General features: G+C 38.0%; 14 protein-coding genes and 2 long non-coding RNA genes across 39 annotated transcripts; 6 read left to right on the top strand and 10 right to left on the bottom strand.

Annotated features, from left to right (window-relative positions):
• The first annotated feature begins 2,956 nt into the window (after positions 1-2,956).
• Positions 2,957-19,046, top strand: LOC144088253 (envoplakin-like). Its single transcript, XM_077618575.1, is given in 23 exon segments — positions 2,957-3,455; positions 6,733-6,832; positions 6,910-7,064; positions 8,129-8,252; positions 8,337-8,465; positions 8,883-8,924; positions 9,004-9,165; positions 9,486-9,593; positions 9,675-9,770; positions 9,828-9,938; positions 10,747-10,893; positions 11,449-11,603; positions 11,712-11,809; positions 11,872-12,044; positions 13,116-13,288; positions 13,380-13,518; positions 13,607-13,800; positions 14,080-14,230; positions 14,302-14,385; positions 14,455-14,589; positions 14,675-14,767; positions 14,919-18,339; positions 19,036-19,046. Coding segments are annotated over 23 exon segments (6,042 nt in total). The 5' UTR covers positions 2,957-3,414.
• A 599-nt stretch (positions 19,047-19,645) lies between these two features.
• On the bottom strand, positions 19,646-49,122 carry LOC144088049 (serotonin N-acetyltransferase-like). The gene is made up of 4 exons (XM_077618245.1): positions 49,014-49,122; positions 47,368-47,563; positions 22,327-22,481; positions 19,646-21,770 (listed from the first exon to the last, which is right to left on the bottom strand). The coding sequence occupies exons 2-4, from the start codon at positions 47,513-47,515 to the stop codon at positions 21,402-21,404; spliced, it is 672 nt and encodes a 223-aa protein (XP_077474371.1). The 5' UTR covers positions 47,516-47,563; positions 49,014-49,122; the 3' UTR covers positions 19,646-21,401.
• Positions 23,260-55,476, top strand: LOC144088050 (uncharacterized). The gene is made up of 5 exons (XR_013304796.1): positions 23,260-23,507; positions 49,796-50,118; positions 50,251-50,350; positions 54,670-54,901; positions 55,012-55,476. It is a non-coding gene; the product is annotated as an uncharacterized LOC144088050 (long non-coding RNA).
• LOC144088047 (myosin-10) lies at positions 49,292-99,920 on the bottom strand. 6 transcript variants are annotated; one of them, XM_077618239.1, is made up of 43 exons: positions 99,704-99,920; positions 97,486-97,863; positions 91,730-91,886; positions 77,833-77,860; positions 76,775-76,877; positions 76,421-76,450; positions 73,844-73,936; positions 73,147-73,210; positions 72,668-72,766; positions 71,866-72,009; positions 71,639-71,734; positions 70,228-70,346; positions 69,990-70,142; positions 69,733-69,906; positions 69,481-69,654; positions 67,343-67,457; positions 67,019-67,081; positions 65,109-65,302; positions 64,046-64,167; positions 63,863-63,932; positions 63,628-63,788; positions 62,305-62,413; positions 62,068-62,199; positions 61,788-61,994; positions 60,355-60,492; positions 60,134-60,257; positions 59,872-60,043; positions 58,755-58,967; positions 58,544-58,688; positions 58,011-58,217; positions 57,397-57,501; positions 57,149-57,301; positions 56,842-57,090; positions 56,560-56,772; positions 56,276-56,488; positions 56,034-56,195; positions 55,835-55,963; positions 55,670-55,758; positions 54,949-55,072; positions 54,653-54,861; positions 50,231-50,339; positions 49,965-50,137; positions 49,292-49,889 (listed from the first exon to the last, which is right to left on the bottom strand). In XM_077618239.1, exons 2-43 carry the CDS (start codon positions 97,828-97,830, stop codon positions 49,736-49,738), a joined length of 6,033 nt encoding a protein of 2,010 aa, XP_077474365.1. In that variant the 5' UTR covers positions 97,831-97,863; positions 99,704-99,920; the 3' UTR covers positions 49,292-49,735. The 6 variants fall into 6 exon arrangements, with proteins under 6 accessions (XP_077474365.1, XP_077474366.1, XP_077474367.1 ...); XM_077618240.1 differs by lacking the exon at positions 99,704-99,920 and adding an exon at positions 99,568-99,661; XM_077618241.1 differs by lacking the exon at positions 99,704-99,920 and adding an exon at positions 98,965-99,087.
• Positions 99,921-101,087: 1,167 nt separating this feature from the next.
• On the bottom strand, positions 101,088-106,140 carry ddx47 (DEAD (Asp-Glu-Ala-Asp) box polypeptide 47). Its single transcript, XM_077619959.1, has 12 exons — positions 105,967-106,140; positions 105,684-105,777; positions 104,619-104,807; positions 104,468-104,539; positions 103,765-103,883; positions 103,628-103,699; positions 103,425-103,541; positions 103,196-103,342; positions 102,955-103,092; positions 102,786-102,856; positions 102,535-102,664; positions 101,088-101,417 (listed from the first exon to the last, which is right to left on the bottom strand). The coding sequence occupies exons 1-12, from the start codon at positions 106,096-106,098 to the stop codon at positions 101,250-101,252; spliced, it is 1,449 nt and encodes a 482-aa protein (XP_077476085.1). The 5' UTR covers positions 106,099-106,140; the 3' UTR covers positions 101,088-101,249.
• A 485-nt stretch (positions 106,141-106,625) lies between these two features.
• wbp11 (WW domain binding protein 11) lies at positions 106,626-112,521 on the bottom strand. 2 transcript variants are annotated; one of them, XM_077619839.1, is made up of 12 exons: positions 112,353-112,521; positions 111,837-111,923; positions 111,706-111,737; positions 111,524-111,617; positions 111,227-111,423; positions 110,885-111,018; positions 110,440-110,585; positions 109,705-109,893; positions 108,951-109,076; positions 108,603-108,860; positions 108,252-108,434; positions 106,626-107,455 (listed from the first exon to the last, which is right to left on the bottom strand). In XM_077619839.1, the coding sequence occupies exons 2-12, from the start codon at positions 111,898-111,900 to the stop codon at positions 106,854-106,856; spliced, it is 2,025 nt and encodes a 674-aa protein (XP_077475965.1). In that variant the 5' UTR covers positions 111,901-111,923; positions 112,353-112,521; the 3' UTR covers positions 106,626-106,853. The 2 variants fall into 2 exon arrangements, with proteins under 2 accessions (XP_077475965.1, XP_077475966.1); XM_077619840.1 differs by having other exon boundaries at positions 110,440-110,582.
• Positions 112,522-113,474: 953 nt separating this feature from the next.
• On the bottom strand, positions 113,475-116,416 carry bglap (bone gamma-carboxyglutamate (gla) protein). The gene is made up of 4 exons (XM_077619591.1): positions 115,424-116,416; positions 114,968-115,204; positions 113,975-114,059; positions 113,475-113,850 (listed from the first exon to the last, which is right to left on the bottom strand). Exons 1-4 carry the CDS (start codon positions 115,479-115,481, stop codon positions 113,748-113,750), a joined length of 483 nt encoding a protein of 160 aa, XP_077475717.1. The 5' UTR covers positions 115,482-116,416; the 3' UTR covers positions 113,475-113,747.
• Positions 116,417-116,610: 194 nt separating this feature from the next.
• mgp (matrix Gla protein) lies at positions 116,611-154,566 on the bottom strand. Of its 7 annotated transcripts, XM_077619594.1 has the most exons (9): positions 154,460-154,566; positions 150,451-150,526; positions 140,243-140,355; positions 129,950-130,091; positions 119,338-119,422; positions 118,402-118,506; positions 118,246-118,275; positions 118,025-118,127; positions 116,611-117,280 (listed from the first exon to the last, which is right to left on the bottom strand). In XM_077619594.1, exons 6-9 carry the CDS (start codon positions 118,490-118,492, stop codon positions 117,121-117,123), a joined length of 384 nt encoding a protein of 127 aa, XP_077475720.1. In that variant the 5' UTR covers positions 118,493-118,506; positions 119,338-119,422; positions 129,950-130,091; positions 140,243-140,355; positions 150,451-150,526; positions 154,460-154,566; the 3' UTR covers positions 116,611-117,120. The 7 variants fall into 7 exon arrangements, with proteins under 7 accessions (XP_077475720.1, XP_077475724.1, XP_077475718.1 ...); XM_077619592.1 differs by lacking the exon at positions 119,338-119,422 and having other exon boundaries at positions 116,616-117,280; positions 154,460-154,563; XM_077619596.1 differs by lacking the exons at positions 119,338-119,422; positions 140,243-140,355 and having other exon boundaries at positions 116,616-117,280; positions 154,460-154,563.
• pde6hb (phosphodiesterase 6H, cGMP-specific, cone, gamma, paralog b) lies at positions 141,678-143,653 on the top strand. The gene is made up of 3 exons (XM_077619872.1): positions 141,678-141,799; positions 142,679-142,827; positions 142,951-143,653. Exons 2-3 carry the CDS (start codon positions 142,685-142,687, stop codon positions 143,066-143,068), a joined length of 261 nt encoding a protein of 86 aa, XP_077475998.1. The 5' UTR covers positions 141,678-141,799; positions 142,679-142,684; the 3' UTR covers positions 143,069-143,653.
• Positions 145,543-150,837, top strand: LOC144088879 (retinoic acid-induced protein 3). 2 transcript variants are annotated; one of them, XM_077619589.1, is made up of 4 exons: positions 145,543-145,811; positions 147,784-148,962; positions 149,594-149,649; positions 149,796-150,837. In XM_077619589.1, exons 2-4 carry the CDS (start codon positions 147,843-147,845, stop codon positions 149,883-149,885), a joined length of 1,266 nt encoding a protein of 421 aa, XP_077475715.1. In that variant the 5' UTR covers positions 145,543-145,811; positions 147,784-147,842; the 3' UTR covers positions 149,886-150,837. The 2 variants fall into 2 exon arrangements, with proteins under 2 accessions (XP_077475715.1, XP_077475716.1); XM_077619590.1 differs by lacking the exon at positions 145,543-145,811 and having other exon boundaries at positions 147,687-148,962.
• Positions 154,567-154,663: 97 nt separating the features above from the next.
• Positions 154,664-191,746, bottom strand: LOC144088109 (RNA binding protein fox-1 homolog 2-like). 8 transcript variants are annotated; one of them, XM_077618356.1, is made up of 14 exons: positions 191,502-191,739; positions 190,732-190,948; positions 180,354-180,404; positions 173,029-173,229; positions 172,650-172,826; positions 171,300-171,353; positions 171,076-171,168; positions 163,623-163,710; positions 163,387-163,443; positions 162,933-163,086; positions 161,877-161,919; positions 159,377-159,483; positions 158,238-158,313; positions 154,664-157,249 (listed from the first exon to the last, which is right to left on the bottom strand). In XM_077618356.1, exons 2-14 carry the CDS (start codon positions 190,939-190,941, stop codon positions 157,205-157,207), a joined length of 1,356 nt encoding a protein of 451 aa, XP_077474482.1. In that variant the 5' UTR covers positions 190,942-190,948; positions 191,502-191,739; the 3' UTR covers positions 154,664-157,204. The 8 variants fall into 8 exon arrangements, 7 of the variants coding, with proteins under 7 accessions (XP_077474482.1, XP_077474479.1, XP_077474480.1 ...); XM_077618353.1 differs by lacking the exon at positions 161,877-161,919 and adding an exon at positions 161,466-161,508 and having other exon boundaries at positions 190,732-191,742; XM_077618354.1 differs by having other exon boundaries at positions 163,387-163,440; positions 190,732-191,742.
• A 1,299-nt stretch (positions 191,747-193,045) lies between these two features.
• On the bottom strand, positions 193,046-202,972 carry LOC144088789 (uncharacterized). Its single transcript, XR_013304941.1, has 3 exons — positions 195,550-202,972; positions 193,379-193,543; positions 193,046-193,273 (listed from the first exon to the last, which is right to left on the bottom strand). It is a non-coding gene; the product is annotated as an uncharacterized LOC144088789 (long non-coding RNA).
• cd9r (CD9 molecule related) lies at positions 195,009-200,439 on the top strand. Of its 2 annotated transcripts, XM_077619449.1 has the most exons (10): positions 195,009-195,097; positions 195,295-195,387; positions 196,461-196,566; positions 196,643-196,740; positions 197,714-197,788; positions 197,866-197,967; positions 198,089-198,184; positions 198,268-198,351; positions 198,842-199,032; positions 200,013-200,439. In XM_077619449.1, coding segments are annotated over exons 2-10 (819 nt in total). In that variant the 5' UTR covers positions 195,009-195,097; positions 195,295-195,321; the 3' UTR covers positions 200,014-200,439. The 2 variants fall into 2 exon arrangements, with proteins under 2 accessions (XP_077475575.1, XP_077475576.1); XM_077619450.1 differs by lacking the exon at positions 198,842-199,032.
• Positions 202,973-206,463: 3,491 nt separating the features above from the next.
• Positions 206,464-220,530, bottom strand: gsg1 (germ cell associated 1). 2 transcript variants are annotated; one of them, XM_077619487.1, is made up of 7 exons: positions 220,269-220,530; positions 219,011-219,310; positions 217,588-217,635; positions 217,349-217,513; positions 217,145-217,256; positions 215,774-216,030; positions 206,464-207,598 (listed from the first exon to the last, which is right to left on the bottom strand). In XM_077619487.1, the coding sequence occupies exons 2-7, from the start codon at positions 219,306-219,308 to the stop codon at positions 207,534-207,536; spliced, it is 945 nt and encodes a 314-aa protein (XP_077475613.1). In that variant the 5' UTR covers positions 219,309-219,310; positions 220,269-220,530; the 3' UTR covers positions 206,464-207,533. The 2 variants fall into 2 exon arrangements, with proteins under 2 accessions (XP_077475613.1, XP_077475612.1); XM_077619486.1 differs by lacking the exon at positions 206,464-207,598 and having other exon boundaries at positions 215,326-216,030.
• On the top strand, positions 209,365-214,928 carry emp1b (epithelial membrane protein 1b). The gene is made up of 5 exons (XM_077619488.1): positions 209,365-209,510; positions 211,640-211,727; positions 212,951-213,059; positions 213,720-213,860; positions 213,954-214,928. Exons 2-5 carry the CDS (start codon positions 211,650-211,652, stop codon positions 214,112-214,114), a joined length of 489 nt encoding a protein of 162 aa, XP_077475614.1. The 5' UTR covers positions 209,365-209,510; positions 211,640-211,649; the 3' UTR covers positions 214,115-214,928.
• Positions 220,531-221,930: 1,400 nt separating the features above from the next.
• Positions 221,931-236,943, bottom strand: tcf20 (transcription factor 20). Of its 2 annotated transcripts, none has more exons than XM_077618806.1 (6): positions 236,858-236,943; positions 226,523-234,335; positions 226,108-226,201; positions 225,902-225,951; positions 225,480-225,560; positions 221,931-223,338 (listed from the first exon to the last, which is right to left on the bottom strand). In XM_077618806.1, exons 2-5 carry the CDS (start codon positions 233,381-233,383, stop codon positions 225,501-225,503), a joined length of 7,065 nt encoding a protein of 2,354 aa, XP_077474932.1. In that variant the 5' UTR covers positions 233,384-234,335; positions 236,858-236,943; the 3' UTR covers positions 221,931-223,338; positions 225,480-225,500. The 2 variants fall into 2 exon arrangements, with proteins under 2 accessions (XP_077474932.1, XP_077474931.1); XM_077618805.1 differs by having other exon boundaries at positions 236,618-236,931.
• Between the last annotated feature and the right edge of the window lie 4,953 nt (positions 236,944-241,896).

Raw genomic sequence — 241,896 nt, 5'->3', positions numbered from 1 at the left:
ACGTATATTTATCATTAAATGTTATTATGGCTAGATCATTTATGGGTAGAAAATTGCACCTGCTGATGGCAGGTGTGTGTAATGGTGTGTTGCCATAGCGATCACTTTTGTTGTTACTCTCAGTATGCTCAGGGAAATTGTCTGTATACCCAGACATGAAAAATTAGAGGGACCATTGGCCACACTTGTACAACAAATATGAATTTGTAGCTATATATAACCCAAACTCCCAAGTCAATTGGTTAATTTTTGTTTTTAACAATAGTTGTGAAATGTTAAGCAGTGTGCACAAGGCACTTGAGAAAAGATCCATTGATGCATGCCCACCTATGTTTTGAGGGAAAATGTTCAATTGAAAGAAAACATTTTACCTTTAAAAGCCTTTTAATAAACTCTTAAAAACATGGTCTTGCTAATAATTTTCACAAAAAAATACAATGCAATTCAGTGCAATAGCAGAGAGAGAGGTTTGTTTGCATATTGACCATAAGATGTTGCCATCGCGCTTTCAAACATCAGCAAATGGGATTAAAATAGTGTGTGTATTCATTTTGTACTATATTCTATAGCATTATTTTAGCTGGGAATGCAGAAAAAGTCTATAGGTCCAGATTTTACTGAACTCAAGAACTTTACCACACGGGAGAGCAATCCGTAGGACATACATAATGATATACGTATTTGATACTTTTGCGAGCTATTGACAAATCGGTCCTCAAATGGCTTGAGGTCAGCCAAGTTTGACAGTGGGTGTGCACTTCCTTTTATTCTGTTCCTCCCTCTATGAGGAAGGTATGAAGGTGTTGGTTTTAGAGAGCTTGTTGCATGGGTGTGCTTGAGCCACACCTACAGTAAGCATGAGCCAGAGCGGCGTGCTCGACCCCTTTCCAACGAGGTATGAAGTATGCCACGGCGGCATTGATACATTTTCCGTTCATTTTCTTTACCGCTTGTCAGCACAAGGGACGTGGGGGGTGCTGGAGCCTATCCAAGCTGACCAGCCAATCGCAAGGCACGAGGAAAACAATCCTTCACGCTCAGACTCATACCTAGGTGCAATTTAGAGTTGTCAACTAGCCTGCCATGCATGTTTTTGGAATGTGGAAGGAAACCGGAGTACCCGGACAAAACCCACGCAAGCCAACTACACACAGGAGGACCGAGCTGGGATCGAACGATCGAGCCCAAAACTGTGAAGGCGACACGCAAACCACCTGGCCCACATAGTAATAATAATCTATATTGTTGATACAAGGGGGAGCACCCTACTAATGGTACACAGTTGGAAGATAAAATACAGTGTATATTCCACATAGCCTGAAATCATTAATAAATAAAAAAATTATTGTTCAATTAAATAAAAACAAAAATATACACTGATTACGGGCCCAAATAAGACTTTTTTTTTTAAAATCTCATAGTATTTAACTCATTGCCTGTTATTGACACCGATAGACGTCCAATTCATTTAAACTGGGACAACTGGCTATGAATGTGCAAGTTTCAATAACTACTAGGATTGTTTATTCACCCCTCTGAACAATGATGCAGTGAAATTCCACAGCAGAATTTGTGGGTAAAAACCACAAATATGGAATAAATACCTAAAGGTCTATAAAAGTGGATGAATTATTTCCTCTCTAATGCTCGTCACTAGGAATAAAACACTAAACTTACTCAATAGTATGGAAATAGTATGGAACTTATGACACTGCATGTCATAATTGCTGATAGTAATCTGTGTATTCAGCTGCCAAGTTACTCGTTGGACGGCATTCCACGGCATTTGTGTGCGTGCCTGGAACTTGCAAGCCAACTTCTTTTGAAATCTTTCATCATCTTGACGTGAACTCTTCAGGAGCGTATTTATAGTCATTTGAGGGCGCCTCTGTCTAAAGATATTTCACATTTTATGATGTCGGTAGGGAAATATTATCAATATATATCATAATATGCGACATATTTCCAGAGCTGAATAAAGTCGTTAAAATTCTGTGCCAATATCATCAATATATATCATAATATGCAACATATTTCCAGAGCTAAATAAAGTCGTTAAAATTCTGTCATAATCGTGACATGATGATTGTCATGAATATAAATGAATGCGTATGACACATCATTAAGTGTCATTTCGTAAATGATGTCACTTTTTTAATAGAAAGTTAAAATCCTATCAAATCTCTCATTTAAAACTATTTTTTTCTGGTCATTTCATTAAGTTATTATTTTATTTGTCCATAAAAAACATACAAAATAATGATTTACCATAAAACAAATATTATTATGCAGTATTGAGAAATGGCGTTCGGATTTAGGCCATACTTTTTGTACCAAACTTTATATTGTGGCCAACATGACTCAAAATGTGTTCATGTGGACACCAGGTGTTTCATTCATTCATTTTCTGAACCGCTTTCTCCTCACAAGGGTCGCATGGGGTGCTGGAGCCTATCCTAGCGGACATCGGGCAAGAGGCGGGGAACAATACCCTGAATTGGTGGCCAATCACAAGGAGACGGACAACAATTCAAGCTCACACTTATACCTAGGGGCAATTTAGAGTGTCCAACCAGGCTACCAGGCATGTCTTTGGACCCGGAGAAAACCCACGCACAACATGCAAAAACTCCACACAGGTTCAAACCCAGGACCCCAGAACGGTGAGGCCGATGCTCTAACCAACCACTCATCCGCCGGGGCGCGCAGACACCACCAGGTCTTCATGAGGCTAATTTGTTTTCATTCATTCAATCATTTTCTGTACCGCTTATGCTCACAAAGATTACGGGGGTGCTGGAGCTTATCCCAGCGTACTACAACCTGAATCGGTGGCCTACCAATTACAGGCCACAATGAGAAGGACAATCGTTTTCGCTCACACTCATACCTTGGGTCAATTTAGAGCGATCAAGAAGCCTACTTCACATGTTTTTGGGATGTGGGAGGAAACCAAAGTACCCGTAGAAAACCCACACAAGCCCAGGGAGAAGGCTAATTTCTTTTAAATGAAAAAAGTCACTCACCCTAAAAAGGGTTAACAGTTTTTCTGTGTTTTTTAGGGGTTACCCTGTCACCCAAGGAAGTTTCCCATATTCGTGCCATGCTCCACAACTTTTAAATAGTTGAGAGTAAGTAACCTACAAGAAGTATGGTTAAAAAAAAGAATCCCCAAAGTGGGAATTACTGTATGTGACAGGTACAGGAGCTTGGAACAGGTCTGCCCGGTCTGCCCCTTGCTGCTGACAACGTTTATTGGTGAAAAACCTGCCGGCCTGGGCGGAGCCAAGAGACGCACCTTAACTGAGGGAAGACGCCGTCAGAGACCCGGACGGAGCGAGAGGAAAAAAGCAGGAGCACGGCGAAAAACACTGGCTCTCCAGTTACAAAAGTGGGCCTGAACAGCTTGCCGTCATGTCCAAGAATCAGGAAAGCGGCCCCGTGAAGTTCAGCAGGTGAGTTGCGGTGTGGGAATGTACCTGTGAGTGTGTCAGCTTTCTCACAGGTCTAACCTGTCATGTATTCTGCTGCGTGCATTTGCTGTTCCGTGGTAATACAACGTCCAGCGTTGGAATGAATCGTCAGTTGTTGGGCCTCATGAATGAATGATCTCACATGTTTGTTATAAGTGTGTGTCATCAATCATGTCAACAAACCAGTTTGGATAAAATAATGGTGCGTAACATCATTGTTTTTTGTATAACAGGGGTTGGTACATTTTGATATCGTGTTTTTAAACAGATGGATTAGTTGAGAGTAAAACAACAACAACAGAAAGGATTACTACATTTGCTTGTAAAAGATGTGAAATACATCACTAGATTATTTATTAACAATTACGCAGGTTTTCAAGACATTGGTTGTCATTGATGGGACCAGATGTCCAATCTTTTTGAAGTGGGAGGGGTGGCAGCAAAAGAAGAAATATTCAATCGGTGCCACTCTCGCAATTCAAATGGTTGAAATAATAAACTATAATAGCACACCATAAAATGTAGATCAAATAAACATTCTTTCATGAAAAATATGATCTAAAAACTATAGTTTTCAACAATGAGTTAATCACTAGTTGTTCAGTTAAATAAATATATATATATTTTTTTAAGTTGTTGTTTACTATTAATTTTTAACCCAAAAGAAAAACAAATACCTAATGAACAAATTCTGCATATGTTCTGTATAAGTTGCACCGGACAAATGCAAAGAGGATAAATAAACATTTCTAAGTCGCACTGCAGTAAAAGTCATGTTCAGTAGAAACCAAAAAGAAATATTATGTAATATATTATATAACAATATATATTATAATATATTAAGTCTTTTTTTAGTCAACTAGAGAACAACAGACTAAATAGCCATCTGTCAATATCACAGTTTTATTACAGTTTTTCGGGTAATTATACCTTAAAGACGCCACACGTAAAAAAAAAAAAAACATATTTTAAGGCCAGGTACAGGTGAATTAACAAAAATATGACAGACAAGTGTATAGCATCCACATTTGGTTCGCAGTTCTGAGGACGCAAGTTCAAACCCATGTTTTTGGAATTTACTTACTGGTTTTTTTCCTGTTAGGTTGCACATACCTAGCGCATGCATGTTACAATCATTAAAAGCTTTAAAATAGTTTTGGCCCCAAATCTTATGGTAGAGATGTCAGGTGAATTTTGTCCAAAGTGAGGATAAACCAAATCATGTATGCAGCTACTCTGCCCATCCCTGGTAAACTGTAAAATCAAGAACTGAGTAAATAACGAATGTTTACTTCAACATGAATCATGAAGCTGCATTAAAATCCTATTTTAGACCAAGTGCTTGGGTTTGGAGGCTTTGTAGTACGTGCTAAGTATGATAGAACGTGCACAACATGCGGTTTTCTTGTGCCGGAACACATTGTTTATGTCCACTTTCTCAACATGTCCTGTCACTCAGCTCTGAGGTGCTTGAGTAAAACAGGTGTGGCATGCAACTCGTAAAATTGTGACAAAAGGGGACAGGGGAGTGTCGGGGTCTCCAATGTTGGATGATTAACCGTCCATTCATTTTGCTAGGGCTGTAGTTGTCATGTTAAAAAGACCAATGAAAAGTTGCACACATGTTGGACTTTTGCATCTCAGATAAGAGTTGAGGAGCAATAAAAAGGGAACACACCAGCTATTATGACTCAGTAATAGTGATCCTTCATTGTTGACATTCTTCTTGAAGTTTAAAAATAATTATCAATCGCTTGAAAGTGGATTAAGGAGGTTTATTTCTCAAATGCTTAATTTGTTCTGTAATCAAATTGTTTACTCAATATATTTGTAACATTTTGTTTTTCAATTTGGAATTTTTAAGAATGAAAGTCATGTTTTTTTTCCTCCATCCATTCATAATAATTTGCATACTATTCGAAATAGCATGTGCAGTCTTTGAGAATGACAAATCTACATTTATAGTAACAAAAACAGAAATAAACCAGTCCACTATGCATGGTGAAAGATTGATTAGCATGTCCAACTCACAGTCCTGATATCGAGGGTTCAATCCCCGGTGGGTTATGACCTTCCTATGTGGAGTTTGCATGTTCTCCCCTTGCCCATATGGGTTTTCTCCGGGTACTCCGATTTAATCCCACATCCCAAAAACATGTAGGCTGGTTGAACAATCTAAATTCTTCCAAGGTATGAGTGTGAGGACGTATGGTTATTCATCTCAGTGCGCCTTGTGATTGGTTGGTGACCAATTCACGGTGTCACCTGCCTTGTACCCGAAGTCAGCTAGGCTCCAGCACCCCCGCAACCCTCCACAATAATATATGTATACTACTATGCTACCTAATTACTCAGTTGACTCATGCCTCAGACCGACTCTTGGTCTTAACAGATTACTGCACATGAATGTTGCCATTCATGTACATTTCTGAACTGACAGCATTCTGGCAGCCGATGTGAGCGAAGGCTCACTCCCCTCCACCCCCCATTCGGATGCGGGTGTGTCACGACACATAGTTGCTTTTTATGTCGCAGAGGTGAAGAAGGAAGGATAAAGCAAATATGCCAAGAGTACCAACAGGTCACCACCTTGGCGTCGACATGCTGATAAGGAATTGTGGTGTCTTGCGATCATTGGCCAGATCTCATTGGAGATGGATTTCATGAAGTGATGCAAGAGCATCGACGCTGTTTTAACTCATTTAGGTGTCCGATCACTTTCATCCGTCTGCTGTGAATTTAAATGAGTTTATTACTACTAAACTACTATCGTCATCAACGACTGCATACATTCCTAAAAAAAAAATTGGAATTTTAATCAAACTGCTCTTTCTTTCTTGAGGGCCTCAAAATATGAAACCGAACGGACGGGTTGAACCTGATGCTGTCATATACGGCTATAATTTATACCTTCAAGCACAAATATATTTCGCACTAATTGCCAACAAGTCAATTTAAAGAGCATTCCTTCAAATACACGGAAGCGCATCACAACTATGCTCTCTTTTTTGGCGTTTTCATTCATTGTTTGCTATTGACGAAAGGAGGCCAACATTCATTCATGCCAGCCTCACACTTCAAAAGGATTGGACGTCCACTAGTGACAAACTCACTTCACAGCAGGATGATTCAAAGTCTATCATAGTCAATGGCACAGAACAAAATGCTTTTCTTTTTTTGTTAAGTCGTATTATACTTTTTAATCATTACTATCATTTTTAAAACAAAATGCTTTCTCCATATGTTGTCTTCTCCGCAGGAGCCAGGCCAACGACCTGACCCTGCTGATTGCTCGCATGCAGAAGAATGCGGATGTAGTGGAGAAGGACATCCTAAGCGCAGAAAATCTGCTGGCTGTGGTAAGAAAGACTCAGTTTGCCCTCCACATCCAAGAATAAAAAGAAACCTCAAGGCATTAAAGTCAGTTGGTGTGCAGGACGCCCAGCGCGAGGGCAGGAACCAAAAACTGATCCACCAGAAAGAGAATTCAGACAAGCTGGCGGAAGCCGAGGGCTTGCTGAAGGACCTCTTCATGGACGTGGACAAGGCCAAGCGTCTGAAGCACCCACAGGCCAACGAAATAGATCGAGAGTGAGTTAAGCCTAGAGTTCTTTGGAACTGGTGAACACGCATGCTTGGTGGACACACCTCGTGCACGCTCACGTCGAGATAAATCATCACTTCCACATTCCGTACACCACAACGCCCATTTCCATTCTCCTTCTCTCCAAGTCCAAAGGGCAAATGATTTAATCGTTATTTAATGATGCATTATTGCCCAGAATACAAAAAGGTTGTGCCTAATTCAGTTTAGATAGAAAGTTACTTGTGCTTCATTACTCAATTGGTTAGATTAAGAATGAAAATTAATGTGTCCTAAATCTTCTATAAGGGACCTAAATTTGGAAATTTGAGAGTTGCGTCAAGACTGGACTCGAGGCAGGACCTACTTTGCAGATAAAAAATGTTTCTTTACTTTGGAAACATTTATTCGTTTATATGCAGAAGGTCAAAGGGATGCAGGGGGAACCAATAGGTAATCAGGCCCGATCAGAGTCTGCCATTCCCCCTACTTCAAATGGATCGGACATATACTAGGGATAAAATCATTTAAATTCAAAGCAGATGGATAAAAAGAGCCATACGACTGGAATTCTATCACTGTCAATGGCTTTGGGAGAGTTAAGCGCCACATACACTTTCTCTAAATCAGTTCTTAAACATTTGACATCAAGTTGTACTTCAAAAAGTACATGGCTCTCCATGTGACAACCTCATGGTCACCAATAAAATACAATATTACCAGTTTTAGCCACGGTCTGAATACTAACGATTGGATTTAGGGGAAATAAATTAGTAATGTACTCAAAAATTGATCAAAATGGTATTAACCTTAAAAGCTGTTCCTTTATGATTCTTCTAAAACATTCAATGTGATTCCTTTGTAGTTTCAGTTGAATACAACAAAACTTTACTAAAAAAATCGCTTCTTATCGAATTTCACACCAACGAGACCAATTAAACTTTCAGTTCTGTGGCCGTTTTTTAAATTTCATATTGAATATTAAATTGAATTGAATGCCTTTGTTGTCAAGTATAATGAGTCATTCTTTGAATCTCGATTGAAAATGACTAAAACAGATTGTGATTCTCAGTGTAAGGAATCTTCACGACCGCTGGGTGAAGGACTGCGCGACCTATAGAGAGCTGTACGACCAGGTGCAAGACTTGGTTCCCGTGTCGAGGATCGATTGGGGTCCCGCGTTGGAGGAAAAACAGGTCTGTCGACAAACTCCAAATCCAAAACCAACCCATGACTTTGTGGACAAAATTTACAATTCCCAATGCAATGCGATCTTCCAGAGGCGTTTAGACACTGACGGATACGGTCAGAGTCTTTCTGATGTTGAGAAACAAATAGCGGCTCACAACATTCTGCATAAAGAAATCGAGGCCTACATTGACCAGTTGAAGCCCAGCACATCTTCACAGGTGAGCATATGACCATATTCAAATATTTCTCAGTGAAGAATCTGAGGAATCGCTTACTCCTGTTGACCTGTTTTCGAGTTTGCAACATTAGACTGACCTGCCAGTGTAAACAGACTAGCGTATGTATTTTTGCCCAAATAAAAAGCTAGTATTTAATTGTCTACTAATACTTGTGACTAGTGGTTTTTACTTTTAAAATCGCATAATTGTGATGTAATATCGTTAGTGGCAAATTAGGCTCTCCCAGTCAAAATGTATTGGGCATCTAGCACTGAATCAGAAGCATTCGCAGCTAAATGAAATAGACGTCTATCTTTGTCACTGTGTTAAAGCACATGAAAAAATTGAGGCCCTTTTTTTCATTACAAAAGGTTATATCTAAAGATTTTATTGAAAAATTGACTTCTTTTCCAACAGGGCCAATATGCAATGCTTAAAGACAAATACGATCAACTGTTGGTGAGTGGTGTCATTCATTTGCAATCTTTGTGTCGGAGGTCTTTTTTCCCGGGTTATGTTTTATCCCGCATCTTTGCAGGAGAGCTCCATAAAGAGGCGCAACCACCTGGCCTCTCTCTACGAATACATGCAAAGCTGCAGGAAAGAGCTCGACTACCTGTCCCAGCAGCAGGACAGGATTTTGCAAAGAGACTGGAGCGACCGCATGACTGACCCCCGAAGCGTCCGCATGGAGTATGAGGTCAGCCCAGACACCCTGATATGAAATTGAGACGTGAAAATGGGAAGGGGGGAATGCAGTTGGGCTTCTCTTCATATTTAGTGCTGACGATACAAACTCAGAAGCTCAAAAACAACGAGATAAACCTGTTAATCACCATTCCACAGTGTTGTCTGATGATATATACCAAGTTATTTAAATTTGAGTGAGCCCCTGTTCAATTTGTCTTTTTAGCTTTTCAGTTTGCCAAACACGTCAAACCAGTGACTTAATAAACTCCTGTCTATGAGCACGGCACAACGAGTTTGGTCTTTTCATATTTCTTTATTGTTTGAGTGCAGAAATTCAAAAGCAATGGTCTGCTCTCCCATGAGAGTGAAGTCAACCAGCTCCTGGAAGAAGGAGACCGTTTGGCAGATAAAAGACATCCTGGCAACTCAGCAATAATGGTCTGTTACATTAAAGAAACTCCTCCACATGGTGCAATAATCTAGATTTTTTTTTACACAAACAACTGTGAATGTGGACAGGCACATAAAGACACAGTGCAGCGTGGATGGCAGTCCTTCCTCAACCTGTGTCTTGCGCAGGAAGTCCACCTGGACAACGTTGAAGAGTACAGGAAGGTAAGGAATGTGGGTGTTGCATGTTTGTGACTTCTTATCAATGAAATCTTTTTACAGTTCCAGCTGGACGCAGAGACCTTGGCCGAGTCCCTGGACAGACTCACTCACAATTTGGACCCCAATTTATTTACTGGCAAGAGCAAATCAGAGGCATTATTGGAACTTCAGGTACTGTAGGCTTCTATTGCTACTAATGCATTTAATAAGTGGCCATAAGAAAACGAGTTTGGTTTCATGGTTTGGCCTTGAACTCATTCATTCCCATTGACAGTGATAAATGTGAAATCCATTTCACTTGGAATGGCTGGCTTTGAGGGACCCTGTTTTCTGCTCTGAATTGCGAAAGTTTATCACTAGTTATTTCTCCCAACAATTAGTTTATCACGAGTAGATTACCAATCCATTCAATGATCAATAATCAAAGTTAGACAGTGTGTTAAGCATCGGCTGACCGAGTCATGAAATCAATTACTTTACGATATATATATATATATATATATATATATATATATATATATATATATATATATATATATATATATATATATATATATATATATATATATTTTTTTTTTTAATTGTGGTATCAGTACAGTATGGACATTGCTCAATACCAAACAGCCGGAATTGCTATCGGGAGCCAAAAAATGGTTTCGGCGAGACACTAATGATAATGCAGCGTTGTTAGTGGTAATTATTCAAATTCAAGATTGTCAGTGTACTGTCTTAAAGGTTATTGGAAAGCAGGCTGGAACACTAATATAAAGTTCCTTCATGAAAAGTCCAATGAGTTGGCAGAGATCTGTTTTTCAGTAAACAGGTTTACCCTGGATTTCCCCTTTTAGTCAAGCCCAAAGCAGACAGCTTTATTTTTGTGCAGGCGCCAGATTTACAATGAGTGTCACCAAACAAGCTTGAGTTATGCGAGGATTTTTCAAGTGTTGTCTGTAAGTGATGTGTAAATTCTTCCTTGAAGGGAGATGAGCCGGCGGTGAAAAGGAACGAGCAGCGCCTGGCGGCCCTCAGAGAGCTCAGCCGGAACGTAGCGCCTCTCAAGCTACGTCGGAGCAATCCCACCAAACCCACTAAAGTCGTAGCTCTGTGCGACTGGGATGATGAAAATGTGAGAAAACGTTTACCGTGACGACAAAATAAGGAAACGCTGATCACTTTTCAAACTTTACACACCAATCCCATTGGAGGCAAAAACGTCCCGTTAAATCCTCTACATTAGGGGTGTCAAATGTGCGGCTTGTGGGCTAGAAGTGGCTCACTAGGGGGACCAATCCGGTCCGCTGGGTTGTTCTGCCTGACGGGCATGTTTGAGAGATGTGCATGCACTACTGCACATTGCTCAATATCCTATATGCAATCACATTCATTCATTTACCCTCTGCCATCAAACCAACGCCGTCAATGGCAGCCAATGAGTTAATAAAATGCTTCAAATGTGATGTAAAGTTAACTCGTTGCCTGCCATTGACAATGATAGATGTCCAATCCAATTAAACTGGTTGTGGATGCTCATCTTTCACTGCCATTGATGGCGCTAGACGTCAATGGTTGTAAGTAAGTTAACTTTTTGCGCCACAAATAAACTGGTCCGATCCACATACGATCTAGTTGGCATTAATGTGGGAACTAAACGGAGTGTGACATCCCTGCTCTTCTTCTTTAGGGAGCTGTAAGACGTGGAGATGAGCTCACGCTAAAGTCAATCTATGATAAGGAAAAGTGGGACTTGGAAGATAGCAGCAAGAGAAGTAAAAGGCTGCCAGGAGCATGTTTCATGGTGCCACCGGCTGACCCCGAGGCTCTGGAGAAAGTAAACAGGTACCCGTTGACAAACATCAACATTCAGGTTTTTTCATTCTGCTTTTGATTGCCATGAGATGATCATTCATAGATGGATTAACAGGGAAAATATCTTTTTACGTGCAGTTTTGAGAAAAATCTGTTAAACCTGAAGGATCAGAGATCAGCCATAATGAAATCACTGAAGAGCCCCGCCGTGGAGGTGGATCGCCCTCGGCGTGCAGGTGAGAAAAAAAATCCATAATCTCGTATTAGTATTAACGGTTTGCTTGTTATGACTTCCTAGCTTCTGTACGAAGTGTGCAAGAGGACCCAAAAGCCTCACTGCTGGGCAGACAAATAGATGAGCTTCACAACAATCTGGATCTTTGCAAAACGGACATCCAGAAAAGACTGAGAGCTCCTCTAGATAACCGCAACCCAGCACAAGACCTGGAAAACAGACTGCAGGATCTTAAGGTTCTTGTTCACCATTTTCTATTCTCAACCTTATGGTTTATGCAAACATTTTCGAGATGTTTCTGTCTAAGACAAGGACACACTGCTAAGCTAAACCCAGTTAAGGTGGGTAATCACCAAACTGTGTGAGTCAAATAAAATCAGAAGATGATTTGGAAATCAGTTTCAACCAATTTTTCAACTGAATACTCTATAAAGTCACTGTATTTTGTCTTCAAACTGCAGTTATGCTCCTCCTAGTGACAACAGCACAACACACTCATTTATTATTTATTTTATTAATATAGATTTTTATTATTATGCTGCCCCGTTGGTTAACTTGTCGCTTTCAAAGTCGTGGGGTTGGGGGTTCGATCCCAGCCAGGTCCTCTCTGTGTGGCGTTTGCATGTTTATCACTATCTCCATTATCACACTTTCTTTTTTTTTATTGTTATCCGAGTTATGTTTCAGGTCAACAAAAATGGTTGCATAGATGCAAACATTTGACTTGTATTATTTTGGGGCATTGATACAAATTTAGACCCTTTTTTGTGCAATGCAAAATTTTTGCTGAGCAAAAAGGAGGTGTATAGTTAACAATTTCCCCCCAAAAGCCCAAAGGTAACAATATGTAGCAAAAAATACTTGTTATTTCATGTTTAGACAACTGGAGACATCTGAGACCAACAATAGGGGCAATGGGGCAATCTGCCAATTATGTCAAGCTAATGTTGACAGCGATTCATAAAAATGTACACAACTATTCAAAGGACTGTAAAATTAGAGTTGTCTTTGAAAGGAATTTTTAGTTTAAGAGTTGAGATGAATTTGAAGACTGGCATTTTACAATGCAAATGTTATGATCTAAAAAGTCTGTTGTAATGTGAAAGAGAGGGTGCATGTGTGTACTACCTAATGTAGCTACACTGGAGTACGATGGCACTCCAGGTAGATAAAAATGAATGGCTCGGTTGAGGATCGCTTGTGCTAGAATATATCCCAGCTAACTATGGATGGGGTAGACCATGAAGTGTTTGCCACCCAATCTCAGGACACTAATATTAACACGCTGTAATATTATTACATTTTAGAACTTGTCACTGACGGCAAGGAAGCTTGAGTCAGAGAAAGCTGCCATCCAAAGGGATATGGACACCATTTTGGCCAAGCAACCAGTTGGAGCCAATGGCGTAATCCTCAAACTCAGTGCTGCCAACACCAAAATGAATGACATCTACAACCTTATTGAACTTTATGAGAAAAAGTATGAGGAGCAACATGAAGCTATTGAACTTCATTTTCTCCTTTTCATATCTTTTTGGTCATAGTTTGTTCCTCTGACGTTTTTCACTCAGAGCTTCGGCCTCAATGTTCTTGGAGAGGCAGATGCAGAAGGTAGACGGCCTGGTCTCTGGCTTCGAACAGAAGCTTGCAAAAGACGGTGTCATTCCCAACCAAGCAAATGCCCTGATGAGTCGCAACCGTCATCTGCAGGTGTGGAAAACTTCAAAATTCATCACTTTTCATTTTTGGCTAACACTTTATTTACAATTGGGTGCTGTATATTCACGTCACTAAACAGGGCATGCGTCAAGAAGTTTCCTTAAAGAAGGATGAGTTGAACACATTAGGCAAAGACTTGGACCTGACTGAGCAAGCATGCAGCACACTGCAACAGAATTTCAATGTATATTGCCCTGACATTCGCCGCCAGGAGAGTGAAGTAAAACACCTGAAAAACCGCTTCACCAATGTCAGCAATCAGTTACAGGACAGGTGAGCGCTACATATATGAACATAAGTTGATATTACAAAAACATATGTGAGGTATTGACATTTCGAGGTTAAGAATGGGTCTAATTTACTCAAAATGCAAATTGAATTACCGGTGCAAGCAAATGTGGAAGCTTTCTAACTGGACAAGCAGAAAATTCAACCTACAATGAATTGTTAGGTTCCACGCCAAAGTGCTGATATCATTTATATAGTATCCATGTTGTTTGGTAACTTAAACTACTGTCAATGATTTGAGTATTTTCTACTCATATACTGTAGGTCTACCCTCATCCAGGAAGCCAGTAATAAAAACCAAGACTTCCAGAATGCTGCTCAGTCACTGGATTTCTTTTTGGTCAATTTACCAAATTACAGAATCCAACCGACTGACAACACGGCTGAGATGACTGCCAAATACAACGCTCAGAAGGTGAGTTCAATTTTCCTCTTTCCAAATGATTATGAACTTACCTGCTTTTATACTTGTCCTCTCGTTATTAGAAAGTGATGGAGGACATAACCAGAAAGTCAGATGATGTGTACAGGATCAAAGGTCTTTCTCAGGAACTCCAAGGAACTTTAACTGTAAGTTGGTCTTCTTGGTGTTTGCAATTTGCACAATATGCGGGATACTTTTCAAAAATGTTATTTCAGGATTACGAGTTCAAAGCAAAGACATACCGCAGCATTTTGAATGAAGACGATGATGAAGATGATGACGACGCCAACGAAGAACCCCTTCTTAAAAATCGGCAAACCGCAACGATGGCTCAGGCGGTACAGAAGAAGGTATAACATAGCAAGCAGTAATCCCATCACAAATGAGACTTTGCCACGTTTCGTCTTCTCTAAACCTGGGATGTTTTTACAACAGGAAAAAGATTTACTGAACCTTTACGCTGAGGTGTCTGGGGAGAACGAACAGCTTCTCAACCAGATGGCCACCGCTAAGAACATCATTCTCAGGGTAAATCTCGAGACATTTGATTGACTCACGTTATTCATTTGCACGTTTTGGATAACTGATGACTTACCTGTTTTCTATCAGGCATTTCGCGATCTGACCTGCATTTAAGACTGCAATGTAATGACCTTTCTTTTATTTTGTGCGCGGCCAGAATGAAGAAAAAGCCAGCAGTGTTGTTGTCAATCACCAAATGCAACAACAAAGCCAGATGAAGGATTTTGAAGAGGCTGAGACAATGAAAAAACAACTGAACGAGGAAAAGTCCCGCCGCTTACATTCTGAAAATGACTTGGAAACATACAGACAGAGATACCTGGCCTTGAAGAGCAGGAGAGGAGTAGAGAGGTTTGAGGAGAAGGAGGTGGTGCAGTATTACCGTGACCCCAAATTGGAAGCAGATTTCAAGTCTCTGATAAACAGGATCCAAGATGAAGGACAAAAGAAATCAAGAACCCGTTCAGAAATAGATATTTTGCATGAGAAAATACTTATTGTAGAAAAGCAGCTCACTGGTGTCGAACCTAAACTGTTAACCAAAGTAGTTACAGAATATGAAAGAGACCCACAGTTGGAAAAAGAAATGGCAAGGATCCGCAGTGAGATACAGAAGCTACGATTGGAGCTACAAACGAAGGAGTCAGAAACCATCCTTGTGAAAAAAGAGTTTACTCTCCTGTCTCAACAGAAACAAAAAATAATAGAGAAAGTTGTAAAGAAGGAAGTGGTGAGGCTCAATAAGGATCCCGAAATGTTGAAATCTGTTTTCACATTCAAGAATGAAATTGCTGCGGAAGAAGCACACTGTCTATCACTCACTGAAAGCATTTTCAGCATTCGTAGTCAGATAAACATGCTGGAGAGGATTATTCCCACCATCGAACCAAAAATTGTTAGTAAAGTAGTGAAGAAAGTACAACAAGATCCGGAACTGGTGAGTGAGGCCAACAAACTACGCATGGCCCTGGAGGAAGAGAAAGACGAGAACGTAATTTTGTTGAAACACCTGACCACGCTACAGCTAAAGTACGGTGAAGTGGAGAACATGCGCCCTAAATTTGAGGTCAAAGAGGTGATCAATGAGATTTTCAGAGTGGATCCAGAGACCGAAAGGGAGCTGCAACGCCTGAATAAAGATCTGCTGGAATGTGGACGAAGACGCACCGTTTTAGAGAAAGAAACTGAGCTTTTGATGACCACGCTGACCACGATGCGTACTCAAAAGCCCAAAGTTGAGTACAAAGAAGTGACCCAAGAGGTTATCAAAGAAGAGAAAAGTCCAGAGGTCATTCGGGAGTTACAGCGGCTGGGCAACCAAGTTTCACGTCTTAGGGTCAACTATGACACCACTTTGGAACTGCTGTTGCATCTACGTAAAGAAAGAGATGAACTGAAAGCGGAAAAATCCAAAGTGGAGACCAAACTTGTCAATAAAGAGGTTATCAAATATGAGACCGACCCCCTGCTGGAAAAGGAGGTTAACAGACTGCGGAGGACTGTTAGAGAAGAGACTCAACAACGTCGCAATGTGGAGGAATGTCTCTTTGACCTTCAGAATCAATACATTATTCTTGAACGGCAGAAGCCGGAGGAGAAGACGGTGGTACAGGAAGTGCTGCGTCTTCAGAAGGACCCCAAACAGATTTTGGAACACGAGAGATTAAACATGGCTCTAGATGAAGAAGTCAAAGGCCGGCGAAAGCTTGAAATTGAGGTGAGACAGCTCAGAGCCCTGATTCAAGAAAAGGAGACCACTGTGGCTCAGATGGACGAACGCCAGAAGAAGATCCTCATTGAATCAGAGTTGCGACAAATCAAAGCTCAAATTCATGAATTTGAGACTTCTCCGAAAGCTGTTGCGGAAAAGATTATCATTGAAGAAATCCTGAAAGTGGAGAGGGATCCAAAGCTAGAGAAACTCATGGACGATATTCGCGTTGAAATGGAAAGAGAAGCAAACTTACTGAGTCGCCTACAGAGAGAAATCAGCAGCCTGAGAATGAAGCTGGAAATATTGGAAAAAGAAAAGAAAACAGAAAAGATTGTTTACAGAGAAGTTGTGCACGTGGAGAAAGACCCGGCAGTTGAGGCCGAGAGGGAGCATTTGAGAGATCTTGTTGCGCAGGAGAGGAATTTGAGACGTGACAAAGAAGACAACCTTCAGAGTGTTAGAGTTAAAATTACCCACTTGGAAACGTCCGTATCTGTTATCTCTCGAGAGGAGACGACTCTAGTCTTCACCAAAAATAACCTCCAGGTTGAGAAAGAGGACCTTCTGAAACAGCTTCGACTGCTGGAGATTGAAAGGCAGAACATCAGCATCCACTTCCAGCAACAGTCCAGGCTGATGAGCGAGAGAACTCAGATAGCTAAGCACAGGAGTCTTAAGGCATCCTCTGAAATCCAACACCTGGAGAAAGAGATCCTTTACGAAAAAGACAAACACCACCAAAAGGAGGTTCTCATCATGGAGTTGAGGGAAAACGTCAGGAAGGAGGATCAGGCCGAAAGTCATACCAGAGAGACAAACCTCACCACAAGAGTCACCATCTTAGATCCCGACACTGGTCAAAACCTGTCCCCCTTCGAAGCCTATCAGAAAGGGCTATTAGACCGAAACCAGTACATAAATCTGTCCGAATTGGAGTGCGATTGGGAAGAAATCACATCCACCGGTCCAGATGGGGATTCAACAATCCTGCAAGATCAGAAGAGTGGCAGGCAGTACGCTGTCAAAGACGCCCTGAGAGATGGCCGCCTTACCCAGTACGATGTAATGTTGTACAAAAATCGCAAAATGCCCATTTCTGAATTTGCTCTTCTCGTGGCGGGGGAAACTAGAAAACCGTTTGTACCCCCATTACCGAGTCCCAAATCCCCTTTCAAATCCATCCCAAGTTCTCCCTTTAACTCCACGCCACCTCCAATCTTGTCCCCCTCGACCCATCTCAACAGTTACAGTGACGGCGTTAACAACCTCTTTGCTTTAGCCGACGAGCAATTCCCCATCTCTGGTATTTATGACACCACAACAGAGAACCGCATGTCAGTGAGAAGCGCCTTGACCCGTAAGCTCATCGATGCCGACACAGCTCTGAAGCTGCTGGAAGCACAGGCGGCCTCCGGCGGGATTGTCGATCTCGCCAAGAAGGACAAACTGTCGGTCCACAAAGCAGCAGAACACGGCCTCATTGACAACGGTCACATGTATAAGCTTCTGAACGCCCAGAAAGCCTTCACCGGGATTGAAGACCCTTTAACCAAAGAGCGTCTCTCTGTGGGAACAGCGGCGCAAAAAGGGTACATACCCCACGAAAACGCCAGGTGGTATATTGAGGCGCAATATCTGACCGGAGGGTTGGTCGATCCTACCAAAGCAGGTCGACTCAGTCTCCAAGAAGCCAAAGCAAGCAATATAATCGATGACAAAATGGCCGAAGAGCTGCAGAATGAGGCCACATACCCCAAAATTCTGCTCGACCCCATCAGCAAGGAGAAAATTTCATATAAGGAGGCGATGGATAGGTGTAAGATTGACAAAAGCACAGGACTATTGCTCCTCCCTGCAGCCTAGAGTGATGAAACCGTCCGTTTCTACGTCATATTCCAACTTTCGCTTTTTTTCTGCTGACAACAGAATCTAAGTTGTGAGTTTAAGAGGAGTAAAATGTTTGAGAAAGCTACTGGTGCTACAGGGTTCATGGTATTACTAACACAAAGATGACCTTAACACACTGATATTGTTAACACGATTCTGGAGCTGGTTTAAATATGATTGTGGGGTTGACTGTAAAAAATACACACACTTTATAATGCTTTTTACAGAACTGTGTTTTTTAACATTATTAAAATATATGCATGTCCAGGGAGTCCTCGGGCACTCATTTGTAACCCAAGGACTTCCTGTATATTGCATGAATGTGAATCATACTGTATATGACCTATACTTAATAATAAATGCAATATTCATTATTTATGCTTTTTCTGTCAATTTCAGCACACTTTGATGGAACTGAGACAGACACATCATTTAAACTAAGGGTGAGAGACTATTGCACTTCCCAGTATGATTTCCGACACAAGCTCATCATAACAATTATCTCACAATATATCCATCATAAAACCAATCTATGAAATTTAATGATACAACTAACAATCTATTTTTAAATATAAAATAAAACAATGTTTTGCCATCACAGAGAGAATATTTCAGTGCAATCAATGTATATGAAAGTAAAAATATAAACACATTATATTTTTCTCTTATTTAGGTCACCGGTAGTATGTGACATCATGCTAAATTGTATACACTAGTTTACTAAATGTATTGTGTGGTAGTTGAACGCATTTGCGAATTTGGTTCTAGTGTCTGTGTGTAAACAACGTATTAAAAAGTACATCTCACAGCAAAAAGGCTCTACTTAATGAACTAATACCCAATGCTCGATAACAGAAGTCAGTCAGACGCTTTGAGGAATGGATTAAGGATACAGATTAGATATGACTCATGCAAAGTGTTAAGGTTTACAAGGTCAAACTCTAAAGCAGGCGTGTGGGTGCATTATTTTTTTTAAACACAGGGCAGTTAAAAGTACTTCCAGGGTTTGCCTAGTATCACGTTTTTGGGGTTGGTGGATGGGTGTGTTTTCTTTGTGTGTCCTATCTGCTAGTATGTATGCATTTTGCCTGTTATGTCCCTCCTGGCTTCCCTTCCCTTGTGTGACCCAGGTTTATGTAATTTGACACGTGTATGTATATATATATATATATATATATATATATATATATATATATATATATATATATATATATATATATATATATATATATATATATATATATATATATATATATATATATATATATATATATGTGTGTATACATACGCAATAGGGACAATGAGCATATGTGAAAAAAATAATCTGTCCCCGATTACTGTAAATAGTGCTAAAGTAGTGCTGGGAAATCAGCGTGGCAGATTATTCTGGATTATTCCTGTCTGGGGGCAGGTTTTGAGATAGATGATCATGCATTATGAATCCAAAATTTAAAAAAAAATCTGTCCATAATGCGTACTGCTGTCTGTAAACAAACAGTAAACATGGACTTTTCCCATAATATCACTTTTAAATGGTTATAGGTTTAACGAGAATTAGGCAATTAGAATTGTATATAATGCTTGTCATGCTTTACTTAAAGACCAATTTGTGCATTTTTGTGTCTATTGATCACATACAATGCACGTGCAATGTAGGAGTTGAAACCACATTTTTTAACTTTGCCTGAAATAAAAGGCATGTACATTATGACCTTTTATGACCAAAAAAAGTAAATGCATGCACTTAATGAAGTACTGGTACTTCATAATGCTATTTGTTATGCACACAATCTGACAGAAAATACAGTATGTACTTGTATATGTTTGGTTCATTTAATCGTATAACTAATCAGTGCATCCCCTAATTCCTTTTGTGTTGACTCATGCTAAGGAGCTGAAATTGATCAGCCAAAGCCTGTTTACTGACGCACGAGCCAGCTTATCATGGGTTGTACTAATAAAACACTCCAAGGGTGCTACTTCACTCATATTTGGATGTGTTTTGACATACTACACTCTACTAGATCTTAAAGCGTCTTTTTACAAATTCTTTTTTTTACGAACACAATAGTATTTGCTGATTGCAACCCAAAAATAAATAAATAATATAACCTTTATGATCACATTTATGTGTGACATTTACAAGGTTTACAATACTAGTTTTACAGTACTACTGTGTACATATAAATAATAGTTTACGATAGGACTGGGCGATGCAATGATTTTATTGCAGATGATTGGAAATTTGAGTTGATTTTTTCAATTTTGTAGCTTTTTCCCCCCCAAAAAGTAAACCTAGAAATATAATTATTAAATAGATTTAGTCCATGAGAAAGTTTGTTTGTTTGTCTTGGTGAAGTTATTATTCTACACTTTATTTATGTTTTGTTCAACATTGAACTTTTTAGTTTTATCCTTTTTATGTTGCAGATGATTACTTTTGGTAAATTGAAACAACTTAACCCCCATTACATTTGAGTCATATAGTCCACAGTATTAACATTTAATATAGTATACTACATATATTCACATTTGGTATAGTACTAATACTATACAAAACTATAGTTTTGTTTAGTATTAGTGTGGCTTATATGACCCAAAAAGTGATGTCCACCTATTAATATATGACCTGAAATACCTTTTTTTAATGAATACATCCAATTATAAATGAATAAAGTAATCACATTAAAATGAATAAAAACTAATATACCCTGGTTATGATCCCAATAACATTTTTTGTTTGTTTATTTATTTTTTAAATTTTAGACTCCTGTTGACAACAATAGCCATCCCGTTAATTTTAACTAGTAAAATTAGCTACGAATCGTCATGTTTCAATACCATTGACGGCACTAGACGTCTAATCTATTTTAACTGGGACTTTCCCATGCAAATAGGATTGGACGTCTTATGCCGTCAATAACGACCTTTAAAAAGATAAACTTTTTTTTTTAACTGTTTTTGATCTTATTATCTCCTGAAAAATGAAAAAAAAAGAGATTCTTTGCTCATATCGCCCAGTCCTACAAAACAATGACATCATATGTCCATTTGTTGGTCGGTGTGAGCAACTGGCAGAGTCAACGGAGTGTTGGGGAAGCGGATAGCCTCGCTGTTCCGCCTCATGTAGGCGTGGCCGCTGATGGGGTACCTCATCTCGGTGAAGGTCAAGTTGCCCACCGTGATGGCGCAGCGGCCCAGCGGCTTGAAGCCCATCTTGCGGTAAAAGGGGACCAGGAAGTCCTCGCACATGAGAGCAGCCCGCCGCACGTGGGGCAGGCAGCGCAGGTACTGCAGGTAGCGCCACATCAGGATGGGACCTTTGCCCTGCTGCCTGAAAGTGCGATGGACAGCCAGCACGTGGATGTGAGCGGTGGACCCCCGCGGCTTGTGGAGGGTTAGGGCCTCCTTTGGAATACAAACAAAAATTCATATGCTTGGAAAAGTCTAAACACCGCTGTTTGTATACTTTTTTTTAAAATACAACACAGTACATAAAGTACCAACTCACATATTATTACTCTTAACTTCAAGGTAAAATACTGGAAGATGCATTCATTCATTTTCTGAAGTGTTTATCCTCACAAGAGTCGTGAGGGGTGCTGGAGCATATCCCAGCTAAATATGGCACACCCTGAATTGATGGCCAGCCAATCACAGGGCACAAGGAGACAACCATTCACGCTCAAACTCATACCTAGGGATAAGTTTAGATTGTTCAAGCAGCCTAGCATGCATGTTTTTGGGATGTGGGAGGCAACTGGAGTACCCGAAGAAAACCCACGCAAGGCCAGGTAGAACATGGAAACTCCACACAGTGAGGACCAACCTGGGATCGAACCCTCGACCCCAGAACTGTGAGGCCGACCCGCTAAACACTCGGACGTCAGGTCGCCCATAATAATATGATGAAAAATATTTTACAAAGTGAAGTGTTTGGAATAATTTGTTATTGCTGGCTTACCGTGGTGAGGCGGTCTCGATCCCACAGCGATGCGATGATGAAGGCCACAAGCCGACCCTCCTCGAACCAGCCCATGGAGAATTCTGGACATATCGTGAGAAAGTGACGCACCTCGTCCAGATGCAGTGGACATTCGCCCGACACTGAGATGAATGCTGCAGAGAAAACATATTTTACAGAAGTGTGTTGAATAGTATATAAAGATAGGGTTAACTTGTTGGCTGCCATTGACTGCGATGGACGTCCATTCCACTATGACTGGGAGGGGGCGAAAGTCAAAATGGATTCATTGGAGGTCTGTCTTTATCACTGGCAGACAATAGTTAACAACAAATGTAATTGTGTTCAAGAATTTACAATACTAGGTTACTTTAAACCTTAATCATAATATCCATAACTTTAATGTGGAAGATAGAACTGAGGAAAACATTAAGAGACAGAACATAATTTCATATTTTACATAAACAAATGCTTGAAATGAAAATAAGTGTGTTTTATGTATGGTGAGGCTTTTATTTGGTAAAAAAAAAAGACCATGTATAGTTAGGCTATTTTTTTCTTAAACAAATAAGCAATGTATAGTTAAGGTTTTTTTTAAATAAAAAAAAGACCATGGATAGTAAGGCTATTTTTCATATTTATAAAAAACTATCAAAAAAAGTAAACAATGTATAGTTAAGGTTTTTTTAAAAAAATTAGAAAAAGACCTTGGATAGTCAGGCTATTTTTCATATTTAAATAAATAAATAAACAATGTATAGTAAGGATTTTAGTAAATTAAAAAGAGACAATGGATAGTAAGGCTTTTTCATATTTAAAAAATAAAAGTAGACGATTTATATAGTAATATTACATATGCTTTGGGTCAGGTTTTGTTTTTGTTTTTTCCCTTTGTGGGCTGTTCTTGTGATTGTCCATTGACATCACCTGTCATTTCTCCACCCCTTTCTCTCATGTGACCCAGGTGTTTCTGATAGTCTGCATGTCGGATCATACTGGTGCTCTTATCTTCACGTCTTTTGCTTTTATTCTTTGGTTTTTAAGTCATTCTATTAATTAATAAGTAGTTTTGAGAACCTCCCAAGTTATTGAAGTCACTCTTTTGGAACCATCGCTTCCCTTTTCCACCTACTTCCCTGCATTTGGGTACTACCACGCTCCCTACCCTGCAAACATAACAAGTAAGACTTTTATTTGTTACAAAAGTGAGCGTGTTTAGGTATAAAGCAAGGCACTTTTTGTGAATAAAAATGAATCATGTGCAGTAGGGATTTTATTTGTTAAAAGAATTATCATGTTAGTAAAGCTATTTTTGTTTAAAAAGTAGATCAGGCATGTTAAGAGTTTTAAAAAAGGACTATGGGTAGTAAGTAGTAAGGCTATCTTTCTTAAAAAAAAATAAAAAGCATGCAAAGTAAGGCTTAATGGTTTAAAACATGTTGAGTATGTTTGTAAGGTTTTTATTTGTTGGAAAAAGACCAGGCTTTTAGTTGTTTAGAAAATAACAATTTCTAGTAAGATTGTTTTTTTTAATTAGACTCTGTATATTAAGAGTTTTAGGGCTGTTTTTCTTCCAAAAGATCATGCAAAGTGAGGTTATTATTGGTTTAAAAAGGTGAGTACATACTATATGCATTGTAATGCTTTTACTTGTTGAGAAAAAAATGACCATGATGTAATGTAACATAATGTAATGTTTACTTGTTGAAAAATATGACCATGGCTTTTATTTGTTCCAAAAAATTCCATGTTTAGTAGGGCTGTTTTGTTTAAAAAAAAGATTAGGTATACTAAGTTGTAGTTGCTTAAAAAAAGACCATACAGAAAAGGTTATTAATCGTTAAAATGGTTAAAAGAAAAAAAAAAGTCGAGTACGTATAGTAAGTGTTTTACTTGTTAAAAAAATAACCACGTATCGACCGGTATATATTTGTTTAAATAATGGCTATGTATACTAAGAAATAGACCATATATAAAAAGGCGTTTACTTGTTTAAAAAAATTGTATCATGGATGGTAAGGCTTATTTTCTTAAAAAAACAATTATATAATGTAAGGGCATTAAAAAAGACCATGTATAATAAGGCTTATTTGTTAAAATAATGACTATGTATACAATGTTATGTATACTTTTTTCTCAAGAAATGACCATGTATAGTAAGGCTTTTTCCTCATAAAAATGGCCATATATAGTAAGGATGTTATCATAAAAAATGACCATGTATAGTAAGGCTTTTTCCACATAAAAATGCCCATATATAGTAAGGATGTTATCATAAAAAAATGACCATGTATAGTAAGGCTTTTTCCACATAAAAATGGCCATATATAGTAAGGATGTTTCATAAAAGATGACAATGCATACTAAGGCTTAAAAAAAAAACTACATAGTATAGTAAGGCTTTTAAAGGCTTTTTTCATGAAAAATGACGTAATATAGTAATGCCTTTTTTTCTTAAAAAAACGACATAGTATAGTAAGGCTTATTTTCTTAAAAGACGACATAGTATAGTAAGGCTTTTTTTTCTTTAAAAAAAAACTTAGTATAGTAAGGCTTTTTTTTCTTAAAAAACAACATAGTGTAGTAAAGCTTTTTTTTCTTAAAAAAAAACAGTATAGTACGGCTTTTTTATGAAAAAAACGACATAGTAAAGTAAGGCTTTTTTCTTAAAAAAACGACATAGTATAGTAAGGCTTTTTTCTTAAAAAAACGACATAGTATAGCAAGGCTTTTTTTTTGTAAAAAACGACAGTATAGTAAGACTTCTTCTTTAAAAACGACCATGTAAAGCAAGGCTTTTTTAAATAAAAAATGACCATGTATATTAAGGGTTTTTAAATAAAAAATGACCATGTATAGTAAGGCTTTTTAAATAAAAAATGACCAAATAAAAAATGACCATGTATAGTAAGGCTTTTTTTCTCAAAAAAACGACATAGTATAGCAAGGCTTTTTGTTGTTGTAAAAAACGACATAGTACAGTAAGACTTCTTAAAAATGACCATGTAAAGCAAGGCTTTTTAAAATAAAAAATGACCATGTATATTAAGGGTATTTAAAAAAAAAGACCATATATATTAAGGGTATTTAAATAAAAAATGACCATGTATAGTAAGGCTTTTTTTTTTAAATAAAAGAACATAGTATAGTGAGGCTTTTTTCTTAAAAAATGAAATAGTATAGTAATGCTTTTTTTCATAAAAAACGACATAGTATAGTAAAGCTTTTTTTTCTTAAAAAACACAGTACAGTAAGGCTTTTTAAATAAAACATGACCATGTATAGTAAGGCTTTTATTCATTAAAAATGACCATGTATAGTAAGTTTTTTTAAAATAAAAAATGACCATATATAGTTAGGCTTTTTTTCTATAAAAATGACCATGTATAAAAGGCTTTTATTCATACAAAATTACCATGTATAGTAAGCCTTTTTAAATAAAAGATGACCATGTATAGTAAGGCTTTTTAAAATAAAAAATGACCATGTATAGTGAGGCTTTTTTAATAAAAAATAACCATGTATAGTAAGGCTTTTTTTCTTAAAAAACGACATAGTATAGTAAGGCTTTTTTACTTAAAAAAACTACATAGTATAGTAAGGCTTCTTTTCTTTAAAAAAGACGTAGTATAGTAAGGCTTTTTTTCTTAAAAAACGACATAGTATAGTAAGGCATTCTTTCTTTAAAAAGCCATACTATAGTAAGGCTTTTTTTCTTAAAAAACGACATAGTATAGTAAGGCTTTTTCCTTAAAAAACGACATAGTATAGTAAGGTTGTTTTCTTAAAAAATGAAATAGTATAGTAATGCTTTTTTCATAAAAAATGACATAGTATAGTAAAGCTTTTTTTCTTAAAAAACACAGTAAAAGATGACCATTTATAGTAAGGCTTTTATTCATAAAAAAATGACCATGTATAGTATGGCTTTTTGATAAAAAATGACCATATATAGTAAGGCTTTTTGATCAAAAATGACCATATATAGTAAGGCTTTTTTTCTATAAAAAATGACCATGTATACTAAGGCTTTTTAAAAAAGATGACCATATATAGTAAGGCTTTTTAATAAAAAAATGACCATGTATAGTAAGGCTTTTTTTCTTAAAAAACAACATAGTACAGTAAGGTTTTTTTTTCTTATAAAACGACATAGTATAGTAAGTTTTTTTTCTTATAAAACGACAAAGTATAGTAAGGCTTTTTTTCTTTAAAAAACGACATAGTATAGTAAGGCTTTTTTCTTAAAAAAGACAGTATTGTAAGGCTTTTTTTCTTAAAAAAAGACAGCATTGTAATGCTTTTTTTTCTTAAAAACGACCATGTATAGTAAGGCTTTTTAAATTAAAAAATGACCATGTATAGTAAGGCTTTTTAAATAAAAGATGACCAGGTATAGTAAGGCTTTTAAAAAAAAGACCATGTATAGTAAGGCTTTTTTAATAAAAAATGACCATGTATAGTAAGGTTTTTTTTATTTAAAACATGACCATGTATAGTAAGGCTTTTTTGGTAAAAAACGACATGGTATAGTAAGGCTTTTTTTCTTAAAAAAACGACATAGTATAGTAAGGCTTTTTTGTAAAAAAACGACATAATATAGCAAGGCTTTTTTTCTTAAAAACAACATAGTATAGTAAGGCTTTTTTCTTAAAAAACGACAGTATAGTAAGGCTTTTTTTTCTTTAAAAAATGACATAGTATAGTAAGGCTTTTTTTGTAAAAAACTACATAATAAAGCAAGGCTTTTTTTCTTAAAAAACGACACAGTATAGTAAGGATTTTTTAATAAAAAATGACCATGTATAGTAAGGCTTTTTTAATAGAAAATGACCATGTATAGTAAGACTTTGTAATAAAAAATGACCATGTATAGTAAGGCTTTTTAAAAAAAGATGACCATGTTTAGTAAGGCTTTTATTCATTAAAAATGACCATGTATAGTAAGGCTTTTTTAATAAAAAATTACCATGTATAGTAAGACTTTTACTATACATGGTCATTTTTTATTAAAAAAGTCTTTTTAAATAAAAGATGACCATGTATAGTAAGGCTTTTATTCATAAAAAATGACCATGTAGAGTAAGTTTTTTTGTTTAAAACATGACCATGTACAGTAAGTTTTTTTGTTTAAAACATGACCATGTATAGTAAGGCTTTTTTTGTAAAAAACGACATGGTATAGTAAGGCTTTTTGTTAAAAAAAATGACATAGTATAGTAAGGCTTTTTTCCTTAAAAACACTACATAGTATAGTAAGGCTTTTTTTCCGTAAAAACGACATAGTATAGTAAGGCCTTTTTCTAAAAAAAAGACATAGTATAGTAAGCCTTTTTCTTAAAAAACGACATAGTATAGTAAGGCTTTTTCTTAAAAAACGACATAGTATAGTAAGGCTTTTTTTCTTAAAAAAAACAACATAGTATAGTAAGGCTTTTTTTCTTAAAAAACGACATAGTATAGTAAGGCTTTTTTTCCGTAAAAACGACATAGTATAGTAAGGCTTTTTGTTAAAGAAAATGACATAGTATAGTAAGGCTTTTTTCCTTAAAAACACTACATAGTATAGTAAGGCTTTTTTTCCGTAAAAACGACATAGTATAGTAAGGCCTTTTTCTAAAAAAAAGACATAGTATAGTAAGCCTTTTTCTTAAAAAACGACATAGTATAGTAAGGCTTTTTCTTAAAAAACGACATAGTATAGTAAGGCTTTTTTTCTTAAAAAAAACATAGTATAGTAAGGCTTTTTGCTAAAAAAATGACATAGTATAGTAAGGCTTTTTTTCTTAAAAACACTACATAGTATAGTAAGGCTTTTTTTCCGTAAAAACGACATAGTATAGTAAGGCCTTTTTCTAAAAAAAAGACATAGTATAGTAAGGCTTTTTTCCTTAAAAACACTACATAGTATAGTAAGGCTTTTTCTTAAAAAACAACATAGTATAGTAAGGCTTTTTTTCTTAAAAAAAACAACATAGTATAGTAAGGCTTTTTTTCTTAAAAAACGACATAGTATAGTAAGGCTTTTTGTTAAAAAAAATGACAGTATAGTAAGGCTTTTTTCCTTAAAAACACTACATAGTATAGTAAGGCTTTTTTTCCGTAAAAACGACATAGTATAGTAAGGCTTTTTGTTAAAAAAAAAATGACATAGTATAGTAAGGCTTTTTTCCTTAAAAACACTACATAGTATAGTAAGGCTTTTTTTCCGTAAAAACGACATAGTATAGTAAGGCCTTTTTCCTAAAAAAAAAAGACATAGTATAGTAAGGCTTTTTCTTAAAAAACGACATAGTATAGTAAGGCTTTTTTTCTTAAAAAACGACATAGTATAGTAAGGCTTTTTTCTTAAAAAACGACCATGTATAGTAAGGCTTTTTAAATTAAAGATAACCATGTATAGTAAGGCTTTTTTAATTTAAAAAATGACCATGTATAGTAAGGCTTTTTAAATAAAAGATGACCAGGTATAGTAAGGCTTTTTTAAAAAAATGACCATGTATAGTAAGGCTTTTTTAATAGAAAATGACCATGTATAGTAAGACTTTGTAATAAAAAATGACCATGTATAGTAAGGCTTTTTAAAAAAAGATTACCATGTTTAGTAAGGCTTTTATTCATAAAAAATGACCATGTAGAGTAAGTTTTTTTGTTTAAAACATGACCATGTATAATAAGTTTTTTTGTTTAAAACATGACCATGTATAGTAAGGCTTTTTTTGTAAAAAACGACATGGTATAGTAAGGCTTTTTACTTAAAAAAATGACATAGTATAGTAAGGCTTTTTTTCTTAAAAAAACGATATAGTATAGTAAGGCTTTTTTTCTTCAAAAACGACAGTATAGTGAGGCTTTTTTCTTAAAAAACAACATAGTATAGTAAGGCTTTTTTTCTTAAAAAACGACATAGTATAGTAAGGCATTTTGTTAAAAAAATGACATAGTATAGTAAGGCTTTTTTCCTTAAAAACACTACATAGTATAGTAAGGCTTTTTTTCCGTAAAAACGACATAGTATAGTAAGGCTTTTTGTTAAAAAAAATGACATAGTATAGTAAGGCTTTTTTCCTTAAAAACACTACATAGTATAGTAAGGCTTTTTTTCCGTAAAAACGACATAGTATAGTAAGGCTTTTTGTTAAAAAAAATGACATAGTATAGTAAGGCTTTTTTCCTTAAAAACACTACATAGTATAGTAAGGCTTTTTTTCCGTAAAAACGACATAGTATAGTAAGGCATTTTTCTAAAAAAAAAGACATAGTATAGTAAGGCTTTTTCTTAAAAAACGACATAGTATAGTAAGGCTTTTTTTCTTAAAAAACGACATAGTATAGTAAGGCTTTTTTCTTAAAAAACGACCATGTATAGTAAGGCTTTTTAAATTAAAGATAACCATGTATAGTAAGGCTTTTTTAATTTAAAAAATGACCATGTATAGTAAGGCTTTTTAAATAAAAGATGACCAGGTATAGTAAGGCTTTTTTTAAAAAATGACCATGTATAGTAAGGCTTTTTTAATAGAAAATGACCATGTATAGTAAGACTTTGTAATAAAAAATGACCATGTATAGTAAGGCTTTTTAAAAAAAGATTACCATGTTTAGTAAGGCTTTTATTCATAAAAAATCACCATGTAGAGTAAGTTTTTTTGTTTAAAACATGACCATGTATAATAAGTTTTTTTGTTTAAAACATGACCATGTATAGTAAGGCTTTTTTTTGTAAAAAACGACATGGTATAGTAAGGCTTTTTACTTAAAAAAATGACATAGTATAGTAAGGCTTTTTTTCTTAAAAAAACGATAGTATAGTAAGGCTTTTTTTCTTCAAAAACGACAGTATAGTGAGGCTTTTTTCTTAAAAAACAACATAGTATAGTAAGGCTTTTTTTCTTAAAAAACGACATAGTATAGTAAGGCATTTTGTTAAAAAAATGACATAGTATAGTAAGGCTTTTTTCCTTAAAAACACTACATAGTATAGTAAGGCTTTTTTTCCGTAAAAACGACATAGTATAGTAAGGCTTTTTGTTAAAAAAAATGACATAGTATAGTAAGGCTTTTTTCCTTAAAAACACTACATAGTAAGTCTTTTTTCCTTAAAAACGACATAGTATAGTAAGGCTTTTTGTTAAAAAAAAAACATAGTATAGTAAGGCTTTTTTTCTTAAAAAACGACATAGTATAGTAAGGCGTTTTTCTTAAAAAACGACCATGTATAGTAAGGCTTTTTAAATTAAAGATAACCATGTATAGTAAGGCTTTTTTAATTTAAAAAATGACCATGTATAGTAAGGCTTTTTAAATAAAAGATGACCAGGTATAGTAAGGCTTTTTTTTTAAAATGACCATGTATAGTAAGGCTTTTTTAATAGAAAATGACCATGTATAGTAAGGCTTTTTTAATAAAAAATTACCATGTATAGTAAGACTTTTTTAATAAAAAATGACCATGTATAGTAAGGCTTTTTAAATAAAAGATGACCATGTATAGTAAGTTTTTTTGTTTAAAACATGACCATGTATAGTAAGTTTTTTTGTTTAAAACATGACCATGTATAGTAAGTTTTTTTGTTTAAAACATGACCATGTATAGTAAGGCTTTTTTTTGTAAAAAACGACATGGTATAGTAAGGCTTTTTACTTAAAAAAATGACATAGTATAGTAAGGCTTTTTTTCTTAAAAAACGACAGTATAGTAAGGCTTTTTTCTTAAAAAAACAACATTGTATAGTAAGGCTTTTTTTCTTAAAAAACGACATAGTATAGTAAGGCTTTTTGTTAAAAAAATGACATAGTATAGTAAGGCTTTTTTTCTTAAAAAAACAACATAGTATAGTAAGGCTTTTTTTAAAAAATGACCATGTATAGTAAGGCTTTTTAAATAAAAGATGACCATGTATAGTAAGGCTTTTATTCATAAAAATGACCATGTAGAGTAAGTTTTTTTGTTTAAAACATGACCATGTATAGTAAGGCTTTTTTTGTAAAAAAAACGACATGGTATAGTAAGGCTTTTTACTTAAAAAAATGACATAGTATAGTAAGGCTTTTTTCCTTAAAAACACTACATAGTATAGTAAGGCTTTTTTTCCGTAAAAACGACATAGTATAGTAAGGCTTTTTGTTAAAGAAAATGACATAGTATAGTAAGGCTTTTTTCCTTAAAAACACTACATAGTATAGTAAGGCTTTTTTTCCGTAAAAACGACATAGTATAGTAAGGCCTTTTTCTTAAAAAACGACATAGTATAGTAAGGCTTTTTCTTAAAAAACGACATAGTATAGTAAGGCTTTTTTTCTTAAAAAAACATAGTATAGTAAGGCTTTTTGCTAAAAAAATGACATAGTATAGTAAGGCTTTTTTTCTTAAAAACACTACATAGTATAGTAAGGCTTTTTTTTCCGTAAAAACGACATAGTATAGTAAGGCCTTTTTCTAAAAAAAAGACATAGTATAGTAAGGCTTTTTTCCTTAAAAACACTACATAGTATAGTAAGGCTTTTTCTTAAAAAACGACATAGTATAGTAAGGCTTTTTTTCTTAAAAAAAACAACATAGTATAGTAAGGCTTTTTTTCTTAAAAAACGACATAGTATAGTAAGGCTTTTTGTTAAAAAAAATGACAGTATAGTAAGGCTTTTTTCCTTAAAAACACTACATAGTATAGTAAGGCTTTTTTTCCGTAAAAACGACATAGTATAGTAAGGCTTTTTGTTAAAAAAAAAATGACATAGTATAGTAAGGCTTTTTTCCTTAAAAACACTACATAGTATAGTAAGGCTTTTTTTCCGTAAAAACGACATAGTATAGTAAGGCCTTTTTCCTAAAAAAAAAAGACATAGTATAGTAAGGCTTTTTCTTAAAAAACGACATAGTATAGTAAGGCTTTTTTTCTTAAAAAACGACATAGTATAGTAAGGCTTTTTTCTTAAAAAACGACCATGTATAGTAAGGCTTTTTAAATTAAAGATAACCATGTATAGTAAGGCTTTTTTAATTTAAAAAATGACCATGTATAGTAAGGCTTTTTAAATAAAAGATGACCAGGTATAGTAAGGCTTTTTTTAAAAAATGACCATGTATAGTAAGGCTTTTTTAATAGAAAATGACCATGTATAGTAAGACTTTGTAATAAAAAATGACCATGTATAGTAAGGCTTTTTAAAAAAAGATTACCATGTTTAGTAAGGCTTTTATTCATAAAAAATGACCATGTAGAGTAAGTTTTTTTGTTTAAAACATGACCATGTATAATAAGTTTTTTTGTTTAAAACATGACCATGTATAGTAAGGCTTTTTTTTGTAAAAAACGACATGGTATAGTAAGGCTTTTTACTTAAAAAAATGACATAGTATAGTAAGGCTTTTTTTCTTAAAAAAACGATATAGTATAGTAAGGCTTTTTTTCTTCAAAAACGACAGTATAGTGAGGCTTTTTTCTTAAAAAACAACATAGTATAGTAAGGCTTTTTTTCTTAAAAAACGACATAGTATAGTAAGGCATTTTGTTAAAAAAATGACATAGTATAGTAAGGCTTTTTTCCTTAAAAACACTACATAGTATAGTAAGGCTTTTTTTCCGTAAAAACGACATAGTATAGTAAGGCTTTTTGTTAAAAAAAATGACATAGTATAGTAAGGCTTTTTTCCTTAAAAACACTACATAGTATAGTAAGGCTTTTTTCCTTAAAAACGACATAGTATAGTAAGGCTTTTTGTTAAAAAAAAAACATAGTATAGTAAGGCTTTTTTTCTTAAAAAACGACATAGTATAGTAAGGCGTTTTTCTTAAAAAACGACCATGTATAGTAAGGCTTTTTAAATTAAAGATAACCATGTATAGTAAGGCTTTTTTAATTTAAAAAATGACCATGTATAGTAAGGCTTTTTAAATAAAAGATGACCAGGTATAGTAAGGCTTTTTTTTTAAAATGACCATGTATAGTAAGGCTTTTTTAATAGAAAATGACCATGTATAGTAAGGCTTTTTTAATAAAAAATTACCATGTATAGTAAGACTTTTTTAATAAAAAATGACCATGTATAGTAAGGCTTTTTAAATAAAAGATGACCATGTATAGTAAGTTTTTTTGTTTAAAACATGACCATGTATAGTAAGTTTTTTTGTTTAAAACATGACCATGTATAGTAAGTTTTTTTGTTTAAAACATGACCATGTATAGTAAGGATTTTTTTTGTAAAAAACGACAGTATAGTAAGGCTTTTTTCTTAAAAAAACAACATTGTATAGTAAGGCTTTTTTTCTTAAAAAACGACATAGTATAGTAAGGCTTTTTGTTAAAAAAATGACATAGTATAGTAAGGCTTTTTTTCTTAAAAAAACAACATAGTATAGTAAGGCTTTTTTAAAAAAATGACCATGTATAGTAAGGCTTTTTAAATAAAAGATGACCATGTATAGTAAGGCTTTTATTCATAAAAATGACCATGTAGAGTAAGTTTTTTTGTTTAAAACATGACCATGTATAGTAAGGCTTTTTTAGTAAAAAAACGACATGGTATAGTAAGGCTTTTTACTTAAAAAAATGACATAGTATAGTAAGGCTTTTTTCCTTAAAAACACTACATAGTATAGTAAGGCTTTTTTTCCGTAAAAACGACATAGTATAGTAAGGCTTTTTGTTAAAGAAAATGACATAGTATAGTAAGGCTTTTTTCCTTAAAAACACTACATAGTATAGTAAGGCTTTTTTTCCGTAAAAACGACATAGTATAGTAAGGCCTTTTTCTAAAAAAAAGACATAGTATAGTAAGCCTTTTTCTTAAAAAACGACATAGTATAGTAAGGCTTTTTCTTAAAAAACGACATAGTATAGTAAGGCTTTTTTTCTTAAAAAAAACATAGTATAGTAAGGCTTTTTGCTAAAAAAATGACATAGTATAGTAAGGCTTTTTTTCTTAAAAACACTACCTAGTATAGTAAGGCTTTTTTTCCGTAAAAACGACATAGTATAGTAAGGCTTTTTGTTAAAAAAAAGACATAGTATAGTAAGGCTTTTTTCCTTAAAAACACTACATAGTATAGTAAGGCTTTTTTTCTTAAAAAACAACATAGTATAGTAAGGCTTTTTTTCTTAAAAAACGACATAGTATAGTAAGGCTTTTTGTTAAAAAAATGACATAGTATAGTAAGGCTTTTTTCCTTAAAAACACTACATAGTATAGTAAGGCTTTTTTTCCGTAAAAACGACATAGTATAGTAAGGCTTTTTGTTAAAAAAAACAACATAGTATAGTAAGACTTTTTTTCTTAAAAAATGACATAGTATAGTAAGGCTTTTTTCTTAAAAAACGACCATGTATAGTAAGGCTTTTTAAATTAAAGATAACCATGTATAGTAAGGCTTTTTTAATTTAAAAAATGACCATGTATAGTAAGGCTTTTTAAATAAAAGATGACCAGGTATAGTAAGGCTTTTATTCATAAAAAATGACCATGTAAAGTAAGTTTTTTTGTTTAAAACATGACCATGTATAGTAATTTTTTTTGTTTAAAACATGACCATGTATAGTAAGGCTTTTTTTGTAAAAAACGACATGGTATAGTAAGGCTTTTTACTTTAAAAAATCACATAGTATAGTAAGGCTTTTTTCCTTAAAAACACTACATAGTATAGTAAGGCTTTTTTTTCCGTAAAAACGACATAGTATAGTAAGGCTTTTTGTTAAAAAAAATGACATAGTATAGTAAGGCTTTTTTCCTTAAAAACACTACATAGTATAGTAAGGCTTTTTTTCCGTAAAAACGACATAGTATAGTAAGGCCTTTTTGTTAAAAAAATGACATACTATAGTAAGGCTTTTTTCCTTAAAAACACTACATAGTATAGTAAGGCTTTTTTTCCGTAAAAACGACATAGTATAGTAAGGCCTTTTTCTAAAAAAAAAAGACATAGTATAGTAAGCCTTTTTCTTAAAAAACGACATAGTATAGTAAGGCTTTTTCTTAAAAAACGACATAGTATAGTAAGGCTTTTTTTCTTAAAAAAACAACATAGTATAGTAAGGCTTTTTTTCTTAAAAAACGACCATGTATAGTAAGGCTTTTAAAATTAAAGATAACCATGTATAGTAAGGCTTTTTGTTTAAAACATGACCATGTATAGTAAGGCTTTTTTTTGTAAAAAACGACATGGTATAGTAACCCTTTTTCTTAAAAAACGACATAGTATAGTAAGGCTTTTTCTTAAAAAACGACATAGTATATTAAGGCTTTTTTTCTTAAAAAAACAACATAGTATAGTAAGGCTTTTTTTCTTAAAAACAACATAGTATAGTAAGGCTTTTTTTCTTAAAAAACGACATAGTATAGTAAGGCTTTTTGTTAAAAAAATGACATAGTATAGTAAGGCTTTTTTCCTTAAAAACACTACATAGTATAGTAAGGCTTTTTTTCCGTAAAAACGACATAGTATAGTAAGGCTTTTTGTTAAAAAAAAACATAGTATAGTAAGGCTTTTTTTCTTAAAAAACGACATAGTATAGTAAGGCGTTTTTCTTAAAAAACGACCATGTATAGTAAGGCTTTTTAAATTAAAGATAACCATGTATAGTAAGGCTTTTTTAATTTAAAAAATGACCATGTATAGTAAGGCTTTTTAAATAAAAGATGACCAGGTATAGTAAGGCTTTTTTTAAAAATGACCATGTATAGTAAGGCTTTTTAAATAAAAGATGACCATGTATAGTAAGGCTTTTATTCATAAAAAATGACCATGTAGAGTAAGTTTTTTTGTTTAAAACATGACCATGTATAGTAAGGCTTTTTTTGTAAAAAACGACATAGTATAGTAAGGCTTTTTTCCTTAAAAACACTACATAGTATAGTAAGGCTTTTTTTCCGTAAAAACGACATAGTATAGTAAGGCCTTTTTCAAAAAAAAAAGACATAGTATAATAAGCCTTTTTCTTAAAAAACGACATAGTATAGTAAGGCTTTTTCTTAAAAAACGACATAGTATAGTAAGGCTTTTTTTCTTAAAAAAACAACATAGTATAGTAAGGCTTTTTTTCTTAAAAAAAACATAGTATAGTAAGGCTTTTTCTTAAAAAACGACATAGTATAGTAAGGCTTTTTCTCTTAAAAAAACAACATAGTATAGTAAGGCTTTTTTCCTTAAAAACACTACATAGTATAGTAAGGCTTTTTTTCCGTAAAAACGACATAGTATAGTAAGGCTTTTTGTTAAAAAAAACAACATAGTATAGTAAGGCTTTTTCTTAAAAAACGACCATGTATAGTAAGGCTTTTTAAATTAAAGATAACCATGTATAGTAAGGCTTTTTTAATTTAAAAAATGACCATGTATAGTAAGGCTTTTTAAATAAAAGATGACCAGGTATAGTAAGGCTTTTATTCATAAAAAATGACCATGTAAAGTGAGTTTTTTTGTTTAAAACATGACCATGTATAGTAATTTTTTTTGTTTAAAACATTACCATGTATAGTAAGGCTTTTTTTGTAAAAAACGACATGGTATAGCAAGGCTTTTTACTTAAAAAAATGACATAGTATAGTAAGGCTTTTTTCCTTAAAAACACTACATAGTATAGTAAGGCTTTTTTTCCGTAAAAACGACATAGTATAGTAAGGCTTTTTGTTAAAAAAAATGACATAGTATAGTAAGGCTTTTTTCCTTAAAAACACTACATAGTATAGTAAGGCTTTTTTTCCGTAAAAACGACATAGTATAGTAAGGCCTTTTTGTTAAAAAAAATGACATAGTATAGTAAGGCTTTTTTCCTTAAAAACACTACATAGTATAGTAAGGCTTTTTTTCCGTAAAAACGACATAGTATAGTAAGGCCTTTTTCTAAAAAAAAGACATAGTATAGTAAGCCTTTTTCTTAAAAAACGACATAGTATAGTAAGGCTTTTTCTTAAAAAACGACATAGTATAGTAAGGCTTTTTTTCTTAAAAAAACAACATAGTATAGTAAGGGTTTTTTTCTTAAAAAACGACCATGTATAGTAAGGCTTTTTAAATTAAAGATAACCATGTATAGTAAGGCTTTTTGTTTAAAACATGACCATGTATAGTAAGGCTTTTTTTTGTAAAAAACGACATGGTATAGTAAGCCTTTTTCTTAAAAAACGACATAGTATAGTAAGGCTTTTTCTTAAAAAACGACATAGTATAGTAAGGCTTTTTTTCTTAAAAAAACAACATAGTATAGTAAGGCTTTTTTTCTTAAAAAACAACATGGTATAGTAAGGCTTTTTTTCTTAAAAAACGACATAGTATAGTACGGCTTTTTGTTAAAAAAATGACATAGTATAGTAAGGCTTTTTTCCTTAAAAACACTACATAGTATAGTAAGGCTTTTTTTCCGTAAAAACGACATAGTATAGTAAGGCGTTTTTCTTAAAAAACGACTATGTATAGCAAGGCTTTTTAAATTAAAGATAACCATGTATAGTAAGGCTTTTTTAATTTAAAAAATGACCATGTATAGTAAGGCTTTTTAAATAAAAGATGACCAGGTATAGTAAGGCTTTTTTTTAAAAATGACCATGTATAGTAAGGCTTTTTAAATAAAAGATGACCATGTATAGTAAGGCTTTTATTCATAAAAAATGACCATGTAGAGTAAGTTTTTTTGTTTAAAACATGACCATGTATAGTAAGTTTTTTTGTTTAAAACATGACCATGTATAGTAAGGCTTTTTTTGTAAAAAACGACATGCTATAGTAAGGCTTTTTACTTAAAAAAATGACATAGTATAGTAAGGCTTTTTTCCTTAAAAACACTACATAGTATAGTAAGGCTTTTTTTCCGTAAAAACGACATAGTATAGTAAGGCCTTTTTCTAAAAAAAAAGACATGGTATAGTAAGCCTTTTTCTTAAAAAACGACATAGTATAGTAAGGCTTTTTCTTAAAAAACGACATAGTATAGTAAGGCTTTTTTTCTTAAAAAAACAACATAGTATAGTAAGGCTTTTTTTCTTAAAAAACGTCATAGTATAGTAAGCCTTTTTCTTAAAAAACGACATAGTATAGTAAGGCTTTTTCTTAAAAAACGACAGTATAGTAAGGATTTTTTCTTAAAAAACAACATAGTATAGTAAGGCTTTTTTTCTTAAAAAATGACATAGTATAGTAAGGCTTTTTTCCTTAAAAACACTACATAGTATAGTAAGGCTTTTTTTCTGTAAAAACGACATGGTATAGTAAGGCCTTTTTCTAAAAAAAGACATAGTATAGTAAGCCTTTTTCTTAAAAAACGACATAGTATAGTAAGGCTTTTTCTTAAAAAACGACATAGTATAGTAAGGCTTTTTTTCTTAAAAAAACAACATAGTATAGTAAGGCTTTTTTTCTTAAAAAACGACCATGTATAGTAAGGCTTTTTAAATTAAAGATAACCATGTATAGTAAGGCTTTTTGTTTAAAACATGACCATGTATAGTAAGGCTTTTTTTTTGTAAAAAAACGACATGGTATAGTAACCCTTATTTTTAAAAAACGACATAGTATAGTAAGGCTTTTTCTTAAAAAACGACATAGTAGAGTAAGGCTTTTTTTCTTAAAAAAACAACATAGTATAGTAAGGCTTTTTTTCTTAAAAACAACATAGTATAGTAAGGCTTTTTTTCTTAAAAAACGACATAGTATAGTAAGGCTTTTTGTTAAAAAAATGACATAGTATAGTAAGGCTTTTTTCCTTAAAAACACTACATAGTATAGTAAGGCTTTTTTAATTTAAAAAATGACCATGTATAGTAAGGCTTTTTAAATAAAAGATGACCAGGTATAGTAAGGCTTTTTTTAAAAAATGACCATGTATAGTAAGGCTTTTTAAATAAAAGATGACCATGTATAGTAAGGCTTTTATTCATAAAAAATGACCATGTAGAGTAAGTTTTTTTGTTTAAAACATGACCATGTATAGTAAGTTTTTTTGTTTAAAACATGACCATGTATAGTAAGGCTTTTTTTGTAAAAAACGACATGGTATAGTAAGGCTTTTTACTTAAAAAAATGACATAGTATAGTAAGGCTTTTTTCCTTAAAAACACTACATAGTATAGTAAGGCTTTTTTTCCGTAAAAACGACATAGTATAGTAAGGCTTTTTGTTAAAGAAAATGACATAGTATAGTAAGGCTTTTTTCCTTAAAAACACTACATAGTATAGTAAGGCTTTTTTTCCGTAAAAACGACATAGTATAGTAAGGCCTTTTTCTAAAAAAAAAACAGTATAGTAAGCCTTTTTCTTAAAAAACGACATAGTATAGTAAGGCTTTTTCTTAAAAAACGACATAGTATAGTAAGGCTTTTTTTCTTTAAAAAAACATAGTATAGTAAGGCTTTTTTTCTTAAAAAACAACATAGTATAGTAAGGCTTTTTTTCTTAAACGTCATAGTATAGTAAGGCTTTTTGCTAAAAAAATGACATAGCATAGTAAGGCTTTTTTCCTTAAAAACACTACCTAGTATAGTAAGGCTTTTTTTCCGTAAAAACGACATAGTATAGTAAGGCTTTTTGTTAAAAAAATGACATAGTATAGTAAGGCTTTTTGTTAAAAAAAATGACATAGTATAGTAAGGCTTTTTTCCTTAAAAACACTACATAGTATAGTAAGGCTTTTTTCCTTAAAAACACTACATAGTATAGTAAGGCTTTTTTTCCGTAAAAACGACATAGTATAGTAAGGGCTTTTTCTAAAAAGAAGACATAGTATAGTAAGCCTTTTTCTTAAAATCGACATAGTATAGAAAGGCTTTTTCTCTTAAAAAAACAACATAGTATAGTAAGGCTTTTTTCCTTAAAAACACTACATAGTATAGTAAGGCTTTTTTCCCGTAAAAACGACATAGTATAGTAAGGCTTTTTGTTAAAAAAAACAACATAGTATAGTAAGGCTTTTTTCTTAAAAAACGACCATGTATAGTAAGGCTTTTAAAATTAAAGATAACCATGTATAGTAAGGCTTTTTTAATTTAAAAAATGACCATGTATAGTAAGGCTTTTTAAATAAAAGATGACCAGGTATAGTAAGGCTTTTATTCATAAAAAATGACCATGTAAAGTAAGTTTTTTTGTTTAAAACATGACCATGTATAGTAATTTTTTTTGTTTAAAACATGATCATGTATAGTAAGGCTTTTTTTGTAAAAAACGACATGGTATAGCAAGGCTTGTTACTTAAAAAAATGACATAGTATAGTAAGGCTTTTTTCCTTAAAAACACTACATAGTATAGTAAGGCTTTTTTTCCGTAAAAACGACATAGTATAGTAAGGCTTTTTGTTAAAAAAATGACATAGTATAGTAAGGCTTTTTTCCTTAAAAACACTTCATAGTATAGTAAGGCTTTTTTTCCGTAAAAACGACATAGTATAGTAAGGCCTTTTTGTTAAAAAAATGACATAGTATAGTAAGGCTTTTTTCCTTAAAAACACTACATAGTATAGTAAGGCTTTTTTTCCGTAAAAACGACATAGTATAGTAAGGCCTTTTTCTAAAAAAAAGACATAGTATAGTAAGCCTTTTTCTTAAAAAACGACATAGTATAGTAAGGCTTTTTCTTAAAAAACGACATAGTATAGTAAGGCTTTTTTTCTTAAAAAAACAACATAGTATAGTAAGGCTTTTTTTCTTAAAAAACGACCATGTATAGTAAGGCTTTTTAAATTAAAGATAACCATGTATAGTAAGGCTTTTTGTTTAAAACATGACCATGTATAATAAGGCTTTTTTTTGTAAAAAACGACATGGTATAGTAAGCCTTTTTCTTAAAAAACGACATAGTATAGTAAGGCTTTTTTTCTTAAAAAAACAACATAGTATAGTAAGGCTTTTTTTCTTAAAAAACAACATAGTATAGTAAGGCTTTTTTTCTTAAAAAACGACATAGTATAGTAAGGCTTTTTGTTAAAAAAATGACATAGTATAGTAAGGCTTTTTTCCTTAAAAACACTACATAGTATAGTAAGGCTTTTTTTCCGTAAAAACGACATAGTATAGTAAGGCGTTTTTCTTAAAAAACAACTATGTATAGTAAGGCTTTTTAAATTAAAGATAACCATGTATAGTAAGGCTTTTTTAATTTAAAAAATGACCATGTATAGTAAGGCTTTTTAAATAAAAGATGACCAGGTATAGTAAGGCTTTTTTTAAAAAATGACCATGTAGAGTAAGTTTTTTTGTTTAAAACATGACCATGTATAGTAAGTTTTTTTGTTTAAAACATGACCATGTATAGTAAGGCTTTTTTTGTAAAAAACGACATGGTATAGTAAGGCTTTTTACTTAAAAAATGACATAGTATAGTAAGGCTTTTTTCCTTAAAAACACTACATAGTATAGTAAGGCTTTTTTTCCGTAAAAACGACATAGTATAGTAAGGCTTTTTGTTAAAGAAAATGACATAGTATAGTAAGGCTTTTTTCCTTAAAAACACTACATAGTATAGTAAGGCTTTTTTTCCGTAAAAACGACATAGTATAGTAAGGCCTTTTTCTAAAAAAAGACATAGTATAGTAAGCCTTTTTCTTAAAAAACGACATAGTATAGTAAGTCTTTTTCTTAAAAAACGACATAGTATAGTAAGGCTTTTTTTCTTTAAAAAAAACATAGTATAGTAAGGCTTTTTTTCTTAAAAAACAACATAGTATAGTAAGGCTTTTTTTCTTAAAAAACGTCATAGTATAGTATGGCTTTTTGTTAAAAAAATGACATAGTATAGTAAGGCTTTTTTCCTTAAAAACACTACATAGTATAGTAAGGCTTTTTTTCCGTAAAAACGACATAGTATAGTAAGGCTTTTTGTTAAAAAAATGACATAGTATAGTAAGGCTTTTTTCCTTAAAAAGACTACATAGTATAGTAAGGCTTTTTTTCCGTAAAAACGACATAGTATAGTAAGGCTTTTTCTTAAAAAACGACCTAGTATAGTAAGGCTTTTTTTCTTAAAAAAAACAACATAGTATAGTAAGGCTTTTTTTCTTAAAAAACGACATAGTATAGTAAGGCTTTTTTTTAAAAAAACGACCATGTATAGTAAGGCTTTTTAAATTCAAGATAACCATGTATAGTAAGGCTTTTTTAATTTAAAAAATGACCATGTATAGTAAGGCTTTTTAAATAAAAGATGACCAGGTATAGTAAGGCTTTTTTTAAAAAATGACCATGTATAGTAAGGCTTTTTTAATAGAAAATGACCATGTATAGTAAGGCTTTTTAAATAAAAGATGACCAGGTATAGTAAGGCTTTTTTAAAAAAATGACCATGTATAGTAAGGCTTTTTTAATAGAAAATGACCATGTATAGTAAGGCTTTTTAAAAAAAGATGACCATGTTTAGTAAGGCTTTTATTCATAAAAAATGACCATGTATAGTAAGGCTTTTTTAATAAAAAATTACCATGTATAGTAAGACTTTTTTAATAAAAAAATACCATGTATGGTAAGGCTTTTTAAATAAAAGATGACCATGTATAGTAAGGCTTTTATTCATAAAAAATGACCATGTAGAGCAAGTTTTTTTGTTTAAAACATGACCATGTATAGTAAGTTTTTTTGTTTAATACATGACCATGTATAGTAAGGCTTTTTTTGTAAAAAACGACATGGTATAGTAAGGCTTTTTACTTAAAAAAATGACATAGTATAGTAAGGCTTTTTTTCCGTAAAAACGACATAGTATAGTAAGGCTTTTTGTTAAAAAAAAATGACATAGTATAGTAAGGCTTTTTTCCTTAAAAACACTACATAGTATAGTAAGGCTTTTTTTCCGTAAAAACGACATAGTATAGTAAGGCCTTTTTCTAAAAAAAGACATAGTATAGTAAGCCTTTTTCTTAAAAAACGACATAGTATAGTAAGTCTTTTTCTTAAAAAACGACATAGTATAGTAAGGCTTTTTTTCTTTAAAAAAAACATAGTATAGTAAGGCTTTTTTTCTTAAAAAACAACATAGTATAGTAAGGCTTTTTTTCTTAAAAAACGTCATAGTATAGTATGGCTTTTTGTTAAAAAAATGACATAGTATAGTAAGGCTTTTTTCCTTAAAAACACTACATAGTATAGTAAGGCTTTTTTTCCGTAAAAACGACATAGTATAGTAAGGCTTTTTGTTAAAAAAATGACATAGTATAGTAAGGCTTTTTTCCTTAAAAACACTACATAGTATAGTAAGGCTTTTTTTCCGTAAAGACGACATAGTATAGTAAGGCTTTTTCTTAAAAAACGACCTAGTATAGTAAGGCTTTTTTTCTTAAAAAAAACAACATAGTATAGTAAGGCTTTTTTTCTTAAAAAACGACATAGTATAGCAAGGCTTGTTACTTAAAAAAATGACATAGTATAGTAAGGCTTTTTTCCTTAAAAACACTACATAGTATAGTAAGGCTTTTTTTCCGTAAAAACGACATAGTATAGTAAGGCTTTTTGTTAAAAAAATGACATAGTATAGTAAGGCTTTTTTCCTTAAAAACACTACATAGTATAGTAAGGCTTTTTTTCCGTAAAAACGACATAGTATAGTAAGGCCTTTTTGTTAAAAAAATGACATAGTATAGTAAGGCTTTTTTCCTTAAAAACACTACATAGTATAGTAAGGCTTTTTTTCCGTAAAAACGACATAGTATAGTAAGGCCTTTTTCTAAAAAAAAGACATAGTATAGTAAGCCTTTTTCTTAAAAAACGACATAGTATAGTAAGGCTTTTTCTTAAAAAACGACATAGTATAGTAAGGCTTTTTTTCTTAAAAAAACAACATAGTATTGTAAGGCTTTTTTTCTTAAAAAACGACCATGTATAGTAAGGCTTTTTAAATTAAAGATAACCATGTATAGTAAGGCTTTTTGTTTAAAACATGACCATGTATAATAAGGCTTTTTTTTGTAAAAAACGACATGGTATAGTAAGCCTTTTTCTTAAAAAACGACATAGTATAGTAAGGCTTTTTTTCTTAAAAAAACAACATAGTATAGTAAGGCTTTTTTTCTTAAAAAACAACATAGTATAGTAAGGCTTTTTTTCTTAAAAAACGACATAGTATAGTAAGGCTTTTTGTTAAAAAAATGACATAGTATAGTAAGGCTTTTTTCCTTAAAAACACTACATAGTATAGTAAGGCTTTTTTTCCGTAAAAACGACATAGTATAGTAAGGCGTTTTTCTTAAAAAACAACTATGTATAGTAAGGCTTTTTAAATTAAAGATAACCATGTATAGTAAGGCTTTTTTAATTTAAAAAATGACCATGTATAGTAAGGCTTTTTAAATAAAAGATGACCAGGTATAGTAAGGCTTTTTTTAAAAAATGACCATGTAGAGTAAGTTTTTTTGTTTAAAACATGACCATGTATAGTAAGTTTTTTTGTTTAAAACATGACCATGTATAGTAAGGCTTTTTTTGTAAAAAACGACATGGTATAGTAAGGCTTTTTACTTAAAAAATGACATAGTATAGTAAGGCTTTTTTCCTTAAAAACACTACATAGTATAGTAAGGCTTTTTTTCCGTAAAAACGACATAGTATAGTAAGGCTTTTTGTTAAAGAAAATGACATAGTATAGTAAGGCTTTTTTCCTTAAAAACACTACATAGTATAGTAAGGCTTTTTTTCCGTAAAAACGACATAGTATAGTAAGGCCTTTTTCTAAAAAAAGACATAGTATAGTAAGCCTTTTTCTTAAAAAACGACATAGTATAGTAAGTCTTTTTCTTAAAAAACGACATAGTATAGTAAGGCTTTTTTTCTTTAAAAAAAACATAGTATAGTAAGGCTTTTTTTCTTAAAAAACAACATAGTATAGTAAGGCTTTTTTTCTTAAAAAACGTCATAGTATAGTATGGCTTTTTGTTAAAAAAATGACATAGTATAGTAAGGCTTTTTTCCTTAAAAACACTACATAGTATAGTAAGGCTTTTTTTCCGTAAAAACGACATAGTATAGTAAGGCTTTTTGTTAAAAAAATGACATAGTATAGTAAGGCTTTTTTCCTTAAAAACACTACATAGTATAGTAAGGCTTTTTTTCCGTAAAAACGACATAGTATAGTAAGGCTTTTTCTTAAAAAACGACCTAGTATAGTAAGGCTTTTTTTCTTAAAAAAAACAACATAGTATAGTAAGGCTTTTTTTCTTAAAAAACGACATAGTATAGTAAGGCTTTTTTTTAAAAAAACGACCATGTATAGTAAGGCTTTTTAAATTCAAGATAACCATGTATAGTAAGGCTTTTTTAATTTAAAAAATGACCATGTATAGTAAGGCTTTTTAAATAAAAGATGACCAGGTATAGTAAGGCTTTTTTTTAAAAATGACCATGTATAGTAAGGCTTTTTTAATAGAAAATGACCATGTATAGTAAGGCTTTTTAAATAAAAGATGACCAGGTATAGTAAGGCTTTTTTTAAAAAATGACCATGTATAGTAAGGCTTTTTTAATAGAAAATGACCATGTATAGTAAGGCTTTTTAAAAAAAGATGACCATGTTTAGTAAGGCTTTTATTCATAAAAAATGACCATGTATAGTAAGGCTTTTTTAATAAAAAATTACCATGTATAGTCAGACTTTTTTAATAAAAAAATACCATGTATGGTAAGGCTTTTTAAATAAAAGATGACCATGTATAGTAAGGCTTTTATTCATAAAAAATGACCATGTAGAGCAAGTTTTTTTGTTTAAAACATGACCATGTATAGTAAGTTTTTTTGTTTAATACATGACCATGTATAGTAAGGCTTTTTTTGTAAAAAACGACATGGTATAGTAAGGCTTTTTACTTAAAAAAATGACATAGTATAGTAAGGCTTTTTTTCCGTAAAAACGACATAGTATAGTAAGGCTTTTTGTTAAAAAAAAATGACATAGTATAGTAAGGCTTTTTTCCTTAAAAACACTACATAGTATAGTAAGGCTTTTTTTCCGTAAAAACGACATAGTATAGTAAGGCCTTTTTCTAAAAAAAGACATAGTATAGTAAGCCTTTTTCTTAAAAAACGACATAGTATAGTAAGGCTTTTTCTTAAAAAACGACATAGTATAGTAAGGCTTTTTTTCTTAAAAAAACAACATAGTATAGTAAGGCTTTTTTCTTAAAAAACGACCATGTATAGTAAGGCTTTTTAAATTAAAGATGACCATGTATAGTAAGGCTTTTTTAATAAAAAAATAACCATGTATAGTAAGGCTTTTTAAATAAAAGATGACCAGGTAAGGCTTTTGTTCTTAAAAAAATGACGTAGTATAGTAAGGCTTTTTTTCTTAAAAAACGACACAGTATAGAAAGGTTTTTTTCCTTAAAAAACGACATTGTATAGTAAAGCTTTTTTTCTTTAAAAAACAGTATAGTAAGGCTTTTTAAATAAAAGATGACCATGTATAGTAAGGCTTTTTAAATAAAAAATGAACATATATAGTAAGGCTTTTTTGTATTAAAAATGACCATGTATAATAAGGCTTTTATTCATAAAAAATGACCATGTATAGTAAGCCTTTTTAAATAAAAGATGACATAGTATAGTAAGGCTTTTTTTCCGTAAAAAACGACATAGTATAATAAGGCTTTTTTTTCTTAAAAAACGACATAGTATAGTAAGGCTTTTTTTTCGTAAAAAACGACATAGTATAATAAGGCCTTTTTAAAAAAAACGACCATGTATAGTAAGGCTTTTTTAATATAAAATGACCATGTATAGTAAGGCTTTTTAAATAAAAGATGACCATGTATAGTAAGGCTTTTTTATTTAAAACATGACCATGTTTAGTAAGGCTTTTTCATTAAAAAATAACCAGGTATAGTAAGGCTTTTTTTTATTAAAAGGCTATTTTTGTGAAAAAATAACCATGTATAGTAAGGCTATTTTTGTGGGATAAATGATCCTGGGTATTCAGACTATATTTGTGAAACAAAGACCGTGCATAGCAAGGCAATTCTTCTTAAAATATAATAAAAATTAAGACAATTTTTTTAAGACTTATTTGTTCAGCGACTATACGGAGGCTAAACCCCCCCATGTCTTCAGAAGCTACGGACATCCCTGGTTATCACCTTACCTTCTCGTTCGATTTCAAACACACTGATGGCATCTTGCGCGTTGAGAGGTCGAACTTCACTGGCGGGAAGCGTGTGTCTCCTCTGAACGCCGGGCGAAACCGAAGACTGCATTGGTACGACGGAGGGCTGAGTGACCACCAAGGACATCACAAACTTGAACACCCGTTGGCCTCCCAACAAACTCCCCTTCTTTCCCTGAGTGGACGAAGCAGTCACATTTGGACCTTTTTTTAAAGGACGGCCGTGAGTCAGCGTCTCATTTGCATTTGAATATTGGACGCCAGGTGGAAGGCCTCAACTGCTTGTGACCTTTTGCTGAACCCCATCATTTTTGGACCCGCATGGAGGCCATTTGGGCTTTGTTTCTGCCAGTATGCAATCATCAGTCTCCTCCTCCTCCTCCGGTTTATTCATTATCGTGAGCCACTGAAAGCTGATGTTTATGTTTTGGAACCCAAATCATGAGAGCGGCCATATGAAGTGAATTTGTTTTACTGCCATTGACGTTGATAGACATCGAATCATTTGGTTGCTTCTGTAGTGACTTTAAATGAGTAATTAAGTAGAAGTTCAATCCATTTGAAGTTGAACAAACTTCAAATAGTTTGGGTATCCATTGCTTTAAATTGAAGCCAATCAGTTAAAAAACTATTATTGATTGATTTTATTTTGGAATGTGCTTTTAGAATTGTAAGACATTTTACATCCAATTTTAGCAGCTGTAATTATTCCATACGCATGGAATTATTTTTCGTTTGTCTCATGCAAATGTAAGAAGAGTTGTTTAAATAAACATATTTCCAATAATTATTCATAGAATTTGTGTGGTTATTTATTGTATACAGTCATACCTCTACTTACGAAATTAATTTGTTCCAAAACTTGAAAATTTCTTTTTCAAAAAAATTCAAGTAGAATTGTACTTCTTGAATTCGTATCTCGAGTCACTCATTTACATTTAAAAAAAATTGTAACCTTAATTTTTTTTAAGTAGAGGTATGACTGTATAATCAAGCAAACAATCTCAATCTTGAAGGTTAATTTTTCAAGAATTATGAGGCCCAAATGTCCAATCTGGAATGAATGTTGGTATATTTGCATAACCAAAGTATGCAAGTACAAATTGCATATACCTTATTTGTGTATTTCTTTTTGCTTTTGGAAGTATTGCCAGCTTGGTATGTATGCAAGTACAAAATGTATTCTTACTTTTAGAATATATATATATGTGTATGTATATATATATATGTGTATGTATATATATATATATGTGTATGTGTATATATATATATGTATATATATATATTTGTGTATATATATATATATATATGTGTGTATATATATATATATATGTGTATATATATATGTATATATATATATATATATATGTATGTATATGTATATATATAAATGTATGTGTGTATATATATATATATATATATGTATATATATATATGTATGTGTGTATATATATATATGTATATGTCACAGAATCTATTTTTTTCTACAGTATAAAGTGTAAATACCATTGTCTGCTCTGAATATTTCATTTAATGACTATAGCTTGTCTCTTCGATGTCAATAAAGAGAACAATTAAATAGTTTGAAAAAAAATTGTGGAGGTAATCATGGATGGTACACTTACTTTTGAGAATTATTTGAATCTCCAGATGAAGTAGTTTCTCCTACTCTGTCTGCTCCGCACTTAACCACACACTTTGTTTCAACTGTATGCACTCTGTCGTCATTAAGTGATTAATACTATGAGTCACATGTTAGAGGATTACAGCAATTGTTTCCACAACTCGACACGATTAACAGACACGTTATCTCCAGTCAGCCAAATCCTGGGAAATGAACAATCTAATGGTTTTAATGTGCAACTTTGACGGTTTAAATCTTGTTTCATGCTTTTCATCCAAAAATCACACGACAGCGTTATTTTTCTCTAAAATATCACATCAATGTTTTATTAAAATACCTTTTCACAAAATGATGTATATATGAACAATGCAAATGGCATGAATGTATTTGTAGGGAGTGAAACAAGGCACAGAAGATAATTGCAATAAAGTGAAAAGAGACTATTCACCAACTACTTTCATACACAAGCAAAGCATCCAGGTAAAAATATTACGCATGTAAAATACGTATGTCATATTGCATTGTACATTGCAAATGTACGCTTTGGGATTTAGGGATGCGAAGGATGTAGCGTCTACTTGAAGAAGCGATAAACAACCAGTAAGGCAAGAGTGAATGTGGGGATTCCTGTCGCTGCTATGCTAATCTTGGCAAGTGAGATAAAAAGGTGTTCATACTCAAATCTAAAAGGTCCTTTAAAGAAAATTCAAGACTTATTGCCATTTATTCCGGCTGGGGAGTTGGTGTCTCATTGGCGTTGTTGTCTGTCACCTTGTTTTCCAGCTCGTCATCAGACAGGAGGTCCAAGGACGAGCCCTCTCCCGCCAACTGACGTCTGCCCGAGCGACTGGAGGAAAAACTGATGGGACCTCCGCGCCTGCGCCACGAAAAACATCATGTTTAGCAATGTATTACATCCAAAGAATGGTTGCTGCTGATGAAGCTGGCGTACCGAAGGCGGTTTTTGAGCGTGTGGACCTCCCGGCTGAGACCCTCGCTGGCCTCCGTGGCGTCATCCAGCTCCCTCTGCAGCTTTCTCCGTGACGCATTGGCCCTGGTGGCTTCTTCTTCTGCCTCTTCCAGCTGACGCTTCAGTTGCTTCATACGTGAGTTTGCCTTTTCCAACTTGACAAACGCGTTAAACCGCAAAAAAAAAAGGAATTGATCTTTGTGATTCACATCCAAAACCTATTCAAAAAGAAATGATGAGAAACATACTTGTTCTTTAAACTGGTCAGCATGGCGTCGTTCATCCTCCACCTGCATGCAGATCTCTTTGAGCTTCTTCTCCGTCCTTCTAACCAACTTGTTAGCAGCTCCTCGCTCCCTACAGAGAAGGTAAATAGAACCCTAGAAAACACACTCCCAGGTACCCCCCACACACGCACCCACACACATACGCACCAACACATACACATACACACGCACCCACACACAGACACCTCACACACACTCCGCGCACCCACACACGTGTGCGTGTGTGGGTGGGGCCACACACGCACACGTGTGTGGGTGCGCGGAGAGTGTGTGAGGTGTCTGTGTGTGGGTGCGTGTGTATGTGTATGTGTTGGTGCGTATGTGTGTGGGTGCGTGTGTGGGGTGTGTGTGAGGTGTCTGTGTGTGTATGGGTGTGTGTGTGGGGGTATGTGTGTGTCTGGGTGTGTGGGTGTGTGGATGGGTGCGTGTGGATGGGTGCGTGTGTGTGGGTGCGTGCGTGCGTGTGTGTGTGGGTGCGTGTGTGTGTGGGTGCGTGTGTGTGTGGGTGCGTGTGTGGGTGCGTGTGTGTGTGGGTGCGTGTGTGGGTGCGTGTGGGGCGTGTGTGCATGTGTGGGTGTGTGTATGGGTGCGTGGCTGGATGCGTGTGGGTGCGTGAGTGGGTGCGTGAGTGGGTGCGTGAGTGGGTGCGTGAGTGGGTGCGTGAGTGGGTGCGTGAGTGGGTGCGTGAGTGGGTGCGTGTGTGTGTGGGGGAGAGTGTGTGTACGTGTGCGGGTGCGTGTGTGGGTGTGTGCGGGTGCGTGTGTGGGTGCGTGCAGGTGCGTGTACGTGTGTGTGTGTGTGGGTGCGTGTGTGGGTGCGTGTGTGTGGGTGGGTGCGTGTGGGTGGGTGCGTGTGGGTGGGTGCGTGTGTGTGCGTGTGTGTGCGTGAGTGTGGGTGCGTGTGTGGGTGCGTGTGTGTGTGAGTGCGTGTGTGTGTGGGTGCGTGTGTGTGGGTGCGTGCGTGTGTGTGTGGGTGCGTGTGTGGGTGCGTGCGTGTGTGTGTGGGTGCATGAGTGCTTGGGTGTGGGTGCGTGTGTGCGGGTGCGTGTGTGCGGGTGCGTGTGTGCGGGTGCGTGTGTGCGGGTGCGTGTGTGCGGGTGCGTGTGTGCGTGGGTGCGTGTGTGCGGGTGCGTGCGTGCGGGTGCGTGCGCGGGTGTGCGGGTGCGGGTGCGTGTGTGCGGGTGCGTGCGTGCGGGTGCGTGCGGGTGCGTGCGGGTGCGTGAGTGCTTGGGTGTGGGTGCGTGTGTGTGGGTGCGTGTGGGTGCGTGTGTGGGTGTGGGTGTGTGTGTGTGTGCGGGTGCGTGTGTGTGTGGGTGCGTGTGTGTGCGTGGGTGCGTGCGAGTGGGTGTGTGTGGGTGCGTGCGTGTGGGTGGGTGCGTGTGGGTGGGTGCGTGTGTGTGGGTGCGTGTGGGGCGTGTGTGGAGTGTGTGTGCATGTGTGCGTGGCTGGATGCGTGTGTGGATGGGTGCGTGTGGGTGCGTGAGTGTGGGTGCATGAGTGCTTGGGTGTGGGTGCGTGTGGGTGCGTGTGCGTGTGGGTGCGTGTGCGTGTGGCTGCGTGTGTGTGGGTGCGTGTGTGTGCGTGAGTGCTTGGGTGCGTGCGTGTGGGTGCGTGCGTGCGTGTGCGTGCGTGTGGGTGCGTGTGTGGGGTGTGTGTGAGGTGTCTGTGTGTGTATGGGTGTGTGTGTGGGGGTATGTGTGTGTCTGGGTGTGTGGGTGTGTGGATGGGTGCGTGTGGGTACGTGCGTGTGGGTACGTGCGTGTGGGTACGTGCGTGTGGATGGGTGCGTGTGTGTGGGTGCGTGTGTGTGGGTGCGTGTGTGTGTGTGTGTGTGGGTGTGTGTGGGTGCGTGGGTGCGTGTGCGTGGGTGCGTGTGTGGGTGCGTGTGTGGGTGCGTGTGGGTGGGTGCGTGTGGGGCGTGTGTGGAGTGTGTGCATGTGTGGGTGTGTGTATGGGTGCGTGGCTGGATGCGTGTGGGTGCGTGAGTGGGTGCGTGTGTGTGTGGGGGAGAGTGTGTGTACGTGTGCGGGTGCGTGTGTGGGTGCGTGCAGGTGCGTGTACGTGTGTGTGTGGGTGCGTGTGTGGGTGCGTGTGTGTGGGTGGGTGCGTGTGTGTGGGTGGGTGCGTGTGGGTGGGTGGGTGCGTGTGTGGGTGGGTGCGTGTGTGCGTGTGTGCGGGTGCGTGCGTGCGGGTGCGTGCGGGTGCGTGCGTGCGTGCGGGTGCGTGCGTGCGGGTGTGTGCGTGTGGGTGCGTGAGTGCTTGGGTGTGGGTGCGTGAGTGCTTGGGTGTGGGTGCGTGTGGGTGCGTGTGTGGGTGTGGGTGTGTGTGTGCAGGTGCGTGTGTGTGTGGGTGCGTGTGTGTGCGTGGGTGCGTGCGAGTGGGTGTGTGTGTGGGTGCGTGCGAGTGGGTGCGTGTGGGTGGGTGCGTGTGTGTGGGTGCGTGTGGGGCGTGTGTGGAGTGTGTGTGCATGTGTGCGTGGCTGGATGCGTGTGTGGATGGGTGCGTGTGGGTGTGTGCGTGTGGGTGTGTGAGTGTGGGTGCATGAGTGCTTGGGTGTGGGTGCGTGTGTGGGTGCGTGCGAGTGGGTGCGTGTGCGTGGGTGCGTGTGCGTGCGTGTGCGTGTGTGTGTGAGTGCTTGGGTGCGTGTGTGTGGGTGCGTGTGTGTGGGTGCGTGTGTGTGTGTGCGTGAGTGCTTGGGTGCGTGCGTGTGCGTGCGTGTGCGTGCGTGCGTGCGTGTGGGTGCGTGTGTGCGGGTGCGTGTGTGCGGGTGCGTGTGTGTGTGGGTGCATGCGTGGGTGTGTGCATGTGGGTGCGTGTGTGGGTGCGTGCGAGTGGGTGCGTGCACGCACCCACACACACGCACCCACACCCAAGCACCCATGCACCCACACTCACGCACCCACACACACACACGTACACACACTCGCACCCACTCACGCACCCACACACACTAACGCACCCACACACACAAACGTACACACACTCGCACTCACTCGCACGCACCCACACACGCACCCACACACACACGCATCCACACGCACCCACACACACACTCACCCACACGCACGCACACGCACGCACGCGCCCACACGCACGCACCCACACGCACGCACCCACACACGCACCCACACGCACACGTACACACACTCGCACCCACTCACGCACCCACACGCACCCACACGCACCCACACGCACCCACACACACCCACACACACGCACCCACCCACTCGCACGCACCCACACACGCACGCACGCATCCGCACACGCACCCACCCACACGCACGCACTCACGCACCCACACCCAAGCACTCATGCACCCACACTCACACACCCACACGCACGCACGCACGCACCCACACACATCCAAGCACCCACACACACCCAAGCACCCACGCACCCACACACACGCACCCACACACACACGCACACACACACGCACCCACACACACCCAAGCACCCACACACACCCAAGCACCCACGCACCCACACACACGCACCCACACACCCAAGCACTCATGCACCCACACTCACACACACGCACCCAAGCACCCACACACACACACACACACACACACACGCACCCACACACAGGCACCCACACACATCCAAGCACCCACACACGCACCCACACACACGCACCCACACACGCACGCACCCACACACACCCACACACACGCACGCACCCACACGCACCCACACACACGCACCCACACACACGCACCCACACACACGCACCCATACACAAGCACCCACACACACGCACCCACACACACGCACCCACCCACACACACGCACACACGCACCCACGCACCCACACGCAGTCACACACACCCAAGCACCCACACACCCAAGCACTCACGCACCCACACGCACGCACGCACCCACACACACACGCACCCACACACACGCACACACACCCACACACACGTACCCACGCACCCACACGCACGCACCCACACACACACGCACCCACACACACACACGCACACGCACCTACACGCACCCATACACACATATGCACCCACACACGCGCACCCACACACGCGCACCCACACACACGCACCCACGCACACGCACGCACACACACGCACGCACCCACACACACCCAAGCACCCACACACACCCAAGCACCCACACACACCCAAGCACCCACACACACCCAAGCACCCACACACACCCAAGCACCCACACACACCCAAGCACCCACACACACCCAAGCACCCACACACACCCAAGCACTCACGCACCCGCATCCACACACACGCACTCACATACACGCACGCACCCACACGCACGCACCCACACCGCCGCACACGCACTCACACGCATTCGCACACATCCCCCCGCACAACCCCCCACACACATCCATTTATACATATCTTACTTTGCCTCCTGTTCCAGCTGTTCCTCCAGTTGCGCTATCTTGGCCTCCAGCGCCGTTATGGATGCCTTGAAACGATTCTTCACAGAACCTTCCAACTCGCCCAGCTTGGCTCGTAGATCCTTATTTTGACGTTCCAACTGCTGCCGGGCGTTTTCACTCTTCTGCGCCGCGCTCCGTTCTGCACCCAGCTCCGTGGTCAGCGTGTCCACCTATGGAGATGAACAAGATGAAGAGAACATGGGTGGAAACGTAAGTGGTTTTCGGAACCCTCGCCAAATTAGAAGGTCCCGCCGCACCTGCATGGTGCTCTTTCTGAAGCGGTCGTTAAGTAGCTCCATGTTGCCTTGCTCTTCTTCTAGCTCTTCCTCAAGCTGAGCGATACGAGCTTCCAGCCTTCTCTTCTCGTCCAGCAGAGCGGTCCTTAAAAGGCAGAAAAAGGGAATGTTTCAAGAGAGCTTCTTCGCAATAATCGACGAGAAGGCTGTGTGTAAATTGTTGTTTTTTGTGCTCAACCTACTGCCATTGCCAGCAATGTACATTAAAACATAAAAATTCAAAGCTAGTGCACCCAGTTTAAATGTATTAGTTGTCTATTGTTGTTAATGTCATGCAATGATAAAGATGAATTAATTATTATGCTGTCTTCCATTAACTTTAATGTCAATAAGCCTGCAGCTTCCATTTATACTCGAATGGTCGTATCACTGTGGGTTAGTGTTTGTCAACCACTGTACCGCGGCACACTCCTGTACGGTGGAAAATCATGCACTTTAACCTAATCGATGACAAATGTTTTTTGAAAATAAATGCAAATGCTCTGTTGAAAAGAATGTGTCATGTCTAATCGTCGGTAATCCTGTAATACTCTGTGGTGATACTGCCATCTATAGGTAATGCTTCCATAGAATTCCCACTAGTACACAAAACACACCCCCTTCTTGACAATTGATACGGTGCATAAAGAAATGTTCTAATTACTTCAATCCATAAAACGTTGAAAACAATGAGGGAACTTACTTCCCAGATGTGCTGTTGGAGATTTCATCTTGCAACTCGTCTCTTTCTGTCTCGGCGTGACGTCGTCCTCTCTCGGATGCTGCCAGGTCCTACAGGCGAAAGAATCGGTCATCCATGTGTGTATGAGAGAGGAAATTGTCGGATTAAAAACAGTTCCGTAGTTACCTCGTGTAGTTGGACAATTTCAGCCTCCAGACTCTTGAGTTTCTTCTCATTTTCCTTGGATAAGGCAAAAATATCATCTCTGGAAGCCCTGGCGTCTTCCAGTTCCCTCTGATAGTCTTTCATTTGGGCCTGAAGAGGAAATGCTGGCGTTTAGATCTTAAGCGGGGAAGAAACACGTTGTTCAGATCCAAATGCGTACCTGCAGCTTGCGCAGTTGTTTGATGGCTTCATCTCGACCTTTGCTGGCACCTTCAATCTGACCCTGGACGTCCTTCAAATCCATTTCCAGCTTCTTCTTAGCGGCGATGGCCAAGGCTTTCTGCTTCCTCTCGTCCTCCAGCTCGGCCTCCATCTCTCGGACCTGAGGCGAGGAACACGGGCTCTTAAACGCCGGTGCGTGATTAGCAAACGTCAAAGCTGACCGAGAGCTGGATGCGACACCTGCTTGACGAGGGCTCGCTTCTTTTCCTCGTTCTGGTCGTCGCGGCCCTGAAGATCCCTCTCGTATTGAGCCTTCATGGCCTGCATGTTGACCTCCAGCCGGAGCTTGGCATCCTCGGTGCCCTGCAGCTCATCCTCCAGCTCTTCCAGTTGAGTCTTCATCTCCTCCAACTGCTGCTCCAGAGTGCGCTTGGATTTCTCCAGCTCGTGAACCTTGGGCCCGGCCGGACGAGAGTCAGGCATGGGAAGATGCTTTCCACCTTGTGGTCCAAAATCCCACTCACATTCTTGCCCACGTCATCCTTGGAGTTCATGAGGTCTTCCATTTCGCCACGGAGCTGCTTGTTGACCCTCTCCAGCTCCTCTTTGGCCTCCAGAGCTTCATCCAGCGCTCTAGTCATGGACAGGGCTTTGGTTTCCTTCTCCCTGGCCTCCGCTTCCGCCCGGTCCCGCTCATCGGCGTAGCGGGCAGAAATGCTCTTCTCCTCGGCCAACAACTAGAGACAAGAAAAACGGAATTGGCAAATAAGAAACAGCCCTATTTGGGTCTTATCCTATTGCATCACCTGATCAAACTTCTTCTGTTTCTTCTCAAGGTTGGACACACTCTGCCTCTGGTGATCCAGGTCAACAGTGAGGTCGTCCAGCTCCTGCTGCAGACGAGTCTTTGTCTTCTCCATTTTTTCAAAAGCGATGGTCTTTTCCTCCAGACGCTGGCCTGAAATCTCCAGGTCCTTTTGCAGTTTCTTCTTTGCCTCCTCCAGGCCGTCAATTGTCCCCACATCGTCGTCCACCTTCTTCTTGCTCTCCAATAGCTACCAACAGAGAGACTTTTAGCGAGTGGGAATTAACCCAAAAGACAATCATACCAACCTGAGCCTGTAAGGTCAGCAACTGCTTGTCCACATTTTTACGGGCCACCTCGTCCTCCTCTTGTTGCTCCTGGAGAGCGTTCTTTTCCTCCTCCAACTGCCGCATGCGGCTGCTGAGGTTCAGTTTCTGACGCGTTTCTTCCTGGAGAAGCTCCTACAGGAAAACACGTTCCATTTTGAAGGGAGTTGAATACTGTAAGTTAATCATTTCTCATTTTGGAATTGATATATGGAATGAGTGTAAAGTACCTGTGAGTCTTGGAGTTGGCTTTCTAATCCAGAAACTTCTTTTGTCATCTTGATGCCTTTTCTTTCTGCATCTTCAAGCATGGCCGATACATTGTCCAGCTCAGTCTGCATGCACAAAGGATTTATGTAAGGCAATTGTAGGAGTACTATGCCATTTTGTGAATAATACGTTTTTTTTTTCATTGCAGACAATTAAAGAAAAAAAATCACATTTGTTGACAAAAAAGAAACCTGGCAACCACTTTTACATTCAATGAGAAAGTGTAAAAGCGTGTTTCTTTTTGTGAAGTTATCAGTTTGCATTTGGGGAAAAAATATTTATTAATATTATTTTATTATCTTTACAATGTAATAGCACTGACAATGATAGCAGGCCAATTAATTTAAACTGGGAGTTCTAGGTCTGAATGCTCTTTTGTTAGTGCCATTGACGTCCAAACCATTTTTGTCAGAGAAGGGCGTATATTTGTTAGCCATCTAGTTAAAAAGGTGTCTAATAATAGGTTCACCTTTTTCTAAATCAAACTTTTAATGACAAAATTTAGAGATTATACTTTTTAGGCCAGCCCAAAGAAGTAAATGTGTTAACCGACCCATTTGTTTTACCCCTGTACCTGCAGTTTGTGCACACGTTCAGCCATCTCGCCCTTGGTCCGCTCGCCCTCCGTGTTTCTGGCCGTCACCTCCTGTAGCTGAGCCTCCAGTTTCTTCCTCTTGTGTTCGGACTCTGTCTTTGCCTGTTGAAGGCTTTTGACCTCATTGGCCATTTCCTTGTTGGCACTCTCCTGGCTCTGCTTGGTCTTTTCCAGGTTAGCTTTGAACTACATATTCATTCCAAAACAAAATGAGTTTTTAACAAAATATGGGATGTAATAGGGTCATTCCAGAATTGGAGCATGTTTTATAAAATACTTTAACATGCCGTTTCTGATTTTGTGCAAATCTAAAAAAAAAGACTAAAAATATTTTTGGAAATACCCAAATTGCGTAGAATGTAAATGCTCCTTTACCCATTGTGCTATTCAATGAGTCAGTCAAACATTTGATACTTTATTTATTACCAGAAAAGCAAAATTTGTTTTTACTCATGAAATTTGAATTAAAAATCTCCAATTTGGAAATGACCCATTCAAAGAAGGTGCCTCACCCTCTTTGCTTGTTCGAGCTGCTCTGAGACCTCTTCTAAAGTAGTGGCATGCCTCTGTCGCATATCCTGTATTTGAGCCTCGTGATTTTTAGTCTCCTCATCGATTGCCTTCTTCAGTTCTGCAACTTCTTGCTCTCGCTTAGTCCTAAAAAAAAAGTTACCGTAACGTCTTGAAGCCTGGTCACACATTACGATCCCCCGGAATTGCTACCTGAGCTCCTGTTGGGCAGCGGTGGTATCCAGGGTGTCTTCCAGTTCTGTCTTTAGAGCCTCCAGTTCTTCACTCAAATCTCTCTTCAGCTTCTCAGCCTTGTTCCTGGACTGTTTCTCCAACTCCATGTCCTCCTGCAACTCAGCCAGCTGGGCTTGAAGCTCTCGCACTTGTTTCAGGGCATTATTCTTCTGGTTGACCTCATCTTCGCCTCTAAAAAATATTAAACCACAACCTATTAGACACAACATTGCTTACAAAACATACATATAAGCATGTGCAAGTGTACCAAACCTTGTGATATTTAGCCCTGCAAAAGCACTGAGATCATCAATACGCAGATAGGCTGCCAATTATAATAACTATTACAATATAAAACCAGTCATTGTAGAGTGGCATATTTTTTCAGTTAAAAATAACGTCTACCTATCCACTGGATGGCAGCAGAGATAAAGTTATTGTTGCACATTTGATTTTTGATTGAGTGACAATTCCCACCCAAACCCAATTAGTAAATCATATTTAGAGAATGACTTAGTCATTATAAGAACTTTAAAAACTGCGTGGATGGCTTTGCATCCTATGTGTCACAATTTTGTGTCAGCATTTCCCAACTGCTCCTTACTATTATAGTAACATACTCACCATGGCACCTTCATATAAGATATATTTATATAAATGACTGCCAATCACAGATTCCAAAACATGGGAAATAGGGGAATAAATACTTTGTTGGTTCAGTCCCAAGTTATCTGTGTACTTGTCAATATGTGAATAAAATGAGATTTACATGTTACCGCAATGTTAATAAATAAGGTCGATCTAATGCTTATGTCAGTCTCATCCCAAGATCTCAGTGACATCATTTTAACTCATTGACGGCAATAGACGTCCAATCCATTTGAAGTGGGAGCTCTGGCGAATAAGCGAACGTCCAGTTCAAATGTATGAGAAGTCTACTAGTGACAAATTCATTGAAATACACAGCATAAGAATAAAAAGAGCCAGATGACATGGCCGTAAACAGTCACTGAAAGGGTTAAAAACGGTATAGATCAGTGCGTTAGGTGTTTAGTATTCTGTCTGTGGGCTTTTTCCTGAGTGAAAATTCTCTTACCTCGTTTGAAGTAACAGTTGCTCGTCCTCTTTCTTAACAATTTGAGTTTTATACTCCTCGATGTGGGCCTGGAGCTCAGCTACTTGGTCCTGAAAGTCAGATGTTTCCCCTTCCAGTTTCCTCTTGGCCTTCTCCAGCTCCTGCCGGGTCTTCTCCTCCTTCTTAAGCCTCTCTGGAGTCCAAATGACAAAATGTTAAAAGTGTGGTATACTTATACAGATGCTGATGCTCTTTGTCATGACAAAAGGCATAGCTTTTTCACCATCCAAGTCGACCATCATGATCTCTTGTTTGTTCTTGGCCTTTCCCAGGTTCTTAGCCTTCTCTTCTTCCTCAGCAAGGAAAACGCTCATTTCATTGATTCGATCTTCAAGAGACTTTTTTTCCTGAAAGGCATAATTCCACGTTGATGTACGTGACCAAACATAATTTCTGATTCCTGGTGGGTAAAGATAAAGACGGCTTTTCAGCAGCCTCTCTCACCTTGACAAACTTGGTGTTTTGGTCCTCTAGAAGTAAAATATCCTCTTCAAATTTCTTCATTTTGGCCTCAGCTGTTACTTTCTCAAGCTGCAGCTTTTGCCGAGCACCTTCCTCCTCATCCAGCTGTTCCTCAAGGTCCTGCCAAAATAGACACACCATTAAGTTGACAAGCTTTGACTTTTTTTTTGCAGGTATTACAATTGTGATTGTAGAGGAAATGAAATAAGTCATTTAGAATACACCTAAACAGTCAAGAGTTTAGTGAGCATAGTTGGATAAATTATATAAATAAAACCGATTTAGGCCTTTAAACTTAAAACAGTGATGAAGGCAAAATGGCATCATGTCACAGGCAGCGCACAAAATAACCTGTTATAGAACAAGTGCCTATTATATATACTAATTAAAATAATAATAAAAACAAAATGAAAATTTGCAGTTAGTCATATTAATGCTTCATTAAGAGTTGTTAACAACAATAGCCGTTGAATTCATCTCAACCGGCAAAAGGGATGGTACGTCTTAATGGCAGCCAATGAGGTCAAAGAGTGCCTTATAAAATGTCAAATATTTGTTAAGCTTAGTGAAATCAATTTCAAAATATTTATAAATGCTTTAAGCATAGCCTTTCAAAGGGGAACTAACCTCAAAATTGGCTGATACGGAAATTCTGGTTATTTTGCACTTCAAAAGCTCTAAAATCCTCCAAACTTTTCTAAGCAAGCAGTTGCATTGTCACATTTTTTTTTAGTCTACACCAGGGGAGTCAAACATACGGCCCGCGGGCCAGAACCGGCCCCCAAGGAGGTTCGATCAGGCCCGCAGGATAATTTGAAAGTGGAAAAAATGGATAAAAGACATGGAATTAATATTTTTAATTCGCTCTTTCCATCAGAGTAGAAGACAAAGCCGCATCACTGAGACAGACACTTTCTTCATTTCTTTAAAAGTCTCATTTAATCTTAAAGTGCATTACTATATTTTTCAGTACCAATTAAAGTTTTGTGTCTTTGTACAATCAGTGGGATCAGTTGCAATGCATATTTGTCAATGATAAAAGTCAATTGCACATTTGTCTAAGGAAATATGAGGTGTTTCATGAAATGTTTTGTAAAAGGATAGTTCATTAAATTTCAATATTTTCCTAATGTTCTTGTGCTTCTTTACACCATAACAAAGGAAAGACATGATATTTTGGTTATTTATAGCAGAGCATCGTATAATTTTAATGGTCCGGCCCACTTGACATCTCCCTAGGCCGTATGTGGCCCACGATGCGAAATGAGTTTGACACCCCTGGTCTACACAGTGTTGAAAAACAGACTGAGAAGGAAATACCCACTTAGTTTAAATATAACAGAAACTTTGACCTTGAGAGAAATTCAAAGGATAGAATGTTGTCTTATCATCATTTTTATATGTCCACACCTCACCTGGATATGAGACTGCATCTTCTTCTTCTCATTGACCATGCCCTGGGACCTTTCTTCTTCTTCCTCCAGTCTGGATTCCAGGTCATGAAGGATCTCCTCCAGCTCTTGTTTCTTGGTCGCCAGGCGAGATCTCATCTCCTCAGCCTCGGCAAACAGCTCAGTTTCCGCCTGCAGCTGCTCTGCTAGGATGCTTTTTTCCTCCATTAACTTCACACAAACAACACGGACTAAGTATCACACCAAAGTCTGTTTTGGGGACGGCTTACAAATGATTTGTCACCTGCTGGTGTTTTCCTTCCATCTCCACCAGCTGTCCCTCCACTTTTGTTTGCTTCTCCTTCACCTTGACGAGCTCCTCGTCTTTAGCCAGCATTTCTTCCTCTTGTCTGGTCACCTGGAGCAAGGGCTTCACCTGTATTTGGAGAATGACGGATCGTGTCAAAATGGTTCAGGAATTTGGAATTGGTTTTGAGTAGTAGGCCAGGAATGCTGCGGAAATCCAAACAGAAAAACCCACCTTGGTGAAGAGTCTCCACCACTGCCAGTGACGCAGTTTCAGGTATGCCGCACAGTTTCTTTGGAGAACCTTCAGGGCACTGAGCTGTTGTTGTTTTTTGGCAAAGGCTCTAAAGCAACATCAGCGGGAAAAAAATAACTTAACAGGCATGTGGTAGCCACAAAAATCATCTTTTACATAGATCACAGGTGTCAAACTGGCAGCCCAGGGGCCAAATCCTGCAGTTTTTTTGTGTAACAAGTGAATGTCCGCTTCATGTATTTTGCTAAAATTAAATGTGAAAAAAATGAGTATATTCACTGTTTTCCATTTTTTGAAAAATATAAAATTTTTAACATTTTTTAAAAAAATGAAGTGAACCTTTTTTAAAATTAAAGGATAAAAGGAGGATATGTATTAAACAATAACAATTTGAAAATTTGCTGGTTTTCCTTTTTAATTAAAAAGGGATTAAAAAATATTTAATATTTACCAAATTTTTCAGACTTAAAAATATAAAAATTTTATATTTAAAAAAAAATGAAGTGAACCTTTTTTTCAAATTAAAGGTTAAAAGGAGGAGATTAAAAAAATATTTACTATTTACCAAATTTTTCAGACTATAAATCGCATGTGTGTAAGTCGCAGCATCCAAAGAATACATAATAAAAATAAAAAACTATATACAAGTCGCACTGGAGTATAAGACGCATTTGTGGGAGGGCAAATTTCTATTTGATGAGAAACCAAGAAAAAAAATACAAAAAGTAACAATAGTAAAATGGAGAAAACAAGTTATGATAAGTTTTTCAGGTAACTATACCCTCACAAAATACATAACATGCTGTTGAAGGGAGTCACAGTGAAAAAAAAACGCCAAACTTTGCACTATAAAATCGCAGGTCTAGTCAAAATATGAAAAAAAATGTAATTTATAATCCGGAAAATACACGAATGATAATTTAACATATCCCCCTGCAAACAAAAAAATATGATTTTTTTTTTTTAAGAACATTTTTGGTTTTCATTTTTTTTAATTAAAACATAAATGACAATAATAATATTTGCTATTACTCTTTGCCTGCCGTTTATACTGATTCACATTCAGTTCATTTAAACTGGGAGAACTGGCTGTGGATAATCACGTTTCATCAACATCAGTTGATTTCCCATTCCAGTCAAAATGGATTGGATCTCTACTAGCCTAGTCAATGGCAGCCAATTACTTTATAGGCTCAAAAAAGATGAGTCTGACCATTTTTAGGCTGACAATTTCTTTAAACCATAGAAAATAAAACCACGATACAATTTAATCATGCTGGAAGGTAAAAGAAAAACCCTTACTTGCGTGCCAGATAGCCCCGACAGGTGGCCTGGAAGTAAATAATGATGTCAGTGATCTTAAGATCCCTCTCTTCCTCCAAATGGGCCAAAACACCTGCCCGGAAGAAGATTTTACTCTGGCCGATTCGAAACAGATTGTTGTCAAGCTCCAGGGATTTGATCTAAAAAAAATGGAGGACATTATTAATGATAACTAATGAAAACAATGAGAGACTTGATTTGTTTCTTTACTGACCATTCTCTCGCAAGCTTGCTTGCCGTCCATAAAGCCTTTGGGGATGGCGTTAGGAGTGAGAATTTCATATCTGGACAAAAGAAGTGACTGATTAGAATTTGGCTTTAGCAAGCAAAATGTACCAGTTCATTTGGAGCTTTTTTTGAAATAACAAAGTTATGGGCATTGTTTGAAGTAAAGTACCTCTGTCTGAACTCTTGGAAGATAATCCGGTTGGGGAAGCCTTGTCTGCAGATACGAATCCCTTCGAGGACACCGTTACATCTTAGCTGGTCCAGGACAAGGTGAGGATCTAGTTTACCAGCCTGGAGGAGGCAGAAAAAACAAAACCAGGATATTAATAAACCAACCTCGCGAATTTAACACTTTTGTGGTCCTTAGTAAAATATCAAAGATTAAAGATATCAGATCATATTTAAACGTTTTCTTTTTTTTTCCCAAAATATTTTTCTCAAGTTTAAACAAAAAAAAGACAATGCTTTGATTTTGATGTCTTTCCATTTTTAATGACTGTACTTAAAATAATTAATTAAAACTAAAAAAAATAGAGAGAAATTATACTGTTTTACACTTTTTTTAAATTAGTAGGAAAATACATGTTAAAAGTGACCATTTATTGTTTTTTAATTGTTTTTCAATCAAAATGCTTAAATTAAATAAAAAAATATAGAGAGAAATTATAATATTTTACCCTTTTTTAATTAGTAGGAAAATACATTTTAAAAATGACCATTTATTGTTTTTTAATTGTTTTTCAATCAAAATGCTTAAATGAAATAAAAAAAATAGAGAGAGAAATTATAGAGTTTTACCCTTTTTTATTTAATGGGAAAATACATTTCAAAAAATGACAAGTTTTTTTAATTGCTTAATTGTTTTTCAATCAAAATGCTTAAATGAAATAGAAAATAAATTGAACATTTTTAACTAAGAAGGTCATTAAAAGGTTTTCGGTCAAAGTCAACAAAAGTTTCATCGACTATCAAAAGTATTAATAAATTTGACAGTTTATTAGAAGCCTATTAATTGATTTTTTGGTAGACATAACGTCCTGTACTATGATGTGACCTGCATAAAATATGATTTTGACACCTCTACACTGCCCACAATTTATCTGAAAATGAGTTACATATGGTGAATTTGATTCTAAATGCATGCTTAACTAAAAGTGTGCCCATTACGGTAGTATTTAAAAGAAATTGCAAACTCAACCATCAACAAATAGGGTGACCAGCTCGTGACTCACCCGTTTTTCATGGTTGGGAATGATGCAGCGGACAAAATTAGGATTAGTGTTCCTCAATGTGGCCATCAGTTTGGACAGCTGCTCTTTGTACAGTTGGCCCACTGTGCGGAACATGCCCTTCTTAGTCTTGTACGCGGCGCCAAATGCTGTCTCATTCATGCCAGCAACTTGATCAAGGCCCACGATTCGGTCCACTGGTGATAACAAATATGCAACGTTACAACACGCAAAGATGTTAGACATGTTCATGAATATATTTGACACTTGAAGTATCATTATAAATGGTTCATTTCAGAATTGGAGGACATTTGGGTTTTTAAGAATGAAGTCTCCATTTTCTGGTTTCCTGCTCCATATGTTATCAACAATAGATAACAAATGATCAAATCTTGATTTTCTCATTTTACAGCTCATTAGTCAATGTCTTAATACAGTCATTTTTTTCCTTGAATTTACAATAAGTGGCATAATCACAGTATCAGGGTTGCAAAACCCTGACTAATGTTGGTGGCTTTTTTTTCAGGACAAGTAAAATGAAACACAAATGCAGCATATTTCTATATTGAATATGAATGTATATACTGCAAGTGAGTATAATAATTTTTCAGCGTTGGTTAAAAAAACAATCTTTCAGCCAGTTTGACCTTAGAGCTGTAATAATCCGAGCTAATATGTACTCGACAAAAACAGACACATTATAGCTACAGTACTTTTTCCCCTTCAAGATTTGGCATCAATTCACTGTTTTTTAGCATATGATCTATCTTTTGTTTGTAATTATATAATTTAATTATTATTAATTATATCATATAATTCCATTTTGACTGGAATGGGAAATCAACTGATGTTGATGAAACGTGATTATCCACAGCCAGTTTTCCCAGTTTAAATGAACTGAATGTGAATCGGTGTAAACGGCAGGCAAAGAGTAAGAGCAAATATTATTATTGTCAATTATGTTTTATATTTTTCATATTCATATTTTTTGTTTGCAGGGGGATATGTTTAATTATCATTCGTGTATTTTCCAGATTATAAATCACATTTTTTTTCATATTTTGACTAGACCTGCGATTTTATAGTACAAAATTTGGCGTTTTTTTTCCACTGTGACTCCTTTCAACAGCATGTTATGTATTTTGTGAGGGTATAGTTACCTGAAAAACTTATCATAACTTGTTTTCTCCATTTTACTATTGTTACTTTTCATATTTTTTCTTGGTTTCTCATCAAATAGAAATTTGCCCTCCCAAAAACGCGATTTATACTCCAGTGCGACTTGTGTATACTTTTTCCTTTTTATTATGTATTCTTTGGATGCTGCGACTTACACACACATGCAATTTATAGTCCATTTTTACTATTGTTACTTTTCGTATTTTTTTTTCTTGGTATCAGCAACACGCTTATTTATTTATTCATATATCTATTACCTTATTTATTTATGTCTAAAATGTCTTCTCACCCTCTTGCTACTGTGATAATGAAATTTAATCTAATCTATTATTTTTTATGTATTATAAGAACTAGAAGTTTCACCGATTTGACAACTTCCAATTGGAAATTTAACATTTGGAATAGTTATACACAGGAAATCATCAGCCATGATGGAAACAATGGGAAAACAACTGAGAGAAAAAGAGGAAGAGGCCATGCGAAACCAAGGAATAGAATTGAACTTTTGAAGTGGCAGTGACAATGATAGCTGTCCAATCATGTCATTCTTTTCATCCTTCTGCTGTGAACTTAAATGAGTTGGTCACGAGTAGACCTTGGCAGGGAATGAATTTGTTGTACATTCACTTCCAATGAATTGGACGTCTATCGTGGCAGCCAATGACGAAATGGGTAATCGATGTTTCGGTATGGAGTATGTGAAATAGCCAAAAGTAGTTGATATTATCGTTCACCTGGAGCTTCATGGAGCTCGGACACTTTGTCATAGAAAGAGGCTCTCTGAAAGGTCTGAATGTCTACAACAGGTCGTGTTTCCACACAAACACACACACAAATCCGCACAGAGAGAAGATAGCATTGTGAGTTAAAAAGGAGAACATTTTAGTCTGTCATATTAATCCGTTTAGTAGTGTTAACATGCCAACCATTTCACTGTTTCTGGGATGCAAATATTTCAACATTTTCCTATTCTTTTAAGTCCTTAGTCACATTTCATGTGTTCTTTCAACTTTATGTTACATAGGAGACAAAATAGATGCGGTGTGTAAACGTCTCACCATCTTTCCAGAGTTCAGCCACAAACTTGTCAGTTGACTGATGCAGCAGCGTGGCCACGTTGTCATTAAGGGGGTCCATGTTTTTCATGAGCCATTCATCAGCTTTATAGTCCACCTGAAGAAACACATCAGTCCTGCGTCATTTCGATCATAATTCTGAAACTCTTCCATTTGTGGTGCTCATAAACTGCGTGTTGTATTAAAACGTAGCTGTAAAACTTGAGGCCGCCACCGCAATTTTTTTTACAGCTATAAAAGTCAAAAATGTGCATTGACTTAAATATTTTTGTATTTCATGAAATGTAACCACCCATCACACTCAACGAAAGATGGAACAACATAAATCCAAGTAATGTGGACTATTTCTATCCTATGTAGATATGAAAATAAATAAACATTCTTCTGCTGCCTTGTGGTATAGTGGTTCACTCGCCTGACTTTGTTGCCGGTCGATGCGGGCTTGATTCCCGCTGGTGGCGGTATGATTGTGAGAGCAAATGGTTCATCTGTCTATCTGTGTGACTTATGGCTGACTGGCGACCAGTCTAGTCTCCCTTTTTGCCCAAAGTCAGCTGGGATAGGCTCCAGCGACCCCCGCAACCCTTACGAGGACAGTATGAAAGATGAATGAATAAACATTTTTAATATATGCTAAACTGGTTTCCCCTTTTTTTGTTTATAAATAGTTCAGAAATTCAAACATAAGAGAAAAGAGTATTTTTTTTACCCTTTAGGTTTTTTTGTATGGTTAGAAAAAAATAAAAATAAATAAGTATTTAAAAGGAAAATTTAGAAGAAAAAAAAGGAAAAAAAAGAATAGAGAAAAACGTTTTTCAGCCCCTTTGTAATTAAAAACAAAATATTATTATAACATAAATAGACTTGATTGTTTTGGGAGAAAAGTCAGTAAAACAAATACATTTGAAAAATAATACATTTTCTATTAAGAGCCCCCATAAACAAGAGTTGGACAATTTTTGGCTCAAAGTCTTTAAACACTGCCATTGGCTGGCCAACGATTCAGGGTGTCTCCTGCCTGGTCCCCATTGTTAGCTAGGCATGGCTCCAGCACCCCCCACGGCCCTTGTGAGATTAAGCTGTTTTTAAACGATTTTTCTACTATGAAAATAGTTGTTCATTTGCTCATAAATTAGATGTTGATTAACACTGGCCCTCCTCAGGAAAACCATAGCTATGATGTGTCTCACAAAAATGAGGAACCCCGTATTAAACCCCACAACTGTGCTTTTACTGAAACACCACCCAACATCAATGTGTGGTACCAAATTTGTCCATGTCCATTCTTTTCATTTGACTGACAAGTCACGCTATTCGCCAGGAACCATGCCTGCCCTTGATTGGTCATGCTATGTTAATTGGATTAGCCTGTAACACCAGGATGCCCACGCTAGACTAAAAAAAAAGTGGCGGATCAGAGCACGAAATTCCAAGTAATTGACACGGTAAGGAACCTGAGATGAGGAATGCCGGCTCCCCATCTGGGTTTAATCAGAATCCCGGAAAAGCAAACTCAACACTGTTTGCACATATTTTCTCTTCAGGACGACTGTCTCCGAGGATTTATTTGAACAAGTTAAAATTAAATTCTGCTTCCTGGACCGAATAGTCAATGAAATATCTCATCTATATCAGTTTTGTGGACCGTTATTTATTACCGTGTTCAAATGCAAGAATGGAGCGGACGGCATTGCAGTGCAATTCAAACTCCACAGGGTGTAAATTCAGCAGCCCTTGACTGACAAGCTTCTGACGTGATTTTCGATTTGCGGACCACTGCGCAGCACGCTGAGGTGAAAAACTGCAAACCTCTGTTATATAACTTTTGCTGCATGAAGCCGTCAGTCTCGTCTCAATGTGAAACAGATGTGAAAATTGCTCTCCTGCAGCAGCGGTGGAAGTTCAACAACTGGGCTATTATATATCGCCAATGATGTAACTCATCAAAGTATGCGCCTTAAAACATTAGCCAGACACCAGCGCATGAAGAAATGTGACATTTTTTTGGAAATAGTTGCCATTTGATATATTTTTCTTCTTTCTACCTATGGTAGAATAATACCCAGTGCTTCCAAGCCTTCAATGAGCTGTGCTTTAGTATTAAAACGAAAATGACATACCCTCCCTGCATAGTGGATGATGCAAAAGTCAGCCTTGTCCTTCAGCTGGCGTGGTTTCTGGAACTTAGTGTGAGTGCCTTGCTCCTGAAGAACTTTGTCCACAAAGGTCTTGTCTGTGGCTTTGGGAAACCAGCACTCTTCATCCAACAAAGCCAGAATACCAGGTGGGTTATTCTGAGGAGATGGAGTTTAGTTGAAACACACACACAAAAAAAGCTTAAATATTTCTTGCACCAAACAGGGAGCACCAACCGGTCTCTCGATGAGCTCGATACAAGGTTGCAGGTCAAGGCCGAAGTCGATGAAACTCCACTCTATGCCTTCCCTTTGGTACTCTTCTTGCTCCAGGATGAACATGGTGTGGTTGAAGAGCTGCTGTAATTTCTCATTGGTGTAGTTGATGCACAACTGCTCGAACGAGTTGAGCTGAAAATGAACCACGAGGCAGAACTCAAATGAGTAAAAATGTAGGTAAACTATCACCGAGTCTGAAAGAAATGGATTTGTACCTCAAAAATCTCAAAGCCAGCGATATCCAGAATGCCAATGAAAGATGCCCCCTGACGTTTTGTCCTGTCAAGCGCCTTGTTGATACGATGGACCAGCCAACGAAACAGTCGCTCATATGTCGCTTTTGCCAGAGCTTCTACAGCAAAGTCAGCCTTGCAGTGAGAAAATCCAGTAAATTTACAGTCCGCAAAAAGTATATTATTTGCAACATATTTAAAGCAAAGAATAGTCACGTGCCTGTTCCTTGGTCTGCGCTTTCTGTACATAGTCTCGTCCTACTTTTATTCTGGGAGTGAGGATAGCTCTTGTGAACTCCATAACATTCAATCCAAGTAGATGGCAAAGCTTCTGTGCCACTGAAAGAGTGACAGAACAGGCAGATGGAACATATTTAACAATGGAATTGTACTTTTCAAATTAAATCACCTACAAGTCACAGGATTTAACTGTTTTTATTCATTTTATTAATTTTGTTTGTATTGTCACTCTTCTGTGTGGAGTTTGCATGTTCTCCCCAGCTTGCGTGGGTTTTCTCTGGGTACTCCCGTTTAATATACATATACATATATATACACATATATTCACATGTACATATATACACATATGCATATATATATACATACACATACATATATACATATACACACACATACATATATACATACATACATATATATACATATATATACATATATACACATATACATATATATATATACATATATACATACATATATACATACATATATATATACACATATATACATACATATATATATATACACATATACATATATACATATATACATATATACACATATACACATATATATATACACATATATATATATATACACATATATATATATATATACATATATACATATATACACATATATATATATATATACACATATATATATATATATATATATATATATATATATATATATATATATATATATATACATATATATATACATATATATATATATATATATATATATATATATATATATATATATATATATATATATATATATATATATATATATATATATAGACACATACATATACACGTACACAACATGATATATGCATACATCAATCCTTCTGTGCAATAACTTCGGGGTATGCAATTACAATGTGCAATATTTTAGAATGTGCAATATTTTAAAATATTCTACGTTTTTTTCTATTATCTTGCCCGGACGTGACTTTTTAAAATGACTCATTTATGTTTTTATTGGGAAACACGCACTTTGTGGAGTGGCACCACTAATTTCGTTATACGCCGTTGTAACATAAGGACAATAAAGGCTTTTGACTTGACATAATTAAGAAAAAATGTGGATGAAAAAAAAGGAGAATATTTATCTAATTGAGTGACGGAACTCATGCAGATAGCAACTGCGGGGATATTGGATCATGCTGACACTTAAACATGTTGTCTGTCAACACCTCTGAAGGATTGATCAGAATATTGCACTACCAAATACCGAGAAGAGAATCCAACTTTTTGTGGGGAAGATGGTTTCTACCATCTGTTGTGGTGAAAGCTGAAAGGTACATTTCTCACTTTTGAGGTTTGTAAATTCTTAAGTACGGGAGAGTTGATGTACGAGCATGTGTTTTATTCCAACTTTACCTGTATTTTCAGGCATTGAGGCCTGATCAGTATTCCTCTCTTTCTTGAAAACAATATTGCCAAATTGCAACACTGCTGAGACGACCTTCAACATGCCTGACGAGAATGAGAAAATACACTCATTGGCCTCAAGGGAATAAACCAAAGGTAATGTATATAGTAGTTGCAGTCAATTTTGACTCCAACTGGAGGCCACAAGTACGTACGTAACTTGAGCTAATACTTACAAACAATCTCATCGTGGGAGAAACTCATTATATGCATAGCCTCCAGAGTCTCCTGGAAATTATCTTTGTCCTGCTGTCCAGGAATAGGAATGTTACCATTTGACAGGAATCTGTAGTTGTTAAAGCCCTCGAGGAGAAGGTCCGCTGTAAAAGGAGAAAATAATTCTAATGTCTATTTACTTTTGGGATTTTGAAAAAAACTACATCTTTCAATCTTTTACACCATGGCATAAATACATTCTAATGGACTCAGACTACTACAGTAACACTATATTACCAAATTAAAAAGGCTATACGGTCCATATTGCTGTGCACTTTTTTTCACTCATTGGCTGACATTGATGCTCCACTCATTAGAAGTGGGACGGTTGGCAGCAAATGTTTATTATAAATAAATGAATACATATATAAATTTAATTTAATTCACAATTCTCCGTTGAAAAGAGCCACGTGATTGGACATCAATCAGCGACAATGGCCCCAAATAGTCGGAGACTATTGTTCAAAAAGGAATTACTTTGTGTAATATATCCATTGTGTCTTTTATGTGTCTGTTGCTCAAGTGGTGATGCCTCCCCATAAGACTCATCTGACACTTTGAGAGCTGCTATAAAAATGAAAAAAGCAGTACTTGTTTTCAAAGTACTATATTGCAACAAACTTTTCTTTGGGAATAAAAAGAAGAAAAAAAATCCTCATCAAAGTATGTGCAAAACTAAAAGCCAGAATTCTTAAGGCTCTCATTCTCGCTGGAAGTAAATAAAATTGCTATGACAGTGGTTGGCTGGAGAAAGAGACTCACTTTTGAGATGCTCTCCAGCTCCTGCCAGCAAGCGGTAGAAAATGTGGAAAGTTCTCTCATCTTTGGCCTGTCTGATTGCCCGTGACTTCTCCAGAAGGTCTGACCACAAATGTCAAGAACTGATAGTGCAAGAAGAGCAGAAATCAAGCTACTAACTTTGTCAGTGCTATTGCAACTATTAGAAGACATTACACAGACTATAGCTGGCAAATGGAGAATGGGAGTTCACTATGCCTTTTCACCAAGACCTTGCACCCAATCATTTTGGTATACAATCTCGCAACAAAAACATTTTGCCAAGGCTGCATCCTATTATTTCTGGGGTAAACAAAGTGGACTTAAATAGCATATACTAAGTTAGAACTTTATTTCATCCCGTATTCGGGAAATTTCTTGGTTGCAGTAGCAAGACAGACACAAGACACACAAGACATTGTAGACCTAGGTAAAAAAAACTGGAGCCACATCTTAAAGGATACAAGTTTCAATGTTGGCGCCGACAATGTAGCCCGCAACGTCGAAGTTGATTCGGATGAACTTGCCCTGGGGAAAGAGGGATCAATATTTATGTTAAATTATAATTCAGTTAAATGCATAGGTCTCCATGATCCGGTAGTGGTACCAAAAACCTCCGTTTGGATAGCTGCAAATAACAAAAGAAGTAGAAAAAAACAATACATTGTATTGGGGAGTCCCATGATAAGTGGCCAAGGGGGGAGTGAATCTCAATTTTCTTTTTATTCCCATGATATTACTGTGTTTTCATCTGTAATGCAGGCAAACACATGTTGTGAATCATAAGGAATTGAATTTCATGGTGGTTACACTTAGCCACATATTTTGAATACTGCCTGAGAAATAGTTGTTGCCATAAGTCTCTTTCGATAATCTGACAAGACAATTTGTGTTGATAAGCACATCATAATATAACATGTTATTTTCGCCTAGATATTTCAATTTTATACCTGTAAAGTACCAATAATTGCTTGCGATGCAATTGAAAGAAGTTGTAAATAGACCATGTCAATTCCATAGCATTCCCTAGTAAACTGTTTCAGCAAATGTAAACTACGCTGATAGATGATGCAGCCCTAACCTAAAACCTTTCTCCGAATTGTAAACATATGTGCAGCGGAGTCAAAATAAAGATGGTCTGTGCAAAAAGGGTGAACTCACAAAGCGAGAAGAGTTGTCATTTTTCACTGTCTTGGCATTACCAAATGATTCCAGGATGGGGTTAGCCTGAAGGAGCTGGCGTTCCAACTCACCCTGCAATAGAGAAAACGAGGTGAGAGGTCATCTAGCTGGTCAACAATGCTAAGGCCTCAAATAATTTTTAAAAAAAGACAAAAATCATAAAACAATGAAGTGAAATACTGCATTTGGGAACATCAAGCTTTGAGTAATGTAATGTAAAGGGTTAAAATGTTTGGATTTATACAAAAAGACATGCAGCATAAAAAAATAGTGTGTGGGTTAAGGTAACGGTCAAGTATGTTAAAATGTATTAAAAGTAATTTAATGTACATTGCCAAAGAAATATGGAGCAAGTGCAAGGTGAATAAAACATCAGATTAGACATTACTTTGTTTATTTTTGCCTTGATTGGATATTGCATAAATTCTAACAGTGCAGCTTTAACCTCTACTTGCTTTCCTTTGAGTTACGACGGTGTAATTGTTGTCATAGGAACTCAAAGGTTTTAGGATGCTAAGAGATAAAAAATGGGTTTTAAGTAATAAAACGGTTAATTCTTGCCCTAAATATTCTAGTGATATATAATAATCAAAAATGCAATATGTTATTATTATTCCTTGTGCACAATACTGTCAAGACGTAATAGCAATAATATAAGTACGGCTCATAAATATCAAAAGTTGAAAACGACATTCCCGAAAGCCTTTTTGAAAATAGGTTTTAAAAAAAATCTAATAAAAGGGAATACTGATTTAGTGACCTGTAAAAAAAAACATGAAATTGCACATTTGGAACAATCTGATTCCATCAAAGCCAAATTTCATTTGAGGCTAGACTGGATTTTGTGGAATTCATGATTGTCGACCATCAAACCGTATTCCAGTGTTTATAATCCAATTTACGATAACACGTTAACCCAATTTAAATGTGATCCAAAACAATGGACCTGTGTTCTGAAGCAGAAAAAACACTGGCACATGATGAATCCCGTAGTAGCATTATGTCAACTAAACTCCAAAAGTGGTGATGTGGCGCATAAGCTAAGTAAATATCAGTCCCAGTATCTTTTGAACCTAACAAATGTTTCAAAAAGCACATGTACAACTTCAAAATAGAAAGGCATTCCCAAGCGATTTGGTGTGTTTCTCCACTACCTCATATTTTCTCCCCCTACCACACTCGCCGCTCAATCGCTGTGTCCACATTCCTCTGGCCTTTGCTCAGAGGGAGCCATAATGTGCTGCAGAAGAACAGCCGAAAGATGGAGGTCAGACTGATGGCAGGGGGAGTACTGAGCCCCAAGATTTAAATTTACTTGCCCACAGTGAATGGATTACAATGTATTTAACTGTCAAGCAGCAGACAAGGAACCCTTTTCTTATTGTTTTTAATGCCTTTTTTTTCTGTTAGAAAATGGTTAGGAGCAGATCTACTACAATCAAGATTGATTTTTTTTAAATTTTACTTTTATACTCTTGCTCTAAAACTACAATATTATTGAAAATCAATAACAGTTTTGTTTGCCTTTGGAATAAAAAAAGACAAAGTGAGCTTTTCAGAGAAAATAGACTTTTAAAGTAAAATAAACTTTTTAAATACTAACTCTTTATAATAAAATTATTCTGATAAATCATTAATATTATGAATATTATACATTATTTAAAATAATACTACTAATAATAAAGGTTATATCACTAAATGACAAACCATAGAAACATTTTTAAAAAATTGTTGCAAGTTGACAATATAGCCACTACTACAGTAGCGTCAAATGTTACAGTACAACCCGACTGACATAAAAAATACAGAAACTACAAACATCACTGACATGTCATATTAATTCAAGCCCATTTGACATGTGTTTCTACTAAAACTCAATTGTGGTTTATAATAATTTCATCTGGTTGTTGATTTCATGGCAGATTAAGTGGACCTCAAATAATCCCATAAGAAAACGGTGCCAGCGCAAATAAATACTCCACATCACATGTGTCAAAGTGGCGGCCCGGGGGCCAAATCTGGCCCGCCGCATCATTTTGTGTGGCCCGGGAAAGTAAATCATGAGTGCCGACTTTCTGTTTTAGGATCAAATTAAAATGAAGAGTATAGATGCATTTTATATTTCCTGATTTTTCCCCTTTTAAATCAATAATTGTAATTTTTTAATCATTTTTTCCGTGTTTTTAGTTCAAAAATCATTTTGTAAAATCTAAAAATATATTTAAAAAAAGCTAAAATAAAGATTGTTTTAGATCTATAAAAAACTGAATATTCACGGCTTTTAATCCAGTTCTTTTAATCCATTTATTAAAAAAAAATCTAAATATCATATCTAAAATGGTCCGGCCCACATGAAATCGAGTTGACGTTAACACGGCCCGCGAACCAACCCGAGTCTGACACCCCTGCTCCACATCATGAACAAAGGAGCAGAAGGAAGCTCCGATTACTCATGCAAAGTCATCAAATGATTGGTGGATGTTCGGCGATAAGGGCATGCAAACACACACGAACAAATGATAACACAGTAATTGAGATAGCGGTAGATGCACTTGCCTGTAGCTTGAATGCTTTGGGAGATTCTGGCTGTTTGTTATGGATAAACAAATGCAGGTATTATGTTAGACACAAGCAGAGCCCCCACAAACACCACCTTTGCATGGCATGAAGCAGGAACGGGCTTCATACAAATCTAATAAATTAGCTGCTGATTAGCGTGGGATTTCTATTCAGCTAAATATGCAAACTAAGTCATCCATTCATCTTTCACTATAGTGGAATAATATCGTCAACATGAGCATTCAATTTAAAAGTCAAGGACAGAGGATGGATGACAGCGGAAGAAAAGCAAGGAGGGCAAAGGGAAAACAAAAGCTTGACTAACAGTAGTAGTCTGAGTGGGGTTCTTACTGGAATGTTGTGGTCTTTACGTCCTTTATGTGAGGAGGCAACATGGGCCAGGTACTGGATCACCTTCTTTGTGTTCTCCGTCTTTCCAGCGCCTGATTCGCCTCTGAAAGTAAAGGAGTTACATTTTGGATATGTGGTGTAAATGGGTCACTTTTACAAAAGTAAAGTAAAGACTAGAATCCTAAGAAAAAATAGTAAAGATGAAATCTGAGGTTGAGGGAGAACAACAGCCGGCATGCGTTGTTGTTTTTATTAGATTCACCCATTCCACTATAATGCCTCATCAGGCCAGCAAGTGTTTTTATGGGCCAGTCTCCAAAATCTCCAGGCGTTTCTTCCAGACCGGATTCTAATGATAGCTGTGTTGAGAGAGGACTATCCCAAAATCAGGTCCCCGGGCTGGGAAAACCACGGCCAGGACCGAAGACAGTCCAATAGCAACATACCAGTGGCTTTAGTCAAGCTGGTGATTAGCTTCTCTGCACTTAGATGCAAAAGGGAGGCAGAATGTAGGTCATAACCTCCATTTTGGCTCCATATTTTCAGAGTTGTGCATGAGTGACAAAAGATATAAAAACATTTTTCTGAAAATGACCACTATCTTTACCAGACTATTTACGCCATGAACCCAAAGAAAGAGTATTTTACCAATGGATATTTCACATTGGAACCCAAGGAGTGCAAACTAGAGGACACTCCCCATCTGGGATCAATCCAGAGGGTGCATGTATCCTAAAGTTTAACCCTAATAAGTGTTGACTATCCAGTAAATAGGCACAAGGAAGCATAGAATAGGTGAGTGGACAAGGAGCAGTTACTTGATTTTGTGCCATAAATGATTATGGCAGAGTACAAAAAAAAATACAACTGGGCGGATGACCATTCTGCCACAATAAGCTATTTGTGGTATTCTTGATCTACTGCAATTGACAGGATGATGGCAGTGTTAAGTGTGTCAGGGTGAGAGAAAACGTGGAATATTTCAGAATGAGAACAGATCATGCAAGATAAAGCTTTCATATAAAGGCCAGTGTAATATGAATGGTCACTATACTCACGTGCAAAGGATTGATTGGTCCTCACGATCTGTAAAGATGAGAAAAGAGCAGTGAGCATCTTTATATATTTTCCATCACTAAATCATTAAATATAGTAACATTGTCTTCATTCAATTGATTTTCCTGGTGGTAAACGCTGTAGACAAAATGTTAAATACTTTGAATAAGTCAGTTCGATTTAAAATTGTGCTTTTTAGCTGAACAAAATTCTTGGCTGTTAGAACTACTAAAAAGGGAAGCTTAGTTAGAGCAAGTTTACCCATGGATACAAAAAATTGTATTTTACATAATCTATGAAGGTTTTATGTCCTTCTTTTGCCTAATTTTTTGATCTTGTAGAGATGATTTCCCAAACAAATATACCAATATTAGCTTAGAGATAAGTAATATAGTTAGGAATATTATTTTTTAGACAAATGAAAACTTTCTGTAGTTTAAATGCCAAAACAGTCAAGAAATATGTTCAACCGCACTTGTCTTTTGTTTACATTTGAACAGCTCTTTTGCGGATGGTGATTATTTTTTCAAGCTGGCGAGCGATGGCAGCACTTAATATACTCCAAACATTATTTTTCATTTCTAGTGTGTAGGGAGCAGCGCGCTAACTTAAAAAAAAATGGCAACCGGTTCATTTTGCTATTTAGGCCTGTCATGAGACTGTTTTAATTTTCGCGAAAATGTTCTTTAGGCAGTCAACGGGTTAACAATACCTATCTTGTGAGATTGCTAAAGTGCTCAATGTACTACAAAAAATATACTTAACTCTACTCCACTACTTTCGTAACCTAATCCAATAATATCCCTCTGTAAAATGCCTTCATCATAGCCGCAAACCACATATAGTGTAACTGCCCACCAAAACCACTGTACTCACTCCCTAAAAACTGAACCAGATGATTCAAAACATCATGTAATACAATGGCAGTTACCCAAATTATTGCCATCACCAAATGTTACTACGTACAACAGTCATTCTTCTCCTGTGCGCTGCTGAAGAAATACATCTCTTCAACAAAGAGCCACGACCAATTCAACAAAACATCAATTTTCAACACTACTTACTGGGCAAACACTGGGAGAAAAGTAGACTACACCCTGAACTAGTTGCCCATCAGCTCCTGGGCAACCATTCGCAAAGACATTGCCATCATCAATGGGAATATTCTTGAATCTTGTAAAACCATTGAGGCATTGTGGCAGCATACAAAGTTCAATCAGATCTTTGTGGAATAATACTGGAGTCTACTTTTCATCATGTACCTTTTTTCCTGTTTAATGATTTCATGTTTCACAATTATTTGCGTCATAATAAAGGAAAATAGTTACTGCAATTGCTTTGGGACACACAGATTTATCTTCACCGGCATAAAATATGCACCAAAATGCAGCCAGTCGTGTCTTAGTTCCAAAATAAACTTGTAACCCAAGTGTGGTTTGGTATTTGATACTAAAACCATAATTATTGGGAAATACTGACAGATTGATATTCAGTTGACTTCATCTTTGGACTGTTCAAATCACCAATCTTTCTCTCAACAGATATAAAATATGACTTTTGGTTCAATCAAATCAGGATTCAGTAACGTGGTGCACACAAGCTGGAAAATCATGGTCAGGATTCAAATGTGGATTTAGCTCTATTTATTAGTTTCCTCATCCATGATAGGATTCTTTTTCTTGCTACTGGAATTCTCTACTATCCTTGTTTTCAAATTGCATGTTGGCAATGCTACCTCATTTATCATCTTGCACACTTACACCATCTAAAATGCTGTTGCTATAACTGAATGAACAAACTTAAATGAGGTCACCGCGGCTGAATAAGCCTTTAGAAACGAGACGTTTTGCGTGAGCTCTTTCTTATTTTAAAGCCAGGATGGGATGAAAAGCATACCTGAACATTGCTCATAAACTCACCACTTGTTCTCTATGTTTTGTCACACAAATCAAACAATTGGCAAGGTGGCATCTATCATCCTGACCTTTTGTCCTCACACTTCAGTGTGATCTTATCTACAGAGATAATATGATGCAGGACAGGCTAGGAAAGCAAAGTGGCGCTCAATCCCTTTAACTCACGTTAAGGCACTTAATACAGGAAGCAAAGCAAGCATACTCACAAAACAGAGCTAAATCAACCAGCTTTGAATGATTAAAGCGTACGCAGGTTTTCATGCATGACATCATGACTAGCAAAGCAAACACCTGGTAGTTTCTGCAATTTACACATGATGACAAATCCGTTTTAAAATGTAATGACTTGATGATGTACATTTGCACCTTGAGTACCTCTGGAAATCCTTTCTGTCATCCAGTTACACAAGTGTTGTTGGTCATTATGGGACAGGAAAAAAATCCGGGATTTTCCGTGAAATACGTTTATGGAAACAGGAAGAACATGAAAAATCAGATCATTTAAAAAAAATGTGTGCGGTCGATTGGTCGTCGTTCTTTTGGTCGCCGTCTTTTGGTCGCCAGTCTTTTGGTCGCGGTCTTTTGGTCGCCCGGACCGCGACAACGGGCGACCAAAAGACCGACGACCAAAAGACCCACGACCAAAAGACCCACGACAAAACAAGGTAAAAGAAAACGGTGTACGCATCAACAAAAGCCAACAATGGCCATGAGCCGTTTCACTGAGCCGACGTGTGAGTGTATAAGAGTTTGTATGTACATGCGTTGTCCCTTTAAGAAGCTACGTCAGTCAGGGTCTTAACAAGTTCTCCAACAAAAAAACAATAAAAGTCCGGGAAATTTGGAGCTTTTCTTTAGCCTAATAATTACTGGGGCATTAAGTATGACTAAATAGTAATTCGCAGTTTGTATTTAGGGAATTTGAGCAACGATTTAAATGGTAATTATCAATAACCTTCCAGGCGACCAAAAGATCGGCGACCAAAAGATCAGTGACCAAAAGACCGGCAACCAATCGACCGTGTACCAAAAAAAAAATGGCATTATTGGGAAATCCTTAAAATGACAAGGGAGGAAAGAACTAAATAAAGTGGAGTAAAGACATCTGCACACATCCACATTCCCTTTTTAATCCACTCATCAAACAGCAATTTCTTTTTAAGATATGTTGCTCAGTTCTTTTCCCTTCCCTTTGACCTTACTTTTCTGTGGACATCCATCATCTTCCAGAGAGACTATCATTCCTTTCATCCCAAATCCTTTGTGATTTTCAGCGAGTAATTACATTCATCAACACAAGTCTTAAACTAGAATGAAGTACTACTACAAAAAGAATAATTGAAAACATAGCATTTCCCAGCACAAGACATACCAACTTTTCTCTCATTCTGTAGTTCTGTTCTTCAAACAGCACTTAGCTGTAAAAATTGATTCAAAAACAATAATGTCTGTCAAGAAATAACTTATTTGTTTCTTGAAGCTATTAATGCGTTGTGATGCTTCATTTTCAAACATCAATCTTGTCAGAGTGGCCATTTGGCAACTCATTGTTAGGTTGTATTTTACCGAGACGCCGCACCCGCCACGCTTTCTTCCCTACCATAAGCTCATTACTTCCTCAGTAAATTTCTCTTTCCTTTGTGCCTTCATTTTCTCTCTGTGGTTCTCATTTCCCCCAACTCACTACTCTCCCAATATAAGGCCTGCCTGGATGGTGTAAACCAGATCACTCAACCCACACGGAACATAAAAAAAAAAGATTAGTGCCTTCCTGCAGCGTAATCACACTCTCTAAAGTACATATGTTTCCAATTTTATCACCTCACCAGGACCTGTAGCGAAACTGTAACATGTCAGAGCCACTCATTTCTATTTTAAGTGTAATTGTATAGCCCTTAATCACAAAAGAGTTCTCAAGGGGCTTCGCAAGCAACAGTTAACATACTGCATTTTGATATATCCCCATGTACAGGCATTTATGCAAAGGCAAGATGGAAATTATGGAAATAAGAGAGCAAAGTCATTTATCATTCAAACTCTAAAATAAAGACTTTTGCATTGCCAAGCTTTCTGCAGTCTGTTTCTTGACCTCCACGGCAGAGGCTCCACCGAACCCCTGAAACCGACACACCGAAACCCTAAGGTTCGATCGAACCCAGGTTAAGAACCACTGCACTAAACGGAAAACGGATGACCTAATGCCGAATAAATGCTCACCACAGACATACTGTTATGAATTGATCATTTAAAGTAGTTTAAAAAACAATAAAAAGCATGGACTTTTAATAACTAATCCATAATATAAATGTATTTATAATACAGTGGTACCTCGAGATACGAGCTTAATGCGTAATACTGATTTGGTATGTCGATTTTTCCGTAACTCAAAAGAACGTTTCCCATAGAAATGAACTAAAAACAAATTAATTCGTTCCAACCCTCTGAAAAAACACCAAGAACAGGATATTGGATAGGAAAAACATTTTTATTTGTTCTAATTCACCATCTGTTAACAAAGTAACAAATAACGAGTGGTTTAATACTACTAAAATGTGTTTAATATGATTAAAATTAGGGGCACTCGTATGTCGAGGTACCACTGTATCTTGATCAGCACAATTTGTATTATTGGTGTAAAACATTCATATAATCAACATGAATGTCAATTTACTTCACAACTGTGTTCTGCACAGCAGGGTTCCTTTCGCTGCTAATAATTTCTCCCCCACGAGGATTAAAGCAAGCCCTAATTCTCCACATTCCACAGCATTCCCACTCTCCCAGCACCTCTACCAAAGTCCAAATAATTTAAATCAATCACATTTATCAAGCTTGTGAAACAATGTGCATCTTCGGCTACATACTTGCATTGTAGATTCTAGATAGAACATTTATCAGCACTGAAATGTTGTTTTACTCCATGATATCCTTACATGAAAGCCACTGTTAACATTTTTAGGTCAATTTACAAACATCATGATGCCTATCTAAACTTATTTTACGCAGGCAAACCAATATTTGGATACACAATTCAACACTTTGCAACAGTTATTCTGCAGGTAAACAAGGGCTAAGGAATATGATTTCTGTTTGCATTGTTATTTTACACTTTGTCGTCCTTGCAACTAGTCAATGTAAACACGTTTCTTCCACTCTGCTGCTCAAGCTCACAATTTGCTTGATAAAAGAAGTTGTAAAATGCTAGTGAATGCACTGAAAGGTCTACTACCATGGCAACCACTTCACTCATCAAAAATCCTAAGCACTTGTGTTACTCATCTCTATTAGATTTGGTGACATTTACCAAGAGCTGCACATTTGTCCGCTTTCTCGTCTCTTTAAGAAAAACGAAAATACCTTGGTTTGCAAAATTTGGTACATAGTTATGAAATAAAACTTAGTTGAATTGGAAAAGAAGTGCTACTACTATGTCCTTTCCATCTATTAAAATTGCTCAAAAACATGTGGCAGATAGACTGACTATATATACACTATTTTTGTGGTTTATGGTGGGCAACCATTCACAATGAGTTTGCCCTTGGATTGTTCAATGTTGGCTCTTATTATCATTGCGAAGTATGTGTTTGTTTGTTGGCCCACTAAATAAAGAATGCAAGTGTCCATTAATTTTTGTTCTGACATTTACTGATGTGAAGTTAAAAAAAAACAATCATGGAAGATTGAGTGTAAATGTGAAGTCTAGCGTCCTGAATGGCACTGAAACATGAGCATTCATTGTATCTGGAAGTCTTTTAATACAGCCAGTTTCAGTTATTTTCTTTAATTAATTAGTCTGCTCATTCTCAAATTCAGTTAAATAATATGCCATGTAGGGTTTAAGTCTGTGGATTGGTGTGGCCAAATTAAAATCTTATTGAGATTGGTAGAAAAAGGTTTTCCTTTTATTTAGTTTGCCTTGGTATTATGATTCTTCAACCTGTAAATAAACTGGAAATAAAATGTTTTTGTCTCATAACTTTTTTCTGATGTACAAATTGAATATTTTCAGTCTAAATAAAAGGAATTGGCCATAGAGCCTAAGAGCGTTTAAATACAGAATGGAACAATCACTACACACAGAGTTAAATTAAAACTGCAACAAAAACGTGTGCAATAACGTTAACTTTTGAAAAAGGGGGCACCACATTAGAACATAGAACCGGTTTGCTCTAACAGCTGCAAAAAGTAAAAGAGCAGCAAATGACATCATGAAATGTTTGCAGTTAATTTTCGTTAATGACAGGTTCTGAAATTTGCATACCTCTGGCTTAAAATCAAGCACTTTTGTAACAAAACTATGCACGTTTCAGAGCATTCACTGTGGTTTTTGTAACCGCTGAATGATGAAGCATTAGTCCTTACCATGCTGTTTGAACAGCTGCCAGTTTGGCATTCTACGTATGAAGAGCAGTCCAGACAACCCCACAGAGCTGACTGGCTATTTGTGTGGATATGTGCGTGTGCTAGAATTTGAAATTCTCGGTGCGGCATTGGGGCCTCGGGAAATAGAAAGGGTGCCATTTTTGACGATGACGTCTAGCTGGATGGGAAGCAGATTATAAAAGAAAACATGATGACGTCTACTGTGTTTTTATGGCTTTCGGTGTTGAGTTTTAATGAACAACCTGTAGACTCTTATATTAAAGTGGCTCTCCCGCGCAAATGAGTAACACAAAAATGTTGTGAGTCACAATACCGAAAGCTCTCTTGACAAACTAATGAGCAAAAGGGAAGAGATAGTGTGAAATCCAAATATGAGGAGGAATGTGTCACTCTTAAAAAAGGTGGCAAACCAGAGACCAGGCAACTGGTGTGGTGGGAAAAAACTGATACGAGTATGAACTGCTGGAAACACAGATTAACAGTAGGAAAGGGGAGCATTGAAAAAAGGCAGTAGGCGCAGAATATGAATCTGCTATATATAGAACCATGTCACCCACTGACATACTTGAGGATTAAATCCTATGGGTGTTTCTGCATTGATTCAGGTTGGGGCTGGTGACAGCTGAGATCACAGACCAAAATAGTTTGTCATCAGGGGTTGGTGAATGTCCACGCCCTCATGGAAATGAGCGCCGTGAGTTATGGACCCCCTGTAATGTGTGTGGCTTTTACAAACATGCTAACGGGGAGAAAAGAGAGGAAGACGGTCATTTACACCTAGGCAGTACAATTGCTTGCTTTGAATGAAGTACCTCGTCTAATTATTGGTGCACAGTAATTTAACTTCTTAACCTGGGTTCCATGTTTCGAGCCATTTGCGTAACAGCAGGCAGAAGTGTTTCGTAATTGTTAATTATCTCCTTTTATTTTCGAGGTGGTGTAAAACTACACCAAAAGCAATGGGGGAATTGAAAAAAATTGGATTACTTAGTCCGTAGACACATAATTTAAAGCACTCCAAAAATAGTTGCTCCAAGCCAAAGAAGTAGACTTAACCCCAGTGATATGCTTTGAACTTTCAAGTAAATGAATCAAAAAGATAAAGCGCAAGTACGACGGGAACATTTATAACAGTGCACAAGACAGAATAACTACAGGTTTGATTTATGGAGTTTGCCTCGCTTCCTTATTACTTGGCACAAGTAGGGTCATCTTAATAGCAAACAGAGAGAAAGGCATGAAATATCCAAAGATGATACATTGCAATATATTAAATATGGCTTTTTCTAGGTCCTTCTGGGTGATGTAATGGATGTTTAAATTTTAACTCTATATTTAAAAATAGTATTGTTATAAAACATGAATGAAGAACAATTCATGTGCCAGTAGGGTCTCTTGCATGCAAAAATTGAGGTTCACCTTCAGGTCTTGCAGACAGATGGTTGGCTTTTAAGGTTGTTGTTTTTGAACTCACCACACATTTTGAGACAGTTTCTTTTTTCACCATGTTCCAGAAAGCATATTTCTTAAAATTTTATTATGTCGATGTGTAATCAGTACTGTCTGTGAGGTACAAAAAGATGTGATGAAGAAATCCAGCACCCACATGTTTGTCATGGTGTGGAGAACATCATTGAGCTGAGGAATAGATCTTTGATATGTAATGGGTTCGTTTCACTATGACTCATGAAGATGCCCTTCCAATACGGTACTAACACATCATTCAAGTATTTAGTATTAGAGGTGAAAAACCCATGGCTGTGCTTTCTTGTCACAAGTCTGGGCATCTGGGATGATAACATCTGCTGATTGGGGGCAAGAGTGGAAACAGACGAAATGAAGTCACACTTTAGTCTGGACTGTGTTGTTCCTGCCTCCACTTCTGCTGGTTTTAAACCATTTGCCACTATTACGTCTTCACACCGTGATAAATCCACTCCAGGGGTGTTCAGACCTTTTTGCTCCAAGATCTACTTTTCAAGGAGTTAACTTTTCACGTTCTAGCTTTTATTTATTTTTAAAAACAGGCCACCGACAAAGCTCAGCAATTATTTATCTTGATATACCACGCATTTTACTCTATCAACATATGGGAGCAGTAGGGAACGGGGGTGAAAATACACTTTCGATTCATGCTAAAGCTTACTGCGGACATAGAAAATTTGTAAGAACTTAGCTAAGGATCTACCAATAGTTCCTTGGTGATCTACCGGTACATCGCGATCTATGTAATGGGCACCCCTGATCCATTCAATAGATCAGGGCTAGGCAACCTTTTTATATATTTACTTATTTATTACCTATTTATTTATGTCTAAAATGTCTTTTGCTGTGTCTGTATTCTCACCCTCTTGCTACTGCGACAGTGAATTTCCCGAATACGGGATGAATAAAGTTATCTAATGTAATCTAATAAACCATTTATACTTAAATTTAGTAATAGGTAAAAAGTATAGTAAGTAATAGAAGAAGTAAGTAAATGTGCGCTTTTTTGTGATTTCAACCATTTTGAAGTACAATAAACCCCTGAATTCTTTCAATAACATTGGTACGCTGTGGCTAATCAATGGGTTGCAATGAGAGTATACATGCGCAAAGGAGTTTAACAAAAAAATCATAATAATAATTTTTATCTTACAGGTTAGCCATCGGTTCTCAGCCCCTTCACTAGATGCAACGTTAGTCCTGTAAGATAACAATAGCAGACCTCCACCAAGTTTTAAGGATTTTACCTAAGAGAACCAAACAAACCATGCACTTTAAAACGTAACTGTAAACATGACAAAAGCATACTCAAATGTGGATTTAAAAAGTCTTGAATGCTCCAAATGTAAACTAATTGTCTTGTTAAAATGCTAATAACTCAATGACTGCAATTAACTGAAATAGAATGTTCAATTTGATTAGTTTGCAAGATCCATACATGGTGATAAACTATATGGACATTTGATGACACCTTTTATCTCTTTTCTGGTCAAGTCTAATTATGATTTTAAAAACTTTCATAGGTAAACGAGGAACATGCCAGGCTATATACATGGGAGGCGACCATTTTTGTTTGTTTGAGTCAATACAATGGCTCATTCACTATCATTTACGGCGCGAGGCATTCACAGCTAGGTGTCCCAATTTAAATTAATTGGAGGCCTATCGCCATCATTGGCAAAGAATGGAAGTTTATCATTGACATTATCTATTTTAGTTTTTCGATATTGTTGATCTTTGGTATTTATCTTTGGGGTTATGAGAGGAGAGAACACTGTTGCAGGAGATATGGCACTAAAAAAGTAAAGTAATCAATTTCAGATGGCGGCCGGAATTCCAAAGAGGCTCTTTGTGGTGGCCAGGCCCGCCATAATCCAACAAAACAAGGGTGTTTTTATGCGTATGTCCATTGCATGATTATTTATGCTGGCACTTTAAGATAATAGTGCTAAATGCTAGAGCACCACAGGAATCCAGACACACACACAGGGGAGCAGCGCCCCAATCACAAACAAGGATTGCATTATTGTGTCAAACAGTGGTAGATTGATCAGATTAAATGTGTCGGAAATGGATACTAGAATGGAGAATTAATATCCAAATCATGCAATATGAACGGGATTTACGTATTGTGGATTTGTGAAGCAGCAAAATTTTTGAAGTTTAGTTATTTTATTCATCAAATGTGACCCTTAGGAATGTTGTTTTTTTGGCTGAAAGACTATCTGACATTTGAGCAAATTAAAGTGCTATTTACATAAATACTATATTAATTATTTTGTGCATACTTCCAATGTATGTTTTTAAGCTTGAAGGTAATAGCATTTACTAATGGAAACTTTACTACTGGTCTTAAATGTATCTCATGATGATAATATCAAAGACATTCGCTCTAAAGGAATTAAATGGATTATGTTACTTGGTTTTGATATTTGAAATAAAGACAACTAAATTAATGAAACTAAAACTTCTAAATCAGATTTTAGATTTAAAAAAAAAGTATAATAAAGATAAAAGGCTTGTCTTAAGTGTTCAATATTAACATTTATTTACCATATATTTTGCATTTAAGCTTAACACTAAATATTTATTATTTGTCGCCTTTATTGCATACTGGTATATTAAAAAAAACGTTTGCGATGTAATGCAATTTGTTATAGTTAAATATAGTACGTATATCCTGTCCACTGGCAAAGCCCGGAATGCCCTCTTCAGGAATTTGTATGGAAAATGCTAAGGCTAGAATAAATACCGAAGGTAGGCATTTGCTACTATAACCGAGCACCAAGCTTTAAAAATCAAATCTAACCATATCCTGTATGACTTTCACAGCTGTGCATCTGCCAATATTTTACTACAAGCCTCTGTGTGAGCATGATGCAGTAGACTGTTTAAACAGACCTCAAATTTGTCTGAATGTCATCTCTTGAACACGCTCACTGGGGAGACGGATCGTTTGAAGACTAGTACAGCCCTTTCTTGAACACACTCTCACACACCTGTCTTGTCACTCAAGCGAAATGTGTAACGTCCCCATTGCCCCAGAGAAAGACCTCGTCGTTTCCAAGGGGAGATTTCAGGAGTACCCGTCTGCATCTGCACCCATAGAGCGCACAGGTCCCAGCCCCCCTCAGACTGCATAAAGCCTCTATTGTGTAGCACAATGCTGCCTGCCTGCCCCCACTAAATTTCCCATGTACCCTCTGCTCTCTTCCCCCCATTACTCTGCCCTCTCCTGATTTTGCATAACTCCCGTTCTCTTGTTCTGTACTTTCTAATCACCTTTCAACACGTTACCAAGTGCAACTTTTTTTCTCATTGAATTCAAACCAGCTAATGTTTTCCTCAAATGACAGGCAGAATTCAGAATTTTAACTTTTCTTTGTGATTATCTTGAAGAATCTATACTCATTTAAAATATTTTGGGGTTGAGCTAAGTAGTCAAGAGCCATTCGAAATTTAAAAAAAATGAAAGCTCAAACCGTTTACAAGAATTCATGAATTATTAAAAACGGAAATTAAATCAGACAGGTTCGGCATGAGTTATGAGTTCATGCTTCTGCGTCTATAATAGATATCAAATCCAAAGCATTGCAGATCCCAATTTAATCTAAAAGCAATCATATTCTCAACTATGATGACACTGAGAATGATAAACCGATAAACATTTGCAAAGGCAACAAGAATGTTGAAAAGTCATCGAATGAATGAAATCAAATTTGAAAGACAATAAAAAATTGCTAGGGCTCACCTTACTATGCAACACTGTCAGCAACCAGAAGGCCTAGCAACACTGGCCATTTTCAAAAAAGTACTCTTCATTACTACCATATTTTTCAGACTATAAGTTGCACCTAAGTGTAAGTCGACCAACCAAATAACGGACAATCAAGGCAAAAAAAGTAGATAAGTCGCATTTTAGGGAGGGCAATTTCTTATTTCATTATAAAGTAAAAATCGTGAAATGGAGAACAACAGACTAAATAGGCACCCGCCAAAGGTAACATTTATAGTTTTTTGAATAACTATACCCTAAGAAAAACAACAACATAACAGGCTTTCAATGCCAAAAAACAACAAGTCGCACTTGAGTATTAGTCGCAAACAATGAAAAAAGTGCCATTTATTGTCTGAAAAACAGAGTACTTCAGCTATTTCCTTGCAAAAAGGGTAGGTAATCAGGTCTAAAGAACAGAGCGTGTAAAACGCTTCCAGCAGATTTGTGGTTGTATTTTTTATGTTAAGCAAGAGGGGACCAAAATGGTCTGAAGGAAGTGGGAAATTCCTTTCTTTCAAGCCAAAAGATTTTGTTGTAGGAAAAAAAGAATAAAAGAAAAAGTGAGGAGGACGGCAAAGACTAAAACCAACTGCTTTAATAAGGAGGTAGAAATTAGATTGAGATTTTAAATAGGCACATATTTGTAAGAGCCAACTTTACAATTTGGTGTCTATTATCAACGAATGTAAGGCGATTCAGCAACAGAAGTCCTGTTTTGCTTCCCTATAAAACAGTGTTGTTCAGCAAGTGACACCGCTATCTCAGTTTCCTTGGGATGGTTATTTTGGTTGCACGTGCACACACACACACATATACACACAGTATCCATGGTGATGCACTCTTGCCCAAAGGAGTCCAGTAGTGGGTAACGGCTGCTCTAGAGGCAACTTAACCGTGACTCAGCGTGTAGAATTTAGCACGGCGGGGTATTTATCGAGGGGACAGTGATGACCTCATTCAACTGGCTACTGTGCACCTCCCCCTGTGTGGGTCAGTAGCTTAAAAGAATAAAACCTCCTGCAGGGAAATATTGGGTCAAACAAGACCAATTGCATGAGGTTTACCTCTTTTGGAGGTAAACATCTTGCATTACATAAGCAGGTTGCAAGAGGTTAACAGGGTCATGTACATTTGGGATGGGTCGGTACTGGGAAAAAACACGCTACGAGCCGTTACCCAGTTTTTTGGGGCAAAAGTTACCGTATTTTCACGACTAGAAGGCGTACTTGAAAGCCTCAAATTTACTCCAAAATAGACAGGGCGCCTTATAACCCAGTGTGCTTTATATATGGAAAAAAAATTAAAATGTGTCATTCATTGAGGGTGCGCCTTATAATGCAGTGCGCCTTATAGTCGTGAAAATACGGTAAGTGTGTGTTTTGTAAATAAAGACAACTAATTTTTGTTGTCATTTGCTGTTGAGCAAAAACTGTAGTCAAGAATATAACGAATTACAGGTTAACTGTCTTTCAAACATAAAAAGTATATGTTTCAAGCAACTCCCTCGAAGACTAGAGATAAAAGCAAGAAAATAATGATTGCCTTGTGGTTCATGCCATGGCCAAGGACAATCCAGACCCAAAAGTCATAGTCTCAGCTGTTTGTACGTCCAATCCAAAGTCCTGCAGGCATCAGTGAGCTGCGTGAGGGCTATAATGATGGGGAGCTGACAGCGCATCAGCCACACACATAAACCCTGCAGCTGTGGACTAACAAACTCAATGAAAAATGAAACACCCTTTCCAGCATGCCTATGAGTGATGGCATTAAATAATAAAGTAGCTTGAGCTGCTCAAAGATCCTCAATGGTGCTACTCTCCGTCTTCAACATTCACTTATGCATCAATACATTGTGTACATATGAATACTACAGGTGTATGAGAATACTACAGGTGTATGAATGAATGTCGAGAAAAACATGTCTGATTTCACCATTATTGGGTGTTCTATATACAGATATCCGCTTTAAATCTTAATGGTTTGGGGCAGTGGGTTTCCGAAAAATATGTCAGGTCTATGATTCCTTGATGTACTGCACTTCTATGATATAATGAGAAATGTCATATCCATCAAGACCTTGCGACCGTTCACACACTTTAACCACTTCTTTCGCACACTAATCTCCTAGGGTATGCAAGTAAACTCAATGGTGGCTGCAAGTGAGCTAAACTCTTTCACCGTAGAAACCACATTCCTGAAAAACCCAATTCTTAGAATATGTGTCTAAGAATTGGCGCATACAATTTCTTATCAAAGCAACATGAGTATAACAATACTGTAGACTGCAGTCATGCCTTACATCTGTCAGTGACAATGCAAAAAAAAAAAAAATCGTACCTTGAAGCATACAGCGGTACGCTGACTCCGATATGGCGTAGATGTGAGGCGGCATCTCGTGTCTCTTCTTCCCCCGATACATCTCAATGATGTTCTCTGAATAAATGGGCAAGTTTTTGTAGGGGTTGATGACCACACAGAAGAGGCCAGAATATGTCTACGGAGAGAAAAATGGAAAAATACACATGCTAAAGCAAAGGATTCAAATCACAAAGACACGTCAAGCAACATCTTTTTTTGTTTAACTCGAGACACCGGTTGTAGATTTATAGTAAGAGTTAACTTTGACATCTTAAAATTTCACTCAACTGAGGTAAAATGATGTATTTATTTTGCTCCAACCAGCAGAGGTGTTGTTCATTCCGACTCTATTCAGACTTTATGATCTGTGATGTTTGCGATAATTCTACGATGAAGGAAAATACAACGTTTCTCTATAACGACACACGTCCGCAATGGAACAACTTTTAAAACTTTTTGTCTGCTCAAAACAATAAAGACATCAAAATACCAATTCAGGGTTGTGTTACCCCACAAGAAATATCTTCCACAACTAATTGTTTAGGTTGCCAAAAATTAACTTATTTTCTTCTTATACTGTTGGATATTAATGTTTATTGGCTGAGTGGCCCCGAGAATGCGTGTGGAATGAGAGATTTTTCCAATCTCATCTACGCTGTAGTCTGAATAAACCCAAGAGGGAAAAAAAGACAAATGAGTTAGAGGCCCTGGTGGACTATTGCTTTGCCTTGTCTACAGATGCTATAGGGGTTTTGTATCCCCTATAGAAAAGCCAGAATGTTGAACGCTTCTCCATATTATAACTTTGACCACTTGCTTGTTAGCTACATCTTTTGTGGTAACCATAAATCTCCACTTCATCTATATATCGCTTGTAACCGATGTGCAGTATGCAATTACTGGTACCTTAAGATTATGGGCCAAGTTTTCATTTGATATAACGCATCTACTCAACTGAAGCTAAGCTACCCTAATTTGTTCTGTCATCAACTCAAGAGCCTTTGAGGATAAAAAACATCATGGATAAAAGATCTTATGATATTAATGAACATTTCTTGGGATGTCTCATTTGGTAATTACCATCTTATTTGTAAGGCTTCCCTTTTCCCCTACATTTAGGCGGCCTGCCATTCATTGGCGAGAGTAGAGTGCAGCCAGCCGTTTTCTGCCCAACGAACCGTCACAATGGCACATATGCTGACAAGAGTATCATAATTACTGTCCACTGAGACAGGGCTTCAGGAGTAGACACCCAGGAACCAGACAGCATACTGAAATTGTTATATAATAGCTCAGTGTGGAGCCCCCGGACCACCAGGAAATAATCCACTGTACAAATGATGAACGAAAAGAAGACAGTGGCCGTAAGAAAGCAAGACGAGAGCCTGATAACTTTTCCAAAGGTGCTGGAGCCAATCCCAGCTGTCTCCAGGCCAGAGGGGGGGGGGAGACACCCTGAATCGGTGGGGCCATTCAGAGTGTCCAATCAGCCTATCATGCATGATTTTGGAATGTGGGAGGAAACCGGAGTACCTGGAGAAAACCCACGCAGGCCCGGGGAGAACATGCAAACTCAACGCATATGGACGTGACCTGGATTTGAACCCAGGACCCCAGAGCTGTGAGGCGGACACGCTAACCACTCAAACCACCGGACCGCCACGTTTGCTGGCTGTATGGCAGTTATTTTTTTCCTTATCACAGTGTACAAGCGGTTAGCGCGACAAACTCACAGTTCTGGGGTCAAGGCTTCGATCCCAGGTGAGTCCTTACTGAGTGGAGTTTGCATGTTCTCCCCAGGCTTGTGTGGGTTTTCACCGGGTACTCCAGATTCCTCCCACGTCCCATACTGACAGCAAATCTTCGCTATCACTGGCAGCATTCTACCATTCAAATAACTTAACATCATGCCAAGTCCTATCCAGGAAAAGGAAGTCGATGTTTCCACTGTGAAATCTGATTCAGGTTTAGGGATCCTGTGGCTTGGTAACAGCTGAGCAAAACACAAGCAACAGCGGACGCGACAGCCGAGTCCATCTGCCATTTTTGGACGGGACATTGGATAGCACTCCATCCACCATGACAGTGCCTTCATGCCACTAGTCTGTGTAGCATAGACAGTAAAAGACATTCCCATAGCAGCAGTCTTATATGTACATGTCATGGCAACTCAAAAAGACAACAGAAACGTCTTTGACATACTGAAATCACACTAACAGAGATATCCTCTGATTCCGAAATTTGGATTTAACAATAAGCTCTTTGGCTGAAAACCATTATCTCTTAGCAAATGTTCAAACTATTTCAAAGTTAAATAAGGACGCGTGTTAAAGAATGTTGATGTTTCAGACACCATGAACATCAATTCAGAATATCCAAATATACACTAAAGTCGGTAAACACGACTAAATGGGAAATAGCTGTGATGGACACTGATTAGAAGCACACAGACTAACAGATGTACACTATGACAATCTTTTTGCCATGGAAGAATGCTGGTGCTTTGGAACAGCTGTGGCTTATCTTACGATACAAAAGTCTGCTTGTTTCCAAGCTACCATGTCACGCCAGTGTGAAGCTCTGATTAGCCTGTGACGCACCAGTTCGTCAAAATAAATCCTTCCAACCAAGCGTGAGGTCACCTTTAGATACTACGACAATGACCAGCACCTAAATGATTGTGTGCGTCATATGTCTGCGCTGACTCAAACATGGAAGTCTTCGCCTAAAGTCCCCATCAAGAGGAAGGTTTAAGGGGGCATTACAGCTTGTCTGCAATGAACACTGAGGAGGTAAGTCAAACAACTGAAGAGGGAACTGTTCTTCCTGTCAAAAAAAAGAGCACTAAGTGGGAAACACATGTTTGTAATTTGTCTTAGCCAAAAGAGAAATTAAGAAGATCCCAAGCTGAACGTGAGCCTTGACAAAACACAGAGGAAGCCACCTTGCGATTAGTAAAAAATTGACAAAGGAATTGAGATTCAAAGTAGTTAAGAAATGACTCATTGTGTATGCAAAGCCATTAGACCAGAAAGTCCATGAAAAACAGGGTTTTCAAATTTTGATCAATTACAAGTACCTACATAATATATGAAGACACAAAAATATACACTGAATTTTACACATCACGGACTAGAGCCTGCCAAATTTGCATGAATCAAAAATGAATCTCCAGGTATATAAAATTACTTTAGGAGTTCAAATCCTGAAAAAAAATATACACAGTGCACACTAGAAAGGGCTTTATATCCCAACAATTAATTTTATATATATATATATATATATATATATATATATATATATATATATATATATATATATATATATATATTATATTATATTATATATATATATATATATATATATATGATATAAAAATAAAATTAATTTAAAGTAATTTAATATTAATTTATTTATATATTATTAATGCATTTATATATTTATTTATTAACTCATTTATTACCCATTTATTTATGTCTAAAATGTCTTTTCCTGTGTCTGTATTCTCACCCTCTTGCTACTGTGACAATTAAATTTCCCGAATACGGGATGAATAAAGTTATTTAATCTAATCTAAGTACTACATTGCTTTTGCATGGGTTCAGCAGGTATCTGTAAAAATTAGATCAGAAATATATTTCTAAATTAAAAGGTCTTTGGAAAGAAGAAAACAAGTCATTTATAAACAAAAAAACATCAACCAGCCCTAACATAATGAGCAATTGCACAGTTAAACACCCAGTACAATATATGATGACGTTTTTGGCCTTTACAATAAAATATTATTCAGTTTAGAAGAGCATTGCAAGTGATATCAATTTCCCAATTGTGTAATTGTGGTTGCTAGGTAAAGCCAGCTGGCAAATATTCAGCAGCTGTCTTATGTCGCACAGTAGGATCAAATCGCCAGCATAACGTAGAGGTGCCGTCTGGCATCTTTTATAACTATGATACTGTACCTCAGAAAGCGAAAAATTTGAAGCTCTTTGTTCCTGCAACCCACGCCGCCATCCTTTATATATATAACGTTGACTCAGAGATGACATGTTGCATGTTTGCAGATCTACATTTCACTATTTTTTACGTGTGTGTGAATGCATCATATATACCCAAGTCATAATACCAATAAAGTGTTAGCACTCATCTTCATCTGAAAGCAGCATTCCACTTTTCCTTGAATAAACAGTAACTGAGAGGTGAACAGTCTGAGCTTTTTCAATTCCAGTTTTCCAAAAACAACAGTCTCCTTGTGGTAATAAACGATATTATTCCCTCAGGTGACATCCAACCCAAATTCTATTCCTGAAAACCATCAATTGGGTCACGGGCAGGAAACCTGCTCCATTTTTCAGCGAGTTTAGAATGACATTTTAACGGTATGTACTTCAAAATGTATAGTCTGCATTTCACAAAGGAGAAGACTTTCAGTAGAAAAGAGAAATGGTTTAAGATCAACACAGATTGACTCCACTTGTTTGGTCACAAAGTCAATGTCCTACTTTGATAAATATTAGAAGTACCCATTGCAAAATAACTGACTAAAGGTTACCAGTCGCATGCAAAGAGCAGAGAATTTAAGATGAGTTTTGAGGTTAATCATAACCATGAGAAAAATACCTCTAGGACAGGGGTGTCAAAAGTGCGGCCTGCGGGTTGGAAATCGCCCAAAATCAAATACTTTCCCCTTTTTGCCATGAAAGCAGAAATTTTAACGAGTTTAAGCATTTATCAATTAGATCCCAAGCTGAATGTGAGATTTGAAAAATAGTCGTTCTTCAGTTGAAATCGCACACTCAATGACAGCCAATAAGTTGAGAACCAAACTTAAAATCCCCTAAAATCACCAGGAAATGCCCAAAATAGGCAATTAGCAACCAATGAAAAGAAAGCAGCCTAAAAGTTATCCAAAATGTACAGGAAGTGACCGTTAAGTACCCTAAAATGACAAGGAGGTGACGCAAAATTAATTGATTACCATTGACAACGATAGCTGCCCAATTCACTTAAACTGGGAGTGGATGCCTTCAGTGCCCGTGTGCGGTCGATTGGTCGCCGGTCTTTTGGTCGCCGTCTTTTGGTCGCCGGTCTTTTGGTCGCCCGGACTGCAACAAAGGGCGACCAAAAGACCGGCGACCAAAAGACCGACGACCAAAAGACCGGCGACAAAACAAGGTAAAACAACATGGTCTACGCATCAATAAAAGCCAACAATGGCCATGAGCAGTTTCACTGAGCCGGCGTGTGAGTGTATAAGAGTTTGTATGTATACAAGCGTTGTCCCTTTAAGAAGCTACGTCAGTCAGGGTCTTAACAAGTTCTCCAACAAAAAACAATAAAAGTCCGGGAAAATTGGAGCTTTTCTTCAGCCTAATAATTACTAGGGCATTAAGTATGACTAAATAGTAATTTGCACTTTGTATTTAGGGAATTTGAGCAACGATTTAAATGGTAATTATCAATAACCTTCCGGGCGACCAAAAGACCGGCGACCAATCTACCGTGTACCTTCAGTGCCATAGATCTGCTAGACATCCAATCCATTTAGACTGGGAGGGGCAAATAAATAGACTTTCATTCAGCCCTTCCAATGAAAATGGACTGGGCATCTAGCACTGTCAATAGCGGCCAGTAAATGAACTTTTTTTGGCCCAAAATAAGATCTACTGGGCAGGAATATGGCCCGAACTAAACGGAGTTTGACACCACTACTCTCGGATAACAACTGAGATACTCACATATATGAGTCCAGAATAATAGCGGTCCTTCAAATTGTGCAGCACAGATGCTTCGTTCAGGCAGGTGAGCTCAGCCATGTCCTCCACTTTGCTGAACTTGGGAGGATTCATCTTCTGGATGTCGTCTTTGTTTACGACCACCTTTTTACCATTCTCGGCCAGCTCCACCACCACTTCCTCGCCGCGCTCCTCGCTGATGCTGGCCCCCTCAAAACCATGGCGCTCTGAGGGAACCCAAACCAGTTTCTTGGCTGTCCAGTCAGCCTGTGTGGCTGGGTTGTAAACCACGGCACGATCCACAAACAGGTACCGCTCTGGGTCCTCCTGACCACTTCGATGAGACATCTTATGTTGGGTGTACGAGAGCAAGGTGGGCGCCTAGAAGAGACAAGTGGAACATTGTGTAGTACACATTAAAATTTGCTCCACACACATCAATAATCATGATTACAGCAACATTTTATGTATACTAATTTGAACACGCTACTGGATGTCTGCAAAATTAAATTTCCCACTTATCAATTTTTTGGAAAAAGAAAGCTTATAATTATATTTAGTGGGAAATCACCTTTGCAAATTCCCACTGTTATGGAGTCCAAAATAGATTAAATTAGATTACCACTTATCAATTTTTTGGAGAAAAAAAATCTTAATTATATTTAGTGGGAAATTACCTTTGTAAATTTCCACTGTTATGGAGTCCAAAATAGATTCGATTAGATTAACCTTTATTCAGGAATTTCAGTTTGTAGCAGTAGCAAGTAAAGACACAGACAATGTAGACCTAGATAAAACTGGAACCACACACAGGAAGCCCACACAAGGTTGTAGGTTGAAATTATGCAGAATCACTCCTCCAAGTTGATCCACACAGTCCCTCATTAGTCTGGATCTGATCATCAGGACCGATAGCCTTCCTGGCCTGAATGGTTCCAAAAAAGATGCCCAGAACTAGCATAAAGAAACTAAACTAATAGAACAATGACTGCCTCTCACGCGCGATGGGTGGAGTCGAGTCGTAAAAACAGGCATGTGAACCACAATCAATGTTGACAATTCCTTCATTCATTCATTCATTTTCTGATCCGCTTATCCTCACAAGGGTCGCGGGGGGTGCTGAATTCAGGCACCATGCAGGAATCATCCCGAATCGGTAGCCGGCCAATCGCAGGGCACGTGGAGACGGACAACCATTTACGATCACACTCATACAAAAGGGCAATTTAGAGTATTCAACCGGCCTACCATTTGGAATATGGGAAGAGACCCGAGTACCCAGAGAAAACCCACGCAAGCCCAGGGAGAACATGCAATACATTTTCAATCATCTTTACCTATTAAAACACATACTCGCAATAGTGGACATACCTAGACTGGCAGTAAAGAAGTAATATGCAATGAAAACTGAAAACACTATTGTGAAGCCATTTCATTTGTATTTGAGGATTGGATTGGCATTAGTTTGTGTGTACACTTTACCTGATGTTCTCTTCAGTTACTGATGGATCATTTGCAGTCTCGGTTTGAAATTGGGAAAAAACTAACTGAATCTAGGATGTTAGAAATTCGGAGATTGGTTAAAAATTGCCAAGAACAACGGAGACCTGCGCAGTGGACGCCTGGACTGCAGTGAGCCTTTTAGATCTGTCATTATGTTGCGCATTGTGCGTAACTGCGTCTCACTGTACGCTATTAAGTAGATAAAATCGACTCCATCCACCAAACCTTTGAAACCTGGGATACACAGTAATCGATTGTAAAAATAAAAATTACAACTAGTAGTCCTCTTCGTGCAAAACTGCTTACTAAGAAAGATGACTTTGCATCCATCCAAACAAATATGACAAAATCCGGATGTATTTATGTACATAAAAAGTAGTGAATAAAGATATTAGGTGCTGAAATATTCAGTTTCCAAAGAAACAAGCAAATGAGGTGATCGATAACGGGCTACCTGCTTGTTTAGTTTCTTTCAACCAACGTGCACGCCCACTGCTAACTTGGACGGCTAATTATAGCATCGGATAATTCGAGTTTATCTGATTAACACGAGATGAACACGCATAAACCATCAGTACTCACAAAAGACAAAAATGAGTCCAAACAAAGTTTGAGAAAAGATCTGGAGCACAGGCTCCATGCCGAACACGCCGGTTCCACAAATCAAATCCAGCTGGACAACATCGGTCATTTCCGGCCGCTGACCTTTGACACTCACCTAGTGTCGTCGTTTGCAGAAGCTCGAGTCCGGTCCCCCACGCAAGTCCGCTGTGCAACTGATGCGCAGCCTGTGTGCAACGTTCTGCTCCACGCACACAATGGAGATGAAGGCATGCGTTTGGGATCTGGTATGCAAGCACAGAGGCAGGGCTGCTGCCACGACACTGGGGCCCCTCCTAGACCCTCTGGTTCCTCACTTGACCGCCGCCGAAGACCCCGCCTACAACTGGCACCCAAACACAATAGGAACGCCCCACAATCTGTTTGGTTCCCAAACGCCACACTTTCTATTCCAAAAACAATGTTAGAAAATGAAGTACTAAGTACAACTACTACCCTTCATGCACAAATTATGAAAAAAAGGAATAAAAACATTATATATACGCATACATGTATATATATATGTATATATTTATTCATGTATATATTTACGCATATATACACGTATATATTTACGCATATATATACACACATGTATATATTTACGCATATATTTACACACATGTATATATTTACGCATATATATATACACACGTATATATTTACGCATATATATACACACATGTATATATTTACGCATATATACACACATGTATATATTTACGCATATATATACACACATGTATATATTTACGCATATATATATACACATGTATATATTTACGCATATATATATACACATGTATATATTTACGCATATATATAAACATATATTTACACATATATATACACATATTTACATATATATGGCCATATTCAGCCCTTTAGTAAAACACTGAATTCCACAGATGTACAATTGAATTTCTCACATAAATCAGTTTTACTGACATAATTTAATGTAGAAAGTGTGCTTTTTTATACACTTAACTTTCAATCATGTAGCACTTTTCATACTTCTGCTGAATTATGAAATTGTCAAATTGTTCAGTTAGACTTAAATCCTGCATGTACTGCGGTCTGTTGTGGACAAATTGCCCACCCTTGATAAAAGGGTAATAGCGTGTTTTCAAATAAACTGGGCCCAAATTATTGTTGTATAAACATTAAATGTACGATAGGCACAAATTTCTAAATATTCAATTGTATGGTTTCCAACAAGAGGATAAACACCTAAATCATAATTCAAATATTTCTCTTGTATACGTATTAGCATAACAGTACCTAATAATCGAATAAGAGTAATCATTATAGTAAATATGCCTATAAAACAACATCTCTTCATTGAAAAATGAAGTTAAGTACAGCTGTAACTTCACCTGACTTCTTGTACCAGGTGATAACATACTCTTACGCCACACTCACCAAAACCCTAACCCTCTAGACAATAAATTGAATTGATAGTTCTAGCTCCTTGGTTCTGGAGGGGAAAAAAGAAGCAATGCTTCAAGGTATTAAGTTTTACTACAAATTGGAAAATTCATTGACAAAGAGGCAATGTAATCCAGGCTAAAGAGAGGAAAACTGGGCGTGATCATCTTCTGTTTTTGGCATCAAAGAGAAGATATTTACGGTTTGTGGTCTGTACAGTTGTTAAATGAATAGCCTCAACGTCCACCTCTCCGGCCCCCCCCACCCCTCCTCTTCCCAGCTCCTCGCATTGCTCCCGAGCCTCCTTTCACCTTCTTCCTTACGCCGCTCGCCTGCTCTGTATCATCTTCGTCTCTAGCTCGATCGTTGTATCTTTTCCGTTTCTCACCTTGTTCTTTGATTTCCTGAAAATAAAAACAACCAAAACCTCTGATTCTACATTCTTACAGTATTTGCTTGAGAGTAGTGTTGTACGATATGACGATATAGTTCCAAATTTTTTAAAATGAATCTTTCTATCATTACATTATCGCCATGCACAGACCTGTTACTGCAATGCATATTTTGGTCTGTAGGTTTGCATATGCCAATCAAGATGTCCCTATCTGCAGTCAATAGCTTTTTGGTTCCCCCTGCTTACCGTACATGAGTAATGCACGTAAGACAATTGAAAGTAGCAACGGATATAATCAACCCAGAACACAGACAAGACAATATTTTTCATGATTCAATATTATTTTGTTTTTTTCATAACTCACTGGTAGCCATGCACAACAATATAGACCAGGGGTAGGGAACCTATGGCTCGGGAGCTATATGTGGCTCTTTTGATGGGTGTATATGGCTCTCTGCTAACCGGTAAAATATGGGAACCGCTGGTGAGAGACCACCTAAGCCCCGAACACACCAATGAGAGCGTGACACTGTGGCGCCGACACTATCTCTAGCGCCTTTTTAATCATATTTTTTCTTCATTATACTCTTCTGCATGCTTACTCTCATTGATACTCATTGATTAGCAACAATGAAAAAATGTTCTTAAAAGAATTCACTTTTTTTTTTACTTTCAAAGTGGTGAAATGATTAATAAATGCACACATTTTCATGTATTTTTACTTTTAAATTCTGAGTATGGCTCTCAATGGATAATGTTTGAAAATATGAATTGTTTATGGCTCTCTTCGTCAAAAAGGTTCCCGACCCCTGATATAGACATTAAAAAGGAAATTAAATTGTGAATGCTCTTCTGTTATGATTCAAAATAGATTGGGTGTCTTGCGCCATCAATAGGAGCTAATGAGTTAATGATATAAAGCTAATGAGTAAAAAAGTAAAAACTACAATTCAAAAGTATTGCTAGATAATTAGATAGAGCAAAAATGAGTGAACGACCACCACAAGATTGGGTATTGCGAAAAGAATTTCATTTGACACTGAAAATAACGATGTTTTCTTACGTTCTAATTACAACCTGATAGCTAACAAAACACTTTTTTGGATGATGCAACAACGCTGACTAACCAGTTTGGCAAACCGCTGGGCCTCGCTGACCCTCTCCACCAACATCATCACCTCTTCTTCCTGGGTGGGAAAGGCAGGAAGTTTCTTTCCTATCAGGGTTTCAATTCTCTGGAAAAGCTCCACATCATACCTGAGGGAAAAAAGACAAAAAAAATTAACCAGAGCAAAGCAAAATTGCCTTTATATTTCATCACAAGCTTAAAGACCCTGGCCAAATTTGTCAAGTGTTCATAGATCAAAAAGGTTCTTACTGGGTGACAAATGTGATGGACTTCCCCGATCGCCCTGCTCTAGCTGTCCGACCGACTCTGTGGATGTAGTCCTGTAGGGGTCAAGATTTGTACGAATCAGCTGACCTCTGCATAAATTCCCGAACCCGTGATATCTTGCGTCTCGAGAGCACTGACAACACCGGGTTACCTTGGAATGTGTGGGTATGTCGTAGTTGATGACACAGTCAACGTGTGGAATGTCGAGTCCTCTGGATGCCACATCGGTTGCCAAGAGAACTGATCGTGACTTGGCCTTGAACTTGTTTAGGGCTCCGAGACGTTTGTCCTGAACAATAGGGGGGGGAAAAAGTGTCTGTTTAGCTACCAAGTTAGGAATGGAATTCAGTGAATATACAAAAAAGAGAGATATTAGGCTTAGCTTTCTCTACCTGACTCATTTGACCGTGAAGAGGGATGGCAGTGATACCAAGGTTTCTCAACAAGAGCGCTACACGCTGCGCACCGCTGCAGGTGCCGCAGAAAATGATAAAAGAGTTTCCGGCAAGCTCGTTCACGATGGACACCAGATAACAGTCCTGCAATAAACAAATGTGTGATTTGTACAATCTAACTTCATCCGTTAGGTAGATAAAGACTGACTGGAAACAAATGTGCTACCTTGTACTTGGATGGTATGAAGATGTAGTACTGCTGCAGTTTATCTACTGTAGAGTATTTGGTAGAAACAGTACACTTGACTGGGTCCTTCAGAGCAGCCCGCTGGAGTTTTTGGACCTGTACCAAAAGATTTGTATGTATAGAGTTGTGTTAAAATAATAATTTTGGTCCATTTGCAGGTGACCACCACAAAATGGGATTACCTTTTTGGTCATGGTTGCAGAGAAAAGGAAGGTGTGTCTCTCCCTGGGAATCACTTTTAAGATTTTATCCACCTGATTAAAAGAAACACTTATGGTATTATGATTGTCCAGATGAAACATGATTTTTCAATACCCACCTCAGACTCAAAGTCCATGTTGAGGATTCGATCTGCTTCATCCATGACAAGAAATTTGAGAGCTCGTAAGGTGAAGCCCCTCGTGTTCTCCAGGTGGTCTATTAATCGACCGGGTGTGGCTGGAATAAAATATTTGTGTAGTATTGTATACATGAAAGTCCTAATTTTATTTTTATATCTATATCTACATCGCTATCTACATCCCTATCTACATCCATCTACATCTACATCCATCTACATCTATATCTATCTATCTGTATCTATATCTATATCTATATCTGTATCTGTATCTGTATCTGTATCTGTATCTACATCTACATCTATATCTACATCTATATCTACTTCTATATCTATATCTATATATATATCGATCTCTATCTAGCTCTCGATCTCTATCTATCTCTCTATCTATCTCTATCTATCTCTCTATCTATCTCTATCTCTCTCTATATCTCTATCTACATCTATATACACACATATATATATATATATATATATATATATATATATATATAAATAAATATATATATATAAATATATATATAGGGACAAGTGTCTATAGTGTCCTCCTTATGGTATGCATCTTGATAAATAGATTGTTGTATGTTTCATTTTAATATAAAATCTGAACTATTGTAAGTGTATTTTTTATTTATTTATTACCTACTAATAAACCCATTCCAAAAAGAAAATATAGTCTTACCTATGACGATATGTGGTTTCTTGGCTAAGACCAAAGACTGTGACATCATGTCAATTCCACCAACTACGACAACTGAAACAAAAAGGCAGTGTTAAACTGAGAATCATCAACTCTGCCGATGTACATTGTTTGCCTTCAACAGGACACGTACCGCACTTGACGCCGATGCTGGAACCCAGGGCCTCAAACTGCTCTGCGATTTGAAAGGCCAACTCTCTAGTAGGAGTTAAGACAAGGGTGTGGAGTCTCTGGGGGGAGGCCAAAAGGGACTGAAGTATGGGCAGAGCAAATGCAGCTGTCTTCCCTGAACCGGTCTCAGCCAAGCCAATGATGTCCTTTCCTTAACGACAACAACGTATAGAATGGGGAGGAAAAAGGTGCTATAAAGTACGACATGAACTGAATTAAAAATGATAGCAGTCCATATTTTGGACAAAAATTCATCAGAAAAAGTGACAGATAACACTAAGATTAAATTAGATCTTAATTAGACTTAATTTCTTAGCTGTCCACTAAGAAATATACAATGTGCTGATGATGTCACACCCAGAATTAGCTTGTTTTTGCAACCTGCTAGCATACTATGCACAGGATTGATATTCTATTGTTGCTGTGTAACTGTCATTCTGTCAACATGTACTAGCTAGCTAGGGTAGTGCTAGAAAGCTAGAAATGATCATCAATTCTGTTTGTGATTTGATGAAAAAAAGTGGGTGTTCTGTGATGCATTTCAGGTGGAATAACTATTAAATGGTTGAACAAAAAACAGCCAGATTTTCTGCATGTAAGATAACATTAGTGGAGTGATTTTCAATTTTTGACATGTCACCATTTCACAGGACCTTAAAAATCGTTTACTTAGTATTGTCCAAATTGTGATAGTGAAAAATAACTATTAAGGAGATTGAGAACGACAGCCCAAATTACGACGCTAGTAGAAACTACATTGAACGCAACAAATATAAGGGCATGCAAACAACGTAGTGTCATGTCAATTTCAACAATGTTAATTAGGAAATGGAGGGATGGCTAAACCAAGATAATCTTCCTGCACATTATTGAATGTTAACTTGAGGGTGACAGGGAAATTCTTTATTTTATCTGGAATAATACATTATATTGACACATGCTGTTTCATGACGTTGAGAAGATAAAAGATCACATCAAAGGATGGCAAAAGTTACATATAGCAGTACAATTACATGTGATGGCTTACCTTCCAGGGCCACTGGTATAGCTTCAATTTGAATCTTTGTTGGAGTCTTCCATCCCAGTTGATCACAAGCCTCGCACAACACGTCGGTGACACCCTGACAATGATTGTGAATTAAATATTTAACATTTTGAATTTACAATTGGTCATAAGTGATGAACTTCGTTAAATACTCTGGTAAAGGTAGAAGATTAAACGACATCTTATTATTGTCTTGCGCTTAGCTATTCTTCGCAGCGTTATTGCTGAAATATTGTGTTTCTTGCTTCGCTTTCGGTAAACTTACCAAATCTCGGAAAGTCTTCGTAGGCTGCTGATTTTCGCCGCTATTGTCGTTTGTGTTATCACCTTCACTACCTGATCCTTCATGGTTTTCTGCTGTGTTTAGCTCCGAGGTCTCTTGATTTAGGTCCGCCATGTTTTCTCCCCCAAATCAACGTGCCTTCCTTTGCAGCAGTGCGCAGATGCGGAAGTGTTTTACCAAACGCCGCAAGGACTCATGGGTATTGAAGTTTCTACAGCTTTAATGTGCAGCCACGTTGTGTATTTTTTAAAATCTTACAAATGGGTAACAGTTTGTGGGGGAAAAAAATCAAATTACTTAGATTTTAAAGGTATATATTATGAATTATCTGTGTGTACACACCATGTTAAGGTGAGGGGCAAATAAACACTGATAGTAAAGTGTTGTCAACTTTCAATAGTTGTCCACAGTAGTGACCTTTTCAGACAAGACAAGAAGACATGAGTTCTTAAGAGTTTAGTTAGGATAGAAGTTGAGGCATTTTTGCTATATAGTGGAATTATAAAAAGACCCAAGATTTGAAATTTAACAAAATAACAAACACGAATGTCATTCCAAGGAAATAAATGCAGAAATTAATGGGCAAAGAGAAACAAAGATTTGGTTGATGGCAGGCAGTGCAGGAACCACTCAATTAAGGATTATGTGTATCTATTTTATTTATTTTTTCATACAGTTGAAAATGTTTTGTTTGAACATATTCCAGATAAAATGAAATTAACATTTGAGAAGAATTTTTAAAATGTAGGAGTCCTAATTCCCCAGAAAGATCAAAATCTCTATGACAGTGTCAAAGCAAACTACTTCTTACTAGACAAAAAAAACCTGCACTTTGAGATAGACATTTTAGTTTAGGAACTTGCTTACTTTCAAAGGAGTCCCTCCATCTCTCTCATGAATGCTTCATACACCTGGTCCTTGGTCTTCATGTTATGTTGAGCCACAGCGCCAATCTGAGCGTGGTGAGACATGCCATGGGAAGCAGCAGAGGCGTGATGTCTTGCGTGACCATGGCCACTTCCCATTCCATCATCTCCTCTCCTTGCCATGACATTAGCTTTCTCTAGCGGACCAATCACGGGCCCGTGCGCCACACCGCTCTTGTCCCTTCGCACCCTCAGCGCAGTGGGCACAAAGCGTGTGACCTCTGTTTTGGGATTGATAATTTGTGGTTTGGCAGAGATGGTAGCCCCCGCGCCGGCGCCTGCTGCCAGGCCGCCGGCACCGGCCGCAGAGGTGAGGTTGGCCCGCTTTTCGATGGTGGCGGCGTGGAGGTGGCTGACGGCAGAGGCCGCGGCGGTGCCGGGAGGAGGGGGATGTTGCATGACGTTGGAGCTGGATCCTTTTTGACGCTGGACGAGGCTGGGAGGAGCACTAAGCACGTTGGTGCTGAGAGGCGGTGGAAAGAGGCCGAGAGGTGGCGCCATGGGACGAGGAGGCCCTCCGGATCTCGGAGGAGGAGGTGGGATACCTGCAAGGAAAAGCGGAACAAATTAGTGATCGACCGATATGGCTTTATCAGGACCAATTAGTAGTAGTAGGAGGACGACAACTGATATTCAATTGCAGTAAATCTGTAAAAAATGATTACCAATCAAGGGCGCCGCAAATTGAAGCATCGCAGTCGCAACAAGATCTAAGCCCTCGATTTAACGAGCGGGCTGCTTACTAAAGCGCGGCTGCATCTGAGCCGAAATAACCCCGTTTTAAATTGATCTGTTTGTAAGATTATATCAGTTTTTGTGAGTATAAAAGCATCGTTGTCATACAAACTGTGAATGGCTGACATGGCAGCATAAACACTCAACTGTCTGACTGATTAATGAATCTTAGACCTGTTCGAGCTCTCCCCATTCTGCAGTCTGGTAATGAACTTATTTCCTTTAAATTGATCTCCCTCTTTCTTAACCTGCCTCCTGAAGTTGTTTTACAGACCTATCACTGTTCATATCAGCCCGTTGGATTAAAAAAAAAAGACCAATAACAATATAGTCAAAGTTTCAAATATCTGCCACGACAAACGGCCCGACTGATTTGAAAATACAACAAAGAAAGCCTATGAAACAAATTAGAAAAAGAAGAATGTGGTGACTCAATCAAGTTAACATTTCTGTGGTGTTTGGGTGACACCCAGAGGACCAACTGCATACGTTGGCATTTTCAGTTGTCAAAATTGCAGTTTCTTTCAGTAAAACTAGCACATTGACAAACATGCACATGGATAAATATGTTATCTGGTTTAGCTCTGCATGGCGCTATGAGCTTACCAGGTGGTGCTGGAGGTGGTAGTCTTGGTGGTGGTCCCCGTGGTGGGGGGCCTGGGGGAAGACCAGGAGGGGGGCCAGGTGGCGGACCAGGTGGGCGACCTGGTGGAGGTCCAGGTGGTAGAAGACGAGGTATTGGAGACCTCATACCAGGAATACCCAGTGGCCTCAAGAATGGAGGGGCACCTGAAGACAAGATGCACATTACGACTAAACTAATGGCAAAGGAATATTCATTCATTCAGTGTCACGGGGTGTTTGGAGCCTTTACCAGCAAACTTTGGCGAACCTGTACAGTGCTTTTGTGGCAAATAAGCAATCTTGACATGACAGTGAAAATAAATTTAATCTGACCTGGTGGAGGGCCAGGAGGCGGACCAGATGGTGGACCAGGAGGCCTCAATGGCGGAACTGGTGGAGGACCCATAGGTGGAGGTCCAGTCATTGGCGGTCCCTGCAAAGGTGGAGGTTGGCCCACTGTGCTACTTGGAGGTGGGACACGCGTGGTAGGTTCCCCTGGTGGCGCCTTGTCTTCAGCGTCCGAACTATCTGATTCCTCACTGTACTCTTCCTCAACTTCATCTTCTTCATCCTCTTCAGGAATAGACTGACCTGAACATGGAAAGTGACATCATTCCCAACTCTTTACTGAACAAGGGTCAGTACATTTGTGGAAAGAATCTATCCGACAAATCCACAAACCTGCCATCTTTAACATCATCGCCTGCAGAGGAGTAATAGCTTTGTTCTTCTTTCCTGACTTCTTTTTCTTTTTTGATCCGTCATTGGATGCATCTGAAGACAAATCTGCAAAACGGACACTGCGACCTAACAAGAAGTTAAAAATAATCAACAATATATTAGTATTAGCAGGACCCAAACACGCAAAGTATTTTCTAATTACCCAGAAAATGAATGACCAAAATCAAGAAAGCATTTTCACATCGGCCATCGTGGATTCCTTTTTTCCCCCAAAATGCAAATATTTTTGTCAAATTTACACAATCAAGATAAAACATTCTCAAAATCAAGGCACCAAAAATATATATACATCAGGCAGTTTGCGGCAAAAACGTACATCCCCGCCATAATTTGAACCCAGAAAATGTCTTGAATTCCTCAAAATTATCTGAAAGTAGGTAACTAATAATCTATCATATCATAAGAAAGTGGCCTAAACTCAACTGAAACCAGAAAGACACCACAAATGTACAGGAAATTACACTGGAATAGCCCAAAATGTATAGGAGTCAACTGGAATTGACCTGTAAATACTCATTAATTTCAGGGTAAATTAAATGAACTCATTGGCTGCCATTGATGATGAAAGACATACAATTCATTTAAACTGGGAGGGATAGCATCTCATCTTTCAGTGGCATTAACGGGGCTAGGAATTTGGACTGGAAAGTTAATTCGCCCACAACTAGAAAAATCAGAAATTCTTGTCTTTCACCTCTTTCGTCATCTCTTCTCTCGTGTCTGTCAGAGCCCTTTCTTGCTTCACGATCTTCATCCCGCTCGTCGTCACTGTCTTCCGAGTCGCTGTCGTCGTCGTCTCCGTCGTCCCTGTCACTCCCGCTGCCGCTGTCCTGATCCCTTGCCAAGTCTGTTGATGTCTTCTCTGAACCATGCATGGATGGCTCTAGAAGCGTAAAAAAGCAGAAACATCGATAAAAGATAAAAAAAAAAGAAACATACATTTCCTTTCAACTAAAAAAACAACAAGGCTATTCATCTAGATCAGGGGTAGGGAACCCATGGCCCGAGAGCCGTATGTGGCTCTTTCCATGGGTGCATATGGCTCTCCACTAACCTGAGAGGTAAAATATGGAAATCACTGGTGAGAGAGCCGAGTCCCGAATGCACTAATAAAAACGTCACTGTGGCGTTGACACTACCTCTACGGCCACTTTAATCATAATTTTCTTTTTTATTACTCTGCTGCATGCATATCATTGATATTGATTCATTAGCAACAGCATAACAATGTTAAATAATTCAGACACTTTTTGTACTTTAAAAGTGGTGAAATGGCCCAAAAAAATTCACTCATTTTCATGTATTTTTACTTTTCATTTCTGAGAATGACTCTCAAGAAATAACATTAGAAAATATGAATTGTTTATGGCTCTCTCTGTCAAAAAGGTTCCTGACCCCTGATCTAGATCATACATTTTTCATGCCTTACCAAAATCTGTGCCATGGGGTCGTCGTGGAACACCATACATTGCCAGGATTTGCGGTGGTGGGGGTCCAGGGGGAGGCCCGGGAGGTTTCTTCCCGGGAGGTAAACGCGGCACGGGTGGCAACATGGACAAAAATGGAGGTGGTCTACTGCGGGGTACACATGCTTAACGATTAGTGGAAATTTAACATAATACAGTAGACATTTTGTGTCAAGATGCATGCAATATTCTGCTTTTTAGAAAATAGAGCAATCGACAAGTCATGTATGTGGTGATATAAAGGGTAAATGTATATCGTAATTAGTTTCACGGGTCAAAAATATTTGGCGGCCTAATTGAAATAATCCTGGATTTCATAGTTGGGTTCTGACATGCAAAAGCAATTGTTCAGATGTTTAGTTGTCAAAGAGTTGTGGTCTTTGTTCTCAATGGGCACAGATAACATACCCAAAAAAAGGAGCCTTCTTCAATATTGAAGGAGGCTGAGCTCCTGGTAGAGGAATGTCCTGGATGTGAATATTGGATGGTGCATGGGGCATATCTGGCAAGGGAATACTGTCTACTTCCACAGACTCTGCATTCTGGAGGGGGAAAAATATTTATTTAGTCATCAGAAATTATAAGGGAATCATCATTAATAGTTAGTGTACTTTAGTTTATCGTGCCAGTGGTGGTAGACCCACTGTATAAGATCAAGCTCGCAAAGAAAGATTGCGCTGTGTGGTTGACTGCAGAATTTGAAGCATAAAAATATATAAGTATAAAAAAATTACAGAAATTGACACAAACCTTGACTGAATCGAAATAGAGAGCCAGCTGACCCCTTTTACTCTCATATTCCAGTTCCAGTTTGCGTAGATCCTTGTAGGTTTCAGGATTCTCTCGCTCATACAGACGGACGATGCGTTCAAATGTCTCTCGCAGCTTCTTCCGCTTGTCCCTGAGCACTTTTTCATTCAGCAACGGCTGCTGGACTGGATTGAACTCTAGAAAAAAATTTCAAATGTACCTTCGGGTTTTAAAAAAATATTGAAGTTACAGGCCAAAATAGCAATTCACAGCCATGGTAAAAATTCAGTCTCTCACCCATCTCATCCAATTTCTCCATGTCTCTGATTATCTGTCTGGGGTCTTTCATTTTGAGCACTGCTGCTCTCACCATCATTCTCTGCTTTTTATTCTACAAATACAATAAAAAAGAAAAACACATGTAAAAATTGCACTAGAATTACCTGTCAAATAGTTTAAAACACACACAAATGTATTACCTTTTTTAACTCCCTTTTTCTGGCTTCTTTCCCTGTAAGTAAACAATGTGTCAATTAAAATGTTCTCTTGTGATCAGGATTTTTTATTTTTATTTTATTTGTATAAATAAATTTTCCTGGCAGATACTTACTGGCCTGATCTGTGGGATTCATGAATTTCCCACTCTTGGTGGATGAGGTTGAACGTCGCCCCATTGTGATGGCTTGGGTGCTCTCCTCTTAATATAGGAGACATTCAAATCCGTCAAAAATGAAATTCATAACTTACACGTTCACTTCACAGACAACATGTTACTTTTCTAAATATATATTCGAAACAGTAGCACGTCACGATTTCCATTATGGGAATAACACACGAATGAGTGTAATAGTTGGTTTGAATTGATCACGACTGTACATTTAAGTCTCTCAGCGATCGATGAACGAATAAACACATGTTAAAAATCTTATGTATAGAGCATAATATGCAGAATTATTCAAAGGTACAGGATTGAGATTGCATTGAAAATACGAAATGAAATGCAAAAACGGCGGCCGTCACTCATATATATATGCACACTGCAGTGAACAGCTAGCATTAGCATGCACTGTAGCTAGGGCCGCATTGCTTCAACAAGCAGAAGATGCCCCAAAAATATCAACATTACCTTATAAAGACGAAAACAAGTAGGACACGTAAAGCCTTTAGACAAATTGTGGGGTAACCTACTTCAAACACTATATTTTAATTAAGCCATACAATATGTGACACACAACGATTTTGAGTTAGCCTCACGCCATGTTAGTTAGCAACAACCATAGATATCATGTATAAAAGAATAGCTATCGTGAACTAGATTTGACGGCGCAACAAATCAGCCGCCACCTTGCAACAGAAAACCATTTGGTCGAGTTTTTCATTCGCCACAGAATTGTGGCTTATTTGTTCAAATGTTGTCATTATTTTATTACTTAAGTGACTCGAATAAGCTTGTCTTTAATTTTCAAGATTCCCGTTAAGTGACTCAAAGCACCACATCTAATTTATTTTAATGTTGCTTCATCTTTAAACTTACAAAACTTATTGTGGACTAAATTTTTGTTTATATTATGAAACACAAATTTCAGGGGATGTTCTGTATATTAATTAACATATTTATGCAGTTAAAAAACAGGCCTCCGAGAACACTCATACATGTCCTGGTGTGAAGTTTGCATATATTTATTACTGCTTAGCATTTGCGAGTGTGGCGTGTGCAGAAAATGCAAGCCAGGGGGAGACATTTAACTGCCTTTTGTTGTTTTTTTCTTTTTTGTTTTATATTATTGCCAAGTTTTAATTTCCTCTGCAGCAAACCTACTAATATCCAACAAGCGCACACATTTTGTGACAAACATGGGTTGGTTGGTAGAGATATACCTTAGAATTTATGGCTTGCTTATTATAAATCTTTTGCAAAGTGAAATTTGATCAGGTTTTTGCTATATGTTTGCAGTTTCGGAAACCTGAGTTTAGAATAAATTCAAGACATTGCTACAGTCTCAATGATATATGGAAATAAAATGCCCCACTGGTTAAATTCAGTGAGTGCGACTTATCCTGTATGCGTATTGAATAAATGCATGGCAAGAAAGACAATTATGTCATATAAAATGAGATGACAGTTTGAATTGTGGTCTGGACCTTGTGTGAGTTTACATGATTCCCAAGTGCTTGGTGGCTTTCCTGTGGGAACTCGGTCTTCCAACATGCCAAAATCATGCAAGTTAGAAGACACACACACACAGAATACGTTTCATCATTATTTTATTTAATCATCACGCTGCTCTACAGGCCGAAAGAGGTGATAGAACCGAAAAGATAACTGTACAGAGTTGAAAAATAAATTCACGCCAATACAGTTCTTCCTGCATGGCTTCCACTCTTTGCAAACACTCTCTTGCATTAGTTTTGTCATATGATTTGAAGAGAAAATGGATTGAAGAAGGTGATCATTAAAAGCAATATAAAGCATTTTTTTTGTTATGAGGGCTAGTCAATTTAGGGTCAGTTTAATAAGCGTTTAATAAGGAAGAGGTCCGTAGTAGGCTTTGTAGGCAGCGATGACTCCATCTGTGTCCATCATGTGCTCACAAGCCAAATTAGACTCGCACACCTCTCTCAGGCTGTGAAGAAAAGGAAGAGATATTTTATAGGTTCAAGTAATTGATATAAGGTTCTCAATAATTTTCCAAAGTACATATTTAGCCACCAAAGCTTTTACTGTTGACTTGTAAGAAGTATACATACTTCTCCGTCTGGGTCAGGGTTAGTTCAACAGGAGCTCTCCTAGGTGGCACCACTGCAGCGGCCTGTGAACGCTCCACAAACACTCCTGGATACAACCACAAAAAAATAAAATAATGTCCACTTGATAAAAAAAAAAGAATCAAAATCTGCTGACATTTTTTTTTCATTTATGTCATCATGAAACAGAATATTTTTAGTTATCCATCATAGCAAGCACTGTAAAGGTAACGTTTGAGGGAGGCAAACACGTGGCTCTTGAGCCTCATGCGGCTCCCGACTAAAATGAATGCGTCTCTTTGCTTCTTATCATATTTTGTAATATACTGTGGCTCTCGTTTCATGTTTCTCTTATTTTTATTCTCTCTTAAAACACACTCAAATTCATCAAGGCCCATTCAAAACAAATAATAAATGATATTTAAAAAATCATTTGGCAGATTGGATTTTTTAATGCTGCTTCTGACGCAAGTTGTGGCTCTCATAGTTTCAAATTTTGGCACTTTTTGTCTAACTTGTTCGCGTTCATGTATCTTATGAAGCAACTAGGGCAGGGGTGTCAGACTCGGGTTGGTTCGCGGGCCGTGTTAACGTCAACTCGATTTCATGTGGGCCGGACTATTTTAGATATAATATTTTATAATATTTGTTTTTATAAATGGATTAAAAGTCCTGAATATTCAGTTTTTTAAAGATCTAAAACAATGTTTATTTTAGCTTTTTTATATTTTTTTAGATTTTACAAAATAATTTTTTAACTAAAAACAGAAAAAAAAGATTAAAACATTACAATTATTGATTTAAAAGGGGGAAAATCAGGAAATTTAATATACATCTATACTCTTCATTTTAATTTGATCCTAAAACAGAAAGTCGGCACTCATGATTTACTTTCCCTGGCCACACAAAATGATGCAGCGGGCCAGATTTGGCCCCCGGGCCGCCACTTTGACACAGGTGAACTAGGGTAAGTAAAATGCCAGTCCATGACCTTACCTTGGCGGTAGTGGTAGGTGTCGTCTCCATTGTTGCGGCGGTAGTCATCACCGTTGTTGTTGCGGCGGTAGTCGTCACCGTTGTTGTTGCGGCGGTAGTCATCACCATTGTGCTGGCGACGGTAGTTGTCGTCCCCGTTGTTGCGACGATAGTTGTCATCGGCGTTGTAGTTGCGACGGTAGCTGTCATCACGGTCGCTACGGTCATCGCGGTCATCCCCATTGGAATCCATTGAGTCTGTAAAAAAACAAGACAGAGATAAAAGTCAAATAAGTATTAAAAAAGAAAATAGAGTGAGAAAATTAGTCGTTTTTTTTTAGTTCAAATCCTAAGTGTTGAACAAGTGACACACTAATTATATTGATATAGCGTCAAAATGTTTAAAAAAAATAGAGGCATAGTCTCTCCAATATAGAGTAATTTACCAGAAATCCTGTATTTATCTGGATTTCTTACCTGAAGTCAGACAGGCAAGAGCCAGGGAGACAAATACCAGGATGGCCAAAGTTTTCATCTTGAGTGTCAGGTCAGGCAATGTAGAGGCTTGAAGATGAGAATGGCTATGTTGATCTCTCTGCAAACATATATACCAACTCAGATTTATAGATGTAGCTCTCTCAATATGATTGGCTAGGGAATCAAGTATCACTAAAAAAAAACAAAAACACACACATGGTCCAAGTTGGAAAAAAAGCACTATAAGAGGGGAAAAAAAAGATAAATCCTAAAAACACTTTGAAAAGAGCCTCCAAATTAAGGCTGATTTGAAATCAAATTAGATCCATTATTGGTATTAGATTTTGTAAACTTATTTGCAGTTTGATTTTATTCATATTCTGCTGAGAAATCATATTTATAGTTGTTTTTTTCTTGGGCTTTTAAAGTTAGATGGGGTTTTATATGATTTTGTTTTAAAGTGCTTTTAAACAGTGAAAAATTCAATGTGAGACCTTTTTGGAACTGCATTAAAACTTTTTCTTCCACATGATTTGTGTTGATTTTAATGGTATGTTTGATGACGTGTCAGAGTGTCAAAGTGTTATACCAACCTTGATATCAGATATTTATTCCCTTTACTGTATGCTATATAGGAGGTAACATCAAGGGAAATGTCACATACAAACACATTTTTTAATTATTGATTATGATGGTTTGCAAGTAATTATATTTTACCTAAACAAAAATAGGATGAGTGTGTTATTTAAGTTACTTTTAGCATTTTTAAATTCAATTTCAATAAGTAAAATGTCATTCTTTATGTTAGTAGTGAGTTTCAATGTGACATTGACTTGCTATTATATAAGCCATTCATATTTACTGTATGAAATCCAATGAAAAAAAAAGAAATGCTTTGTCTCTCTTGACCTTTTTGATTTTTTTCCCCCTCCATTTTGGATTTGATTCTAGATTGCACAGGCTGGAAAAACACAAGATGTAATTTTAACGTCTGAGTGATTGTTGGGCCTTGGCAGTATTTTAGTGAATGACTTCAACAGACTTTCAGTTCCATTTAAGGACATTTTGATTGGGTCATTTGTGGGCATGTGGCAGCTCCATATAAAATCACTCAAGTGTTTTTATTCGTTCAAATCTGCTGCGAGGCGGTGTGTTGGGGCAATAATTTGCAAGTGGTAAAGCTCCTCATTTGATAAAGTGTAAGGACTCCCTTGATGAATGCAAATAACTTCCATATGGAAGATGTTAACATCTGCTGTGCTTTGCAAAAACTCCCAAAAGAAAAAAGCAAAAACTTACGATGGAAAAAAAGCAAAAACAAGATAAAGACAGACGTAAAATAAAAGATTTTTATTTTCTCACTGACAGCAGTGCTGTGTGGATCATGGAGAATAATAAGGTGCCGATAAAGGAACACCTGAATAATATAGAGGGGGAAAAAAAATACACAGATAGCTTGAAAAATGAATGAAAGATGCTATCATCAAACAAAGCATCATCTGGTGTTTCTACAAATGATGAATGGAGGATGAAGGCGGATGTTAATAATAATGGGTTGTCATGTAATGAAATCATTTTCATAAATGATTTTATCTAGATGAGTCCATTATTTTAATGCATGTCATATATAGATCCCTGATGGTGAAATGTGTGTTTTGGTAGTCAGAGACTGTTTTGCATTCGGTGTGTGCTGGTGCTTAATATCGGCGATTTCCAAATGATCTCCTCTGTGGGGTGCTGGTCCCGAAGTATCTCCTATAGGCCACTTGGTAGCCGTGGTGATAGGCGAAGAAGCGACAGGGTGAGTAATCCTCGCAGGTCTCTGCACGTGTTTCAGCTGGAGACTTTACTCTGCGACTGTGTTTACGGGGTAGAAGAAATTGCATTTGTTTGGGCATTTTTGGCTTTCGGAATTTGCACTTATTGATGTATAGTAGGCCTGGGCCATAAAACATCTAAATAACTCCATTTTTTTGTTGTTGACAAAAACGTATTCTAGCAACCAGGTTTTCAGTAGATTGTTCCCTGAGTGATTGTTTCTTTGAGATTACTTTGTATTTAAAGGCTGACAGCACAAACCGTGCCACAATAATAATATTTGTTATATAAGTTAAGCCTGAAAACCCCAACAAGTGATGTCAATTTATGTGGTTGCCCGATCTCAATTATATTTTTAAAATTATTTAGAATTTCTTTAATGATTTAATACAATTATGAATTCATAAAAACGTACAAAAGAAATGTACTCTCATTATGCAGCCCACTAACACTCAAAAATAGATTTTTCCTTCTTTTTAGTAACTCATTGCCTTACGTTGAAAAACGATAGACGTCCAATTAATTTGAACTGGGAAAAGTGGCCATAAATGCTTTTGTTTAAGCCGTTGAATGCATTTGGACTGGAATAGATTTTTCAAAATGGCAGCCAATGCATGTCCGATAATGGGTAAACTCGTCTTTTGATTTAATTTTTTTTCAGTAAAATTGTTTGGTGGATAAAAACATCCCCCAAAAAACAGAAATCCAATTTCCGGTGTAAAAAAAATCTGCATTTTTTTTAGTTCATAATGGCCAGGCCTAATTTAGACATTTACATTTTACCTCATTAAATAACTGCTGTAGCCATTTCCTCTTGGAAGGTTGTATCCGTTGTTTCTCTGAGGCCTGATGAAGGTATTTGCTCGCCTCGGCGCCACAAACACATCTGAAAGGACAAATTTTCCCCCGATTTAACAAAAACACCCATTTTCCTTAAACCACACAACTGGGCGCTGACATTAAAAGTAATTTTAGGGAACAGAAGAAACTGAACATGTATTTACCTTCATTGGATTCTGTACTTTCATTGGAGTCTAGAGGAAAAACACACAGATTGGATTGATTGCGAACTTTTAAATGGACGTATCACATAATGATAGAAGAGTGTGTGTGTGTGTGTGGGGGGGGGGGGGGGGGGGGGGGGGGTAGGTGGGTCCTACCTGAATTTGAGAAGGATGCTCTACCCCTGTTAAGGCAGGCGCAGAATGAGAGCACAGCACAGAGTGCCAGAAACTGAATAAGGCTCTTCATCGCTGATGTTTCTTCTGAAAAAAAAGAAACAAAACTTATTAACCGAGTTGATATTTTTGCCCCAGGTAAGAAATTAGATTTTCCTTTAGTCTTTCAGTTGGAATGATTTGATATGACTTGACTTCTCTCAAATTTTCCCCATCCTGACCTCTATAATAATGGCATCACATAGACACGTCTTTCCCAGGCGGTATACGTTTTAAATGTGACCAATATAGTAACTTAAGTTGTATTTATAAAGCCAGACTGAAAACCCTCAACTCCACAGCCAATCCACAAGAAGGGCTTTGCAGCTCAAAACTCGGCGAGGAAGAGCCATAAAAGTTGTTGGTGTTTATCGCAGCAGTACCAACTAAAAGAGAAATAGATGATAGCTATAAAGAAGTGCGCATGTGCACACCCTCCTATGAAATTCCCTTCAATTGGCACGCTGAGTCATGAAAAGGTTGCTTGTCAAGGATTCATCACCTGTGCAAACAGAATTATTAGTTGTGTTTAACACTTTTTTATCATGACATATCCTTAAGTAAAGATGGCGTATTTGCATAACTGCACTGGAGAGGGGCTTTCATCCATCCCTTGATTTTGTGGGATTTGGATAAGATTCAGTTTCAGTTGCCACCCTGTTTTCACTGTCAATAGCTGCTTTCATTATACAGTGAGCACACCCACACACCCACAGGGCACTCTAACACATGCTTATACATTCTCAGAATGTTTATAACACGAACCCCTCAGGCATATTTTGGCTCCACTTTAAAACCTCAGCAGTGGGCACAGAAACAGCAAGTCTGCAGGCCAAAGATCAGAAAGAATCTGCATGCACGTGTGTATAAATTGCTGACCTAAGTGTCTGCACAGTTTATTAGTCGCTAGTCACAGGGTTTTTGGGGGGTTTGTGGCTCACAAGAATTCAGCAGTTTAGAATGTCTACATAAAAAGAAAAAAAAAACATGTTAATGGACATTTTGTGTTAATTTGAATCAAGAATAATTTAGCAAATTTACCCCAATTTGTTGACATATTTAAAATACATGAATTTTTTCTCATGTCAGAAAAAAAACCAAACATACAAAAAACAAACATAACTGAAAACTTTTTTTTTCAATACCACAGGGCATATAAAAAAATGAAAATACAAGTTTGATTAGACACAAATCAAATCAATTCAAATCACATTTTCCCTTAATGTACTCACCGTTAGTTAAGTGTAGAGTGAGGAGTGTTGGGTATATCAGTTAGTCTATTTTCCCCAGGAATATTGACTAATTCCTGTGAGCATGTCTTTTATACTTACCTCTCCTCCCTCCACCCTTTCATTTCACCCACCGACTCCCTCCCCAATTGCCCTCTCTCCTCCCTTCTCATATGTATCAGCCCTCTTTTTCCCCCCATCATTTATTCAGACCAAAGTATTAGCTCACTCACTCCCCAACTCCCATGATTCACCAGTACAGTTGAGAAGGCAAAAAAACACCGAGGGGTAAACAGAGGCAGGGCGAATGAAGCCTGGCACGGGGACACTGAACCTGGCTCATAGCAGGTACATGATAATATTCACTACCATTTGACTGCAGCAAATTATATAAAACACATTCACCACCATCCATCTATCTATTCACTCAGTGAACGCACTCCACTTTTAGGCCCCATAATTCCGCTGTGGTAAGGCACGAGCAGCAATTCTTGATGATGGAGGGATTGAGAGAACTAAACACTGAAGATTTACTTGGGGGGGGATGTTTGGAAAGGTTCCTTTACATTCATGAAAGGAGAATGTGTTCTCATGCACCGTGATGGTTGTGGTTATCAATAGAAAATCAACCTCAGAGGTAAAATAACAAAGTTAATTTAAGTGATCACTCTGATTTATTGCTTATTTGCTAACATGTCTGCGGTATAATAGTGTTTAAGCGGTAGCTTTACAGCCAACAATGTTTCAATGGCCCAATTATGCTGAGGTCCATGCAGGAGTAAGATTATGGTGTCTAACTGGGAGTTATGTAATCCAAAAATCACATTTGGCTAGAGCAGAATAGCTGAGTGAGAGTTGAGCTTTGCCAATGGTAAACAAACAAGAATAGGCGAGCAGTCCATGCTAGGAATCAGCGAGACTCAGACAGTCAGATCAACATTAGGATGGAGATAACTAATAAGGACTTCATGACGATGCACTCTGATAGAGATGATGTTTTGTCTGGACTGTAATGTTTGAGTGTGAGGTGGATACGTACGTTCACTTATGCAAATGCAGTATGTATGGCTGTTGCTACTGGAAGCACTGAGCAAATTATTCTCATCTCATCTCATTTTCTAAACCGCTTTATCCTCATTATGGTTGCGGGGAGTGCTGGAGCCTATGGAAAATGAATGAATCAGATTATTGACTGACTGAAGCCAAAAATGCTGCCACGAGCATCAGATCAGTCAGCCGAAATGGCCGCTCATTGCTCAACAAGAGATGACATCTCTTAAATGAAGTCTTTGAGTTCAGCGGTCAGTTAATAAGATTTCTTACAAAGACATTAAGATCCATCAGGTGTTCATTTTAAGCTATAGAGTGACACAATGCCGACTTGCATCGTTGAAGTGCGGCCAATGAGCTGGTCTCTCCTCGGTGCCTCGACTATCCATCTTTGGTTTTTACAGCCTCACACCTGGCCTCCAGCAACAAACCACAAACTGCACCCACACAGTCCACGGACGGGCCAGATTGAGTGCAGTGGTCTTCCTCAGACATTTCCTTTCCTGATCTTTCCTTGCAAACAGTCTGGTCAACCCTCTGCGCCAACCGACTGGTCTGGCCTTCCTTCAAAGCCACCTCAGTGTTCCTATACTTTATAAGCCTCCTGCCACCTCACCGTCATGCTTTACAGTTGTACTGTTGGATGCCAGGCTGCTTTCCGAATCTCCAGCACTGTCACTGGCCCACGCCAAAAGCTCTTATCTGCTCTCTTCACAGGCCGTTCACCAAACGTTCACTCTAATCTGCTGCCATGACGGCCGTCTAGTCCTCGGTTGCCCTTCTGAACTCTTCTGTCTGCACACCTACAACAAGATCTGAACAACTTTGTTGTTGCCAGACTTGAATTAGCATTCACACTTCCTAGTTTCCACTGCTTATTTAAATCTCAGTTGACCCATTGCTTTTCTCTCAGTTTTTTTTTGTGATACAATCTTCTGCTAGTGGAGTCAGAGACGCAAGCCATTCGAAGAACATGCAAACTTCACACAGTAGGGACCCAAATGGGATGGTTCGATCCCAGAACTGTTAGGCCAACACTCTAACCACTGCCTCAAATCATGGTTTAAACTAAAAGATAGGCTTATGCCATCGTAGAACTAACAACTTACCTTTTTCATTTACTGTGTACATAACTTTGGGTTAAACACATTTTCGCGATACCTGGTAATGTCTTTGATATTTTTAATTAGATTAGATTAGAACTTATTCGGGAAATTTATTGGTTGCAGTAGCAAGACAGACACAAAACACACAAGACATTGTAGACCTAGGTAAAAAAACTGGAGCCACACACAGGAAGTCTGCAAGGTGGGGACCTTCTGCAGACTGAGACTGGGGTTACCGCACAGTCAATCAGTAATCTGGAGGTTTTAAAGATCATCTTCCTTGCCTAGATCCTCCTAAACTGTCCTATCACCTAATCAGCAGCAGCGGAGAGGCCGGTGGGGGGCTTCAAAGCACACAAGCAGCCCAGCAAGCACCGGATTGGGTCACATGTTCTTTTTCAATGCTTTTTTTATGTGTAACAGTTGTTTACTTTACTGCGTTTTATACAATTGAGGTAGCTTTTGATTGATAAAGCATGGTAAGGTACTTCACTTGCACTTGCATGTGTTGTTTTACGAGTATACTTGTCAGCTGTAATGGTATATTTTACTTGTGAAACTATAGATTAATATTCTTATGTTATTATGTATTTCAGGGCTAGTTGTAATAATATAATAATTCACTTTATTCGAGGGGCCTTTTGCAGCTTGTGGAGCAAAGGTTGGTATGTAACATGGATGTTAGTTATGGAGGTATGAATCTGTGTGCGTGCTTGTTTGACTAAATATACTGTGCCTATGAATGAGTGGTGACCAATAGAGGTTGTATCTTGCCTGGTTGTCAGATGAGACCATTTACAGCTCATGGTTGACCCTCAATAAGACAAAATGCGTAAAAACGACAGATGGATATTTAAAGCAGAGGATGAAAAAAGAACATCTAAAAAATACGTCTGTGAATTATGGGGTAAATTTAGCGAATTTCCAAAAGAGGCTTTGACCCCAAATGAGTGAATATGTAGCTAATGTCTGCAAAAACAGAAAGACATCCTGTAATCCAACCTGTTGGGCTGGCTTGTTTCCCCAGGTGGTCAAGCAAGTGTACCTCAGTATGCGGTGTGGTTTAGGCTGACTCACTCACAAATTACACAACTGTTTCTATGTCCCGTCTTCATCTACAGCGCCAAGAAATTTAACTTGCTATTTCTTATACTCGTTTTTTCAACGCCTATTTTTCCCCCAGGTATTTCCTTTAGAAAACTTATTTAAAGACAGTGAAAAAAGTGAATGACTAAGATAGTTGGTGAAAACAACTAGTGATGTCATCCTGTTCCCTTAGCGTGCCAGTTTATGGCATGATGGAAGCGTCGGGTCAGACTGGATGAAAGACAGACGTTACGCACCACTGTCCGCCTTTGGGAGCCTTTTGGTGGTTGTTGTCTCACGGCTGTAAATATTGCCGTCAACATCAACATGTTGTATTTGTGTTGGACAGTATGTCAAACTGGGACAATTTATGTTTGTTTAATGCCATGCAAATTTATATATATATAGTATTATGGAGTCCAGAATCGTCTTATTTTGGCATCGTTTTGATCGGCACGTAGATGGTTTGAAACGTCTCAGACTTCAATACTTGTTAAGCAAAGAGGTAAAAGGTGTTTTAGAAATTCTAGTGTGATTCATAACAATGTTATGGTATAAGGATTCGAAGGTTTCTCAGTTGGATTTCTTCGGAATCAATATTTGTTTTTAAATGTGATTAAAACTTTACTAAATAAAATACATCATACTCACACATTGCTGATTATACTGGTAACCACAATTTTTGTTATCGGTCTGACAGCTGTTTTTTGGGTGCTAAATCCAAAACCGACTTCAATTTTCCTCTCTCACGTCAAGTTTTTGAATTATAGTACCGCATTTTCTTAAACTATTCTATAAGAAACACTGTGCTTGTTTTACGGTATTAAAAAAGAATGAAATATAAACAAAATATGCATAATCCCAATGTTTATTTGAAACTTCTGTTTTTAGAAAGGATATGGCTAGGTGTGTGCAGATAGTAAAAGGTCAACTAACAAAAACTGAATCGGTTTTGCATGTAAAAATAAGTCCAAAACAGTTTTCAGACCGAAAACAACTGAACTAACAAAATGTTGTCCATATTATTGAAGGTATAAATGACGATTTGCTGCAAATGTGTTGTTCCTGTCAAATATGGCTGTAAAATGGTTTGCTCTTTTCATTTAGGAGGACGGAAAAACACAAGTTACATCGGCAATGACTCATAAGTAGGGCTGGGCGAGCTGGCCCCAAAAGAGATCACAATTTTTCTCACATTGTCCAATCTTGACCTGTGATTGGCTGGCCACTAATTCAGAGTGTCGCCCACCCAAGTTGGGTGAGGCTCAAGCATCCTCGCGACTCTTGATAGGATAAGCAAAACAGAAAACAAACAAATGAATCCAATCTTGATTGTTTTTATGATTTTTACATTTGGGGTTTATGTTATTGTTATTCTTTTTAACTGGTAGTTTTCATACAATGGCATTAAACTAGGGGATGCTCAAAAATACTTTTAGAATTTTTGTGCACAATATTTGTATATTTGTACGATTTCCCCCACCTTTAGTATAATAAACCACCTGACAACCTGTTAGTTGTAAAATACTGCTTTTCTTGTACGTGGGCTTATGTTTTTTGAATGTTAGGGGGCAATGCAATATAAGTTACAGGACACTTTTATTTTACAAAAGTGATCTGAAATTATATCATCTGTAAATTTGACACTTCCTCAGAGATTTATTTGCTTATGTGTGGAAAATTAAAATAAATTATTTAAAGAAATCAAAATCTACTTTCATTTATTTGCAGTTTCAAAGCTACATTTAGACATCATACATTTGTTTTTTTACGACTATGTGGTTGAATCAACGCTTATTAATTTATAAGCAAATTAACTGAGACAGATGTGGGAGTTGGTTCTACTCACAGCTGCTTTCTTTTTAAAAAGGAGAGTTTTTTTCACTAATATTGCCAAGAGATTTCTCACGGGGGAATTGACGCGACTCTAAAATGGGGTGTAGTTGTCTACTGTTTTAAAAGTTCCCAAGATAAATCTTGCATAAAGGATATTATGACAGACAAGAAAATGTGATTTATTCTTCTATCCTGTTTCCATTACATTATTTGTGAAAATGGGAATCCTGCTCTCAGAACTAATTCATTCATTTTCTGAACCGCTTTTTCTCACAAGGGTCGCAAGGGGTGCTGGCGCCTATGCCAGCTGACTTCAGGTAGCAGGCAGGGGACACCCAAAATCAGTGGCCAGCCAATCACAGGGCACGAGGATATGGACAACCATTCCCGCTCAGACCCATACCTAGGGGCAATTTAGAGTGTTCAACCAGTCTACCCTGTTACGTCCACGGGAGACGTCGAGGCGAGGTAGGAGGGATTAGGACCCAATCGCGGGGAAGCAGGTGAGGACAAGGCAAATTGTGCTCATAACCAAAACTTTAATAACTTAGGAGGGAGCTTGCAAAATAACAAGGACTTGGGAAACAAAACATGAAACCAAACCGGACTAGGGAAAACACGTGGAATCGAGGAACAAGGTACCGTGGATGCATGGTAAGGGAATTTAGGCAGACGATCCGACAATGACATTAAACTCAGTGGGGTTTAAATAGACACATCAGGGACTAATTTCGAATTACGCGCAGCTGCGCGAACACAACGGCAAGGCAGGAGGGACAAACGAGAGTCGGGAAAAACAATAGCAGGCTGCTCCTAACATACCCTGCATGTTTTTGGGAAGTGGGAGGGAACCGAAGTACCCTGAGAAAACCCACGCAATCCCGTGGAGAACATGCAAACTCCACACAGTGAGGACCGACCTGGGATCCAACCCTGGACCCCAGAACTGTGATGCCGACACGCTAATCACTCGGCAGTCCTTTCAGAACCCAAATATTTAAAATATTTGTGCTCATCAACACCATGATCACTATTTAGCACAGTTTGTAAAAATACACTAACACTCTTAACAGTCTTAAATCTATCATTTTGTCAACTGACCTAATTGAGGGGAAAGAAGAGGCTGCTGTTTGGATGCTTCCTTGTCACATCCAGTGTTCTAAACACACTGTTCCTGCCAACCAGTTGCAGGAATAGGCCAACAAAACATATAATCCCACTTGGGAAATTGACCATACGGAGAAAAGAATAGGATAAAGATGAATTTGGACTTATTCTTTAGTGAGGTTTTGCAAGATTTAGTATGTGGGATTCAGATGGATGTATGACATATAACCCCAAAACTTCTCTCATTGTGTGACTTGGAAGTGGTCGTTGTTTTTTTTTCCTATGACTTCCATGCGCAAGGATCCACAATCCCACAATCGATTGTTCTTTCGACACTTTGCTTTGACGTACTTAATTTTAAACTCCGGCTAAGCCCACAAAAGCCTGCACACTTTCAACGTCAGTATTTAAAGTTATTTAAGGACACTAGGTGTGTGTGACTTTAAATGTAAGTGGCTAGACTAAAAAAACCTGAAAAAAATAGCAATTATTAATTTGCTTTTGATTGAAAGGCAAATTGAGAAAAAAGGAACGTTATTTAACACCCTAGTTTCCATTGACAGCAAAACAACATTTTGACTGGGAGTCAAATTTTGATTGGACATAAGTTAAATTCCAATAAATTTTGACTGCATATTTAACAACCATATTTTCCATACACACACAGATTACTATCATTTCTTACGACCAAATGCCAAATAGAAAGCTAATTTGGGCTGCCACAAAACTCAGCGCTTTTAAAATGTATACATTCAGGCTATTTATATATTAAAAAGTCAAAAGCACATTTGAATTTGGCTTACTTTCATGGTTAGAGCGGACAAGGAAACAGACTTATTTCAACACAAAGTAGATTGTTTACTATCGATCGAGGGGAAACAAATAGAAGTTGATTGTCAGACATCGAGTCCTATTAATTCTACTGAGAAAAAAAATGTGCGTGTGTAGTGACTTACTACATGCACTTGCATGTGTATCTTGCAATTGATCAATAACCAGTCCAGGGTGTAAAACGCCACTTAGTTGCCCAGGAATATTTGCTCCAGCACCACCGTGACCCTTCTGAGGACAACATGGATAGGGAACATGCATGCGTATGTGCGAATGTTTGCCATCCTGTTGCTGCATATTTCAACTTCTAGTTCTCATAACAACACTATCCAAGTTTTCTTTTCTTTTTTCTATAGTCCGCAATATTTACCTTGGTGCCTCGCTTCTTTCCTGTCCGGCCAAGTCTAACATAGTGAAGCTGCGGAATACGCTAGCTGCACCCACCTACCAGGTCAGGAATGTAACACACAAATGCAAAGATTTACAATGCACAACGTCAGTTAGCATTCACGAGCAGAACAAACGAGCACAGACGGCGGCAAGATTCCATTAAAGGGAGCGCAATTACGTAATTAGCATTGTAGTATCGTAAAAATGTTTAATTGAGGGGTATTCATTTTACAGTGGCTATTTTTTTTATCAGTGTAAGGTGTATATACCTGCTTCTCTCAAAGCATAATTTGAAGTCACACAAAAGTGTTAGGGGTAGTGGCGGTGGGTGAAGGACTCTGTGGTGTGTTGGCGATAATGATGGCGTAGCCCACAGCTAGAGGTGAAATCATGAATTTAAAAGATGACGTTATTCAATTTACCACAGACAGGGAGGGGTAGAGGAGGGCTCTATAACCACACACAGGGAGAGAGTGAACAATTGCTTTTTACGGCCAATAAGTTGCATTGACTACCAAAAATGCACACAATTTAAAAAAAAAATGGTACAGTGGTTCTTTCGCCTGACTTCAGTGTGGGCAGTCTGGTATCGATTCCCACCCCGGTGTAATTGTGAGCGTGAGGGATTGTCTGTTTCATTGTCCCCTACGATTGGCCGGCAACCAATTTGAGGTGTCCCTTAAGAGGTGTTCAAAATGAATGATTATCATAGACCAAGGACAAAGATTACTCTTTACAGCACGTGTCAAAGTGGCGGCCCAGGGGCCAAATCTGGCCCGCCGCATCATTTTGTTTGGCCCGGGAAAGTAAATCATGAGTGCTGACTTTCTGTTTTAGGATCAAATTAAAATGAAGAGTATAGATGTATATTAAATTTTCTGATTTTCCCCCTTTTAAATCAATAATTGTAATTTTTTAATCAATTTTCTCTGTGTTTTAAGTTCAAAAATTATTTCGTAAAATCTCAAAATATATTAAAAAAGCTAAAATAAACATTGTTTTAGATCTATAAAAAACTGAATATTCAGGGCTTTTAATCCAGTTCTTTTAATCCATTTATAAAAAAAAAAATCTTAATATTATATCGAAAATGGTCCGGCCCACATGAAATCGAGTTGACGTTAACACGGCCCGCGAACCAACAGTCTTGACACCCTTGCTTTACAGGAATAAAAATAAAATGGAGAATAATAGGCTAAAGAGTCAATATAAATGCAACATAACAACCTAACTTGTGTATCAAACTCAATCTCAATAATCACTATGAAATCTATTCCAGTCTTCATTGCCTGGCTGTCACAATGAAAAAAAGTATGAAAATATGAAGAAAAAATAGCCGCATCTAAAGGATGTCCAGCATAGAATCAGCTAAAATATGAAAAAATAAACAAAAAGGTGACTAAAATTACAGTACCCTAGAATTAGGGGAAAATATGATAACTTTCACTTGTGGTGCTTATCGTTAATCGCCTGAAACAGCACATGAAAGACATTCATGTCAAGAAAGTCATTGGTGAGATAATGTCATTTAGAAGGTTGGCACATTCTACAAGAAAACCTTTACAGCTGTCGGTCATAATGAACATTTTCACTGCCATTGACTATGATACAAGTCCGAGATCTTAATAATAATCGGACATAGGCCCTGTCGTCATCATCAACAACAAAAGCCTAATTGTCATCACACCCAGAAACTGCGTATGACGAAATCGGTAGTGCTTCTCCATAAGGTGCGTTTTCTCGGCAAAAGACCCAAATAAGTGATAATTTCGGACTCGTAATTTGGCATTCTGCCGTTATGGATACATCGCAAATCACCCCCCCGAGCGGATCACTTACCTCTCACTGTCTTTCACTTACCTTCAGTCAGCCAGTAGGAGGCAGATCACCGCCCAAACATCTTTTCATAATTTCATTCATTTCATTCTTTTTATCTTTCTGCTGTGAATTTAAATGTTTGTCAGTAATAGTCGGCTAGTTGGCTCCAGTTTTTCTTAACTAGGTCTACAATATCTTGTGTGTCTTGTATCTGTCTTGCTACAGCAACCAAGAAATTTCCCGAATACGGGATGAAATAAAGTTCTAACCTAACCTAACATATAGGGCTTAATTTTTGCAATGAGCATTAATGCTTGATTAGAGGTTGAAGTTTTGCCAAATCCTTTCTTTTTGTCAATCTAGTCACTATTTTTTCATATAAGTGTATAATTAAAGCGCTGTCATTGAAATGTGGATGCGTTTATCTTCAGCTGAGAGGTTTTGCAGACATCCTCAAAGCAGGCACACTGACAAACACAAGCTGGTCATTTGCTCCCTCTTCTCCATCCTTCTATAATCTTATTGTTTGCCTGTCCCTCCATTTTCAAACTCAGCAAATAAAACGATGCAGTTACTGCTCTTCTTTTGTCTTGGCTATGCATTACTGCTCATTATCTGACATCTTGGACTCTTTTCCACATGCTTTTGGTAATCTAAACTTAAACTTACAGTGGGAATTTGAGCTGACTGTGCATCGCCAGATAAGGATTGCAACTATAGTCGTACGTTTTAATGTTAAACGGACCACATTTGAAGCCACTTGATCCAAAATCAATTTGTAATTCGTGCACCTGATGGTGAAGTGGTTCACTTCGGTGCGGGCTCGATTGCCGTTGGTGACAGTAGGATTGTGAGTGCGAATGGTCATCTGTCTCTCTGTGTGCCCTATGGCTGACTGGTGACCAATCTAGGGTGAAGTCTGCCTTTTGCCCGAAGTCAGCTGGGATAGGTTCCAGCAACCCTTGCAAAGATGCGCATTACAGAAGATGGATGAATAAAGGAATTTCATAGCCACTCAAATATCAAGTTGTCACTCACGGTGGATGACTTTTTCTCCATCGGGATCATCAAGTCTATTGCTTCCTCCTTAACCATGGTTTTAAAATGCCTTCAGTTGTCAGAAGTCGTCAGTTTAATCACAAGTTAGCTGACCACTAACACAACAGGCACAGCTGTAAACCTGCAACCAAATGATGAAACACAGGGTCAGAGACATGAGGCCAGAGACCTGAAAATGTTTACAGTCTTATTCACACAAACAAATGTAAATCGACTTTACAACGGTTAAAAGAACTGTATATTGACGTGCATGTATTTTCTGAAGACGTACCCAAACCGCCTCTTGCAAAATCAAAACAAACTCTCAACCACGCATTCCAGACAGCTAGGAATAAAATACGTGGTTGTGGCGGTGTGTAGATGGCTTTTCTTGTTCTAAACTGAGACTTTGCACTAAAATAAAGTGATTTATGTTACAGGGATAAGGGCATTGAGTTTAATTGTGTGCATGGATGGTTTATTTTGAATGGAATATACCAGTAGCCATGAGTATATTGGGGTTCACCTGGAAGTAATCCAGGATTAAATCCTTATTTGATTGGCTTCTTTTCAGAGTACTCAGAATAGAATAGAAACCGCAATAGTTGATGAAACAATATTCATTTTAGGTAAAGAAAAGACGCGGAATTGCCCCCGCCGAGGTCAGCTGGGAAGGGCGCCAATACACCCTGAACTCAAGGATGAGGACAACTACCGTATTTTCACGACTATACAGCGCATCGTATTTTTAGCCGCAGTTTCAGTAACGAGTGCTATTTCTGTATTTTACACACACAAAGGACGCACCGTTTTTATAGACGCAGCCAGGCATGGCAAAACATACACCAGCTTAAACATACACCCTACACCCACACGCTAAAAACACGTTTTTAAAAAGGCAACGGAAGCAAAACTGAGTTCGGTTGTACTTTATTTAGCCATTTTACAATGTACTCACGTCATCATCACCCACAAATCCATCAAAGTCCTCATTTTCTGTGTCCAAATTGAACAATTGTCCAAATGAGTCATTGAAAACGCTGAGTTTTATACGTTCGTCCAGGCGGCCACAATCCATTCGCAAATAGTAGCTAGCTAGTAGGTAGCGTAACTATTCCAACGCTCTCTTCCATGCTTCGTAAAGCTGTGTTGATGTCGATCACCAGGCCACAATCCATTGGGTGTATTGACAAAAGAACTATATATCCCTGCAGTCACTCCGCAGTACTTTTTCTACGGGAAAATAGTAGAGTCGGGGGCTGCTTGCCGTTGTTGTGAGAGCTGTAGAGGATGGTGTACCCTATCGACTGATTTATTTTATTTTATCATGATAACAATTTTAGTATTGGTCCATATATAAAGCGCACTGGACTATAAGGCGCCCTGTCTATTTTGGAGAAAATTTAAGACTTTTATGTGCGCCTTATAGTCGTGAAAATACGGTACTATAGAAAATGGATGGATGGATGGTTGATACAGGTGCTGCTCCAATATTTAAAAACAATTAACAGGAAGTTGCCCAAAACTTACCGGAAGTGACCTACAAATGCTCCTAAATCATCAGAAAGTTACCACCAATCAACAGAAATTGACCTTGAAATCCCCCAAGACCAATAGGAAGTGACCAATGAACGGGAAGTGTCATGTTTTGATCAGTTGTACACGTAAATTGAAACGTTTGATTCCTTGACCTGGCTATAGTTGTGCATAATGCTGCCTATTGTCTAACTATGTATCTCCAGGTCTTACCAGTAAAGGTAATTCCTGCAAATTCACAACTCACAATCAGTGGTGCAGACAAGTGGAAGTGGACACCAAGTGCCTCCAAAACCACACACAAGATTCCTAGCTGCTTGTGGCACAATATTCCCACAATGCTGAAGTGTCATTAAATGCATGACAGCATGGAACCCCACTCGTTTGTCCTCTCTCGCCCCCACCAAGGCTTGAGAGGAAATATTGCAAAAACAACGTTGGTCTGCTGTCTGCTGGTGACAATTAAGAATTGCAGTTTGATTTGAATTCGAGGGCTTCCACCAGTGATGATGAGTGCTTCAAAATAGTTTCATTCATAAATTGATTTGGCTAGCCCTCAGGGAATAATTAATACATTTAAGGCACAAATTTATGTGTTGAAATTCTTTTTCCAGAATCTAATTTGCAATCATAGCACCAACTGGCTTTATTTTGGGGGTCCAAGCTATCGCCCGCAGTATATTAGGAAAATATTCAAAATGGCCACCACAAGAAGCTTAAATTCAGCCTATTCTCACTTGCACTTCTTAGCTTTAATTCTAGATGGTGCTCATCAACTAATCATTAGCTGAGAGGTTGTAACGTTGTAATTAATGTCGGAATCGTTAGAATTTCAGTATTTAGTTTTCCATACATACATTTATATATACAAAAAATAATATAATGTCATAAAATAAGCTATTTTGGTTGTGATTTTCCTTATCCTCCCTGCATCCCCCCCACTAGTCAATTTCCCTTTGCTATAGAAAATTTGTCTGAGTAGTGTAATTATAAATATTGAAATACTCGTACTTGTACTTCTGTATAATTCAGTTGATTTGAATCCCTAAACTATTCACTCCCGTGGACAGTTATGGACATCAAATCCATTTTAACTGAGAAGTGAGAATGTTTCACTGCTATTGACGGCAATGGACGTCCATCCTACTTGACTGGGGGGCTGGCAGTGATCGATTGACCAGTCAAAATGGATTGGTCCTCTCACGGCATCAATTGCAACCAATACGTTAAAATTAAAGTGTGTATATATATATATATATATATATATATATATATATATATATATATATATATATATATATATATATATATATATATATATATATATATACACATTCATTCCTGTTCAAACCTGTTTATTTTTTAACAATTGAAAGTGAAAGGCTTTCAGGTTGGATCCTTTGATTTTGATGAGAGGCCCAGAGAAAAAAAATTGGACACGGCTAATCTATACCAAGCGAGCCTTTCACAGATGCTTTTCAAAAGCCTCTTTTTTTGCACTACGCTTTTCTCTGGAACTTTTCCGACCTCTCGCTGACTGCCTGAGAGCTACCAGCCAAGACTAGTAATGAGATATTTGATCTGACAGGGCAGAGTGGGTGGAGTGGAAACTGCTATTACTTCATCTTCAACTGCTCTTCTCCCTTCGCACTTTCAAAGATTAGACTCCCAAAGCAAGGTTTCTTCCACATTGCAGCATCTTTCTTTGGGCACCTTGAGGTCCTCCACGTTTTTTTTTTGCTCTCACAACAACTGTCTCTAAATATTTGAAAATAAACTGGTTCTAAAACAGTAACTGTGAATATATTGTAGTTTAAGAATAATACAACGGAACTTTACAAATACATTGTAGTGGAATAAAATGATATCCTATGTACATTTGATCCGGGCGGTATTTTTTTTGAACCTCTAGCGTACCACTTGTGGTAGTCGTGCCACACTTTGAGAACCACAGATCTAATGCAAATTCCAAATACACAGTAATGTAGATACATATTCTAGTATTAAAAGCTTTAACATTTTCCTCCCCAAAGATGAGCTATTTATACATACACTGTAAATTATGCTGTTACATACATAGATATGCACGTATATATTGTTAATGGGTTTTTACAAACTACTCACACCATTGGATTTGATGTGCAATCTCTGTTTTCTGGGGCTTTAATGATTTATTTAAGAACTAACGAGTGCATTACCACTAATGGGAGGAGATCCACACATGCATCCGCAACAAAAAATGCTGCAGCACTTACGCATTAAAGCTGAAGAAGCAGCGCGCAAAGAGTAAGTACTAAGAATTGCCACGGGAAAAAAAAGGTGCCCGCTCACACAGCTCAAAGTCAAATCCCCCCAAACAGCAATTTTCCCTCGGTGGGACTGCGTTGTGGTGTGCAAAGCCCCCCGAGCACTTGTCTCACCGAATAAACTTTTGCTTCTTCATTTCCCCCTCCAACTCAACTCCCTCTCTTTCTTTAATCCCCTCTCGTTCTATCCTCCAAGCCTGCATCATTAATCCATTTATCAGAACTGCTCCCATTTTTCTTCTCACTTGGGCTGCTTCAATGTTGCCTTGAAATGTCGCCGAGTGATTTGCAAGCAATGCCGCTGATCTAAAGAGCACCAGTAAAAGCTTTAAAAGAAGAAAAAAATGGAAAATGTCTGTCCATTTTCTCTCTTGCTTGTTGTCATAAGGTGAATAGGTTATAACTAGTATTACTTATATTGCTATCGGTACCAATACAGCACTAAAATGACATCACAGATTGCGTTGGGAGTACTAGGAATTAATGTGATGATGTTGCGTAATGTGTACTTTTCAGGATAGTTTCAAAGCGCTAGTCGCCCCACCCAATATGGCTCTCAGCCATTAAAAAGGGGGGACTTGTTATCTGTCCAAGATGATAGTAGACGTCCAATCACGTGGCGTCCACTAATCCTTTTGCTGTAAATTTCAATGAGTTTATCCATTTAAGTCCAGTCTAAATGGATTGGACCTCTCAAGAGTCAATGGCAGCCAATAAAATAAAAAAATACATTTGGTATTTCCTTCTAGCCAAACTGCACTGTCACAGCAATTATTTTATCCCCAGTAGACATCTAATCCATTTAAAGAAGGAGGATGAATGCTCATCCACTGCAAGTGGATTGGAAGTCTGGCGCAGTCAACGGCAGACAATGAATTAAGCAGAGTCTGACCAAACTATGATATTAATTATTTTACAGTCAAACGAGTATGCAGTCATTTAGTATTTAAACATAATTGTTGTTTATATAGTAGTCGGTATAGTATAATATGGAAAGGCATATTATTTGATGGCCTCCATGCAGTGGAAAGTGTTACATTGTGCAAGTGGTCATAATGTTGTGGTTTATTTATATGTCATCACCAGCCTCCACTAATTGCAGTCAAGTACGTATCCATTGCTTTCATGCCTCTTTAAGCATTTGCCTCCTCCGCAGCACTGCTCTTTGTCCTGGAACGTCATGCTCCCTGATTTAGGAATATCCAATTAGTCTCCCCCGCTAGGATGACAACGCTCACCACTCCAATCTAATAAGCGCCCTTCTTCCTTAATACTAATGGCAACCAAAGCCCAGATTACAGTTCCCAGAGACGACCGACCCAACGCTTTTCAAACACGTTTCTCGTTTTAACAACCTGGGCTCCTTCCCTTTACTGCACAAGCTGTTCTCTCAGCACCTGGCTCCGTTTTAATTATTATTTTTTTAAATCTCAGAACACGTATAGCCACCGATATTACCGCAGTACTTTGTTAGTCACTATTAAAAGCGCTAAGGTATATACGTATGAAGACAAGTTTAAAAATCGTGATAAAAGTAGGATTTTTAATTCTCGTTTGTATAATATGTATGAAATCCTTACTTAACCTATTTTGAATTTAAAACGATTGATTGACTCTCTCTCTCTTTTTTTAATGACTTGTACCGGCGTTCTGAGCTCGTTGGTTCGATCCCAGGTTTGTGCTCACGGTGTGGAGTTTGAATGTTCTCTCTGGGCTTTGCGTGGGTTGTCTCTGGGTACTCCAGTTCCCTCCTACATCCCCAAAACATGCAGAGTAGGCTGGTTGAACACTCTAAATTGCCCTTAGCTATGACGGTGAGTGCGAATAGTTCTCTGTCTTCTTGTGATTGGCTGGCCACTGGTTCAAGGTATCCCCAGTTAGCTGGGATTGGCTCCAGCACCCCCTACGACTTTTGTGAGGATAAGCAGTTCAGAAATTTAATGAATGAATGTACCAGAAAAAAATAGTGTCAATAATCACTAATGAACCGTAAATATGCGATTTCTTCAGTTCTCAATTATTTGCCAGTTTTATTTTAAATTCCCTATGAAGTGACTTCAGAGATTCAAAGCGGGAACCATTAATATAAAGTTAATTTTGCTACTTGGCACAGGAAAATAGGTATCTAATCTGAGCTCAACAAAGGGGAAACAGAGGGATTAACAGTTCTGGAAAATGTTTGGTGAGCAACTGATGACGACAAGCAGTCCTAAGTCTTAGCAATGAGATTTGGGGAAATCCCAGCAGTCAATTAGTTGATCAGACAGCTTCTTTAATGGTTATATAACTATGAAACAGCAAGCAAAAATCAAAACATTCCTGGATGTGCTTTCAACACAGACTTCAACATCGCCTCTGTTGATAGAACACACAGAATTTGAAAGTCCAGTACTGACATGCAAAAGAAATGAATTATTTCTTATCCACTATTATGAGGTAAAATATGAACTCACATCTTTTTTTGTCCAATTAAAAACAACCAAAAAAAGCAGAGAATCTCTGTGCTGAAACGTTAAAAAACACTGAACTTCAAAACACTAAAGGTTTTAAATATCTAGTCTACATCCAAAGGCAAAGACAACAGAGGTCTATTTATGAATAATATATGAATGTACGAAAAAACAACAAGGCTCTTGTTGTTGTGGTAATATAAAAGGTTGAAGAAATACTGTAATATAAATTCAAATTATTTATAAGATCAACATGCATAATAAATGAAGCTGAAAACAAGGGCAGTTGCAAGTACAACACAATAACAATAATTTATCCTTTTCTTACACAAATTTATATTATTGCCAGAACTTGGTGAACTTTTTATCACATGATTCATTTGGCGTTTAGAATATCATACTATTATCTACTAAATAATAATATTATAATAGAATGGAGGTAACATGGCTGCAGGTTAGGGGGTAACAAATCCTTATTGAAGACCATCAAGCCAAACATAGTCATGTAAATAAGTGAAGCAAATAAATATAACATATTATTCCGATCATATATAGATTGTAATATAGTTGCTTGACATAGAATTACAAAATCGAAGCTTAAAATTTCATTAGCGAAATAGAAGAAATCGCTTATGGTAAAAGTTGCATGTATGTTGTGGGACACGTTCTGCAAATAATTAAAATTTGAATGATTATTGTTATTTTTATATATTGAATCCCTTTTTAAACACCCAAACCAGGCATCATTGGTGGCCCTGTTAAGTGATCAGTAATAAAATAATAATACTTAAAAAAATGTTTTCAGTTCACAATTGGGCTGAAATTTCTTAAAACAAATGTTACTACCAAAAAAACAAACAAAAAACAAGAAACGGTCAAAATTATTCAACTTAATTGTAACTTTTGAGATTCAGAATATCCGTTAAGGGGGATTGAAATGAGACAATTCGAAATTTCGGGGATACTGCAGACTTATTTGGTAATTTTTAAGCATTTTAAAAAGTATCCTTTTCCCCTTACTATTTATTTATATATATTTTTTACTTTGGTTTAAGGACAAGTAAATTTTACAAAAAAACTGCCTTTTTTGTATATGGCCATGTTGTAAAATGTTGACTTAGCCATATATATTAAACATTTTGATTGGCCAATGTTTCATCATTAAAGTGGGATGTGGTTGCTCAGTTGGACTGGGTTTAGGATTCAAGACCAGACTGCAGAGGTCAGCATCTAGGTCGCTCACAGCAAGTGTTGGAATGAGGTCGTGAAGTGTTAATAGAAGATTTCCTGGAAGTGTCAGGAGCAACGCTACTTATGAGCTCAGGACAGAAAGTCTAAACTATTTGTTTCACACAGCTGAAAAACGAAATATATGTAGCAAGAGAGCGAAAAGAAAAATGAAGTCATTCTGTAACATGTCTCATAAGTGGTTTAGAATCATTAGTGACTTCAGGGAGGAATATAATCATATGCTTGATATCATGTAAGGCAAAATTTACATATGTGATGCTTGTTTCCGAGTCCATCTTTCTAAAAATACTGCAACATTATGTTTTACCAGCGATGAAATGTTGTTTTGTGGAAAATCGTAAGACTTAATTGCCTGTGAAAGTTATTCCTTACTAAATATCAGTATGTTGTCAAATTGCAGTTCAGCGTTGGAGTTTCTTTGAGCTCTGTCGGCACGCGTTGGACTAAAATCTAAATGTGTGTTCACATGCCTTTAAAGAGCATGCATGGTCTCTTTGAGCTTTTTAAAGAGGTAGCAGAGACCTTGGTGCATTCCACAGATATAATATTTGCTTTCACTGACACAGACGCACATGCATGCAGACACATTCCCACTTACAAGTTTCCTCAATGAACATACAGTAAATGTGACACGCACAACACGCTTAATATTTCCGTTGCAGTCCTATAAAATACACCCAATAAAAATAACACTTAGGCTTGTCCTAGCATGGCAATCTACCGGAAATTATTAATTGTGCCCTGTCACGGCAGGTACAAATACGAAAAAAGGTGAATTAGATGCACTATCCGTATGGAAAAATATCCAAACGCAGAATTTCACTAATCTTGGAATTCTTTACCTTTTAGGAAATTCATCACTATGAGATCCAGATTTGACATGAATTTAAAAAAAATGAGAGGTTGCATCCTGGGCAGTGGAAGAATGAGTTTGTTTTCTAATAAAATGATCAAGAAATGGTCTTAAAAATGCCCATAAGTCTCAAAATAAGATAGGAATTAATCAAACAAATAATTGTTCCTCCCATGAGGCATCACTACCTTTATGAGAACCAACAGGCCCCCATTCATTGAAAGAATTACTTTAAATTTAGCACTAAGGATTAGTACAGAAAGAAATGTCAATAATGAAGATGAAGAAAATCTAAAGAGTACCTATGCATTTTTGAAATTCTTTAAGTTATAATCATCCCTTTCAGAGCAACTATAATTACAAAGTCATCCATGATATGAATATGTTGACCTTGTGCTAAAGTAAAGTCTACAATAAAGCAAATATAACATGTTTGGAATGTAGGAAAAAGCTAGAATATCTATGAAAAAAAAAGTAATGCAGAGGTCGATTTCATTACACAAACCAGAAAATTACTATAACAATGATTAAAGCACCCTGACAAGACCTTCTTTTAATTCATTCCTTGTTTGTTCTTTAAAAAAAACACCACCAGCCTTAACATCTCATCCATTTTCCTGTTCCCACAGCCATCTGTTAATCTAATTAAAAGTAATACTGTATATGCGTAGCTGCCCAAGAAGATTGGCCCACTAACCTACAATAGGAGCTTCATCACTGCATATGTTTCCAACCCTGTCTATTGACTACGGCCTCCAATTATTCATAAATTTATTTATATCAAGTCCTTGTTCATGCATTTGAAATAACACACAAATGGTCAGTATTACATTTAAGTCTGTTTGTCTCATTATGGGAAAATTACAGTTTTACAGCATACAGGTGAACAAAAGCAGCATATTAGATTTATTTTAAAGATTTTTGATTAGATTATAAAAATAAAAATCTATTTTGTTGTACACGTAATGGGGCGGGTCTATGGATGAATGTTTAGCATGTCTGTCTCACAGTTCTGAGTTTGGCGTTATGGTTGTTTCTCTTGTTGTGTCTTGCAATTGGCTAGCAACCAATTCAGGGTGCACAGGAAACAGGTATCGCCACCCCTCACAAGGCATTGCCCCCCATTATTTGCAAAGCACGGTCTTAAGTAAAAATGCATTACTAATGATATTTGAGCTCAACTATTTACATTTTCATGATTTCACTTATTCACTAATAGACAGGGATAGATATTGAATTCCTTTTAAGTAGGCTGGCTGGTATTAAGTTATCATATCTCATTGCCATTGAAGGCGGTGTACGTCCAATCCATTTTGACTGGGATGCCCACAACAGTCAAATTGGATTATATTTCTACTGTCGTCAATGACAAACAAAGAGTTAATCATCCCCTAGTGCACATGTGTCAAAGTGGTGGCCCGGGGGCCAAATCTGGCCCGCCGCATCATTTTGTGTAGGACCGAGAAAGTAAATGATGAATGCCAACTTTCTGTTTTATGATGAAATTCAAATGAAGATTGTAGATTATTTCCTGTGTTTCCTCATTTTAAATCAATAATTGCAAAAATTTGTACTAATTTGAATGTCCAAAAATGATCTATGGATTAGCACGATCAAGAAAGCTGTCAATTTATTAATCGATTAATTTTGGCAGCCTAGTTGGAAGACATAACGGCCCTCCGGATGTAATCGAAACTACCATGTGGCCCGCGACAAAAAATGAGTTTGACACCCCTGCCCTAATGGGATCGAATGATCGCTGCTAGCCTTCCTAGTCAAAATGGATTGGATATCTATGGCCAATGAGTTAAATACTTTAAATACTTCATACAATATGCTATTTTATTTTGTCAAATAAATATGATGACATGCATCATAAAGCTTTCTGGCTCCTGACCTTTGCATTGAAGATCCAATTATCTGGTGTGTGCGTTGTCTCTTTCCGCCCTGCAGCCCACATGCAGTTAAGAGGCTTTGCCATTGAACTGCCCTCATTTGGGACCAGACAACCTGTTTTTAAAGAGACAAAAAGTACAGTATATGTTAAAATTTTGCAAAAGTGTTAAATACATTTCATTTACGGACACCCCGGGTACAAGGGTAAACCAAAGATTTTTCGGAGCTAATCTATAACCACGCTTTGTAATCTGCACCCACAGATTAGTGATGATCCGGAAACGGGAGTCAGCCTATTTGGTGAGGACTCTAAACACCAAGCCACCAACCAAGCAGCTGCACATTGGCTGCTTTTGACAACCAAAGTTATTTTAAAAGGAAAATAATGCACGCTTCCGTTGCTCAAGGTGAACAATGTCCCTTTCAAGTGTTATCATTTGCATGTATGATGATATCGTGTATGAGCAGGTATAAAATAGCTATTGTTTATTTGTCATTTGTCATTTCTGGGTCATTGCTAAAATGTGGGTACAGATTACTAGAATGTGGGTAGTTTAATAATCCGTGGGTACTTCTTATTAAATTGTGGGTACAGTTTGGTAATTTGTGGGTATGGATTACTAAAGTGTTAGTACAGTTTAGTAATATTTGGGTACAGAATGATCAACTATGGGTACAGTTTAGTAAATTGTGGGTGGGGAATATTCTACTGTGTGTATGGTTTAGTACTAATCTCTAGGTACAGATTACAAATCCTAAAATACAGATTAGCTATGAAAAATACATTTTTCTACTTCTGAATAATGACATTTTTAAATTGTGTTTTCATTCAACTGATCCTTATTCACCAAAAATTATATAATTGGGCTTGCACTCATCCTCGCATAAAATCAGATCAGGCATATCTTTAGTGTTCTATATCATAGTTTTACTATTTTCTGGAATATTTATAAATTGTACATTTTTAATGTCATATCTTACAGCTAACTAAGCAAACTGAATATTTAGTCATATATTTTAAATAAAAATGAGGTACAAACTTATCTACAAAGCATCTTTTTCATATACGTCTCTACAATAATACTGTACTTATTTGCATTTAGGTCATGTTTTATGTGGACTATACTTTAGAGATCTCCAATACTTTACTAACTCCCGTTATATTTTGAGTTTCCCCCCCCTGTCCTTTGATTGTAACCAAAAATATCCTTCACGTGTAGATGGTCAGAAAACAACAATCACATGGACTAGAAACACGACTAGGTTTTCCCCCTTCCCCTCAACTAGAAATCCCATGCCAGGCGCACTAAGGTTTTAGAGGGATAAACCTCATCAAATCCTTCAGATTGACCTCTGACTTTAGGTCACACAGCAAAGCCTGAGAGAGTCCTTCTAGAGACTAGGTGACCTGAGGGGCCACGTGACTGGAAAGAGGTGTCTGAGGGGATTAGAGATGGAGATATAAAAGCACAGCCCAGACAGCAAATGTCACAGACCTCAAGACGAAGCAGGAGGAGGATAAGAGATCAGTGGCGGCCTCTCGGGACACCTCCAATAGGTGAGAACTAACACTCTAAATGCTATTGCGGTTGGTTTTGAACACTTTTTAAATTTTCAATTCATAGCCATATCCAAGTTTATATTTGTTATGACGTATATGATCCAGACACTTGTTGGTGAATACTTGTGATCGTATAAAAAGTTATGAGAGGACTTTATAGCAGTACTTTAGTAAGACAAAATAGAAATACAGTAGGTGCTGACTGCTGTAAACAAGATTGACAAGAACTGTCACAGCAAAAGATGGCTTATCTGCATTGGGAAACCCATAAGATGTTTAACTCATTGGCTGCCTATTAACGGCGCTAGATGTCCAATCCATTGTGACTGGGAGTGTGGCAGCAATCTTTCGATTCCTGTCACCCCCCCTAGTGAAGTTTTATTGGGCCAGCAAAACATGATCTCTCAATGCCAGTCATTACAGTTCAAACGAATTTGATATTCACAACTGTAAATGGCAGTGAAAGAGTTCACAGGACTGTGAGATGATAGTGGACAATTTTGACAGAGGAAGTGAACGTATTTTGTGCATTATCCATTTCTATACCCATGCAAATAACCCCAAAGGCAAATATATTGTTAAATAAACAGACAGTGTCAATCAAAATGAATTATTATCGCGTCAGTTGGAATTTTTTAATACTGCAGATTGTGAAAAGGACAGCCGGCATCCTTGTTGTCGAGGAAGGGTAATTAGCCCAGGATGGATCAAACGTGGATTAGCGCTAATCTATTGGTTGGAACTCATTTGCATAATCTGTCCAGATTAATGCGGCGACACTAATAGGATTATCTACAGCGCATCTGGTTGAAAGAGATGTTGTTGTGATCTTCAAAGGAAACTTCAATCTAATTTCTTTTTTTTTTCCTTTTTAAGAGTAAAATGAACTCCAACCCACCGGCAGGAAGCGCCCTGGCCCCTGGCGGAGCCACTGGCCCCACCACACCAAAGAAGGGCCCACCCAAATTCAAGCAGAGGCAGACTCGTACGTTCAAGAGCAAGGCCCCCAAACCAGGCCAGAAAGGGTAAAAAAAAAAAAACTTGATACTGTAAATGACTAGTTCTTAACATATTTAAGACAAGTATCCCCTAAAACTAGTTGAACATGTGAAAACCGCCTGAATCTTGATTGTGTTCCTGGTTTATAGCTTTGGTGACGACATCCCCGGCATGGAGGGTCTTGGCACAGACATCACAGTCGTGTGCCCATGGGAAGCCTTTGGCGACATGGAGCTCAGCGACCTGGCCAAATACGGCATCATTTAAAGCTCTCTTCCTCTGTTCGTTAACGCTCGGCTCGTCAGGATAAGGCGGCCGGCGATCCCCTTAATGCCCCTCTCGTCATCTACCTCTTGCCTCTCTCCACTAAGTGGAAGGAGAGCTTAATGACTCTTATATATTTTTTTATTATACATATCATACTGTTTACAGTATATAAAACATGTGAAGGATTGACGAGAAAATCTTGACGCACCCTTTCCTTTCTAACCTTCCTTCTATCATACCCAACCCACGCCAAAGAACGCGAGAAAAACTGGTCGAAACTAGTTTGATTTGCTTCTAGCAGTCGATTCAAGTGTAAATACTTTGTACCGTGTTTCCTCTTGTTCCTTTTTTATTCGTATCCTTGTTATGTTGCATTGTACGACTTCACAATGTCATTGTAAACATCAAGGAGGGCGCTGTACTGATGAATACTATAATGCACTTTCACCTGCTTTAAAATGCTTTCCGTTCTTCCTTCTTAGAGGTGGTCAATACTTACAGGAAATTTGGCGCAAGCACAGAACGGAGCAAACGTATTGTGAATGAATGCTGCATAATAGTTGCATTAAATGGCTCTTTTTGGAATTCACTGTCTTTTTCTTTGTTCCAAAGACCTGTAAATCCATCACAAAGCTGTTTTCATTGGGGATGAATAAAAAAAGTTTTTTTTTTTTGCCCAAAAGGAACTCGAACAAGAATTTCAAATTATATTCTATCAGAAAGAGTATATTCAAGACAAAAATTATATATACATATATACATTTGTCTCCGTGTGCCCTATGAGTGACTAGCGACCAGTCTCGAGCACCTGCAATCTTGGCAAGAATAATCACTATTCATAATGAATGCAGAAACAAAATTCTACATTTATAAAAACAGTGAAAAAAAACACAATAAAATGAATACAAAAAAAGATAAAACAAATGAATACAGAAATCAAAGGCCCCAATAACACTCTCAAGTTGATATTTTCCATTCCATTTAACTCATTGCCTGCCATTGACAACGATAGAACTCACTTTTCTAACCGCTCATCCTCACAAGGATCGTGAGAAGAGGGTGCTGGAACCTATCCCAACTGACCAGGTGGGGAACACCCTGAATTGGTGGCTAGCCAATCGCAGGTCACAAGGAGACGGACAAGTTTTCACGCCCACACCCATACTGAGCGGCAATTTAGAGTGCTCAATCTTGTTTTGGTACGTGGAAGGAAACTGGAGTACCCAGAGAAAACCAACAAAAGCCAAGGAAGAACATGCAAACTCCAACTAGTGAGGACCCACCCGGGATCAAAACGTCAATGCCCTAAGAAGGCTAAAACTTGTTTTCTATATTTTTTGGGGGGGTATATTCAATCAAACGTCTCAGTCTACTCACTAATTAATACTAAATAATCATTAACTCATTATCACATGTACCTGTGCATGAATATAAAGGATGTCACAAAATGACTGTGCTCGCAAGCAGTCATTTTTACTGTTTAAACATTTTCTCTAAGATTAAAGCTTTGAGAAATTTGTGATTTGCATACTTGACCCTGATACTATTTTACCAGAAAGAATGATGTATTTTATTTTATAGTTTGTAAGTTGCCTCATTGCATAAGTCAAAGGAGGACACAGTAAAAAGAAACGAGTCCAAAAACTGCATCAATAGGATTATAAAACCAGCTATACATTATGATTATTTTCTGGAATGAAATCACTACCATGTAATAAATATAAAACATAAATGCCCCAACCCTAAAACCTCAGTTTGTGTCATGTCTTTTAATAATATCTCTGTGATTAACCGCTAAAACAACATCCCAACGTCTGTCCAAATGACTAATTGTCACCAAAGTTTCCCACATTTTTGTTCCTATGGTTACTTTTGCTTTTCAAAATAAAGCTCTGTTATTCGCATTGACAAACCTTAGTTTGAAGTCATTTCAAATCAAAGCAATATCATGAAAGGACCATAAAAATGCAGTACATGAATTATTTGGTCAACATTGAGTGTTTGAAAACATCCCTGAAAAGATATGTCAGAAAACGCTACACTAGTGATGTATGATTTATACTGCAACATCCAGTTTGGGTGAATTCAGAACTAGCCTTGAAGTAAACACACCCCATAATATTCCTACTTGTCCCGACATGAATTGAAGCTTAACCGTGGTCTTGCTCAAGAGAACAGCACTCTCATTAAACGAGACAACAAACCCCGACGCTAATTTCATCACCGTCCACTATTGTTTCTGTCATGGCAGGGTAACCGTGGCAACGGTTTCATACCCCATCTTAGACCCCCCGCTGCCTCTTTGAAGGCACCTTCACAGCAAATCTTGCTTGTGGAATTCTGGTTAATCCAGGTAGAGTGCACAAAGTTATCGGGAACCATGATACAAATTCCTGTGGGGAATTAGGAACACTGGGGAGGGGTGAATTCACTCTTTGTGAGTGTGCGTGTTTCCTTCAGGTGTGCGAGCCCCACCTAGTATAGACCGAGGGAGGAAAGTATGAGATGGGGTGCAGTATTTTCTTAGTATTGCCTAACCTGTGGATCTTAGGCACAAACACGCCACTCTAGGTGTCTCCACAGTGTTAATAGCTCGTGTTTTTTTCCTGCTAACGTTGGAGCGTGCAGTGTTTTGAATTAAAGGTACCTGCATGGCTACACACTGAGTTGGTATCAATGCACCGACACATTGCGTGTTGCAAAATAATTGAGCCTCAGTTGTGGGGGACATAAAGGATTAAAGGTAAGTGTCATTTTTCATTATAATGGCTACTTCTGGAAAAAAAAGGGGATCCAGATACACATTTTTAATAAATTAAGGATTGGTTTGATGAAGATAAACAATCACTTGCTCTGTGGAATGGCATTTTATTGAGCACTGTTTCTAATTTATATTGTTAAATAGGATGAGCACAATATTTGAAACATCTTAGGTCTTAAAACAAACAGTTTTCAAAATACGGATTCATTTGAATTCAGTTATTGTATTGATTCCATTAGCTCGTGAAGTAGAATATCTAATGTCGTAGCAAACAACAGTTGGTAGTAATGGCGGTTTCTAGGCAGAATAGATTTTTCACTTGTGATTTGAACGACAAATTTATTACAAGTGTTTTTTTTTAGCTGAAATAAAATATAAAATATGTTTTACTCAAGTGTAAGAAATAATGTCATATATTCAGGGTGTCGTAGTTAGCTGGGATAGGGTCCAGCACCCCCTGCAACCCTTGTGAGGGTAATCGGTTCAGAAAATGAATGAATGAATAATTGTTTTACTTAACATTTTTGATTGCTTGGTTGGGTATTCAAATTAAGGGGGGTGCACCCACTTTAAGGGGCACACCTTTAACAATGGCTTGGCTTTTTTTCTTGCAACAGTAAATATTTACTTGCCATTTACATTTAACCCCAAAATCAAACCTTTTGAAAAAATTGCGACCTAGCCTTTTTTTGTCATATGGGAACAAAATAGTAGAGCAGTGGATAGCATATCTGCCTCACCGCCAATAAGACCCAGGTTTGAATCTCATCTCATGCCTTTCGGCGTGTTGCTGGCAAGCATGTAGATTTTCTATGGGTGGTCCAACTCCCTCCCACGTTACAAAAACACGGAATCAGCCTGGACAACCTGTGTGATCTCAAACCAGTAATGATGCAAATAAGGGCCGTGTGAATAAGCCAATGCAACAAAGGCTGTTTTATGGGCCTGGAGGAAATGATACTGTCCTACTACTATCGGTGGGGAATCTCTCAACTAGCCTCATTAATTTGCACAGCAAATCAAATCTCATTGACTTGCTCAGTTGCACGAACATTCGTTGCACGCAAGACAAAAGTTAGTTCATTTTCCTTCTTCATGACAAACTTGCATTAACTTGACTTGGTTTTGTGGCCCTCACTCAAACCTCTCTTCCTTGTTCTGACATGTTGATATCTTCACTCTCCCTATTGCTTTTTGTTTTCTATTAGTGGGCTAGATCCTGTAAAAGGTTGCACTATTTTTCATATTTTGACTAAGCCTGAGAGTTATCCTCAGGCATAATTGATGTTTTTGTGTGTTTTAAATGCCACAGTTTGCTTTATGTTTGAACATAGATAATAAAATAGCATGCTCATTTTTTGATTAACATTGTGTAAAAATCTGACAATTCATTCAAACTGGGAGGACTGGCTGTTAAAGATCACCGGTTAGCACCACTGACGGCACTAAAAGATTTCAACTCGAAGGAACAAAATGTATATTGAAGGGTTTTTGTAATGGGTAAATGTCATTTCAATTCATTTCATTGATTTGATTTATTTAATGACAAATAAAGGAATTATCTATTTTTGTTTTAAAGTGGCTCACAGGGAGGGTTGGTTGGCTGGAGCCATTTCTACCTGACTAAAGAGCACAAATTAGAATAAAAATACATAGTTTTACAATGGCTGTAAGTCACAAAATAAAAGAAAAATGTCGCATTTTATGTGTATTGATGTTTTTAACACTTTATTTGGATGAACATATTTCCAGGCTAAAATTGCTTTGTGTCAGTCTTCCTTTGTGATGTATCGGCCCAATGCAAGATGGGATATATTACTGATATTTTTCAAGATGCACATACTGTGGAGGGGTTAACTAGGAAGTGATTGTGTATTGCTGTTCTCTTGTCCTTGTCGTGCGTACGGTTTTGCATTGTTTTTACATCTTGAAGACGAATGTTTGTTTGTTGCAGGAAAGAAGCCTTCCAAGGATACATCAGGAGGAAGTGAATAGCCGGTGGACAATTCCAACATGAGTCCAACCTTGTTAACCGAAGATCACAGGATGGCATTCTCCCTTGTCCTTCTCTTCCACGTCCCCTTCGCTTCTTTATCTCAATCAACGAGAAACATCACCAATGAGACGTCAAACCCTACCTCCTGGAACTCCACCGCCCACAAGGCCATTCCAGGCTGCCGTCCAGGTCTAGACCCTCTCTATCGGTACCTGTGTGACCGCAGAGCCATGTGGGGCATCGTCTTGGAAACTCTGGCCTCTTCTGGTTTCCTCTTCAGTATATTCCTCCTTCTGGGCCTCCTTATCTGGTCTCTGTGGATCTGCGTCTCCTTACGACAACAACGCAGCAGCATAGGGAGCATAGTGGCCTGCATGACCATGTTTTTGTTGGCAACGGGTGGCATCTTTGCCATCACCTTCTCCTTCATTGTCCAGCTAAGCCCTCAGACGTGCCCAACCAGGATCTTCCTCTTTGGCGTCTTCTTCTCCTTGGCCTTCTCTTGCTTGTTGGCTCGATGCCTAGCTTTGTTGGGCTTCGCCGCCGCTCGAGGTTGGGGCGAGCCCGCCATTGCTTTGGGACTTTTTGTCATTCAGGTGATCATTTCCACCGAATGGCTCATACTGGTCATAGTGCGGGATAAGAAGCCTTGCGAGTACAGCCAAGAGGAATTCGTCATGTTGCAGATCTACGTCTTGTGCCTCCTGGCGACAAGCTTGATTCTCTCTTTGCATTTCCTGTGTCGCTCCTGCACCACGTACAACTACCGGTACGCCGGCGCACTGCACCAGCAGAGCCGCCAACAGGCCGTGCTCCTCTTCCTCACGCTCCTGCTCTCCGCCGGCATTTGGGCGGCGTGGATCGCGATGCTCACCAAAGTGAACTCCAATTTGGAGCGCCGGCCGCAGTGGGACGACCCGACGCTCGCTGTGGCCTTGGTGGCCAACGGATGGTTGTTGTTGATGGGACACGGCTTGGTGCAAGTTGCCTTCCTGTGCAGGGGCGAGGCCAAATCTAAGGAAATCCCTCTGAGCTTTGCGGGCTGGACCAGCCACAGTGCTGACATCCCCGGGTTGAACAGTCCCAAGGCGGGAACCAGGAATGGAAGTTTTGAGAACGAGTCAGAACAAAGGAAAGGTAAGAAGCCTCAAAATTGTTTTGCTCCAAGGCCACATTGTGGTAGCAATGGATGCCTTTAGTAGCATTCAGCAGCAGTGAAATAAAGACATTATTTACATAAACTTTCATCCTCAGTCCTGACGGATATTTATTTAATTGTTTTATATCCATTCATTATCTGTACTCTTTTATCCTGACAAGGGTCACGAGGGGTGCTGGAGCCTATCCCAGCTAATCTACGTGCACCAGGCAGGGGACACCCTGAATTGGTGGCCAGCCAATCGCAAGGGACGAGGAGACAGACAACAATTCATGCTCACACTCATTTATAGGGACAATTTAGAGTGTTCAACCAGCCAGTTTATTATATTTTTAATCCAATTGATTGCCTAATCTTATTTAATATGCATTACTTTGATGTTTTTATGTCAACGCTGCTGAAAGCCTACGTATCACCCTCTTTGAAAATCATGAATTTGGCCTTACAATTTTTTTTAATATCAACTGTATTAAATAAATTGTCATCTTCTTCCCTAAATTACTTGAAATAAAAATACGATGTTTTTTTTTACCACAATGCTATTATCTCAGTTGTCATCATGAGTCAATCATGTATTACAGCATGTGCTATTTATGTTTCCGCCGCCAGGCCAGCGAGTAGATCCAACGCTGCAATCACCCTACGAGTCGGGATTCTCCATGACCGTGAGTAATAAACTGTCACCATTAACCATCTCGCATTTAATTGCATACTGTGACCTTTTCCATGATAAGTCACACTATTTGCTTCTTGACAGCGCAGTTTATCAAGTGTTAATTGCCCTGATGTTTTGTATGTGTGTGTGATCCAGAGAATTGACCCCAATACAGATTATACCATTCCTCGCCCACAGAGCACCAACTATGGGGAACCATATGACGAATATTATGGACAATTTTAGAATATGTGGAGCAGAGATGCACCACCATTGTTTGTTTGCTTTGTTTTCTTTTTTTTACTTGGCACAAAAGGAATTCATGCATTGCTTGATGAGAACATTTGTAAACTACTGTATTTCTAATAAAGTCAAAGAATGATACCAAAACAAAATATAAAATTCATGTCACGTACTGGCATTGTTTATGACTGACAGTTAGCCATTTCAACTCACCCGTGTCTACCAGGCTGCACATATTTTGGTGTAAAGCAGTTTGAATTGGTTCTACTTTGTAATGCATAGAACATAAAGATACGGCAGTGCGTAAAGAAGTGTAATATTTGGTGAGTATTATAACTCAAATTAGAAAACAGACAGTGTAAATATTAAGCATAAAACTGTGCATAATCCTGTCAACATAATGTCAACTGCTGTTGCATCTGTACAATGGTAATTCAACTTATAAATGTCTCTACATTCAAAATATAAAGATCCAAGCTTCCACTTATGGAAAGAATTAATTTCATAAGTAGAGGTACTACTGTATATGCAAAATTCTTTTAAGCCACATCAAATACTTCATTCAAACCTGAGACAATAGGAGTCCTGAGACGATTGATGAAGCAGGAAGACTTTCCACCAGGAGACATGGCACACAGCAATAGCTGGAACAGCAGACAAGAACAAAATGAGATTCCAAGCCTTCCATTCACTGATATAATTAGATTAGATTAGATTACATTATTCATCCCGTATTCGGGAAATTCACTGTCACAGTAGCAAGAGGGTGAGAATACGGACACAGGAAATGACATTTTAGACCTAAATAAATAGGTAATAAATAAGTAAATCAATAAATAAGCGTGTTCAGACATTTCTTTTGTTAAAGAGCCTGACAGCTGATGGGAGGAAGGATCTGCTGAAGCGCTCCTTCCTGCAATGAGGGGGCAGCAGTCTATTGCTGAAAGAGCTTCGGAGGGACTCCACAAACTCATGCAGGGGGTGGGAGGTGCTGTCCATGATGGCTCTTCATATTTAATGATGTAGTGCAGGGGTGCCCAATACGTAGATCGCGATCTAGCGGTACATTGCCAAAGAACTATTGGTAGATTGGCACGGCAATAACATTTTGATCCCTACCCTCTGTCTGATTTCCTTATAAATAAATTGAGGAAGGTTAACTCCTTGAAAAGTAGATCATGGTGCAAAAAACTTTGAACACCCCTGCAGTAAGTCATGTGTGACACCTTTCCACAAACGTGGTGGTATGTTACAAGTGCAATCAGTGGATTACAGTCAGGTGCTTCCTGTTTCAGCACAACCCCCGCCGGTTAAAGTGTCTGTGGAACAAAAAGCTGCACCCGCAGTGGCCCTCCGGGATCGCTTTGCCCAACCCTGAATTCTAACCCTAACAACAAAGTAGATTGCCTGAGGTTGGCTCATTGAAAAGTAGTTCTTGGAGCAAAAAAAATGAGCACCCGTGGTGTAGTGGTTCATTCCCCAGACTTCGATGTGGTCAAGCGAGGGCTCGATTCCCACTGGTGGTGGTATGATTGCAAGTGCAATTGGTCATTTGTCTCTCTGTGTGCCCTACAGCTAAATAGCGACCAGTCTAGGCTGTAGTCGGCCTTTCGCCCGAGAGCTCCGGCAACCAATGTATGGAAGATGAATGTATAATGTTCCTGACCTCTGATAAATGTTTTGATAAAAGTTTTGTAATATACAGAGTATGAATGTTGCCTCTTCTTTGTTTAACCTTCCAAAGCAGAAATTCAGTACTGTAACCAGATCAAGAACCCTGCCTCTCATATAAAAAGAAAAAAATATGTAACAGCCAAACCACCAGGGGGCATCGCTTGCACACCAATATAAGACTGAGTGTAGAGGACTGTCACAGTCATGAATTGGTTGATGTAAAACGTGCATGTCCACTCATGCATTTATGGGTTTTCACCTATGTTTGGCCTTCTGTGGGGAATTCCCGACTTAACCCTTTCAGGGATCGTAGTCACTAGAGTGGACAGCTATTTCAAATATTTGACACTTATAACCTTCAACCTTCTAAAGAGCAAGTGACTTAAATGAGAAATAATTAAAACAAATAGTAATCATAATTGGAATTTTACATTTTTAAATTATGTAATAATTTATAAATTCATACAATATTAATAAGCAGCCCGCCGGATGAGTGGTTAGCACATCGGCCTCACAGTGGGGGACCTGGGTTCAAATCCAGGTCGGTCCACCTGTGTGGAGTTTGCATGATCTCTCAGGGCCTGCGTGGGCTTTTTCCCGGTACTCCGGTTTCCTCCCACATTCCAAAGACATGCATGGCAGGCTGATTGGACACTCTAAACTGCCCCTAGGTGTGAGTGTAAGCATGAATGGTTGTTTGTTTCCTTGTGCCCTGCGATTGGCTGGTCACCAATTCAGGGTGTCACCCGCCTCTGGCCCGAAGTCAGCTGGGATAGGCTCCAGCACCCTCCACAACCCTAATGAGGATAAAGCGGTTCAGCAAATGAGATGAGACAACATTAATAAAAGAACTATGGGAATAGTTTGATGATTGATTTTGTAGTGGTGCCATTGGGCTTGCAGCCGCATGCCTTGAACACTGAGGTATGCTTTATGTATCTCGGGGTATTGTTCACAAGTGAGGGAAGAATGGCGCAGGAGATCAAAAGACGAATCGATGCGGCTGCATTGCATCAGTTTGATGTGGTGAAAAAGGAGCTGAGCCGAAAGCAAGACCTCTATTTTCCAGTTGATCTACGTTCCTATCCTGATCTATGGCCATGAGATGTGGGAGTGACCGAAAGGATTAAATCTCGTAAATGAGCGGCTGAAATAAGTTTCCTCTGCAGCGTGTTTGGGCTCTCCCTTAAAAATAAGGTACGAAGTTTGGCCATCTGGGAGGGGATTGGAATAGAACAGCTGGTCCAATGCATTGAGATTATGCAGCAGTTGAGGTGACTGGGCCATCTGATGAGGATGCCTACTGGACAGCTCCCTGCTGAGGTGTTTCGGGCATGTCCCACTGGGCGGAGTCCACGAGGTCAAACCAGGATAAAATGTGTAGACTATCTCTCCCTACTGGTCAAAACACGCCAGGGCATTGTAAGGATATTTTTTAAATCATGCAGGATCAAAACATATTGTAAATCTGGGGGAGTAAATTAATACAATATTGATATTATTAATATTTTGTTTGTTCATGTGAGTAGTGAGCATAAAAAATATATAATCCAACGTATCATTCAATTTGTTGTCGTGCAATTTTAATATGAAATTCAAATAGGTACGTTAGGATTCGTTCAGTAGGGCCACAAAGATGAGTTTGACTGCTACGGCTCATCTCCTCCAGTAACTGTAGATTGCGTAAAAGGTCAATTCATTCCTTCACAAATCCCCTTCAATCAGACACATTCACATCATCCCCTCCAAGCACTTAGCAAGCAACCCCATCAGACTGGCAATTGTACCCTTGTGTATCTGCGCAATTAGCTGTCATAAAAGGCTCGCCGCCACATCCGACCCATTATCAGCACATTTACAATTAAAGATGATTTCCAGATTGCCATCCCCTTCGCTCTCTCTCTCTCTCTCTCTCCTTGATAGAAAATAGGAGGGTCCGGAGCAAGAACTGATCAACGCAGTAGATTTGGTGCAGGACAAAAGCCAAGAAGCATTAATGCTGCACAATCATTGCCTCCATCTATCATCCGAGTCACGAGTTAACGGTCTGCAGAGAACGCGATTCACGTGTCAGAAGACTGCAGAATTTCTGTCATTTCACTCGGCTGTGGATGAAAACAGCGGTACTTTCGCTGCTGTATTATGAACCAAAACGTCAGTCATTCATTCATTTTCTGAACCGTTTTATCCTCACAAGGGTCACGGGGGTGCTGGAACCTACTATACCAGCTGACTTCGGGCCAGAGGCGGGGGATACCCTGAATCGATGGACAGCCGATCGATCGCAGGGCACAACAAGATGGACAACCATTCACTCGGGCAATTTAGTGTCCAATCAGCCTAACATGCAAGTTTTTGGAATGTGGGAGAAAACCAGTACCCAGAGAAAACCCACGCAGGCCCAGAGAGTACATGCAAACACAGGTGGACCAACCTGGATTCGAACCCAGGACCCAGTCATTCGGTCAGTGCTAACAAATAAAACCAGCACGAGTAATCAACTTTTATAGGGGAACCATTTTCACAACACCCAAAAAGCTGAGAATAATATGTAGTGTAATTATTTTTTTGTTATTTATAATATTTAAAAATAACAAAATAATCTCCACACAGGTCTGGGATCCTGGGTTAAAATCCCCCGCAAGCCTAGTGAGGAGCAAGCGATTCAGAAAATGAATGAATGAAAATAGTCCGACACCAATAACTCACCGCGTCTAGGAGCAAGGGGCTAACTGCTAGCATGCTGCCGCAACAATAATTTCCTTTAAAATTCACCAATTTCCCTTTCTCCGACTTTGCCACACCGAGAACGGAAAATGACTCAACCGTGGTATTGGCTCTTAAATTGAACATATCAGATGTTAAGGTTAAGTAGGCATTTCCAATTGTTTAACATTGCTTACCTGTATCTGCTCAGTAACACACCAGTGTTGCATTCACGTCCAATTTACAAACCAATCCAGACACATGGTCATTGATTTACCAAAACACGTGCGCTGCGTTCATGTGCAATGCGGAAATATGGGCACTGTTTTACCAATTCTAAATCAGCAAACTCACTAGGGAGGAAGCCAAATCAAGCAATCACTCATATCCACAAAGCAGTATAAAAACCAAACAGTTTTATTATATACATTCAATAATAATGGAGAATAAACAGAAAGCAGTTACAAAGATGGCAAAATAAAACATTGTGAGAAAATACATGATGAAATGAAAAGTCACTTTGTCAAATGCAATTTTAAATAACGTGACACAGAAAAGAGGCCACATGCAATTCACACCCACTTCCTTCATCCCAAAGCACGATGTTCCAGCAAGCAGTTTTATGCCAGGGCCGTGCAAGGACTGAGGGGTCAGAGTTGAGGACCAGCTGTGTGGAAAGTTGGCTTCTGTCATTCAAATTACAGTATACGTACACTTTTCTCCCATCGTAGTCGTTCAAATAAGATATCTAGCGAAAAAGTATCATGGACTCAACATGTAATTTTTTTCTTCTTTCATTTTTTTCCCTCCACTAACAGGCCAAATTTTGATGTGCACCCCACTGGGCCTGCATTAGCATTGTTATCACATATTACAAAGGGAAACCCACAGGAAGACTGTGGGGATGGTGCACATTCCAAATTAAACTTCCAACATAACTGATATGACTGCTGATTACCATGACGCCGTTAAAGACATTTGGACAAAATCAGACAGATTATTAAAGCAGACTGAAATCCGCTCTGGGCTCGGATATTTTTTTCCTCAAATCCCCCCCCTTTCCTCTTAGGAAACATTCAAATATTGTTCCCTCATCCCACTAAGCTGAAAAAACTTTGCGCACACCTTGTCGTCATCCAGCACTAAGATTTGAATTCATGCACAAAGGAAAAATTCTGGGACCACTGTCCTCCCTCAGGAAAGCATGCATAGCAACACTTGTGGTAATACTTGTAAGAGTAATAAGACAAAAAAGAGCGCACAAAAATACTCACTACAGCACACGGTGTCACAATCATACAAAATATCCTCACAGGGTGCTCCTCTATCAGCAAATCTGGGAAGAAAAATGGTGTCCTGTCAACTCCAGGATGAATTACCTTCACCTCAATATTACCCAGTTTACACCCACACAATGTTCCATTGTTCCCAATTGGAAACAGCCCTGTTCCAAAATTCCAAAAAGCTGAACACATTCCAAGTCAATCCTCTCTTAAGTGATCCAAACACTTTGAATGTAGGGCGGCAATAAAAGTCAATCTATCAGCAAATGATCAAAAATTCTATCAACAGTTTGAATTGCAGGTTCCCAAAAGTGCTGCAAACTTTTGAAATGTATCTTGCACACTAAACTGGACTGTTTCAGCCTAAAAAAATACAGAGCTGAAAATGAAAGATTTAAAAATATATATAATAGTCAAGTACAAGCAAAACCACCCAAAAAAACCCATCAAGTCTAAAATGTGCTTTCTTTAACATTAACAACAAAAAATCTTTGGAACCAACAAAGGCAAATAATAACAATAACATAGTGCGCGTAAATGGAGGTCGATTACATGGTAGAGACTTGGATAGGCCTCCTATTAAAAAAAAAAGAGTGGTGCCAGACGGGATGATAGAATAAAAAAATAAAAATTCTTGCCATAATTGACTATGTCCTGAAATGTGAAATGTATATAACCATGAAAATTGTTTTTTTTAATGTTTTTATTATTGAAACCAGCAGCAAGAAGACGGATTTAATTTATAGGCCAAAAAATGGTGCCTTTTTTCATCTCTTATGGTGATGATTGATTGTTAATTAATCTGTTTGGTTCAGTCACTGCATTGCTGTTGAACTTCCAAAGTCTCACAGAGAGAAAATCAAATCTGTCCTTTTAGAAGTGAAGTTATAAGAGCAAGGTTCCTCGTCATACTTCACTAAAATGATCCCAACTGGCTCATTTTCTTCGTGAATTGATGAGGACCAGAAATAAAGGCATGTTAAATAAGTATGGCAACAAAAACTAGCAGATCAACAAAATACTGATGTAATACAGAACAAAACTTTTTTTTTGTTAATTTTTTTTTACACATTTATATATATATATATATTTACTTGCACCCATGGGCGAGTAGAGATGTATAGGGGATTCCACTGAAAATTGAGTGCTCCATGCCATGTTGTTCATGGTATTGGTTTAACTTGGACTGTAGAGGTTCGTCTCAGTGAGATGCTCCCGTGTTCACAACAAATGCATTTGGGTGTTGCTTTTCTTCAATGTCGTGTTTTAGGGTCTATTGTTGTAGTAATGCTGATCTTGTGGCAGCTGAAGGACGCAGAGACGTGAGCGTGGGTTTACTGAGGATTTCGAGAAAAACGTGTAGTGTCGTGTGGCGGATCAAGTTAGTCTCTTTTCTCCTGATCCAATAGTGTTTCTAAAAAGATGCGGTCATAAATTGTGCCGAGAGCTTTTTCAATAGATCCTTGTCAGACAGACAGGAAAGGTACTTGGTGATGTGGCAATGAGCTTTCCTGCCAATCAGAAAAAAGGAGGGGAAAGGGGAAGGGGGCTGTCACTCTAGTCCACCAGCAGAAAGATGGAAGGGCATGTCTGCCAAACAAAGATCTTAAAAAAAGGCTTCTGAAGGGACATGAAATTTCCTTGGTGGAATTTGTGGCTTTAGTACGGAGCAAACCTACTGTAGCCTGCCCGGTATAAACTGGCCTGAAAGAGAAAAAGAGATCATTGTCACATTGGAGCTATTATTATATATTACAGTGGGTGCATATTTGCAGATAACTATAGCAATAAGGGCTAATGCCCCCGAGCCTGTACAATTCAAACAAGAGGAAAATGGGCCTTATTAAGTATTATAAAATATTTGATCTGTTGAGATTGGTCAAGTAGGCAGGATAACATTGTCAAAAATAATACATGTAAAAGGTGACATGGTCTGTTTATCTATTCAATGGTTTGTTTTGCCTTGCAAAAAGGCCCCCATTTCTGCCTGGTGTCTGAAAGTGTGGTTATTTGCCTGGTGGGTCACATGCAATATAAGTGTTGTATGTAAACTAACAGTATCATCGCTAACCTGTCTGTGCAATGACCTTGTTTTTTTTTGTTTTGTTTTTGTTTGTTAGGTTTTAGTGCCTTCTAATTTTAGTCATTTCTAAAACATATTTGATGTTTACATATTTCTTCAAGTACAGTAAGTAGCATGATAGTATTTGTAGACTAACTTTTTTTAATCCCAGTCCCACATTTAGAGATAAACTATTATGGCCAGAATGTCACCTTCAATTTTAATTTGTATGTTTTATAAACATTACCAAAAAAATAACACAAGCTGAAATAAAAGATTTTTTTTTTATGGTGTGCATATGCAGTAGCCACATCAACCTGGAATTTTATGATGTTTACGTGCAGAGCAGCTATTTGCAAGCACAAGATCATATTTTAGATTTGATTTCAACTGGTCAAGTAATCAAAAAATAATCAGTGATAAGTTGACTATCGAAAAATGATTTTTGTCAGCCCTCAAAAATACAGTAAATGAGCTGCCGTCAAATAACATAATTTCAGAATATACAGTATAGTACCAATACAGATAGATATTAATACAGTAGATAGAGAAACTGATGTAAAGTGTAAATTATCGAAAGGTGCAAAGAAAAATGATTAGGAAAATGATGTTAGTAATAGGTTCTCTCACCATGGCTCCCACTCCATACGCAGCAGCAGCTGGGGTTAAAGCATGGTACGGATCTGTCGTGTAAACTCGCCCATAACTACAAGCACAATTATAAAAGGAAAAAGTGAAACTTGACCACCAATATTCAGCAGTCGCCAAAATACAACAGAGTAATAGGGATAAAAAAGGACAACAGAATAAAGTAATGATACCGTTGTAAGGGTTAACTAGGAGAAAAAAGCTTGGTTCAAAAGATGAATATTGTAATATTACGTAACTGCTTGTAATAACAAGTCCTAATGTAACATTAAATGAGTAAAGAGTAATAACGTTATGTAATATGATAAAAGTCACAATATTACAATATTAAATTCCATATATAGTGGATGTTGACATAACATGTATGGATGCACTGTGTCTAAATTAGCTACTATGCACTTTAAGTAGCACTTTGCCGCCTCCATTGAAATAAACTATATTTTAGAGTACATGTGTCAAAGTGGCGGCCCGGGGGCCAAATCTGGCCCGCCGCATCATTTTGTGTGGCCCGGGAAATTAAATCGTGAGTGCCGACTTTCTGTTTTAGGATCAAATTAAAATGAAGATTATAGAAGTATATTACATTTCCTGATTTTCCCCCTTTTAAATCAATAATTGTAATTTTTTAATCAATTCTTTGTGTTTTTAGTTCAAAAATCATTTTGTAAAATCTAAAAATATATATATGAAAAAAAGCTAAAATAAACATTGTTTTTGATCTATAAAAAACGGAATATTCAGATCTTTTAATCCATTTATTAAAAAAATCTAAATATTATATCTAAAATGGTCCAGCCCATGTGAAATCGAGTTGACGTTAATACGCCCCGCGAACCACCCCGAGTCTGACACCCTTGTTTTAGAGCATATTGTGGAGCTGCATTATAAAATGGGTTACACAAACAAGGAATTATTTGGGTAAATCTACATCCAATTATAATTAACATAAGGATTAATCCTAGTACTTTGCTGTAGCTCAGAATGTAGTTGTATATTTTCACGGAGGCAGTTCAGCATTTGAAGGGGAACTATACACAACCTCGTAGGACTGTGTAGAGAGGGTGCATTTTAAGCTCCTGTACACTATAGAGATCTATGAGTTTGTTGTTGTTTGCCCTTACCTGTCACTGTATGCGGCAGCAGCTGCGGTTGCTCCGGTAACAGCCGCGGGCTGAGCGTAGCGATAAGCGGCGGCGGCGGCTGCAGCGGCAGCAGCAGGATAGCCTCCCTGGAGACACGTGCACAACACAACTGACTAAAGGGACTCCCGCAACAGGAGCTAATGGGCTATGAAGGGAAATACAAAATAAAGTACAGTGTACTTGGGCTAAGCGGCCATTACTGCGCCAATGGCCCACAATTTGAGTGGTTGTTTTTAAATAAGCTATAATTGCCAATTTAAATCATTACTATAATAGTGAGACTTATCCTTACCATCAGCGGGTCATAAAATGTGCCTGCTTTTAAAATGAATGCTGCTAACTCAAGTCAGAATTCATGAATAGGGTTAAAAGGCCCAAAACTTCAGCATAATCTTTTACTTACGTTTCTTCTCCAAGACCTTCTAAAATGGTCACATTATGTTACTTTTGCCAGTTGTGACTGATGCTCACTATTCTACATTATACATTGAACTCGCACTACAGCGAAACGTTTAGGTTATCTTTAAATTAAAATCTTCTCTGTACAAGCATATCATTGGGCCTAAAAAGGACCATGAATTATCATCCTAGTATCAATGCCGGAGACAGTAGGAGTAAAACAATGGCGTTTGATTAGAAAACAATGTCAACGTTCAATATTTTTCGGTTAGCTGTTTCAAAAGTCAAATTCATCCATTATACAGAGGTGCTATATCATCTGATGGTGTTAGTCCACTGTGTTTTCTAACCCTACATTCTCTGCAGGCATTTACCAAGAAATTTTCCTCCACTTCATTCTTCGTCTCTGCTTACAAACTGTATAGAGGTGCCCATAGTGCCTCCTGGCACAGGTTTACCCCTCCATGCCATGGGTGCAGTAATTCATTTGGAAAGGGTATCTTTTAGTCTAATTTTCTGATAAACCAAGCTTGAGTTGTTATCATCTATAAGCCATAATCATCAAAAGGAACAGAAATAAAATCCTAAAAAAATGACTATGTAATAAATCTAGATAACAGCGTCACTTCTGAAAAACGTAACATATTTTGAAAATTTCCATAATATTCAAATGATAAAGGATATGCCTGTAGAGGTTAGAGGTTTGAATTTAGAATTAAATTAGCGTGGACACAAAATAAAGAGTTTTTTCTGGGGTGTAACAACAATAACATCTACACACAAAACATTACATTTTCATGTGGATTCAATAAGTAGACAGGTCAAAGAAAAAAGAGGAGTAGACTTGGAAAAAGGATCACACGCTCACAGACCATTCACACAAGCTATTGCTGTCAATGAAAATCATCTAAGACTGACTGCATGCTTGACCCAAATCACGGTTCCAACCTAATTGAAACACACCAAACACCTTTGTCATCTGATCAGAGGACAGCACAGCAAATCAAAAAATAAATAAATAAATAATCCCACCTGCAACACAACACATTCAAACACGGAGGCTTGGTGGATGGGTGCAGGCGTAGAGAAGATTGGATTATTCATGAGGAAGCAAGGCCTTTTGGGTGAGTGAAAGGAGTGGAGGTTGTTAGCAGAAACACAGCTTGTCAGCATGCGGCACACATGCTTGATTAACCGTCAGGAAGAGACCATGTTCTCCATTTTAACTTGAGGCCATCAGAGAGAGTCTCACACAGCAGGCGACCAAACCTCGCTGTGAATGGAACCTCCAATTTCAAAAGCAGGGCACTCTAACTTAACGTTTGTGATTAAACCATCTTGGTTCCATTTTACATTCTCTAATCAGAAAAAAAATAAGAGTGGTAGGTCAATTCCTCAGAATCTTTTCAACCAGACAATATCAGGCTCTACTGAAACTGGAAGTAGAAACTATTTAGTATTTTAGTACAGACCCCACAATCAAAAAAGTGCACATTTCAGGGAGTTAGTATACAACAACAACAACAAAAAACTAAGCACAATTGGAAGCAGTGGAACATCTACTAAAAGACAATGTGTTCCAGACCAGATCAAAAAATGACTGCAAGATCAGAGTAGGGAGTACAGGAAAGCGATGCACACTGTGGGTTTGGTGTTCAGTTGACCCTACCTGATGCAATCGGGTACTAAGGACTGAGTCCTGAAACACTAGTCTATAGAGAGAACAGAAACAACTGTTGTCAACCTGGATACACACACACTTTATTCATACACCTGCAACACTGCTTCATCCAGCCACAGAACAGCTTGTCTCAAATTGGTTCAACTTTCAGCTGAGCCAGGTCCAAATTTCATGATTTTCCCCTCCAAAAGATAAATAAATGGGAAATTTCAAATAAGTTAACAGTGGGAGTATGCTGTGCTTCATACTAATTCACCACAGCCACGTCCACTGGGCTGGCAGCTCTGTGTTGCGAATGACAGGACGAACATGCCGAATCACACCCAGAGGGAAAGAGCAGGAGGAAGCTGTGAGAGGAGGGGAACAAAGCCTGTGCTGGTGGGCGGTGAGTTTACTTACATATAAGTCTGCAGCGCCGTAAAACCCATCCTGATACACCACGCTAAGAGGAGAGGAAGAGTACGAAGAGACAGAGAGGAGGTATATGGAGAAGGAAGAGGTGGAGTGGGGGCAGTCGTGCAAAAAACAGAATGGTGCACAGTCCCAAAAATCATGGTGGGTGGTTGAGAGAGGAACAGAGTGAGATAGAGTTCAGAAAGACAAGGTAGAGGATGGAGAGAGAGAAAGAGAGAAAAAGAGAGAGGAAGAGAGGGAGAGAGGGAGAGAGAGAGGGAGAGAGAGAGAATTATTTCACACCCATGCAGCATGCAAAGGAAACACCATTCGATTAAAAAAATGATAAAATCCTTAGACAACCTGAACAAACTGTTTAATACAATAGTGGTCGGTGGTGTACAAAAATAAGCGAATTCGGGATAAAATGTGTACTGTATAAACCAAATAAATATTTTAATAATGTGATTTCCAACTAGGGTGTTGTGAACGATCATCGGGGGTGCTGCAAGACGCTATCCAGTAAATTGTCTGAAAATTGTTTGAAAGTGTGTATTCATGATTTTTAATTACATGTTTATTCATATATCTTGGGAAATAGTGTGAGTTCATAACCTTATTTAGAAATTGAGAATGTAAAAATATAAGAATTTAATACTGTTTTAATACGGGGCAGACTGAATGATAATCCACTTGCCATTCGCACAAATGTATAAGTCATGGCTTCTTGTGACTATATCAAGTTTGTGTTCAATCCCATAATAATACAGTTAATAATGAGAATTGCTGAATATAACTCTAGGATTCTGCTGTTGTTCAATATCAAGAATTATTATGAATTGCTATAGATGACTTATACGGTACGTGGCAAAGTGGAATATTGTGACAACATACAGGGTTTTTGGATAGTATTGATAGTTTTTATAATGGTAATGTTTGTATAAAATTGATTAAGAGGGCTAACGCCTAAATTAGGGTTCTGCTACCAACTGCACCGTCCACTACTGTACAAACCATGTCTAATCTGAAACTATTGCATTTAAAGAGTTGTAAAATTCTTACCCAGGGTATGCAGGGATAGCTGCCTGAGGAACAGCCGCCCTCACCGCACTGTAGACAGGCCTCCCCCGTCCCCTAAGGTGAGCGCCACGGAATGCAGCAGCTGCTGCGGCCGTCGTGGCAGCTGCAGCTGCTGAAGGATAGGGGAAACCTGGAACTAGCGAGGGCATAGGACAAGGGGGAAAAAGAGGAAAATATAAAGAGGTATTATATAGTGTATTAGTCAGGAATAAAACGGAATACATGTTGAAGCCCAGGGTGAAATTAAGCAGGGGAAGAAAGCCAACAAAAGGAAAGCATTTCACCATAGCCTTAAGGGTTTCATCTTATTAAGCAACAGGGGGGACAAGTGCTAAGCAAGTACATATTAATACAAAGTAAAGCCTAGGTCGGTAAAAATGTGAATATGGAATGAAGATTAAAGTTTTCCATATTTCTTAGGGAGATAGAACCTTACCCGCATAGAGCTCCGGTCCATACACAGCCCCAACCATTGGACTCAATTTCCATCCTGCTAAAAGTTAGAGAAGGAGAGTGGGCAAATCGATACAGAGTTGCAGTTTCTAAAGAGCATAAAGACGAAATGACTTTTAAGATCCTTAGCTGAGACGGTATCACAGACAGACTACTACTTTGTTTTGATGATCAGGCGAGCACATTGCTTCATTGTTAGTGAGTCAGTGCAGTTGTTACCATAAGGCAGCGTGCTCAGAGCCTCTCCATTAGGGTAGGGGCTGACCATTTTCTTGTTAGTCATCACCCTGGCAGTGGCATTATTCACCTGGCAATGGAAGGGTATACAGTCAAAGCCCCAAAAACAACTGGAAAGAGGACACTCAAGTAGACCGTAATGTGGATTACTTCATTATAAAGCCATCACTGTGCATCGGTGCATTTGTCGCAAACAGAGTTAAACTGATATGCCTGCAATTATGTGCTGTAAAAGTATGCTTGGCTAGCCCATCTTTGTGCATCCGTTAAACTAACGATACTGCAGTGTTAGTTGCAACACACTCTTGATTCTAACTGTGCAAAAGTAGGTGGGAGCAGTTGCGGTTATTTTGAGTCATCATGCAATTAAGAGCCAGCGGTCTGGTAATGATCTGCCGATTCATTGTGAGGTATGAGGGCTGCCACGGGCTAAATTGGTTACAACGCTGCAGTAACTACATGGAGAGCAGGACATTTTTGGCATGCACAAATGCAGGATGGGGGAGTATTTCAGTCCAATAAGGAGGTTGGCCAATCCAAGATTCCTGATTGCAGCTTCAAAGGATCACTCTAAGCTTCTATAATTCATCTTCAACTGCTTTTGATTATCTTAAAAACGATCTAGCCCTCTGCCCAAGTTCCTATATCTGACTATGCAACAATACTAGGATTTACGATCTTTAAGCAAGAGTCTGTCCCTGACAAAGAAGGAGCGAGATTGAGGAATAAGAATACTTGTGTGCTCATCGACACTGAGCTCCCATTTAGAGACCATTAATGGCTAGGATTGCCTTCCGTACTGCCTATTCAACTGACTCATGCTTTTTATCTGCTCAGCTTGATTCACATGGAAAATGTTTGCCTTCTATTTCTTCGTTGCTAAGTACAAGGCCAGCGGAAAATGATACGATTAACTTATCTTGTAAGTGTTGTTTAATCCAGACGCTTATGGCACTAAGAAAATGCATAAATTCTGAATTTTTTGTTCCAAAGTAAATTTTTGCACATGTGAAATGTCTGAATATGTCTAGTTTACAAGTATAAACTTTAATGTTTGTCTGATATCTAGCTGTATTTGTGTCATGTTCAATCAATGGAATAGGATAACCTGACAGGAAGTCATGCAAATCAACAGAGACCAAAATGGAAGGTAAATCTGAAAATGTCAAAAGGTTAATAATACATTCAGAATGTTCTGTCCTTTATGCCCCACCAGTCCAGTCCGACCATCAAACCAAACAAAATAAAATATCATTTCCATATGAAACCAAATCTGTGGGGTTTACACACCTAAAACAAATACAAACAATACAAGGGAGAGTAAAAGGGGGTGCAAAAACATTTGTTTTAAAAAAAATCAATCATATAACACAAATTACAAGCAGCCAAATATGGGCGCATCACATGACCAAGAGTGAAAACGGGAAAGAAAAATCAGCCAATCAGCAAGCATCGGATGCAGCATAGAGACCAATCAAAACAATCGCAGCACTCCCACATCAAACACATGAGACAAAAATAAAACTGGTGATTCAAGAGGAAAGGATGCAGGTGAGAAGTACAGAGACACAGCCAGTCCATATACAAAAAGACAAAATCATAAACAAGGGATATTTACATGAATAACACAAAAACATGTCTAAATCCAAAAATATATATAAGTATATGAAGGTGCGTCATTCAATTAGATCTGGTGACCATTCTTCTGAAGATCTCATATGGTGGGTTGAGAAACGGCACCAAAGGATGGATGAAACAGAGACTGAGAGATAGAGGATATGAGAGATAAAATAAGAGGAGAGAGTTGGAAAGAGAGAAACAGGGAGTGAGAGCGAAAGAGAGCAATCCTCATTCCCAAAAAGGAGAGAAATAAAATGGACATGAGACACTGTGCCAGGCAAGAGAACTGTGTCACACACTAAAACCGGTACACTATGACTACCACTACAACTACTGATACACAGACAATCCACTACAAGAATACCAAACCAAAAGAAGAAAACAAAATGGCAGCATAATAGAGCCCCCAAAAACAGCAACGTAAACCCCGCATCGGTTTAAGACGCATATGGTTACAACACTGCCTGATTAGTGAGTCGGGGGAACATGGCTCCTTATATAATGTGGTTTCAAACAAAAGAACAATCAAATTACATTGATGAGGGTGACCATTTTTTGTTAGTTTTGGTGGGCCATTGGTGTTAGTCAACTGCAATTTTAGCAGAATCAATCACTGTTGATTCCCAAATCGTTTTATACACATTTTACATTTGGTTGAATAAAGCTGGAAAGGTAAAATAGGTTGTATGTATGATATGGATTTGCTGAGCAGATACGATATCTTTATAGTCCAAGAGGTTCAAGTTTTTTTGTTTTAGGTTAAGAACAATTTATTGTGCGAAAGAATTGTATTACAAATATCAAGTTTCCAAATGTATTATATAGCCAAACTCAACATTTTATGAGTCAAACTTACAAGCATGTAAAATGCAGGCAGATCAATAGAATGAAGGAATTAACGGTCTGCATTCACTGAAAGAAAATTGTACGCAACAGTGATTCTTATAAAAAAATAATGATAATAATCAATAGGATAAATACTTCATAAACTGATGGACAATAAGCAGAAAGACTGAAAAGCCGCGTCATCGCATAGAGGAGGGTGATTACATTCGGTCATTCCCAGTGAGGTGTTAATGGAATGGTGGGGGTGAGGGGATGGGTGCAGAAAGTATTACTTTTACACAATCCGGACTATTGCATACAGTGTCTGTATGTTCCATGTTGTGACTGCAAATTGTTATGTCAAGTATGCTAAATAAAATGATGTATTCAAGCGCCCCAGTATACCAATAGAATTACAGTGTTGACTTTACAATCTGTACGTCGTCCATATTGATAAAGATGCCCATTTCAAGGGTGAGGTGGAAAGGGGATCAGTTGAGTGATAAATGTTTTTACACAACTTACCATTGCAGCAGAAACAGCGAGTGGTTACCGTGGAGACTGACAACAACACACAGAAGTCGTCAGGGAAACAGAAAAAATATAATAAATAAAGGAACAAATAATCCAGGCAACAAAAGAAAGCTAGACGTCATCCCTTCACCATTCGTGTCAAATAAAAAACCTGATAGAAGCCATGATACAGCTGAAAATAATATGGAGTAAAGACACAGTAGGAGAGGGAATGGTAGTCCTACAGAGACCTGTGTATTATTATAGCAATTACGCCAGTGAAAGAAGAATTCTGCATTCTTAAGACCAATTTGTGAATGTGAATGTAGTCTGGGTCCAATAACAACTGGCCGATAGTGAAAGAATAGCAAAATATTAAAATGTAGCAAATAAAAAAACTAACTTACTCTTCCTTTATATAAAGATAATATGGTGAAGGTTTTCATCTGTTGGATGGAGAGGTGAGAAAATTCATCCTGGTGCGGCAAATAAATCCACAGATAGCAGAATTTGCAGTTTTTACCAATCCAGCCACCCTAAAAAATAACTCTCTAGAGTCAGCTAATATTCATTCATTTTCTGAACCGCTTATCCTCACAAGGCTCGCGGGGGGTGCTGGATTAGACATTAAATGGCAATACTAAATATGTAACAGCAATAAAAAAAAAGGTGAAAGGATCAAAATGACAAAAAAGACAAAATTGACTGGCAATGGAAGATTGAAGAGTTTACATGTCACAGAAAGAAGGACAAGGATGGAAAGACGAAAGAGTAAATTGTCTTTAGCTTTTTTTTTTTTTAAATCGACAATTTAACACATGAAATACTTTTTACAGACCAATTTTAAGGCAATCATGTGTGAACATCATTTTATTATTTTTTATATACAAATTAATCTGGTCAAATCCACATTTTAAGGGTTAGATTCATTAATGATGACTATCATCCAATATCTGATTTGGTTCACTGGAAATGCTAAATGCTAAGGCAATGAACAGTGCAAGGCACCATGAAAGGTGGGAGCGGAGAAGGTTTCCCCACGCAGACCCATGCATTGATGATCAACATCTTCAATAAAACCCAATAGGATGCGTTTACACATGCAAAACTACATCTTTTGTGGTGCTTTGTGTTCAAGTGCCCGTTTAAAACTCTGCGCTGTGGAGGAGCTGACACTTCCTGTTAAGACTCCCTCACAGAACTACTACCAATACTCAATTTAAAGTACGGGATCATGAAAAGGAAGTACGATAAGATGTTTTTTTTAAATTTTATTTAAACAAAAAGGAACTGAAACGTTTGCGAGTTGGTGTTTTTCTAGTTTGTGAAAATGATATATATATATTATAAGTACATTTGTACTAGTTTGGCGCTGTAGGCTCGAGATTGAAACAGATACTAATAGTGGTACTTCCATCCTAGGTAGGATTGGAATTACTATATACTGGTCAAAATCGAAATGGATACAAAAGAAGCAGTTATTAGTCAAAGGTTTGATCAAGTTGAAAAATTGAAAAGATGTTTGGATTTTTCAATAACAAGTCATGCCCCAGTGAGGGAGCGTGACAAGATTGACACTAGCACTGAGTATGATTATACAATCACAACTATTTTACAGGTACGCAAGGGTGAGATACAGTATGGAATCAACATCAGATCTCGCTTAGTATAGGCTGAGTTTTTATGTGAATACTTTTCGAGGTCTTCAGCAAGGTGAGTTCTTCAGTGCGCAGAGTTTTATGCCAGAAAAAAGGGCAATAGAATATAATAGTAATGATTCCCTACCTTGCAGAAGTAGGCTCTACATGCTTTGTTGAATTTATATTGCCATGTTTAAAAAAATAAAAAAAATGATTTCCCGATTTTAAACAAAAATCTCGTTTATATACATTCTAATTAAGTACACAGACGTATGCAATAGTTATTCAGTTCCACTGTGCTGGAAAAGACCATGACTCTGATCTGGCCAAATGCCAACTTCCATGCTAATAAAACAACTCCATCACCAATACTATAACAAAAAGCTCAAAATGAAACATGCAAGGAAAGAATTTGCACACCCAGATCATACCTGAGATTACAAAACTATATTTCCATGTAAAAACACTAGTCATGCATAAATAGGCGGCATTAACTTAACCCATGCCAGTGAAAGGTAAGCCTCCATCATTAAAGTAACACCATTGTAAACCGTGGTTCGATAGATCAGAGTTTGTGAATTATAAAGCTTATTAGTAGTTTGAATGTTGTTACAGGGTTGCTAACTTTATTGCTGGAAAAATATAGTTCTACAAACTCTGAAATGACCAATAAAAGGAAATGTTTACAATAGCAACACCTGCAAGGCAGTAGAACTTCCAGAAAGCATTACCACAAATAGAAGTGCCTGACTTTTGTCCAAAGAAGGACGAACGCATAAACAAAACCCAGAAGTGTGCCCTATGCCAGCCCCTTGTTTCATCGAGCCCATGCACCATAAATGAACACTGAACCGTCTACTGTTTAATCACTCACGACAGCCCAACATGACTACTTCACTACTTGTAACACAAGTACAACAGTCCATGCAACAAACTTCTCTCAGAGGCAATATTGATTTCATGCATTAATTAGATTAAGACACAATCAGCTTTAAGCAATGCAACGGACAAGACAAGCTGCCACTCCAAGCAACTCCATCTGTATCCATTCAGCTTGCTGACTGACTGAAAGTGGAGCTGGCAGAAGATGTAGCAGTGGGTGCAGGCCACTATTTTGTATTTGGAAATGCAACATAAGAACATATTAGAGACTGAAAGGGACAAAAGGTCCAGCCTTCATTCGTCATGCAGGTCCTCCCGACACTCCCTCTCACACTTACAGACACACATACAAATGAAAGTCAGCACAGTTAGCCCATGCACAGCTCTTGTTCAGCAGTGACCATCGTCAAGAGATCCTTGACAAAAAACAGACTAAAAAAATCTGAAGGAGAAATTAGTTAACCCTTCATAGGGCAATTGACTATTTTTGGACATTGAAATAAAACTTAATCTTATGCTGTCCACATATATGAACATCACATTTTGAGTCTTGTTGGCTACAATTTTAACATTAGATGTGGCCGACAAGACCTAAAATGTTGTGTCAATATAAAAGGCCAGGTCTCACTGTATTGTTTCTTGTTACAGAAATCATTATTTTTATGATTGTTATTTACACTAATGACCAAAGCAGGGGAAAATTTAAAAAAAACTGTGGTTATGGTCCCCAATAACACTATCATTAATAACAGGATACATTTAAAATACAAAAAAAGCATAATTTGAGTTTTATCCTTTTGATTTAGGCTAGTGTTTAAAAAAAACCTAAAGAAATTAGAATCTTTACTGCCCCTTTTTAATACATTCATTCATCTTCCGTGCCACTTATCCTCACGAGGAAGAAATTCTAAGTTTACATATTTTAAAAATTATGAAAACAATAATTACTATTAAACCGTTGCTTGCTATTGACAACAATAGACGTCCAATACATTTGAACTGGGAGGACTGACTGTAAAAGTCCAGTGCAGTCAATGGCAGCCAATAAGTGAAATAAGAGCCCTGTAAAGGGTTAACAAAAAATCTTTAGTACAAATTAAGAAATAGTACACAGTAAACATTCGTCAGTGCTGCTGTGATTCCAAGCATGCGTCGTTTGCATCACCACTAGGCCACAAAATAAAGAGAGTAACAGAATGTACTGTACCCAGGGAGAAGAAATTTAGAGATCCCGATAGCGATCTGCCATGCATTATTATTGGATGTCTACCAATCATTTGCTGCCAGGCGGTCTAGTGCCGTCAATGGCAGCCAATGAGCTAAAGGAGTGGCCTCCAAAGAGTTAACAAAAATATATAAATGCTGTTCATAGATTTTGAGGACAAATGAAGATATACACAAAATAAACATGCATCAGTGCTGCTGTGATTCCCAGCATGCGTCGATTGCATTAGGTGCCACAATCACCACTTAGCCACAATATCAGGAGAGAGTAACAGAATGTATTGTACACGAGGGGAAGAAATTTAGAGCATCCGATAGCAATCTGCCATGCATTATCCTTTCACAGCATTCCTCTCGTGCCCTCCGGTGCCAACCACAAAGACCTCATTCCAATTGCTGGTGGAAAGTTGATGTATCAAATGTGGCTTACAAGTTGCACATCAAAAAGCACTAGAGACAACAGCTTCAAGAGGAAAAAAATGCTGCAGAGGAAACGTACCCCAGCATGCCTTAAATGTGTTCTTGCACCCCCAATCAGTCTCACCAAAAAAATAAAATAAAATAAAAATAAATAATAAGAATTACAGCGGACCAGGCAGTGGGATATGAATGCGCTATAACACTGTAATATTAATGCTAGGTAGCTAGTAATCAGAGATTTACAGAGTTAGAATAGTAGTAGAGCATAAGACAGGGCTGAACAGTGCAGTTTTGAGAGATGGGAAAATTACCTCAATCTTACGACCTTCCACCAATGTGCCATGGAGCTTTTCACGGGCTTTCTCTGCATCTGCGCTGGTCTCAAATGTCACAAAGCCAAAACCCTATGGCGTAAAGTACAGGTCAAGTAAGTAAGCAGACACTAAGTTGTCATGGGGGGTGGCATTCCAATAATACATTGTACATGTTGTGAAAAATGAAATACAGTACAATGTGGGTTGCATCTGCGATTTACCTTTGAGCCCCTCTCATTGAAAATTATTTCCACGTCCAGAATCTTCCCATATTGCTGCAAAAAAACAACAAGTGCAAAAACATTAATAAGTTAGTTTGATATTCTAAAACTTCTGACTTGTTCAGGCAATGTATCGCATTACGGTTCACTATTGTACATCAGGCACGCTGTTCATGTAAGATTATAAAACGGACCTGACCGGACATGCCAGATTGATTGTTCCATATATTTCGTAAGAATGTTAGTTAGATCAATCTGGGCAAGATCCAGTTGAGACCTTTTTCATGGAATGAACCTTAAAAAATACGCCTGTTTATTGGACGGTGATCTTCTCCTCGCACTCACAAAAACAAGTCTTTCGCCATCAAAAAAGCAATTTTCTCTTCTTTTAATGAGGACATCCAGTGCAATTCAGAAAACCTTTTTGGAAACTGACCAATCTACAAGAGCCGCTTTGCATTCTGCCATAGTATTCAAGAACCCGCCTCTTTTCCCTGGATTGGCTTGCTAAGGCGACGTATCCATATTAAGCCATTGTATGACGTATTGATTTGCAGAAGAGAAAAAAACATCTATTCCTTTCATTAAAAAAAGCTTTTCAGCAAGTTCTTTCCTCGTCTTTAAATGAGGAAATTCCATTTATTTCTGACAAAACTTCAGAAATTTACCCATTTACAAGAATTGCATTGAAGTCTGACATTGTATTTAATCAGATAGTTGCTTCCTGGTCTACAATTCCTGCTTCTTTCTCCTGACTGGCTCGGTCGGCCATCAGATGGGCGCCAAGTGTTTAGGCACGCCAAGTTGGCAAGATGGTTCTGTATGATCAATCAGACAGGACTATTTTGCTTGCAAGGCTAATGCAGACACACGGAAGAATGTTGACGCCGGAGTCCTATATCCCCAGTGATATATGTAGACCGCCTGTAGATATGGACCCTGCCCTAATATTTACATTTGGATGTTAATCATTTTGAATTAAGACCTAATTCATAAACAGACATAAACGTAGACAATAATACAAAAATGGGTACGGGTTTAAATTCTATACCCTCTTCCTACATAAGTACTGTTTGTTCATATCAGTATTATGTGAATACGATGCGGTGATGGTGAGTAAACCAAAGTCGTCCCAAAAGAGCTATTCAAGTCACCTGGTGAAATATCTTCAATTTCTAATATCGCAATATATATCCCAAACCACCACCCAAAAAAAATCACAATGTCAGTTTTTTCCCAAATATTGTTCAGCTCTACATCTTAAACAGTAAGGTGTTAACAAAGAATTCACCATAGTTATTGACTGCTTATGGATAGTTGTGTAAGATTGAATGGTTGCCATATTCTTACCCCAAACATCTGTCTGAGATCAGGGTCACGGAAGCGGAATGGGATGTTTGAAACATGGAGACGTTTGGGGGTTCCTTTGGCCTCTGGCGAATCTCCACCTCCACCTCCTGCTGCTGCTGGCCCACCAGTACCACACTGTACAGCCGTCTCCCCCTGGGATGTATCCTCAGTCTTACCCTATGATATAAGACACATAAGCAATAAGGATGGGAGGGGGAGAGTTTTCATTTTATAACCAACTGTTATTTTGACAAATGAAATGCCAAGTTAGGGGAAATAAGGTAATTATTCGTGTATTCCAAAATTGATTCCATGTGGGCTGACAAATGTGAGGCCTGACAATAGTCCAGGAAACTCTTAAGCACCATACAATGCTTACATTGCTCTTGATGGTGGTACTGGTGGTGTCCGCATTTGCACCAGCACCTACCTCAGCTGTACCTTGACCCCCTGCAACAAACATAGCCCCAGGGCCAAAATCTGTCCCGGCTATCCCATTCTGGGGAGGGGGTGGAGGAGGGAACGCTGAGAAGGGTGGGGCCACCAAACCATCCTGTGCTCCTGTCGAATCCTGAGACCCCTGCAGGAATAAGGATTGGGGAAAAAAACAGTCAATACACAATATTGTTAGTAGTCAAATTCAGTCTATTTCTGCTATACTCTCCCGCTCCCTTACCTGCATTTCTCTAACAGCCATGTTTTCAGACAACTACTCATGAAATATTTACGACTCACATGCAATATTTAGAGTATGAGACTTCAATACGCATTGTGAAATTTAAAGATAATGATGCACACAGAAAAATACATATAGTATATATAGTTATTTAGGATATATTTCAAGTCATTTTCTTCTAAATGTGTTAACACTAGACTACAGTTTTCATTATACATTAATAGATCTGTCTTGGGCCAGCTTTGTTGACTCCAATAGGCACTCAGATTTCCAGCACTGCTATGATATGACCAATAATAAAATCTACACAGCCTTTATAGCTTTGCTGTTTGTGGGGCACATCAATTGTATCCTGAATATGTTTGTGAGTGGTGACACCAATATTGCTTGCTCATAATATTTTAAAACACACAACACCAAAGCAAAAATAAGAAAATTGGCTGGCTATGGAGCTATAAAAATTGGATACAATGAATGTAAGGGGGAAGAGAAGATATAAGATGACAACATTCCAAGCAATGTGTGAAACAACATTGGCTACTAGTACTCTTCTTACTGATATGGGCCTGGGTGATGCTTTAAGGCAGGATTTTAATTACAGTAACTAAAATACTTTGCCATAAAGTGTGTGAGTAGGGCCTTTAATTTATACTCTGATTGCTCACATTTTTGCCACAGTCACACTAGCCGTTAAAAGCCAGCCTAGGCTTTTGACCCATCTGCACCAAAAACAATGTTGGTATTTGAAGGTAAAACATTTTAATCGTACAATGAAGCAGCCATCCAAAGGAAACGGTCTATTTGGCTAAGCTGATTGCATGCTTAGCTCTTTATTAACTTACTTATTACCTATCTATTTACGTCTTAAATGCCTTTCCTATTTCTGCATCCTCACCCTCTTGCTACTGTGACAACGAAATTTCCCGAATACGGGATGAATAAAGTTATCCAATCCAATTCACTGTCAAGGACGAGAAGTCATCGAGTGGAATCCAAACATTGAGTGTCATAGTGGAAGGATGAGTCAAAATGTTTGAAATCGTCTGCTACTCTAGTGTTGTGTTTTTGTGTGCCCAACAAACTAAACGGGATCTTGTGCTTGTTTTGAAGATACACCTTAAAAATGATCAGAAAACTCTTAAGTGCTAAACTCCTTTAACTATCAATGGACATCAAGCTGTATTCGACAATATTGTACCGACTCAGTTTACCACAAATAGTAATAGAGCAAAACACCACATTTAGTTGCAGAAAAATACTAATTTTTACTGCTGTGTAAATTGTATAAATTAAATGCATCAGTCAAGTACTTTCTATAGATAATATTTATTGAATAACAAAACAAAGAAAGTACATTCTTCTGCTAGCTGTGAAGGATCACAATATAGAGTTTAATGGTAACTGAGTGACATTATGGAAAAGGTGGAGTATTTAAAAAGGTAAGGAAAAGGAATTATGGGGAAAACTGATGTTCTAATGGGAGTTTCAGTTCATGTTGTGCAAACAATGAGACCAGGGGTTAGTATAGAAAAAAATGTAATGTATCAGCAGATATTTTAAGAATCTCCATAATGATCTTTCTTTGTGAGTATATTTTTCCCCTTCATGTACACACAATAGAATCTCATTTGTTTGACCTGCGACACCATGTGTTTTCCCCCACACAGAGCATATGAGGGAGGAAAAAGCTGGGTTTTTCAAGCACAAACTTTGCAAGCATGACTCTAATGACTGTCCGCTGACCTGTTTGCTGAGCCACAGTGAAGTATACACTAGACAAAGATTCTGAATGAGCGAGCTATTGACAAAAATTTAAACCATTTTCATTACTTTAACCTTGAGCAAGGTTGCATGGAAATGGCTGGAAAAAAACTTATTCAACTCACCTTCTGCACTCATTCATATTACAGTGGTTAGAAAAACATACTCCACCCTTTTTCTCTCCTTTCCCAAGTGCTGACCCTACCAGTCACTCAAAAGTAATTTACCGAAATGTCCATCTAAAAAAGGCTACTGCCCATCTCCTTTAATGGACAATGGAGTAGAGAAGCACTCTTGCTTTCTTGCTGAGGGATAATCATAAGATGCTCCTTAGAAGTACATCAACTGTTCACAGGCCCACACTTGGAAGTGACAATACAAAAATCCAGAAGAGAGTTAAAATTAATGATATGAAACACTAAGTGAGAAATATTGGGATTGTACAACAACAGACAAAACTGCCATTTACAAGCTAACAGTATAAACTACTGTATGGGACAAGATGACAAAATCTTACAGCATCATCTCACACTTAGCGCTGTCTTGAACGTAAGTAATATGCAAAAAAAAGATGACAGCTCAAGTTTAATTTCATCTACACTCACAACAGAATAATGGGCGCCGGTAATCGCAATATTAAACAAACTCATTCATCAACCAGCACATTCTCTACTGATGACAAACTGCCAGTGTAGGTGAGGATTATGATTGGGTGCAATCTACAATATCTTTGATTCAATTCTCTCATGAAAAGGGCCAATAATTGCATTATACGTCAAATGTGTTTTTCTTGTTGCATAAAATGTACTGAAGTTTAGTCTGAAAGAGGGTGGCAGAAAAGTAATAAGGAACCTTAATAGGGAAATTTAATTAAATACGGTATGTATGATAGTGGAAGTCTTAATTATGTGGGACATTAAAAAGGAGCGACACCACAATTACCATCAATAACTGATGGATAACTGATAACTCATACATCCAGTTGGATCATTCATTAAAAAGACAAAAAATTTCAATAGACTCCTGCTGACTGTGATTAAAATTGTAACTTGCACCCCATTAGCCCAGGAGTTAAGTAACAAGGAATCGATTGAGTTTGCCAATGACCCAATCTTAATTTCAAGTATCAGCAAATGGTGAAAAATAAAAATGAGAGAAAATATTCATGAACGTAAGCAGTGACATATGTGGTGGCAATTTCAAATTACAGCCAAAAGGATGATGATTTCTAAAGGAGGGCCAATAGAAATGCTTTCACGTGTGTTGAGAATGACAGTCTGACAGAACAACTGGGCCTTGCCACCTGTCTGCATCAATCCAACGACTTAAGAGTTTAAACTGCATAGACATTTGTTGACGACATCGGATTGCTTCACAAGAATACAAGCAAGTTACATTACATGAGACACAGTGTACGATACATGACAACTGTGTGTAGTCATACCAATAGTTCATTCTTGTCAACACACATCACTTAAATTTTGCTACCTCGTTTTAGCAGACACAGGACCAGTAAAGAACTCTAAAATCGAGAAGAAGACACTGCCTAACCACAACCATAATACAGCTCTAATCCCCAGGCAGGCTATCTGCTATGGTGCACAGAAACACTGACGTTTATTAGCAGTCGGGCGAGCAAATGCTATCAACAGTATAAACATAATATGCAACAATGTTGCAAATTAAAATAGAGCTGTGCTTCTCTAAATCTTGTTTTGCTTTAAGTTTATTTATCAGTCGCATACAAAAACACAACACTGAAGCCAAGTAAACAATGCAAGTGCAGTTTTTGCAGTGAATTAATTCAAACAAGAGCAGCTCCTTATCCAGATTTCATTATTTTATACAATTCTATTTCCATTAACCTTGGTAATTGGCTCCTTAAGACTAATTAATTCCCCACTTCCGGTATGAACATCAAGTTGCAAGGCTGTATTTGAGAACTTACCAGAAGTGTGGTTGGGTAATAGACCCCCATCATGGTCTGATCTGGTCCAACAGTTCTCGATCAGCTCTCCACATTCGCGGTTTCACTTCTGGTCCCCTTTTCCTGGTATGGCTCTTCCTTCCTCCCTCCTCCTCCTCCTCCTCCTCTTTTTGGCCTGAGTACCACGACCATGTGCTGTGTTGACAACGTCTTCAGTCCACGTCAGTCATGCACATTGAAATTCTCCCTCATCAACTCCTCTTTTTCTCTTGCTGTGTCGCTTCTTTCAAACAAGCCTCGACTGCCTGTCACCGTCTGCCTCTGTTCCGTCGTCTCACCAGCCTGCTTCGCTGCTCTGATCCCTTCAGGCCTAAGCGTCTTTGCCTTCCTGACAGTCAGTCTCTACTCTCCTCCTAATGCTCGCTCCCCGTATGCAGTCTATCATTCACTCGCTCACGTTACACGTACTGCTCTTCGCCTGTTCCCGCCTTTCTTTTAAACTTCACCTCCTTCTGAGTCTCAGTGTCTCCAATCGAATAGATGATCCACGAAGCCAGCTAAATCTTCACTTGATTCAAATCAGAAAGGAGTCACTGCAGTTTTCTCAGTTCCCGGGTGAAAAGAAAATGCGAGTGAAGAAAAGCCTTTCTTCAATTGAAACTGGCGTGAGAGTACCGAAGGCGACCCCCACTGCATTGCAGCATTTATAGATGATTTATTTATTGCATGACAGCTCATCTGTTTCAAAAGCAGCAGTAACTAGGTACCAAGGAAGGGGTTTGTGGCTAAGTTTCAAGTTCTCAATTTTCTGAGGCAGCTACCTTCAAAACACAGTTGGAAGTCTTGCAAAAAAGGAGGGATTACCACAACTCTAAACCCAAACCAGACATTTATCTTTCAGATACGGCAATCCATGATTACAACAGATTTGGCTTCAAGTGTCCAAACAGTATATTTTTGCAGAGAGAAGACAGCAATTCTCTGTACAGCGCTTCCATATGCACGGTAAGGAGCACTGCGGAAAGAATCCCCCCCTGATGCCAAGCTTTTAGACATCTGCTGAGTCTGGCTGGAACTGTGTCCAGAGGGACTGAGTAAGGGAGGGCTCAGAGTATGAGATGATGGGGAAAAGGAGTATTGAGAAACAGTTGACCAAAGTGGAGGCAAGGACAATGGGGCAGCGGATGCGAGTGACAGATAACAGGATGAAGAGATAAATGGATAAAGGGTTGAGTGAAAAGAAAGAGTGTGGGATGACAGGATTAGGGCTGTAAGTGAAGAGGATGAGGATGAATGAGGGGATGATCTGAAGATTAAGTACACAAACCGAATATGTTGATAAACCCGCGAAACACATGCACAAAAAGTACACAATCATGTGCTGTGATAATTCCTTGCTAAACCTAGGTTGGCACACAAAATCAAGTGATTCCCATCAGCGCACAAAGGCTTTCCTCGACAAATACCCCCATAGATAGGCAATAGGCCTTGCTTTTATTTAGATATGAGACTAAAATAGCAAATATTTGAGAAATTCAGAATCACTATATATGGTTGTCGGTCTCTGTGTGGCCTACGACTGACTGGCGACCATTCTAGGATGTAATCTGTCTTTTGCCAGAAGTCAGCGGAAAATTATCGAATTTCACCTGATTCCCACACAAAATCCTTTTATCACAAATTTCAAATACATCTTTGTCCATCTATCAATGAAGACACAGAAAAACCATAGTGCTCTCACACTTGATAGCAAAAAGCAGAATTAACTTTGCCATTCATTGAACAGCCAGTCATGGACTTGTATAAGTACACTATATATGAACTTTGGATTTGCCTTGAAAACACAGATTCACCGTGAGCAAGTCCTTTTGTTTAAAATTATGACCAAAAATTATTTAGATTTTTTAGAATTCAAGAAAGGTCAGGAAACAAAGTATTCAATTCTGTATGGGAACCATGGTTTGCAACATTTGCATTCTAAACAGGAATTTGTGCACATGCATTCTGATTAACAAGTAGTTTAACATTGATAAACCAAGTGAGGTGTAAGAATTCAGCTACCAACCAATTATTGCCACTTTGTTCAAAAAGCAGCGATTTACCTGCGATTACACAAAACTGCATTATTCTCACTTATTAGCAGACATTAGAGACTCAGACTATTAGCAATTTTTTTTTCACTATACTTGACCAAAGTTGACCTTCAACTTTCAATATTATGGGGGAAAAAAACAACAACAACAAACCTATATCCTTGCTAGAACTATATTTGCATCATAGGGCCTTACAGCAGGGAAGTAATCTGAAGTAAATTGGTTCTATTTCTTCTTTATCACCTCAATTCTTCCCATACATACCTTTTATAATTCACATAATGTAGTTTTCTTGAAAAAGAAACAACCCAAAAGAATACTTGATCAATTGGAAACAAAGACAATGACAAAATACATATATTGCAATAGAATAGGCTCTTCTGCCCCTGCCATGGAATCTAAGATAGTTCTATTCCCAAGAAAGGAGATGCAAAGTGCAGAGAAGGATAAGGAGGGGATGAGGAGAAAAATATGCATATATGGGAGGATAATTTTTCCATGATGGGCTGTGCAGACTAAGTCTCTGGGGAAGAAGTGTCTAACAGACAAATACTTCCCTCCTGTGGCACTTGCAAAAAGCTACAATCCAAAAATTGGGAAAAACAAGGGTGTGCATTCAAGCTGAAATAAAGGTGGGGGCACATAAGCGCTTTTTTTTAATAAGCACACCAAGATATAAGTTGCAAATACATAAACCCAGATGTATTCCTGCTCAAGCATTGAAGTAGTCAGAGCTCCCCCAAGTGCACTGCTGCATAGGAAAATTGTGAGGCCTCCTTCCACAACGCTGCACATAAGGCACTCATTAGGGTAAGCAATGGGAGAAACGCTTAAAATAAATTGGAGTGGAATAGAAACAATATGAAACTGTATTGCATGTGGCGAGTGACGAGCCTTGACTTTGAAAGACGAGCTCAATAGCAGGCTGGTTCTTTAATCCTTACCTCAGAGAATATTTTTTTTATAAGCTAACGGATGACGCAGGTGGGAAATTAAACACCGTCTGGTGGATAAAAAATTAAACTCTGCTATACATATACATACACACCCAAATGGACTGTCTTGCTCGGTACAACCACCTAATTAATATAGCTACCTACTTCAATTAAAAAAAAATCTAATGATTGTGGGACAAATCTTAAGTGGGCAGGTTTTACTACTTGCACAGTTGCATTGTAAAAGGTTGTCAAATGTATGTATTAAAAGAAGTAATCCCATAAACATAATAATAATTACTCATTTCTTACCTGATTGTGAGGAGTGTATCCATGGAAACCAGGATTTAAGGGCTCATTGTTCTGAAAGAGATGAGGAGGACAGAGAGTTAAGGAAAGGAAAGGTACTTTAGTTTTTGGAATGTCTCCAAAAGTCAGTTTTCATTGGAACATATGTTTAAATACTTTAAAAGCAATATTCCAGCATTTTCAGATGCTTGCCATGGTAGGACCATAGAGTTAACAGCTTGTGGCCTCATACATTAGTGCAGCTTACAAACATTTTATATAGTGCAAAACAATGAAGCGTTGCTCTCAAAACAGAGGGCCGTCTACTCCTCTCAAGCATTTGGAACCCACCCCATTAACCAGGGCTCTGTTTTTTGTTTCTGTAATTAATTTTAATTAGATCATTCCTGTCTCATCCCTTCTTTCTCTATCCTCAGTGTTATTTTGTCCCGGTTAGGGCAACTATTGTATCCTGCATTGAAAGGTGACGAGGAGGCAAAGGGGAACAAAAGAGGGGGGCAGTAGGGAAGGACTGGAACAATGGGTGAAAGTGGACCAAATGCTGATATTTTGACAGCGGACATGGAGAAGACATGAGCTGGGAACTGCCTGCCGTCGTGCCTTCTAGAGAAAACATGACCACCTACTGAGATTCATGCTGAAACTCCTACAGGAGATGAAGAGAAAAGAAAAACATGGGAATGTCGTTGAGGGGTCAGAATAGATGGTTTTGCTTATGTGGCTAGATGGATGGGGGATGGTACAGTAAAGTAGGGTAAATGTTAGCTTCAAAGCTCCAGCACTAAGGATCAAGAAAAAAAATGTTTCAGCATGAATTTGAGCCAAGTAATTCCACAGTAGTGAGAAGAACAGATTTGCACTTTTCATGAAAAGTCGAAAGACTTAATCTCCTGGCCCTGACTGGTGAAGGAATCCTTCCCTGATGACATTCATTTAAACTATCAAGTAAAAATGACAGCACATTTCATCAGAAATCATATTGACTAGAATGCTGACTGAAGCAGGAAAGGTAATCTAGTTCAACTGTGGCTTGACAGTATGCGCCCTAAAACTAAAAACAGATGCCATTTAGATGAATTCCAGATTGAGCCAGGGGTAAGTCAAGGTATCTGCAAAGAGACTTTGCAATTAAACAACATTAGCTCATATGTTCACATAACAGATGTAGTGCATGCAACTATGCACACACCTTGTGAATTGCCAGTTTTTGTGACATTAGCCAAATAAAACACAAAATAAAGGAAAACAATCTAAAAATTTCCAGCAACAATGTGACCTATAATATAATAGGTGCAAATCTGTTGAAAAAATAACACATAATAGCATAAACTTTACTTGTGCACATCTGTGACACACGCATTACTTCAGTCATTTTGACATTTCACAAATTAGTTTTTTTAAGTCAATAAATTTGCAAAAAAAAGTTTAATCTCAATGGGGTATTGTTTACAGAGTTTTGAGGGGAGAAACTCAATGTATTAAATATGGGAATGAAAGTGTAATGTAATAAAATGTGACATGAACATGGCACATTTCAAATACACTAATAGTAGTGTCAACACCACACATCATAAGGGTTGAATCTTTTGTGCAAAATAACCTAATTTTCATTGATATGACTGATTTTATACATGAATATTTTTCTCAACAGATTAATTAATCATTTATGGAATAGATCAAGTTACATATTTTTTATCAAGGCCCCCTGTGAGAGAAAATGCATCAAAATGTGGCAGTGTGGCGCAGCGGTGCCACAGTAACTTGTAACTTAGCACAGTGGAGACCCCTCACTGCTTAACAGAACATGGCTCAACTCCCAATGACCAGTAGATAACAGCTTTTGCAAAATCTAGCAAATCGTGGATTATCAGACATACAGTAAATTGCATTTTTAAACTACAGTGGCAAAAAAAATTGACATCCGTCTCTTATACTGAACTTGAAGAGGCATTTTTGACTGGGGTACATCAATGCCAAAACGAAAGAAAAGGCCTTCCCATAAAGTTGGAAGATTTGTTCATTGTCTTGGTAAAATGAAGAATTAAGATTAATTACAAGTTGCATTGTGTCCCAGATGTTTACTGGATGAAGGCAGAGTGTTTGCGATAAAAGTGAGCAAAAAAGATTATACATTTGAGACCTGTCCACCATGAAACAGCCTTTTCTTTGTCTAGGCTCTCTCAACTTCCTGTTTCATCTGGAACCAATTTCCCCCTTCACGCCTTGTCCCCAGGGGGAACAATCTCCTCGGTACAACACATTAGTGGGGAATGGGCCAGCTCATATTGGACAATACAGTGACTCTGTAAAAACAGCTGGTGGTTAAAGACAGGCATTTTGTGCATTACTAACATTACTGTGTCTATGTGAACTAGACTTTGAACACCATCAGCTGTAGGAGACAGGTTTAGACTATATAAATCCATCCAAATATAAACTATTAAAATTGTTGTGATAAATGTTTTGAATTGTAAATTAATGTAAACTTAAAGGGCTGTCGACAAGCTTGCACAGGGGTCACTAACTCCGGTCAAGCCCACTCTGTTTTTCATGTCTCCCTCCTCAAATTCATCTAAATCAAATGATAAACTCTTCAGCAATCTCTCCAAAAGACTGATAACGATCCTGATTATTTGATTCAAGTATGTTGGAGAAGGAAGATACGAAAAACAGACTGGATAGGTGCCCTCGAAGACTGGAGATGGCGACCACTGGTCTACCACAAAAATTGGTCACCTCAAAATTTAGAGTATTGATTCTACTACTCATAATAACAACACTTTTAAGAATGGTAACTTATTTGCCACCTTTGAAGCCATCAATGGAGATTTATATACGACCCAAAAAAATAAATCATCCAAGCGAGGTAGCTTCTGCATTGTAGTCAATGAGGCTAATCTAATTTTGTAAACTGGGGAAGAAGCGTTGCTAAGAGTTATTTTCCATGGAGTCAGAACATAATGTAATCCAATCACAAGCCACAATACTTACTGGCCCCATCGCTCCATAACCTCAAGCTCACTTTTTCAATGTGGAGGCTCAAAGGGATACCAGCAGGCAAACTACTACCGAATCAAGCATTTAACCGTGGTAATTTAGATCCCGACTTAGGTTTGGAACATATGAAAACTACACAAAACAAAACGAAATAGGACTAAATAAATAAATTTGTCTAAATAAACAGAGTTATTTTGTGTGCTCCACTTCTATGAAGTTTCCCATGATGACTTTGAATGCTCAGTATAACTTGTCCATCACTTGGGAATTTAGTTTAGTTTTTTTACTCCGATGTACGGCTAAAGGATACTTTAGTGTACGATCCATCTCAATTCTCTTTCAGGTATGTTTCCAACTTGCGACTAAGAATTTAGGTGCTAAACTACCAACGGAGCATGGACCAAAACCGCAATACCAACATCTGAACCTAAATTATACCCAATCATCTAATTATAGATAGTTTCATTCTGCAGGGAAGACGAAAGGGGAGTGAATACAGAAGGGGGGAGGAGGTTCAGAGCAACATCTGGATTCAATCTGTCGGGGAAAAAAAGTCAGAGCTCCATGGACAGAAGTGGATTTAGAGAAACAAATGAAAAAATATATATAATAAGGGGATGAAAATAAGGAGAGACCAAAACAGAGGAGAGGGAGGATGGAATGCAAAGATTTAGTAAGAAAAAGGGGAGAACTACAAAGCAATGACTGGAGAAATGGAGACAATGAGTCATGGGAGAAGAATGCAGTGTGATTTATATTTTCTTAGGGGGTGGGGTGACGGGCTGTGGGATTGGTGATGGTGGCTGAATTTGATACCTGTTCTTAAACATATACATAGGGTGGGCATGCTTTTTTGCCACATGGTACTGCTTAACTTATGTCTTGTTTATCCATTCAATTTGTGGATTCTTCCATTAAAATGGATGCCTAGAATTTAAAACTGGAGTAAAGTTTCCACAGTGAATGCAGTTTATGAAGAAGGAGGAGGGGCTTTGGAAGGTCCAGTGCTTCAGGCTGGATCAACAACACACATGCTCTAAGGCAAAACTAAAGGGCGTCTCTCGTTTATTTTCTTTCTCACCAACAAGCTATTTTAGGAGAGGGAGAGAAGTTGAGGAGTTAGTGGAGCAAATGGGTGGAAGGGAAGAAAAAAGGAGCAGCAGTGGTGGCGGAAGGTAAAATGACATGAGGTCAACAGATGGTGAAGGGGGTGATGGTTGGTAACGGGACAGACGGAGGAGAGGAGTGTGTTAAATTAAAGGGCTTCATAGAATCCACCCAAAAAAAACCTCCATCTCATGCAAGTCTCAAGTACAAAATCCAGACATAATCAAAGCAAGCATATATTTAATATTAGGATATGACAAAGTAAACTTGGATAGCCATGCGAGAACAATTATAAAGTGGATTTTAGACACATTCAGAGGCATACTGTATTAATAGTAAAATGTCCATAACTAATTTTAAAATATTTAGAGAAAAAAAAACACACCCACCCCATCTGTAATCTCACCCTCTTGCTACTGTAACAATGGAATTTCCCGAATACGGGATGAATAAAGTTATCTAATCTAATCTAATAAATGAAGGCTTTGTTTACCAGTCAAGTGGTGCTAAAATAAACTGCACTGTAGAGTGAGAAAAAGTTGTGCAACTGACAAAGAAAATGAATATGTTAAGACTACATAAGGATATGCTTGTTGTTTTGCCTTGCCTTTCATGATAACACTTTCGTTACATCTTTTTTGAAAACTACATATGGTACTATAAAACAAAACTGTTTCCTCATCCGGCATTTGTTGCAGACAAACGCATATTCAGATTAAGATGTTTAGGAAATATGATAATGTGACACTATGGTATTCCAAATAAGAGAAATATACATTAGTTTGCATGGTCATGTATACTTCAAAAACTACAGTATCTGTTGGTTTGTGGAAAAATTGCATTCCAGATAATGCATATAATAAAATTATAAACTTTTTGGAATTACTCTGGGACCGGTACTCTGACTAACCTCACTTTTCATGACTTAACTAAAAATTCTCATTAAATCACTTGTGCTGATATTTCCACAAACTACATTTCTGCAGTTATTTTTGGCTTGATTGAAAATTAGAGCAAAAAAGAAAAAGGCAAATTGATTGAAAACAAATGCTTTTAAGTCCTATTCATAAGTCTGTGGCAGTCCATTACCGATGACCTCGTGTAGGGAAAACACTAAATTGACATTTTGCTGTGTGTGGCTGGAGATGGGATCACATATGACAGTTTGGGGGCAGCCATGGGGAGGGGGTGCATGAGTGTGTGTGGCGGCAGGGTTTGTGCAGGGTGGGTGCTTACAATAAAGGGAGAGTGTCATGTTAAGAGTGTGAAATTAAGGAAATAAAAAGCATACCTGTTCTCTTTTTGTGACATGGCTCCTCCTAACTTTATCTAAAACTAGTAATTTACTTGTAGAACACGTGTCTGCTTACACACAAATGCAAGGCTGGTTTTAGCTTATCGCTCCCAGTTCAAAAGTCAGATTTGGCACTGCCGGAGTTAAAGCTCAAAGTTTAACAGTAATCTTTAAACAGCAGGAGAAATCGGGTATCAGAAGGTAGTGTGGCCAGCACACACTTAACAAGTTTACCACTAGAAGAAGTAAGGGAAAGCTTTTATTTTCATTGAACTGGGCTGTATGAATCACTAAGTGAAAATAAATAAACCAGAATTAAAAATAAACTGCGCCTTGCAGCGACACATGGGAAATGTAATTTTGTTACCTTACTAACAAACCACTGTCACTATCACACTTCTTAAAATAATCTGATGTCTGAAACACCCCGTACTGTCATTCAAAACATTAACAGACTTGTATTTTAGTTTTGGAGACACGGGGTAGAGCAGGGGTGTCAAACTCAGGTTGGTTTGCGGGCCGCATTCACATCAACGCCATTTCATCTGGGAAAGACCATTTTAGATGTAATATTTAGATTTTTTAAATAAATGAATTAAAAGAACTGGATTAAAAGCCCTGAATATTCAGTTTTTATAGATCTAAAACAATGTTTATTTTAGCTTTTTTTAAATATATTTTTTAGATTTTACAAAATGATTTTTGAACTAAAAACACAGAAAAAAAATGCTTAAAAAATTACAGTTATTGATTGAAAAGGGGGTAATCAGGAAATTTAATATACATCTATACTCTTCATTTTAATTTGATCCTAAAACAGAAAGTCGGCACTCATGATTTACTTTCCCAGGCCACACAAAATGATGCGGCGGGCCCGATTTGGCCCCCGGGCCGCCATTTTGACAAGTGGGGTAGAGTGAGGGCAATATAATTTGAATATGTAAAGTCAACTGACTTCTTGATAATTATTTTTACTGCAAGATCCCTACAACATCAGTCACGCACTAAACTCAAAAGATTTAGGATTTAAAAGACATTAATAATCGAAGAAGCCACCTGATGGTGTAGTGGTTCACTCGCCTGACTTCTGTCCAGGCAGGCGAGGGCTCGATTCCTGCTGTTGGCGGCATGATTGTGAGTGTCAATGGTCATTTGTCTCTTGGTGCCCTACGGCTGACTGGTGACCAGTCTAGGGTGTAGTCAGCTTTTTGCCCTAAGTCAGCTGGAATAGGCTCCAGCAACCCTTGTGAGGATGATGAATTAATGAATCATAATATTAACACTCGAAAGAATTGACAGCTAAATGTTCTGTCAATTCAGTTTCAGGGTTTTTTTTCTCAATATTTTTCAAGATAAGTGCTGGAAACTTAAAAAGACCAAGAACAATTTAGTACTGAATAATGGTAAGAACAATAGACAGGAAATTTTGGGTTGGCCTGAAAACAATAACTACCCACAATATAACAAATGCCCTCACTGGCTATTTGGTGCAATTGCAACTTCTCCATTAATTTGGCGATCAAGCTATGCCTACAAGTTCCAACCCTTTGTCTCCAAAATACAGGTTCACAGGTGTTTATGTGAGTTGTCTTTTTGAGTTGTGTGTAATAATCCACACTGAAACAGCCAGCCATATGGCAGCCAAGGAGGAGAAAAATATGGAACGCCATCGGGAACCCTTGGAGGGCTGACCCGCTATAAAAGAGTTACAACATGCGGCAGTGACCAGCTCTGGTTGCATCAGGTATCCAAAACAAATTTGCCAATAGAAGCAACTTCTACCTAGAGTTCAGAGTTGCCTTATCCGGAAAACTGTGTTTTACAAGTTATTATTTGTGATTTGGCAGGCTTTTTAATTACTTAAATGTAATGTCTGGGCAGTTTTAGATGGCAATAGCAGGACAATGAACCTAGACATGGGCATGGTTTCTTGCGGTATGATGATCTTGAGCAAAAATATTGCAGTATCAAAAGCATGGCATCTAAAATGTATTGTATTAACATTAGAAAGCATTGGTTATACGACTCAGTAGTCAATCCTGTATCATAATGATCTATTTGTGCATATCAAGCACACACTCTGCCTTTGCTGGGCCCGTTAAAGCGATCAGTCTGCTTAATGCCCTCCCCTAAACGAGCTTTGATCTTGTTAGTATGACACAAAGCCTCTTTACTGCAAACGATAGGACAAATCGGCTCTCTGAAACACAGACTGAGATGCAGGGTTAGAACAGTACAACCAGCAATTCCGTCAGTGGACTGTGGTTTTACGTCAATACTCAACAACAGAGGCGGCGCAGAAGATGGCTGTCCTGAAATGAACACATTCCTAAAAAAAAATAACTAACACGAGTGAGTGCAGTTATTAATATCAGTGATCAAATAACTCCAAAAAAGATTAAACTAATCACAAAGCATAACAGGACATGGTGGAGAACAAGGGGGATGGGTGGTATCTTGCCTGTGAACCCAGAGTCAATTAGCAATCTGGAAATATGCCGGGGGGAGAGTAGAGTGGGGGTGTGTTATCAGAGGACAGCTAAAGGGGAGTACGAGATACAAGGGGGCAATATGGAGGCGTTTGTGAGTCAAAGCGGGAGTTTGGAGAGCGAATCAACAAAAGGGCCTGCAGCACTCTCATTTATTATTTCAGTGTTGATTAGCAGCCAGGACGCTGTGTGCATCTTGTACCATGCGCCCTCAGTGGGAACACTATAGTAATGACTGGCTGCATCTAGGAGCTTCATCTCCACTTATCCTAAGCACCCACTCTGTTGGTAACCTTTTCACAGTTTCACAGTGTGCCACCCAATTGTGAAGTAAATGCACTGAGATACAGCGGTAGGGTAGTATAATCATACGGGAGGCAGTAACTGAGGTCACTCTGTGATTTAAGGCGGAGTAGGAACACTGATATGTTCAAATAAAATTCAAATTTCAATGGCACCAGTTTTGCTTGGCTTTGCCTGAACAACTACAAAGTATTTTCATGTAAGTGTTATAGATTATTGTCCTTTTTAAAGTCTGTAATATATTTTACATTCATAAAACTCAAGTCAAAATAAAATTTAATTACAAGAATAAATTACAAGGCAAAAGCACAGATGATCTGTTGATAAACTTGTTTTTCTGAACAATATAAAATGTCAATAAGATTATGTATAAAATATTTGTACAGATTTTTTTTCAATGGGCATTCATAAGGTCTGTGAACCTTTTTTTAATCCAGGTAATTCGATCGAGTATTTAAAATGTTTCTATTTATAATGTTAATGCTTTTTAGCAACGAAAACAATTTGATAATTTTACATAATTAGCCAATTTACAGGTGTATGAAAAATGTATAATCGATAGCTCAATTTTTTTATGGGTAACTATATTTAGAAGCAGTCTGTACTCTGTGACTTTACTTATGGACAATTATTTTTTGATATAATAGTAACAAACAAGATAAAAACTGGTGGTAGTATTATAAATTTGAAACAGGTCAGAAACAGATTCTGACCGATTTTATGCAGAAAACACACAAAAAATAATTCCATGTAAGATCACCTTTAAATATAAATATTTTTAAAATGTTACCAGTTTAACAATAAACATGACGAAACTAGTGTTTATTCAGAAGCCAATGAAGAAATATTTCAAGCAGCCATGTAGGCAGGAGTAGCTAGCATGTTATGGTTATGAAGTACTCTCACGTAACTACTGCTTAATTCAACTGAGATGCTGCGCATCGACTGTCGCAACTCATCAGACAGTCTGTACGATCCATCACTTCTCTTTGGTTCTTCATCATGATCATAGGTGGAGATAAATAATGAAGCTGATCTTTCTTTGTGCAGTTGTTACTTTCCCAATAAATCTATCCTGACAACATATTTGCAGCTTTTGTTTTTCCAACTCCATCTCTCTTTGTCCTCTGCAATACACCAACCCCCCCAATCTGCTACCACCACGACACACACATCCACACACACACGACACCCTCCACCACGATGGTGTGAAATCAATACAATTGACGGTCAGGGAAAGTCCAGCCAATGCCATGCCGCTTGTTCCCACATCATCTTTGCGGACCAACCTTATGCCATGGAGCGTGTTCAGCATAACTGGGACATACAGGACCTCTTTGTCATTGGAATTGATCTGCTGCACGGCCAATTCCAGTATTTTAACAGTGCTTGCGCGATTCAATTACCCGCGGATGACCTCAAATCTCATCCACCTTCCCCGCGGCAGCTGCTAATGAAATTTTGCCGCCAGAATATAGCAGACGCAAACAAAATTTTAGATCATATCGCGGTAGTAATGACAGGACTGAATGTGCCAGTGGGCTACGGTGCACGAAACCCACGCATTTAAAAAGGGGTTACAAATGTGTGCAGACGCTTTGCAGCCTCAGCAGTTATGAAAACAGGGGAAGACCAGAATAAGGAGTCCTGCCTGAGCGTCTCTCTCCTTTAACCAGCACCAAAAAGGCTCTGTTCTTTGTCTTTCACAGTGGTGACCCCCTCCCCCAATCCCCTATCTGCCTCCCTTTTAACACCTAGCGACAATCAAGGGGAGTAGGTTGGAGGTTGTGGGGGGGCACGATTAATAGCACATGCAGAGAGTGTGCATCAGTTCTTGATGTGATGACTCACAGTAAATTGCCAACAGCCTGTAATTGTGGCTTATGTGAATAAAATATTCCAAGCGTGCCCACAAGAGAAGCAGGGGGGGAATGGTTCTGATCTCTGCCGTCTGTCACAGCAAATGGAGCCTGGATCATGTTACCTTTGTCTGCCTCGTCCATGCTCAAGGTTTAAAAAGCAAGGCACAAAATGTGCGCTTTCTGCATTCATGCACGGCTATGTTGCTGTTTAAAGAAAGGAGGGCTTGTCAAAACATGATCATCAGTTCTCGGGTGATATAATACACACGACTGGGTTGGCAACAAAGGAATACAGAGGTGACAAACTAAGGTTTACTTGAGACTCTTACCTGTCCAATGTCGCCGATAACACTCCCAGTGCCGTCTATCCTTGGTCTTTTGCACTCCGCTCCGGTCAGATCCGTCAGGGCAACGGCTGCGAGCGCATCGGGTTCCGGGTCACCCCGCTTCATCCCCCGGACAGCCGCAGGACCTCCGGCCGCGCTTGTATGCGGCACCGCTGATGTATCGATGTCGATGTCTCTTTCTCGGTCCATCATCCCCCGACTAACGGGTAGCATTATAGATGCAACGTCGGTCGACATTAACATTGGACAGCAGAGAGTCTCCACTCCCCCTCCAAAAAAAATGTTTTTCTTTTTCCCTTATCCTCTTGGCGTTGTCCTCAATCGAAGGATTCGGATGAATAATGACCAAGTGACTCTAGTAACTCATCAATTCAGGCAATTATTTTTGCGTCTTACTTGTGAAGGCTACACAAGGTAGAACATAATGCCCCCGTCGGAATAATGACTAAAGCACGGCGATTAAGGGCTTTTTCCATCAAGTCAAACGACGCCAATAAGTGACCTAATTTAGGGAAGACCACACGTCCGACTCTTGCCCGTCTGACAAGCTAATTAGCTAGCCAACCTTAGCTAGCTCGCTAGCAATACATACCGCTAGCTGGGTGAATAAACGTGGCTCGGTAAGAGCACTCTCGATACCAGTAGGACGGGAAAAGGTTGCGTATTGTCCTCCGCTAATGCAAGGATAGATTCGTCTCAATGCCTTCCGCTTCTAATGGTGCTTTCTCGGTAAACCTTTGTGTCGCTCCTACCAGGCTTTCACTTGGTTCCGTCCGTCCCTTAACACGCCGTGGGCTGCTTTGGAGGGTGGATGTGGCTCCAACACGATTTCCTCAGGTCTGAATCCCACTTGGCCTCACTCCTAGTGAGGAGGGAGTCTGAGTGGGCTGGTCCACGGTCAGATCAGGATCCATTATTGGACATAGTTTGGTTAGGATGACTGGCCTGGGATCTGTTTTCCTTGCGTCTTCTGCGCCAATGTTTCAGCCTACCTCCCATTCCATCATTTAATACAACTGGCGTCTAATTTCAGTTTTAAAAGACCCTATTGTTTATTTGTTTATTATCACGTTCCAAAACCTTTAAACGTGAAATAGAGGACTAATGATTAAAAGAAAACCAGAAAGGCTGACAATGAATAATCATGTTTCAGTTGTCAAATAAATTTAAACGGATGTATACAAGCAACAAACTGGCAGACCTTCTCACTGCAAATGGATTCAACGTCTGTACTTGTCAATGGCATCAGAGAAGTTAATTCATGACATTATTTTTGGACATCAAGAATGTTGCTTATACTTTCCTTAATTAATATGCAAGTTACCATGAGTTCTTTGTTTTATATATATATATACATATATTATATATAGATAAATGAATTAATCATAATGATCTATATACAAAATATTAATAATTATTATAATTTTAAAACAGTTTATCAGTTTCAAGACGCTCAGAAAAATATGAATCAGTTAATGCTGGAAATAGATTTTTTTTATCATCTTTGAGCGCCTTCTGGTGGACGTGGTGGAAATTCAACAGAATCTTGCTGCATTTGTTGTGTTTTGATACTACGTACTACTCTTACTAGTACAGAAACCAGGACATGGCCGATTTCTTAGCAGGCTCATTTTGGCTGTTTTGTAGAATTAAAACACCTATTTGGATGTAGTTTTTCCTTCATTCTGTTACCTGAAATGAAGAAATATTTGCTGAAAACCAGCTCACATCAGAGGAGAAAGACCATATAAATGTCCTCCTTTCCTTCAATGTTTTTTTAAATTATAATTAAAGTGGCCAAAAGCCAATGTATACGTGTGTGTCTTATTTTTCAGTGTCTTGTGTGACTCAGTGAAGCACCGATTATCCTTTGCTGGCTACTTGATCAAACACTACTCATCTTATGAGTGAACTTACAATTGCCTAGAAATTAGTATTTAATTGAAACTTTCTCTAAGCTGTTGCATTGGCAGCTGCTAAATGTTGCATTACTTTTTGTACAACTGTTCTCTATAAGGTATGGGTGTAATTGTGAATGGTTCTTTGTCTACCTGTGCCCTGCGATTGGCTGACCACCAATTCAGGGTGTCCCCTGCCTCTGGCCCGAAGTCAGCTGAGATAGGCTCCAGCACCCCCTGTGACCCTAATGAGGATAAAGCGGTTCAGAAAATGAGATGGGATGTTCTCTATAAGGAGCAAACCGATTTAAGTGTTTGCTGTGTAAATGTTAACACACACTTGTCATACTACTGTTCACATAGCTCACAAATGCAAAAAAACTATAGTTGTATTTTTTTCATTTTGTCTTTATTTAGTATTCTTTGACTGGTTTGTGTTCCTTTTTCATAGACAATGATTTTTAAGTAGTTTTCTTACCTGACACGTTTCGGCATATTACCTCCGCCTTCATAAGCGTGTCACTAGTGTAAGCGTGATGTGTCTTTATCAGCTGATGTTTCATGATGTTCAAACAGAATCTTCACAACTGATCTTAGAGTATCACAGTGTTATTAGCATGCTGAATCTGAGGTAGAGAGAGATTGCAATGATCGGGAATTAATGATGACAAAAATAAAACACTGGCAAGATATTTTTGAGGCAATCTGTTTTGAAGAATAATGTTTTGTACCTGAACCACACCTGTCAATTTGAGGCTCTTCCAATGACTGACTCATGGCCTGAGGCGTTGAGATAATGTAAGACGCACCAGCTTTTCTTTAATACTGATCAATTCAGAAAGTTACACACTCCATTTATAACAGTAGTTCGCATTTGATGAGAATTGTCTGTAGAGCTGAGAGAAAGGATTGTTAATTGCAGCGTATACTGTATGCACAAATAACCCTTCAAATTCAAATCCAAACATATGGCGATTTAACTCAGTGACAGCCATTGATGGCCAAAGATGTCCAATCAAGACAGAAACTAAACAACAGTGAATCAAGAAAGAAACTAAACAACAGTGAATCAAGACAGAAATTAAACAACAGTGAATCAAGACACATCAAAGTTTTAACCAAAAATATCTCAATGCTGCAGTGGTGTGCCATCAGGGCCTTCAAGGCCTTCTCTGCTGGCCTAAGAAATATCTGAATCATATATTATATTTTGTCCATCAATACTTATTATTCCAAATGGTCTGTTAGCTTCCTTTCATTGCTTTTCCCCCTGGTTGCACTGCTTCCAGATGTGTGTATTCATAACATTTTCGGGCAATGTTTGCCCATACGCCATTGACGTTCATTGTTGTCTTTTCCCGGGAAAATCACCCCCCAGCCCGGTTGTAATGTCTGAAAAGCTCCAGTATTTGTATTTAATCATGAAATGCTGCTAGGAAGTGGATTTTACCCCATTTTTGTGCATTGATTTATTGATTATTTTTTATGTGTCGCAGCTGTAGCTGCAGTAGAGGTTTTATAGCCATAAAATAGTTTTTGAGGGTTGGATTGATACGTTGAAGGTGCTACGAGAAAATGCACGGACCGCTACTGCAATGCAGAACAGCTTGTGGCATTCAACGTGTAGTGAATGGTCTTGAACCTAAATATACACAAAACCTTTTATCTATTTTTATATATAAATTTGATAATCCCTTTAACTTTTTTCAATTTACCTAATTTATTGGCTTCCACTGATAGCGGCTAGATATCAAACCCAATTCTAATGGCTTAGCAGTCTTAACGCTTTGGACGTCTGTTGCGGTCAATGGCCGGTAATGGTCAATGGTTAATAGTAAATACTATTGTTTCCTTTTTTAATTTTCAAACTTTGTTTCTTTTTTATTTTAGATTTTTTCAAACACAAATATACTTTATTTACTCTTATTTCAAGACAAGATAAAACTACAATTATTGTCTTTTTATTTAAAGGTTTATTATGGTTACAATCCATTTTAGAATGTTATTAGGGGCCATAAACAACAACAAATACACTATTTGTTTTTTATTCATTGTAATTTTACTATATTTTATCACACGATCAAAAATGTGATGTGCATGTACGTGCAAGACAGGTTACGTTTTTTTTCGTCTTAATTACCATAAATATTCACTTTTTAGTAAAGGGTTAAACTTGCTTTACCTCATTTATTTATCTTGTCTTAGTGATCTTCGTTACAATAGTTTGCCATGTGAATCCTAGTCTTTTGCGTCGGTCCTGAAAATGCAACTATCTTTACGTCCATTGGTTAAGTTTTATGTCGGTTATGGTGACTCAGCCAATCACATCGTGGAACGTCCCCGAAAGAGGCGGGGAATAACATTTCCACCGCCTGCTAGTACTATACAAAACCAGAGGGATTTGTATTTAGACTGAATTACTTTGTTGTGCACGCTCTCTAAAGACGTAGGTAAGAAAATAAAACAGACAATGTAATTTATTGATATGCATGTCATTTTGTTTTCATGTCGCAATTTAACACGTATACCCCAACGTCTTTTATCTTAAAACAGTGTTAGTTTTTGCTTCAAAATAATCGGAAAATGGGGTACGAATGTCCTTTTTTTGTGTTGTGACGTACTAACACTGGTTTCAAATATTTTACAGATTCGCAAATATAACAATTTTCTTATCATGGCTCTGGACGGTTGTGGCACGGTTTGCAAATATCTACTTTTAATCATCAACAACTTTTTTGCGGTAAGTTTTAACACAGCATTGTGATATTTGGCTGCATGTGACGTTGAAGTGATATCAAAGTCGTGTTTTTGACATAGTATATAACAAAGCACATTACATGATTACGCTTTACACAAGTGAGGAAAAGTAGTTTGATACTAAAAGCGATCGGTAATTACTTACTGGAAATTGAAACTTAGAACTCTTGCCTGGGCTTGACTGCGTGGTTGAGTTTCGTTTTTGTGGAAACTTTCCTCATCCCTCCCACGCACACCTCCCAAGAAAGATAAAAGTCCCTATTATCGATAGGGGATGAAAAGAAAGTTTTAATTCATTTGAACTCATTCACTAGCATCAATTATCTTGGTAAATCAGGCTGGTCCTCAATCAGACTTGCCTGTATAAAGCCAGAAAAATGAAACCAGTCCATATTGCAACATTCCTTTTAAAATAATGTTTCACTTCCATTGATGGCGACGGACGTCCAATCCAATTTGACTCGGAGGACTTTCAGAATCAATCTCAAAAGCAGCCATCAGGTTGTTAAATTAAAACACAAATGGACAGAACATTTGGACAATACAGACCAGTCTGGGCTCCCTCGCCTTCCGCCCTTCGGTGGCTTCCGGGTCTCAGAGAAGGCCATGCTCTCTCGGCACATCCACGTTTAAGACTATATGCAAATGAACAAGTGGGTTTAACTCAAGTTATCTCCTGTTCCAAGGAGATGAGTTGACAACAAAAATGTGTGAACTTCCCTTGCGCATCACAATAGCCAGGAACAGAGCACCCATTCCATGGCTCTTTTTGGGGCCCCCCTGCTTGGGTAACTGAATTAGTTATGTAAAACTGTAAATTCCACAGACATTCTGTCTCCAAACCAAAGATAAGTAAGAACCTACATATTATTTTAAAGCAATGAAAGAATACATGTGATTATAAGAAATATTTTTCTTCAATAACATAAACAAGGTATGTGATCAATGTGAGGAAAGTCAAAGGGTTTATAGACTAGTGAAAGTATGAATTTGAATACGTGACAAGGTTAATGATTTTGTTTTTCTCCATGAAAAAAATAAATAAAACATTTGTAGGTGCTGGGCATCGCCATGTTAGGCCTTGGCCTGTGGCTGAGGTTCAGTGAAAACACCAGAACACTTTTCGAAGTGGAAGCCTTTAACGCCACCACATTTGTAATCGGTAAGTTATGCGTGACCTGACATAAGTTGCTGTTGTCGTTTGTTTCGTTAATATTCTTTTTCTTTTGTTGATTAAGGTGTGATTGTTTTGATCGTGCTTGGCGTTGTGATGCTGCTCGTAGTTACAGTTGGAGACTACGCAATCTGCAACCAAAAGAAACGGGCACTACATGTGGTGAGACACTAGGATGAACTAAAGGAGATATGTTATGCTAGGTCTCGTGTGCGGTCGATTGGTCGCCGGTCTTTTGGTCGCCGTCTTTTGGTCGCGGTCTTTTGGTCGCGGTCTTTTGGTCGCCCGGACCGCGACAACGGGCGACCAAAAGACCGGCGACAAAACAAGGTAAAACAACACGGTCTACGCATCAATAAAAGCCAACAATGGCCATGAGCAGTTTCACTGAGCCGACGTGAGTGCATAAGAGTTTGTATGTACATGCGTTGTCCCTTTAAGAAGCTACGTCAGTCAGGGTCTTAACAAGTTCTCCAACAAAAAACAATAAAATCCGGGAAATTTTGAGCTTTTCTGTAGCCTAATAATTAATAGGGCATTAAATATGACTAAATAGTAATTCACAGTTTGAATTTAGGGAATTTGAGCAACGATTTAAATGGTAATTATCAATAACCTTCCGGGCGACCAAAAGACTGGCGACCAATCGACCGTGTACCGCTAGGTCTAGTTAGCCAAGATAGGAAGCATATAGATTGAGTCACAAGTTTTCAACATCACTGTGAGGCCGATGCGCTAACTACTCATTATACTAATTGTCCCTCCAAAATTTTGTACTAATAAGAATGTATGGAAAAGTATACACTTGGTACATATTTGTCATGAGTCTATTTCATGTATAGGTATTCATATCTCATAATGAATATATTGGAGGTATTGTCATAAAATCTAATATCTGCACTGTACAAAGTTTATATCTCACCTGTAAATGGCTGATGGCAACGCCTGGACATAAAGCATTTTTTTAATGGAATCTGAGGCAATTTGTTGATGAAACAAACATTTAGAATATGTGTAAAGTATAATGCGGCTTTATGTTGGTTAAATAAGGTAGAATATTTTGGAGGCCTAAATTCTGAAGGCTAAAAGTCAGTCTCAATGCTTAATGCTAATAATGTTCAACTTGCTCTTTTAGTACGCCACGCTCTTGTTTTTCCTGGCTGCTGCAGAGATCGTTGTTGGAGTGCTTGCTTACTCCAGAAGGGATGAGGTAAGGGAGAATAGCAAATAAATGGGTAATGCAGTATTCAAGTTAACGCAGTGCAATTTTCTTCATGTCATTTGAAGGTTGGAAGGAGAGTTGTAGAGTTCTACAATAGCATCTATACACTGTTTACTCTCACTGATGACGCAGGCATTGCTGTTACACTATTGTTCATTCATAATATGGTAAGAACTTCTGAAAATAGTCCTTGATTTTTGTAATGTTGTGTTGACAATCTACATTTCATTCACAAGCACAGTTGAGATGCGCAAAACAATTAACCCACCATCTTCTTCCAACGTGCAGCTTCATTGCTGTGGTGTGACCGGGTTGAGCATAATCGAGATTGTGAAACACACTTGCCCTGCGCCAAGTGGGTTCTTGGAGCAGATCGTCATGCCTGTAAGATGGACCTACAGAGATTTCAAGTGTTATGACTTGCCTGTCTCCAGATGTAATCAGTTCTTGCTGTCGTCTTCTTCCAGACATGTCCCGGGGTCATCAGGGATTTCTTCAACAACAATGCACCAATGGTGATGGCCATCTTTATTGGAATGGGAATATCTTTGGTAAGCAGAAATGTTTGGCAGTTAAAGATCAAGTAAATCAGATTTAATATGATAAACTACAGGGGGGTTGAGTATTAAAATTAACAGGGGTAAAATAAGTTTTCCTTTTAGCTGCCCTCCTTAAAATTTCTTTGGTTATTCAATTATTATCTGTACCATTTATCCTCACAAGAGTGGTGGGGGGTGCTGGAGCCTATCCCAGCTAACTCCTAACCCCAAGCGGGGGACACCAAATAACCAAATAAACCGATGTCAGACATTAGGAAAATGTCAATGTTTGTACTTGATTGTTTTTGTGTAGATTGTAGCCAATATATAATGAAACCAAAAACAATCGTAATTCAAAAACTACTTGTTTTAAGAGGAAATATTCACGGTGGAACAAATTTGTGTTTACCGTTCTAACCGCTTAAAACTGTCCCACTTTTCCCTCTATTTCAATCCCATTTCCTTGCATTTCTTTTATCAACCTTCTCATCCTCTTCCAAAGATCATTGCTCTATCATGCAGCATTGCCCTCTATCACAAGCTTGCTGATTCTAGTACATCTCATTACCTCATCTTGTCAAACATATCTCCATCACTGACTGTGTCGCAGCATGAACTTGTCTCTGAGCTTGATCAAGATCCAGTTATCATTACGCCTCTCACTACAGTCACCATCCCAATAGTCCAGACCTAGTAGGTTTCAAAAAACAAAATTTCAAACCCTAAACAGTTGTTTGGACTGCACAATAAAGCAATCACCATGACAAAACAAGGCACACCACTTTAATCAATTAATATGGTGACACATTAAGCTAAGTAGACACACGGCACAACACGGACAGGCTAACGTCTCAGTTAAATACTCATCTAGCTACACCGTAAAGACAATTTATCTCCCACATACAAAGTAATCCTTTCATCAGTTCCAAAGAAGGGATTATGCCATTAATCAATAAAAAAGATTATTTTTTTTAGTGCCCTAATACTGTTAGCACAACTCCTACACTGTAAAAAGAAATAAATTGTGATAACCTACGGTTTTAATTAAGGTTAACTTAAATATTTGTCTATACCTTATTTGGAGTCATTCTCAGATAGATAGACCTGTATAATTGTCAAAATCACAAATCCAACGAAATTCAGAGTGCTCCCTAATCAGTGCTTCATTTATAAAAACATTGCCCTAATTCAAAATACATGCAATAGGTACATCATCAAGTTAACAGTTAACTTACAATTAGTTCTGCTTAAGTGCATTTTCAAAGGTCTGCTTATTTAAAATGTTGATTTCTGAATATTCAACGTGTTTTTGGCAACAACTTATACTTGCAAGTGAAATACTTTTTTAAATGCAGTGTAGCTGTTAACTCTGACTGTCATAAATGATAATAGATGACCAATCTATTTGAAGTGGGCGGGCTAACTGGTAGAAAAAAGCAAGTCGTTCCTCTCTTATTTTGGTATTCAATGAGATACCTATTAAGAGTTAAAACTTACATCTTTACGTCTTTCCTGGTCAGGGCTAACATTTCCTACGTAGACCCCAGCACAAATGATATTAATATTTACACTTTATAGGGCAAATTCACTCTTATTTTTCCACTGAGGTGCCACTCATTGCTTCATTCACCCTTGCATCTTCCCTTCTACTTTGTTATGTGTGTGTGTGACAGATTGTTGCCCTGGGTTGCACCATTGTCCTCTTGAAACAGATCAAGAAAGGAAGAGGGTCTTCTCGGTATGCTTACTAGGTGGAAGATTCCTATTTTACCCATCATCAGATCATCAATACCACGTGTTCTTCTGATATAAAATACTGTTACAGTACATGCTTAATTGTTTGCTTATAACTATTCATGTTAACATTGGATTTACATTTCAGACACCTTTTAGATTATAAACTTACATTGGTAGTTTAATCATATTGCAGTTAAATACAGTAGGAAACAGTTTAGTTTTTTGTGAAAGGTCAGATTTAAATTGTTGACAACTTTTAATACTCTGGATGGGTTATTTTTGTTTCTTGCTTTAAGAACTTGTTTTTGCACTGTGTTTTTATAACTTGCTGCTTTAAATAAAAAAAATAGTTGTAGTATGAAAGTGATTTGTGTGCCTTTAATTCAACTGATGAATCATTCCAATAGCTGAATATCAATGGGATTTTGCATTAAACAAGTGTGCTTACAACTAAAACAGTTCAAAAAAAGCGACACGTGTATGTTTTCCTGGTTGTAATATTAGGAATAAATTGTATTTTAAATTCAATTAGATCATAGATTTTTAAGGATTTAAGTACTAGTTTTTTGTTATGTTTTTTTTTAGAATGGAGGCCATCTGTACTTCAAACACAAAAAGGTTTAATAACTTGTTCAGTCTTAAAATAAAAAGCAATCGCAACTGTTGCCATGCCAAATCCCATTTTGCTGAAGAATGTCACCTACTGTTGTCAGGATGCAACATGACTGATGTATCAAGTCCAGAAACTCTTGTGGTTTGTGCTTATAAACTGAGGAGAAGGATGCAGCTGTTAACCAGGGTTTTATTTCTAAACTTACTCATCTTTTAGGGAACCTTCTGAGGATTCAAAAACAAAAAAACATGACCATGAGCAATTAAAAACAAATCCAACTTCTCTTTTCTAATAACACAGTAATGCATGAAATAAAATATAAAGGCTCACCTGTTGTTGTCAGGATGCAGCATGAACATTTCATTATCAATAAGGGAGATTTATTTTAAAAAAAAAAAAAAAAGGTACTGTATGCCAAATGTTTAACCAGTGTGTAAAAAGTGCATGATGAACCATAGCTAATTGGCCACCATTGAAAGCAATAAACATTTAGTCCATTTGACCTGGAAGGGTTGGTTTGGATGTGCACTAGTAAGAAACTCATTTACTAAAGAGTTTTAGGTTTTAAGAGACTATTCGTTTCAGTTGGCGTCCCCATCCCAGTTCAAATGGATTAAATGTCTATTAGTGATAAACTCATTTAGGAGTTTTAATTGAGTTTTTTTCCCCAGTTCTGCAGACCCTGCAGCCTAATTGGATTGATTCAGACGTAGTCCTAGGTGAGAAATGCACGGCACATTTCAAAACACTACATGAGCAGTTTTATGAGATTCAATATTATTACCCATCCACTAGAAGGCGCCACACACCTGTGTGTTTGTTTGTCTGTCTGTCTATCTGTCCACCTCTCCGTCTGTCCTTAAAAGAGAATGGACTCATTAACCATGCCGTTTATTGCTCTACTGTTTAGTTGTTCATCAGACAATTAAACACAGCCAAGCCTTTATAATCATATGACAGTATTTCATCTCATCTCATTTTCTGAACTGTTTTATCCTCACAAGAATCACAGGGGTGCTGGAGCCTATCCCAGCTGAGTTCAGGCCAGAGGCGGGGGACATCCGGAACCGTAGCACGAGGAGACGGACAACCATTTACACACAAACTCATACCAAGGGGCAAATGGCATTGTTTAACATGTAACAAAAATGTGTAAACTACAACCATGCTTTTAGGACATCTGAAAACTGGAAACGCCAATTTGTGTGCATGGGTCAGGAGGAAGAAACGGTTGATCAGTAGACGATGGGTGCGGCACTTGGATGACTCACATTTTAGAGTTGCCTAGTTACAGCCGGGAGTTGTTTTCTTTTGAGTTCAAGTGAGAATACAGTGTGCATGTCTGCATTTCATTGAGCAAGAGAGAGAGAGAGAGATATTGTGGGGGCAGTCTAAACACAAGGGTGGCACTTTTTTAACCGGAAACAGGCGGAGTAAAAATGTTTCCAAAAATGACTCAAATCACGTGAGGAGAAACTGGAGTTGAATGTAGTTATGCCGACGCAGAAAAAACACAGAACTGGGGGTGAGGTAGTGAATCAAGGATGAAAAACTGCTTGCTAGTTACCATGGGGACAGGTCAGCTTGGGCCAATGTGAGGTAGTAGTTGTTGTTGTTGTCGTTTTTTAACTGAATATAAACAGTAGCTTGGACGTCCCACATTTGCCACACTGGAAGTTATGATGTCGCAAAACATACCTACAAATGGCACTGAGTTTGTTTTCATTATTGATTCCTTAATTTTCTTTTCAGGGGGCAACGTACAAATGAATGTATGTCTGAATTTGTGTTTCATTACTTTGTCAATGCAGTTTTTACTCCCTTAGTAAATCTTTTACTAATAATTTAATTTAACTTTTAATCTATTTTGCCTTTCATTTTAGATTGTTGCACACTTGGTATTTATTTTCCATAAATACAAACATCAATTAATTGAAATACAATTACGCCACATACATATGGTTGCAATAACAAATTATTTTGTTTATTGCTTTTAGTCAGATTTACCAGTTTACTTTTACAAGAATCCATTAAATCTCCTTCGCTACGGGCGGGCGTGGGTTCGATTCCCACTACTCGGCACCACACTTAAATCCTGATGAGCGCTTAATAATTGTTAAATGAGTCAATATGCATATTTTAAAAAAAGAAGTGAGTATTGCAGTGGGCATATTGTGATGTCGCAGTACAAACATTGTTCAGGCTGAAAGGAAATTTCTTTTGATGCCAGGAAAGAAGTGTCAGATTTCAAAATTCACATATACAGTTTAAACCACGTGTCAAAGTGGCGGCCCGGGGGCCAAATCTGGCCCGCCGCATCATTTTGTGTGGCCCGGAAAAGTAAATCATGAGTGCCGACTTTCTGTTTTAGGATCAAATTAAAATGAAGAGTATATATGTATATTAAATTTCCTGATTTTCCCCCTTTTAAATCAATAATTGTAATTTTTTAATCTTTTTTTTTCAGTGTTTTTAGTTCAAAAATCAATTTGTAAAATCTAAAAATATATGAAAAAAAGGTAAAATAAACATTGTTTTAGATCTATAAAAAAACTGAATATTCAGGGATTTTAATCCAGTTCTTTTAATCCATGTATATATAAAAAAATCTAAATATTATATCTAAAACGGTCCGGCCCACATGAAATCGAGTTGACGTTAACGCGGCCCGCGAACATACCCGAGTCTGACACCCCTGGTTTAAACCTTAGCATTGAGATCATTTTACCTGTGGGATGAATCCAGATAATTTGGCTGTGACGCACACGCGCTACCCAAATGCGACACGTGTCAAATTGCTCTGACTGAACCTCAAACCAAATGTGTATTTTCACCATTCTTATTTTCCTTTCCCTGTTCCAAATATGCCAGTATGTCCCCATAACTACCTCGTGTAAACGTTTGACTAAAGAGTGACATCAGTTTCTACCACAATAGTAAATTTTCATAGCACAGCGGGGATCCCGAACAACAAGGACATGGATACGGAGAAATAAAACCTATTCACTGAAACAGTGAGAGAGAAATAGAATTGTGTGTCACTCCCTTGGTGAATGAGTAAGAGCTTGTCTTTGTTTGTACCGACCGGTAGCTGATGTGTCACGAGCCAGATGTGCATCCCGCAATTACAGTTAGCAATTCGGTTGAAAATTGTGAGAATATGCGTATATCAGTGGCGGGCCGTCAGGGCCTTCAAGGCCTTCTCTGCTGGCCTAAAAATATCTGAATCATATACTATATTTTGTCCATCAATACTTATTATTCCAAATGGTCTGTTAGCTTCCTTTCATTGCTTTTCCCCCTGGTTGCACTGCTTCCAGATGTGTGTTTTCATATTGAAGCATTTAACCAATCACATTTCAGCCATTATTTGTTGCCAGGGTCAGAAATCTGCCTCAAGGCCTTCACAATCAGTTCTGCAGGCTCTGCTGCATTAAACAAGCGTCGATAAGACTGTTGCTTTAACCAATCAGATTTCAAGTTAGCAACACCACAATGCTTTGTCGCAGGCGCAGGGATACGTCATTGCCTTCTCGCAGGCGTAGGGATACGTAATCGCTTCCACTAACTATGATTGGCTAGTGATTAGCCAGAGCTACCAAACTGTATCTGGAGCTAGCTGCACAAGCAAATATATTGTTGTGTTGATTTAAATCCATTTTCAAGACGGACTATGCCAGAAATACGACAGGACAGGGTCGCCTTTCAGCATTAGCTTCGATGGCGATAGAAAAGAAGGAAGAAAGAAAGGAGGATGGATATTGTGCACAGTTAAAAAGGATTTTTGGGGAGTAAAATATGGCTATATTCCTAAATAATATTTCAATTGTGGGCCCGGTTCTGATATCTGAAAAGCTCCAGTGTTTGTATTTAAGCTCCAGTGTTTGTATTTAATCACTAAATGCTGCTAGGAAGTGGATTTTACCCGTTGAAGGCGCTACGAGAAAATGCACGGACCGCCACTGGCGTATATGTATGCCTCTGCAATAGCTTCTCATTATCAAAAATAGCATCCAGTACACTCAAACAGCCCAAACATACCTTTCGAATTCAAACCCGCCCCCTATTTCAAAATCTAAAATAATTCAAACAACATCTACTTATAATAGACAGTTTTGCATTTGCTCTTTAAAGTAAGAAGGCCTGTATGTGTTTAGGCAGGGTGTGACGTGCAAAGCAGCAAAGGAATGAACGGATTGAAGAAGGAACCACAGACGAGGAGTTTTACTATTGTGTAATGCTGCAGTCTTATTGGTTGTGGTCAGGCTCGGTCTTCTGGCATGTGCACGCTGCTTCACTTCCCACAGTCATGCTGAAGGCTGCCTCCCTTTACAAACACTTTCATCAAGGAATTATTGCCCGACAAACATTTGTCACATGCCGTGCTACAGTCCTTCGCTGTCAATAAAATTATACTTGGACTGATGATTGTGTCAAAGGGCTGAAGATCTCACATTAGTGAATCAAATGCCACGGTTTCAAGTGAACTGCTGAGGCATTCCGATTCCGAAGAAAGTCGTATTTCTTTGGAGAAAGCTACTGGAATTCTTATCCAGACGGGGCAGGTAACTCCTACTGACGAAATATCAAAATGTTAAAGCATCACATAACACGCCTTGGATGGTATATTATGCCGAGCAGTCATAAGATCTCATAGTAAATTCTAGACGGGAAATGTAGAGAAACCGCCTTAACCACACACGCTTGGGAGTAACTCATTTCATAGATTCATCAAATCTACACAGCACTTGGTGTCACACAAGCGGCCACACAATATCACACTGTTCAAACTCTTCTTTACGATTCTAGTTTTTCCGGTCCTCATTGGCAGCACAAAGAATGACAAAGAAGCTGTTTGTTGAGCAAGCTACCCCATTGGTCTCCTTAATAGTTGGAAAGGCATGTGATTAGTTAGTTGACTTGCGCTTGGTTCAAAATGACGTCTTGTCAGCCAAAGGTTTATCCAATTCCCTTTGCCAAGTGGGCATTGGCTGCAAAAAACTTTTTTTGTCAGTCAAACGGTTTGATTTGATCCCATCCCACTTTATGTATTGTATGTTCAAATTTTGGTTTACCTCACCTAAAAGGTGGGGTCGGGACACACCCAGGATACAATCGGGTTTGACTGCATTTTCCCTGTCTCTTTTTTTTCTCTTCAAACGACTTCACACTCCAACGCAACGCATTATTCTCTTGTGTGTCCCACAAGGCGTTTCTAATCAGATTTATCACCAAGCTGTTTATTTAATATGAAGGTTTTGATGTGAGCACGGGACTGGTGAAACTCTCTGAGAGTTTGACAATTGATATTAAAGGGATATAAAGGGATGGCCATGTATTCCATAGTGTGGGGGTGTCGGACTCGGGTTGGTTCGCGGGCCGCGTTAACGTCAACTCGATTTCATGTGGGCTGGGCCATTTTAGATAAACTTAGATAGACTTTTTATAAATTGATTAAAAGAACTGGATTAAAATCCCTGAATATTCAGTTTTTTATAGATCTAAAACAATGTTTATTTTAGCTTTTTAAAAAATATATTTTTAGGTTTTACAAAATGATTTTTGAAGTAAAAACAGAAAAAAAAATGATTAAAAAATTACAATTATTGATTTAAAAGGGGGAAAATCAGGAAATTTAATATACATCTATACTCTTCATTTTAATTTGATCCTAAAACAGAAAGTCAGCACTCATGATCTACTTTCCCGGGCCACACAAAATGATGCGGCGGGCCAGATTTGGCCCCCGGGCCGCCACTTTGACACATGTGCCATAGTATAATGAAACAATTCTTTTACATGTCTAATTCTATGTGAATTAAATAATTGTGCTTGTACTTATTCATGGGAATTTGCATCATAATAACACAATATGTAATAATGTACATTTGCTTTCTTCTATCCTCTGATTAGTCTGATTCAAACTTTTCACATTTTTTGTAGTTTGCACATGTGAATCTGATAATCTGCAACTTGGGTCAGTGTGATTCATTATATCGTTAAACTTTACTACCTTTGCAATTTCCATGCAGTCGTTGGCTTGTGGTCTTTGCATTCCTATTTCACGTGACAGGCAGCTGAATCTTCTGATGCCAACTGATCCTCCACAAAATTCCAAGTCATCCTTAGCAATGCGGTTAACTAGCCAACGAACACTGCTTTCTAACTAGTACAGGTTCTCGTCTTTCAAACATGTCTTGGATTCTTTAGGTCATTTTCGTAGGTGTTAAATAACTTAGCTCGTGATTTGCAGGCTTAGACAATAGTGAATTAAGTTCTAAGTATCAGAGGGCCAAAACCGGGTCACAAAGTGAAAGTATCTGATATTGCTTACATGTTTGTTTCTGTTTAAGAAATGTTAGCATAGTATTTAACAAAGTGAATGACAAGAGTGTTCATAAGAAGACGATAAAAGATTAATCTCACTTGGCTGGTCTGATAATAGTACGTAATCTGTTTTTCTCCTATCACTCTCTCCTACTTTGTTATATTCTCCTGTGATAATTTGACTCGCATACTATATTAAATAACAAATTAATACTTGTGATTTAGCCTTTGTAATCCACCACCGATGGAAATCAAAGCGCTCAGAGACAATAATAATATGAAGTGATTTGACTTTGCCTGTAAAATTTTTCCTTTTGCTAAAAAATGTAGTGTCTCAACAATGGAAACATTTATATAGACATACCACAAACTATAAAAGAGCAGTGTGGAATAATAATTACATAAGAGTGAGGTAGTCTCCTGTAGTTCTCTTTACCTTTCCGTCTACAATCTCCACTTCAGTCGCTTCTACCCCACCCTATTTTTTTTCCTTTCTCATTCAAGCTGTGACATGCACTCAATTGCCCCCACCTCTTTCTCGATTGCAACCGACAACATTCTTTCTTCCTGAAACTCCTTCCTCTGAAACAAAAGCAGGAAAAGAAGGGTGTTGATTGGGAAGAAATGCAACTGGAACCATATATTTCTGTACTTGTGTTTATAACGAAATCCAGTAATTATACACAACATGAACACTATACTTACTGTGTATACACATACAGCATGTACACATACGCAGCATTGTTTTTCCTACTTAAATGTTTTAACTTCAACTAACAAATATATACAAAATATTGAATAAACTTAAAATGCAGTTTCTGAATACAATGTCAAATGTATTTTATATATTAACTCATTGGCCATCATTGGCTAGACGACCAATCCACAATGACTGCCAAGATGGAGTGGATGTCTAGCGTCGTCAACGGCGACGAGAGGAGGATTTACAGCCAGTCCGAGTAATTTAAATGAATTGGACTACTACTATTGACAATGGCAGACATTGATTTAAGGAAAAAATATTGTAACTGCCCCATGCATTCAAGGAAAACATTGTTGGTGACCAAAAACAACATAAAAGCTCATCTATCTTTAAAAAGAAGATTCTGTGGAAAGATGAACCTTTGGGATAAACCTTTCTTGGAAAGTCCGTCTTATTAGATTGAGTTTAATTTAACGGCATTACACAATCAACTCAATACCAATAGTCAAACATGGAGGTCATAGTCTAATGATAATTAGACAACTGAACTGGGCTGCTTTGCTACTTCAGGACCTGGCCGACTTGCTGGGTTTATAGGAATCCTGGAGGAAAATGTATAGTAATACAATTTTGAAATATAAGACTAAATTTTTTTTGGTTTATTTTCTAGTTGCTGAAGGTGAACTAACAAGTTATTAAATTTAGGGGGCAAGAAGTGTTTTAAACAGGAGTGGGTAGCTTTTAAATTGATTTTTGTTCCAATTGTAAAGGTCACAGCGTGTATATAGCCAATCACAGTAACCAACAGCAACATTACAAAAGCATGACTGCTGCATAATATTATGCAGTAAATACTTTGTGCAGTAGATAAAACACAGGGAGCTTGGAGGTTTTGTATCTGGTTCCATATGTCTGTCTGTTTGTTGCTATGTTTCTGTTCAAGATAACCTAGGAACGAATGAAGGATATGTTTTTAATACGAAACGAAAAAGGTAATTAAATTTTGAGCAGGAACTTTGTCATAACTTGTCAATAGATTAGCATATTTAACTCTAATTTGCAGGGTAGGTGATATGAAGCAAAGAGCAAGGGCCAAAAGTCAAGCGGTCTGAAATATAGTGGTTGTTAAATTTTGGCAATCCAGGTTCTCTCCAAGTGCTCTTCGAGTTTTATATTTTACAACAGTTTTTATTAGCCTCTAAAATACCCCAGGGACACACCCTGCTATTGTAAGTCTTCTTGTGTAAAATCTGCTTAAAATGTAATAGTAGAAACCTTTTATTTCGGTAAACTTCCTGCACTTGTAAATGCCGTAAGCTTTGTCCGTATACTACTGTGATTATGAGTTGGCTAGTCTGTCACCATGGTAACGAAAGTGCACATTTATCAATGTCCACGGTTAGGAAGTTCCCCAACCAAACCTCAGTGAGTCATTTGCCGCCCTCCCAGAAAAAAAAAAGGAAAAAAAATCACCATCAGCTGAGTGACAAAGTCAGGGGATACCAAATGAGGAAAGTATGTTGTCTAAGAGTGTGTATGGTTACAGAACGAGGAAGGGGTGGGCCGGCGGCATCAGGGAGTGGTGGGGGCTGGATCTAGACTAGTAGAAACTTTGGGTGGGTTGGAGACAGCAGAACAGCATAGTATTGGTTTTTGAGTCAGAAGAGGCTGAGGGGTGTGGACTTAAAAAAAAAAGGGAGGCGCCAAAGTAGGTGGACGGGTAGTTTTTCATGTTTGTACTTTGCCAGGCTGAGTCTGAAATTAGTGCTCAAGAGAGACAGCCATCAAACAGTAAGTTGGAAAATTCCTATTTGCTAACACTTTTCAATGATTAAGTTTGGTCAATTGTTGCTTGTTGTTATATAATAAGTTTAGGGTGTGAATTTGTGAACCTATTTGGTTCATTTAGAATCTTTTATCAAGGTGGTCTATTTTTGTAGTCATGTTATATTTAGGTTTTAAATATTCTAGGTTATGCAATGTAGGGGAATGTGCATGCATAGAAAGTACAGAAGTGGTGCTTTTAAAAAAATATCCTTTCCCATTACCCTGATAAAATATTGTTATCATAGAGAGAAGAAGCTGAAGAGCATGTCTGTATTTGTACTCCTATGCCTGAGGCAGGGATTATACAATGCAAATATTTTGGGAACTCAATCTTTCACTCAAATCTTCCACTGTAGCAGCACTAAACAGATTAAAAACTGGGAACATATTTTATAAATGTGTAAGGTGTGACCACGTGTTTGAGCATCTACATTATCACTTGCGTGTGTGTGCGTGTGTGAGACAGACAGAGTTGACCCAACCCTTAAACACTCCTTTTTAAAGTGAACAGAAGCACATTCCAGTTGTGACTCCTCCATGCTTCACTCTTGTGTTGGACAATATGGCCTAAAAACAAAATTTGGGATTTTCTTTTAATAAATTTGATTTATGATTTGTTCTGATTTAGGCGTGTATTCTAGTCAATGATAGGCTACAAGTGAAATATTGAGGAAAAATGGCCTGTTAGCAAGTTTTATATTCATTTTAATTTTTGATTGTTTTTTTAATTATGATGTCTATTTATAAATGTATGTATAAAACAACAGTTATATAAAATAATGATTAATAGAAAATTATATATAATTATAAATTGGGTCCAGATATGGATATCACTTGTATCAAGGGTGTCAGACTCGGGTTGGTTCGCTTTAACGTCAACTTGATTTATCGTGGGCTGGACCATTTTAGATATAATATTTAGATATTTTTTGTAATAAATGGATTAAAAGAACTGGATTAAAATCCCTGAATATTCAGTTTTTTATAGATCTAAAACAATGTTTATTTTACCTATTTTTAAATATATTTATAGATTTGACAAAATGATTTTTGAACTAAAAACACAGAAAAAATTGATTAAAAAATTACAATTATTGATTTAAAAGGGGGAAAATCAGGATATTTAATATATATCTATACTCTTCATTTTAATTTGATCCTAAAACAGAAAGTCGGCACTCATGATTTACTTTCCCGGGCCACACAAAATGATGCGGCAGGCCAGATTTGGCCCCCAGGCCGCCACTTTGACACCCTAGATGCCCAAGATGATTAAAATTTTGACGTCAATGGCAATGTGGATGCCAGGTGTTTATTGGTGTTTTAATTTTAATTTTTTTGACAATAAATAATTAGTTGTCATATGCAGGGTGAAAAAAAAAACATTTGTAATAAAAGTAATGTAAGCAAAGTTGATAACAAGTTAATAAACAACAATAAAAGACTCAAATTATTAACTTTTTGAATCATGCACAGATTTTAAAAAAAAAGAAAAAATACATAAAATTGATTTATTACCCAGGCCTTCTTCAAACAGTCAGGTGAATATTTCATTATTTAGGGAGGGGATCACTTTTTACATTGAAGTTTACCAGTCAAAGTGTGGTTTTATGTTGTGGCCATGAGCAGAAATTCAAACGAAAGGAGGGATAAGTTTAGGCCCAGTCACGAGGGGGAATATTCTTTACAGTTATTTTAAGGAGTGGCAGGTTTCTTCTAGGCGTCAGCGGGCAAGTCCTAACTCATCATCCCGCCATGAGCTTCCCTCTTTCACACTCAAACTTTCCTCAAACATAGTCAAGATCAAGATTGCCGTATTCTATCCTCACAAATAAACAGCAACACTCGTGCTTTGGCACTAACCTCAACTAATTAGAAGTTAGCAAACCAAATAAATGAAAGTGAGCCAACACTTGGCCTTGTTTGTATTCGTGTCTTGGAACCGACATTACTGGCTCATCTTCAGAAACCGAGCAGCCCTAAATGACTTTTGGCCTTCTCTTGTTTAATTAAGAAATGATGCTGTATCTCATTAAAAAATAGCAGTTCAACAACTTTTTACAACGCAACTTTTGGCTTCTTTTCTCACCCAGCATCGTCATCATGCTGATACTCCTCGCCGCCATCTTTGCTCTGCACATCATTGGCATTATTCTGCTCCTAGTCGCTACCATCGACAATGTAAGTATTGAAAGTCATGCATACCTGCGCACACACACCCTAACAGCCATGCACGCAACGCTTCCTCATAGCCCTAAGGCTCAACGGCACGCCAAACTGTGAGCAGATTTGAAAATGACTGAGATGCATCATCGGAGCAGTGGCATGTTTTAGTGACAGCAAAACGTCGCCCTGATGAGTGATTGGCAATTCTTTCATCATCCAAATACATTGTCTTACTCTTTTGGGAGTGTAAAAGATGTTTGTGTTGGGGGATGGGGGTAATTTTTGACATTTCATGATGACAGATAGATGAAGCACGTTAGCGTCCTACTCTGTTATTGCTACTAAATTGCCGGTGATGCTTTACGTATGCTTGCACATACTCGTCATTCACGCACAAATATGTGACATTGTTGTCTAGGTTGTAGTGAGCTTCACATACTAAAGCAAGACTTGTGGAATGCAACGCTGACCGATGCATTCTGATGCTTTTTTGATTCCAAACGAGTCTGAACACGAGTAAACACTTCCTAACATACTCCTTAGCTACGTTTTTTTTTACTGGATGCTATAATTCAACTCATTCGTAGTACTCGTAGTTACGAGTGCCTTGAGTGATACATTTTTCAAAATAGCAAGAAATTGTGCGGGCAGTTGTGATGAGAAGCTTAAGATATCAAGTTTTGGATGTTAATTGGTTGGAAAAATTGTTAAAATAGTAAAAAAAAAACGTACTTGCCAAATTTGTGACATGACCCAGTGAGTAGTCAAGCCCCTTAAAGGCAAACATACATTAATATAGTTATTCTTGTGACCAAGATTGACCAGTGTAGGGTAATTAGTTTATAAAAAAATGCATAAATATACTACACTTATTTAAATCCTCACCATCAAATTTTAATACAATGTAGCATTGTTTTTCTGGATCACAAACGTTAGGTTAGAACTTTATTTTATCCCGTATTTGGGAAATTTCTTGCTTGCAGTAGCAAGACAGACAAGACACAGAAGACATTGTAGACCTAGGTAAGAAACTGGAGCCATACACAGGAAGTCCACAAGGTGGGCACCTCCTGCAGACTGAGACTGAGGTTAACACACAATCCCTCGGTAATCTGGAGGTTTTAAAGATCATCCGTTTTTAATTGACTTCTATGAGGGTGATGATTGACTAGATAAGCCAACGTTTATTATTCACATAAGATAAATAATTAAATTGACTTTTTGAAATTCTTTCACAGGCTTGGTGGGTAACTGATACAATATCCACTGACGTGTGGGCCAGGTGGATATATGTGAACAAAGCATGGAACTACACTGATCTTCCAACAGGTTCACACTACCCAGAGGGTAAGAAACAAACACATCCCACCTAAAGAGAAGTTATTTGCTCGAAAAGTCAAAATGACAAATGGTTCCGTATTTTAGGAGGATTTAACAACGGTTAAACATTTGTAGTTTGACAGATATCTCGAATATTTAAGCCACGTGTGACACCTACGTGACCGGAAGTTTGGTCCCCCGGACGTTTGGTCGCTGGACGTTTGGTCGCCCGGACGTTTGGTCGCCGGGACGTTTGGTCACCCAGACGTTTGGTCGCCGGACGTTTGGTCGCCCGGGTGAATATAATTTTGAGAGCTGGTTTCAACAGTAGATATTTAGATATTAAACTCTCTCTCTCTCATGAATATAATTTTGAGAGCTGGTTTCAACAGTAAACTCTCTGTCATGTTGTCAAACGTCCGGCGACCAAACGTCCGGGCGACCAAACGTCCGGGCGACCAAACGTCCGGGCGACCAAACGTCCGGGCGGCCAAACGTCCGGCGACCAAACGTCCGGCGACCAAACGTCCGGCGACCAAACGTCCGAGTACCGACACCTATGTATTCCTACATCTAACTTACATCAACCCAATTGCAATTTACTGCAAATTAAGGCGCAGAGATGGTTTAAAAGAATTATATTTATGAACATTTTGATGATGTTACTCTTTCTGGCTTCCGCTGCAGACTACCTCCAGGCGGTGCAAGCTACTACAGTGTTGGCCTGTATATTCTCCATCCTAGGAATCTTTGTGTTTGTAGCTCAGCTCTTCACTTTAAAAAAAGGACAGAGATTTACCATCTCAGGCATTTTCCAAGCGCTGGCCTGTAAGTTTTTGTCCGTCCTTTAATAGGCCACTTTTTGTTTCATGAGCGAATTCCTTGGATAATAACCGAATCGCTTGGCTTTCTTTATCCTAGGTCTCTCCATTATGATTGCAGCCTCCATCTACACAGATCAATTCCATCTAAATGAGAGTGTTGGTTCCTATGGTCACTGCTATATCCTCGCATGGATCTCGTTCGCGCTCACATTCATCTCTGCTATTACTTACTTTGTGCTACGCAAGAAGACTGCATGAAAATGATACTAGAGTTAACAATATCCAACCCAAACCGTTTGGCTGGGTCTATTCTTTTAGCAAATAAATAAATAAATACATCTTTAGTTACTGAGCAATACCAGATTGTAACATTCCACAAAGGCAGTAAATTACAGGCGCAGCCAATTGGAGTGGAATATTATTTCCAGTTCGGTCTAAAGATACATAGGGTGAGGAAAGAAAGTAAATTGCTTGTTATTCCAAAATAGATTTAGAAAAGTTAAATCTGTGATCTATGAGTCTACATTTACATATGGATATAAGTGGCTAAATTAAAAAAAGGGGGTAAGTCTATTATTTTCAAGTTTTTTTTGTCTCCAAATATTTTATTGAACCTAAATTTATATATTTGCTATAGTTTTGTTTGCAGATAAGTGTTACTAAAAGTAATTTTGGTGCTTCCTCGACATAAAGCTACAGTCCAAAATGACGTGTTACACTTGTAGGTAATATTAGATGATTTCCAAACACAAAGAGATTAACAGTACTAATTTGTAGATACAAACTTTTAATCGTGTACCTCCCTTCTAAAAGTTCTTTGTTTTAATGACTGTTTTCAAACGAGAAAACCTAGCGATGGTAATAACAACAACAACAATGAAACCAAACATTTTAAAGTTCACTTTCATTACTCTTAAAATGGGAATTGACACTTAACACTGCCTTTACAAACTATAATGTAAATATGTTTCCTCTTATGCTTTGTATATCTAATGCTGTTATGTTTTGTTGTTTCTCATCGCGGATGACAATGACATTGATTTATAGTATAATAAAAAGAGATTTCCAACCAGTTATTGTAATTTGGTGTGTTTTCTGCCAAACTAAATGCATTTGCAGTTTGTGTTTTCTCTAGTCTGTATTAGTTAGCAACAATGTTCCCTCTAAGATATATAAGTAAATATATATATACATATATATATATATTTTTTTCTGTATCATTTTATTTTGAAATTCAATGAGTTTTAATTAACATTTTCTTATTTTATAATTATAGGGATGATGCCAAAATAATTATGAATAAGAGAAAAAATAATATTAGCAAAAGGATTTAAAAAAGTAAAATGTGTCATTGTAGTCACCATTATTATTAAGTTTTTTAACCAAAGCACTGGTCCCTATTATCTAATATTTAAGAATAATAGAAACAAATAACATTAGGGTTGGTTAAAAAAAAGTAAAATGTGTTATTATTGCCAACTTTATTATTATTATTATTTTTACCAAAGCACTGGTTCCTATTATCTAATATTTATGAATAATAGAAAAAAATAATATTAGGGTTGGTTAAAAAAAGTAAAATGTGTTATTGTTGCCAACATTATTATGAATTTTTTTTTAACCAAAGCACTGGTTCTTATTATCATGTTCACACTTGACCAAATGAATAGCACTAAGGAAAAGATAGCTTTAATTGTTTTAAAATTTAAAGAGGGCTATAGTACTGATCTGGTGTGTAATGGGAAACCACATTCTCTTGGTGAACTTTTAAGGATCCGTGGACAACAACAGGTGAGCTGACAAAGTGAGATGGAGATGGAATGGAAAAGCAGTGTATACGGGACGGAGACAAAGGGTGTGAAGATGGAAGAGGGAAGGACATAGAGTGAGCTAGAGGAACAGAGCGGGAAGGCTTACCGGGCGGCGGTAACTTGGTTGATGGCTTTTCGTAGTACGGGGATAAATGGGAGATTTGCGCATGCGCCTGCGAATAAGGGTGGGAGATGTCCAAGTTCGGTGCAGTGTAGTACGGGGCTGGGGGTAGAAGTCCCACAAAATTGAAGGGATTGAGGCTTGATTTAAGTCGGTCCCCCACCATCAGGACATTCTTTGTGTAGTTATTCAGGGTGGAGACTCCGGCTGACATGCAGACGGTGAAGGCAAACCAAGCCACACTGAAGGAGAAAAGAGGAAAAGGTTAACTGGCATAATGTAAAAATGCAGTTCCTCCATTTGAGGTAAAAGGCATCATCTGACACTGGATGAATTTGGATGGCATATAAATGAGCAGTAATTATTGTTGTGATTTTAATTCCTTTGATTATTTGACTAAAAAAGATGATTAAACTGTGGGTATAGTTTAGTCATCTGTAACCACAGGTGAATTATCTGTAACTGTGGGTACAGATAACCTATGAAAATGCCTTTTTTTCTGACCCTGATACCACTAACTTGGAGGGTGTCCAGTTTTTATAGGTACACAGCAATTGCCATTGACAAATATCAAATCTCTTTCCACTGTTTGACGCCAATAGATGTCGAAAAATGCGCAGTGTGATAAATTGAGCTAGCTTGGTTGTGATTTTTCTGGTCATTTATTGTCGGATTATTTTGCTATCTGTAGCCCTTGACTTATTTACTGCCATTGACAGTTCCAGACATCAAATCCATTTCAATTGTGAAAGCTGGCATTGAGTGATCAATCGTGTTTCAGTGCCATTTAGACTGAATGCAGGCTGCCCCCGAGCCCCCTGAATGCGCCCCTCGGAGAAAAAAGGTTGGACGCTCCTACCCAAACTGATTTGTAAAGTACAGTTTTGTAACCTTTGTTTGAATAGCAACAGTTGTGGAATGGAAGTGAGGGTGGTGCTAAACACCTTGCAGCCTTGATTTACGTGACACAGGAACGGCTTGAAAAAACAAAGGCCCTTTCCTTGTAAATCTTGTTTCTAGTTGGAAATAAACAGCCCATGCATAACTTTAATTTATTACCATTCCATTATGTCTGACTCCAGCTAAAGGTTGCAAAAAAAGTGGAGTAACAATGGATGCAGCAGCTTTCACAGATGGAGCGTAAAAGACAGAACTGTAGAGCTTGAAAGAATAAAAGACTAAAGTCCCAAGTAACCTCAAACCTACAAGTAAAATGCAACATAAAATGAAGTGGGGTTCACATATTCCACAATAAACGGGAATAATTAGAACCTTATTTCTCTCTTCTGATCCAAGTCAGCAAAGCCCAATTCGCTGTGTGAAACTGATTGAATTTTGCATGTGTAATAGACTCACTAAAATGCCCATGAATAGCAATAACTATGAGGCTTGAAGTCTTCCGGGCCCATGGACACCGTGGCCTGAAAAACCTGCATGAACATCATGTGGCCCACCATTCCAAGAAGACCTATAAAGGCCAAAGAAGAGAGAAACCAAATGAAATACAACTTAGAATCAAAGGTATTGGTCCATTCTATCAAGCGTAAAGCAATACTGCACCTCCTAGGACAGTGAAGACAGCAGCAAACGCATTGAGCAGCTGACCCCAACGCTGCGTTTTAGGGCAACAGGTCCTGATGCACAACTGCACAAATAGGAGCATGCAGCTGATCCACAGCAGACCCACGTACATGAGCTCCAAAGATAGCGACAACCACATCATTGCTGAGAAACCAAAGTTATAAGAGAATTCAATCATAAAAGAAATGACAAGCAATGCAGCGTGTGGGGCACTTCACCTTTTTCAGATCCTGGAGTCAAAGTGTAGAACCCTCGACACTTTTCCTCTGGAATAAAAATGAGAAATATTTTAGAGTAGAGTGGGATTCCACTGGAAGACATAGAATTCAGAGGTGGTAATTATTCTTTACGTTTGTGTCACTATATATTTACATAACCTATCTGTCATTATTAGATATTTTCTGTCACCATTTATTAGATCAATGAGCAATTGATTAATGCATGGGAATACTGAGCACTAACGCTTACTGGAATCTGTCCGAAAAAAATAAATATAACTAATATTTTTAAACAAAAGAGGAAAGAAAAACATCATTATTGAATGGCTGAGCACTCCAGATGACCCGAAGAGGTCAAATTCTGAAATTCTGCGCTCTCTGCTGGACAAAACGTAAAATAGCGCCCTTAGTAAACTCATTCTTTCATACCGCGAATCCTTGTTTAAGGGTTGCTGGAGCCTTTTTAGCAAGTAAAACGCATGCTTACTATGGTTTAAGTCTGGGGAATCTTTTAGCACGTCTATAATATTTTTTGTCTATATATTTCCTTGATGAAATCATCATGAATCAGCTCTTTTGTCATCATTTTGGTAGCTACGAAATCATATAAATGCTGCCTTGACAAAGAAAAACTGAAGATGAGCGGAACATAGACAATCGGAGGCCAGCCAATCACAGGGCACAAGGAAACGGACAACCATTCCCGCTCACACAGACCTATAGGAACCATTTCGAGTGTTCAACCAGCCTACACTGCATGTTTTTGGGATGTGAGAGGAAACTAGAGTACCCGGAGAAGACCCACAGAAGCCCAGGGAGACCATCCAAACTCCACACAGTGAGAACCCTCGACCCCAGAACTGTGAAGCTGACGCAATAACCACTAGAACGCCGGGCCAGCCCCTTTTGTAGCATTTGATGTCGAACGCAAAACAAATTGGCGAATCAAATGATCATCAGATTGTAAATACGCAGCTGGTGTTTGTGTATCAGATTGACCTTTGCTCTCTGTTTTGTGACCCGTGATCAGGCTGAGATGCTAAAGTTGAAATCTGCACAAGTAATACACACAAGATAATCCCCTTAAGGATGAGCACACGTACACCGAACCAAACAAATTAAAACTAACAGAGCGTGAGCTCTGTCCTTATTTTCACCTTGGATTTCCCCTCCCCCAATGACCCAACGTGTCGTCGGCATTTCCTGTTCCTTATCTCGGTTAAAACGAGTATAAATCCTATGAAATCGTTCTCAGTCAAAGCAGCGGTTGCCTAATCCAATGAGCCCGAACTGAATCATTATTTCTAAAATGCTGAATTCCGAATTATTTAATCACATACCTGGATTGAATGTAACAGTATATACATTTCAGAATTCTTATTATTTTAATTTCTTATTATACATGTGGGTTTTGACCTCTCACCCCATGCGTCTGTGTAGATGTTCTCCTCGCAAATGATAAAAAGGCCCGTGTGAAAGATGGGGAAGATGAAACGGTCGTCTCCCGTCTCCCAAGAGAAGTCATGGCTGGAAGAGTTGGACACTCCGGGAACTGGGATACACTTGCTACGTTTGATGGAAGAACACAATGGTTTGGGAACCTTCTGTTTACCCTCGCACCAATAGGAGGAAGTGAGCGCCATGGCAGCCAAGGAGAGCGCCACAACGGTCTGGATGAAGGAGAGCAGTGGGGTGCGCATTTGCTGTAGGAACGCCATCATTCCTGGGTGGAAAAAGATGGGGAGACAAATGTAGTAAGGTATTTTATGGATTATAAATTGCCATTTTTTCATAGTTAGGCTGGGGCTCCGAATAATACCCGTGCGACCCGTGGCCCAAATATAAGACGATCCTGATTATAAGGCAACCGCCTCTTTTTCAAGACTCAAATTTGAAAAAAGAATTTTTGAACACCAAATTCAATTTTTACACAGAAAATAATTATTGTACATCTGAAACAAATTATTATAACAACATATTCCAGAGAAAAAGCATGTTAAGTGACCTCATTCAAATTGAATTTAAGAAAAACAACACTTTGTCTTATTTCAATGCAAAAAAAACACCGTCTTATACTCAGGCCAATACAGAAGGTGCGTTTTTATTTTTTTTATCCTTCTCTCTGAACAGAGACAGCCTGTTAGTTTTTTTCTTCTTGGCTATAGTTATCATTAAAAACGTATTTAATAGATGCCTATTTAGCTACATTTGCTGAACACCTCGCCAATTATATTATTTGGTTACGACTGTTGTAAAAGACCCTTTCTTTACCAAGCTAAGTTTTGTATGCTCCTTAGTCATCTTACCAAAAATACAGTCATCATAACCCAGCCCATTTGCTGAAGATAATAAATAAGAAAGATTGCTGAAAAAAGGTGCAAACATTTAAACAATTTAAAGTGTTGCGCAAAAGAAATAAGCAACAATGAACAATTCTCCATCAGAGAAATTTGACTTGAACCTACGTGGTTCTGCACTGGAGAGGTCTAAGGCCACTGAAGAAAAAAAACAAATAAGAAGCTGGAAATCTGACTTTATTCACATAATTTTGACCTTAAAAGTCAGAATTTAGACTTTAAAATCATATTCTTGCCCACCATTTTTCTTCAGTGTCCCCAACCTCTTCCAGAATTCTGAATGACAAAAGTTCCATTTGATTAAAAGAAGAAAAATGAACTCACCCCACTCAGTTTTGCTAGGTGTTCGTTTGTCATCCCTGTTCCATCACATAGGGAGGAAGATTAGCAAATGAGGAAGCCAACAGCTAGACACAACTCTGTGCATATCACGCACACACACAAACAGCCCTCTTCTTTAATCCATATTAATCCAAAACCGTCAACTCTTTTCCATCTGTTTTAATTTTGGCTCCACAACTCATTCCCAACTATTCCATCCATCACCTCTTCATCACTCCAGCTGTCTTCTATCCCTAGTGGTCCACTTCCCATGTTATGATCTGAAAAATCAGCATGACCTTGAAATGATGAAAACATGGCAACTATAGATTATGACATGAACATCGGTTTGAGTTGCCATCATTTTCCTTGATTTTGTTTTAGTCAGAGGTGTTAACATGCGGGGGTGGGGCTACAAGGACAATACATTTAACCGCACTGGTTCCACCACAAAGATTGATGTTGTTTAGAGCAGCGGTTAAAGCATCGGTCACTTTGAAAAACACTTTACATTTGTAAATACTGGCCAAATGTTAACATTTTTACTGCCAACGACAATAAATGTCCAATCAAACGGGTATAACAACAAAATTAAAATGCTTTAAATTGTATATTAATAGTAGACGTCCAATCCATTTGAACTGGAAAGTTCATCCGCTGCCATTCTTCCCAGTTCAAATGGATTGGAAGTTTATCACAATCAATTCACTTGAGTGGGATCTTAGATTAACTTTCCACTGGAGAGAATACAAATATTGCATTCTTCACACAAGGTATTTTCAGGTAAAAGACTGTTTAACTTTAAAAAAGAACTGCTGTATTTTCTGCACTATAATGTGCACCATCAATATTAACTGTGTTTGCAAAACAACCTGTACAACCTTTTCATTATAGTTTACTTTTTTTTCAGTGCAACTTTTTGGACCACGAGGCACACAACTATAAAATGCACCCAACAAATTTGGTGAGAAAACAATATTTATTCATATATAAACCGCATCAGATTTAAAGCTGCATGGTTATCTGTGCCTAAAAGCTAATTGGCCAGGTTTGTTTTTGTGCCTTATAGTCAAAAGTCAAAACGTTTTTTGTTCAGTTTTTATAGCAAATTAGCTGTTTTTGATTATTTTCTTGTTTTGAATGTATGCGTTTTTAAATTACTTTTAATGTTTATTTAAAAAAATAGTGTGCTAAAATAATTTAAAGAAATATTTTGAAGTATTTAGTATTTCAATTTAGTAATTTTGTTGTGAATATTGCTTATAACTACATTTTAGTTGGTTTTGCAAACACTATAGTTTCAGTTCTCGTTTTTTTCATTTTAATTTGTTTTTTCCAATTCTTGTTTTCATCATTTCAGTGGTATCTTACAATTAATCTTGTTTTTTTACTGCACAAAACCTGTAATACCAAAATGGGTGAATGGCCTAATTTTAGGGTCATGATGTTGTGAATCACTGCATTGAGAAAAGACCATTAGCCAAAATTAATGCGTAATTACACTCTCTTTTGTCAGTTTAGTAAACACTGTCATTGAGCTAGCTAAAAGTGGTGTTCACTGGCACGGAAACAAAATTTCAGTCAGCTATCCTCCCATTTTTTTGTTTTTTTAAATATTAGGTATTCCCGAATGCAGAAAAAAAAACGATGCCCAAGAAAAAAGAGCATTGTTGAAGCATTTAAGTGTATTCTTAATTCATATACATATTGACAACTTTTGTGATACAACATGTTTCTGATAGTGTTACTGCAGTCTTTAAGCTTGTTTTTTTTTTTACTTTGTACAAGAATAATAATAAAAAAATGATCAAGACAACACCATGTACGACTGACACAGTTTAAAATCGAATGGCAATGCCTCTTCTGAATGGATTTTCAAACTCCCGCTGCAAACCGACTTGGCCGAGCTTGGTCCCCGTTAGCCCGTACATCCAACTGGCCAATCAGATTTCCTTGACACCCTCATGTTGTTCTAATTCCGTTACCGTTGGAGTGACTGAGGTCACAATTCCAATATCCAGCACACAGTTCCACAATGTGAACATTGCTTAAAATCCATCTCAGTCCGCTCGGCATGTCAAAGACGACCTGAACATTGGTTCACCTTTCGACCTTCTCTGTGCACATTATGAACATCTGTAGTACTCCAAAAATAAGACTGTGTCCATCTGATTTTTCAGGAATACTTGCTGTACCGTAAAAAGCTCATGATGAAAAATAAGAACACTTCAAAAAGGACCAGAATGGTATAGCACTTTCTTTCTCTCCCACTCACTCACACAGACACACACACGCATACACACGCATACACACACACACACACTCTATTGAAAGGCAACAGATGTCCGTTCTCCAAGGCAATAAATGTCTTTGTGGCAAACTTGACCCTGACATTCCAGGACATCAATTTGGCTTCTCCCTCTACGGGAATGAAAAAAAAATGAAGGGAGGAAAAAAGCAGCCAATTAATGTTCTGAATGAATAAAAAGTGAGATACATCCATTTCATCATTATGGGTAAATACTGATGATGATGATAGAAAAATAATAATGAAGGCTAAAATAGAAATATGGATTCTTCATCTTGATTATGAGTTAAAATACTATTTGCAAGAGAAATCCAAATCGCTTTTTTTCTCTGCGTGAAACCCTGTTTTATCCCAACAGGCCTCCTTAAAACAGTCAAAAGAAGATGCAGAAAAAGGTAAATGTTAAAACAGGTGGTGGTGAATAACACTTAGAGGGTATTAAACAAAAAGCCCAGGCAAGAAATTTGCTTCTTTTGTTCTTGACGGAAAAAGTTCCTTTTGTTGCACTTGTCATTTTATTCCACTTCGATCTCAGTGTTTCCTTTCAAGTCTTTTTCCTTCTGCTTTGTTCATCTTAGCTGCATGTATTCATCTTCTTCTGCTTTGAAGTTAAAGAGCAATAATGCTGACCTTTTTCTGTAATGTCTTGAATGTAGATGATGCCGATTCCTATTGAAATTATACATTCCCTATTGTTGCTCAGCCCCAGGCAAATCATCTTCATAACAAGTCTCGTCTCTAAGCCGACTCTTGTCCAAACCAGAACTAAAAGAGAAAGAAATATACTGCACTGTGTAAAAATTTTTAATTCTATAATTTCATAGTTAGACGATAAAGAAAAAAAAATCTGGATACAGCAGACCTTAGAGATCTAAGCACCTCATACTATTCCCTAGTAAATTAACATAATGGTACTTGATTTCATGATCTTTCACTTTTAATTGTTTTGTTTCAGTTTAGAGTGGTACCTCGACCTACGAGTTGCTCGAGATACGAGGAAAATTTCGATCGAATAATTCGCCCTAGATACGATCAAAATTTCGATCGAATAATTCGCCCTAGATACGATCAAAATTTCGATCGAATAATTCGCCCTAGATACGATCAAAATTTCGATCGAATAATTCGCCCTAGATACGATCAAAATTTCGATCGAATAATTCGCCCTAGATACGATCAAAATTTCGATTGAATAATTCGCCCTAGATACGATCAAAATTTCGAGATGCGACCAAGCCAGGTGGCCATGGCACTGTCTTGCCGCATCTCTTTCGTGTGTAAAACATATCTACGAGCACGGGGCGGAGCTTTGCACCCCCCCCCCATTTTTTTCCCACGTTGGTCAATGCATACTACATACAAAGTAAACAACAATGGATCGGCAGAGTTTTGCAAAGAAAAGGCGACCGTTGACAATCAACATTAAGCGCAAAATAATTGAAAAATATGAGAGTGGTGTACGTGTCACCGAGCTTGCTCGGCAATACGAGAGGAATACGTCAACCATATCCACCATCCTTAAGCAGAAGGATGCAATAAAGGAGAAGAGGCCTTCCAAAGGACTAACTATCATTTCCCACCGGCGCAGTGACATTCATGACGAGATGGAGAGCCTTCTTTTATTGTGGATAAAAGATAAACAGTTAGCAGGAGATAGCGTGACCGAGTCAACTATATGTGAAAAAGCCAGCGGAATTTACATGGATTTGATAACAACGAAAGGATCTGAAAAAGGGGGAGCCTTCAACACCTTCAGAACCCTTTAAAGCGAGTCATGGTTTGAAAAATTTAAAAAAATATCTGGAATACACTCGGTAATCAGACACGGGGAAGCAGCAAGTTCCAATTCGAAAGCCGCGGTGGAATTTATCAAGACATTTGCCTCGAAAGGAAAAGTTACAATGAAGTGGCAAGAGTTTTCGGATTTTGTAGAAAAGAGGCACACTGACAAGTGGTCGCGTGTTATCATATTGTGATGACATTTGTGCGCGTCATTTTCCAAATATTTTGAAGGGAAAGCAAAAACAAACAACTCTTGATGCGTTCGTTTTGAAGACTCCGGCTGAACGTGCGGGTGGAGTCAACCCGTTCCAAAGGTAAAAAAGATTAAAACAAAATTAGAATTCAGTTTGGTGTAAAGTTACATTAAACGCATGTTTGAGTGTGTCTGTATATATTAATCCAAGTTAATTTAAATTTGTTTGTTCGGTTACGAGTGCGTTGCCGTGGATAAAGTCCAAACGATACCCCCCCCCAATGTCAATATATGGCGAATTAGAACAAAGAAAAATGTTTTTCCAATCCAATATCCTGTTTTTGGTGTTTTTTCAAAGGGTTGGAACAAATGAATTTGTTTTTAATTCATTTCAATGGGAAACGTTTGCTCGAGTTACGAGAAGCTCGACATACGAGCTCAGTCCCAGAACGGATTAAGATCGTATGTCGAGGTACCACTGTACTTTCTTTCAGGTGAATTGAAGGCGGTTTTCACGAGACCAAATTTTGAGAAATTTCAATTGTAACATGCATGACCGATTTCAACAACTTAATTTTAAGACAACAATGATAGGGGGGTGCCATCCGATGACTCAGTGGGTCTTTCCCCTAAAAACTTGTGCAAGTGCGTAAAACAGTAATGTATATATTTAATTTTTATCAATCTGAATTGCAAAAAAATAAAAATAGCCTTCACTGACAACAGGTAGTTCAACCAAAGATGCAGGTAACAATGAACAAAACTGGGTGGCAATATGCAAAATTACTCAAACATGAACATTCGAAAACACCCCTGGACTTAATATCTATTTAAACACTTAAAGTGATCATTAACGCACAAACCTTTCATAATTGGTAATAGAAAGTGTTTTTCTTATTGGAAAAAAATTCAAGGTCTAAAATGCACTTACTGCTTCCAGACTGAATTCGTCTCATCCTCTCTCGGACTGCTCAAGGTACATCGACTTGGCGGGCCGGACATTCTGGGTAAGCTGAAGGAGAAAGAGATGACCCAAAAAAAGTCAAACAGTAATAATGCTTTGAGAAATTACTTTAAAATCAAACAGTAAGTTCAAAACATGTACCATTACAAAATAACCCTGCAATGTTTAAAGCGTTATATTCGTACCAGGGTTATTAGGTGAGCTTATTGCTCGACTAATGTGGCGTCAGAGGTGGAGGCTGTCTGAAGTCACACTCAAAAACTCACTTATTGACTCCCTTCATTGAACGGAGTTGAGGCAAAAAGCACGACCAACAGCAGAGACTTCAATAGTTGCCTTTTTCAATGCTATTAAAGCACCAGCCCCAAGTAAAATTTTGCCTGTTTTACCTTGTGCTTCGGACACCGCAGCGAGAAGTTATCTTCATTTAGAGAACAATCTGAAATGGAAGGAAAAAAATAATCATTCCAAAACAGAACTGCCATACAAAACTCGACTATAAAGAATGGTGGGTGTGTCTGATCTGAGAGGGTTATGAAAAATAACATCTTTAAGTTATACAAAATATTTGTATTCATTTCAGCTTCTTGCTCACCCGTTTCAATGGCACAGTGATAGTGATATCGACGTATACAGCCTTTACTGTAGCAGCCCAGAGTCGAGCCAACCATGTCACAGTATGAACAGCTCTAAGACACAAAAGCAGAAATACACACAAGCAATTAAGACATCTACACAACACAGCGTTACATACACATACCTGTCAACCTCTGCCGATAACTGCCCTTATAAATGATTATGATTCCCCTTACAAACCCCCAAAAAACCTTACAAACACCGTACGACTCGTACGGTGTTTGTAAGGTTTTTTTGGGGTTTGTAAGGGGAATCATAATCATTTATAAGGGCAGTTATCGGCAGAGGTTGACAGGTATGCATACATTACATTAACTACAAAAAAAAACATGAAGCAAAATTCAATATACGGGTGAAATGTAGTCCATACTTACTGTTTCTCTGGCACCATCTAGTGCTTCCTGCAGGCCATACAGTCTTCCATTGACGAGGTATACGCCACTGGTCCACACGATGCATCCTTCGTGAACCCACAACTCCTCCGGGTCCATGGGCATCTGGGGCAACTGGGCGAGCTGGGCCAATGGTCCCAGGGAATCCAAAGCTGGTGGCGGAGGCTGGAACGGCAGGGACGCCTTACTGTTCGATGGCACCATTCTGGGGGTCTTCTCACTAGATTTGTGCCTCCGTTTAAAGCGTGGGTGCGAGGTCAGCTTTCTGTGTTGCGGTCGTTGTTGGCTTTCATCTGCTGGCTGCCCTTGCTGCTGAGTTGGAACCTGCTGCTGCTGCTGCTCAGAGTCAAAATCTATCTCTCTTTTTAGATCAGGAATAGGTCTGATATCAGGGTTCATTTCCCAGGATAAAGATTTATTGGTGGTATAGGAAGAGGCAATGGTGCTGGTTTCTCCAATCATATTTTCCCTATAAGCTAAGAAAGGAGTTTTTGCTGCAGTGGAAAGAGATTTTAGGTTTGAATCCAAACTCACGGTGCAGTTACTACTCATAGCCATGGGTCTGGACAATAGAACATGTTTTTGTAGGTTAAGCAAAGCATCTAAAGCATTCAAGCCAATTTCTGAGGTTGCGGCCGTTTTGGTCGCTGCTGTGGTTGTATGACATTGTCGAACCTGGGGCTGGTTTTTGGGAAGCTTGGCAGCATATTCCGCAGGATAGAAAGGCCCATAAAGATCTCCAAGGTGTTTGTAATTGGCCCATTTTTTACATAGGCAGCAAAGTTGACGGCCAGAGTGTTTCGTTTCGGTAAGAGTAGGTCCTGAAACCACATAGCCAGATGAAGGGAGCGTTTTTCCCGACTGAAGGGAAGATTCAGCCTGGTCCATCTCCCTCATCTCCGATTCTCTTTTTGAGAAATGTGAGAAAAGAGTTGAGCTTGCTGAAGAATCAATTACACTCCCGCCTGTTTTCCCTCCAATCGCACCACGTTCTCCTTTCAACTTGTCATCTTCAGCATTTACAATGCTGCACACTGACCCAATCTCTGGTATTTTGTTCTCCACGTGAATGTGTGGAACAAAAAGGCCTTTTGGGTTAAGGAATGCTCTATTGGTGCTGTTAGCCCCTTTTGCCCCTAACTGGATTTCTGGGTTATCTCTGGCCGGTGCTGGTGCCCCCCCTCTTCTAATCCTCTGACGTCCTCTTCTTTCTGGAGATTCATCTTCATCATTCAAACCTTTGCGCCGCCGTCTCACAGGTTTGACATCAATCTCTGGTTCAGTGGGTTCACTATCAACATCCATTTTAACAACCTGGGTTAAAATGGGAGGGGTTAGCGGAGGAGTGCTTTTGTTTTCTAACATGGGGGTTTCTGCGCTTGTAGTTTCAATTGGGTCTGGTATTGTAACGCAAGCTGTAATGGGAATTGGTGGCAATTGAGCAGGATTTGGAATCATGCCTTGATCTTGGGGTTGAGATTGGATTGGTAATTGGACTTGGCCTTGGGCACGTTTTTGTTTATTCACACTTCCAACTGGCCTTCCCTTTTTTTTGCCAGATGGAAAATAGCCTTTAGGCACACCACTCTCTGGAGTCTTACAATCCCGTCCTGACAGATTTGGTCGAGGAGAGCACATCTGATGTGAGGTACCTCTGTAGTAGTCATTTCCAGTATAATCATCAAATCCCATGTCAGATTCTTGAATTTTCTGTCGAAGAAGGTTAGCAGCAGACTGCTCACCTCTCCTTGTCTCAAGCTGCTGGTAGGTATTGGTGAAATGCTGAATGTCAGACAGCGCAGATGAAGATGGAGGTGGAGAACCCTGAACTGGACGAGGAATTGGTGGAGGAGGGGGTAAAGGTCCGAGCAACGCAAACTCCTCCTTCTCGCCAGACGCCGATACCACAGAAGCTCCTAACCCAAAGTCAAAGTCTTTTTGTCTGCCAGTTTGTGGATCACATGGGTAGGCGGACAGCGGCATTGGGCCAGTCTCATCTACACTCCTGAATGGCATCATGTCATTTAATGAGTGAACATCTTCAAAACCATCATCCCCTGCTGTAGAACGCGAATAATGGTTTATTTCCTGGTCCTGTGAATCACTGAACTGCGAGACTGTTGCATTAGAAAAGCCTGGGTATTGGCTTGTTCCATCATCAACATTGACTGCAGACTTTGTCACGCTTGGTGATATTTTCTGAACTATTGCCTCAAGTTTCAACCCACGTCCTTTCTTTGAAGACAAGGCCTTTATATTACCACTTGAAGGAGACAGAGATTTAGGAAAAACATTATCACCAGGCAATGGAGAAGTGAGCTGTAGGACATCAGATGAGGTTGTTTCATCGTCATTGTGATGGTTTGACTCTGAGGGAACCACAGGAGGGTGTGAATTTGTAACCACCCTCTGCTGAGATGGATCCTGTAGTAGCCTTTTGGCAGGAATTGGAGAGATAAAAGAACGTACTCTCCTTCTCAACATTAGAGGATTTGTCTCTCCAGGACCTCCGGGCTTTGTTTGCCGTTGCACTCTTGGTTGAGTAGAAGTCATGTCCGTTTGCGGTTTAGTGGCGTTGAATGAAGGTGGGAGGCAGGGACGTTTAGCTTCTTCGTGTTCAGTTGTATTTGAGCCATGAGCTTTATGATGGGGCAAAGTTCCCTGTGAAACAGATAATGGTGGAGGAGGTGCCTGTGTTCTATAGGCAGACTCACCCTCAAGCATTCTTACGCCCTCTCGACTTGGGTGTGGCGGCTCCCACATTTTCATTTCATAGAATCCACCTTGTTGATGGAGCAGGCTTTTGGTTGCATGTTGATCACTGTGCAAGTCTGTTTGCGGGATCATCCTCTGTATGTGCTCTGACAGGCCAACTTTATGTCTTCCCGGGGAAGAACTTGGCATCATTGTTACATCCTTGGTAGACCTGTTCATTGTTTTCACCCAATCAGTTATTTCATTTGAATGTTGGAACGAACCACGATGGTGAGGATAGATTTGAAGTTTATTTGTAGTTTGAGGCTGTGGCGATAAACTGTGATATGGATGGTGGGCTGGAAAATGAGGGTGGCCACGTGGCATATTACTGTCTCTTGTGTCTCCAAAACGATAACCAGGGAAACTGTTGGAATTGCTTGTTCCTAAATCTATACCATGGAGATGTGGCTGATGTCTTGATGGTGAAGATAAAGGATTTATGCTTAGAGAATGGGGCAACAAGTGCCTATAGGGGTCAGAATTGAGCACAATGGATGACTGAACAGATTTTGAGGAATATTCCATATCACTCTCATTACTTCCACCACTGGCGTGAAAATCGGGATTTGGAGCAATCTCTTTGGTTGCCATTTCAATTTTTACTACTTTTTTATCTAAAATTTCTTGTTTACCCAAATCATTGACGGATGCCGGGGAGGAAAATGACTGTTGAATAACTGACGCCGCACTCTGATTTTTCTCCCGCTCTCTGTTAATTTCTCTGTCTTTTTCTGGTGTGCTACGTCTGTTTGGTGACACATCGCAGATGACAGAGCGACGTTCTGACTTCTGAGAATCCGCTTGACCGGTGCACCCTTTCAATGGCTCGGGTTCTTGTAAAAGGAGCTCCTGTACAGCAGAAGATGTGGACGTTTTTCTTTGTGGAAGAGAGTAGTCCGCTAAATTGATTTGTTTTGGTTGGATTGCTTGTACATCTGAACCTTGTGTTAAATGATCCTCGGAGTAAGCCACTTCTTTTTTTGCAGTATTTTGATTTATCTGGGTACTGGAAGCCTCCAGCTTTGTTGTGGGTTGAGGTCCCGTGGCAAAATTGGTTTTACTTCCATGCCGATTATTCGGGTGTCGTGGCTTTCCAGTGGTGGCCATTTGGCCCAAGGTGCCACTGGATGCACTATCTACCATCCTCATGTGTTCTGTCATACCATATGGGTATCTTGTTTGAAATTGTTGTTGTAATTGGAGGTGTGCAGGAAATGCCTGCTCTGGTCTTCCATAACGTCTATCTAAATTATAGCCTTGAAGAACCTCCTGTAAAAGGCTAGGGAATTGATGAATTTGAGTTATGTCCTCTTGGCCTTTAGTTCCGATTACTTGCCCTCTCTTCCCAAATGCCTCTGTTAGAGAACTCAAATCCTTTGAATACTCAGAGGCATAAGCAGGGTGAGATTGCTGATAGTTTCTGGAACTGGATTCATTTACACTTGATGGGGCAGTCCTTCCTTTTTTACCCATAGACGCATCTGAGCCGTATGTTGAGCCAACAAAACCGTACTTATGTGATCCAAACTGGTGAAGATTGTGGGTCTGTTCAAGATTTATTTTTGGGTGTTGCGATGAATATCGACTAAGATCAATACTTCCCTCGCCATTATGACTCGTGGACTCTTTCAAATAGGATTGTGATTGCTTCTCCTTCAAACAGAAGTCTTGGGGTTGCTTGCTTTTTTCAACTTGACTTCCCTCAGAACGAGCTGAAACAATCACACCAACGCTTAACTGCTCTTCAGATGTTGCTTTTTGTTCACTCTGATTATGGGCTGGGGAAGCAGTGTGCAACACATTTTCTTTATCCTGGCCATGCTTTCTGTCAATGTCTCCATCTCGTAGCATATCACTATTGTCTTTCTCCACATTTTCGGCTCCCTCTTCATGTTCAGTTTTGATTTGTTCATTTTTTATTTCGACACTTTTCTTTAGGCCAGCTCTTGAGTTATTATTCAATAAACTAGGTTGCGATACACAGTTTGACTGAGGGGGAGGAATAATACAGGAGGCAGGTGAGGAAACTGGGGGTTTTGAATTCGAATCTGGATCCACATCTGAGGAAAAACATCCAGAAGCAGGTGATGTTAAGTTAGAAGCAGCATTTGCTTTTGAGAGAATTTCTTTTGGTGGTGACTTGTAGGTAAATGTATTAGCATTCAATGTTTGACCAGATTGTGGGTCGTTTTGACTCTGAAGGTGATTGTAAAGATTTGGTTCAGATACATTGCTAGTACCACTCATCTGCCTCATTCCTTGATGTCCCTCTATCAAATGATCCTCTTGTTCTGTCTTGGTCTCAGCTGACATGTAAGAGGAATCTTCATCAGCAACAGTCTCTAGACCACCACTTTCAGAAACTCCAACAACAGTTTTATCTTTTACTGTAGCAGTACTTGAAAGTGGAATTGCATTTCTACTTCTTGGTTCCAATGGAGGAACACTATGAGTTGTTGGTTGGACCTGTCCGCCATCTTTCCCTTTTTTCTGTGAAAATGCACTTTCAGTACGTACCATGTGATGAATGGTGTTCGGTAAATTAGCTACCTGGGAGCTCAAAGCATTAAGACTACTTAGTCCTGCATCCTGCATTTTCCCAAATGAAGAAGATGAATAACTAGAGAGACCATCCTCGTGAGGAACAAGTCCTGAACTTGGACCAGCTTTGTTGCCACTTGGAGGCGGCACACTGTTTACTCCAATATTACTGATGCTATGACCTTTATGACTGGCATTGCTACCACAACTACTGATGCTACTGTTTGAGTTTGGTGTCGGACTTAACTGTGAAACAGCCTGAATTAATCTATGACTGTGGCTGCTGCTGTGGACGGTAGATGAAGAGTGGGAAGGGCCTGAGGGGTGTACATAGGGTTCTGAAACCCCCATCAAAGGGGAAGGCGTGGAACTACAGCTTGGCGAATGTACTGCGGAGGCAGCTGGGGACGGGTTGGATATTGGACTGAGGTTTTGGTTTATCTGACTTTGTTGAGGATGTGTTGGGGATTTGGCTATTTCTTGAGATGTCGTGTGAGGTATGCTGGGGGTAGAGGTCTGTTGATGTTTGCCATATATGGTGGTTTGAGTTGGGCCTTGGTGCTGCATTTTAACAGGGTTGTCATAACCAACACCTAAATTGTGCTGTGTGTTGCAATGCTGCAGGGTGCTTTCCTTATGAAGCATTTGCGTCTGTGGAATATATCCAGAATAATTTGCTGCATGGTAACGCTGCTGAAGGCTTTCCACTGGTCCCATATTGTTAGCAGCAGCTGAACCGGAGACAGAGTTTGCACTTGAGTTGACACTGTGCGAACTGTTGACTTTGGGGTCAAAACCGGTGTTGGCCGTCCCATCAACATATCTCTGTGGAGGGGGGCTGTACATTCCCGATGACCCAGATGAGACTCCAGGCTGTGGGGAGTATTGTGGATATTGAGGGGTCATTCTGTGCCCAGAGCTTGGATAACTCCGATGTTGCTGCCCATGGTGGACAGGGGAATATGTTTGCCCAGGTTGACGGCTTTGAGAAGCTGGCATGGACTGCATTGCAGCGTTCTGACTCATAGTGTATTGATGAGGAGGGAATGCTGCAGATGCCCCACCTGAACCACTGCTAGGCCCATAGTCTACTGAATATTGTGACATGATGCCGGATGATAACACAGACCCAGCGCCAGAATGTCTGTACTGTGGAGGGATATGTCCATCAATATTTGGGTAAGCAAATCCTGTTCCATAGACCAGACCTCCTCTTCTGTTTTTGTCCTTTGCGCCCAATGAAAAATAATAATCCATTGCATCCTTCCTGTAATGGTTGTTACTACTGCTGTGAATGTTGCCCTGTGTGGGCGACTCTACAATGCCTCTGTTTCGAGCATTGTAAGCAAGCATGGAGCTAGCTTGATTGGAGTGGGGATGGCCTCTGAGCAGGCTCTGCTGTTGCAATGCTGCATAATCCTCTGCCATCCTTGGAGACAACTGGGGTTCTGCTGGTTGAGGTGGGTATGGCGGTCCACCTCCACTCCTCATACCAAAACCAGAGGCAAGAGTATGGGGAGTGGGGCTATTAGAAAAGTTCTGCATGTTTTTCCTTTTGTGTTAAAGAAAAACCACACTGATAAATGCCAGTGGGAAATGCCTCCGATGTATAAATAAAGGGCAGATCACAGCATTCATGGATGCAGAAGAAAGTGGAACATTTTCTTCTTAAATGTAATTCTTATATGCACGAGAACATTAGTTTGGATGTTCGTATCAAAAAGAAAAAAACAGTTCCCACTTTTTTGTGGCAATGGTGTATGGTTATTACCACTTAAAAAAGTTCACATCACAGCGGATTTGTAGTCATTGTTTCTACACTTCAAGCAGTTTGGCATCAAGAATATATCATGGATGACTAACACGTCACTATGTAAGGCAGCTTTAAATGTCTCTCTTGCTGAAGCTGAACCACAAAAGCTTCAGCAAACAAGTCTTTTTGAGGAGAAATATTATGGAATGATACAATTGCAATTGTGCAAAGAAATGTATATTCCATTGAAACAGAATTCTGTTAATTTGTATAATTTTGCCAGGTAGTGGACCACACTTGCGTGAGATGAGTTGTGTCGAAAAATCCTTGAACTGACTTGCAAAATACTTTCCAGAACTCCATTTATAGTCCACTCTTGGATGCAGCACAATACTTTCCCTTCTTGGTCATTCTCATTTTACGTGTAGGTTTTTTTTTGTGACTTTGTGCTTTCTTTTGGGTCCAGCGTATTTGGTCCCTCCTATTTCATGATTTCTGTGAGTAGATTCTTCTTGATGCTCTACTGGTACTTCAGCGTTTAGTTGTCTTACCTTTGGTATTGTCTGTCAACCATCATTTCATTCTACCCAGTTCCCAGGGAACTTGTTTCATAAAAAGGAAGATAATCCATTTATTCCACTTCCAGGTTCAGTGCTTTAAAAGTCCATTCCTTGTTTTTTCCCCTCAGTAACTCTATGTAGATAAATTATTTTTCCAGCCGCTGCTGACCAGAGGCTTACAAATCTGTTGGGAAAAGAAAAAACGTATTAGTCAGCATGTGACCGACAAAACAATATGGCATACAATGATGACGTCCTACAAACATGTTTTAGCTCAGTTTAACCATGCGTAATAAATGATACGTCAAGATTATACTGGCAACAGCATGACATACATTTATCTTTTATAACTTACAGGTAAGTAAGTATAAAAGAATGTCATTAAGGCATGCTTATGCTCTTACTATATATCATTATACAATGTATACAATTTAATACAAAAGACTATATTAAAGAACTATGGAATTTTCACGAGTTTTCACAATTACTAATTTAAATTGTACTCTAACCAGCCATTATTAACAGGTGCACAATTATTATCGCAAGAACTTAATCAAATTAATAAATAAAAAACTAATAGTGCGACAATAAAATGAAATGGATTGTGAAAGTAGCTACAAGGATGTTAAAATCTATTAATCTATCTAAAAATTTGGCCTCAATTACATGAGACAAAACGATAAGGAAACACTCATGACGATTATATTACTAGATAAATATGTCCTGCATTGTCATCAAAACTGAATATTGCCTGTCTAACAGACTGAATTACAATGAATAACAATACTCAGAGATCATAATGTGGCTGATCAGTATTATGTGCATTGTATTGTTATGCTTGGCTCAGTAGGTCTTTTTCAACTAAAAAAAGTAAATGCAATTAGCAATATAAATGTAGATTACTGTATAAACTACATTTGAAATGTTCTTACAAACAATATAAATATATGAAATAAATTCCTTAGGTGTCAAGCTTGCGTTGTCTACTTTTTCACAAATAGATTGATTAATTGCCTTTCAACACGTTTGGGCAATTGTGCTTTAAATAGTATAGCATAAAGCCAATCATTATAATCTAATTATCAACCCCTTTGCAGTGTATTAATTTAAAGCATTGACTACTATTCCTGGCATGACGTCTGGCGTCGTCAATCACGCTATAACATGGGCATTTACAGTGAGTCCTCCTAGTTTGAAGGAATTAAACACCCCTTTTTGTCCGACTGCATTCTCAGAGATAAATAGAATCAAAAGCTATGATCCCTGCAAGGATGATGAATGGTGGAAAATATTCCCAATGAGTTATTTTTCCATTCCATCTAAACTGGCCAAAAATAAGGAGTATAATGTTATGATATCTAAAAATATAAGCAAAACCCCAATGAGAGGTTGCAATCAGATTGTATTTCTGATTGTATAAATATTGTTCTCATTGACATTCTGATAATTAATAATCAGTAATACAGCACATACAGGCATATGTATACATGTGTATTAATGCATTATGATTTTGACCTTGGGTAAAAGTGACAAACCAGAAATGGTCTTAGTTAGCCTTACTATTTACAGGGAAAGTGGCTATTTTTGGTCATTAAAAAATAGAAATAAAAATAAAAACTTAAGACCTTGCAACCACATATGTGGACAACACATTTTGGGTCATGAAGCTACATTATTTTATTAGTTGGTATCCAACTATGGCCTACATGACCCAAAATATGATTTTTTTTCACAATAGGTTGCACATGAGTGCAGTTAACCCATGATGGATCGTAGCACAAAAACAAGCAGTGTATATATCAGACATTTTCTTCAAACATGCTAGTCCAGCCGTGCAGGCTGATATAATGAAAAGTCTGTACAGTTAAAAGGATTCTATTGATCTCCACCCTTGTATGTTGATTACTAATGAATCACAGTAGCTCTCTGATCACGACCAACAGTAAAAACTGCCTCTGTAATGTCATGAATATGGCTATCATATGAGTAAGAGCATACGCAATCCTATTATTGCATCACATTTAGACCGCAAGCGATACATTATGTTGTTTTTAGCCAATGACAGGCTTTACGCATTGCAATGAGCTTTGGCACTGCTTTCCTTTTGATATCTTTTGAGTTTAGCGTTAGCTCACACGCTGCAAATTGGAAGCTAGCAACGCTACGAGCTGTGCTGGAGCAAATTTAGCAAGACAGCTAATTAAGGCTTTTTTCCCCCTTGCTTTTCCATGCAAATCGAGAGCACGAAATGCTGAAAGGCGGCGTGTAAGCTAGCAACCGGGGCGATTAAGTGTAGCTGTTCCCCCTCACATTGAGTGGAACAGCGACAAAACTGGGTTAGCTAGCGTGTATGGAGGAAACATGCAAGAAGACGTGATGCGAGATGATTAGCATCACTCTGCCGGCCGTCTTTTCCCCATTCCGAACATCGCTCTAAGGCTAGCTAACATCCCTTTATACACATACCTGAAATCGTAACAATACAAGGCCCTGTTTAGACTCAAAGCTTCCTTTTTGACAATCCCGATGTTGTGGCAGGAAACCCCAGTGTGGAGTAGAAAGCTACGCCGCTTTTCCCTTCAGCCTGGATGGGTCCAGGAAACCCCGAGCATCGGCGATCAAATTCGGGGGGGAAAGCCGTCACTACAGTCGGATCCCGGGCCTCTCTTCCGATTTCCCCCTCTTTTTTCCCCCTTTTGTCCTCACCTCCAGAAATGATGAGAGCAGGGCACAATCAGGGTGCCTGTGGGTCCCGTCAGCGGTGAGGTCCACACTGTCACCCCCGCCCCTTCTTCTCTCCTCTCCTCTCTCCTCTCCTCCCTCTCCTCTCTCCCTCTTTTCTTTTTCCCTCACCACTGATGTGATTGCACCTACCTTCAAGTATAACGATGGTTTTGCAAAGCGAGCTAACGTCACTTTCCGCCCCTAAACTCATTTGCATACCTTCCTTTCCCTAAGACAAATATGTATTTTTTTCATGCAACACACACACAAAACATTCCCTGCACCCCCATTAGCTTCCACATGACACCCCTTCCTTCTCTTTTTATTTCTCAGGTTTTAAGCTATTTCCAAACTACAAGAGACATTTTCCTAATACCAAGTGCTTTTTTGTTATTAAACGGTACTGATGGTATTTTTTTCCCATAACAGCGTTCCTTTGTTCTTGTTTCACCTTCAATGAAAGTGAATTATAGTTACTATCTTGAGGGCCCAAGTGTAAAATGACAGCAACAACATGGGCCTGCACAGAATAAGGGTCTATATTACATATATATAGCCTATATATTATTATTATCTCTCATTTTCTGAACCGCTTTATCCTCACTAGTGTTGCGGGGGGTGCTGGAGCCTATCCCAGCTGATTTCAGGTCAGAGGAGGGGGACACCCTGAATTGGTAGCCAGCCAATCGTAGAGTACAAGGAGACAAACAACCATTCATGCTCACACTCATACCTAGGGGCAATTTAGAGTGTCCAATCAGCTTACCATGAATGTCTTTGGAATGTGGGAGGAAAGCAGAGTCCTATATTACACTATTTTCTATTACTATTATTACATTTATTTTGTTACTGTGTCATATCAATGCTGTAATGCAGCATATTGATGCACAAATGCATGTGTTGTATTGCAGGTTGGACTGGGCTTTTGTTTAACCCGTTCAGGGAGAATCTCACTACAGCTATTCAAAAGTTGCCGTTTAAGACTGATAACATTTTATCAACAGGGGACTATTTTTGGTAATTGGATTTTCTCAAATAGTGGTATAATGTTTGAACAAAAATGTACGGTTTTGCCAAAATTTAGGAAAAATATCCTTAGCCATAATATCTACAGTTGGCGAAGAAATAGTCTGCAAGGGAAAGAAATGCTTTCATGTGGTTTTAAAAGGAAATAATTCACTTTTGATTGATGGGAAAATTGACCCATTAAATTTGAATGTATTAAGGAAAGCCCCTCGAGATTAACCATCTCATTTTCAAGGGGGTCCTAAGAACTACCCTAAAAGAAAAGATTCAAAATGCACAGGAAATGACACTGGGATGCCCCAAAATGTGCAAGAAGTCACCTGTAAGTACCCCAAGATTTACAAGGAAGTAATCCAAATGAACTGATTTGTCACCATTGACAACGGGAGATGTCCAAGTCATTTAAACTGCGAGGACTGGTTGTAATTTTTTTCCAGTATCATTGACGGCACCCGTCCAATCTAGATAAATTACTACCCTGGATTTTGAAAGACTGCTGTTGACAGTAAATATGTTAAATCCATTTGAACTGGGATAGTTAGCTATGAATTATCATGTTTTGAACTAGTGCTGTCAGCCCTCCCAGTCAAAATGGATTGGACATCTATCACTATCATTGGCAGTTATTGAGTTAAAGGGCACCTCTAATGCAGAAACATCAATTGCACTTGTTTTATATTGCTAAAGTGAAAATTATTCCTAAACATAATCACAACAATCAATGAATTAATTGCAACAAGATTTTTTATCACTAAGAAATGCCTGCTTTTGTTGATCAAATACTAGTTTTGTCCAGTCAGCCTAATCAATATTGTGCATGTTTCTATTTTGACAGCAGTGGGCGTCTGGATCCACAGAACGGATACACTTCAAGGCAAGTGAACAGTTCATTTCGTTCATTAACTAAATGAATTTTATACTCTTTTATAATTACAGCTTTTTTAAATTAATGTGTTGTCGGTGGGCTTGACATCAAAAACATTTTTGTAGTGTTTATCTCACCATCTTGAGTTCACAGCAAGGGACTGTAAATGTTCCTTTTTTTCAAAATAAGGATGTTAATGTTTGTCTAAGGAGAATGTTGCTGTCTAACAAAACACATTTCTACATACTGGCCCTGTGTCATAAAGATAACAATAAACTGCATAGCTATACAAAGAAAAGAATCAAACAGGACATATTCATTAAAACAATTAACCTGGGTCAATTGTGCCATCAATCAAAAGTGCATTCTTTTCTTTTAAAAGCACATGAATGCATTTCTTTCCTTTGCAGACACATGTCTATTTCTATCATAGTTGCCATAGCAACTGCGGTGCAGGGCTTTAACTGCGGCTAATTTTTAGGCTACAAACATTGGCGGCTCACATGCGCATTTTAATGTGTACACACAATCCAGGTTCAATTTTCCCCCCGAGAAAATAGTGTGCAACATGCGGTTGTATACTTCTTGAGCGAGGGAGCCGAGAAAAGAAATAGCTGTGCAGTGCATTGTTACGCCGAACCAGTAAGTCAGCCAGCCAGGCCTATCCAATCAACAGGGATGCCTGCTGGGATACACGCGGCCGCTTCATCACAGACAAGGTCACAAAATCATCTATTGAACAACCACAAAGCACACAGAGGAGAAAGCAACTACATTTTTGTGTTTGTGATGGCAAACATACACCAAAAATCCTGTTTTTTTTTTTACCCTTGCAAGGCACTGATTTAACTCAGACGTCCAATCCATTTTGAATGGGAAGGCTGAATGAACACGGGAGTTAAAATAAATTGGGTGTGAGTTAATATTATTTTTTTTATAGTAGTATATAGTTTTTAATAGTATTTTAGAATGTTGCTTGGGGTCGTAATCAAAATATATTTCTATTTTAATTGAATTAATTTAGCTTTTATGAATTTAATAGTAGATTCATGTAATTTTTTAAAGGTTGAATAACAGCATAAAAGTGCTCTGTTATTATTTTTATTATTAGGATTATTATCATTCTTATGATTATTATTATCATCATTATGATTATTATTATTGTTATAATCATTATGATTATTATTATTGGTATGATTGTGATGATTATTATTATTGGTATGATTGTGATGATTATTATTGTCGTCATTGTTATGTTCATTATTATTATTATTATTATTATTAGGAGTAGTAGTAGTAGTATTGTTGTTTTTTTATTATGATGATTATTATGATTATTATTTTTAAACGCAGGAACTATGGAAATGTCAGTGCATTGATGGTTCATGTTCGCCATAAGTTTAGTGGGTGTTGAAAAAATATCTTAAAATGTCACATTTACTTGCATTAGAGTTTCAAAATAACATTGTTAAACAGTTAAGGGAAGCATGTGAGAGCAGGACGCATGATGAGAAAGTTCATGCTGTACATATTTTTAGCTAGATATAGTAATTATGTGTAAATTGTAAAACTACAGTGGGTGTCACAACTCTAACAGACTGTACAATTTGGATTCCCACCAAAATGTTTAGCGATATATGGATGCAGTCCCACACGCTGCAGAAAGGCATCTAAATAATTTATGATGTTATTAATCATATTCAAACTGTCTACAGAGATTCCAAGTGGAGTTTAATCCATATAATGCTTTAGTTTTTAATTCTGCATCCCGTGTCCAATACATTTATATTTTATGAATACTATATAAATATATTTATATTTAATGAATATTTTTAATGTACAGTAGTTTAACTGACAAGAGTAGCACCCATTCATTGGATGCTAGCTAATCACTGTATAGGGAAAAACTACCAAGCAGATGTTCTAGCAGTTTCCTTGGCGACCACATGGAGACTTATTACTGATATCTACCAGCAACTATATAACCACGTCCTCTGCTGATATCAAATACTCAAGCTATGTCCAACACACATTAAAACGATCATAATGCTCGACTGGGATTGACTGTTCAAAATGCATAGAGTTCACCAATGCAGTGAGGTTATAGTTCGTCTTTTTGTGGGCGAAGCATGTTACTATGTAAAAGCTGTTAAAGTAACACTACACTAGGATTTCAATATGAGCCTCTTATTGGAGGAAGAAATTTTGATGTAGACCATATTGCAGTTTTTTTTTTACCAAAACAAACAAAAAAGCTCAGACTGCAAAATGTGCTCAGTTATTTTTTTCAGTTTTCAATGTAACAAAGTATTACTACTACACTACTACTATAATATCTCTTGACAAGTTATAATTCGAAAATATTTTATGATATTTTCTTCAAACTAAAGAGCATTAAAATATTTAATTTGTAGATTTATTCATTTTTTAATTTCACATTTTTCCCAAATGGACTACTGTTCATACAATTCAAATTTTTAAATTAAATTTTTACCATATATCACATATTATCAGCCAATATGAAGTTTTGAACATTGGAGATGGTTTTTGGAGATGTTCCTGTACTTGTAAGTGGTTTCCTGTCAATGTCATTTTAATCCATCATAACAACATATATTGTATATATTCTATTTTATATGAGGAACACTATAAATTGGCCATATGACAAGGTATATTTCCAACAATATCTAAACAAAAGTTACACAGCAGTTCGTTTCAATAAGAAAAATAAGAAATTAAAGCAAGTGAGCTATATCTAATACAGACCTGTCGGGTCATCTTGGGGGTATGGGTGTCCAAACTGGGCCTCAATGGCCCCAGTGGATGCAGGTTTTCATTCCAACTGATAGAGAAAATACATTTTCACCAATCTATAGCGTCTTAAAGGTGCAATTAATTGATTGCAGTCAGGTGCCGCTTGTTTTAGCTGAAACCTCATTGGTTAAACTGTTCATCCTGGGTCAGTTGGTACACAACTTGCACCCGCTATGGTTCTCTGTGCAATAGTTTAGACACCCCTGCTATGGGGTCTACATCTGGGGTGGGCAAACTATTCCACAAAGGGCCGCAGTGGGTGAGGGGTTTCGTCATAATGTACCAAGAGGACAACTTTTCACTAATCTGGTGTCCT

This window comes from Stigmatopora argus, chromosome 14, assembly GCF_051989625.1.
Source record: "Stigmatopora argus isolate UIUO_Sarg chromosome 14, RoL_Sarg_1.0, whole genome shotgun sequence".
In the NCBI taxonomy this organism is placed as follows: Eukaryota; Metazoa; Chordata; class Actinopteri; order Syngnathiformes; family Syngnathidae; genus Stigmatopora; species Stigmatopora argus.
Note: the sequence above shows the minus strand (reverse complement) of the source record. Positions and strands in the feature narration are given on the sequence as shown.

Coding starts and splice junctions, on each gene's coding strand:
- LOC144088049 (XM_077618245.1), bottom strand. CDS start 47,515: ATGTCCTTGGTGGTCACTCAGCCCTCCGTCGTACCAATGCAGTCTTCG. Junction 22,482..47,367: donor GTTTGAAATCGAACGAGAAG/GTAAGGTGATAA, acceptor TTTTCTCTGCAG/CATTCATCTCAGTGTCGGGC. Junction 21,771..22,326: donor ATCGAGACCGCCTCACCACG/GTAAGCCAGCAA, acceptor TGTATTCCAAAG/GAGGCCCTAACCCTCCACAA.
- LOC144088047 (XM_077618239.1), bottom strand. CDS start 97,830: ATGTCTCATCGAAGTGGTCAGGAGGACCCAGAGCGGTACCTGTTTGTG. Junction 72,767..73,146: donor CGGCGCCAACATTGAAACTT/GTATCCTTTAAG, acceptor ATTTGTGGTCAG/ACCTTCTGGAGAAGTCACGG. Junction 65,303..67,018: donor CGAGCTCCATGAAGCTCCAG/GTGAACGATAAT, acceptor TGTTATCACCAG/TGGACCGAATCGTGGGCCTT.
- ddx47 (XM_077619959.1), bottom strand. CDS start 106,098: ATGGCGGACCTAAATCAAGAGACCTCGGAGCTAAACACAGCAGAAAAC. Junction 103,343..103,424: donor TCATACCATCCAAGTACAAG/GTAGCACATTTG, acceptor TGTTTATTGCAG/GACTGTTATCTGGTGTCCAT. Junction 101,418..102,534: donor CCCAGCGGTTTGCCAAACTG/GTTAGTCAGCGT, acceptor TTTTATTTTCAG/GAAATCAAAGAACAAGGTGA.
- wbp11 (XM_077619839.1), bottom strand. CDS start 111,900: ATGGGGCGACGTTCAACCTCATCCACCAAGAGTGGGAAATTCATGAAT. Junction 111,738..111,836: donor GAATCCCACAGATCAGGCCA/GTAAGTATCTGC, acceptor GTTTACTTACAG/GGAAAGAAGCCAGAAAAAGG. Junction 109,894..110,439: donor ACCCCATGGCACAGATTTTG/GTAAGGCATGAA, acceptor TTACGCTTCTAG/AGCCATCCATGCATGGTTCA.
- bglap (XM_077619591.1), bottom strand. CDS start 115,481: ATGAAAACTTTGGCCATCCTGGTATTTGTCTCCCTGGCTCTTGCCTGT. Junction 114,060..114,967: donor CACCTACCACTACCGCCAAG/GTAAGGTCATGG, acceptor GGTTGTATCCAG/GAGTGTTTGTGGAGCGTTCA. Junction 113,851..113,974: donor ACCCTGACCCAGACGGAGAA/GTATGTATACTT, acceptor TTTTCTTCACAG/CCTGAGAGAGGTGTGCGAGT.
- mgp (XM_077619594.1), bottom strand. CDS start 118,492: ATGAAGAGCCTTATTCAGTTTCTGGCACTCTGTGCTGTGCTCTCATTC. Junction 118,128..118,245: donor AAGTACAGAATCCAATGAAG/GTAAATACATGT, acceptor TTGTCCTTTCAG/ATGTGTTTGTGGCGCCGAGG. Junction 117,281..118,024: donor TACAGCAGTTATTTAATGAG/GTAAAATGTAAA, acceptor CCGTAAACACAG/TCGCAGAGTAAAGTCTCCAG.
- pde6hb (XM_077619872.1), top strand. CDS start 142,685: ATGAACTCCAACCCACCGGCAGGAAGCGCCCTGGCCCCTGGCGGAGCC. Junction 142,828..142,950: donor CCCAAACCAGGCCAGAAAGG/GTAAAAAAAAAA, acceptor CCTGGTTTATAG/CTTTGGTGACGACATCCCCG.
- LOC144088879 (XM_077619589.1), top strand. CDS start 147,843: ATGAGTCCAACCTTGTTAACCGAAGATCACAGGATGGCATTCTCCCTT. Junction 148,963..149,593: donor CGAGTCAGAACAAAGGAAAG/GTAAGAAGCCTC, acceptor TTCCGCCGCCAG/GCCAGCGAGTAGATCCAACG. Junction 149,650..149,795: donor AGTCGGGATTCTCCATGACC/GTGAGTAATAAA, acceptor TGTGTGATCCAG/AGAATTGACCCCAATACAGA.
- LOC144088109 (XM_077618353.1), bottom strand. CDS start 190,992: ATGTTAATGTCGACCGACGTTGCATCTATAATGCTACCCGTTAGTCGG. Junction 161,509..162,932: donor GCTATCCCTGCATACCCTGG/GTAAGAATTTTA, acceptor TTCTCTCTATAG/ACTAGTGTTTCAGGACTCAG. Junction 157,250..158,237: donor CGTATGGAGTGGGAGCCATG/GTGAGAGAACCT, acceptor TTTCTCTTTCAG/GCCAGTTTATACCGGGCAGG.
- cd9r (XM_077619449.1), top strand. CDS start 195,322: ATGGCTCTGGACGGTTGTGGCACGGTTTGCAAATATCTACTTTTAATC. Junction 197,968..198,088: donor TATTGTTCATTCATAATATG/GTAAGAACTTCT, acceptor TCCAACGTGCAG/CTTCATTGCTGTGGTGTGAC. Junction 198,185..198,267: donor TGGAGCAGATCGTCATGCCT/GTAAGATGGACC, acceptor GTCTTCTTCCAG/ACATGTCCCGGGGTCATCAG.
- emp1b (XM_077619488.1), top strand. CDS start 211,650: ATGCTGATACTCCTCGCCGCCATCTTTGCTCTGCACATCATTGGCATT. Junction 213,060..213,719: donor AGGTTCACACTACCCAGAGG/GTAAGAAACAAA, acceptor CTTCCGCTGCAG/ACTACCTCCAGGCGGTGCAA. Junction 213,861..213,953: donor CATTTTCCAAGCGCTGGCCT/GTAAGTTTTTGT, acceptor TCTTTATCCTAG/GTCTCTCCATTATGATTGCA.
- gsg1 (XM_077619486.1), bottom strand. CDS start 219,308: ATGATGGCGTTCCTACAGCAAATGCGCACCCCACTGCTCTCCTTCATC. Junction 217,636..219,010: donor CATCTACACAGACGCATGGG/GTGAGAGGTCAA, acceptor TTTTTATTCCAG/AGGAAAAGTGTCGAGGGTTC. Junction 217,514..217,587: donor GACTCCAGGATCTGAAAAAG/GTGAAGTGCCCC, acceptor TTGGTTTCTCAG/CAATGATGTGGTTGTCGCTA.
- tcf20 (XM_077618806.1), bottom strand. CDS start 233,383: ATGCAGAACTTTTCTAATAGCCCCACTCCCCATACTCTTGCCTCTGGT. Junction 226,202..226,522: donor TAGATGGTGCCAGAGAAACA/GTAAGTATGGAC, acceptor TTTGTGTCTTAG/AGCTGTTCATACTGTGACAT. Junction 225,561..225,901: donor TGCGGTGTCCGAAGCACAAG/GTAAAACAGGCA, acceptor TTTCTCCTTCAG/CTTACCCAGAATGTCCGGCC.